Source organism: Hippoglossus stenolepis, chromosome 3 (assembly GCF_022539355.2).
Source record: "Hippoglossus stenolepis isolate QCI-W04-F060 chromosome 3, HSTE1.2, whole genome shotgun sequence".
Classification (NCBI taxonomy): domain Eukaryota; kingdom Metazoa; phylum Chordata; class Actinopteri; order Pleuronectiformes; family Pleuronectidae; genus Hippoglossus; species Hippoglossus stenolepis.
In genome coordinates, this window is record NC_061485.1 from 22,997,017 (window position 1) to 23,246,895 (window position 249,879).

Genomic DNA, 249,879 nt, shown 5'->3' on the forward strand with positions numbered 1-249,879 from the left:
GTGTGTGTGTGTGTGTGTGTGTGTGTGTGTGTGTGTGTGTGTGTGTGTGTGTGTGTGTGTGTGTGTGTGTGTGTTTGTGTGTGTGTGTGATGCCAATTAATGATGGTTTGGGAAGCTAAAAGTCAATCAGTGGCATAAACGTAGCAGAGAGAAAGAGACTCGGCTCCAGAGACAGAAGTGAGATTATACCTTATAAGACCTTTGGCCCCTTTAACAACCAGACCCAACCAGTCGGCTGAGGAGTTGGGTTGTGTTAGACGTTTTAGTGGAGCTGTTTGATTCTTTCTTGTTGTTCTCCTGCATGTGCACTTGTGTACATATGGTGGTGTTTGTGTTAAGTCGTCTGACACTTTCACCATCAACTCTGTCTTTATTATTTGAAATGTTTAGCAGCTCTGTGGTAAACGTGTCGCTCTGCTCTTGCCCAACTCTTATCAGGCCAGATAGCCTCAGACAGACTCTCATACCCGCACAGGCAGATGCTCAGCTAGCCACAGCAACTGATGGAGCTGATGCAAGGCCGCTATGACTTCAAGAGGACAGGGCCTTATCTGTCGTCATGGTGATGGCCGCGATGGAATGATGACAATCTTGCTGGCCTGCCAAAATGTTCGCTTGTGCAGGCATGTGAGGGCGGTCAGCATTCAGGTGTACTATGACGTCCACATGCACGAAAACCGCAAATGCAAGTGCTTGATTTTGCAACTGTGTCGGATGTGTTTGTGTTGAGTGCTCCCTGCCTCGCTGGAGAACGCAACACAAAAACATCATGGAGAAACCGCAGGGAAGTGAGTTTATGTCACTGGGCCGTTTTTTGACTCATCGCGCTCTCACCGCGGTGTCTTTCTTTCTGACAAATATGACAGATGCATATCAAGCTGTGCAGTCTGCTCAGGGGAGATAAGGACCAGTTAGGTCCTTGGGTTGCAACATCCCACCGAGCCAATGAGTTTGCACGACGCCTTTTCATACCGATCATCAGCAGATAGGCTCACGGTGCGTGTGCAGGGGTGTGTGATGCCACTGATAATTTCTGTTTTGCCTGAACTCTGGCATCTACTGTGTAAAGGTTGCAGGATGGCACACATCTACTGTCCACAAACTGGTTTAAAGTAAAACACAAGCGAGAGTTGAAGAGCAGTCTTATTGAGTCGTATTGATTTGACTGATCATAAATAAAGGGCTTCAGTGTCAATGTGCTGATCATCTGCTAGAGAAGAATAGAACATTGATACAGTGATACATATCACTACTCATTTATTGACTTTTTGGATCTAATCAAAGTCTTCACATCCCAAATTTTGCCTTTTAAGAAATAATATTTTTAATCTTCCCCATCCATCTGATCATATCACACTTGTTTCTGAAAAGAAGCACACTGTGTTTCATTAATTGTTCACTTTCTGTAAAAACTGGTCGGAGTTTGTTCCTCTGTGTGTTTTGCTGTCCTCTTATCTGTATTAACCTGACAGCTATTGCATGAACAAATCCAGAGACACAACAAAATGTTGAGCTGGAAATAAACAAACAAAATGATGAAGGAATGTCCTGAGCTCATGCCGTGTTTGTGCATGAGTGACAAGATGAGCAGGGTTGAAATGAGGCCTGGCCGGCTCACTGCTTCTGTTATCAACCAATCATGTCCGCAGCTGCACCTGAATACCTTGGTACATTAAGAGCAGCCGTGTTGTGTTCCTTCCATGAGAAGGTTTGACGGTGAATTCAGATCCTCCGCAGAGCAGCTCTGTCACTTAATCCACCGCATAAGCAACCATCGTTAGTCTACAATAGCGAGCAGAACAGCTTGGAAGTCTGAGCAGGGCACGCCAGGTCTCTGTGGGCTTCTACTGTCCTCCACTGTCCTCCCATTCTCTGTCTGGTCATCGGTCCCTGTGGGAGTGTCCAGAGGATCCATCCTGGGGTAGGCACCTGGGTCCCTTCCTCTCACTCTTGGCCCTGAGCCAGGGTGCCCTCAGCTCCCTCACTGATGCCTTTCTCCAGTTACCTGCCAGTGAAAGCAGAAAAAGAGTGAGTGGAGCGGGCGGGGGCTGGGAATGGCGAGGGACATTATATGGGTGCGGAAGAGGATGGCAGGTCCAGACGCCCTCTCCCCTGAGCCCTCCGAGGCATTAGCACTGTACTTGCCCCCCGGTTTGTCAATGGAAGCCTCCAGATGAATGGGCTCAGTTGTCCTCAGACAGTGGGGATGAATTTGTCTGTTGCAGCAGGTGAGCAGGAGGGCCTCGGCACAGCAGAATGAGGCATGAATGAGACCTGAACACTACCTGTCCCAGGTGAACATCCTGAATGCTCCCTGTCCCAGGTGAGAGGAGACTGACCTCATTTTGAGGGGGAGTCGTGGGAGGGGTGCCCTGCATGTCCACACCCTGTTACCACACAACAAAAAGTGTGAACCGAGCAGATGACGGATGGCAATTCATAAAAGTTTGGAATTTCAGCAAGTTCGTTCGATTAGTGGGAAGTGAATGTATCAGCGCCATTTCAGCAGGGAATGTGTGCAAACAGGAGAACCCAGGTACATCAACATGACAGCAGCATCCCCAACAGCAGCGTGAGAGAGAGGGGGATTATCACTGGGATCTACACCATAACAGCCATGAAGGGCCATAACTCTACACACTACTCATAAACCCTTTCAGTAATAGTGCGCTCCACTTTTAAAACCACAAACTGTGGCAAAGAGGTTTATCTTTGATTAACGATAAAAGACATTCTCCCAGTTTTCTACTTAAAATTGCGGCAAAGTTGTTTTTCTAAAACATTGAAATTATCTCTGAATTTTAATTTTTTTATTACCTTCACCAAGGAGGTTCTGTTTTTGTCTGTGTTTGTCTGTCTGTTGGTAAGCAGGATTGTTCAAAAACTTCCAACAGATGACCATGAAATTTGGTGGAAGGATGTGGTTTAGGTAGAAAAGAATCCATACAAATGTTGGTGTGGATCTAGAGGAGGTGGTGGATCCAGGAATCTCTTTTCACTTTCTTTAACATTGCGAAATAGGACGTTTTTCAACATTTCCCTTGATTTCTTAGAAAATGTATATTATGAGTATTTGTGCAATTTGGTACAGATCCAAATACAAATCCAGATCTAGTGAATTTAAATGTGGTTTCATAAGGAGACTGTTGGTCTTGGTGTAAGAATGCACTCTACTGAGTGCCCCTCTATTTTTATAAAAAATATTTGCGGATTCCACATTGAAAACACATGAGGTATACAGGCACACATTCTTTTTAGATTGTAATCTCTTGTAAGTCCCAAAATACCATATATTAAACACTGTCAAATCGTAAGCTTTTGTGTCCGAGCATAGTGTAGTGGAGGAAAATGTTCATTAGCCCAAATTATTCTGCAGCTGTATGTTTTAAAGGAAGTGTTGGTAAGTTTTTGCTGAATCACTTTTTATCTTAGTTGTTAAAATCCTTTCCACGTCTCGATTGCCACAACTTAATAAAGTCTTTTAAAAAAAGAAGAGCTGGTGTCTGTGGCTCTCTCAGGACTGTAATAAACAATAGATGAGCTGCCTGCCTGCATACCCTGTCCGTTTTCTTAGTGTGCCTTAGAGTCTTCACAAGCCGGGAGAGACATACAATGCAATGCACGTTCAAGTGTTTTCGGGGCATAGCTTTCATGACAGGGCTTATGGGAGGGGGTGGGATACATCGGTTGCATATTGTAGCCTTTGCTAACTTTTCCAGGCATACCAACCCTAGCTTTAAATAAAACCAGTGGTACACTGGGTTGATTTTAGTTGTGGGTATGCATACAACGTGCAGGATAAAAACCTTGCACAATTATATGTCACAATTACACCTAAATTCTGCGCAAGAGTACACAGTCCCTTATAAACATCTATTTGTACTGTCTCAGTCAGACCTCAATGGTCTTAATTGGTCCTAATAGTACAACACAAGTATTTCCTGTTTGAACCTCTCACTTCCTGTTTTTTTCTTGTTTTTAACTACTCTGGAAAGCCATGTTTGGTATGAGGCTGTAAATAGCAAGAGTCATTTCAAAGTTTTGGAGGGGGTGGGGGGGTGGGGAGACAATGGGACACAAACAAATTATGAGAGATCATTACACATTTGACTTTTTCTGACTAATTTTTGACATTTGCAGAGATCCTCTGTGAGATTTGAGGTTTTGCAGGCCAGGATGCTGTTGTTTCCTGTCAACAGTGGTCATCAGTGATTATCTGCTGCCAGCTCTGTGTGACAGTTATTCCTGTGAAAGCTGTGCAGATCACATAACTGGTTGATTGATTTTCAAAGTGTAACAGAGTTGTTCAAGTGTCAAATGGTGTATCTGTGGAGGTTGCCATGAATAGTGCTCCCCAGGTGTTATACTGAACGTACCCACCTTTTCCTGTCAGCCTCTGTCAGAGGGGCATTTCTATGAATTCTTCTTGATCCGTGAAAAGAGGAAGTTCACATGTGGGTCTCTTTGTAGCACAACCGCTATGACTTCGTAGTAATTGCATCTCAGAGTTAAGAGCTCAGTTAATGCTTCATCATAGCAAAGTGTAAGTTCTCTTTTTACTCAAGCGTCAACAAACAAGCTACTTATAGGTGACTTTATGGCAAATAAAGGCTGGAATATGTCCCGTGTTTGTATTATCTAAATACTGTCCCGTCTTGCAGCCTTAATATCCTTCTAGGGGTCTGAGGAAGGAGGGATGCTTTTTTAGCTAGGCCCAGGCAAAGGTCAACACCCCCTCCTCCTGCAACACACACACACTACGAGACCTGCATCTGAACCGCACTCCACTTCCTTTCATCTTCTACGTGTCTCTCTCCCTAACTCAACTTTGTGAGGGGATGGTCGGGATACCTTTTGATTCCACTAATTCAATTTGATGGAAAAACAAATACACTAGGGGAGTGGGAGGCAAGAAAAGAGTGGGAGTAAGGAAAGAAATGGACATTTGCAAGGAGCTCTGAGGGGGGAATGAACGGTGGTGGAGACGGCGGGGGAGGACAAACGGAAGAGCGGAGGGGAGAAAGAAAAGGAGTATAGGGAGTGGAGATGAGTTGAAACATCTAGTTCCAGGTTGAAGTCGTAAACCTCTGCATGCTCTGATCTTAGGTGGCCACCACCACGTTCGACCCCACTGACGCATCTGAGATCACTCGTCTTCCTCTCCTCTGTGCAACGCCACTCTGATAGAGAAGATAAGGGACTTCCCATTTTACGGCTCTTTTCGTGTCACATAATTCACAAGTTAGGAGGGGGATGTCTTGTTCAACATAGCCGTTGGTGTAGTCAGGCTTGGTGATTCCTGCGTAAATTTAATGTTGCAGAAAATGGAGTAGTGGTGGTACATGATATCAACCAAAACTCTTAGTTAAACATTCATTTTAGGGGCAAGTGTGCATGCCATGTCTCTCACCTGTATCTTCTCAGACCTCGGAGCTGAAACGTGGCCCGACTTCCTCAAAACACAACCACTGCCTCTGCAGCTTTGTCACACACCATTTTTGTATGTATGTGTTTTGTGTGTGTATGGATAGGTGTGTTCACGAGAGGGCAGCTCTGGGAGTCACTAGCCTGGCCGACTGCTGTATTATTTTTGGGAGAGCTGCTCCTTCCCTCTGGAGGGCCTCATTGAAGAGTGCTGGCTCTCTCTGTCGCCCCCTCTCAGGCTGCGGGACCGCAGCCAAGCCCGGCCGAGCAGGCTCACTGGCTGCAGCAGCACACAACCCGCTGGAGCCGTGGTCTGTACACGACCCAGCACCCACAGCACTACGCTGCACACAGATGGCTAGACTGCTTATTGGCAGCCAGGCATTACATTTCCACTGATGCTCAGCAAGTGGATCCCACCCCCACTCTGAAAAAAGACCCACAGATGCAGTCGTTCAGTCTTGTAACTGTATGTGTACAGTGTTGTGGGTGCTAAGATGTAGCAAAAGCTGACATCGGAGTGCTTCAGCCACACTATTAAAAAAAACAGCAATTTCATAAATCCCTGGATAAATACTATTTCCAATTTGAACTGATCGAGCCTCTGGGGAAACCCCAGCAGATCAAGCTCCACAGCAGCCCAGCAGATGTGAGCAGGGTAGAGGGTTCAGGGAGGGGTAGTGGTCCACTTTTAGCTCGGACTGTTTAATCGGATGGTTTGTGCTGTGGGTGTGTGAGGGCATGCTGAACTCCACGATGATGACCTCAAATTGGCCCTAATGGAGCAGACTCATTAGCGGCTGGCTCTGTTCAAAGTTTTCTCGAGTCGTTTTACTTTACTGTAATCGTCCAAATGGGCGGGAGAGGCAGAAAGAGCAACACAGCAACACAGAGTGGAGGAGAGTAAAAGACAAACAGAATAAATGGGAGAGCAGAGAGGGGGAGAGGGAAAAACAAACAAAACAACCAGAAAGAGAAAGAAAAAGAAAAAGAGGACGAGATGAGACGAGACGGGGAGAAGCAGAGTCGACGCCTGCTTCCTGGCAGCCTCAGCTGCGTGCACATCTGTGTGCAAAGGGTCTGAGCAGACCCCCACGTGTTTGCTCAGGTCGCCTGATTGCCTTTCCTTCCTCTTCTCTCTCCCACTAAAGACCCGCTGTCCTTCCTCTCACTCCAATCACCACGGCCAACATAGAGGGCTACTCCGAGAGCGGCTCCCGCTGAACTCATGACTCAGTATTTGTCACATACGAATTCAGAATAAACAAAAAAACAAAAAAAACTTGCCGCTGGAGCTAAATAAGAGACCTTGCGTGGGTTATTTGGTTACACAAGGGTGTGAATTAGGGTTTGTGTTTGTTTTTTTTCCATGTCTGTGCGTGAGCATGTGGTAATGTGCATATGTATGACTGTGTGTGACTCCGGAGCCTGCTGTCTGGGTACAGTGGTCCAGCCTGGGGCCTCAGCTTCACAAAGAGGCCTTCTCTTAACAATCGCACATAGAGGAGGAGCCTGACCAAAGCATTACCACGCTCAAGGGATCACAGAGTTTTCCTTGATACATCTGATATCACTTATGATTTAGATAATCAAGCACTCTTCATTAAAAAGGAGAGTTTACGTTGATGCTGTGTTGTTTGTGTATGTGTATGTGTATGTGAGAGTGATGGAGACAGACTAAACTGAGGAGACAGTGACAGATTGAACTTCAGTATTAAACTTTATTTACTTTACTTTTGTGAGATGGAAAAATGATAAAAACATACAGCTCAGGGCCTTTTTATCTAAGATAGGTCAGTGTTTTTCTTTACGTAATAACCATGAAATTAAAATCATAACAGTTTCCATGTGTCTTTGACGAAAGCTTTAAGAGTGAAAATAAATTATCGTAGCAATAATTATAACATCAAATATGACAACAATAATAGCAATTAAGCATTTATAAACACTTTATTTACGGTGTCTTTTTTCCTTAAAAGTCCATTATTAAAAACAGGTGAGCGTTGTGGTGGTGTACAATCCAGCATGTGAGGAGAGAACTGGTCTATGGGTATTGTAGTCTGGGCCTGACTGGATGGTAACAGAGGCATACGGGTGCTGTAGCTGTGAGCCAGTCTTTAGACCTCCAGCACTGAAGTCTGTCTCTCTGTCCGTCTGTCTGTCCATGGCAGTTGTGGACAACAGCATGGGGGTGGACAGGGTGCACGTATCTCAGCATATAACGAGATGGTCGTGAGGTGGGAACAGCGGTTCTTTAAAGACCTCTTGAGTCTCCTGTTACAGGGTCATGGAGAGGTGGGTACCAAAGTGACTCAGTAAAAATAAGCAAAAAGAATGAAAAGCATCTTCGTTCACTCCATTCCTGTAAGCCACAAATTACCCAGGGACCAGGGAACGTTCGTCACGTTTGCTCTTCACAGAGTCCGCACAAGTCCCGCTTTCTGTGGCGTCCCATCAGTGAAGTCAGGCATAACATGACCTTCAGTTACAAAGTCCAACTGAAAGTCCCTCCCCTCCCAACCACTGTACATAACGCAAACAAGTCTGCTCAGCTTTTGGCGTGATGTGAAGGCCATTTAGTGTTAATGGCGGCGTGGCGGCTCCTACAGGCGGAGGAGTTTTGGGTCTGGGGGGGGGGGCCCTCAGTGAGGCTCGGCCCAGACTGGCGAGCGATTGGAGTGGTGGGGGTGACCGAATGAAGGATGAATGGGCGTGGGAGTAGGCAGCATGTGTCCCGAGTGGCTGAAGGGGGGCAGGTGACCCATGTGGGTCATGTGGCTGGTGAGGCCGGGTGCCCCGCCGAAGGGAGAGGCCTTGTCGTGCATGCACTTGGACAGCTCGTCAAAGCCGTCCCCTGTTCGCTTGTTCCTCTTGGACTTGCTGGACATCTTGCGGTTGCGTGTCTGGATGCCTTCCTTCTTCATGGTCAGGGGTCTGTTAACCTGTGGAGAGCAACACATTAGCTCATGACAGACCAAACAAAAGCTGCACTGATGGCACGAGCACTATAGAGGCTAGGGTTTGTTTTACTGTTAGTTCCAGCTTGTTTACCAGCCCATCATTTAAAATGTCACCGAGAATATGTCACATATCGCTTTGCCAATTAGCATTTACATGGCTTTCTTTCATTAAGAGTTATGCCAGTGTGAAATGAAGGTTGTAAATAACGAGCAGCTGTTTTGCATATATAGCTGCATTATAAGGCTAGTCAGGGGGCGGGTCTTCTTTTTGGCTTTTGTCTCATTTAAAAGCAAACAGAACCGTCCTGGGTGATATGAATACATGGGGATGCGGAGCAGGCTTTGGGCCTCAAAAGAGCAGTTTCAGACAAATCCTCATCAGTGTAACCGACGCCGTTACACTGAATGACAGTCCCACCCCGCAGCCTCTCCTGGGAGTAACGCCCCCCATTGAGACAACGATGGATTAATAAAAAGGAGAGAGGACCGGTGGGTTCTGCTCCACAGGGTGAGCAGGCTTTGCCTCCACACTCCTAAATCGATACAAACTGTCCGCCCACTTGACCAGTTAACGACCAGCTAAACCCTAATACCCCTCCCCTAGAAAAAGACCCTCCAGTTTTTGTTTCCCCCCTGTTCCATGCAGTCTACTTACATTGTGCAGTTTAAAGTAAAGGCCGCAGGCGTTACACACCGGGTCTCCGTTCCCGTTGCGCCTCCACAGGGTGGTGGTGGTGGTCTGGCAGTTTGCGCAGCAGGTGCCTGCACGTCTCGCAGCGGACTGTAGGAAGCAAGAGGGAAAACACCTCATGAATAAAGATCCATTCACACTGCTGCACACACATGTATACAACACGCAGAAAGAGCCACAGACAGCACAGACAGACCAATAAGACCGAGACAGCTTTGTTTCTTATAATGAACCGGCGGCACGTGGACGGTCGTGAGGTTTGAGCTGTAACGCGGAGCCATGTGCGGAGAGGCATCAAAAGGAGAAATGACTTAACTCCTCATATTAGACTAAATCAATTACGCAGACCGCGACAACCATGATCGAATTGTCTCATTTGCGCAATAAGCTGTGGAGCCGTTTTTCTCGAAAACGTCTTATTCCGTCCACGCCCGTCGGCAATTATCATATTTAATGAATTAAAAATAAGTGCGCCGGTTTTAACGGGTCATAATAGGGGCCTTGCTGTAAAGCCCCTCTATTTATCCTGATCCAGGGAAAACTGGCCGACAAGTCGTGTAAGACCCGGTGTCCTGTCTGGCAATGTGCTCCCTGCGTCCATTGCGGATCAATTCTTCACACATAATAAGAAACATTAGCCTTACATGCGAGAACCCCGCGGCTCTGTGCTTCACAGGCAGCATCCAGCTTTTTGCCTTTTAATTAATTTCAGGTGGAGCCGGAGAGCAGCCACGACCCCGGTCATTTTTTAACACAGGCTGACCCGACATCAGAAATAAATATATTTATGATGTAAAATAAAAGAGCGGCCGCAGAGAATGGCAAACAAGAGGGGGACATAAATCCATGTATTTTCCAGTGGCCGCCCCTCACGCTCCGTCTCTTCACACATAAGCGGCTCCTCCAGTGTTGTGATAATCTCTTTACACTATATGTCAGTCTGGCCGCGCACAGAATGCAGCGCGCTGGTTGAGGGCGGAAACAGCCGGGAGCCTGACTTCCTTATCTGGGCCGGGCAGATATCCGGATAGGAAACAACTGGATGCCCCTTTGAACACAACCCCGAAAAACACTTGAAGCTGCAAATGCAAAAAGCTGCTGCAGCCGCACAAGGGCCGAGCCATGCGGTGGAAAATCTAACGCGACTTTTCAGGAGCTGCAGGAGGAGCGACGCGGAGGTGCCCGGGGAACAGCACGAACCCGCCTGATGTCAAAAAGCTCAAGCATTTTTGTCCAAATTTTAAATATCTTTACCGATCGACTAATGGCAGCCAAATAATTCGTGAGTCAAATAACCAGCGAGTATAAATGAAGTCCATTAGACCGAGGATACAAACTATGCAATTAGAATTAGCTTGGGTAAATTAAAAAGGCCAGACCCATTTTTATTCAAATTAAAAGGTTAACCCACTACTAAAATTCTATTATTTATTTTTAGAAACATTTCTACACACCATTTGTATTATTATCATTACTAATGTTATGATTACCCTATAAATAAAGGATATTAGTAGTAGTACCCTCGTGGTATTTAGTAGGTGGCTATTTTTTTTTTTCCCAGTCACTAATATTACCAAGTTAAAAGTAATATACTTATTTTTATTTCTACTATAACAGGAATTCGTTTTAATTCATATAACTCTAATGATAATTGTGGCTATTTCTAAAAATGTTGTTTCTGAACAAGAAACAACATTAAACAAGAGTTTACTGTAAACTATATATAAACCCCTAAAAATAACAATTTAAACAGGCTATAAAAGATAAAATATATATATTTAAATTTGCATGTTGTCGTGTAGATAGATTGATAGATAGATAGAATTTGAATACATAAATAAATAGAGATATATCCAGCTTCAGTATATGGTTGAGTCCTATAGTGTGTGTGCGGGGGTACATCAACAACGACAGTGTTGTGTGTCCATGGTGCTTTTCATCTACTCGAGCGTGGTGTTAACTAAAGCAGCATGGGCATTGGTATCAGTAACAGTATCAGAAGTACCAGCAATAATGATAGCAGGAACAATGGCAATAGTAGCAGTATTGTAACAGGCCATGAAGGCGGATCGTCAGGGGGTGAGAGGGACAAACAATTCCAGGAAGATCATAGGGAAAATATAACTTTCCTGGAATTGTGCTGCCGGCATCTGCTTTGTGCTCATATTTGGGTGCCTGCTCTCATTGTAGAGCAACAGAGTGAGAACTCACCAGTCTGCGTTTGGGCTTGATGAGTGGTCGGTTCTGGCCGTTCATCTTGTGGTACAGTCCGCAGGCGTTGCACAGGTAGTGGCCGGTACCGTCCCGTCGCCAAAGAGGGGTCGAGGTGGCCCCGCAGTTTACACATTCCCGTCCCTCTGCATAGAGTTCAAGAGGAGAGAGGAAGAAATTTATATAATTAAAAAGTTCACCTTCTGCCAGAGGCACCATACAGCAGCTGTCCTGTCCCCATCACGCGACTTGTATGACACTAGATGGCCCTGTAATATGAAGTCAAAATCTGTCTCGTGATGGTGACAACGTAAAGGTGAGCTCGCCGGTGTACCAAGTGTGCACATGGCTGCCATGGACACAGACACCTCTATGTAAACCGATCCAGAGCGAGGAGGCCAGAGACACCCAGAACATGTCCAGAGGTGTCCGACAAGAAGAATGAGGCACACCATCAAATTAGAACTACATTATTTATCAGATCAGTGGGCACCCATGAGAGGAAACATAAGTGTGTGGTGGTGGTGGTATTAAATGTGGCGGGCAGTGTTGCAGCCTGTGGTGAGAAGCTTGCAGGCCAATTGTCTGCAGATAATAACATTGAAATTCTATATTATCATTGGGAAAGTTAGCATTTTTATTCAACTGTAGATACCCGTGCATGCCTTTACATAGAAACCCGCTTTTTTAGTTCTTTCCACATGCACTCCTCTCCCATACAGGTTCGACTTCAAACAGCCTCTTGCTAAACCAACCAGTTATTTTAATTCAAGTATCCCTCTCTCCCTAGAGCATCCCCTCATTATTCCTGTCATAATGCGAGCGACACCCAAAGTCCCACCCTCGCTCCACAATGGAATCTGACCTGAGCGAAAAAAGCTAGGTTCCTTTTGAAATGCATCTCTCCGCTTTTTCTTCTTTTTTTGTACCTCCCCTCTCTTCCTCGTACGTATTTCGTAACAGCAACAGCCACATTAATGTGGGATCATTAACACTTTAAATATTCATCAGCAATGACTGGAGTATTATGTCTTGTGCAATAGTGTTGAAATAAGAAACAAAATGGGAAGATGAAAGCTTCATGAGCTAAGTTAGAGTAGAGAGAAAGAGGAGGAGGGGTGCTCTGGTCGGAGGCTCGCTCAGCAGGAAGCTGAAGGTGTACGTGCTGACAGCTGAAATGTCATTGTGGCATTTTGTACAACAGTCAATCACCATTACTGGCACTGGACAGAGACTTTGATAGATAAGAGCCTTTTTAATGCCGTGGCTGATATGTTTGTGTTACTGATTCAGGCATAGTCGGGCCAACTTCTTTTAAATGTCAAAGTATAACATTTCTCTACTGCCACAGCTCACACTCACATTATCTGCAAGCAAGTATTAAAAAGCAGGTGTATTAAAAAGCACTGGGAATATGGATGACAAATATTGATAAATACACAACTACATTTGGAGCAACATTAACATCTTAAGATGACTGTTGTACAACAGCTGGAACAATGTAGGGAAATTACAGAGCCATTACCAGACTGAGTTGTTTTTCAAATGTCTGCACATTAATGTCAGACATAAAGTCTAAATATTCCTCCCAACACATGCAGCATATTGAATCAGGTGCTTGTCCAGACAGTCAGAAAATAGGCCCCGTTTCATTATAAACAATCCCACTGGCTTTGAGGATTTTAGGTAGGAGGAAGACCGACTGTGCAGTGCATGTTTAATCAGGATTACCCAATGCACTGCAGTCTGCAGACCTGTAGTGACAGTGTTATTAAATATACGCTCCCATCTATACACATAGCAGCAGATCCTGTGTGGACTCTGGTTGCCTCCACTTTGTGTCAGTGCTGCTGGGCCAAGGCCATGCTTAAAAACACAAACAGCAGGGCTCTGTCGCCTGTGCTTTGTTAGGACTGGGGAGAGCGGGTGGGCGGGGTGGAGGTCGTGATTTGTTCACTTGGAGGTATACAGGATATGGCAGGAGCCAGGGCGTCGTGACTGGCTACTTTTTAAAGTATTGTTTTTTTAAAGTGCCGTAAACGCCACATACAAAAACATCTGGCTGTCAGAATAAGTCACTGTCATCGAATAAGTAAATGTAAAGTTCTTGTGGACGACTTTAAAAAGTTTAATCCCTCACTATTAATTTGATTTATTTTTTTCTTCAAACCAACATATTTATGAAATCCCAGTTACTTTAATTGGGATCCCATTTTCTTTTCTCTCAAGTCAACGATCCTACTCTTAAAACCGCTCCATCACGCGCACACTGCCCTTAACTGGACATTTAGTAAAAAGTTGACCCCGATTAGTCTGATGAGTTTCACCTATGGTTGGTTTCTCTCTAAAGTGAACCCGCTCGTCAGATAAGACGAGTCCGGGCAGGTTTCCACAGGTTAGACGGGTCCCACGTGGAAACCACCGCTGGTTTTATAAGTAACAAACTATTAGATACTATAATAGTGAAAGAAACTAGCTAACAATTAGGAATACATTTTAGAATTTAAAATAAATACCGTGGCACCATTCTACATGACAATACCCACACATTTATATCGGAGTGCGTCACAAAAGCGGGTAATTTAACTTCGACATTCATTTATCCATCAAGGCTCATTTGAATAAAGCAGAATAATTTAGTAAGGCTTTATCACTCCAATCTTTCATCATGCACAGACCCTAACACACGTGAGACTCACCTGAGCTCGATCTGGCTTTGCTTTTGCACTTGGGCGTGAAGCTGGACCCGCCGAGCAGGCTGCCGGGGTGGAAGAGGCTGCCGCTGTACTCGTGTGGATTCGGCAGAGAGTAGGCCGGGTAGGTCGGGATGGGGTGATGCGTGGCCTGGCCGTTCATCGAGGCCAGGCCGCTGCGCAGAGGACTACAGCTCTCCATTTTCATGCTGTCCGTCAGCGGCATCTGGTAGGACTTGATCGAATCCTTCTCGTCCATCCTGGTCGAAGTGGAGGTCGGGGAGGTGGGGCCGGGGTCCGGCGACACGTCTTTCGGAGGGGTCGGGGGGAAACTGTAGAGGTGCGGGCTGGAGTGGGACCCCGGGGTGAGCGACGACACGGGAGCCGTGCCGGTGTTGCTGCTGCAGGGGTAGCCGGAGCCGGTGGGGTGCAGGCCGGGTTTGCTGAAGTGACTGACCGCCCATGCGTTGTGGTGGTGCGCAGCGGACAGGGCAGCTTTGCCGGGGTCCAGCCAGGGAATCCCGGGGCTGTGGATGAGGTGTGGTCGGCAGACCTGGTTCCCAGCGAGACGAGCTGAAATTCAAAATAATCTATTTAATACACGTTGGATTTTTGAAGCCTCTTTTCCAGTACTTTGCCAAGCAGAACAGAAAGATCTTACCTGGCAAATACTCAAAATGACTCAAGTCCGACATTTAGTTTCAACAATCACTGGTAGTTAATTTTAAATAAAATATTTTCCTCACAATTACCCCAAAATATTTTCCGTTATCTACCAAAAGCCACAGTCATTTAATCTATTTAAGATAGTGGCGATAAAGGCCTATTGGCTGCAGAAAAACACAGTAAACGCAGCTCCTTGTCCGGACAGTATCTTTTCATCGGCTGCAGCTCTCGGACTAGTAAATTTGCGGTTTTAATTTTATATCCGGGAAGTGTCTCTCTCTCTCCCTGTCTCTCTCCCTCCAGAGCCCCTGCCCCAGCACAGAGGGGTTAAATGACATACTTCCCTTTCCCCTCGCTGTCATTTGCTATAAATCCCTTTTATGTTGCAGGATTGGCCCAGAGATGTCAAGAGGAACATTTTTTAAGCAAATCACTGAATTGTTAAGCTTATATAGTGTAAGCTTCTAAATACACCCATTACACAAGCGGACTCACACATACAAAGCAAGCTCTGTTTGGACGTGAATTATATAAAAAAACAAACTGAATAATGTCTCAACAAAACAGGCTGTGTTCGTTTTAAACCACGTTTTCTTAGCTGAGAAGTCAGTGCGCATCTTACCGTGCGCTTGGCTGTAGGTGACCCTTGCCCGGGAGTTGGTGTAGTAAGGGTTCCCCTGAGAGTCCAAGTGGTTCAGAAACATGTCCACCTCGTCCTGGGGCAGCAAAGGCGCCATGGGCTCCATGTAGTTGTGGCTCAGACTGTGGTGGTGAGAGTCCGGGTGCTGGCTGTTCAGCACTGCGTGGTGGTGCGCCATCCACCGAGACTGATCGGCCGCTGCGACCTCCATGGCTGAGCTGGTTGTCTCCTTCTCCTCTGAACGCGCTTCTGTCTGTGCGCCGGGCTACTCTACACACTCTCGCCTCCAAAATGGAAGTTAGATCCTCCTGACAATATAGTTCCCGAGCTGTGGGGGTCTCGGCTGTGTTTATTTACTGCAGAAATAAAAAATCCTTTAATCACCCGGTCTCCTTCTTTCTCCTCAGGAGTGGATACCTGCAATGAGACGAAAACAAAATGTTAATTCATTCAAACGATGGACACTCCACCTCTTCTTCCACGCAGGGACTGAGCATCGCTGTCTAATCATAGCTGTTGACTCTAGAAATTAACTTCGCACACTTCAGTGTCCTTCTAGTGGACAGCTGACTGAGAGGAGGCATTGCGTCCGTGCGTAAAGGAGAAAAGAGACATGTCCTCTGGATACCTGTTGCAGTCTCGATCAGCTGACGGCGGACACAGCTCGGATGTGTAAACCTCCTGATCCGTGCTCTGCTCGGGCTCATTAATGAGATGTGGCGCAGACTGATGCGGCTGGCGCCAGTAAATTCCCATATCAAGCCATGCGGGGGCGGGGCCTCCCTCGGAGCCAATCACGGCCAGACTCTGCCACAATTGGCCCGCTGCATCCCTGCTCTCCTTTAAATTTCCATTTCCCTGCACCGAAATACTGAAAGACTTATCAATCAGCAGCGTCATTTCTCTGGGGGTCTTTCTCTCTCATGAAGATCAGCAATCGGCCCCTGACGATCTGTTTTTATAGCACCAGTTCTAAGCATGGAGGCAGACACTTAACATGGAGGCAAAGTCATTTTGCACAATACATGTCTCACTGTTATGAATGAGAAATGTAGGTTAATTATGTGGTGTCTTGCCTCCACTTGTACGAGCCCCTCTGTAAAAAGGCAACAAGAATATGAACTTATTTCAGTGGATGTTAATGACTTCATTTTCATCTCACTCCCCCTCTAACAAGTCAAGTTGCTGATGGAGCCTCGCATTACCATCAATAATTGTAAGTGTCGTTTTTCGCATGCTGTTATGTAAATAAACAGGGTTTTCAGCACCTCTAAAACCAACAGAGGAGGAGTCGATTTATGACCCCGAATTTGGTCCCTTTGTTGCGGAGAGCCTAATTGTCTTTAATTAGTAGTGGGGCATTCTTCTTGTGAAAACAGAGGTTTTGTCTCGCAGACAGAGCAACCAAACACAGTTTGCATACTAATGGCGCCACATTCTCTCTTGGTGGCACCAGCGATGAGCGCAAGGCCTGAAAAAACCGGTTGGTGATCATCAAAGTGTCTCATGACACCCCCCATTGAGAGCTCACAATACAAACCCAAACAGATCACAACCCTTAACACACGCTTAATGCACTTATTCACTGTTTTTACATGATATTATGATAACATTATTCTTATCATTATTTACTATTACTGATATTTGCTGCATGTAAGGATAAAATCACATTTTTGCCTCCGTGTGTGTGTGTGTGTGTGTGTGTGTGTGTGCGCGCGCGCGTGTGTGCGTGTGTGTTTGTGATTGACAGGGAATAATTGGAGGGTGCTAGGAGCCGAGACTGGCCGCCATACCGACGCCGAGCTCTGACGTCAGAGAGTCACGGTGGGTGCGCATTTTGCGAGGGTCGTCACGTGAACCCTCTGATACCTGGACAAATAACTCCCCCAGGTAAAAGACCCCTTATAACTCCACCACCGTGCATTGTAGTGCGACAACTCTTGCTCTGATCTTCTGTAATACCTGCAGTGTGTGTGTGCGTGCGTGCGTGTGTGTGCGTGTGTGTGTCAGTCATAAGTCATTAAATCGCTGGCATGTTGCCAGGGGTAGTGAGTTGATGAGCTCAGCCCTTTGAGCTTGTCAACCCCTAAAATCAACAAATTAGTGCATGTGGGGCAGCAGAGGTCCAGCTACCTGAATAACTCACATTCCAGTGTAAAAAGCACTGCAGCTGGCAGGTGGAGCTTCACCTTTATACGGTATTAATATGGTATTTATTGTTCTTTGCATAAATATTTCATTATGATACACAGACATCAATAATACAGACTTTGTATGTCCAATAAAAATAAGTGATTTTATGCTGCAGAATAATTGCTGTCACACAAGGTTGAACCTGAAGCAACAACGACTCCCTCTGTTCAGGCCTGAATAGATGAGCATTGGTGCTCTTGTTCTTGAGGCTGGTGGTAAAAGGACTTTTCTATTTTTTCTATGCACTACAGCATGTCACTGTATAGCCTGCAGCAGTGGTCAGCCTGTGTGCCTGTGCTGTGTCCTGACTGTGTTAACCGTTTGGCCTTAGAGAGTGGGTCAGGCTCAGACTCCGCTGCTGCATGCCTATTGTTGTTTGCATGTTTGCCAAATGGATTACTCAGCAGGATTTAGCCCTCTGTAATTTATACCTTCATTAATCCCATTTGTATCTCCGCTGGAACAAAAGATGGGAGAGGGTTAGTAAAGAGGGGTTGGGGAGGGGGCTGATGTTGATGCGTTGCCTCTGTCTTTTCTCAAGGACACAGCCGTATTGTTTCAGCCATGGGATGCTACATATAGACTGGAGAACACTATCCCTCTCCCAACACCTCCTGCACCGGTTGGGAAGTGTGTGTGCAACCACTGTATCGCTGTGCAGCCACAGTGGCTAATGAACAACAAGATTATCATTCCGATCCATGCTGTTATTAAATGGGATAGGCTTTATCTACCTGTTTGTTCCCATTGGGCACGGTCATCCATCATTATCCAGAGTGGAGGTGTGTGACTGTGCGAATGTGAGTGTGTGCTTGACTGTGTCTGTGTTATGTGTGTGTGTGTGTGTGTGTTTGGGAGTGGGGGGCATGGGGCTGGGGGGGGATGAAGAGCCACAGTGGGGCTCGTGAAGATAAGCAGAGCCAGAGAGAGGGAGAATGACACAAACCAGCTGAAGCATTATTGTCCCCTTTACTCACGGCTAATTAGATCGAGCTCAGGCACTGGGGGGCTTTATAGACACAAGCACCCAGACTCAATGACCATATGACTGCTGAGAGAGAGAGAGGGGCCTGGACGCTGCTTTACGGCCGCAGCACTCACTCCCATTTAAAGAGTTTGAGCTCAGAATAATAACATTTCAGAATAGGACAGGACGTAACACATGGTCTGCAAAAGAGATTATGGAGCATAGGATGATGCTTGTGTTCATAGCATAAAGCTCTATTAGGGTTATATAAATACTGAAAATTAATAGAAGTTCTCCATAGTATGAGGATTGGTTCTACAAAGAAAAACTTTGATAAAACATTAGAGTTGCATCAACATCTGTGTTAAAATGTGTTCATCCAGTCAATTCATAAAACACAGATGAGTTCTTTATGCACTCAGAGCTTCAAGCTACACAACATCCTCCCAGACCTCACAGTACTTTACTGTTATTTGGATCAGTCTATGAAAGCCTCCAGCAGACAACAGCACATGCAGGTATAAGAAAGAAAGAGGCCAGTTTATATATTAAACAAGAAAAGGTGCTGTGTAATGGCTCCAGCTCAGCCGCATGCCTGTGGAGACCCCAGCCTGCCCCTGTCTCTGTCTCTATATACTCCACCATTGTAGCCTGGTGATTGCTCTCTTTGCAGATGAAAGAGGATCGCTCCAGTCATTACGCATTTTTAAAGCCGTGACAATTGTCGTCACTAATATCACGCTGATGATACACTAATCCATTTCGTGATCGAGGGGTTTACTCTCGGAATGCAGCACCTTGCCCACGGCAACATAAAGCGCCCCATAACAAACATTATTATTGGTCGGATTCAGGCTTTAAAGAAGGACATTATTTTCTAGAAACAATGACGCTATAAATCTGGTGGGGGCGCAATGTTTCTATCCGTGTCTGCGTTCATTATTCATTTGTGGCTCATTTTTACTGTTTTATCAGTTATAAAATAATATAGATCCTAACTACATTAAAAGTAAGTGTGTGAGTGAACATAACAAAAGGCATATTTACAGTAGATCGCATGCTCCCCACATAACTCGCTATTCAGAACTATAAAGCTGAATATGAAGGTAAATAGGCTGTTATTAACGAAGCGTAAAAAGTAAAAGTAACAATAATGGAAAGTATAGCTCATGCAATGTTGCAGGAAAATAACATTTTGTTTCTTTTTGTTGCTACAGTAATGTGAATATAATGCAATGTGAATGTGACTCCTTATATATTTGAGCATTAGCCGGCAGGACTATTTTTATTTTCAAGCATCAGAGTATTTCCTACAGCGTATTTAGAAATAACGCACCGTGTGAAAATATAACGATTGACTGACCTGAGAGGAGCGGCTGCGCTCTCAGAGTCAAGCCCGACACGGTGACTCCATCCAGCTTCAGCTTCGATCGGCGCTTCTCTCCAAAATAACCAAACAAACAAAAAAAAGAATCTGATCGGAGTCCAGACGAGCTGCTTGCGTTTTAAAGATGAGAAGTGTGGAGACGACGTGAAGGAGCCGGAGGGCCCGTGTGTTTAGTCGCTGCTGTGTGTGTCATCAGCACCAGAGGTGTGTGTGTGTGTGTGTGTGTGTGTGTGTGTGTGTGTGTCTCCTGCTCTCCCTGCTGGATCCTCAGCTCTGTGAATATGAGAGAAAAAAGAAGTTGTGTGGCCGTATGAGAGGCTGCAGCCACACAGCAACGTAATGGCACGTCAGCCAGCAGCCTGTCTTCCGGGTCCCGGTGAAATAGACTCAGTCTGGCACCAATACCTGCTCCCAAGAGCTGATTAATACAGTCTAGATTAACACTGAGTCTGCACAGAGACTTCCAGCATTATGTTTCCATTAGATTTTATTTTTAAGGTCATCCGGATGTAGTTTCACCAGTAAACCCATCTGACGTATTTTATCTTTGGTTATAATTGTATTTTATTTTTTGAATACTCAGAGGGTGTGATAAGATATAAGGAGAATTTGTGACTTCTGCACAAAGGGAAATGATAAAGAAAGTAATAAATGCTCATTTTAATAACGATCCATTGGTTCCTCAATCATCAAACAATAGTCTGTCCATCCGCTTCTAATAAGAGCTGGATCATTGCGCCACTCGCACACAGGTAATTCAATTCAATTTTATTTGTGTAGCTCCAAATCACAACATACATTATCTCAAGACACTTCAAATATAAGGCTTTAGACATTACAGAACTATAGAGAAACCCAAACCAAAGTTCCCACAACGGGCAAACACTTGGCAACAGGAGAGCTTGGCAGACTCATGTGGACGGCCACCTGCCTCGACCGGTTGTGATGAGAGGAGAAAAATGGGGAAGAGAGAGAGAGGATAGGGAGAGAGAGGGAGAACAGAAACAATTGTCTAGCCGTCATACTTAAGTATAAGCTACTGCTGGTTGTTATTGAGAAATATATAATAGTGATACTTCAGTCGATAATAATAACAATAATAATAATAATGATGTTGTATAGTAATAAAATATAATAATATACCTAAACCCTACTTTATATTATATATTCTATGTTTATTAGTTTCTTTCTGCCTATATGTCTGACTTTTGTTTATTTCTGATATTTGGTAAAGTGTGTGATCCTCGGCCCTAATTGACTTATACTGAGACCCCCCTTTCTTTAAAGAAGAATACTGCAGCTCTTTCTCTCCCTCTCTCCTTCTCTCGCTCTCTCTCTCTCTTTATACCCCCTCGATCCGCAACAACTTTGTAAAACATGCAAAGCCCCTGAAATCTCCTGCACGCGACCTGCGGGCTCGTGCATGCGCAGCGCAGGAGCCGGGCAGGTGCAAGGGGCGCGAGAGACCTCTGCAACTCGGGGCTCGTGCTCCCCAGAGTGCCAACAAAAAAACAAGAGAAAGAAAAGAAAAGGATAAAAAACAGAAAAGAAAAGAAACGTGAAGTCTGACTGAATTAATAGTATTTGTTTCAGTGTTTAAAATCACCAGAGCGAAAAAATATCAAGGTCTGGCACATTAATGCTCATCCGCGGAAATATAGATTAACTTTGATAACAAGTAACCCATTTTATAAACGCTTTATGCTTTCTTAAAAATGTTTTTTTACTCATAAATCCTACAAGTAGAGACTTTTCAAAGATCAAAATCTCTCTCTTTGTCTGTGCACTCTGTGTTGTTATTGTCTGCACGCATGTGTAAGAAGTGTAGGCTGTTCTTTAAAAGCAGCATTATTAGTTTGACTTTTGATACTTATCTATTTATACAAGTTTGTGGACGATAGTTCCTATTCAATATTTGAATCATAGTCTCAATAGGCAAACGCAATACCCTTCAAGGGACTTCACATTTAGGCCTTTTAACATGAGTCATTCCATAGAATATAATTAGGAATATGACGATGTGTTTTGTTATCTGTCTTTAAAGTTAAAGCAGATGATCAAATAGATAACAGCTAAATAAAACAACAACCAGTTTATTATTATTATTATTATTATTGTTATTATTATTATTATGTAAAAGTCTGACAGCTTATCCCCCTCAATAAATCAAATTCACAGTGGTAGGCTACAGCTTAATATTATATTTCTGTCTGCTTGCACTGGTTTTGTTGCTCAATTTTCTGTATTTTCTGCACGAGACTGTGTGTGTGTGTGTGTACGCACGCGCTCGTGCACGTTTTTCGTCAGCCACGATATTATATGCACACTGCATTAGATGCCAGGGCCCTTCTCCTTCTGATTATTACCAGGGGTAATATTTCATCGGCACCACGCAATCTTTGTTCTGTGTGAAGATAATAAATGGCCTAATCGTTATCAGCAAACTGCTGGGGGTGTCAGCACCGACCGAGGCTGGGAGCGGGGTCCAAAGTGCCTCTGAATAAATTGGTGTTCCTTATCTCTCACTCCCAGATTATCGCCGCCTTTTCAAACTTGCACAACAAATACATTCAATGCATCTAATGCATCATTTGTGCGGTGGGGGAGATCCCGCAGGTTGATAGAGACAGATAGGCGCAGGGAATGAGAAATATTTACACGTTTTATATACGCTGCTGCTGCGGTGCGGCCAATACAGGCTGTGTTTGGCACAGGGGCCCCGTGTACTGGCCACATGCACCAGTGTGTGTGCGCGCACTTAACATATCAATACATGCTATATTAAACACACATCACTGTCATATGATGCCTATCTGTCTGATTAGCTCCACCCGCCCCACCTACTTTAACATTTAGAGCACCTTTTACAAATACATCTTTTATTATGGAAGATGATTATAGCACCAAAAAAAAAAGAAAGTGACTCATTTACAAAACATTTTTATGATTTTAATATATTTATAGTTTAGACCCATCTCTATCATAACAGGATAAAATACAAATAATGTGATGATAATAATAATATGAATACATTTTAGTCGTAGACACACTAGGACACCTTACAATATCACAAATACCGCAAATGAATAGTAAAATAAATAAAAAATCTGATTAGGAGATTTAAACACCTATCAATACAAGATATGTGACACAAGAATAGTTAAAAAGCTAAACCAAGATTAAATTAGGGTTAAGAGCCAAAACAGTATGTACAGTATATGTGGACACGAAGAGTGAATACAAGTAAAGCTAGAGGTTTGAATCTGATAAGCTCAATTTCCTACTGTAACTGTACTTGGGATAATGATTCCCTGCTAATAAACACATCGAAACATGATAGTGTTCAGTTTGTAACATGCTCCGTGATTTCCCTGTGATTTTGGTCAGAGCAGGCCCTGCAGTTATAGCACAGGCCTCACGTTATATAGGCCCGTGTTATCATGGGCACAGCACTTTAACAGTCTATAATTTAGTACATAGAAGACCTGCTAAATTTTATAATTGATGTCAGGCCAGTGCAGTTTAATTTAACGACCATGCAACCCCCTCCTCTCCTCCTCCTCCATTCACGTTTCTCATCAGTGACCTTTTCCTGTGTCTTCAGAATTGCATTTACAGCCCATATATTCAACCTGGTGCAAAAAGTAATGATGCTGCACAGAATTTGTTTTTTGGAACGTGCACAATCGAGCATGAGTAGTTATGATGGACACTTGTGTCAAAGAAGAAAACATTTTACAGCACACACGCGCACACGCACACTCTTCCCTTTTAATACCGTGGCATCTCCACCGGCCCCGGTGCTCTGATGGTCTCCAAGACAACCGAGATAACGGTGCAGCAGTTTTCCATATCGGTCCCGGAGTCTATTATAGCTCGGGATTAGCTCTCTTTCCGAAAAGGTCACACACAAAGTCACCAAACCTGCCTTTTTCCTGTCTGCACGCACCCTGCGGCTCTCTGTCCGAGAAGCCACATTCATAAACATGCATGTGCCGTTTTATTCAATGCCATTAGACTAATAGCACCGCGTCTTTTCTTTTCTTTACACTGGTAATAAAGATGAGAGCCGTCTGGGGGTGTAGAGCAGCCAACACAGAGGGAGAGATCCCCACTGCAAGCACAGCCAGTCAAGGGAATGTGCTGTCATGTAGCGGCCCCTGGTGGCCGTGTGCGTGTGGGAAAGCTTCAACACCGCCAGTCCAAAGTTCCAGAACACCTACTTTTTCACTGAAGTTTAAGCAGGAGAGGTCCAGTGAAAAACGCTAAAATTGCCCAGTATTTTTTTTAATAAAGTGTAGGTCTCCAAAACCTGGGAAATCCTGTACATTTGATAGAAAACCTGTAATTGTCTGGGATCCAAACATGTTAACTCATGGTTTTCCTGCAACCGTGGGAAAGAATGAAGCCTCGAAAGTTAAAGCAATTCATCCGTGAGGCCTGTGTTGATGACTTACAAACCCTCTGTGTGAAGACTGTGATGTGTATTAATACAGACTGTGTTGCATTATTAGGAAAGCACTGCACTGCAGGATGTCGTGCTTGTGTATTGCTGTAAGAAGTGTGCGGAAGTCAGATGCTCATCCAGTCAGCAACATGAGAACAGTATCAGACGGAGGATTCACATTAGGGGGAAGCATGCAGCACTGACTCCAGACTCAACAGAGCTAGTTTAGAATAAACTGAACAGAGGGTGAAAGCGACACAAACTATGTAATTTGCTTTGCTTTCAATAATATGTTCATTATTTATTGCAATATATGGACATATTGTAAAAATATGAAATGAAATGATATTTATAATTCAAACTCAGGGTCAAGACAAAAGTTATTTAAGTTAAGTTAAGTTTTTTTAAATAAAATACATACAGAGGCACAAGTAACTGTACCCATATCTCCACAGCTGGGATGGTAGCATGAAGTGCTATGTTTTAAACCAAGATCATTTCATCTTCAGAATCATTATACAGCAAAGCATTTTATACATGAGATTTCTTAGGAAAGTTCAGAAGTTAAAGACTGCTGCCACAAACATTTCTCTCACACTAGTTTTATCAAGCGTGCTTTGTTGTGGTTTGACCACAACAATATGTTACAAGCAGGAACATCGCCAATGTTGGGATAAACTGTCCAAACAATTTTTTATTTTTATTCTAGAGCGAATGGCTGGTCTTTTCGGGTTAGGGCCATTTTAACTTATTATTTAAGATCCTTGTTTTTTAATCTTCAGTTTTTATTTGTTATATGTTTTAATGTCAGAAACACTGAGACTTTACACTTTGTAAATTTCTGTAACAACTGGGAAAATAAAGGTGTTCTAAATCTTTTGTCTGGTTGTGGCAGGAGGGTTTCTGAGGTACTGAGTGACTCAGAAACTGTAGTAATCAAGCAGCGCGCAGACAGAGACTAAGTGCACAGCTGGAATGTTCCAGCTGGGATTCCCGGTGGCTGGACAGGAAGTTAGAGGAGCTCTGGCAGGAAGTGTGTTCTCAGGGAGGGCCAGCATCGAGCGGAGAGAGAGAGCGGGGGATGTTTCCTGTTGGCTCTCTACACGTTCAGACGCCTCGCTTATTCTAACTGCCCCCATTTCTCAGGTCAGTTCACACCCAACATGAGAAGTACATAATGAAGCATCCACCTAGGTTCACTGTATTAAATGATAGGAATGCTATGAGAGGACAGTGGTGAGCCAAGACAGTAAATTATGTACACAGGGTAGGATTGTGTCACAGGATGCAGATGTCACCACATAGAGTGAAACTTCCTGCCCATCAAAGCAGTCAGTGCCACTTTAATGGACTCACCATCTGCAGCCCGCAACAGAAAGTGAGTCTGGGCTCATGGAAATAGGGCGAGAACATTCAGGAGGGAGCGGGAGAGGAGAGCAAGTGGAGAGGGAGATTGGAGGTAGAGATGTGATGGAGCGATATGTGGATTGCAAGAGGAAAAATCTCTTTGTCTCTCCTGAGCTCAGTGGACAATCAAAGTTTCCTATCAGCTCTGGAGTAGGGGAAATTGGCTGCCCTGGGAAGGAGAGGGCCACTCGCACAACCAATGGGAAGTGCCCCTGTCACTCTAATCAGGTCCGATAGAGAAAGTAGGAAGCGTGCGTGTGTGTGTGTGTGTGTGTGTGTGTGTGTGAGTGTGAGCGTGAGCGTGAGCGTGTGTGCGTGTGCTCAGAGGTGTGTGCTTTTTCACACTTGGTTTCACTCGCCCTCATATGATCCAAGATGATACAAACTCTAAAGGAGCGTCAGACCTTCATCTGCTGCTGATCCCCTGCACTGAGGGACATGTATGAGCCACGTGGGCACGTTGTTTGGCAAAATTTGCCCTGAGAGCCATGACCATCAGTGCTTTGATGGAGTGCCATGTGGCAGAGATCAGTGGGTCTTAGTGGGAGCTGTGGACAGTTGAACACAAGAGCTGCAAGGGAAGAGGATTACTGTCTCATCAATACAAATCCATACAGAGAGGGAGGTTGACATCAATATGCACAGATACACGCAGAGCACAGAGGCCTTGAGCAAAAGTGTGTGCGCGATGTAAACATCCGCACACGACGGTGGACTTTGATGCTCGCCTTCTTTTGTGCCGTCCATCTTTCCTGCACTCCCTCCTTCCCCACCTCCTCCATGCCAGACAAGAATGTGTCTCTCTGCACCCAGGGCCCAATCCCCTGTTTGAAGTCCCATCTCCAACTCTGCTCTCCCAACTCTGTCCTTCCCTTCTCGCGTCTTGTCCGTCTGTCTGACTGTCTGATCTGTCAACCCTGCTGCTCTCCACCTCCTGCAGCTGCGGCGAGGGCCACAGACGCCTTCATTGTCCTCCTCTTCCTCGTCCTCACGCGTCTGCACCCGGCCTGATCACACCTGCCACCTGCACAGGACACAGGGTCCCGGGGCCTGAGCCGCAAGGCTTTCATCCACCCCTCACCTCGCCCCTTCAGAGCTTCTCATCCCGGCACCCTGTCACTGAGGAATGGCCGCTGCACAGGGCTGGGGGAGAGAGGGACACAGAGCTGCTGTTGTAGGGCTATATGTTTTAAGCAGAGCCAGAGGGAATCAACGCAGGTGAGGTGTGTGTGTGTGTGTGTGTGTGTGTGTGTGTGTGTGTGTGTGTGTGTGAGGGCAAGTATTGAGTTTAGATTCGCCTCATATTTCTTCTGTTCTATGACAACCATTTATGGACAGCAGGATTGACTGAATTGAATGAATGTTGTGAGGAGCGTGTGTGTGTGTATGGGTGTACGTATAATAACATGCTGACAGTGAGGGTGGTGGCTCTGTCTCAGTGATTTATGAGAGTGTGCTGTGAAGGGTCTTCTGAGCAGGATATTGTTCTGTGACTGGTGACTTCTGCCTCTCTCTTTGTGTGTGTGTGTATTTTAGAGTGAGAAAGATTAAGAGGGAGAGCGCTGCAGGTGAGCCCTCAATGTAATCAATCACCGCCACGTCACGAGGCCTGGGGCTTGTGGATTACCCCTTCAACTGATACCTAGTCTGACTCCACATTTTTTTGCATATTCATTATTTTTCTGGCAGATAAAGAGAGAACACCCTCTGCATCATTACTATACTTCAGGAAAGGAAGATAATAATCAGCCATATGCCTGAGCAGGGGTAGGGGGTGGGCATGAAAACTCAACCACATGGCATAACCAGTCCCACACCCTTCATATACCCCACCATTTACCTCACATACACACACACACACACACACACACACACACACACACACACACACACACAGACACACACACAAACGCACACACACACTTTGTCACATCAGGATATAGTGCTGCACATGAATTCCGGTTTAAACAGTATTCTGCTCGGCTCACACCAACAGATAAACCGCAGCTCTTCTGCGACCAGTAATCACATCCTGGGCCACAGGACACGGCTGGAACTGAAAAGACTGAAAGGTCTCATCATGACCACTTTATAACTGTGGCTGATGGGCTACATCAAGAAGATGCCAGGTTCCACCCCTGTCAGCCAGAAATCTGAAGCTGCATTCGGCACAGGATCGTCGAAACTTGACAGTTAAAGACTAAATGGGGATTTCTGCTGAGGCTGCAGATGGTAGAGTCAGAGTTTAGTGTCAACAGCACGGATCTACTAACCCAGTCCAGGCTGATAGTAGTAGTGTAAATGTGTGGGGAATGTTTTCTTGATTCATTTTGGACATGAAGACACAAAATAAACGTCATCTCAAGCAGGGTTCAGGAACATGAACAGACTACGAACAGGAGATTGGCAGCATGAATGTGCAGCGGACAAATCTGCAGAAATTATTTCGTCATGGAAAAGGATCTCGACGTAAAGTTCTCAGCATGTGACAGCAAAGCGCAAAGGGAGGAACTACCCGGTATTAGTATGGTGTTTTTAAGAAAGTGCTCATTGAGTGTATGGTCTAACATCTTATTAGAGGGGCCTATTTCAGGGTGATTCTTGACCCTTAAAGATCAAATTTGAAAGAATTACGCTTTTAATAGTGATCTGTTCTCATATAAAAGTGAAGCATACGACAAAATTATTAACAATTTTGTCCTTCTTATAGAGGATGATCAAATAATTCAGAATTTTAATCAAATAATTCCTCCACTGTGTAGAAATACCCGGGCGAATATTCTGCCCCACAAAGCCAAAACACAGAAACACTACTTTTTTCTATAACTGAGTTAAGACCCTCTTTACTTTGGCCTCCGTCTCCTGCCTCTCTCCATCCGCTCTCCAGATGTCTGTAGACTTTCTAACCCACTCAGATCCTCCTGCTCACCTGTCTCCTCTTTCCCATCCTCTGAGCTTCCGGGCCCTCAAACACTTTCCTCTATAAATCAGCCATTTCCACCAGCTCCTTGTCAGATCGTCTGCTTATGACTCTGTGTTTCACTGTGTGCCTGCTTGTAGTAACCTGTTATCTCTACCTGCCTGCTTGTCCATCCGTCTGTCTGCGAGCCGGCCCCTGTTAATTAGATCTATCAGGGTTCCTTCACTGCACCCGCCTGCACCAGCCCGAACACAAGGAAGCTTTATAAAAATACTTGTGTTTTGTATGCTCTTTTTGGAGTGACTAAACCGTAGAGCAGCGCCAAAACGTTCAGGTTTCATGTAAGGTCTGTGACTATTATTGAAATCAACCAAAAACTACTTTAAAGTAAGTATTTTACTCTATCTGCGTAAGGCTGAGGGCCTTCAAACTTAAAATAATTATTCTCAGCATGTTTCTGTAGATTTTTCTGTCTGGCTTTGTCAGCAAATTTAAGCAGTTAACATTTTAAAGTAATTTGATTCTAATAACTCCACTGTCATTTACCTCAAGAACTAAACTATCTTTATATTCTATCTCTGTCCATTATAGGCTGCAGCTCATCTTTTGAGGGTGGTGGGGGAAGCTGGGGCCAATCCCAGCTGACACTGGGGCGAGAGGCGGGGTACACCCTGAACAGGTCGGCAGCACATCACTGGGCCAACATACAATTATAAACAACCATTCATTCTCACATTCACAACTATGGGCAGTTTAGAGTCTCTAATAAACCTAGGCTGCATGTCTTTGGACGGTGAGAGGAAGTCAGAGTACCTGGAGAAAACCCTAAAACACGGGGAGAACATTTAAACTCCACACAGAGAGGACCCGGCCTGCCATCAGGTTCAAACCCTTTTTGCTTTGAGTCAACAGTGCCACCCACTGCACCACTGTACCACTCCGATCTATTATTCATTAGATGAAATAGAGATGATATAATAGGAAATTGGTGGAAAAAATGTACAGGGTTGCGGAATACTTTATTATGATTGTTTAGATAATGTAAATGCTTGGAAAGTGGTTCAGAACTAAACCATGTCGACTTCATTTTATTCTTCTGTTTTTTGTTCCCAAAATCCTGTTGACATTATTCAAAAACTACTGCTGAAATGTAGATTCGAGGATGGAAGGAGTATCCAGAGAGATGAGGCTTACTGATGAATTCAGATAGTGTTTCCATATTCACCAATTTATTCTCAAAAACTTTTCAGATCTGGTCAGGTTCATCCACACATTTTTTCTCCCCGTGGGAATCTTTACTTCTTATTACTCTAACATTGATACTTGCAGAGTGGAGGGCAGATGTGAGCTGAACACAGTCCGTGGTGTTGAGGTGGACGTGTGCGAGCAGCAGCAGTCGGCCTGCTGTGCTACCCAGTGAGAATCAGACTCGGCGGCTCTCCACACTCTCACTGCTGCGAGCCTCCTGAAGTACAAACAAAAATGCCATTGTGTGGCCTTTCACCAGCCTCGAGCATCAGTGCTAACAGACATTGTCTTTGCCTTCCCCCTGGTGTGTATTTTCAGAATGATTATTGTATGGCACATACAATATGTTAACATTGTCATTGTGAGGCAATGGGGGCCTGTTATTATGGAGCAGGAAATGACCTGCCAGGACCCGTGGTGACCTCAGAGGGAAAGCGGCGACCTCAGACTGACCTCGAGTTTGTCCTGGGCTCAGACTGTAATCGAGGCAGGTCGGCTGCTCCACTGACTAGGGAGGGAGACGGTGATAGGTGGGGTTTCTCTGAAACAAGGAAGGCAACAATGTGCTGGAAATTCCCTCTGAGGTGCCAGTTTAAAATGGGCACTGGTCACAGTGAACGTGTGGCCTGATTTTATATTTGGTGGTTAGTATGACAGTTACATTTGTATCCGTTTTTCAATGGCATGGAAAAGAGTACAAATGCAGGGTAAAACTTCAGGAGGAAAATAATCCTCCATCAAAATCTCGTGGTGTTTTTTGACACAAGTGCGCCCTCCTTTGTTGAACCAATGTTACTGCTCCTCCAAATGAACTAATACACCAGTAAATAAAACCAAACAACTCCATCATCCATTTTTATACACCAGCTGTGTCATCACAATAACAATTATAACTTTTTCTCCACATTTTATTTCAAATTTGACAGCATTCCATTTCATTGCCCATTTCACAAACATCTGTGTCCCATTTCTCATGTCTTTCCTCACATACGACCTAATCTCATGTTCACTAATCTCATGGGAATCAAATTACCACTTACAAAACAAAAATCATACAAGTTATAGAAAAAAATGACGGAGGAAGATCAAAAACAAGCATTTGGGATGTCGCTTAAATCAGAGCTTTAACATTTGTTTTCCCCAAATATAAACGTCAGTGTGGGGCAAGTAGAAAAAGGTTGTAAGTGCAAGAGAGCAAAGATTGGACAAGACTATCCCCTTCATTCTAAAGAGCCAGAGAGGGTTCAGTCTTAGAAAACAGTAGATCTGAGTAAAGACATGAGACTGAAAACACATGGGCCCCTCAGCTATTCATTAAAAAAAAAAAAAAAAATCCCGTAACCGTACATTCTTTAATGGGGGAAAAAAAATACAGAGTCCAGATTTGAAAACGAAAACGAATGAAGCGTCATGTCTGAGCAAACGGTGACAAATGTAGCAGACACAAACAGAACCAAAGAAGTTGTGATGTAGCTGCTGTAGAGCAGAGCATGCAGTGACCTCCGGTTTATCACAAGGCACAAATACACACGTGTTTGGATTAACCCATCACTACTGTACAATGAGATGCAAAAAAGTCCATGTCTGGGTTCAACGATAGTAAAAAAAGGTTTAAGCATTTGTGTCACATTTCTTTTAATTCTTAAACATACAAACAGTTGTATGGTGTAGCAGGGGTGGTATGTGTGTACGTATGTGATTTGGTGTGGCAGGAATAGTTTAGAGGGCATCCAGCAGACTGTCAATGCGACTGACAAGCTCCTGTCTCTTGCTGGTCAGAGTCTTCTCGCTCTCGATGTACGCCTCCTTCTTGACCTTACCCGCAACCAGCCGCTCCGCCTCCTGGCAGGAGCGACACACCAGCTCCTTCACCTGGCCATCTAGCTTCTGCACCTCGCCAACCTGAGGACCCGAAAGAGCCAAATTAATCTGGCTGCACACACACATTTTATGTAACTTGCACGCACACACACACACACACACACACACACACACACACACACACACACACACACCTTTTCAGCCAAGTCAGAGCCCTCGGCTTTGAGGCGGGCCTGCAGCGAGCTGATTTCGTTGGTGAGAGCGCGGTGGTCAGCCTCCAGCGTCTTCCGTCCGCTGTTAAGCGCCCCGGTGTCGCGGGACTGCTTGTAGCGGTTGACCACCTCGTCCATGTGTCTGTACAGACCCAGACGTTTGTTAACCAGAGTCAGCACCTGCTCTGTGATGGAGGCCACCTTCATGCGTACCTCAGCAGCAGGGTCCTGAACAAAGAACAGATTTAAATTTTTAAAAAACATACTTATAGCACATGTGAGTGAATCATATAAAAAGGGTGGATGCAGAGACAGAGACCACCTTCTCACCTTTGTGATGGCAAAGTCAAGGCGGACATAGATGATGACAGTGAAGAAGAGAATGTAAAAGGCCGCGACAACCAACAGAGGCTCCTGCAGCATCAGGATCTTATTGAAGTTATAATGAACCTGGCAACAAAAGGGAACAAGTTCATTATTAGTTTAGATACGAATATCTTCTCACAGTTCAGTGTTTCCCATTAATTATCCAGACTTTGTCCTGCAACAGTTTTATAATGAACCAACATTTTTGAAACAGCTTTATAACTAATAACCAACCTAATTTCAAGGGCTGAAATAATTACAATCAAGCCTTAAAGATTGCATACAGATTAAAAGCATCAATATTCACACATACAGCCCATAGAGGCTGCAGTATCACTGCGATCCCACAGACAAAAGCAGACTGGTAATTTAGCTGTTCTCACGGGCCTCCCTCCACAAAGCAGGTGCACTGATTTATTTTGTATCACTTTTCAGAATAAAACCCTGATCTTACAGACCTGCTCTGAATGCCTGGACATGTTGTTAATCACAATTATTATTTTCCAGTCACATCTTGGAAAAAACATTTCGGTAAAATCATGCTGCACAAAAATTCACACAATTATGTCAAACGTTATGTTATGTTGGCCTTACCACAACATCCTGAATGTGCTGCTCCACCAGGTTGTTCTTGCTGGCGATCAGCACAGGTCGGCCAAAGGTATCAAGATATGTATAATGCAGCTGGTTTGGCATCCGATCAATTTTGTACGGTGTTTCCACATGGATGTTTCTGGTTGGATGAGACAGAATAAACTTTGATGCAAAAATCTTCAACTCAACTTGACGTTTCTGTAGATTTTCTTACAAACACTGACCTTGCTCCCTCTGGAAGGATGATTTTCACCGTCATGGAGTCGATGACCTGATCATCGTACACGTGATCAACTAGTCTCATCTTCAGTGCATATTGGTCACCTAGGAGACATAATGATGCGACACGTTTGCAACACACCCTTGCATTCAGTAGTTATGATGGAGGAGTTTCTAATTTAGGGATGGTGTGTTCCTCAGAAGTTTATGCCGGGCTAATCAACAATCAACTCACCCAGGGTGTAGAGGTACTCGTAGCTGGGCAGATTGTAGCCAATGATGTAATGAGTCTTCCAGCCTCCAAACAAGGGGAAGCGAGGCCTGACCTCCACCTCCACTGAGTCGTCCAGAACCTGAAGGTGGGAGGTGGAGATGTTTCCGATCTCATCTCTGTAGTAGACATCCTGGGCTGAGGCAGGGAGGATGGTCTGAGGAGAAAAAACACATTCATTATCATCATCATAACCTTAGCAGTAAAAACAAGTCCGATGACAGTTTGGGTTTTATAGAGCACCTTGAAGGATTTGACAGATGAGATGCCACTGTCTGACTGACGCTGGTAATCGTAACGTGAGAACGGGCCCTTCAGGGCGGCTCCTGTGTGCCTCAGGTCGACTGTCTCCTCCACAGCAATGTTGCCCCAGTGAGACACCTCAATGAGGCGAGTGATGCTGCTGATGGTGAGGAAGGGGGAGTTGTTTTCGAAATGGAGTTTCATCGCGTCCTGAACAGAAAATAACACACAGCACAGAATGTTTCAGTACTCTTCCTCACAGCTTCATTTGTAAGTCATACAAATGTTGTAGGAGCCGCACCTCACTGAACGGGGCCACATCACGGAAGGGTCCGTAATCAATAAACTCATCTGTCTTGGTGGGGTTGCCGAGCTTGGTGTAGGTCTCCACAGTTTTGGAGGCCAGGCGGACACGTGTGGTCTGGCTGCGTGTGGGGTATGGTGAGTACAGGTAGTGGTTTCCCTGAAACACCACCAGCTGGCGCTCGGCCTGAGTGATGTGTGTGGGGAAGGGCTTCAGTACATGGCTGAATGTCATTTCCACCTTCACCATCAGCTGAGCACCAGCTGGCAGAGTGGAGGGCAGCTGCACTCTGTAAAACTCCCCACTGCACAGGAACAGATGACAGAGAGAGGCATGGATTAGGTACAACTTTCTGATGGTGTTCATGTTGCTGCTGTTTGTTTTCAGGAGGTTATTCATGAATAGAAAGTGAGGAGTTCTAGCACTGAAACCAATAAACGACCTAAATATTTATTAATGAGCAATTTCAATGACCTGACAAGTTGATGAGTGAAATGTTTATCATCAACCAGTTGATCGGTAATTGTCAATAAGAACTTTGACAAATTAATACTGTCAGTTAATCTGTAAAAAAAAGATCTTGGACATTGGTACGATGTGAGCAGGTACTCACCCACTGTGGGTCTCACAGTTAACAGACTGTGCAGAATGTGGAGATCTTGCTATGTCTGAATCAAAACTAGTAGAAAAGCTTTCCGAGTACTGATTAAGCCAGGGAGGCCCGTCTGTGACTACATGCCCATCACACGCTCAGCTGCAGCAGAAAGTTATGCAGACACCCGCCTGCTTAAGATGTTAAAAACTTGAAACAATGGATGTTTCCAATGGATTGACTGGATTTATTCTGACTGTGACATATGGGTCTGTGTCTTTGTAAGTAAGAGCAGGGCTGCAAGTGTGTAATGAGTGAATCATAATTTTCTCTGTTTATGCAACTGTTAGTACATGTAAAAGTCAAACCCTTGTTAAAAAGAATTTGCATTGGTAATTTTTAATGAGTAAAACACTTCTCCATTATGCAACATTTTAATTTTGTCGGTTAGTGGTTCATAATCAGTCAATCTCTGAGCCCGCCAGCTATCATTATACGACAAATAAGCCTCTTCAGGAAACGGTCAAAATATTTTGGGGCTTCCAGTGCAGAAAGTAGTAAAGCAGGCCAAGACTCCATCTTCCATTGGTCGTACACCGTTTACAGTCCAACCAGTTTCTTTAATCACAAGAGTCAAATGTTTCTCTACACAAAACCCAAACTGATACTTTTTGTAGGTGTTTTAGGTCCCTAACCCTTTTTTCTAGTATTTGGTCTAATAGAAAGTTGATTGACCATATTTTGACCAGTGGGAAAACAATGTCTTCCATATGTTTAGAAAGAATAAAGTTGTATACCCTCGTCTGAAGGCGAGAGGAACAGGATATTGAAAAGCATTCCCTTGGAATTGAGATGCATTTTTAAAGTACGCCCTTCACTTTGACAGTCAAATCAACTTCTAACAAAGCAAATGTTAAAAAACATTTTTAAAAAAGCTAAATAATCTGCCTTGATGACCATTTAAGAGTGTGATCTCTTACCGTTGGCCCTGAATTGATGTCTGCTGGAGCTCGAGCATGCCATCCCCTCCTTCATCACCCTTCACCTGTGAAGACATAGCCGTTTGAGCATATTCTCCTTGACATGAAAACACTTGCAGACAACATACATGAATTGTGAATCATTTACTGGATGATGCAATACATAACAATCCCTTTACGTAAATGTAAGTAGCATATTATCCCTTCTACAGACAAGTTTCATTCATTGAGCAAGGGGGCAGACCTGCGCAGTCACACACGGAAGTGAGCTGTCCAGCGCATACGTGTCATTCAGCCACTGAGGGAGCGTGCAGCGCTGCGGAAGTCAACGTTTTCCAACCTACATCCCCAGTTAACATTAATGAATGAGGCTCATGTGTCCCGAGCTGCTCGTACACACTTACATTACTGCTGATAGCAGCTGAGCTCATGTGAATGTCTTGCACAGCGAGTAAACGTCTATGAACTGAAGCTAACGGTGGCTAAGTGCGGCTGTTTGCTAACACAGCTCGCTCACAATGAATCGTCTCACACAGCTACAGACTGATTTAATGCACAAAGCAATTGAGTTAATTCACCACTGCATCATTGCTGTTGTTACGCACAACGAAACACGTGAGAGCTGCAAGACTTAGCGAGCGAGTACATGTAGCCTCGTACAGACTAGCTAACTGGGTGAAGCTGCTAGCCGGCTGCAGGCTGCAGATGTGCAGGCGCTGTTTCATCTCGTTCATTGACGTTTGTCTCACCGATGCTCCGATGTAAGCCAGGTGCGGGGCCAGGTCCGCCTCCACCGCCAGTATGAAGCTCTGGACCCCGGTGTGTCCCTGGTTGGACAGCGCGATCTCCGCGGTCATCTTCGCCAGATGGGAGCTCAGGTCCACGGTCTTCTTCACCTCCTCGTTCACCAAACCGTCCGCTGAAACCCCCGAGCCCACAGCGGCTACCAGGAGCAGTAAGGCGGCGAGCACAGGCGCCTTCAGAGCCATGGTGGAAATGAATTAAGAGCTGAATGCCGGGATAAGGGCGGATAATGCCGAGGGGGAATGTAGAGCAGCAAAGAAAGGCCGCCGCGCTGCTCTACATCAGAAACGATGACGCTACACTCAGTCCGACGTGATGACGTCACATCGGGGTCTTCACAACGTGCCGTGCGTCTGAAGCGATTGTGAAATGAGAGAACGATCACTACAGTTGATATTTATGAGGATTGTTTAAAATATTACCGTCAACAGTTTATCTGTGTGTTCTACTCTGTGTCGATTGTCTGTAAGGTATGTTATAACCTCTCGCTGCCTGTTGATGGCAGCAAACATGTGAGGTAAATTTACCTCACATGTTTGTTATCGATAAATCGACGAACCCAGTTATCATCGGGCAAACATCACAACAATGATTAAAGTTTATATTAATACTGTGTTCATGTGACCGATCCACAACCCGCCGAAATAGCTCAGTTGGGAGAGCGTTAGACTGAAGATCTAAAGGTCCCTGGTTCGATCCCGGGTTTCGGCAGCAGTAGAGTGGTCTCTTCGGAGCCATGTTTTGGAGAACGATACAACCACACAGGATACACACCAGATCACATGTTATGGCTGTCAGTTAGATTTATTCAGCGGTTAAAAACAGGTTAACAAATGTTTCTTTGGAAGTTACTACATAGTTAATTTGAGAGAAGCTTTATGAAACGCACCCTGAAGATCACATGTTTCATAACCTTTTGAATCATTTTCCAGAACCGAAAATGTCCTTGAATTACTGTAGGGGAGCTTTCTGAGTACAATGTTCCCCCGAACCAAAGGTGGTGTGCTGGGTATGACTGCAGAAAATAGAAATCTCATGAGCTGACATGCAGCTGACGATCATTTGTCAATGAAATGTTAAAATACATTAAAACACATAACAAGGATGTGGTTTAGAACAGAATGGAATAGATTATATGATTATGGCCCAGTGGATCTGCAAAATTGCTTGGATGTGGAATGTACTTCCATTGAAACCACAACAAGGAGGCCGGAAAAACTTGCAGCAAGAAATTATATTTTTATATTTTTATTACCTTCATACATTTTTAAAAAAAAATACTTAAATAGAGTCAACAAAATCTAAGTCATCAAGACATTTATTGGTCATCATCACATGTCTAGCTATTGTAAACTGGTCAAAAAAGCTGCTGATGCATTGATAGTTTAGTGCACTGCTCCAACAGATTAGAGAGCAGTGTGAAGTAAGAGCATGGAGCCATGAGGTGACCTCTCCTCGGGTGGCACCACTGGCAGACAGCAAAGATACATAGACAAACATATGCTACCAGTGTTAGAAACATGTGACAAACCACAGTGAGGAACCAATCCCAGCAGCGGGTGAAGAGGGTAGCATGTCACAACTAAACCACACAGAGCTAAAGTACAAACAAAATTTAAACAACAAATCGTCACTCACAACGACCAGGACCAGTTCTAAAACTTGTTTCATGTATTGATTGTTTGAATCAGTATAATGTTTAAGATAAGATACGATAAAATACGACTAATCCTGAAGGAAGTTCTTGTGCCAGCTTGCTCCAAGAATACAGCACAGAACAAATAAAGTAGAATAGAATACAGGGGGGGGGACACAATAAAGAATTTAATCGAAAATACAAGTGAAGATTAAAATAAAGTAAAAATATAAGTGTATTGTAAATTAAATAAAATTAAGTTTATAGAAAGAAACTACTACTGATAATGATAATAAATGAATGTGATGATGAACAAAAACAACAAAGTATTGTTACACAAATTGCACGTGAATGGTGTTTTTCCACATGAGCAGTGATTCAACAAGTAACACAAAGTATGACATGGGTGCAGTGCATGTGCAGTAGCAGCGTGCATGTTTAAAGCGACCAGTAGAAACAGTAAACCAGCTACACACCAGTGAACGTGTGACTTCTCCTGAGCAGCCAGGCGTGTCCTGCACGTGACGTCAGCGCCCACCGACACAGCTTGTTTTGGAGGAAGTGCACCGAGCTAGGCTAGCTGTTAGCTGCTAGCGAGTTAGCTGGACGGCGAAAAGCAAGCGTCAACGAGAGCCAGGGCGACGTAGACCGTCTCCACCAAATCTCCTCCACAGCACAAAGGGAGACGAGCGTCGGCAGCGGCGGACTTGATTTTGACGAGCAGAGTTAGCTGCGAGTGGAGCTGTCCGAGATAATTTAGCTGTCGTCGCCGTAAACGTGTTGTTTTGTTCACGGCAGACATTTGAAGCCGCTGTTAGCTAGTTAGCTAGCCTGCGCGTCAGCTAGCGCCCCAAACCGCGGCAGAGGAAGAATCCAGCTTTGAGGGGGTTTTTTTCACCACAGCAACATCGGCCAGGTTGGTTTATGTTGATTTTAGTTGTTGGTTTTACGTGACAAAATGTGTTAATGCTATTGTTTCACCTTTGTTAATACACCCTGGTTAGCTAACTAAAGGTTAGCTTAAATCAGAAGTGTCACTGGATGTGGTAATTGTTTGTAGTCGAGGTAATCAAAACGGTGTTTACCTGAAAAAAACATTTGCACTTATGATGTTACCCTTTCTCCAAGCTAGCTAACTTTTTCCACCATTTGCTTTGCACCCATTCTCCCATGCTAACCCCGTGTCAGTGTTTTTGATGCCTTTATGGTCCTGAGGCTAAATAGTGAGGCAGGATTGTGTGCTGCTCTATTCAATGTAAATATTCCCAGTCGACAGATTGATTCCAGCTATGGGTTATTCCGTTATGTGTGTTGAATCCCGCTAATGTACTCGCTGTGCTAATCATGGTTGCCAAGTCATGGTTCCGTTAGTCCTGTGTTTTAAACCATGTGATCAGTCCCTGACACAGTGTCATGGGGTGCAGATTATGAGAGCCGCACGACAGCTCGTTGCCTCTTTCCCCTCATAATACGACTGACATGGATTCAAACAGTGTCTTCTTGCGCACAGAAGAGTCTGTTAACGTTAAGCGATGCGAGGATAAGATAGTTTTTCATGAATGCTCTCTGAGGTTTAACCTGATCATAGTGATGTTTCAAAGCCCTTTTGTAAAAGAGTTTGGACTTTGGTCTTTTCAGCTCTATGAGGTTGTTTATGATTACAAAGCACACTGATGTCTTGAGCAGGCACAAATATGAGAATGGTTGATCAGCTACTGATTTCAACACAAAGATATGATGTGCTTCTGATCTACGTCATTAGTTAACAAATATGTGATTGACGGGGAGATTTTTGATTATGGATATCAAGAAAATAGAGGGAAGTCGAATGGAGGAAGCAGATATACCATGAAAAGAGGAAGAGTTGAGGGTAGCTGAGGCCTAATTTATGAGCATCTGTTACTCCAAATTTAACAAATGGGATGTAATCTGTAAGATCTGTAACAATTACAGTGTGACTCATGCCTTTGATTGCAGAGTGGAATTCACCATGATGGATTTCTATATAGACTAATTATTTACAAATCCATGGTCCAAGTCTCTGTGTGCGTGTGTGTTTCAGTTTCTAACATATAATGTTCAGAATAATAAATCTACAAACCTTGTAAGTTGGTTATGAAACAATGCATTTCTTCCCATTGAATGGTTTGTCAGAAACATTCATATCACATAATCAATGTTTTATAGTGAAACAAAGGCAAGCAACTGAAGCAGATGTCAATTTAGTTCAACAACCCTAGCACTCAATTGTCCAACATATTTTGAAAAAAAAATGAAAGAATGTAGCATATTGTTTTTTGTTTTAATAATTGTATGTTGTTCCTCATGGTACAGTGCAGTCCATTATTTTATTTTTCTTTGTTTCTGAAGTGAAGGAAACTGCTATTGCAGACGTTGCACTTGATTTCTTTCCTAGAACTTGTCCATTTCTTTGGAGTGTATTTTGAGAAGCTCACAGACCCTATCATCTTTCAGTAAAAGCTGTTGACTCATATCAGGAGGGTCATCATTTGGACAAAGCTGTGTTCCTCTCTTATAGCAATTCCAGCATATGTCTGCTTCTGTTAGAAGGTTTCTTCTTTTTCCCTATAACCTGTGTTGTTGTCGGTTACAGCTGTGGCACAATGACGTCAAGGAAGAAAGTTCTACTCAAAGTCATCATCCTTGGAGACTCCGGGTGAGTGGTACTGAACATTTGCCTCGACTCTAAATGAACAACAAATAGGCAACTCACTGTAAATATATAACATTTGTCAGGGTATTGAATCTTATGTGATTCTAAAACACTTCATTGTGTGTGATTCACCAATCAATCATACTGGTGACATTTTCTGTTTCACTTGTTTCTGAATGTTGTCTTGTGATTGTTTTTTTCTCTCTAGAGTTGGAAAGACCTCATTGATGAACCAGTATGTGAATAAGAAGTTCAGTAACCAGTACAAAGCCACAATAGGAGCTGATTTCCTCACAAAAGAAGTCATGGTTGATGACAGACTTGTCACAATGCAGGTACTGAAGAAATAGTTCCCTCAGGAATGTCACACGGATATGGTGTCTTCTCACTGAAACGCTATTATTTAACAATCACCGAGTACGGTATAAGGCTTAAAAGGTTGTGATACTTAAAAGCATGCTAATTCACATTGCTCATAACAGTTATGGACTTGTAAGAGTTTTCAGGGTTTATCAATCAGAAAATTAATTATTTCTTTTAGTTTTCTATAGAAGTGGTCTATTCAAAGATTCAACTTAAAGCCTCAAATTGATTGGACACAACTAATGGTCAACAGTCTTTTGTATTTGTTATTGAAAACAAGTCTCAGGCCTTATCTTTAGATGTATAATTTCACAACTCCAGTCATTTTGCAATCACAGCTGTATTTACCTAAAACTGAGGTATGGAGGTTAGGCTGTTTATGAATGGGCATCCATACTTTACTCTTGTAAACTAAAGAGTGGAGTCAAAGTCAGATTCAGAGTTAAGCATAATCTTAATTAAGAGATTGGGCCATTGGTCTCTATACTTTGGCTTACAAATACATTTTTATTTTACACAGTAAGTTGCTATAAAGCTGAGTCAATTTTAATTTCTTCTTGCAAACAGCACCATTACCAGTGATGTCAGATTAACAAATAATTTTTAATACTGCAGACAACAAAACGCAATCGATAGTAAATAAACTTCTACTCCACATGCTTTTACTTTAGCTGGTATAAACAAAGGTAATGAAGCAGATCTGGTTAAAGTGAACTATTTTAACACCAAAGTCAAAGAGATTGCCTTAATCTCTTTCAGTGATCAGATTATTTTGTGCATGTAAATATTGTATGTTTTCCTTGTTGCTTACTTTTCTCCACTCTGTATCTCTCGCTGTTTGTATCTTAGATCTGGGACACAGCAGGTCAGGAGAGGTTCCAGTCCTTAGGTGTTGCGTTCTACCGTGGAGCCGACTGCTGCGTCCTGGTGTTTGACGTGACGGCACCCAACACCTTCAAGACCCTTGACAGCTGGAGGGACGAGTTCTTGATTCAGGCCAGCCCTCGAGACCCTGAGAACTTCCCCTTTGTGGTGCTGGGCAACAAGATTGACTTGGAGAACAGACAGGTGGGTCCAAATCACCAGGTTTACATCTATTTACAACATTTTACTATGTTAGTTTTTTTCAAGGAAATGTTTAGTTGACATTGGCAACAACTGGGACTTCAGACTCTAGAGCAGTGGTCGCCATCCCGTCGATCTCGCAGTCTTCACTGTCGATCCCCCAGCTCTCTGGACTCTCTGGACTCACTGGCTGTCGTCGTGCCGCAGATCAGCTGTGTGTCGGTTGTCTGTTTTTCACACGCTGTGTGTCCGCTACTGGCGGCGGAGCTGCAGGTTTATCTCCTGCATTTCCTTCAAGAACAAGTTGGTCTATGTACTAAACTAAATGTCAGGACTCTACTGTATGAAGATGCGCATCTTTGGGTCTGTCGATAACAATCAAAGCCCCGTTGGAACAAATTAGTGGATTCAGAAAGTGAAACGCTGGAGTGCTTTTACTTTGAAACGGGTTCGGAAAGTGTTGTAAATACATTTGTGTCATAAACAGGTAAACATTGTGGTTCACAGCAGAATAAAAAGAGAAAATGATCTTTCACCTGAGTTATGTTTATCTGATGAATTTATGTCACAATCAAAAGGTTGCAACACTTTCTGTATGCCTTTTCAAAATAAAAGCACTCCAGCGTTTCTGTTGATGGAATCCATTCCCTTGTTTAAAATTTATTTTTTAATTGTGAAATATTTGCAGGAGCGGAAGATGCACGGCTTCATACTGTGTAGTACTGGTATTTATTTGAGTACAAGGGACTTCTTTCATACAAGGCAATAATCATATTTGTGGCCATATTCAAATCAAAGCCTATATGTAAAAACATTGTGCTGCAGTAGCAGCTTCTCTGCAGAACATGATGTGGAACTGAGAAGCTACATATTGTGCACTGTAAATATGAATTGATATTAATTTTAATATTGTGCATTGAATAGAAAAAGTTGCACAACTGCCCTTTGTGTATATTTATTTCTTGTACATTCAGACTTTAACAGAAATTTTTAAATTTTTAAAAATGACCCCCCTAAGTGTTATTTTTGGAAGATATCAGGGTGGTAGATCTCGGCTTACGTTTGGAATTAAAAAGTGATCTTGGGCTCGAAAAGGTTGGTCACCACTGCTCTAGAGTAATGGGACATAACTAAAAAAGCTCAGATAAAAGAGTCAATCTCATCGGTCTCGTGATTCTGTTGTAACGTCTGCTCTTTTGTGATTCAGGTAACAACCAAGAGGGCACAGGCTTGGTGTCAGAGCAAGAACAACATCCCATATTTCGAAACCAGCGCCAAGGAGGCAATCAATGTGGAACAGGCCTTCCAGACTATTGCACGCAACGCTCTTAAACAGGTAAGAGGAGGCCAGCAGGAAATGCTGTGTCCCAATTCAGAGGCCGCTTCCTTCAGAGGACGAGGTCTACGTGGCCCATGAAGGAGGCGGTCTTTGTGGGCCGGGTACCGCAAAGGTTAAACCAAAATGAAACAGTCTGGTCTACAAAGGCTTTCTGTGTTGGCCCTTATTTTTGTTGCTTAGCAACAGAGCTAAAGTGGGACACAACGAAAAAGTTTTAATACCCCTCAATTTTCAATTTAACTTGTGTTGAGTTGAAGCGTGATAGTCAAGCGATGGATGTCTAATAGCTTGCTGACACAGTTACTTATTTTGAAAAACCATTTATCACTGAAGCGCATTTGTCAGCCACATTTGAAGGAGCATTCAAAATAGGACCACCTAGTCACATCTTCCATTACAACCTCTGAAGGATGCGGCCCCTGAATTGAGACACGGCTCTAGTAGGCAGTTTGACCAAGTCATTAATGTTGAGATATAACATTTGTCATCATTTGCTTCCATGGGAGCTGGGTGGTTTTGAGACAGACACTCACTCACACATACTGTCTGATTTCAGGAAACCGAGGTTGAGTTGTACAACGAGTTCCCAGAGCCAATCAAGCTGGACAGGAACGAGCGAGCCAAGCCGTCGGCGGAGACCTGCAGCTGCTGAGGACTCTGAGGATCATCTGGGGTCGGCAGGGGGTCGTCATTGCCCTCACCACCCTGTCTTGCCTTGTCTATATATCCCTTTTCCCATGACCCACTGTGTTAATCCCATTGCCCGACATACAAGCAGCATCCCACTCATAGAGTATACTACACACAAACATGCTGCACTCACCTCCTTATATATACAAATCACACATTTTTTATAAAGTACAAGTCTCCTAGCCCAAAGAACACGTTAAGGAAACATTATGGCATTTACTTATTGATGCTTATTACTTCCCAGTCTCTCCACACTTTTGTCATAGCGGTGGTGGTTTGGGCTAAATCTCATTTTCTGTTCCATGTATATCGCTGCTTTCACACCCAGTTTTGCTTTTATTTGGATACTTAAAGTGGTAGATTGAAGCATTATCTCTATACATGTTTGTGTTTGAGTTAGGTTGGACAAATTCATTTTTATTATTCTTTTTTTTTTAATCAAAGCTTCTCGGGCAGTTGTGGTTGTTTTCCTACATTCACAGCCCAGCACTGCTGCATGAATAGAGGACACGCCCCTCCCCCTTTTCATTTTACTTGTTTGTGTTGTGGCTTAAATTCCTTTCACACTCAAAAACACATGACACCATGTTTTCACTGTACATCATGCAGGCTTGTAAACTAAACTGGTACATGAAGAGGGAGTGAGTAGTGACTTAGTGAAGGATCAGTGAGTGACAAAGGGCATGTGTGGATCACGTTAATATGCTGCCTGCTGGTTCTCGTTAATTGGCAAAGAATTGAAAATACAATTCAATGAAAAATCCATCAGATGCGTGTGTACAGATACTTTTTTTTCGAACAGTAACTGAAGACTTGTTCATTCATCTCATGTTGAAGCCACAATACATGCAGTTGTAGCTCAGGCTGAGGACATCCTGTATATCCAGAATCCTCGGTGTAAAGTGCTGTCACTAACATATTGCTGTTCCTCTATTGGAGAAAATGAAGGTTTATCTTTTATTAAGTTCTTGGTATAACATTTGACATGAAATGAACCAAATCAAGACAGCAGGTCATTCTGACAGTCCTGGAGAGGAGAGTTTTCTCAAGTATAAATATCACTCATAACCGAGTACTATTAGCTAGAACGTTTCTTTTTACTGTCAACTATTGCAAGACTTTGTATATTTGCAAACCTCTCGATCATGGTTGGGGGAAGGCTGTAAAGGTTGTGTTGTAAATCTCCATATCCGACTTGCTAGTGTTGGCAAACAGTTAAAGTGCTTGACATCTCTTAACCGATCTATTGGTGTTAAAACTTTGAAATGCATTCTAGATTACATACAACTTTGAAAAGAGGAAAAAAAAAAACATTGGGGGGACTATTGGCATTCATCATTATTAAATTATTAATATGATAAATGCATAGCATCTGCATTGTTTCAATGTCTTTGCGTTTCAAGTAATAAGGGTAATAAAAATCTTGAATAAAGTACACTGTTTATTTCTGACAATGAAATATTGAATATTAGTCACATCTGTGAAGCATATACATTAAAGATATTTACTAGCATAAGCAAAAACTGTAACATACAATGTTTCTCATGCCTTTAAAACAGTAAAGTAGAATCAATGAGACCTAAACGGTCATCAAATGTGCAGTTTTCACTCCTTGGTTCTCGGTTTCTTATTGGCTCCCTGAAGCCACTGCTGAAGTGCTCCAGTAGACTTCTGCTGAGTCTCTGTCTTTCTTTCTTGCTCTTCATTCTCACAAGTGTCCAACTCCTTCCTCTTAGAGGTTGAGCTGCTTTTTAACCAACTCATCATCCTCTGACTGCTGGCTGTGGGTTTGGGCTCCTATGGGTCAAAGGTCAGATTTATCAGATGAAACCTCCACTTTACCAAATAAACAATATTGCTAGATTTTTCAAAAGTGAGTATTAATATATGAGAGTTAATCTAATACCTTTTTACTGTTAGGATCCACAGGCTGAAGGCACTCTGGAGAGTTGTTGCGTGAGTTGTTGACGAGCGACGAGACGGGATGAAAAGTCAGAATGTTTTTAGACTGGAGCAGTTTCAGGGCATCAAGAGACTTCACCTCCCCGAAGTTGAGCCATCTTCTCACTTCCTCCTCGCCATTCAGGATAGCTGGCATCCTAAAACACAAGCATACAGTATGCTACAATTTCACACAGACAAATGAAACTAGAATGGTACTCGGTAAACACATACCTCCACCGAGGCCAAATAGTCCCCTTAAATTAAATCAAGCTGCACCAAATTCCACACACATAGATATAAGTCCTCTAAGCATGCCTCATTTTTTTCATAAAGATCTCTGCATCGTTTCTTGAGAAATTCACTCAAGTGTGCAGAAACGCCCAGTATCGCAATGGTAACAGAAAGTGAAAGTCCTCATACCCCACCCTTCCATCAAGTCTCAATAAAATCAGTTCAGCACTTTTTGTATAAGCCTGCTGACAAACAGAAATGAAAACAAAACCTCCTTGGTGAAGGCAATGAGTGTATTGGCACATTTACTGTTCTTACCTATCATGGATGCTCTGCAAGTTTGGGGAAGCATTCACAGTGATCACGCTGTAAGTATAAAGGGGTTCTCCACCACCTGGAGGTGTCCAGCAGTCAAACAGTCCAGCCATAGTCAGCAACTTCCAGCCTGTCCATTCACATGGTGCTTCCTCCCCTCCCTGCCACACACAGCAAAGAAAAAACAGGCAGAGTCACATTAAAAGGTTTAAATGGTTCAAGTTTGCATATTAAAATTTGGAGACTGGCTTTTTTTGTTTTACGACTTTCCAGTCCAAAGCTACATACTTTACTACATACATAATTAAAACTAAACCAGGCTTTGGTTAGAAATCTCTGTGCTAAAGGAACACCTGGTGGACACATGCACATTTTTGCCTCAGCTCCTCTCTCACACAGGAAATTTTCAGCCACTCTTAATTTCCGCCATAGCTGTATTCTCTCTACTTTTGCTCTGAATGAAAGCTAATTTTCACGGCGCTCATACTGCTGAAGAAAACCCAGTGCGAACCTCCGTTGAGTCAAGGGAGGACCCGTCTGCAGAGTGTGCCGTCTCTGAATTCTCCTCAGTGCGAGCCGAGGTCGGGAGGTCATCCTGATCTTCTGCTTTCTCCTGACTGGATCCTGCCGGAGTCTGAGGGAAGTAGATGAAGAAAGGCTGCTTGTTTTTCTCCTCCCGCCTCCACTCGTAAAACCCATCAGCCAGGATGACGCAGCGCTGTCCTTTATTCAGGGGGTACTTTGGAGAGAAAGGGGAGCGATCAGAGTCCTGAAGCCCACAATACAAAGCATGTAGATAACAGGGGAGTAGCTGAACACTGCAGTGTCTCTAACCCTACACACCTTGTATGATTTCTTCTCCAGTATGTTCTCACTGCGACAGTTGTTGGTGCTGTACTGCATCTTGCTCGGATCTTTCTCCTTGAACCAGGCAGGTACGAGACCCCAGCGCATGGAGGCCAACACACACTCATCCACAGGAGCATCCTGAGGACACACATGAGGAGTGGACACAATAACATGAGCATCTATGGAAGTACATACTACCATTCTGAGGCAGAACAGTGGCCCTGTTTAGATGGAAAACTATTGACCTTATTCTAAACAAGACATTTCCATTTTGATGTTTATAAGAGTTGCTTACAGAATATTTGATTCATGAGTGCAAGTCCGTGGATAGACCAGTGAGAGCTGTTGAGAAGATTGCAGGTTTCTCTTTGCCTTCATCTACATGGATATGAGTTAATGTATCTGATGTTGTTTTTAAATGTGACCTGCGCCCTGACATGTGGAGTACAGTGTTTCACTCCCATGTTAGGCTGTAACGTGTGTTATGAGAGTGACAAATAAAGCTGAATCTGACTCTGGATCATATCATAACATGTTAACAGGAATATTTATGGTACATTCTATAAGTAACTCATGTACACATCATAATCAAAATAACGTCTTATTCAGGATATGGTCAACAATCGGAATATTGCTCTCCATGTAAACATAGTGAGTGCTGCATATGTTTATGACTGTGTCAGATGTGATTTATGAGGCTAATATTCTTTTAGCTCCCAGGTTATACTGCACATTGTTTATGTCCTTATTGGAGGTAAATATTATAAAGATTAAAAGTAGCATCAATACAAAGCTGACTTTACAGGTTGATTACATTATTTAGTCTCCTCTCCTCATCTAGCAAAGTTCTAGTGAGGATGAAACCCTCCCATGATCCCTCTCCTCTCTTCGGGTGTCCTTTACTTTCCTTCATGCCTCCCACACAGGAGGTGTTGTCCAGCTCTTACCTTGTCGAAATGCCTCTGGGACAGCAGGACGGGGCTCATGGTCTGGGGGCTCTTGTTGTAGGAGGGCCGGTACTTGTCCGCATCTCCATCCCTCCAGCGGGGCTGTCTGCGCTGCCCTCCCCGGGTCCTGTAGGAGCAGGCTCGGCTCACCTCGTCTGGAGCCAGAGTGCACGCGGTTCTTCCACACATCCTGACGGCAGAAGCGAAACTTTAAAAACACCAGAGAAGAGGAGCTCGGTTAGTATTCTACAGGGTTATTAGCATGTTAGCTTAAATTCATGCCCGGGCACTGAACCGTTCTTCTTCGCTGGCTACAAATACAACGTGTAGAATCCCTGTTGGTGTTACCTGTTCTTGAGTGGAGAGGTGTAGTTGTGTTGTTGTGTTTTCAGATGTCTCAGGAACCTGTCCGGACACACGTCTCCTCACGGTCCCCCTCCCGCTGTTTTCCGAACACCCGCCCCTATCCTTCTTCTGATTGGCTCACCGTGTGATATTCTCACTTCAACCAATCAGCACTCTTCACGGCAAAACCCTGACCAACCCAGAATAAACTATCAATAAAGGGGAGCGAGTACCAGCCAATCAGAGGCCGGATAGTGACTTCTCCTCCAGTCACATGCCTTTCCATCTTCCGGTCACAAATATCCCAAATACAGACAAATAAACATCTTCTCCCACAACATCAGTTCTTCTGTATTAGGTGAGCATCCGTGCCAGTAAAAGCAACACCACATTGAAAAACACATTTCAGTGACAAACAGTAGAATTAGTTGCAAAAAGCTTCTTTGGCAGAATACTCATCTATTCATGAAATAACATGATGAACTTCTAAAGGAATATCAGGTAACAGATACATGTATCTCACCCTGCCTGTGGTGTGAGGGACAAACCTGAGGTAACTGTCTGCCCTGCAGCTTGGAGAGAGACTGATGGAGGCTGGTAGCCAGGATGTATGACACCTGCAGCTCAGAGTCTTAATCACTGTATATGAATGGATTATTTGTGTGACACTTAATGACTGCTGCTCCGTTGATGCCAAACCTCTGAAGAAAAAATATTCTCCCTCAACTATTTGAAAAACAGTTTTAATGAATTCATGTTGTTGGAAAATTGCAAAACAGAGCCTTTGTTGAAACCTGCTGCTGAGTGGCCCATTTATAAACTGAAATTTAAATGTATGACTCTGTCCTTGCAGTCATAGGCTTGTCTTATAGATCCTCAATGCTGAATGAATCATGAGGTCACACTCAGGACACGTGGCCGAATGTCTGAGCTCACAAGCCATTTGTTAAAGTTTCATGACTCTGCTCTCTTTGGCTGCAGGCTGAAGATGTCTGGTCTTGAGGTTTAGTTACATTGTCTCTGTAATTAGCATAATGTGTTTGCCTAATAACATGCACCAAGGAGGTTACGTTTTCATCTATTTGTTTATTATTTGTTTGTCTGATAGTTAGCCAGGTAAAATAACATTTATTTAAAAAATAAATAAATAAATCTCAAAATTCCAGATTGTTCCACAAAGTTATCCATTATTTATGTATCTGCTTTCATTCCTTTCCGATGCATAAGGCGTACTCTGTTCCTGTCATCAGGGAAGCTCTGATGGCCAGAGGCTGGGTTGGGCACAACGGCAATGGCAGTGAGCAAGATAAAAGTTTGATTGTTGCAGAAATCATATTATCTTTGTGCTGAATAGGTTTATTATTCTCCATTGACAGACATCGCTCCATCTTCTCAGAAAATTCAGACGATGTTGAAAAAGAGGAGGATCCAGATAAACTACATGATCTCATGGTAGAAATGGTTGTTCCTCCATTCAGCACCGTAACACATTTCTACCAAGGGGTAGCAGCCTGCAGGAGGGAGAGCCTTGTTCTAAGATACTTCTTCAGAGGGTAAAAAATGTAGTGTAGTAGAAAGTAGAGATATTTGTCATGGAGTATGAGTAAAAAAAAAATTTAAATAAATCTCCCAAAAGAGAGAATATCACAATAAGCAGTTGTAAATATGCCCCAAACTGGAAATGTCAGAGTCAAAATGTAGTTTTATTTTTTATTTGACTCCATACAAACTCTATTTAAAACTTTTGAAAAACTTCCCAGTGCTCAACCTCAATACCACATAATGAACAGCTGGTGGCGGTAGTGTGCGCCTGTGGAGGTGGGGAACATTTTCACGGGACGGAGAAGAACAGTCTCTCCCTGACTTCTGTAACCGTTCTGAAAAATGGCGGCGTCCCTGTGCCAAGTCGGCAGCACCGTGGGTCGAGCCCTCGCCAAAGCCCGCAGTGTGAGTACTGAATCAAAGTAGAACCAGAAGATGGATTCATAATGTGACTTGTCTGTGTGTACTGCTCTTGTTTCGGCACCGCGTTTGTTATAACCGGCTAACTGAGCTGTTAGCAGCACAGAAGCGGAGAGGTGTTAGCTAACCGGTTAGCATTAGTTAGCTTCTAGTGTACGCAAGGTCACCTGGTACAGGAGCCCGAACCTGTGGTTACAACCACTTCATACGTTACATGTACTTTGTATGTGTGTTATTACGATCAGCGTGTCGTCGTTTCACTCGCATCTGTCCGTTCACAAGGTCAGTAGCTGTCAGCTTTGTCACTTGTCCTCAGTTGCCCCCCACACAAGCTTCCGGGCTAACAGCGTTAGCAGTGTGACTTTGGAAAGGGAACACTGATCTTTGATTGTTGAAGCACTTATCAGCAAGTGGAATAATGACATGAAAGCTGTTCTGTTACACTGAGCATGCACTGTGAAGAAATCCCTTTAATGTGCTGCAACAGGTTGTGTTGCAGTCACTATCATCTTATATATCACTATATCAAATGATTTATCATCTTCATATTTAAAAAATGTAATGACTCCACATTGACACTCTGATCTTAGAGTGCAATGTAATGACAAAATAGCCACGTTTTTAGATATCCAAACTTGTGTGTGTGTGTCTCTCCATAGTCATCTTCTGGCAGCTATACAGAAGGTGTCAGTGTCAGCCTCAACTTTGGATTCCGTCCCGTGACAAATGTTTCTTCTCTTGCTTTGAATGGGAACGGATTAACAAGAGACTTTAAACCTTGATACAGCAAAACAAAAGTTTCCCATTACAACTTGTTATCAATAAGATACAGCTAATGTGAGGAAACTGTGAAACTGTACTCGTAGTAATGTGCAAACATAAGCCTTTAGATTTTGTAGTACAAGATTTCAGTAATATATTCTCCTGGGAGTTTTATTTGAACAGGATTTTTAAATGACTCTTGTTGCTTCTCTGCGTCCCTACCCTTGCAGCCCCTACTGCTGTCTCTCAGGCGTGGTCAGGCCTCGGTCAGCTACGCTCAGAGCCTGGTGGGAGCCCCTGAAACCCGCCTCACCGCTCTCGACAATGGTTTGAGGATCGCGTCTGAGGAGACTGGACATGCCACATGCACTGTAAGAACACAACAATACAGGGTCTATTCACAACCATTTAATGGGTTGTTATATGAGAGCTGTAGATGAACGTGTCTCTTCTCTGTCACAGGTTGGTGTATGGATCAGCACTGGCAGTCGCTATGAGAACGAGAAGAACAATGGAGCAGGCTTCTTCCTGGAGCACATGGCTTTCAAGGTGGATATTGGTAGACTTTTTTCACCTAGAGACTCATAATGAACTATGTATTAGACTGATGAATTTGCAACATCGGTCAGCCAAATATGAAAGTTAAATGTGCTTCAACAGGCTTCATCTTGTCATCAGGAGGCATTTGCAGGAAATGTTGGCAACTTAGTGTCTTTGTCGGCAGATTTAGAGACTTAAGACCCCTTTATGAATGCTTTAAAAAAAGGACCTAGTGATCAGCTTAATTGACAATTTGTCTGAATTAAAATACTGTATATTTGAGCACAGAGAGTAGGAAAGAAGCAAAGAGATAAAGATCTGACTGTCGGACACTAGGCAAAATGAAACTGATGTGATGACATCATGGATATGTTAATTATTCATTCAAAATATGTATTAATACATCAATCTAAGTGTTAATCAGGTCTATAGCTTCTTTCTACTGAAAGTTTAGAGTTTTACAGCAGTTCCACACAGTTTAACTACATCCTAGGTTTTGACCTTGGCTTGTTGATGGTGTACATGTTAAGCAAACGTTCCTCTTTCTCACCCCTCTCCCCAGGGAACAAAGAACTACCCTCAGACAGCCCTGGAGCAGCAGGTGGAGTCAATGGGTGGTCACCTGAGCGCCTACACATCTCGGGAGCACACTGCCTACTACATGAAGACCCTGTCCAAAGACCTGCCCAAAGGTGACAGGACCTGTTTACAATAAACTGATTATTCTTGAGTTTTCATAATAATGCAGTTTTGAGGTCATCCTGGTCAAATTCAAGCTATTCTTGTTTGGAAGAAGAAGACATTAAGAACAACAAAACATGTTTCCTCTGTTTCCCAGCTGTGGAGTTGCTGTCGGAGGTGGTGCAGAGCTGCTCGCTGAATGAGGCAGAGATAGAGCAGCAGAGGAGCGTGGTGCTGCGTGAGCTTGAGGAAGTCGAGGGCAATGGGCAGGAAGTTTGTCTGGACATGCTGCATGCCACAGCCTTCCAGGGCACTCCTCTGGGCCACACCGTGCTGGGACCTTCAGGCAATGCCAGGTAGGAACAACTAAATGTCATATATTTTATCATTAGACACCATCTCAGGGCAACTCTGAACTTATTCCCTCAAAAGCCCTTTGCTGTTAAAACAGAGCAGTGTTGTAATGATGCCAATAATGGGTTCAGGAGTAGAACAGCAACAACCACAATACTGTGCTATTTCTCATCACTTTGTTCCATGAAATATTTAATTCTACACCCTTGTGTAAATTTATAACAATGCTCTTATTTAATTCTTCCAGGACTCTGACCCGCCAGGACCTTGTCGATTACATCAGCAGTCACTACAAGGCTCCTCGCATGGTGCTGGCTGCTGCTGGAGGTAACAGCATCCTCCTGACACTGTCTGGAGATACTCTGGTAGCCTGCGATCCTTTGAATGACTTGGCGTTCATCCGATTCCTTTGCAGGTGTGAACCATGACGAGCTGGTCAGTTTGGCCAAGTCTCACTTCAGCGGAGTTTCCTTTGAGTACGAGGAAGACGCCATCCCTGTGTTGTCACCCTGCAGATTTACAGGCAGTGAGGTGAGATGTGTTCATTGTTTTATTTTGTTAGTATTTTATTCATTATTCTTTGTCAGCTTTGTTACATGCTGTCTTATCCGATTGTTGTTTCCACTATTATATTTCCTAATTATTATTTTAATATATCAATGCCAGCTCAACAAAAGAGACCTTGCATCACTAACGGATGTAGCACATACATACTTCCATTTGAAAGTAATGTGTCAGCTGTGTAACTTGTTATGCTTTTCCATCAAAAATAGAGCCTAGGCAGTGTTAGTCTGTTTATTGGCTTGGTCATTTGTGTTGTTAATGTGTTCCTCTCCCGTCTCTCCTCAGATCCGTGTGCGTGACGATGCTTTGCCTCTGGCACACGTTGCTATCGCTGTGGAGGGAGCCAGTGCTGCCAGCCCAGACATTGTGCCTCTCATGGTGGCCAACTCCATCATCGGCAGCTATGACCTCACCTATGGTGGTGGAAAGGTTGGTGTAAAATGTTGTTACTTGTTACTTCATGCAGCTCAGAAAAAGAAAACAGTGAGGAAATCGGTAACCTCCTGAACTAAATTCATCCTCTTGGTTCAGCACTGTCCCCTCTTAGCTTTGCCCACTCGAGGTTGACGTGTCTTGAGTGGCCATGATAGAGGGGTAGATCACAGTCCTCTCTGAAAACCTGGGTCAGGGGTCTCACCCCTGCCTCTGGACCTGTCGGGAGGAACAAGACCTACAAAACATAGCAGCTGCTGAAAATCTAGTTATATGATGGAGCACCCTTCCTTGGGTAAAATAGAAGCTCTAAATGTTGTGTAGTTTGTTTGTTATTCAGATATAAAATGCATTTTATACACATCAATTTTGTATGTGGAGTGTAAGCTACTACCCTAGGTTTAAATACAGAGATGAGGACTTTAACAGACAAGGAAGATGGAACACAAAACTTAAGGTTTTTGTAGGTTGTAAGTCACAAACATACAACCTACATTCAAAGCATTTCAGCCAAACACTGCATGTGTTTTTGACCTTCTCCATGACTGTGTTGTGGTATAATCCCACTTTAAGAACAATAGAATATAAGCATCTATTTCTCCCTCTCATGTGCAGCATCTGAGCAGCCGCCTGGCTCGCCTGGCAGTGGAGGATAATATCTGTCACAGCTTCCAGGCCTTTCACTCCTCCTACAGCGACACCGGCCTGCTGGGCATTCACTTTGTCACTGATAGACACAACATCGAGGACATGATGCACTGGTCCCAGAACGCCTGGTCAGTAATGACACCAGGACCGACACACATGCTCGGAACACCATAACTGTAGTTCGTCTTATTTCCTCCTCTCTCTGCTCCGTGCAGGATGAACCTGTGTACCACGGTGACAGAAAGTGATGTAGCCAGAGGCAAGAACGCTCTGAAGGCCAGCCTGGTTGGACAGCTCAATGGTATGTACTGCATCTGTCTTACATTTACACAAACACAAATTAAAAACTCATTGGTATCACAAATCAACATATGTGTTTGTCTTTTAGGAACAACACCAATCTGTGATGACATCGGCAGACACGTCCTGAACTACGGGCGGCGTATTCCTCTGGCTGAGTGGGACGCTCGCATCGATGTGAGTTTATACTTTGAAGTAGATGGTTCAACAGTTGTTCAGTCATTTAAAGCAGAAGATGATTTTTTGTTGTTGTCCGTCTCTAGAATATTTGTTCTGACCTCCTACCCATCTCTCCTTTCAGGCCGTGACCCCCGGGATGGTTCGTGAAATCTGCTCTAAATACATCTACGACAAGTGTCCTGCTGTGGCAGCAGTCGGTGGGTTTACCTGGGAGTTTGTTTTTTTTACAGTAAAATTAGAGGCTGGACTCTGATGATTTTCTATAATCTGCTACTCTTGTCTCTTTTCCAGGCCCCGTAGAGCAGCTGCCTGACTACAACAGAGTGCGCAGTGCCATGTACTGGCTCAGGTTTTAAGATGTGTTGTCTTGTTGCTCTGTGTGTCCCACGTTGGAAACTCCTCCTCCTCCAAAACCTCATCTCGCTTTCGTCCCGTCATCGCTGCGAGAGTGATCACCTGAGGATTGTCCACCCTCTGCTCGGCAGCACAGGCAGCCATCCATCCTCTCTCTTCCCCCCTTCCTTATTATCCTGCCCATTGATCACACGTAGTCAGCCATGAGGATGGCAGCCAGCTAGCACACGGTAGACATTGGTTACCTCTTGATTTTACTGCACAGCTCCTTGTCACCTGCTTCTGACTTGCAGAGTGGAGGGGGGAGAGGGTGGACACAGTACAGTCGGTAATACATACAGCTTGGAGTATATTTATAATTTCTGTAAAATTTGTTTCTGTCCTCTATTGTACATAACAGAAGCCCTCATTCCAACAAAAATAAAATACTGTAAAACACTGATCTATTGTATGTTGTCTCTTTCATATGTACGGTTGCATGTGGTGTGTTGCCTTTTTAAAGAATCCACACAACCTATATGTCAAATGTATAGACTTTCACTGCAATTTTGTTTTAATAGTCATCGTCATCATCCATTCATTATCCCGTGGCAGCCAGTGTAGAGATTTAAGAGCAGGGGTGATGTGAGAGTCTTGTTATATATATATATATATACATATACACACACACGTACGAACAGGGTAGTCTGCAGTTGACAGCTATACTTGCATTGAATTATAGATGATCTTTATACACAATGTTGTCAGTTATTCCCTTCAATAAAAACCATCACAATGGCAGCTCTCTCCCCTGGGGAAGGTTGAAGAATGTGGGTGCCCACTACTTTATTTTCTCGTCCTTGTCCTTTGTTGATGGAAACCGAGAAAGTTTGACAAAGGTTCTTAGAGGAAGTAAACCATCCTCCATGGGGATCTTTGTAAATCAACAGCATTGCTGCCCCCTGGGCTTGTCTCTCTTTTTCATGTTAACTTCTATTTCTTGCACATCAATACAAATTATACAGGAATGCTGAGCACATCAATGTTCAATATATTCTTCCTTTTATTCTTAATTTTTCTCTCTAGTATTTTTCTTCATTTTCTTCTTATTTGGTTCTTTTTTGGTTCTTCTCTGTATTCAAGTTAAATGGTTGTCTGCATTGTGTGCTCTGTTCTATGTAGTGCCTTTTTATGACTAATGAAATTTATTATTGTAAAATCTATGCTTCAAAAACTCCAAAGTTGGGATTTCAACATAAAAATTTGGAAGGTAAAACAACAGACTCTAAATTTAACATCAAAATGACATGAAAATAATCACTGATGTAAAAGGTTGCATGCAAGGGCCAGTCCCCCCGACCCTTGTTTAGGGAAAGTTTAGAGAGTCATGGAGGAGTAGCCCGACACAAACCATCACAAAAACCCCTGCACTGATTCTGATTGCTTTGATGCATAGTCAATCATACTACATAAATATTATTATTATTATTATAATAATTATAATTAGTTGTCTCTGCAGGCTCCTGAAACAAGTGCCCTTATTATTTAATTCGAACTTATTTCCAAAACTGGAATCCACCTCAGTTTCAGTTGGCCAATAGTTTCTAGAACAGCCCATTGATGAACCCAACTGTGTTTATACCTACATGTTATGTTTCATGGTGTTTTTTTCTGTATAATGACACCATATTCAGAATGTACATGTTAAAAAACACAGTTGGGTTGATGTGACTGACTGAAGTACTTAATGATACATAAGTTTACTGTATACACAGTTTATGTTATCAGGCAGCTTGAGTGATTAAAGCTGGACCTGCTTTGATATGTTGAATCACTGAGATGACATCATCTCACATTCATGTGCAGTCCTGCGTCACGCCGTTACTGCGACGGTAGCGCTACCGGTACGACCCAGGACATCTCTGTTTGCTGCTGGATGACATCTGTGTGACCCGTGTTTGTTTATCTGAGGGTAACTGAGACGGCTCGTAATCCTGAGGGCCCCCGAGGGCCAGCTATCGTAATCAGGCTGGACTCATAATATTCATATCATTACTCAGATGAGGATAAATCCCATGATGGGCTGGACTGGAGGTGAATCAGGGAACGAGCTAGGCCTTGTCTCGGTGAGTGTCCCTCCTGAGCCTGACAGCCTCTTCCTCCTTGTTGCTCTCCAGAGGGCTTTCTCTCAGTCTGTCCTCCCATCACCGCCTTCCTCTCCTCCTCCTGTTCTGTAAAGTTCTGTAAATAGAACATATAATCATAAAATAGGTTCCTTTAAGTGGCAACTATCCACAGAGTCCACGGTTTGTATTCAACATGTCATACATTGCAGGGAGAGGAGAGGAATGTACATGGCCGTGATGGTCGTTGTGCACAAGGTCAGATGTGATACTGATTTATTGATGATATGATATTAGATCTTCAATCAAATCGATCATTTCAAAAACCAAGGGAACAATTTTCTCTTGCTTTTACCCTGCGTGATGATTAGGACACTCTTGCCTCTGAATTCTCTGATTAATGACACCACAGTTAGTGGCCGCTGCTCCAAATTAAATGCACCCTGTAAGAAGTGAATCACTGTCTCAGTGATGTTAGGTAGAACTTCTTTTTCTAAAGTTTGTGACGTAGGGTGCTTGTCTTAGGTCCTGATGTTTTGCCTGAGGACTGAGGACTTAATGATAAATGTTCTGTTTTTTTGTGAGCATGCAGTCTCAGTAAAGGAAACAGTGTATGCATGAGATTCATTTAGCTCTGCAGTATCACATTTTCGCCCCGCTCAATAACATTGTGATATTTTCACACCATGATATTTTCACACCATGACTCTCTGTCTGTAGTGTTTCATCTGCACTGACGATGAGACGGATTCTGTTCTTTCCCTGAGCTTGGTATTTGTTCATGGACACTGATGAAGAAAGCAGCGGACATCAGGTGGTCACAGAAATTGTCCAGTGACTACATCCCTCTTTGTCTTTGCAGCTGTGACTCACTCTTGTAACCGCATCATAACCTGACTGTTATATCAAGCATCAGTCATTCTGTTAACTGTATGGAGCTCAAGCGCTTATGTGCTCCTCTTTCTCATCCGGAGAAAATCATTGTGCACATTCACACAAATTGAAATCTAAAAGAACTCAGATAGAAACCACACACACACACACACTGGATACATGACATTTTTGTCTCGCAGATTTTGAATGTGCTGTATACACTAAAAAGAGAAGAAATCTTACAAATTTACACCAACAGACAGATACAATAAAGTATACACACATAAGCACATAAAGGAAATCACGTAGAGACAAAAACTAAAAGATAGAGAAGCTAGAGTTCATGATTTTTGAGTTTTCAAAGAATAATTTGTCCCAAACTTCACATAGTAGGCCTAATCCTCAGCCTAACATCTAAGATACTGGGACATTGTGACAATAACCACAGCTACAGCTTTAGAGCTAGACACAGCAGCACTGGTTTTAAACTGCTCTGCAAGTCTAACACACACACTAACCACACTACTTTAGAATTAAAAATGAAGATGAACTTTATGATTTATGACCTGACCATGGTTACTTCTTGCCAAACCCTAACACGCCAACCTTAACCCTAACCTTGAAACATGTTTTCACCTTCAAATTTAATGATTTACTTTAACCGGATTTGTTTTTTGTCCTGATAAGGAAGACAAGTCCCCATAATGTGATTGAGTAAACAGATTTAGGTCCCCATAACATTAGTAATAACTGGACCACATACACACACACATACACACTTTTCCTTTGTAATGGTAGTCATCCTGTCCGTGTGACTGACGACACACGGACTCATCACCAGAATGTGTGATGTGTTAATCAGATGCACATTGTATTTCAATGTTTGCTGGTACTTAACTTCTGACTGAGGTGGTGGGTTACACTTGTACTTTGAGAGCACCCTGGGGCAACGCTCCAATTCATTACAAACTACTGTGATTGTCATTGTGTTATTTATAGAAAGAGAAAGACGCAATAAGTGTGGAGGAAATGAGATGAAATGAGGGGAGGGCGATGGGGTGCAGAGATGTAACAGATAAAGAACAGAGAGGGGCAGTGTCACAACGAAGTGCTCATGTGGGTGAAGACAAAGTCGTGGACGAGCAGCCAGGAGTCCAGTTCAACATCTGACGGCGTGCTGCACGGGTCACCTCTCCAGCAGCTCAACAACAAGAAGAGACAGAAGATCCAGCATCAGGACATCTGAGGGTCAAGGACAAGAGATCATCAGCAGAGCTCTGCTTCAGTCCAGAGGAGGGACGAGGACCAACATTTCACAGTGGTGACACTGAGTGAGTATAGACTGGGATTGGGATATTTGATAGACAGAGGTTCAGCTGCACAGCAAGCAGAAAACAATGCATGATATATTAGAGAGTTAGATGACTTAAGGGACAAGTGGCTGAAAATTATCAATTTATATTTTTTTCTTTTTGATACATTTAAAACTTATTTAAATGTTTTTGTGCTAAAACCAACTTTAATGTACAATGAACCAGCCGCTGCACAGTGGACACTAGTTTATCTCTGTTACAGGTTGAGGTGAGTGAAGTGTAAATGTTGGCTGGATATTACTGATGAATGCCATTATTTCACTTTTACATTATTTGACTGTGGTGTTGCACAAATCCAATCTTTAAAACCTTGTTGATTATCACCTCATCCTCATTTATGGCTAAAGTGAGTTTTGATTTGAAGTCAATAATGAATCATCATGTTTTTTTTCTTTTTCATATTACTATAAATGAGGATATTCCTGATGCATGCTATGTGCCACGCTTGTGTAACTCTGAGTTTACTGCACGGTCGACGTGTTCCTCTTCTCTCCCTGCAGACAGCTCGGACCATGAGGAGTGTGCGTGTGTGTCTGTGCCTGGCTCTGCTGCTGCCCTGGTGCGTCCAGAGTCAGAGGAGCGCTCCCTCCAAACTGGATGAAGACACGCAGAGGGACGTGCTGGCCGTCGACATCCTCAACCGCAGCGGCGTGCTGAACTCGCTGCTGCGGTCGGAGCATCACATGGTGCTGAGGCGAGCCCGAGTCCCGCGCCCGGCCTCCCAGGTGCCCAAGAGAGCCCCGCAGGGGTCCCGCTTCGCCCTGTCCCTCGACGTCCCCACCAGCATCCTCAGCGTCCTCATAGACCTGGCCAAGAACCAGGACATGAGGACCAAGGCTGCGGCCAATGCAGAACTCATGGCACGAATAGGCAAGAGGAAATGAGGAGCCCCTGCGTGGGAGAGGTCTTGATGGAGGAATTCTCGCCCCTGCAGCACGTCGAGGCTCAGACACCTGTTTAGAAACAAAGTTAGTTCAGGTGATACCAAGCATCACGGTCAGTATCTGTCCTTTAGAGCTTAGATCTGCTTTACTTTTATACTCCTATTCAATTATGTACTATATCAGCTCATTATAAAACCCTCCATGGACTGACTCTGGAAATAATGATAACTAGAAAGGAGGATGTAAAACAAAGTCACACAAGAGGAAACTGCAAACAATGTCACACCATACAACATGAAGCTGGTCTTTTGTCTCAGAGATTATTCAGCCGTGGGTCGCACCGTGTGATCAGCTTCTGAAATCTGCTTCTTGTGTCTGCATGTGTACAAAGAAAAGGTTGTTCAATTAAATCCAATGTGATGATCAGTATTTCTCTCAAGTCTAAATTCATTTCACCGTGCACCCTTAGTATAATTACAAGCATCAGCAACCCCATAAAAAGCACAAATGAATGGGTCGGAGCCAAATGAGCCTGCGTCAGCCTCAGTGGGGCCTGATGTGTGATAATGGGACAAAGAGCCACACAGGATATTGACCTCTGAGGGAGCAACAGACCCTTTCCCATAAACCTTTGTTCACGTAGCACTTGATCAAGTTGGCAAACGAGTCGCAGCCATTTTAGGTCCGATGCGTTATCTGCTCAGCGTTGGACTCGTGTCGGTGGCATGATTCATCTGTGCTCCTGCAGCGAGCATGACATGTGCAGCAGCGAATAAACGGCTCATCTGATTTACATTGGAGTGTGTTCTGTCTTCCACTGGTCATGACGTTGACGTAATCCATGCATCGCTCAAAGCTATTGTGGCTTTCATGAGTCAAACATAGAGGATAATATTATTATTATTATGATTAGAATACAATATATAACTCATTAAGACCACTAAAAATGATCCTGCAAATATTCAGTTTCATTGTTCCCCCAGATGACATTGAGGTTTTTAATCTTTTTCTATTTAAGGAAGCCTAAAAGGGTTTTCTCAGGCCTCTGACTCAGTTTATGTAATGAGTATATTCCCTGAGAGGCCACAATCTTTAATTAGTCTTTTCAGATGAGAGTTTCACACATCGGCCTGCATGGACAAGTGTTTTTGTGCTATAGTGGCTAATAACACAGAAAAGAACCAGTGGCACAAATAACAAGTTCTGTACTTAAGAACAATTTAGAGTTTCGTTTTGTTTTTACTTTATAATTGGAGACCACAACACTTTCAAGGAAAATATTTTTTCTTTTTACTCAAAATTAAATTGACAAAATGAGGTTTATATTTTCACATGAGAATATGATCTAATAGAATATGGTACATTGCTTTAATTTGTTTTAAAGTACCAAACACCAAACAAATTAGTTGAATGGTCTTCCCTTTGACAATAATAATATTAATATCAAAATACTTCTAACAAGTTCATACAGTTCAACACATAAATGGAACAGTAGAAATGTGCTGTGTCCAAAGATCCTGTGTTTAAGTCTGAGCAGCAATAAGACAATTTAAAAACACTCCAGTACAAAGGAAAGTCCTGCATTCAAAATCCTCCTTGCACAACAATACTGAAATTACATCTAATTTAAGTATACAAAATAAAAGTGTGTGTTCTGTGACTGATTTATCACCATACATGCATTACATTTACGTTTATACACTGATGCCTCAGTGTATAAACAGCTTTTTTTCTGCTGTCCTTGGTCGAGGTAGATTTAATTACGTTATCGATAGTTCAGTTCCTTTCATACTTTCAGCCTTTTCAATGGCTCCCAATCGAGAGTTCAGGCCCCACCAACAAAATACACCTGGATGGTCCTGATGATGACTACTGGGTTTGGAAAGAAGAGGACATTTGTTGTGAGTTTTCCTCCAGTCTTAACTTTTTGTGCTACATTAAATAATTTGACTTCTTTAGGTTTCAAACAGTAAGTCAGTCATTATACATAATACTTCTTACAGTTTGCAAGAAGACACAACTTAGAAAGGTTGGACACCACGAGTTTAATTGAAACATTTTTTAATGGTGCATTGTATATGTGCTTCTTAATGTAAAAATCTTCATTTTAAAAGTAACTCCTACTAGTTGAGGAAAGAATATGGAAACATTAAAGTACAAGATTGTACTTTAAAGTACTTGAGTTATTGTATTTAATCAGCTTCCATCCCTTCACACCAGAAGTGTGTTTGTATGAACCTGGTGCTGAAACTTATCATTCTGCAAATGAGAACTACTTTTTAAATGACCTTTCTTTTACTGAAGTATTTCTATATTGGGTCATTTCTACTGGAATTTAGAATCCTTCTTGCACCACTGTCCAAAGCAGTGAAAGGAAGTGGACATGTGGTTAGCACATGAAGTGAACGGATGCACTTCCTCTTGTGTCCACATGGTGTCCTCATTGTCTTTCTTCAATTTACACGTCTTTAACTGTGGCTTCTGTTTTATTAGCTGAACCCTCTGGACAAACATGGCTCCACACGGTAACTATTTATTATAATATCATATACTCACTTACACACTGAATACACTGTGTTTAAACAGAGAGAGAGAGAGAGAGAGAGAGAGAGAGAGAGAGAGAGAGAGAATGTCGCAGACAGAGTTTGATTAGTGGGATCCAGGTGAAGTTGATAATCACTTAGGTGGTGAGACATTTCAGTACAGAGACACAGAGGAAAAGTAAGTCTCAGTGTTTTACTGATTCTCTACTTCTCATTTATCACACTGGATTTATAAAAAACAGCATTTATCATGTTTTATTGTGTCAAATATGAAACAAGATGGTGAACGTATTTAATAGAAACCAGTGAAATTCTGTCAGCACAGAGTGATGATGTGGTGCTCCATCTTCATTTGTCATGAAGGGGAACTTCTTCTACTATGTTCTGTATAAGACCTCCTCCTTATTAAGAAGGGTTTAATCCCCTTCCCCTCAAATCTAACTCTGACTGTAATTTCATTCCAATAGGTTTTTTGTTGTTATACAAATTTCTCATAACTGCTTGTTTAAAGTGACAAGTTGAAGAGATACAGACATTTTCAATTAAACCCATACTGATGATATATTTAATCATCCTTTGGTCTTTATGTATTTTATTATTTGAATACTGCAGATACATATGTTATTATAGAAAACCCATTTTCTCACCGGTTCCTTATGACATGTTCCTCTGTTAATCCCCCGACATCATGTTGGGTCACTGTTAATTTCAACAGCTTTTCTCCCTTTCACTTCTCATTTAATCAGTGTGTATGTGACGATAACACATGTTATAAGCTGTCATCTAGACAAACACGTAATGTCAGGCCTGATTGTTTGTGTGTGTTTATGAACAACAAGATGAATTTGTGCTCGTCCTGATGCCACAGTCGTGTGTGTGTGTGTGTGTGTGTGTGTGTGTGTGTGTGTGTGTGTGTGTGTGTGTGTGTGTGTGTGTGTGTGTGAGTGTCAGTGATGTGCGGCTCAGCTGTGTGTGTAAACTTAAAAAAACACAGGTTGAAACACAGCCTCTGGCAATGTCATGTGAATTATTGAAGAGAACAGCGATGAGATTACTTTCTGCTCTTTCATGTGTATTTAAGTGTATGGAGCCCTTGAGCAGGGCAGAGATTTCTACTGTTGCAGCAGGAGTGTAAGTGAGAGTCACTTCTGATCCAGTGCACAGCGACATGTTCATTCTTACTCCTTTAACCCTTCAGTGGTTTTAAACTAACCGACAGTGGAACATGTTCTCTAACAAGGACATCAAAACATTCTCCTGCTTTATGATAGAAGCAGTGGCTCAGTGTTTTTCTACTAAAACAGCAGATTTAAAGTTGAACCTGTCGCATCTTTTTCATATCTTCCCTGGGTTATAAATGATGTCACTGGTGCACACGGGTGAGGTCGGTCTACCTGTAGCTGTCGTTGTGTAACAGGATGTGGTGACACACCCTGTCTGCGTGATCCTACACTTGTAAGATAAGGAGGTGAACATTGAACCGTGACCTCACTCTGAAAATCTCCAAGATTATTGCTTTTCAGGGATCGTCATATTCAAGCAGAAACTGGCAGCTACCTCCTGCTTTTTTGTCTGTATCCTTATTCCATCTAAGTGTGATGTCATGACTGTATTTGACACCAGATTAAAATAGATTTATTAGAATAAACCCTCTTAGATGTACCACTCTTCTTCGAGGGCATCTCAACGTATATCACATCACTAAATAAGAACACAGAAATAGGGTTATTAAAACGCCAATGTTTTGACGAGAAGGAAAACAGAAAAGAGGAAGGAAAGGAAAAAACATCGAAAAAAAACCAACAGACAGGTATTTTGACAATCTCTAGTAGACAATATTCAAGAGCCATGAAACCAACCTTGTATTGTATGATCTAGGACTTCTGGTCATCTTATCAAGAAACATTTTTATTAACTTTAAAAACACACTCTCACCATTTAGCCAAAAAGAGTCTTTCCAAGCAGGTTAATCTGAATAATCCAGTTTGTTTTCACAGGGACTGTTTCCTCTGTAGTAACATTTTGGGGGAATTGACCCTTTAAATTGCTCAGTTAATCTCATTATGTTTGTGTATATATCAAACTGGAGTCCAGGGCTGGGTGGGACTGTTCATGGACAGTTGCTCAATAAAGCTTGATGGTTTGTAACTGGATCAATAGTCATCAGCACAAAGTTCAGGGACCAAGTGGTGCAAGAATCCGCAACAAGAGAAGAGTGTGAATCATCACTTGAGGATTAGTGGTGCAAACCGAGGCAGCAGCAGCACTTCAGACCAACACGACCACGGTAGGATTATATTCAAACGCACTCAGGACGGAGAAGTGTCACCTTTCTGAAACTGTGTAAGATCATCTGTGTTATAGATTTAGAAAATTGTTTTGCTGGGACGTTTTTGTGAAAAGTGGGTAGTTTATTTTGAACGAAGATTTGTTTTTACACAGGAGATAGTTATGATACATTTATTTGTGAAAGCCTGGAGAGTAAATCCAATTTACTTCAGATTGTTTGTTTCATTCCCTCCATCAGCTTTCGTTTGTCTGATATATTGCAGTACTACACAAAAACTACTGGATGGATTACCACCCACCCTAGGGGAAGGATGTGGTCGGGGTTTGGATAGAACCTGTTACATTTTAGGGCAGATCCATGATTTTTGTTTGATGATTCATGATGTTTCTACCAATTTCCCAGAGATTAATTTGTGGCTCTTGATGAAAAATATCAGGCACATTAATTGAACTAATATCTAGTGTGAATTACAGATTGAGGTGCACCCAGATGGATTATGCCATGAAGTCTCTCAGCCTTTTGTCTCCGTCCTCCCTCTCCAAGTAAGAGCACTGCTTCGCGAGCTGATTATGATCCGTTTATAGAAAGGTTTAACTCTTTTAATTATATATAATTATTATTGACTTGCACTAAATAAGTATTCTTGTATACAGATACATGGCAGGCACTAAACACTGACACACATATATTTACTGACTGAAAACACTAACATACCAAAACAAACATATACCATAAAACAAAACAAACCAGTTGGGGTGTGAAGGTACAGATCAATAACAGCTCAGTTTAATCACATAACCCATTTTTCAAATATGATCTTATAAAGATCCAGGGCCCGTCTTCACCATGGTCGTAATCCTGTTCCATTGACAAAATCTTTTAACCAATTTTCAATACTAAAGCAATTTGGTTTATGTGATTTCCAATTCCTCATAATATACTGACAAATGCTAATGCATGATGAGATATGTGAGCCTTCCCTGTATATCTTACCTTTGTGCTGAATGTTTTGCTTTTTGCTCTCAGGTGTGTGACAGACAGCATGTCGGCCAGCGCCTCCATGACCCAGCAGCTCCTGTCAGGTCGAGGTCCTCGGACGAAACCCTTCAGAGTCACCAATGCTGACTGCAGTGTGAAGAAGGGCATCATGGCCGACACGCTGCAAGACCTGATGAACAAGGTGAGGAGAGATGGAGGAGCAAGGGAAGTGAGGTGGCAGAGGAGGTTTGTGACAGTGAGTCCAGCATTTGAAGGAATAGTAAGATTGAAGACACAGTGATGAAGCAAGGAGACACCCTGACTCCCTGGACTCATGTATTGCATCTGTGATTCTCCTGCACATTTCAAACTGGTGCTGCTTAAAGTTCACGAGACTGTGACTGTCGGATGAGTCTGTGGCAATGTCTTAATATGGAGAAACATTTATCTTGAGTAATGTGAGTCCGGCGTGTTAACCGTGTGATGCACGTCTGTATTTGTCTGTCCGTCCCCGCTGTCTCAGGCCAGCGACTCGTTGAGCGTCCCGTGTGTCGATGCATTGGTGCTGGGTGAAGACGGCACCGGTGTGGACACAGAGGAGTTCTTCCAGACGCTGCCTGACAACACGGTCCTCGTGCTGCTGGAAAAAGGACAGAAGTGGAGCCAACATCCAGTATGTCTTTTTCACATCAACCACTAGGTGGCACTGTGGTTCAGTTGCTTCACTGCACTACACAGCGGGAAGCTTGACACATTGATAGTCTTCTTTTGTTTGTTATGCCATTGAGTCTTTAATGAATAAAATGACTGACGGAGAGATCTCTCCCTCTTGAATGAAGCAGCCATGAATAAAGACGGTACATGCATCTGAGCTCTGAAGAATAACACATCAACCATTCAGTGAAATTTAATAGCACCAAACCTTTTCTCCTTCAGACTGAATAGAGCAGTAATATGTTAGTTATTGTGCAGAGGCAGAACACAGGCGAACACCAGAGATTAGTTTCTTTCTTCCTAATTTGTTGAGGGAAAAATGAAAGGCTGGTGTTGAATATTAATCATATCCCGTTGTATCATCAAATATGACTCATGTTCGCCCAAAAGCAATTAATTTCCATATGAAATTGATGCAGGAGATGATTTGCATTCCCCACCCCAAATATTTACCCTGCTGACCTCACATTGACCTTGCCTGGTAGTCATCCGGCATCATCATCAGCACTGACAGGACCGCGGCTTCAGTCAGTCAGTGTAGCTGGTGGAGCCGTCATCCGGTCCAGTTTGCTGCCACACCACCACCGTGCGTCTGTGCCCCTCTGACCTGACTCATGTTTCCCTCGCTGTCACCTCACAGAACAGCCCCTCCAGAGATCAGCTCGGGGAGCAGAGGCGGCGGCACCGGACAGATGTGGCCAAGCTGACCCTCGACCTCTACAAGAACAACCCCAATGATTTCATTGGCTGCCTGAACGTGAAAGCGACCCTGTACGGGGCTTATTCCGTGTCCTATGACCTGCGCTGTTATGCTGCCAAAAATATGTTCAAGTGAGTGAAAATGATCAACAAATATATGAGGCCTTATGTGATTTATACGCTGTTGTGTCGAACCATTACGTAACCGTTTGGTCTATTTTTCCCCAAGCATCATTGAAGCCCTTTTTGGATCCTTAGTAAAGGTTAATTCAGTTAGAGATGAATTTCAATCCATTTTAATGAGTTTCTAATACATAAATTACCAAGCGGATCGTCACCTTTTGACAATACAGCCTCCCACTAACAATTCAGCTATTATCTGGTCCTCTTCCTGCTGTGTGCCCGCTGCTTTAATAACACATTGACAGCAGTTGCAGTATTCTGTGCACAGCCCCTCCAATGTAAAGCATGAAGTTATGCTGTACTGAGTTCACTCGTGTGGGCGGCAGAGCTAAAATAGAACAAAGGTTAGATTTTACACCGATTAATTTCGGGAGGAGTTATGTCATTGCTGCTGGGATCTGCTGGTTTTCAGCTTTGACACGGCACTTCAGTCGGAGAGGATTACATTTTGCAGACCTGTCACAAACTGGGCTTTTGAGCTCACAATGCAGAGTAAGAGGTGTGTGTCAATTGTCAGCGTCATGAGATGTGGTTGATGTGTGAAATGTCCCTCTGAGGTCGTGAGTCGTTTTCTCATCAGCTGATGTGGACTCATGCTTTTCTATAAATACAAGTAATGATGTCATATATATATATACATATGTACATATCCCAACTTACTGAAATCCGTCACTCCGAGGGGGAAAAAAATTGGTATTCGACTTGTAATGACCTGTTTGATTTCAAAATATATGCAGTCAGAAACCCATCTGACCGTCTGAAGTTTGGCTCATGATCACTATCAGCTTGACCTATCGCCTGCCCTCTTGACCTTTCAGTAAAGTAAGTCAGTAATGTTACGTTGTTTTGACACAAGAATGGAAGGTGCGAGCAAGCAAATCAGCCCTGAGCAGATAATCAGGACACATAGCACCTGAGGAAAGCGGCTTGTGGAAGTATTTTGAGTTCTACACCGTAGACAGAAATTTAGCAGTTGAGGCTGTTTGTCGACTTTGTACCTTGCAATCTGTGGGCTCACCTGTTAGCTTCCCACCCAAGTGAGGCAGCAGGGGAGCCACCACAGACGAGCCGAGCAACGTCAATCGCTCACCCTCCTCTGACTTATCCAAACGAATTGCATGTCATGTCGAAATCGTTCGTTCCAGGGAGGCTCTGCGATGGACCATCTTCTCCATGCAGGCCACAGGCCACATCCTGCTGGGCTCGTCCTGCTACATCGAGCAGCTGCTGGAGGAGGAGGAGGAGGCAGAGAAGAGCCTGGCGCTGCCACAGGAGAGCAGGATCAGGCAGCTGCAGAGCATGCTGCTGGGAAAGATCGCCTACTGATGATGGACTGCATGGTTCTTAGATTGAGCACACAGATGAAACGATCAATATTTACCTGATCATATCTCTCATTCCGGTGCAGTTTGGAAACATGGCAGATGTTGCAACAGCTCACGCCTCACAGTCACTTTCTTGCTCTGTTACATTTTTTTGTCCCACACTACAAGTTACACCTCACAAAGCACTTTTACTCACTACTATAACTTTTCCTTGGGAGATGAATAAATAAAACTTTTTATTTTCCACACCTGAAAGTTCATTTAATTCGACAAGTCCTCTTAGATGTGCAGCATGAGCCCATTAGACTGGTGCTTGTGTGTGGTTCCTGGTCACAGTCGGTGTAATTGGCAACAGGTCCAGCTGTCTCTCCCACGCTTCTCTAATTGTCCCCAAGCCCGCACTGTCCTGCCAGCTGCAGCCTGCCTCCGAGACGCAGGCGAAGAGAAGGGGAATAGCAAGCAGCTGCAGGAGGCGAGGTAAGGGAAGCGAACCATTAGACATAAAGAGAGAGAGAGAGAGAGAGAGGCAGAGAGGCTTCAGCTGGCCACAGAACGGCCACTTTTGCCATCTTGTCGTGGAAAGTGGGAAAAAAGCTGGACAGGTTTTAAACAAATTGGCTGTCGGATGTATCGGGAAGCAGAAACCTCTGGTGTGAGGATTCAGCCGGTTAAGAGATGAAGCGTCACTGGGGACCAGCGTCTTCTCTTGTCCACTGGTTGTTAGAAACCGAGTCAGCTGGTCATTTCTGATTCAGTCCATGCTAACATATAGTTCATTAAATACCCTGTGTGATACCAGCTGGTTCACTGTTTGCTAATGTATTGAAGCACAAGCATGTTTTCATAGCTGTGGAGGCGACGAACACTGGGACAATTAACACATTTTCTATTGGTTTAGTTTTTGGCGTGGCATCAATTAAATCCCATCACATAGAAATCACGAAAACCAGTTTCACACCAACATGCATATGATATAAAAGTGAACACTGGTCATGTGTCAAGTCTTTATTTACACTAAAATGAGTCTTGTGGTGCGTGTGGATGGTCTAATGCTTTATTCTACATTTGCTGTGGTTCTCAGACAAACACAAAGACAGTATTATTGGAGTTGATATTAATAGAGAGCACTCCACTCATTTCTTATTTTTTTGGGGCATTGCTCTCAAAAAAGTCTTTCATACATTATTCATCTTTGTCACAATATTTGTTAACCACAACGAATGTGGACATTTCAACTGTTCATTGTGAGATTCAGATATGCAGAGAAGAGATCTTTACTGAGGTCTCCACGCTGTGGATCCAGATATTCTAGAATTTCTGAATCAAAATTTAAATGTTAATGAGGGGGTGGTGTTATATTCCTTCCTGCAGACTAGAATGGATATTTTGCCCGTGTTTAATGTAAACAGTTTGCAGAATATTTCTGTGGACGTGGTACCTGATCTCATTATGCAATATGGTGAGTGGTCAACCAGCCTCGGTGGAGGCAGTTCACATGTGCAGTAGAGTCACCATTTAAAATGTGAATGCAAATTTGAATAAAACTCGCAAAATTTGGTTTGATCTGAGTGACCTTGATATCTGGCACCTCCCTCCTCCTCCTCCTCCTCCTCCTCAGTCAGTGGAAGTCATCCTGAAAGCGGACACCTCCGTGGATCCAGCCGGAGTCTGAGCTCTGCTCGCTGTGGACAGTGGCCCCTGGTGGAGCTGCTGCTGCTGAGCTCTGCTGTGCCACAGGAGGAACGCTTCCCACTAACGCGCACACAGGTGGCGGACACGGATCTCTGAGAACACGGCTCCAACCCCAGAGGTAAGAATCCAGTTTTTTTTATTACAAATAATAAAAAAATGTTGTTTTTTTTATAACTCAGGTATTCGTGCAGCCGTTTATCTGATAAAACATTATATTGTAAAATGCGCACGCAGCTTTTGGCGAACAGTTGGCACGCAGGTATCTTGACTGATCCAGTCCAGCATTAACTGCAGCTGTCAATTTAAAAGAGACTTTGGTATTTTAGAAAGTTAATTAAAGATTCACTAATAACACGTCTGTTGTATTTGTAAAAGCTCTCGGGTGAAGTTTTTCGCAGCGTAATTTACTATGTATGTTGTGGACATTTACCAAAATCATTTTAAGTGGAAGCACTGCTTTGTAAATACATATTGTATTCAACTTTATCCAGTCTAAAGATGGGTGCACTTGCACTCCTACTGTGCCGCGCATAGCGCACCGCCCTGCGCTGTTTGGCACAACGGAGCGCATGAAATATCGATTTCGCAGAGGAATCAGTGTTTTATTAGAAACCTCGGGCTGGCGTGTGGGAGGAGGTGCTTGACACAGTTACGGGCTCCGAGGCTGTGTATCTCTCCCACGCTCCCGGGGGACCTGCAGTCCGCTGAAACATCTCACCGTGCACGCAGCACATCAAAGTGTGCGCGTCTGTGAGTTGTCAGTGTGTTTGCATTCGCGCTTTGTTGTGCGCGCCAGCAGCCTGGGGGACAAACATGCATCTTTTAAAAGACATGAACCTCTGCTAATCTGTTCTCACTGCCCGTCAGTGTCAATTTATTACTGAACTGTGACTTTATCTCCAACCGTTTCGCAATCATATGGAGAGACTAACTAAATACAGTTAAATGTACATTTAACCTTATTGTTAAATATTTTGAGGTTATACCTAAATAGTTGTTTCCCCACATCTGTTTTGTCTTATCCAACCTGTTATGTGGAATTGCATCTACCAGCTAATTAATTTATCTACAGCGATTTTGACAATTGCTTAAGGCTCCAGCTTATTGATGATTTTCTTCATCTTGTATGATTGCAATGTAAATATCCTCAGGTTTTAGCCTGTTGCTTAAAAAAAACAAGTTGTGTCTTGTGAAATTCTGACGAGCTTATTTTCATCATTTTCTGATATTTCGTTGACCAAATGATGAATTGAGACATAATCCCCATTAGTTGTATGTTTGCATTTAAGTACTCTTGAAATGTATTAATGCTTTTCAATCTATTACAATCTTTTTTTGAATGGAATAATTTGCTGCTCACCATCTGTAATGTGCCTTAGCAGAATCACATCAATCAGGTTTATATACTCTTCTCTCATACAATCCACAACCTGTGTAGGTTGCATCTCACCAGTAACAGTTTGCTACAGAACGAAACAGCTAAAAACAGTTGATCTACGGAGAAGAAAGGCTGTAAAAGTGAAACTAATATGCAGTGAGACACAGCAGGCGAGAGGAGGAGTAAAGGGGGAGGGGTGGTGGTGATTTGTAGCAACATTGTGGAGGTGGAGAAGAAGAAGAAGAGAGAGGTCCTGATGAAAGCTTTTGATTCTGTAGCTCCGCCGCGCTGTCCATGTGCTCTGCTGCTGTGGATGGCTTTGATTGTGAACAGGGAGAAAGATAGGGAAACCAAAACCTGCTGGATATGTGTGTGTGTGTGTGTGTGTGTGTGAGAACATCATCCCCTCTCTGTCGTCCTGACTCCAGCTCACACACAGTTGGATTAATTGTCTATTAATTGCCTCCTTCTGCAGCTAAGTAACCTCATCATTTATCACCCAAGTGGCTTTCTGTTCAGCATCTGTCGTCTATCAATTGTGTCAGCACACACACCTTTACTCTCTCTCTCTCTCTCCGTCTTCTATCCCCTTTCTTTTCTTCTCTCTGCTTCTTCATCGAGCTTTCATTGGCCATTTCAGGTCTATATTTCTGCTCAGCGATAAATAATTCAGGACAACACAAAGGACCTTAGTGAGAGCCTGGATACTCAAACCTGAATTAGCCCCATGTACCATTTGGAGCGTCCGCCTGAATAATAGATAGCTTTCCCAATACCAAGCATGTCCTATAGTCAATGACTTAAAAAGGCAATAGGTGCTCTTACTGTGCGTTTAAGTTATCTGTCAGATTCATCCTCCTCCATCAAGGAAAGATGTGCATACATTAAAGATGAGTCTCCTGAAGAAGTTCTTTATACAAAGAGTTCTTACTCTCCCTTATATTCTCCCTCTGAGTCTGTATTTCTCCATTTTCTACGCCTGCATTTACCAGCTGCTCCTCAGCTCCATTATGAAATGAAACAATTGAGACATAAATGATGATTGGGTTTCTGGCAAGAAAGTATGGATTCAGCTTTAACAACAGCCATAATCAAAGGTTGTAAAAACGCTGTACGGAGAGCCAGTGAAGTAAACTCTGTCAACTGCTCCAGATATTAACATGACAGTGAGGCACACTATGTATGCCTGTGGTTTAGGAGGTAGAGCGGATCATACTCTAGAGGGTCAGCAGTTAGATCCCATTCCCCATGCTAAAGTGTCCTTGGGCCAGATAATGAACCGAAGATTGCCCCTGATGGCTGTGTCAACAGTGTGATTTATGTGTGGCAGAGAAAGTGCTGCACATGGATGCACTGTATGAATGTGTGAATGGATGAATGGCCAAACTGTAATGGAAAGCATTCTGAGTGTTCTTCAAGACTAGAAAAGGGCTTTATAAATACACGCCATTTACCAAATATACTGTATATGTTGTTTTATCGGAATCTGGCATTTTATTTTTGCATTGCACAAATGTTTAAATACCACAAAGTCACAAGTTTAAAAAGGGTAACAAGCATTAACTGCGAAACACGCAGATTTTTAACACAACAGAAGAAACACATCTACAGTCTAATGCAAGACAATAGAATCACTGATAACAATATTGTTAGTGTAAGGATGTAAAGCCTGGTGATTATGCTGTACATAAGAAAACACAATGTAATATAATGCAGCAAGACCACAAACTATGGCCTTCTGCAAAGTTACTATATTCATCTAATCATTTCAGAAATCTTTGTCTGAATGTCTTTGTGTGGTTCACATATCTCGAGAACCTTCACACTTGGTTTGTCTCTTGTTAAGGGCCCATGGGAGCACAGTGTCAACATGAATGCTATTTGGATGGTTTATTTAGGTGATAAGTTTGATATTGATACACGGAGACAAGTGCTCTGTATGTGGTTGGGACTCATCAACGTTTGTGATGTTTTTGATCACGACAACAGCAACAACAGCTGCTTCTCCAGTTCAGGGTTCTGCGTACAGAGTTGAGCTTCACTGAACTTTGAATAAACAGGTGAACAGCTCTGTGTGCAGCAGCGGTGGAGCAGCATCAGGGTTCTGTGGACTGAGTCCTGCAGCAGGTCTTTATTCACTGCAGCTTAATTACTGCAGTTCACTTTTACAGTTTCAGAAAGAAAACTGCAACCAGCATCACCACAGGCCGATCATTACAAACAGGTTTAGAATGGAAACTATGTTTAAATCAAAAACTAGTCCCAATAAAAAGAGGAAAAACATGACATGCTTCAGGTATTCATTATGCTGTTTCAAATGTCTGCAGCTGGATCATTTCAAAATAAAATATCTTGCATCAAACTATGTAAATCATGAACTTGAAAGAATCTTTTTTATAATAGTATAATATACTGTACACTAACAGAACTGCACAGCGAGTCATATGTAGTCATATGTAATTTTTTCACAACATGTATGTATAAAACTGACATTCGCTACAGTGCAGAACCGTTCTTTTTAGATTTATGATATCCACTGCACTCAGAAACGCTGGACATGATGATGCTTATCTTGCAAATGGAAAACATAAGTGTAGTCGTCCTTACATTTGAAGGTCAGAGTCATGCACTAAAGTTGGCGTGTTGAAGGCAGAGAGCTGGAAGTCAGATTCAGCAGGGAGTCCGTATCTGACCATTTATTTGTTTTCCATTTATCCCACCGGCAAAGAAATAATCCCATACATTTACCCAAGTGACTTTCAACCTCTGTGTTCACCTACAGCAACAAGACCACTTAGACTCAGCAGGCGTCCTGTTGCACATCTAACTGTGTGTGTGCATGCCTGTACTAATATACATATACATGTGTGTGTCGGTCTCTCGGACCAGCTGTGCTGAGGATGACCACCGGCCTCTGAGTGTTTTGCTCTGACATGACATTTTGTCTTCATCACGGCGTGGCGACTGGAGAGAGCACTCAAATAACAGCTTGATGTCTCAGTAGGGAGTCTATTTACACTCGTGCACACACTTGCACGCACACACTCGTATGTTGGTGGGTGTTCATTCTATAGAGGGTGCGTACATGCCACGGGCAGCTGTGGCTGAGGGGTAGGCGGTCGTCCTCCAACCTGCATGCCGAAGTGTCCTTGGGCAAGATGCTGAACCCCGAATTGCCCCTCATAGAACAACAAAGTGCTGCTAATAGATGCACTGTATGAATGTGTGGGTGAATGTAAAAAACTGTACTGTAAAGAGCTTTGAGTGGTCATCAAGACTAGAGAAGCGCTATATAAATACAAAACCATTTACCATTACATGCTCTGTGTTCTTACTGCTCCATCCCCTCTGTTTTGTCGTTCCTCACCCCCTCTCACTGAAGACTCCTGTGCTGTCGCGTCTATTCTTGGGCCTCGCTTTGTCCTCAGTAATGTCTTCTGAGCTCTGCTCCGCTTTGTGGTGCCATTGTCTTGACAATGGCACCACAAAAGTGATTGACAAAAGTGATTGACAACAAAAGTGATTGAAAACAAAAGTGATTGAAGCTGCCTATTTTGGCACAAAGGGGGGGGAAATGATCAGGCTCCTGGTGCCAGAAGATGTCCGTCTGCTGTAATCGCAAAAATCACTTGAGTATATCTGTTATGTTGTTAAATGTCAATATATACACAGTATCTGTGGTACTGTGGTTCCCAAAGTAGGGGTCAGGACACCCTGGGGGATTCGGGAGACACAGAGAAAGGGGTCGCAAGACGACAATAACAATTTAAAAACAATTAAAATAAAGGGGCTGAAAGATTTGGGGACCCCTGCCTCCACAGTGACATCCCACTTTCTCGACAGCAGCAGCCCCTGTGCGAAACTTCATACTTTCCCCACAAACCTCCCCTCGGTCGAGTTGACAGTCTGATTAGATTTTCAGGCACCCTGCTGCATAACTTTGCATAGTGATGAAGAGAAACTGATTTTCTTCAAACTGCTCTGATGCTGTCTGATGCTTTAAGATACTGAGTTAATAGCATCCATTTGTTAGATGATGAGAAAAACATTTTTAGCTCAAGTCACATAGGTTTAATATCACCGGTGGCGTTTCTTGCAGACATCGGTCTGACGTTCAAGGTCACCTGAAACGTGTGCGTGCTAACACACTGAACTAAGATGGAAGAACATGATAAAACTTGTTATCTGACAAACATCAGCATTGTCACTGAGACCATGTTATATGCTGACTTTAGCATTTAGCTTCAAGCAACACTGCACCTCTTCAGTATCTGGTTCTGCTTAAGATGAACAAACCTAACACGTGTGATAACCAGTCTGATTTAACCATAACTCTTTTTGTAGTGTAGACAAGAATCGTCCTTTCTACACTTACATATATTCCCTATTACTATTCATGTTACATCAGCGCATCTCATAGGGAATAGCAAGATTATCTTGACCGCCATTCATCTTTTTAGCTCTTCAATTATACATGCTATACCGTCTCGTCTCACACTTTCTGTCTTCCGCAGGAGGAAGAAGGTTGAACAGAATCACTTAGATCTGTGTAGCAAACGGTGGCTGCAGGATGAGCTGTATTGCTTTGTAAATTCACCGCCCTGCACAACCCTTGATTCACCGTTAGAAGGACAATAAGTAGCCGTTACATTATCAGACCGGTCTGTGGTTGTTTTGTGATTAAGTAACGTAATTAAAAACGTTCTTACACATCCTAAACCTGCATTGATTTCCTACAATTACTTTCTACAGCCCCCAGGGAACAGGCCTAAATTGCTGCAATAAAGGCTGACTGTTAACATGGAGAGGTAAATGGTGATCAGCAAAAACAGAGCAACATCCAATTTTGCCATCCGATTTTTTCCTTGTGATGAAAATACAAACTGAATTATAGCATCGCAATCAGATACACTACTACTGTTAGTGAAGGTGTGCTTTCCAAACCTGGTGTCTTCCATTGAGCCTCCAAATTGTGGAATAGTTTTAGCTTTATAGCTCAGTATCGAGAAAAATGTCGGTTTGCTGCCAGGAATTAAAAAAAGAAGCGTCCATAAACAGGTCACATAAAGAAATAGACTCTGTACACTGTAAATATTTACATATAAATTGAGCAAAAATGAGATCGACACTGGTGAATCCAAAACAAAGGATTAGGGATTAGTACCCAGATAATATGTCAAGTTCTCTGCAGAATAAATAAATGTTTACATACTTACATTTTTGTATTTTATGGATATGTGCTTTTTCTGTTCACAACTTGAGGACTATAATCCTAAAATTCAGGTGAGGGGTGTCTCCTGGGTAGAGCGAACAGGAAGAAGCACATAATGTAAAACTGCAAATCCCATGTTTTGTTGGCGCCGACCCTAATTGTCAAAAGCTCTCGATTCTCGTTGTCTTTGCAAGTTGACGTCTTGGTCGGTGTCCTCTAGTGTCCTCTTTGTCATCCTCATATATTTCTATTTGAATTTACATTTTTTTCAGTTTTGCATCCATTGCGTGTTTAAAACGTCATCAATGTGCCCACTTGCTCACCGGGAACTTTCCTGCTGTATTCTCACACTTGCTCACGGGACAACTGACTGTGACATTTGTATTCTCACATTCAGCCCCCCAGGAAAAGTTCAGGAAATTTTCTCCAGCTCAGTGCATGAAATATATATACATATATAATTTTGTAGTCTAAAGAAAATATCTAGTAGGGCCCATTATATAGTGATTGAAAAACTTGTCCTAAACAAGGAACATGATATTTTAATTCCTGAGCTTCAGGGCTGGCAGGTGGATTTTGTTGCCTTTGGATGGGGCCAGGCTAGCTGTTTCCCCCTAGTGCCAGTCTTTATGCTAAGCTAAGATAATTAGCTGTTGGTGGTGGCTTCATATTTACAGACACTTGTAAATAAATATTCCTCTAACCTCAGGCTCTGAGCAGACCCTGAATTATATATTCCAACATGAAAATTAGATACCAGTCTCAATGTCTTCAGAATACACACGCATGCACAGGACTTGACATCATCACAGGATATTCAGATGAAAATGTGTCATCGCTCTCATTACACAGTAAGGGTATGAAATGAGGGAGGTTTAAAGGGAGGAAGGGGTTGCTGGGAGAGTAAATGCATCACCTGGATGTGACATTTTCCTGGTCCTCAGTATGTCACACGTTCAACAGAGCTCATATAGTGCTTGTCTTGTCTTAACGACCACTCCAAGCTTTACACAATGGGTCACATTCACACACATTCATACAGAGCTTGTTCTATACATAGACTGTTAGGTTTAACACACAGACACAAACACACACGGATGGTTCATCATCGGGGGCAGTTTGGGGTTCAGAAGTCCGTAGATACACTGGAGAAGCCGGGGGATTGAACTGCAGACCTTACAATTAGTGGACGACCCGCTATACCTCCTCAGCTGCAGCTGCCTTAAATGTCATGGTCCAAGTCAGGTAATTGCCTTCTGCAGAACTAGAAAAAGGTCACACACACACACAATCACTCTGAGAACCCCCTGGTGAGCGTCCACACCCGCAGGTGACTTAATTCAGAAACCGTAAGAAATGCACTTGGTTTCATTTATTTAATTGCCATCTTGTGAATAAAGTACAGTGTGAAACAGCACATTGCTCCCCAGGGTCATATTGATTGTTTTTTCACACTTGGACTTCACTCGAATGCTCTGTCCAGCTCTGCCTGTTAATTTACAAAGAGATTAAACAGGAGTGCAAGGAGAAAACCAACGTAACGGTATTGTTTCAAGGAGAAAACCAACGTAACGGTATTGTTTCAAGGAGAAAACTTCCCCACCTAAAGATGTACAGTATGAATATCACACCAAAACATATAGGTTACAGCATTAAAAACCTGCACAGCGAAACTCTTAGTCCTTATGTTACAGGGTAATCTATCATTGAGAGCTCCAGTCTCCATGATCAGACTGCCTCTCCTCTTTGATTTTAAGATCAACAATATCTGTCCTCCTGTCCTGTTCGAATCTTCTAACCTGTGGAGCCACCACACAGCTTCTCACTCAGCCAATCAGTGGAGTGGAGTCTTTTGGGACTGAAATGGTCCATTGGGGACTACAGGCAACCAGGAAACCAGCTGCAGTAAGGCTGATGTAAGACGTTAGAGTGGAAAAAAAAAACTGCATCCTCTGCTCCCAGGGACATCTTGTTTACCAATACCGCTAGCTCTCCCTTCTTTTCTACTTCCTTTTCCCCTCAGCCATTTTCTGTAATCAGTCTCAGCGCTCCAGCAGGCTTTTCAGATGTACAGCTATCAGGTGACGCGCGTGCGCTTTTGAACAAAAACCCACTACTTCTGCACCAATCTACTTTTCTCTCCAGCTTCCATCCAAACGTTCTCTTCACTCTCCCAATTCCAGCCTCTGGTGGCGATCAGACAGTCTGCTCACGACTGGACCGGCTGCAGGCGTCCAACGGGAGTCAAGCCAAATGGCTGCATGGTCGAGCTCGTGCACAGCATAAATTCTACACATGCTGTTTCTGTCTGACCCTGTTTCTATTTTTCACTCTTCCCCCCAGTGTCCCTCCTTTCATTTCTCGGTACCCCCCCCATGAGATACCTCTGTTCCTACGCTTTCACACTAACCCCACAAATCTGTATCTGCCAGCTGCTTCCTCGCTAGCCCAGGAAGTGTCATAGAAACTTTACTCTTGTTTCCACGAAGTCCACAGTTTGTTTATATAACTGAAAATAGTTTGAAAAGAAGAGTAAAGTTGTTCTTAGGCAATTTCCATTTCCTCCCACACGCTGCTGTTTACAATAGCCAGGGAGAAGCGGAACACTTAAAAGGCCATAGACAAGCAAGTTGTATTGTGATATGGATTATTAGACGGTTACTTTTTACCATTGCACTTGAAGGTTGAAGATTCGACTCACAACTCAACACGCACTTTATTTGCCTCCTTTCTCTTTTTCCTGATATAACAAGTTGTAAGATCCCTGTTTTGTAATTGAGAGGTGTCACCAAAGAGCTCAGTAGCTATCACACACTTCCATACTATAGCACCTGTGCCTTCATTAATCCAGACCCTTGTAGCGTGGTTGCCATGGAAACAGAAACTGGGGAGAAAAGTCCATCACTCAGGCGAACGTCTTGTATGCCGGAGTGGAGTTGTGCAGAGGGGTTGATCGTTGAGAGTTGATTAGTTGTGTTGTTTGTTTCCCTGCTCTCTCAACTCGTTCGTTCACCATCAGATGTTTTAGACACTTAATGCTGAGATTTCCACCTCTTGATGAGTTTAGAGCAACGGAAGCTGTGAGTTTAATCATTCAATTGATTTCCCGCAGGTGCAATCAGTGGCCACCCTCTAATCAATGGGTGGCAACTGTGTTTTACACACTGCCTTTAATCTCGTGGTTGTCAGTGCAACACCAAGCTAATGCTGTAGAGCAATGAAGACCAGCAGCCATCACAAGACACGTTTGGACATTGGAAACCAATATTCAGGCATTTACCGGATTAAGTCAATAGTCTGAATAAGACACTGCTACGTAAACAGCATTGTCTGATTACTTTAATAACTTTAATTTAGTCATATTCAGAAAAAACAAAGTATAGTATTCTGACCTTAGTCACATTATGTAGACATATTTAAGTCTGTATCACAAAATGTCCTATTGGAGTTTCAACAGCCTTTTGTGACCTACAGTACATACAGTAATTACCAACTGCTTGAGGACGCATTCCCCTGGTCGGGTTTCAATAGGACGTAATATTGACTTGAGTCATAATCAGACTATGCTCTTTACCCTGTTAACAGAAATATGAATGGAAATCTATTTGCAACTAATGTTAACATCCCAGTTAAAATAATGTCTTCATCTTGTTCTGTCCTGAAGAAGTATCTCTGCTCAGAGGACGAATTATAACCACTCGTTGAAAGAGACCATTGTCACCATTAGCTTCCAGGGAAAAAAGAGTAAACTTATAGAGTGAACCTGAAGAAGCTACCAGCAAAATGTGTTGTATGTTGTTGGTAAAGTCCTTTCAGTGTGCAGTGGGTAATTTTCAACTTTGCTGTATGGATTTTAGGGTGGCACAGTGCTACCAGCACAGTCTGTGTGGGTTTTCTCAAGATACTCCAGCTTCCTCCCAGTCCAAACACATGTAGATTAGGTTAAATTAATTGAACACTCTAAAATGACCATAGTCATTGCTTGACTCTGTCTTTTCTGCAGCTACATCCACACGACTACATTTTAGTTTTAAAATGTGCCAAAATGGTGAGGTTTGGAAACGCAGCTGGCCCCGTTTTAGTATGACAATTCTGTGGCTATGTGTTAGTATGGATTTGCAAAATGTTAACACTTACTGTCCGTCAGAGTTTCACTTCATCCACAGTCCAAGAAAATAAATACCTGCTCTTTTTACTATTGTTGTTTCTCATTCGTAACATCTGCTGTAATTAACCAGCTGCAGTGCAGACAGTCTGTTTACAGCAGCAGGCACACACCAATATGTGAGTGGTCATGTGATTTGCGTTTTTCGTTGTTATGGATGGGGATTATTACTGATTCAGAGCTGAATGGAGATCGTTTCAGCTTCAGTCAAACTATGATGAACTACTTCTGATTGGTGTTAAGATTTGGTTTATTCTAGAGCTCTTCTTTTAAGTCCTTTCACAAAATATCAGGTGTGACACAGATAATAAAGTTAATTACCTGAAGTAGGCATCAGTTTGGCTGAAACACTGAATAAATATGCTCCTTTGGCCTTAGATGTTTTTTTAAACAAGTCATGTGGTCAGCTCCAGCTGGCAGAGCCAAGATCATGACCACTTTTCTGCAAGTTGCTGAATGTGTTGTTTTTAATGATCCACTGAGAGGGCAGTTGATTGCCTGTGTGTCTGATTACTTGCTTTTACTTGAATTACTGCTTCATTCAATTTCCCCAATCCCCTGAGCCACAGTAGTCTTTAGTGATATTGTGGCAGCCTGTGGTTCTGACAGCTTGTCTGCAGGTCTCATGCTGTGGCTGAGCCAAAATGGTTATCAGAGATTCTGATAGGTGACAGATTGGAGGCTGGATTGATGCATAATGCAGCACCTGTTCAGTCTGCAGATGCTGGGGTTGATATATCCATATGGTAGGTGGATGGACAGATAGATAGATGGTTGGATGGATGGATGGATAGATAGATGGATGGATGGATGGATGGATAGATAGATGGATGGATGGATGGATGGATAGATGGATAGATAGATAGATAGATAGATAGATAGATAGATAGATAGATAGATAGATAGATAGATAGATAGATGGATGATGATGTATCAATGGATGGATGGATGGACGGATGGATAGACAGATAGACAGACGGACGGATAGATGGAAGGATGGATAGATGGATGATTGGACGGGCAGACAGACAGACAGACAGACATGGGTTATGATCACTGCATTACAAATGTCTAAGATGCTCAGAGAGAGAATAATGTGTTTTGATTCTCTCCTCCACAGTTCACTTCTCATCTGTCTGCGTTGTGTTCCCTTCTCCCCAGTGCTGTCATCAAGCTGTTATTCATCCCTGCATCATGGGAGCTCATCAGCGGTGTGACAGATACAATATATGAAGACTGAGAGGTCGTCATGGAGACTGACAGCTACACCTCGGGCCCAGCCACCGCTGACTGGGTTGGGACGATGGCCGGTCTGGAGGGAACAGGAGTCCTACAAGAGCAGGGAGGAGGGGGCTCGTCCAGCAGCCCCGTGTCCTGGTACATGCCATACTCGCTGGGCTTCCAGGTGTCCCTCACAGCCTTCCTCATGCTGGAGCTGGTGCTGGGCTTCAGCAGCAACCTGACAGTGCTGGTTCTCTACTGGTCTCAATCCAATTTAGTGGACTCAGTGAGCAATATGGTAACTGTCAATCTGCATATACTGGACGTGGCGGTGTGTGTGCTGTGTCTGCCGCTCACGCTGGTGGTGGTGGTGCTGCCTCCAGGACCAAACCTGGCCCTGCTCTGCTGCTTCCATGAAGCCTGCGTCACGTTTGCCAGCATCTCCACAGCTATCAACATCCTGGTCATCAGCTTGGACCGATATGACATTTCAGTACGGCCGGCCAACAGGCTGCTGACCACACGCAGAGCAGCGCTACTCCTGGCTGCTGTTTGGGTCACGTCAGTAGCTGTGTTTTTTATCCCATTCTTGGAGGTGCAGTGGTCCAGCGAAGAGGGATCAGAGGAGAAAGGGCAGGCGGCACCCATGTCTTTGTCGTCACATAGCACCACAGTGGCGCCAGCGTGGCGTAACCTGACACTGCTGTGTATTGGTGGACAGGGCTATCACACAAGCCTGGGAATGTATTACCATCTTATCCTGCAGGTACCCATCTTCTTCACCACCGTGGCAGTCATGCTCTTCACCTACTCCAGGATACTGAGAGCTTTAAACATCCGCATTGGCTCCCACATGAAGAAGACCCAGCGGTTCAGGGGACCCTCCTGCAGCGGGCTCCACAAGAGACAAAAGAAAAAGAAAGCTGGGCTAACAGTGATCGATGGTGGGGAGTTGGGAGGGGAGCAGAGCAACACAGATGGTACCAAACAGCTCAGCCACCCTCCCCTCATTCCTTCCCCCTCCCCTACACCCACAGCCACCTCCCCCCCTGCCCTGTCCTCATCCGCCCCTCTGGTCATCTCTGAAATGGGTGCGGCCACCCCTATGCCAGCCACAATGGGTGTTCAGGCCTCGGTGTCAGCTATCATTGCCTTGCGGAGGGCAGTGCGGCGACATAGGGATCGGCGAGAGCGCCAGAGGCGGGTCTTCCGGATGTCCCTCATCATCATCACCACCTTCCTGGGCTGTTGGGCTCCCCTCTCTGTGACCAACGTGCTAATCCTTGGCATCGGCCCCAGTGACGCACTGATCAGCCTGCGCCTCTGGTTCCTGGCCCTTGCTTACGGCACCACTGTCTCCCACCCTCTGCTCTACGCTTTCACCCGACAGAAGCTGCGCCGTGCCCTCCGCGCCAAGGTTAAAAAGAGGGTGGTGTCCTTGCTCCAAGTAGATCCTTCACCAGGGGGCACTATCATACACAACTCCTGGGTGGAGAACAGAAAAACCACCCGGCAGGTGCGGCTGGAGGCAAGTGAGGGCACTGACCGTTGCCAGGCAGAGGCCCTGTGAGACTGACACTACTAATGTAAATTGTTTCATTAGGAGACTCACTGACGTGTGAAACCAGTGTAAGAAATGTGAAAAACACATTTCTACCTCTGGGAGATGATCCACCAGTAACCACCAGCAGCACGCCCATGCTAGGCACAACTAACCTCACCTCAGGCAGGAGCAGGGGGAGGTTGCTGTCGTCACTGTAGTGTGCACAGTCTTTGCAGCCGAAGCAAATCATACACAACAAACACTCAAGTGTAAATAATTTGCACTCTGTCAAACACTAAAGTCTGTTTACACGAGGAGCTGCACGAGAGAGCATTCTCACAGTGGTGCTTACATAACCGCTCCAAAGATTGTTTCACCAGCAGATGATCTGATCTGCCTCCTGCTCAAATGCTCCAAGGCAGCTTAAAAAATGTATGTTCCACTCCAAATACATAAATACTCAACAAGTCTTTGAATGTATTGAATATTGTTTCTGCCTTAATTCTGCTCTGAAAGTCTGGCTGGATGGCTGTTGTGCATTCCGAAAACACAGAGACATAAAATGTGAAGATGAGTTGAAAATGTGTCGGGGTTGACGAGGACCAGTCCACAGAGAGCAGGTGAGGCACATGTCTGAGTACAATTAAAATGTGAAATATTAAATGCAGTTTGGCTTTAGGTTTAGTTATTATATGTTCAAATGTTACAGTGTTTATATAAAACCCTGCAATAGCTATTTTTTTCCAGATTTGTATCAAATGGTGTAATATCTTGTTGATGTGTTGCGTATACTGCAGGGAGAAGCACAGATATCATTCATGGGAAAAGTTTGTCATTGGGAAAGTACGCTTATTTGCGTTCTTACAGAGAGAGTTCGATCATTCCGATCAACACAGAGTGTATATGAGAAATATGAAGCTACAGCAGCAGCGGCCTAGCATAGCTTAGCACAAAAAAGCGGAAAAGGAGAACCAGTTAGCGTGGTTCAGTTAAAAAAAACAATAATTTCTGATGGTAAGCTGTTGTAAAAATTAATGAAGCCATTTTCAGATTAGACCTGTCTACCTGGCTGCTGGCTGTTCTATGACTTTTGGCAAGAAAGTGAATAAATGTATTTTCTATTCATTTAAACTGTTAAGATTTATCAGGTGTTAATAGAATCCCGGGTAACGAGTTCAAATGAAACTGTAAAATGGACAGATGTTGAACAAAATAACAAGAAAACCTCCAGCATAATGAAGTTTAGTACATCACCAAAAATTGAAGTCTCGAAATTAACTGTCAAGTTCAGTCACTACAATTCTGGCACATTCTCAATAAAACCTAAAGCTTGAATAGTATTTATTGCCGACCTGTTGTTTGGAGGTTATGTTAATTGTGACTCCCTTTTGGCATGCTTAAAGCATGCAACTCTCTTGTGGAATATCTTTTATGTACATGATGTAAATATTGAACAGATTTGAATTTACTACATGTGAAGTCTACAGTACAAGTCACTTGGTCTGTGTGATTAGAGATCGACTTTTCTAGATCAGACGAGTGTTTCGGGTGCAGCCGGGCCGTCTTTGTCAGGACCCAGACATCTGGTCCCATGGGTCATCTCAACCTAAGTGTCCAGCAAACACAAGAGAGAAACTCTCACTACAATCGAGCGCTGACAGCTTGGTAATATTTTTAATAGAACTAGTGTTTGCTGTTGACTTTGTTGTAGGCTACCTGCTTTTGTGTTCACTGCTGTAATGCTGTACTCACACCAGGGCTCAGTTCAGAGGCCATGTGATTTCTGTTGCACACTAAATGCAATCCTGAATGTAAACACACACACACACACACCATAGACTTTATATAAATATAGATGCCATGTCTCTACTTCCTCCCACTATAAAGAAGTGAAGATCTGGGATTATACACACGCTTGACCGAGAGCAAGTCAGTTTAGCTGACAATCATGATCTTTCATCCTGTTCTCATGATGCTCAAATTACTATTTATTATGAAAGTTACTGGAAAAACGAACAGTTAAACATACATCAGCGTGATGAGAACAACTTAAAATGACAGAAACCTTCTTTCTGAGAAAAATGTATTGCACATGTAGTCCTACTTTGACTTTTTAGTTTGGTCCATGTCCCAACCACTAACATAGGGTAGGGGTGGAGTGGGATGTGTGTGAACTTTACTGCAGCCAGCCACTAGGTGGCGATCAAGAGGATTTGCCTTCACTTTAGGGGGGCAGTCATGTCTTTCATCTTTATATACATATATATACAGACATACAAACACACACACACACACACACACACACACACACACACACACACACACACACACACACACACACACACACACACAAATTATACTGTATGTTCACCAAGAATATGCTATCTTGATAAGTTTTCTTCATGGTGTTGTTTTAATGTGAATGTATCACCATCAATAAATATGAAATATTGAGGTTTAAAAATGTGCTGCTTTTACTCTGAATGAATTACCTTAGAATTCATATATTCTCTTTACTGTGATGTTGGAGCTTATGGTACAGTTACTGCATTAAAAAGATACAGACTATACTGTAAAATCCAGGGTTAGAGGGCTCCCAGGCTTTATTTGGCTAAAAAGCTTGGTAACCTCTGGCCTGGGTGAAACCGCAATGACTGCATTGTTTTTTTCCCCTTGAAGAATTAGACTTTAGAGGAAACCTGTTGTGAGGGACCCGCATGACGACAACAAAGTGACATGCACATGGAGTTATTTCCCTGATCTTTATGCAGAGAGTATGGGCTTTCATTTCGAGATAATTATTTCTTCATTGCACATTCAATTTGCAGCGCTCTCCCTTCAAACCTCTGTCCTTTCTCTCAAATAGCACTTGCTCATATGCAAATGTTGTCATCAGCTCAAATCTGTTTGTCTGCCGTAAGATATGCTGTTGCTACACAAATGCACACTTCCTTTTTTACAATTAGTAACTATGTTTTAACCCCTTCAAAATGTACCTTTGACTGGCAAGTGCAGGAGGGGGCATTGGGGTGATCGGCCCCTCAATGTCCGATGTGCCTTTTAGTCAAGGCAAGGCTTTTTTTGTTGGTTGTTTTGTGAAGGGCTGCCTGTGGCAATTATAAGAAAGACATTTAGCTGTTAATGAACTTTCATGTGCATGACGTGCCCTTGGACTCCATGCATGCAGTGAAATAGCTGCAGGCCAATAGCTATCACCACTGTCACATAGTACAAACTTACACTCTATTTAATTTCATTAGATTTTAATATTTTCCTGATGCCTGCCTCATCTTCAAGGTTTAACATGGCCTCGTGTCCCCAGGGAGTCAGTTAATAACAGAGGGACAGGAGGTCGATCACACAGGGGACTGTGTTGTGCAGCACAGACAGAGCAAGTTTGGCAAACAGTCTTTTCTCAGTCACTAATTAACTAATAATTTACCTGTTCACTTAAGAAACAGCAGTAATTATCTAACTATTAAATAGAAACTTAAGACATCGACTTAAATCAAACCAAAGTTGTGATCATGTGTAATCATTCCACTAAATCTTATGTGATGTAGTTGTATTTGTGGCTTTCTATTGTATTTGAATGATGTATTGACTTATAATGCATTTTAATCATGGGTTATTTGATTGTTTTTATCAGCAGTAGTGTTTTTATCATGGGTTTGTTTGTTTGGATTGTACGTATAATGCACATAAAATTATCCATAGATATTTGTAATAATTTCAGAATGGTAGTTTTATTCATTTCAGGTTGTTTATTAAAAACTGGCTCAGGGCAACAGATGAAAATTTGCTCATACAACTAACTCTGGCTCATTTACACTGTTTTGTCTGTTAATGATCATTGTGTAAATAAACAAATAGGCCTAAATAAATATAGTGCTAAGCTAAACAACACCATTTGGACAGAGCTAAACCTGGCTGCAATAACACACGCTGGAACTGCAATTCTCTGTAGCCTGTGGCTCCTTCTTGCACAGGATACACACTGTTTTCAACATGTGCTTATACTTAAAACAACCAGACCTCTGCCTATATGATACAGCAAGTATGTGGTAATATACAGTCAAATCAAACTTCACTGTTGAACTGTCTTTGTGAGGAGAAGCCACGCTTGACTGTTCTCAGTGGGTGCATCCATGTGGAGTGTAGGTGCCTTCAGTAGGCACTGATCAGCGCTTACCTGGCAGTGTTCCTCTCCTGCTCCTCCCTGCAGCTTGCACTATATGCACACCAGCTCTAAAGCTGCCTTTTTGAAAACTTAACGTGGGCTCGTTGCTGCGTGGGCTCGGAGGCGCTGCAGACCTCTGCAGTATAGGAAAGAGAAGGTCATGAATGTGGGATGAGGCCTGCAGGGCAAAGTCATTCAGCAGCACTTAAAACCAAGAGAGAACAATCAGGCTGCTGCTACTGCTCGTTTTCAGGATCTTTACATTTAAATATAACTTCTGGCTCAAAATGAAATTACATTTAAATTCCCAAAACATTCTTCTGACAATAATCAGCCCATTAACACAGAGAGGGCCTAATATTTTGCAACTAGGGAGCGCCCTCTGACGTTAGGATTAGATTTTATTTTTTTTGCTTCAACAAATGTTTGCTAAAACAAATTGAAGAAAAAATACTGGAATCATGGTGTAATCCACACATATAATGAGTTCTTCTCAAACACACTGTTGTAACAATAATTGACCCACTCGAGAGCGCCCTCTAATGTTAGCCTTGGTTACTGGTGGTTCATGCTGCCAGCGTGTCATGTCCAAGCCGAAATAGCTCAGTTGGGAGAGCGTTAGACTGAAGATCTAAAGGTCCCTGGTTCGATCCCGGGTTTCGGCAGCGAGGGTTCACATTTTTAACTAGAATAACGTTGTATATATGCTCCATGGCCAGATAATCATACACAAGGGTTTAGTTCTTAAAGTACAACTATAAAACAGGTAAAATAAACAAAACAACTAACTATTTATACCTAAGTCATCTAAATCATTGACTGGTCACAGTTATTGGTCTATTGATTTCAGCAAAGCCGCACAATGATTATATTTTGAAAATTGTTTTTATTCATGCATATTGTGAAAGCTTTGAAAATAGAAATTCTCAACAAATTCCAATATTTAGTGTTAGTGTTGGTGGTAATTTAATGGCTATGTAGATGGCATTTCAGGGGCCAATCAGATTTCAGCTGGGGCCAGTGAGACCTAAAATCCTGTAACCCCCTTCTAACCTTCCACGCTCTGAGGCCATCCCTCCACCAACTTCAGTGTAAATCAGTAGAGTCATTTTTGTGTGAATTCCTGCAAACAATTATACCAACAAACAAACATAGGTGAAACATAATCTCCTTGGTGTAGGTTATAAAAACACATCAGACTGGTGTCAGTTATCATGTCACTGCCATAGACATTATGTAAAAGACATTGAGGTTTAAGACTGAGAAATTACAGGTGATCTTTGCTGATGAAACAAAAATAAAAATTTTACACTATATGATTCTCACACATGAGAATGCTCACAATGAATAATTGCTCAAATTACTCAAATGGGACATTGAATAATACAAAACTTCCACAACAAAACAAAAAGTGCAGGCATCTTCTTCCACACTGTGAAAAGCAATTTGTTTGAAGACAAGAGCAAGACAGATTGGAATCAACACAACTTTAATAGCAAGAGTAAAGAGAATCAAGCTGTGAGGACACATGCAGATTCAGTCTTACTGCCTGGCCGCTGTCTAACCAGCATCCTGTCACCAACATTATGAGATGAGCATAGGACGCCTTGGAAGAGTTCATGTGAGGTTTTTGCAGAAAGCGATTTCTGCAGGGAGTTATGCAGTAAGCAAAAATGCTCTAAGGCTGGAGCTCGGAAAAAAACTCCTGAGTCATCTCTGGTAAAATCTCACCTCATGTTCAGAACTGGAAGTCGATAGGATAGAGCTCCATGGCTCTGCTGGTGGTGAGTAACCTCAAATCTGAAAATCTTGACATGGTGCCAAGATTTGTCTGTTGACAGTCACGTGTCAGTGTCTGAAAAAAATCCACCACAAAGAGCCTGTGTGGGTTTTGATTGTTTATCATGTATCAGAACCATGAGCCACTCTCATTGGGCTTGTTGCTTGTTGCTCATTGGGCTTGTTGCACCAGGAACCGATCCTCTGGGCTGTGTTTGCGTCCTTTGGATTGTTTATGGTCCTCTGTGGATTTGTACAACAGCAAAGTACTTTTAATGCTGAATGGCAAAGAAAGGACATGTAGAGCTGTAAAGAGGCAGGAAACCCCGCTGTGAGGCAAACAGCACAATGATGTATTGACTGAAGGGACACTGAGCAGACCGGCTGCTGATGTGAACACGCAGTCCTCCTCCAAACAACCCTACATTGCTGGCGTGAATGTACATTGTAAAAAATGTGGTAGTGTTGGAATCCCACCAGCTCAGATTTCTTAACAGTGAATAAATAAAAAAAATACCTAAGAACGTGATTAGGATCTCTGCCTGTGCTCTCGGTTCAACATCTGCCACAAATGCTGTTTTCTGTAATGGCTGTAGCACCGTGGCTGACCTCTTCCATTGTGGTCTCCCTGCTCACTCGCTGTCTGGCAAAAACATGTGTGAACGATCTGTTTCAGGCCATAAATGATAAAGTTCATCTTCATTTTCAGCTCCAAATAAGTGTGGTTACTATTGTTACACATTTAAAGCCGTTTAAAACATCTGCGTCTAACCCTGTGACATTATCAACCTGTAGCTGTGTGTTATCACTGTGTCCCTATATCTAGTATCTCAGCAATTTGACAAATTACTCTTTATAAACCCCAAATCATAACCTCTGTATTCTCTATCTTTTAGTTTTTGCATCGGAATGATAACCTTTATTCCCCCATGCCAGTATAATTTACTGTCTCTCTGTATGTGCATGGTTATTATTTTTTGGATCAGATTTACAAGACGTTTCTCTAATATAGTGTATACAGCAGTTTAGTGCACTTAGTCAGAGTGGCACAGGAGGGTCGGGAGTAGTGAATCTCCCTATTCACAAGAGATCAGTTCTCTCAATCTCAACGTGTTGGTTTTTTTGGTTTGAGTATTATTTGCTTTAGAATCCTTAATTATCTGTGAAGTCTCCATCAGTTTAATCCTGAATTTCAGCTGGTTCGTGAGACTTAATGGTGAGATATAATTATCATTATGATGATATAATGACAGTAGATTTAAATGCTAAACCACCTGTTACCTCTTAAGAACCTTTTCCAGCATAAACACTGACCGTGGACCAGTGGACCTCATGGGGACCAGAGCACAAACCAAATAAAGGTCAGATGATAGTTGTGGTTAGGTTGAGGTTAGGGTTAGGCATGGATTGGTCATGGTTACGGTTATGCAGTGATAGTGCTGAGGGTTAGTGGGTGAGGGTTAGGGTGTAGTAAACTGAAGTGATCAGTTTACTACACCACATTGTAACTGGAGTGTATTCACACCAGACATGAAGCTATTTGCTCCATCTAAGAAGCCCCTTTTAGATTAATATGGCAAAACGGCCCAAGTATCTGATGCCATCAGTGACGGGTTCATTATGAAAATGTAAGAAAAGTATGGAAAGTATGGAAAGTATGGAAAAAACCGTGCCTACACCACATCTGATGTTAGAAGGCCCTCTGGTGGGTAGTCAAAGAAATGCGGGGTTGGACATATTGATAGAAGCCGAAATAGCTCAGTTGGGAGAGCGTTAGACTGAAGATCTAAAGGTCCCTGGTTCGATCCCGGGTTTCGGCAGTGACAGTGTGCTTTTATATGCATTCTGCTTAAAAGTCATTTTCAATAATACACTGATTGTACATAATGGTTCGCTATTGACTATCATGAAACCCTTTCTCTTTGCATCGTTTTTCTGTATGGCAACGAGGCCTTCCTTATGTTTTATTGTAGCCAGTGAAAGTAGAGTTGATAAAACCAGTAATCAGTGAAGAGTAAACTCATGGCTTTCTACATTAGGATAGTTACAAGAGATCTTCATCTTCATTCAGTACAGGGCAATACATTCAGAAATGACTAAAGTCAACGCCTGCCTTTTTGGTACTAATAGTATAAGTACACCATTGTAGAGTATAACTTATTCATTCATATATTCAGGATTGAAACGCTTGTGAAATGATAAATGAACCACAAACTAGTTTGAACTCAATCTTAAATCAACTTTCCAAAAAGATTTGTGTGTATTTATTTATTATTTAATAAATTATTTCCAGGAGAAAACATTTAGAAGGATAATAACATTTAGCAGTAGTACATTTAAATGCCACTAGATGGAGTGATAGCGTTTCAGCCAAGTAAACAGTGAACAGTCTGAGGAGACTGTAAACAATGTGGATATTTTTAAAGGCAAACTCAAAACCTACCTTTGTATTTGGGCTATTGATTTATACATCTTAGTTTGTTTTAGACATATATCATTTTTTCTATCATATTTATTCATCCAATTATTTACTTACCTTTTTAGTATTTTATCTTTATCATTTTAGCTTTACTTGCCCTTGATGTTTCCTCATTTCCAAATTATGAGCTTTCTGACAGTTTTTAATGTACGTGGATAGATGGAGGGATGGTGTGTTATTTGTATTGCTTTAATTCTGTAAATCACTTTGTGTTGCATTGTTTGTGTGAAAAGTGCTTTCCAAATAAATTCTGAATGATTGAAGATTATTGGTGTAAATAAAATGACTCAATTCCAGGCCTATTTCAAAACAGTAGTTAATATAGAGTATTACAAAGCCACCCACTGCACGTCTGTAGTTGAAGATGAAAAATTTGCTTAATGTAAAATCAGCTAAGAACTGTTGAAGAACTGCAGCAACTGAGAGAAAAACAAAACTAAATACTAGCTACCAACTTTGAAGTGTATTGAGGAGGTGGCATAGAGAAGAACTAATGTGAAGAGTTGGGTCCATTGAGTTTCAGTCAGGTCCAGCTGAAAACATTTGGCACAAATTCAGTTATTATGTAACCGATGTGTTACATACTGTATTTAGGTCACATCAGACCTCGGATCATGCCCGGGGAGCCTCAGCAGGACTGCAGCTGGTTTATAGGACCTCCTATGATTCGTTTGGAGATTCTGGGCTCAGATGTTCTAACCTGTCTGGCTGCCAGCCCAGGCCGGAGGAGGCAAGACAGCCACGGTCCAAAGAGGCCACAGGGCACCAAACAGGGATTTGCGTCATTCGCATTGAAACCTGAATGAATGGCCAGCCGGCTCTCTGTGGTGATGTGCTAATCAGTAGAGCAATGATAATGAACAGACAGAAAGTGGTTCAGAGAACTAATGATGCAGGGGATTGAATGGAGGGGATAGAAAAGGTGCAATATGTTCTAGTGCTGCAGTGAGTGTGTGTATATGTGTGTTTACAGTGTCCGCAGACTCATGCTCACCAAGAAAAGCCGACAATGAGAAAAAGAAAAAAAACCAGTTTCCTTTATAGGAGCTAAATTATTATTATTACAGTGGCCAAAGAAACAGGCAAGAGCCGGAAAAAACAGGATCTAGATAAACGCTAGAACTGCATCTACCAACAATAATAGTAATCACAGTTTGATTTTCAAAGCTGCAGGAGTCTCACATACATCAATAGCCTCTTCCTTTGTTTCTTTTGTTATCGGAAAAAAGCCAAAATAATGTTGCTGCAGCTGTGATTCTGTCAATCACACAGAGAGGACTTAAGGTGTTATTTAACTTGAGTGTTGTAAAAATGTTTATTGGTGAATGTGTTGGAAGTCATGTTCTTTTGAGAAAATGTGTGAATGTGCCTGGTCTTCCAAAAGATGCTTGGCAACTTTAAGATTTGTTATTTATAAATATTTGTTAGGCCTCTGTGCTGTTTTTGGATTGTCCTTTCATTTGTCCGTCCCATTCTTGTGAAGAATATCTCTAAAATGCCTCAAAGGAATATCTTCAAATTTGGTCAAAGGTCATATGTCATTGTCACAGTGACTTCCCAAAACCCTTTATTTTGCCTTTTGAATGCGTTATAACTTCCTAAGAGAATCCTTAAAAATTTGGCACAAACTTAGACTCACAGATTAAATGACATAATTTGAGTGGTCAAAGGTCAAGGTCACATTGGCCCCATAAAAAGTGTTTTGGGCCTCTTGAACATAATATCTCAAGTCTTCATTTAGTGAATTTCCTTAAATTTTGACCAGTTGTCACAATGGAATCAAGCATTAACTAATGATATTTCAGTGGTCAAAGGTCAGGGTGACCTCATTTTGGTCTCAAAAAAATAATGTATGTAGACCGAAACTGCACAGGTTTGGTGGAGCCACATTCTTTTAATTCTGTAATGTAGCATTGCATGTTTTCTATGTCACTATGTGACTGTGTTCGTTTACGAGTTTACAGCTCTAATGGGTGTGCTAAGATCTCTTGGTATGTAGTATCCAGTGCTGTCCATTATGTAAGACTTCTCTGTCACACTCCCTTTTCACTGTGGTTTGCACTCTGTGTTTTCACCACCGCACTTTGGTTTCCTGGTGGCTTTTGTTGTTGCGGCTCTTGGAGAGTTACAAAGAATTCCTGAATGTGCCAGTCAAGCACTAAAACGATTCAATTTGAAAGAAAACCCACAGGTGGAGATCGGTCCAGACAATCGAGCGGATGGATGGGAGTGGGGGTGTATTTGCTCTAATTAATCAAAACTCTGCTCACATTACATTTCCAAGCAGCGTCCACAGAAGAGGACGACCAGTTTGGCTTCACTTGAAGTCTTATGTAACTGAAGCAGCGGCTTTACCCGTTTTTGTCCTGTTTGCATTAACAGGTTTCCTTCCAAGTGATAGAACGGTTGATGAAACATTGCCAGGCCATATGGAGCCTTGCCTCAACCTGAATATTCATTATAGCGTAGAAAGACAATTTTGTGAGGTAATCATTTGCAGTGGTACAGACTGATGTAAGATCAGTACTGCTTTAGTCAGCTGCGTGACAGACCCAACTTCCCACAAAACTGCATTAACTCCTTTAAAACAGCTGCAGAGTGGGAGGGATTCAAACAGTAAAGTTGTGGATCATAAAACCAAAACAATGAGCTGAAAGACACTGAGACGTCTCTGTAGAGGTGCAGTAGGTGAAATTCCAAAGTGAGGTGGCTCGTTGAAGTGACAGTCACATCAAATAATTTGATCTACTGTTAATATTTGAGATGTTAAGATTTTTTTTGTCACTTTCTTTACAAATGTAGGATTTTCTTTGTGATACAGGTTGTTTTTTTGACATATCCACAGTTTCCCCAGGGCTCAGGCATCAATCTCTCTCACTGAAATGACTTACTTGATTACTAAAGGGAGCCGTGATCAATGTTATTTCCTTTATAGCCTTTTCTGCTTTGACGTGTCCAAATGTCTGCTATAGGAACACCTCTCGGCATCTTTTCAAGCAGTGTTGTACTGTCCACACACACGTCTTGCTTTACACAAGTGGATGCCTCTGCCATCATCACCAGGTTGTCAAACATGTTAATGAACGGGTTTAGTTGTTGACACTAGAATACAAGGTTACATGCTTCACATAGCGTGCAAATGCATGTGGCTACACGTAGAGCCACAGGGAACATAGTAATTCATATTTATTAACTGTTGCATAACTCCATGAAGTGTGTCCCTAAACCGGAGGGATCTGGCCGACTGGCTGATTTTCTGAGATGGTCTTGTTGAGGAGCTCTTGTGACATAACCCCACTATGATGTATGTGCAAATGGGACAAGGAAAGGTTGTCTGAGGGAACACAGTACCAACTCTCTTTTGTCCTTTGAGAAAAAAAAGGAAGCATTGTCTTCTCAGACTGACTGAGTAGAAAGTAGTGAACCCACTCATGGTTTCTTGAATAAGCTCCAAGGACAGTGGGTAGGGAGGCTTGTGTCTCTGTGAATTGTTCCGAGTAGATGGTCTTTCAGATTGGTGTTGTTCTTTCTCTGCCCTTCAGTGACCTTTATAAATGCCTGGGCGATAATCTACGGCATTAAAACCAAGATGCAATTGAAAGACATTTGTCTGATCTCTTCACAGAAACATAATGCTGGATTTTGAGTGTTGCTATAATAAAAGCGAGAAAATCAGTTCAAATTTTGTCAAATTATTTGTTCATGCTGTGGTATAATCATTCTGCCAGTAAACTGACTGAAAAAGCACTTCTCATTGGACTTAATCAAAATGCATGAACAAGGAAATGATTGTTAGAATAACAGTAAGCTGATCCCTGGGTGAACATGTAATACTTTTTTTTCTAGATTTTGTAAACCTTCACATCCTGTTCTCTGTTTCTACCTCTCAGTGCAGATCTAGAGGGTCACATACAGGGTCTGTGCGGTTGGCTGACCCCCCTGTTTTGCATGCCCGGTGCCCGATGAAGATCTCTGATATCATTCACCACAGATTGACAGTACCAAATGCTCCAGTCCAGGATACGTGCTCCATCTGTGAACCCGCGGAGTCGGAAATCCCACATCCGTCACATTCACCAGTTCTTGTACTTCTACATTTCATATAGTTTCCCCCTTAAGTCACAGAGGTCACAGGGGTCAATGCCTGAGGTTATGGTAGTTGCCTAATGCACCATGTGTTTGCCGCGGTGGTTATCTCCTCAACCTCTGCTGTCAACGTGATTTATTGTCAGTGCATATTTGAGTGTGTGTGTTTTTTCCCACTTGAGTGGTGCATCTGTGTTTTTCCCACCATCTGTCAAGGCCTTAATGAATGACGAAATGTTCAAACAGAAGCCAAGTAATATTTCTAGGAGAGAAAGTAAGATGACAAGTAATGACTGGAGGGTTGGGTCCAGCAAGACAGCTCAATCAAACACAGCCGACAGACACACACACACACACACACACACACACACACACACACACACACACACACACACACTGGAAAACCTGCTGGATTGAGTGTCCCTCTGAAGCATGTCTCTATTGATATCTGTCTGGAGCCTGGCTTCTTGTTTACCCCCACTCTATCTCTGCAGACTCGCGTGCATGGCCTGTGATGTAACAGTGCTTCTCAGCCATAGTAGAAGATGTGACAACATCATTGCACTAGAAGAAAAAGCAGTTCTTACTTTTCCTCATAAAAGATGTGACCACACAGGAGTTTTTAAGCAGTGCTTTATACAAATGTCTTCAGGCTGCAGTGCATGAAGTACGGAAATACTTACAAGTAGCAACAACATATTGAAGAGAGAGAGCCCGAGAGTAACACACTGGTCGAGGAGTGTATCAAGAACAGGTGCTCAATAATTCAAATGTCAATTATAACCAAAATTACCATGGCATGCTGCTTTGCAAACTTAACAAGGTTTTAAGAAATGGGATTGGCGCAAACGTGATTTAACTCAGAGCCTTCGTCAGGCATGAAAAACAAGTAGCTCTCTACCCCCTCTCTCCTGTCGCCATGGCATCCAAACACTACTTCAATAGCAGCAGACCAATCAGAGTCGTCTGCCAACACCGGAAAATACACACTTGAAAACGAAATGGGCTCCGAGGAGAAGAAGTGTAAGAGCAGGTACTTTTAAAAACTAATTATATGTCTACAATAATTGCTAGTAGTTTTTGAAAAGTAATCTGTCATTTGTAATATTGTTACACAGCTAACCTGTAAGATACCGGTCAAATGTACGGGGGCTAAAAGAGAAACAGAGCCGTGCAGTTCGGGCAGATTCCCGGTGGTTTACTCAGCCAGCTGGTGTTTACATGGCTGTGAATCACGTTAGCATCAACAGGGAGCTGTTCAAAGAGCAGTTTACTGCTGTCTGAGCCAGGTTACGAGCTGTGTGGAGACAAGCAGGGAACGTGTTTACTGAAGAAGCAGCACGAAGGCAGCGGTGTATGGTCAACATTACCAGAACAAACCCTGTGGCCATTGAGGAGAGACTGTGGTTACAGTTCGTGCTAACATTAAAGTGTTAGCTACTTGTTGTATACTCTATATCTTTCATTGCATTTTCAAATACCAACGTGTTAAGCTTCTACTTTTTATTGCCTCCTGCTAAGCTTTAGTACTTTATCTTTATCATATAACCTGGATTCGCTAGTATTCATGTAACATACATCTTATCAAATGTTTTGCAGAAATAAAGTAAATGCACTCACAATATCTCGGAACAATAATGTTAATTATTAAATACAATTAGTTGAAACAAAATATTAAGTGCATCTTTCATTAAAAAATGAAGGGTCTTATAGAGCTGACAGGCGAGTGCATGCAACAATGTCCGTTTCATGTTGAAATCATCATCCAGCCACCGAGCCCTCAAACTAACCATATTTACTGGACTGATGTCTGAGGTCCATATGTCAGTAAGGGTAAGCTCAAATCGTGGCAGCGGTAGGTCATAGAGGCACTTCCAGTGTCAACAGAAACTACCACTGATATGTAAAGGCAGCTGCCTGTGTTGCCAAACTGTTTGGAAGCAGCTGCCTTTGATGCCACACTGTTTGGAGGCAGCTGCCTTTGATGCCACACTGTTTAAAGGCCGCTGCGTCTGATGCCACACTGTTTCGAGGCAGTTGTCACTCCCACCACACTGTCTGAGAGCAAGTAAAGTTTTTGGTGATTTATATACTGGTTTATGAAAGTTTATGGATAGTTTGTTAGCTCTCGGGGGTTGGACTCAAAATGAATTAACAAAAACTCCACATCTATCAGATCCATATGCAGGATCTTGGTGTCTATGGATAGGTAAGAGCTCAAAGACTGTATTCTCAGAATCAGTTACAGTGTGACTGATACTGTGCCTGAGTAAACTGTGATAAACCAAAGGAAAAATGTAAATTTGTATCCTTGTCTTAAATTCCACATAAGATGAGGAATAACTCAATGACAGCAATTAGTAAATGAATACATGTATTCAGTGTTTTTGTGTTACAAAAAAACAAAGACAGACTCACAAAATTTTTATTTCCAATTGCATATAAACCATTTACAGTTTTATATACTATCATAAGTTGACTTTGGCCCAAATGTTTTCCTTATGATGGGATCTCATTCTCCAGGGACTCTTACTTAAATACACTAACATCCATAAGAATATTTAAAATAGACTTATTGTTACTCCTTCAACTTATGAGTTATGAACGTCTATAGTGTAAAAGCATCAGTGCATATACTAGACAAAAAACAAATGAAGCTGTACACAACAAACAGCTGCTGACCTACTACTTTTCAACTAAGCTTTATTCTCATGTCTTCAGTATTTATATGAATTCACTTCACTGACAATGACTCCATGGACAGAAATATTGATACAGGCTGGCTTATCCTGTTAAAATAAAGTGAAATGTTTGATATTGAAGCAAACTGTTATTTATACTTTCCTGGCTAAGCAGTGATTTCAAGTACATCTCCACCAGGTTACCAAGTACAACTTGAAAAAAAAAATGTTTGCTTTCGATGACATATAGACATTCAAAATGTGTTAATAATCGCCTTTTATTTTTTTATGTTTGAGTAATTTGTGCAAATGCAGATCATAATGCCTAAATTAAAGCATTAAATTATAGCATTGTCTATTGTATTGACATATTGCATCAGTGATGGTAAATTCTAATAATGGAACCTTAAATAGGGCTACAGAGCTGCAATAACAGACACAAACAGCAGGGTTTACATGCGTGAAAGATAGCAAAGGTATTGTAGTAAGGACTGGGTTAAAGTGACTTTAATATTAAAACATCTTTGAAGTTCACAAGGCACAAACATTAATTGGTTAATGATACATTAGTAACAGCTTCTCACCATCATCAATTCAGACGGAGGAGTAAAGTAATAGCAAATTACTTTTCTGTAACTCATTGAAAAGAAAGCAGTGTTCCAGTTTCAGTCATTAAGCATCACGTTCCACTGACATCACTGTCCTACCACATTCGTGTTTACCAGATAGCTGTACATCGTTTTAACTACAGCTCAACTCTCTATCAACATCTCAAAATGATGCCTGGATAAATGTCATTACACAGAAAGACACACCACCTGGTGGCATCAGAAAGTGGTTACATCACCTCTTGGCATGATTTGCCCTGAGACTGTTCTGTGGATCGGAAAGTACAACTGACTTAGTATTTGTAACATAAAACACTATAGGCTAACACATCTTGAAATTGTCTCACACCTTAAGCTGCTAGACGACAAGTGAAGAAAAGGAAAGACATTTTCTACAAATTTTGCAGATAAATGGATACTAACAATACAGTCAAAAAACGATCTGATTTGCATATCTGCAGAAAAAGACCAGATATTGAATCAGATAAAGATATGCACAAGAGGTTACATATGGAAATACAGGAATGTACAGATGGTAATGCAGTGAAGTGTCCACTTGTCACTTGTCACTTGTTACACATTGTTACAGTGCAAAGTAATAATGATGTCCTCAAAGGTTTTTTGACAGCAGAACATGTAATATAGTCTACACGTATCCAACAGTAATATACTTACAAGAAAAAAAGAGCATCTTTACCTTGTTCTCCCTGATCTTTAGGGAAACCTAGTGCGGGTAGCCCAGGCGCTCATCTACATTATGTGCTGACTAGTCAACTACTTTTTCCATGGAGACTGGATTTCTTTGGCTTTATAAAAAATATTATTATGTTGTTTGTTCTGTGTCACTGTTAGGACTCTGAAGTGTGGCACAGGCACATCTTGTAAATGATCAGTAAAACGACTGGCCATCAAGAGCGATAAATTCCGTGCTTCTGTCATTAATTGCTTTAGCCTGTGGACTGTATCTAGCAAACTTCCTGCAGTTCTCAAATGCCTGCTGGATAGGCACTGCTGCACTGACACTCGCTTTGGCCCTTTTTTCTCCTCACTAACACTGGCTGCAAGCGCCTCGTATTCTCGCCATACATTGTTGTTACGATGTCGGACTCTAAGGTGACTTATGAGATTGGTAGTGTTAAAATTTGCAAAAGTTTTTCCCCCTCTCGGAAAATTTGCACATTTGTTGCAAACTGCAATCCTACAGTCACTCTCAGAAAGTGTGAAAAACGTCCACACCAGTGACGCAGTTTTCAGTTCGGACGTAAACACTTCGCGGACAGGCACGCTGTGTTTATCGGACCCCTTTATTGGCTATAATTTCCGATAAATAAATAATAATATAAAATTCCCATTATCGAGCCGATAACGTATCAAACCGATATATCGTGCATCCATAAATATGTGGTTTGATTTTATATACAGAAGTTTATTTGGCTTCCTGCACACTTTACATTAAAATTCACGTCAACTACTGGTAAACACCCCTCGGTCACATGAGCCTGTTAGAGCCCTCAGGGATCTCCCCTTATGGATAGGACAAGTCTTTAGCTCTTACATAACTCTGGATATGGTGAGGATCCCCCCCACACGCTGTTGGCTTCTGACTGGCTTGGCTGACCTCACCCCTTGCTGTGATAGTATTCAGTGATGTTGGAAACTGAAGCCAGGTGGTTGCACGATTGATGACAAGCTGTCCGCTAGCTGAGGATAAATTTTAGCACCACATATTTCACAGGCACTTCTTATTTTCTGTTCCACTTCGCGTCTACGTAAACTGATAGGAACAGCTTTAATTGGGTTTAGGCAGGACAATGATTTATTGCCCGAAACCTAAGCAGTTCTGGTACACTTTCAAAAACAAATAAAAATTAAATCTTGTTGCCTTTTTGAGACTTTTGTCAAAGTAGTCTTAGGAACGCTAAAAACTAACATCATAATGCGGTTGAGGAATCCAATGTTCCAATGTTTAGTTCTTTGCACGTTTAGCTGTCACATACTTGACACAAAGCTTGACTTCCAAGCATATGAGATCACACTTAGATGAGTAACTGGCCGGAGAGCTCTGGTGTCGGAAACATTCTCTGATGATCAGGGTGATAGAGTAACACACATGTCAGAATATGTTGGACAAGATTGTTTAATGACTTCAAATCTGTTTGCCTTTAGGAAAGTGATTATTGCTTTGAAGATTGATCTGTATTTCCACAGCAGCACAGAAGGGCTTCCCGCTACGATCAAAACGTAGGGAGAAATAAACACTTGATGCCGACATGCACAAGATGAAACAGTACCGGCGATGTGTTATGGAGAGAAAGTAGGCGTCACATTTGAGGCCCAAGTATCAAAGTGCGGCCCAGGCCTTGAGCCAGCTGCACTTTTTTGACCTTACTGAATAATTCAGGTACTTACCTCGATCCAGCAGGGGTGACCGTCAGGCCTATCGTTCTGCCTAATGACTGGGACTCACCAGTTAGTCACCATTTCTGTCATGGAAAGTGTGACAGGTTTTAATTCGGAGACTTCATATGATAATCTCCTCAACCGGCTTAACTTTTCCGCTGAGTTGCTGTGAGCCCACTTTGACAGGAGAAGCATGGTTCTCCATCATGGTGGATAGTTTGCTCTCCTATGCCAGGGAGACCATTCGCGCAGAGAAGGGAGTGCGTGGTATTTGTCATTGAGAGGACACAAAGCATGAAGCCATTCCACTTGATGAAGCCGTGCTCCATGTGGTCCTGGCACAATCCTGGGCCGTTGCCAGCCACATTCCTCCCTCCTCCCCCCGTAGCTCATATCCTACCATTCAGACAGACTCTCATTAAGTGCCTTTTTGTTGAGGGATTACAGAGTTTATATTTAACCTCTGTTCTCACTGTCAGTGGACTGTCGAAGCATTCGTCGGCGCTGCCACTTCATTTAGAATCCATAGCTGTGTCCATCTGGCGTCTGACTCCCATCAGCGTCTCTACATATTTTCAACCTCTGTCTCCCACAGACTCCTCTCTCTCATGGTAATACTGTTGATGTCCCTTTTTCCATTCTGTAAAGCTCTTTTATCTATTTTTACCAGTGGACCTACTTTCTCCCTTTGCACTCTCCAGCTGTAGCTCCATGCAGGACTTAGACACACAGAGAATTATTGCCTCACTGTTCACGTCATTCCCATCATTCATTTTTTCTGCAATTAGTCTGCCTGTTTGTACTCAGTGTGTGTGTCTGTCTATGTGCACAACTGCACATGTGAACACAAACACCTTTAATGCTAACACTATTCATTTATTCATTATTTATTGTGTGCATGTTCACTTTGATTTCAGGAACATAACGTTCCCTTCATACAGGGCATGTGAGATTTGGCAGAGTGAATCCTTATTTGTCACTGACTCATCAAGAGTGCAGTTGTTGGGTTTGCCCTCTGGAGAAATTCACTTTAGCAACTCTTTCATGGAGAAAACACTGTCCGGGTAGAAGAGGTCAGTTGCATGGAAACAACAGTGTCTATTTCTGGCTTTTAGTTTTGTTTGTGCCTGAGTGTGTGTTTAATCCTGTTGACCTCTGGTTTAGCAACATATTTCTGTGTGTTTTGCAGGTAGACTGAAGGGGTTGTCCTTCGAGCATGCCATGCCAAGCCAGGCCAAAGGTGTTGAGCCTCAGGCATGTAAGGACCTCTCTGGACTAGCACTTGTCTGCAGTTCACCCTTGATAAATCCACTGCTCAACAAATGTTTTACCCGTAAGCACCCACTAAAAAACCATCAACACCACCCTGTTCATCTCTCACCTGCACTGCTCAGTATCCAGGTACAGCGCTCAAGCTCAGGAGAGTATCAGACAGAGAAACAGTAGTAGCGTCAAGAGGGTTTTTAAATGTTAACGTTATCAGGGGATGAGAGGTTAATGGCCTCCCACTGTCTCTCCTCATGTCCCTCTCTTATTCTCCTGAGCTGCAGCTCTGGACCTGAATAGTGAGCAGTGCATGCAGGTGATTGTAGATAATTGCAGGAATGGGGGTGCATGTTAAAACCAACTTTTTGTCAAATAAATCAAGTTTCCCTCTTTAGATGTGGGTCAGAGTGGACTGAATGTTGTCTGCATGATGTCTGATTGCTGTGTCGGCTGCCATTCTGAGAGGATGAAGCACTTATTACAGAGGATAAATGCAGCTCTTTTGGGGGAAGATTGAGCACCGGATGTTCACTTGACAAAGGGATGGAAATTAGTGCAGCAAGGGGTGAAGATTTTCAAGGGGCGGGCCGGGGTGGGGGCTTCTATGATCCTCTGACATGTGCACTCTTCCTCACGTGCACACACTAGAACTACAGTGCAGAGCTGCCAACGCAGCCCACACGGCTCTGTATCAACAGCCAACATTCCTACCCACACACACTAACTAAACCCACCATGCATTTCTTCACAGACCTCATTATAAATCTCCCTATTGTTTTCTCACCTTTTCTGTAGTGGAGCTTTATGTATTATCCCAATCTACTACTGATAATATCTCATTTCTAAGCCCTACCAGGCCTGCTGATATGGTGGGGGAGCCTCTCGGTGCTTCCTCCTACATTTTGATAGCAGTGGGTAGCCTCAGTAATTACATGAATCATGGTTTGCTTCTTGATCATTAGTTAGGTCATATTGGCTTCAAATAAATGTATATGGAATATTATCATTAAAATAGCTCTGACTGCTTTGGATAAAGACAATGGAAATATTTTAAGTGTCTCACCGATGTTCGTGCAGGGCACAGCTGTACAAGCAGTGTCTTGTTTTCACCCCTGTGTGCGTGCGTGCGTGCGTGCACGCGTGCGCGTGTGTATGTGCGTGCACATGTGTGTGCACGTGCGTGTGTTGGTGGTATTATTCAGGAGGGTCTCTAGATTTTGGAGCTGATTGGTCCAGGTCACTGTCCAAAAAACATAGTCAAGATATCTCTGCAAATATTAGGGCTGGAGGGACAATCCGAAGCTTATAATTGATTACAAAATGATTTCCCATCATGCAATGTCAGATGATAAGTAATGTCTCAAAGAAGTCAGAAAATAACATCATGCATTTTTCAAAAATACATCCTATAGAACTGTTGACAAAACCTCCTTTTATGAATGACTTCATGATGATGTCACGATGAAGTCAGATAAAGTAATGCATTAACTTGCAACTAATAACATTATAGATGATCTACAGCTTATTTTTTAACCAATTGTTATCATATAATATATATATAATATGGTGATGTCATGATACCATCATGAGATGGCATATTTATATACCCCCCCTTATTGGGTTATATACAGCACATATGCAGGGCATGCATCAAACCTCCAATACTTCGAAGTTAAAATAATAAAGAAAGAAATTTTATTTTTGTCAAGTTACCACATAAAGTAGATCAAACAAGGGATACAAAATAACAGTCCTCACACCTACAGGCATTTGGCTGGAGAGAGATTGTTGAGTTAAGAAGCTGAGTTCAGATGCAGAGTGCTGAGTCAAACCAGTCAGCAGAGGATCACACAGCCCCAGCTTCTCAATAAATAGACTAACTTTCGTGTGTGTGTGTGTGTGTGTGTGTGTGTGTGTGTGTGTGTGTGTGTGTGTGTGTGTGTGTGTGTGTGTCTAAGTGACTTGAGGTCAGTGAAAACCAAGCCTCTGTATTGTTGTAACTGTACTCCGTCTAAGAGCGTTATATTACCGTATTATGTTTGTGCACGTGTGTGGGCTTTTTCCAAGGATTAATATTCATCGGGGTAGCAGTTAGCCGAGGCCGTGACTGTGTGCCACCACATATCTATGTCTTTCCTGTAGGCTTTGTTTGTTCGCCATGCAATCCCATTCTTCTCTGGCTCTCCCATCCTTATCATGATGTGGTCAGAAATATACATAGTGTGACATTGTGCTGTCATCTCTGTAATGTCCCATCATTTTTGGGGTAAGAAGTAGCTGCATCCAGATTTGCTTTTAGCAGCGCACAACAACATGAGTGTCTGTGAAGAGGTTTAGTGTGGAGTTACACCAAAGGCATTCCATTGCGTTTATGTCAGTGTCTAGCTTTGAATAGTATGTGATAAGGTGTATGATTGCTGTTATTTATGGTGACAGAGGTGCGTGTTTATATTTGGTTTGAGAGATGTGCCAGCTGACATCCTGTCACCTCACGCGGGGTGACGGGATGGCTGGAGCTGACCCACTTTGGAGGCGAGGACATGTCAAGGATGCACTTGCTATGTTGACACAAACGCATGCTTGCACACACCCAACCTTGTACTTCTGTCTAGTGAGGACACTTACTGGCAAAATGTATTCCCAAGCCTTTTCCTCTTGCCCTAACCATCTCAACCACCTAACCTAAACTCAGCCTAAACCTCATTCAAACCCTAACCTGAAAATCAAGTCTTAACCCTCAAACAGCTGATTGAAAGTGGGTCAGAAAGTGAGGCCAAAATGTCCTCACACCGTAAGTTCTAGGGTCAAAATGATCCTCACACACACACACACACACACACACACGCAATTTATATATTATGAACAAAAACAATCTATCCTAACCAAATCTTTGTATTGTTTTTGTCCATACTGAATATATCATTCAAACATTCAGTGTATATTGGAAAAAGTATGTGGTTTTCTTTGGTGACTAATTTGGAGTCAGTTTTAGTAAAGCTAGTGTCCAATGGGAGGTTTCGGTTAGAGCTACTTAAACTAATAAAAACTCTATTCCCAAGAAGCATCTGCTGATGTGAACCAAAAAATCAATCTGCAAAAAGACTTTACATCAAGAATTGTTGAATTGCGTAAACTGTAAAGGATTACAAAGTCATTTCAAAAACTTGAGATACTCATCAGACCACAGTCAGACAAACTGTCTATAGATGGACACGATTTACTTCTCTGGCAACTATTAGTGAGCGCCAAGCTAAGATGCCCCCAAAGGCACAATCAGTTAGGTAACAGCAAAAGACGTGTAGAACTCATTGGAGCTGGTTAATTCTCTGTTCTTGAAAATATCTGTGCATGGTTGTTTGGAGCATGCTGTTCAGGACACCACAGAGGAAGCCACTGTCCTGTAATCTAGAATGGCCCTCAGAGAGTGCATACCTCTTCCAAGGCCCAACAGTCCCCTTATGAAACCACTTTTAAATTCACTACATCAGGATTTTTATTTGGATCTACCCTAAATTGCACACACTCTGAGTTACACTGAAATAAAGGAGAAATTGTCTGATATAAAAACTGCTAAAAAACACCTTGACACAGTGAAGCGATCGATGACTGTAACAGGAGGAGGTCAAGGGAAAGTCTTTGTCTCTGATATGGATCAAAAAATGTGTCCAATAATAGGTGATGTCACACTGGCATTTTTTTCTGCTGGTGCTGGATCAGACAACCTTCGTTCATTGTAATATTATACAATATGCAACAGGCTAAAATAATATGGCGTGTTGAGCAGCTACCAGATTTGTCAAGACTCATCCACCTGACCTTTACAATAGTAATGGTGCGCTCTGCTACGATACGAGTGTGCATATATGACACTCGTTGTCTGAGCGTTCCTGCGGGTTGACAAGATGTCATGAGACAGAGAGAGTTTAAGCTTAGGCATCTGACAGGTCCAGCAAGCCGTCTCTGCGCAACCGCAACTGCAGTATTTTGCAGCGCATAGGCTAAGGAGTTGTGTGCTCCCCTGACCATCACAACATGTAGCATGTACTGTACATCACTAAATTTAGAATTATATTGTAATTACAATTGCAGAGTTAAACTGAAGAATGTAGTTTAGATGTATGTAATCGTAACTGCTTCAAACTAATGAAATATATATGATCCCTTCGTGAAAAACTTCTGATCTGAATAACAGCAGACTATTTTAACGTGACTACTGTATGAGAGGTCTGGACCACTCACAAATTCTGTTCGTACCTGAAAGAAAAGGTAAGAATTTCTACTTCTGAAAAACCTGTCGTTGTTTTCTTCATGTTTATGTAAACATCCGCTCACTCCAATTCTCACAAGCTGCACAACTGTTTTCTTCTGAGCAGAATTACTGGTTTGTTTTTGAGCGTGGTCCATATGAGAGGCAGTTGGCCAGACGTTTTCCCTGACCAAGCCATAGTGCTGTTGTGGCAGAGAAGAGACTGTGCTATCTGTGTGGCTTCCAAGAAACTGAACTAAAGAGTGGGGGTGAGCCAACGCTCTCTGACCCTCTGCAGCTGCAGAGAGGACACAGCCAAATGGCCATGGAAATGGTCCAGTCCAAGCCTGTATGAGGAGAATGCGGGAATCAAAACAACTAATGGCATATGGGTTTGAAGTCACCAAGACTTATTTTTCCAGTTTCATACACGCCGCACATTGCCATCAGTTAATGAAGAGCAATTCTCAAATGCAGCGATAAAATCACAGTGTACATGAGGCATTCAGTCGCAGTTAGCAGTTCCCTGCCAGACCAGAGCTGCATTGTGTCAATGGACTGAAGCCAGTGTTGTCTCTGTCTAATGATTCAAAGAAGTTCGGACAGTTCGAGCGTGTGAGGCAAAGCCTAAATCCAGGAAGTGTGTGATGTCCACATCCCTGTTTCCGGTACAGGGTTGTTGAGCTTTACGGTTTTATAAGCACTCCCTTAGGTCAGTGATTCACAATCCAGTCACAAACTGCTGAACCAGCAGATACTAACAACATATCCTTATATAGTCTAACAGAAGCATTGTCATTCCTACAGTTATTTTTTTTATCCAGCCATCTCCTCAGCAAGAATCTACACACTGTGAGGGAGAGCGTCTCTTGCTCTTGGCAGAGTTGTGAGTCTGAATGATTGGATAATTAAGTCCTTTCTGTCCCCTTTCCTCTAAGCACTCACAGTATTAATCCCACCCTCCTCTCCACTTTGTGCCGGCTCCACAGACCTCTGTCAGTTGCAAACCCATTTTCCTTATCTACCATCTTCATCTTCCCTGTCCTGCCAATCAGATTTCACCTTAGCTAGGCCATATCTTCACTATCTCAGAATCACAATTCAAGGTTAACATTTTCATTAAATATGATGTTAAACATGGTTATGTCTGTACAACTACCTCTCTTGTCTCCAAGTAAAGCCTAAGCATCACTTCACTGTGGATCAATCCCTAAATACAGCTCTTGAAATAAGCTGTGCTATATCAGCTGTATTGGGATATTAAACATACAGTGTTATCAATTTTTATTGAAAGGCATCTGATCATTATTGATGATAGTTCACCATTGTGTCTCACCATAGTTGATATAGAGGGACACTGGAGACACCGATTTAAAGAGGACACTGGGATATTTTTGGGGCTGTACTTCTCATTTACGTGTTCATTAGGCCAAAAACCTTGTGTTCTCCTTTTTATTATCAATCACATGTAATTATGTTTCCCGTCTATTTTCCATTTCCTCTCCCTTTGTCATCTTTTACCTTCCAGTTCAGGAGGAGACCAGAGATGTCAGACAGGAAACAGTTCCATGATAGCCTCCTACTGACCCCACACCCATTGCTTGGACATACACACATCCATTGTCACACAGTGGGGCAGTCTTGACCCTTCTTTAGACGTCAAAGTTCGTAGCTTTGCATCTACAGGCTGTAGTGCAAGCGTCTTTTATTGTCATAAGTGCAGACTAAATAGAGGGAAAATAATTTGCATTATGTTATATCATATGTGTGCAATTTTCTCATCTTTGTTACTTGAATTCATATGGTTTCATTTTTTGTCAGCATAATGAAAGTGGTTCCTGCCATGTTTCTAGATGTGTTTATGCAAAATAAGTTGAACAACAGAAATAACAGGTCTGTACAGTTGTGTCGCTGCAGGCATAGACAGGAATGGTCACCAGGACTTGGCCGGTGGCTGCAGCAATTTGACTTCTTTATGCTCATTGTGGCAGCCACTGAATTATTTCCCCTCTGCATGATCCCTGTGTTCATTTGTCTCTTGCGCTCCGCCTGGAGCAGATCTTGTTTATTAATAGCCACTCCCCAGTCTGAATTTCCAACAGCATATGATATTTTTAGTAGGGCTTAGGGTATGTGTTGTTCCCAAGGGGATTTGGTTTGTGGGTTTATCTGCTGTGATGTGATGTGAGGCGATCAGTCTGGGAAATGACCCTGAAGATCACCACACAGGTAAGATAAGCTTTTTTCCACTGCGCCCGCGCCAGGTGCCGGCCCTTCAGAGGTAGCGTGTTTGTGTGTGATCGTATTAACTATGCGGTTTTGGTTGTGTTTTTGTCTGTGTTTTGTTTGTATGTGTTTCTCTGTTTCTACCTGTCTGCATGTGTGATCTTCATGCCCTCTGTGTGGTCTGAGCACATGAATATGAGTCGCCTTAACGCACACATCTCCTTGGTCGCTGCGTTAATTGGTCCAGTTAAATCCAGACTCATGCCACCACATTCAGATTATTTGTCTCATCCTAAATCTTTTAAGGCTCTTGCAGGAGATAAGGTCAAGTTTACAAAAACACACAACAACTCCCAGAACCAAGAGAAATAATGAGCATATGTATAATATGTGTTTATTGAAGTGAGACCCATGTTATAGGCCTATCAATACACAACTGTTGTGTGTGTTTGTGTATGTGTGCTCTTAGTTACTTTGCCCTTCACATATCCCTCTAATACCTCCATATCTTCAATCTGTTTTATTTCTAATCTCACTCACCACCTCCATATTAGTCTCCTCCTCCTCCAATCTACATAGCCCCACAAGGGCAAAAGAAAAGCCTCACCCATCCACCCTTACTCCCCTCACCCTCACCCCCCTCACCCTCACCAATCAACTCACCATACAAGTCCTTTTAATACGGATAGGACATTTCTGGGGCGCCTGAACGTGCTGTAAAGCCCTCTGGAGCCGCTGCGGCCTTGATTCAATATAACATCGACCCCATTTGATACCCTCAGAGACATAGCTGCTCTCGCTCTCTGTTCTCTTCGCTGTACTATTAGTGTTGAAAGTTAAACGCTCACTGATTAAGTCTGCTAAGTGAGGTGTTTTTGTAAGCAACATTACACAAAGAGAAATGAACAGAAACTTGGTGGAAGGACACAGTATGGGCCAGGGAAGATCCAAGAATTTCTTTTCTCTTTCTTTAACATAGATAGATAGGCATTTTTCAGCATTGGCCCATTTCATTCAAGGTCATTGCTTTCACTTCGTTCTCCCTCTCTTCTCTCTCTCTGTGTTATTTGCTCTGGATAATTGTTTTCAGTTTTGGCTACTGTATTATCGTTACATTTCAGGATTTACACTTCATATTCGATTTGATTATCGTACTTTCATGGTTGTTAAAGCTTGTGTCAGCTGTTTTGTGACATGCTTGCTGATGTGGATTCATCTGAATTGAAATAACGATTTGTGAGCACAGGGAGTTATAGTGACAGAAAAGAGCTTTCTCAGCTGAGATCAAGTAGGGCGTATGACCTCTGCCAAAGAGGTTAAAGCCGTTTTCAGACATGACATACGGACTAAATCCGGAGAATTGAGTCTGGACTTTATCTGCAGTTTGCTTTTCACACATGGTTACTGAGTGGGAGGTCTCTGCACAGATGCGTTCACAACAGCAGCAAATCCTCTGCATCATTCAGTCGAGGGGTGTCACAGCAGGCAGAGGCAGGACGTAATGGTTTAATTCCACTGCAGAGATCACATGATTTTGTTTACAACACATCAACACTGCCGTCGGCTGTTATCACCACAAACTGTCTTGACATCTTTGTCAGTGTTTTCTACGTGTAGGACACCGCTTTTTCACCCGGAGAGATTTGTTTTGTTTTCATTTTTTCCATTTTTGCGTCTGTCGCGTGTTAGAAGCGTCATCAACCCCCGAACCCCTATTTTCAGTGCAGGGATATGTGTAGGAAGTGCCAAGGAGCTATAAGGACTGCCCCACTTCTTTACCTTTTAGATGTGTTTGTGTGTTTGTATGTACAAAAAAAAAACATGTGTGTTTACATGTTGCTATTTTCTACCTGTTTGTCATGGCCTATTTTATTCTTGTTCTCCAAGAGGATTAGAGAGATTAGTGCTGGGCTTTCTGACTCTGTTCCCTGTACAGCCAGCTACTGTACAACTTTATGTGAAGTTAAGTACACATGCAATTACATGTACTTGTACACAAATGCAGGTATATACAGGGATGAATTCTCTGTGTGTTTTAGTTATAATACAATATGCATTCATCTTTGTTGTAGTTTCCTGCCAGTAGTTTAAAGGTGGAGTCACATGAATGGAAAGAGCAGTGAGTAACTGGTTTAATCGGATGTTATTTTGCCTGCTACAATAATCTGTGTCAAAAAGGGTTGGAAGGGTGCAAGATGAGTATTACCAGCAGCATTGCCTTTCACACATGCACAATTTAGGGGATAGCAGGCAGAGCCCGGAAGTAACGTATTAACTCTGCTGTGGAGATCACATGATTCTTTTACAACATAGACACCGGTATTGGCTCTTACTACCAGAAACTCTCTTGACATCTTCGTCTTACCCTTGTTATTTGATAGCTTCTCCTTCTTCTTCATTATGTCTAGTGGTGGATGGCAACCTACTGTGTTGGAGTGTAAAATCAGAGTCATCTGGGCCTTATTAAATTATTTTGTCCAATTCCGTCTCTCTCAGATTATGGAACATTCTCCCTATTCCAATGGTAAGTACTATTTCCAAGTTCAGTTCTTCCACTCTCAGTTCTTCCATTATTTGCAATTTTCCTCTTTAGCTTTTCTCGTTCTCTAACATATTTATTACAGTGAAGCATTACATGCTCCACTGACTCCTCTATTTGACAGTAATCATATAATCCTGTTGGGTGTATGTTTATTAAGTGTAGTGTATTATTGAGTCTATTATGTCCTTTCCTCAGCCTAGTGAAAAAATGTTCTGCTCTTTGGTCCTTTTGTCTGTCCTCACTGTGCTCACTTCCTGCTGTACTGCATAAAGGTGTCTCCCTTTGTGAGCTACATCCCAGCTCTGCCATTCTTTCATAATGTTTCCTTTGATTATTGTTTTTGCTGCTTACTAAGTGAAATGTTCATGACTTCTTCATGATTTAGTGCTTGCTTAGCCAATAAATAAATAAAGCCCCTTCATTGCCCTTTATTACTCTGTGTGCACATAAAGGTAGTGACAATATTCATATTTTGAAGTCTATACAGAGTCTCAAATATCTCATTAACTAAATCTTGCCTACTGTTAGATGATAATTACTTTAAATTGATAATTCACCCAAAACTTATAATTCACTCATTATCTACTCACCACTATGCAGATGGTGGGGTGGGTGAAGTGTTTGAGTTCACAATACACTTTTGGAGTTTCATGGGTAAACAGCGTTACAGCCAAATCAATACAACTGAAGTAAATGGGAACAACTTCTTCCAATGCTAAAGAACAACAGAACAAAAAACAGAAGATGCCTCCATACTGCTCCTGTGGTGTCATTCAAATGGAATGGATGACACCATATGAGTTCTCACGAGTTCTTGCAAGACAAGATCAGCAGGTTACTGCTGCAGTAACTGCAGCTATCGAGTTCTCATTTTACATTTTGAGAGTACCTTGTGTATAAGTTCATGCCATGTGAGCTGAGCATTAAACCACATACCCAAAAACCTGAAGACTTTCACTTGCTCTATTCTTTGTCCATACATATTTAGCTCTATCAACACCTCTTTTTCTAGAGAAACATTAATGCTTTACTTTTTCCAATGAGAACTTAAAGCCCCATGAATATGACAAATCTACCACATTAATTGCCTCTTGTATTTTCCCCATATTATGCTTAATATCCCTTCCCCTTACCCACAAGGCTCCATCATCAGTAAAGAGCGACCACCCAATATCACCCTTAACTTGAGAGAAAATATCATTAATCATAATGGAAAACAATATTGGACTAATGACACTGCCCTGAGGATTACCATTTCCCACCACATACCTTCCTGATAAAGCTGTCCCAACTCCTACTACTTCTTCTTTGTTCGGCTTATTGGTGGGTGGCAACCAATGACAAGGTGCATTACCGTAATCTTCTTCTTTTGTTCGGTTTATTGGAGGGTGGCAACCAACGTCAAGGTGCATTACCGCCATCCACTGGATCTGCCTCTTCTTCCTGATTGTTGTTTGGTAGGATCAAAAGCTTTTTAAAGGTTTCTCAGACACTGTTGGAATGGGTTCCCCTTTGATGTAGAACCTATGATCTATATTTAAAGTGATCTTTATCTGTACCTTGATGTTGGTTGCCACCCACCAAGCTTTAGCTAGATATGTTTACGTGGTTACTATCACAGAGATGGGTGCATTTTGCCACCAACAGACTATTATTTCAGATTTATTAAGTAGGTTTAAACATTAAAGGGTATTGTGTTAACATTAACAGAATTTATGAAACAAGTTATTTTTTGGCAGCTTGATGAAATTCTTAGGCAGTTGTGCGATAGACTTGAACAAAATAGACCTGTGAAAACTATGCATTCCTCATCAACTTTAATGTTGCTGTCATTAATCACAGGCCGCCCAAACGGTAGACTAGTTCAGGCCAAGTCATCATTGTGTTTAGATTTGACTTGTATGTTCGTGTGTTTTTCACTCTCTCCCTACACTATGAAGACATAGTGCTGCTTCTTCTGTCAGGTTGTTAAAACTCTGCTGTCACACAGACAGAAAAACAGCTGAGTTCAGGTTCATGCTTCCTCCATGTTTTTATTCTTCTTTTGGCCCCTCTCCCTTCCCCCAGACTCACCCCTCCCACTACCGCCTTTGTTTGCTTGCTCCTTTCTCTCGAGGTGTCACCATCATGCACTGTGGTTACCACCCAACAACCTGCTTTGCGTGCTCCTGATTGGTGGATTTCCTGTAACGGGGCGGCGCAATGTCACGCTTGTGAGGGCTTTACTAGTTGCGTGCCAGCTCTCAGCTGTGAGAGAGCATTCTGTCTGCAGCCGAGGAATGAGCAGGACCTGCCTCTGTTTGCTTTATCTGCTGCACCAGCTCTAGTCCTGACCTCAACGTCAAAGGGGCTTTGCTTTAGCTACAAAGGCAGCCAGACAAGGAGGGAAAGGGGATTAAAGACTATCTTAGCTTTCCTGGTTCTCTCCTATTTCCCCCCACCCCTTTGTTTTCATCCTGCAGAACCACAGCACAGGCAAGGCAGGTCTCCACAACAACGGCCTGTGATACATCATCGGGGGGAGCAACTCGCCAAATCTCGCGACCTCAAGCAAGATAACGGAACTCGTCTTCTGCGGATATGCAGAACGTGAGCAAGTATGTGCGTGACCATACTACATAGGGCCCCGACCGCATTGTGTGTGCGTGCCGGAGGAGGCTAATGCCCGCGGTAGTGTGGTCAGGGCCAGCGGAGGATGAGCCCGGCCGTGGAGGATCAGGCCCAGGAGGAAAAGGAAAAGCAGCAGAGCCAGCTGCAGCACCAGGACTGCTACATGGAGAAAGGGGTGATGCTTGAGCCCTTCATACACCAGGTGGGGGGGCATTCTTGCGTCCTGCGCTTCGGGGAGGAGACCATCTGCAAGCCCCTCATCCCCCGAGAGCATCAGTTCTATAAGAGCCTGCCTGCGGCAATCAGGAAGTTCACCCCCCAGTACAGAGGTAATGACAACCAACCTTTTCTATTTCTCCTGTTAGCGGTGTTGTGTTTCTCCTTCTTTCTTTCTCTGCTCTGTGTACATATGTGCATGTCAGTGGGAAAAGGACGTTGTAGACTTGCTTTGCACTTTTGTAGGTTGTGTTTGTAAATTTAGCAAACAGGGCTCCGTGCTCCTGCTCGGCTGCTTTTGCCAGGTTCCTGCATGTACCGAACTGTTCCACAGGAGGGTGCTGCAGCTGCAAGTGGGCCTTCTACAAACAGACCACCTGCTTGTGGTCTCCTGTTTGTAGGAGCCTGCACTAGCACAGGTAAGTCAGCAGGTCAACAGCTTTCTTTTCTGGTGCACAGTCAGCATGATGAGAAGAATAAATAGATTCTTCCTCGTTGTCATCCAGGAATCCAAAGAGGAGATGGAGACGATTAGATGAACTGAAAAAGAACAACATAAAAAAAAAAGAAGCCTCCAGATAACTGGATAATTCCACAGAGCTAACAGACTCACCACCAACACACCCTCTATGGGATATTTAAAAAGTGAAGAGCAATGAGTGACATTAGACAGACTGTTGGACTGGTTAATCCTGACACCTGTTAATTTATCTAAACACATCACACAAAGACCTGTTTGAAATCCACCATGTAGGGGGAAGCATCAGTAAGGCTGTCGTTTAGAATAAAAACAAATATGCATGATCCTAAGAAGCCCTGTTTTCTATGTATCCCCTGGTGAGAAGTGAAAGAGGATTCCAAGAAGTCAAATTACTCCTAATGTTCTAAAAAGCCTCACTTCTGCTTTTCATGTTCACCTCCAGAATACACCACAAGTACGACTGTGATCATGGGATAACATTAAAAGTCTTATATTTTCTTTCCCATGCTGAGCCAATGAATATTTTTGCGGCACCAGGGCTTTTATTTCCATGTCAGCATTTTTCACCTCCTGTATCTGTATTTCCGTGTACTTTCTCACCCCTCCTCTCCTTCAGCAATATTATGCGACACTGTAATGAAGAGTGTGGCTATATAAATATGCTATTGGAGTTACTTTACTTTGATGTGGAGGATTCAAGAACCTTTGTTCTGTTTTCCTGATTTTTTTTTTTTTTAGTGTTAGCATCACATTAACAGAACGTTTTTCTGTTTATGTGTGGCTGATGCTTTGTGATTCCTATTTTTATATATATATACACATTTGTATGAGGTATATTCATTGGTTACAAACTCAGTCAGAATTATGACTGAAGTTTTGCATTCTTGTGCCATTTGTGTTTGGGCTTTTAATTATTCTAACTTACTGTATGCTTCTTAGCTTTAGACCTGCTTATGAGAGCATTATTTGTGTCTCTGTGTATTTGTATTTGACCAACTCTTCCTCTTGTTTAAGTCTTTCATTCTGTCCTTTCTCGTGTTGCTTTGAGCGCTCAGTATCTCTGCCCTTCCTCTCTTGTCACTCAATACTTGCACATTTATTGTGGTTTAACTTTTTTATTCTCTTTACAGATCCATGACACAGATGTCTCACCGATATATCTCTCCATCTCTATCTCAGGTGTGGTGTCGGTGAGCTTCGAGGAGGATGTTGAAGGGAACCTTTGCCTGTTCGCCTACCCCCTCATGAGCAACCCAGCAGGAGAACTGGAGAACAAGGATCGGTCGACCGACTGCAAGCACAAGAGCAAGCTGATCAAGTGGGGTAATATGGTGAAGTCCTCACTGCTCATGGACAGCGAAAATTACATTGAAGATGACGGAAGCAAAGACGAGGACAAGAGGTGAGAACGAAGGGAAAATGCAGATGGCAGCACACTCAGGGACTAATAAAGTAGAGGATGTAGTCGATAACAACAAGCAGGATGAAAGTGAGTCACTTTCACGCTGATATTCTGATACTAATATCTGAAGATCACGCAGTGGTCACTGCACAACTGTTACACAACCATGATATTGTTAAAGCTATTGAAAGTTTCCCAAGAGTTGTAAACCTGTTGTCTGTAGACTCACAGCAATTGACTGATGATGCACAGATACTTGCACATATAACCTCAGGCAAAACAGGCTCTGAATGCAGTTAGAGGCTGATCCTGTTAGCCTCAGGGAGGTTCACAGCCTCAGGGTTACATAACTGCAATAGCTGCATGTCCCCCCCCTTCTGCTTTGTATGTAAAACTAACAAGGATCTCTCTCTCACTCTGCCGTGCAGTGTTCACAAGCTGCAGGAGGATGTGGACCTTGAGGTTCTCTACTCCAGTCAGGAACACCCTCACAGTAACGCTGTCCCGCAGCCCAAACACAACCCCTGGAGTCTCAAGTGTCACCAGCAGCACCTACAGAGGATGAAGGAGAACGCCAAGCCCCGTACCCAGCACAGTATCCTTTCACTGACAACTAGCACACTGCTGTGGTTTCTCTGTTTATTTTTTATTTTCAGATTTTAAGTATCCCAGTTGAAAGAGAGAGGAGTCATTTTGCAGTGGCTTCTGGTCGAAATACATGGCACCGAAACACCTTCAAACTTGCATTTGTATTTTAAAATTTGTATGTGATAATTAGTTGTACCTGAAGCCAATTTACTGGAGAGTTATCAAGTTCTTTGTCCTGTAGGATACTTGATATCTCTGTGATTTGCTGCCACAGATTTGATAATAGCATATGTGCAAGTGTAATGGGTTAGGGGAAACACTTAAAATAGGTGTCGATCTTTTTAATCCTAGTTATTTATTTAAAATTGTAGAAAGATATTATTGTAGAAGAGTGGCCATGGGTTTTTCGACTGTTTCCTCCTTGACTCAGCTTCCCAGAATTCATCCTGCTAGAGAACCTGACATGGAAGCACAGAATGCCGTGCGTGTTGGACCTGAAGATGGGCACACGGCAGCATGGAGACGATGCCTCGGATGAGAAGAAGGAGATGCAGATTCGCAAGTGCCAGCAGAGCACTTCAGCCTCAATAGGAGTCCGTCTGTGTGGCATGCAGGTGGGCTTTAAGCCAAGGGTGGCCTCTTGGTTCATGGTACTGCCTTAAACAAATAGATTTACCCTCTGGGAAAGTGTTTAGTTTATTTAGATGAAAACATCTATACCACTCTCATATCTGTTGGTTGAATTTAAGCCTTCAGCCAGCATAGCATAGCTCGGCACAAACACCGTAAAAAGATGTTTTTTAAACCCTGAAGACCATGTGTTCTATAAAGAAGTAGCCAGCAACAAAGATCTGAAAATATGTCAGCAAAGATGAATCTGTTAACCATCTTTGAATATGACATATTCAAATCAAATCAAACCCATTTTATATATACTATAAATACTCACAAAATGACCAAATTCTAAAGTTTAAGGATGAGTGCCAGGAAAACAGCCAAGTTCAGGCAGTACTTTCAATATAGTTAATCATTTTTTTCTTTTCTAACTTCATCATCTTTCTCCATTTTTTTTTCAGGTGTACCAGTCCGACACAGGCCAGCTGATTTTCATGAACAAGTACCACGGCCGTGAGCTGCCCCTGCCTGGCTTCAAAGAGGCTCTGTTCCAGTTCTTCCACAGCGGACAGCGTCTGCAACATGAGCTCCTCTCCCCGGTGCTGCACAGGCTCAGGGAGATGCAAGCTGTCCTGGAAGCCTGCGAATCCTACCGCTTCTACTCCAGTTCTCTGCTCATCATCTACGATGGCGCGCCCCACCGTAAACACACACGCCGGCGCTCTAAGGTTCAACACTCTGATGGAGAAGATGATAATGAGGAAAATGAGGAGGTGGAGGCTGAACCCGACTTGGATGAGTTGGAGGAAGAGGAGAGTGAAGTAGCAGGTGCGCTTGGTTTCCCTTACAGCCCCTCGACGTCTAGTGACATCAGCAGCAGGTGCTCCAGCAGCAGCAGTGGGAGCTCGGATGTCAGCCTGACCCACTCAGACCCCCTCAGCCCCGCTGTGGATGTGAAGATGATAGACTTTGCCCACACCACCTGCAGACATTTCCTGGAGGACAGCGTGGTGCACGAGGGCCAGGACAGCGGCTACATCTTCGGTCTCCAGAACCTGATCACCATCATCTCTGAGCTGGAGAACTACAGCACAGTTTAAAGCCAGGCATGACACACAAATTCAGAAACAGAGGCACAATGACACAAAAATGTGGAAGAACTGGACTTTTACTTATAGTCTGTCTCTCTGTCTGTCTGTCTGTCTGTCTGTCTGTCTGTCTGTCCGTCTGCCTGCTGCTATCTCTGATCCCAGAGCTGCAGGATCCAGACGATTATTGTTATTATGTAAATGTAATGGTTACACAACTGTTCCTGGTCTCTCTCTCCTCCCACTCCCCTTCTCCTTCCCCTCTCTTCTCTCCTCTCTTCCCAATTGGTTCTCCGCTCACCCTAACTGGTCGAGCCAGATGGCCGCCCACATTGAGTCTGGTTCTGCTAGAGGTTTCTTTCAGTTAGAGAGTTAGAGTTTTTTCTCTCCACTGTTGCCAAAGTACTTGCTCATTGAGGGAACTGTCGGTTTTCTCTATAATTTTTAAGGTCTCAACCTTAATATGTTAAGTGCCTTGAAATAATGGGTTGTTTGATCATGTCATAATTTGGCGCTGATAAATATTTTAATTGAATTGACTACAGAGGTGGAGAGAGATTCCTCCTCTCCTTGTTGTAGCTGTCCTTCGAAGTGACCCCTTTCCCGTTGGTGCTTGTTGACGTTCCTGTCGTGCGTGTCGATCTTCGGGATATGACACACACCTGTGTGTAATTTAGAGCAGCCGTCTATATGACTGAGACAGTGATTTAACCATTGTCATCGTTCTGTTTTAACCCCCCTCACTGTTAGGAAAAAAGAGTAGGCAGTTTGAAGTCTGAGACAGAAGAAATGTTTTTGTTATGTCTTATTCCAAAGAAAGTGTCAGCGTTTTGCACACACAAACATGCACATAAACACATTCTGCTGAATGTGTGTTTGTTTGGATCGAGACAGGGCTATCTGAGGGAGCAGGAGTTGTATGTGTACGAAGACAGAGTCGATGGGAAGAAAGGTAGTGAGCTCACACTCTGTCATTCTTCTCTTTTGCCTGTTCATTCTGCCATCCTTCCTCCCTGTTCATCTTCACTCAAAGAGAATATATTCATATAGTGATCAGAGACAGAGGATATAGTTATTTATTTATTTGACATGTTTCATAAAATAAACTAAATTTAAAAAAAGAATGTGGATGGAGTGTACTACATTCCATATTATTAATGTTAAAATAATGATATTGATTAATATTGTTATTTGACATGTTTGGATACCTCTATCTTGTATATGTCTTGCCCACAGTCTGTTGGAGGAGAACATTAAAGCCTTTGCTTTGTGCTAAAGTCGGTGTCTTTCATGTTTGGAGTGGCTCCTGGACAAGCTCGCCGGATTTAATAGAGACCCCACGGGTTTCCTGTTTACATAAAATTCAAATGTTGCAGTAATCAAATTTCAGGTAAATATCCAGGAGGTGAGGTTGTCTCATCATTGTCTCCATGTATGATGAGGGAAATGTCTTTCTGGGAAGCACCAAGTACAAGTGTATCATGAAAGATGAATTCATGTCAGATACCTTGGAAAGTATGATGGGACTGCAGCTCAGAATGAGCCCTGTCCCGTCACCTGCTGTGCAGCAAAGTAACTGGAGCACAAGCCAAGCCTGTGGTGACACCCTGTAATCCTGTGGAGTGCAGCCAAGACATGGTTCCCCCAAACACACTGTATCTTTAGATCTTTTTCCCTCAGTCTAGAAGAATTTATTATGTTAAAATAGAGATGGTAGGGAGGGGGTTGGGGGTTGTTGTGTCAGGAGGTGTGTGACGGCAGCCCAGGCTGCCTCAGCCAGTCCTGGTCATCTCTAACCAGTCTGAGGCAGACACAGACTGCCATAGAGAAGGTGGAGATGTGTGTGCTGTCAGCAGCAGCAGAACTCATTCTTGGAGAAGAGCTATTAAGCAGAAACAGGCTTGTGTCCACAGAGTACACAAGCTGCTACCACTTCAGTGTGTCCCCTCTGTAGAATGTACTGACTGACAGGCACATCTCTCTGACACACAGATGAGCAATCACTCTGATGCATGAAAAAGAAAATTTCGTGGTTTTTTTCAAGCCACGCACTATTAATCTATTAAGATGATACCTACATGTGAATTGAATAATTCTGAAACTTCTGACATATATTTGTCAGAGTACATCACGTTATGATGACCATGTGCTTGTTTCAGTTAATGCTCAAAATAGAGACCTCTTGAATCTGTCACAGGCTCGCTGGGATTGGACGTGAATAGCTCGTCCCATGAGGTCCAACATACCCAGATCCATGCTCCCTATGACTAGTAGCTGTGTTTTAATTAAGTTAAAGAGATCAAAAAACAAACTGGAAATATTTTGTATGTTTTTGTAAGTGTACAATGTGTATACTAGTGTATCTGAATTATCTTGAGATAGTAAATTACCAATAATAATCAGATAGTTTCAATAAGAGTTTTCCTGTGGCTGTTCTTATATTTTGGGTCTGGGTTTATCCAATGCTTTTTACACACTGTGTGTTGTCAGTCTAGGAGCTGCAGTAGCTCATTTAGTAATCCCATGGTGCTTCAGGACAGAACAATGAAAGGTCATTGTCTTTACTGTAACCCAGTGAAGGGACAGACAATGAAATCTTTAAGAGTCTAGGTCAGGGCAGGGTTTGTGTGAGGGGTTTATGAGCACTGTATTTGCTCAACACTTTGAGACCCCAGTATTTGCTGTGTTTCATAGACTGTCAGAGAACAGATGCAGAGCTACATTCCGTCCAGAAGCAGGACATGCATGTGATGTTTTTCTGTGCTGTGTGATTGCAGAGGGATAGATAGATAGATGGATGGATAGATGGGAGGAGGGATGGATAAGATAAGCTCTTCCAGCTCCACTCTACTGGGAGGGGGGGGGATGGTTAGTCGACGTTGCATAACAGCGTCAGGGTCAGTTGGCTGCTCTCAGCCATCAAAAGGATCCCATTCTGTCATTGCACTGTGTGCATATATGTACTGTGTGTATACACATACTGTGTATGTATATTACACCACATGCATACTGTAGATTCACTACTAAGCTATACCTTGGCCCATACATACCACTCAGTGACAAGTGTGTGCATGTGAGTCCTGGAAGCCCATTGCTTTGTGAAGGTCGCCACTGCAAGTGGAGCAGTTGCATAACGGCGGTTAAAATCACTATGGCAACAGCAGCCTTCGCCGGGAATGAAATGGTGTCAACGCTTTTTGGGCCACCAGATCCACACACCCGTTTACAGTCTTATTAATACACCCTGTCACTGCTCAGCTCGCTCATCAAAGCTGCTCAAACATCCCATCAACATCCAGTCAGTCCATGTACAGTACACTATACATGCTGGCATAAGGACATATACTGGTGCACACACCTGAGACACAATAAACACATTACCTTACAGTGCAAAAGTCATTACTGACTGTAGTTTAATGGCATGCCTGGTTGACATGTTTGTCCCCAAACGTTTACTACTTTTCATCCCCTTGTTTCCTCAGCAGTTCACTCATTATCTGCCGCAGATTGAAGATTACCGAAGACGTGAAGAATTACACTGCTGAAAGCCAGTCAACTTGTCTCCTCTGTTTATGGAGGACAGAGCAGATCAAATGTGTTTCACTACCACAGGTCCAGGTTCCTCTTGGCTCAGAGGTCGTGCCTTTGACTGGCTCTCAAATACAGGCGTGACATGACACAGTGTTAGTGAGTTTGTGTGTGTCTGTCCAGTTTTGTGTGTTTCATATCCTACACATATCCTTGGTTGTATTTTTTCTTTTCCCACCCTGTGATTGTTTTCTAAGTAAATCCTGATAAAAAGAAAATCATTTTGAGCTTAATTCCTCTTGCATAAACTCACTCTCTGTCATACACACGGCCTGGAATATCACCAAGAGATTATCTCTTTTTCTTTGGGGGTGGTTTGTGTGTGTGTGTGTGTGTGTGTGTGTGTGTGTGTGTGTGTGTGTGTGTGTGTGTGTGTGTGTGTGTGTGTGTGTGTGTGTGTGTGTGTGTGTGTGTGTGTGTGTGTGTGTGTGTGTGTGTGTGTGTGTGTGTGTGTGTGTGTGTGTGGTCTGCAGGCTAACTCTCTGATGGGTCCCACATGTGATCCCCAGCACCATGTCTCTCTGCGACCTTTCATTGCCATCTGAGAATTGCTCCATTGTCCGTCACACATTGTAGCGTGCGAGCATCCAGTGGATTCTGCTGTCGCCTCTGGCTGTGAAAGCAGAATGGGAATTGAAACCAGCCAGTGAAGTTGTGGCCTGGGAAGGTATGCTAGTGCTATCCGGTTTTCACTATTTATAGGGGGCCAATCAGTGAGCTTTAATTTAAGGTGAACCCAAATAGCTTTAAAAACCTTTTTTGTGTATTATTTCTGAAACTTCTGGTGCATTTTGCAGTTGTAATCTGCCTATAAATCTTGTTTAATTTGGATTCATCAGACCAAAAGATACCACACATGCCTCCAGTTTTTTATTACCTTATATAAGGTGAGAAAATGTCAGTTTAAGTGTCAAAATAGACATGGGAAAAATGTTGTACACGTCATTAATGTAAAATTCAAGTAGATTAGCACCAACATAAAGACACAAAGCGAATGCTGTGTGAATCAGGAACATGGCCAAGCCTGTTTCGACAGGTGCTGAATTGAGTTTACATGATGGTGACTAGCTCTGTGCAGACAGTTACATAAACAGGTCAGTAATGTAATAGAGGAAGAGATGAAAAGCAGAAAGACAGACTGAACATGTGTAGAAAACTAACTTTAGAAAATGCTTCTCTAAATCTTTTTTTATGCTGGAGAAAAAGTCCTAAGATGATGATGGCTGTTGGGGGTTTTCTGTTGACCTGTTTTAAACTGTATATGATTTGATAAGAATACTGTGTGTGTGTGTGTGTGTGTGTGTGTGGATTAGGCAGCTGAGCTTTAATATGAGGACGGTGTAATGAGAAGACGGAGCTACAGTAGGAACATATACGCTGCTGATAAATCTATATTATTCAGTGACAGCTGCGTTTGAACTCACATTTAAATGATCCCTGTCACATATTTTCTCATAAAATACAGTGAACCTTGAGTTAAGGTTATTTCGTCAAAATGTTAAAATAAAGGTAGAGAATTAACTTTGCTTATCTCATAGACTTATGACCCTTCCTGTGATGATGTGTGAAATAACCAGAACAAATATTAAAGCATGATTTAACCAACGATTATTTATCACACGAGGACATGCACTAACCCCTTTCTGATCTAAACCATTTAATTCATAACATCCCCCCTCACTCACTTAATTGATAGCATATATGTTAATACTATAGCTTCTATGCAGAGACAACCAAACTGTTTAAAAGAACGTCAAATGACCACACGGTGCGTGGAGGTGCGGCCGGCAGAGAAATGGAAAGCAAAAAAGGAGCCAAGATGTAATCATTGTTGCATAACGGTGGCAGTGACGCTCTCTGCCGGGGATCGTCCTGGAGCTGGCCCGAGGCTCCAGTCATCCTCTAGCCAGTCCACTCTGTCAAACTCATTTATGCTGACCACTTAATTACTATAATGAAGCCTCCGAAGCACAGATTAACACTGAACACGCTCTTTATTCAAGCTCGTCCATGAGGGTCAAATGAAGGAAGACTTCCTGCCCCCTCAAATCAGTCTCTGGGTGTTACAGTGACTCCTGTTACACTGCCAGGCCTCGATTGGATTAGCTTTGGGATTACAACAGTTTGGACTTTATGCTGTAAAATAGATAAATACTGTGAATACATAAAAAACACTGTGTAACACTGTTTAGTCACAAGTGGCTGTGTCTGCCAAACAGAGTCTCTGCTGTCTGACGTGCTTTCAGTGACAGACAGGTGCCAGACATGGTGTTATGATGACGAACTCGTTATGAAAGGAAAATCTAATGTAGCCACCGGACCCTTCAACTGTACTAGGATTCTCTTTACCCTCTGATATGTCCTTTACTTTCTTATGGACGTGTCTCTGTCCTCAGGGGTGGGTTTACATAAGTGCTTAATGTACATAAATAGTATTTGTGTATCCATGTATACAGCTCACTCCCAGCTGGTGAACAGCTCAGGACAGATGTAACCCTCAGAACGCTGATGTGACGTGTATATGACAGTTTCAGCACTAACGCTGTCCACTGAGAAAAACACTCATCAGGGTTAGAGAAAGTCTTTATGTATAGGTATGGACATAGCATTAAGAGTTATAACCCCCAGGCTGAGTGCTGTTGCACAGACTCATGCAACTCACGCACCACTTCACTTTTTACAATTACTCATGTCTAAAAATAAGGAAGAAAATAAAAGGCCGGATTCTTCCGGAACAGATGCAAATGACCCTAGTGACAGTGTGCTGACATTATCACTGTGTGTGTTCCTGTTCAAATATAATCTTCCCACACCGCAGGCAGACTGTATGACAGTCATACGTGGAGGCAGATGTGTGTGGTTATGTGGAGGTGAAGAGCAGGAAGGTGTGCGGGTCTGTGTGTGCGTGTGTGTTCTTTTTATGTCTTTTTCTGAAATGAAGTGGGAACATAATGGATATAATGATATATGATGTAATTTGTGGCAGCAGCAGTATGTGGGGAAGAGTGTGTAAGTTACCACATGATAAGGGAGTTTTTCCTCTGTGCTTAAATCAAAGAGTGTGTGATTAAAGAGGGTGTGCTGTTGCTTTACATTGAAAAATCGAATAACAACGCACTGACATAGTACTGAACAATACTGGCAATCTGCTCATCTCTTTGGTAATGCCTGATTTTTTCATTTTCATTAAGATCCATGAGAAATCAAGGAAAATGTTGTGGGAATAAAAACTGGATCACCCCCCACGGATTCAGATCCGCACCAAGATTTAATGGCTCATGCCTCACCCCTACACATGGAAATAGGTTGTTTAATTAATCCTGAAAACAAACAAACCCAGACAAAAACATAACCTCCTTGGAAGAGGAGAGAAGGCAACAAGCATCAGTTGCAGTCCGAATATTATGTGGCATTCAAATATGCTGTTAATAGAGGGCATAAATACGAGTTAAATATCATGAACACTATAAGGCTCATACTGTTTTAATTAAAGTTTTCCTCAACATTTGTAAGATGAATATACTGAAGTTACTTGTTCATCATGTCAAGATTTAGTTCAAAATTAAATATAATTATGTATAAATTCTAAAGGCTTAATGCTGATTCCCGGGTACAGATTCGATAATCCAGGATGGTTTTTGTCCTTGGAGAACTGAGCCTTAGGTTTATATCATCTTACTTTTTTTAGCCAATGCTAATTCAAAGTGTAAACAGTGTAGCCCAGGTTTTTTTCAGCCTGGGGTTCCGTGTAACAGGCATACACTGAAACGTTGGCGTGTTTACATAATTGAAGGTTGCAGACAGATATGCTGTCCTCCACGTGGATACAAGGGTGCACCTTCACTGCAGGGGGAACACGTATCACACAAATGAGATTTGCATTCATGTTTTATTTGACTGTGTTTTCTTTTGTTGGGGAAATGCCACAGATTATTTGCATGGCCTGGTGCCCAGGGACGAATAGCACATGTTGTATTAAATCATAACTATGTTTTTCTCATTCTCAAAGCAATTTGATTTCTTGATTTCTATTTCCTGTTTTCAATAAACGATGATTTGGTGAATAAATTCACAATCCTAACTTCTGTTTCAGAATTAAACCCTGCATCTGAAGTTGAATATAAGAGGCCATTTAAAGTGTGGTGGAAAGCAGAGACTGGAGGGGGGCTGTGTGGTATTTGCTTGTCTTCACCTCTGTGTTAGCTCACAGTGCTGCTGTCATTATGTAACCACACGAACAAATATCTCTTTATCTGAGGGCAGATGAGCAGGCTCTCCACCATCCTCCTTTACCTCTGTGTGTGTGTGTGTGTGTGTGTGTGTGCGTGTGCGTGTGTGTGTGTGGGTGTGTTTTCTGCTGAAAAACAAATCAAGTGGTCCACTCATTGTCACTTAGTTGTTTCATTATTATGAATCAGTGGTTAAGTGTGCCACCAGCCACCAGCACTGTGCAGCCATAGGTGCTCACCACCACTCAATACTGCAGTCACTGACTGTGACGGAATGAAATCTCCTCATAATACAAACACACCTTGATTCAGCCTCTGGTCAATACATCTACTTAATTTCAATTTAATTCCCCTTAACATCCCACCACTGAAAGCCACATCATTGACTGACATTGCTTTCGGGGAGACTTACACAAACCCGAACCAAAACCTTAAAACATGGATAATCGCTTTTTAACAGGAAGACAAATCCAAATAATGTGACTGTGTAAAGAGATCTAGGTCCCCACATCATGAGTTATACTGGGACCACACACACACACACACACACACATATGTACACGCAAGCACACAGAGGCATGGCTAAATACACCGGAGCAACACTGAGCTCTAGTGGTGAGTATGGAGACAAGATTGATTCATTGTGACTTCAACTGTGTAAAAACTCCCCTTAAAAAAGTTTTAGTTATAACATTTTTCCACATGGGCCCTAATTGGATATCCTAATTAGATATAGCTCCCCTCAAAAACACTTTAAAAGAAAAAAATTAAGAAATAAAAGACAAGAGGGGCGACAGTGGAGGGATAAGGTGGACAGATACGCAGTATCAATCAAATCAATCAATCAAATTTTATTTGTATAGCCCATATTCACAAATCACAATTTGTCTCATAGGGCTTTAACAAGGTGTGACATCCTCTGCCCTTAACCCTCAACAAGAGTAAGGAAAAACTACTTAAAAACCCTTTTAACAGGGTAAAAAGAACATAGAAACCTCAGAGAGAGCCACATGTGAGGGATCCCTCTCCCAGGACGGACAGAAGTGCAATGGATGTCAAGTGTAAAGGAGAACATCAAGATAAAGGTTTTAGCAGCATTGATTAGGGTAAACATTTTGAAGTATAACTGAAGGTCAGTGATTTGGTGGATTAATGTCATTAATGGTCAAGTGTCTGAGGAGAAATACTATGTATCGAGCAGTCCTGCTGCAATCATAGTCCATGGTCAGCAGCCAGCAAGATCATGATCCACCATCAAGATCGGATGCCACTATAGTCCACAGTTATTGTCCACTGCCGCCATTAGGATCCATCATCAGCTGCCACCTCGGTCGTGGTCCACTACCAGTATCTGATGCCAACACGATAAAGGATCTGCCTTTGTTATCACGATCAGCCAGCACGATGCAGAATCCGCCATACTGGATCCACCATTACGACCTCTGATACGTGATCCACAGATCCTAATCCATGATGTGGCCACAGCCGCGGCCCTGGATCTGCGGACGATAAGGCAAAGGGACTCCGGGGAAGAAGTCAAGTCAGTAACATGTATTGATGGGATATGAATTACTTTGATGTGATAAAGATTGAGAAGAGGAAGGAGAAGCTGGAAAGAGAAGCTCCGTGTGTCATGTGTCCCCCGACCTTCTAAACCTATAGCAGCCTAACTAAGAGCAGGTCTAGGACAAGCCTGGACCAGCTCTAACTATAAGCTTTATCAAAAAGGAAGGTTTTAAGCCTACTCTTAAACATACAGATGGTGTCTGCCTCCCGAACTGAAAGTGGGAGATGATTCCACAGGAGAGGAGCTTGATAGCTGAAAGCTCTGGCTCCTACTCTACTTTTAGAGACTTTAGGGACAACAAGTAAGCCTGAATTCTGGGAGCGCAGTGCTCTAGTGGGTTGATAAGGTACTAAAAGCTCTTTAAGATATAATGGTGCCATATTGTTAAGGGCCTTGAAGGTGAGGAGGAGAATTTTAAATTCTATTCTAGATTTAACGGAAGCCAGTGTAGCGAAGCTAATACTGGAGAAATGTGCTCTCTTTTCTTGGTTCTTGTCAGGACACGTGCTGCAGCATTTTGGACAAGCTGCAGAGTCTTTAACGACTTACTGCTGGAGCCTGATAATAAGGAATTACAATAATCCAGTCTGGATGTAACAAAGGCGTGGATTAGTTTTCTGCATCCTTTTGAGAAAGGACATGTCTGATTTTGGAGATATTACGCAAGTGAAAAAAGGCTGTCCTAGAAATTTGTTTTAAGTGAGAATTAAAGGATAAATCAGGATCGAAGATCACTCCCAAGTTCCTGACTGTTTCATTGGAAGCAAGGGCAATGTCGTTTAGCGCAGCTATATCGTTAGATAATGTATCTCTAAGGTGTTTAGGGCCAAGTATTAGAACCTCTGTTTTATCTGAGTTTAATAAGAGAAAATTGCGGGTCATCCAGGTTTTTATGTCCTTGAGACATGCTTGGAGTTTAGTTATTTGATTACTTTGTTCAGGTTTTATTGACAAGTATAACTGGGTGTCATCCGCATAGCAGTGGAAATTTACAGAGTGTGTCCTGATAATGTTTCCAAGTGGAAGCATATATAATGAGAATAAAATTGGGCGAGCACAGAGCCTTGTGGAACACCATGGTTAACTTTGGTGCGCACAGATGACTCATCATTAATTTGCACGAATTGGGAGCGGTCTGAAAAATAGGATTTAAACCATTTTAGGGCGGTTCCTTTAATGCTAATTAACTGTTCTAGTCTCTGTAATAAAATATTATGGTCAATTGTGTCAAATGCTGCACTAAGATCTAACAGAACGAGGACAGACACAAACCCCTGATCTGAAGCTATTAGTAGATCATTAGTGACTTTTGCCAAGGCTGTCTCAGTGCTGTGATTGGCTCTAAACCCTGACTGAAAGTCTTCATATATATTATTTTCCTGGAGAAACTCACACAGCTGATTGGCTACAACTTTTTCTAGGATTTTAGACAGGAAGGGGAGATTAGATATCGGACGATAATTGGCTAAAACCTCTGGGTCTAAGGTGGGTTTTTTGAGGAGGGGTTTGATTACAGCTATTTTAAAAGACTGTGGTACATATCCTGATGATAATGACAGATGTATTGTGTTCAGTAATGAACTGTCAATTAGGGGCAGAATTTCTTTAAGTAATTTTGTAGGAATGGGGTCTGAGATACAAGTTGTTGGTTTAGAAGATGAGATTATTTTGGTCAGCTGATCGAGGCTGATCAGAGAGAAGCTGTCTAAATAATTGGTAAGATTCTTGGCCGTTTCTGAGTTTTCTATTCTTGATGGGGTATTAGTGCCAATTGAGGGCAGGAGATGGTTGATTTGATTTCTAATGGTTAGAATTTTATCATTAAAGAAATTCATAAAGACATTGCTATTTAGGGATCGAGGAATACTGGGTTCGGTGGAGGTGTGACTCTCAGTCAGCCTGGCTACAGTGCTGAAGAGAAACCTGGGGTTGTTTTTATTCTCTTCTATTAGTTTTGAATAGTAGGCAGCTCTTGCTTTGTGGAGGGCCTTCTTATATGCTTTAACACTATTCTTCCAGTCTAGGAGATTTTCAACACGGTTGCTGGAGCGCCACTTCCTTTCTAGTTTTCTTGATACTTGTTTTAACTCATGTGTCTTGGAATTATACCACGGAGCTAATTTACTATGTTTTATATGTTTCTTTTTTAGAGGCGCTATTGAGTCTAATGTTAATCGTAATGACCTTACAGAGCTATCGACGAGATGGTCAATCTCAGTGGAGCTAGGGTTTTTAATGAATTTGTTGTTTATATCGACGGATAGTACGGGTTTAAATGTAATCGGAATTATTTCCTTAAATTTAGCTACAGCACTATCAGGTAAACATCTTGAAAATGAGTTCATTATTAGTGGCATATATTCTGATAGTGAAAAATCGAAGGTTATTAAATTATGGTCTGATAGAATTGGATTGCGCGGAAGTACTGTTAGATTTTCAATTTTGACACCGTATGATAATATAAGGTCAAGTGTGTGGTTACAACAATGAGTAGGTTGGTGTACACACTGACTGAAACCAATTGAGTCTAATTGCGAAATAAATGCTACGCTAAGGCTATCTTTATTATTGTCAACATGAATATTAAAGTCACCAACAATAATAATTTTATCGGTCTTTAGGACTAGGTTTGATAAAAACTCAGGGAATTCTGTTAAAAATTCAGTATAAGCCCCAGGGGCACGGTAAACTACAGCAAATATGATTGGCTGTTGGTGTTTCTTGGATTGGCGTGGAAGACTAAGAACAAGACATTCAAATGAGTTGTAGCTTAGTTTAGGTTTAGGATTAATTAATAGACTGGAGTTAAAAATAGCAGCAACTCCACCTCCTCGACCAAATTCTCTGGGAACGTGTGTATTTACATGACTGGACTTGCAGTAGACGTGTATTCAGAATCAACCAACACAGTAGATTAACAATGAGACAATCAGGAGGACTGACTGAGGAATTCATGCCTTCAGGATGTCAGAAAGACAGCAGCATTGCTCGGATCACGGTGAGCAGGGGCCGAGTGTATTTCAGCTTTGACTGGGTTACATTACTATTTGTTTTTTTGCAGTTTTACTTGGTTAAAAATACCAAAATGTTCAGATAATACAGATTCAATGTCTGCAAATGACTACACAATACAGATTGTAATTAAGAGTAGCAACAAAACAGAAGCTTTAAAGAAAAATTATGAGGAAAAGTAATCAATCATCTGTCATGGGAGGTCTATCAATAATATGTATAATATCAATTTGAAATGCCTGTTTGGTTTGTTTAAAAGCGATGTACTGATTAAGATGTGAGGCTAATAGCTGGTTGATATTATGATTATGATTATTGTTATTATTATATAGTCTATGTGCACACCTCTTTATATACAGTCAATGGTATGCACAGGTTTCTCCGGGGGAGGGATCTAATGGAGGAGTGTGTCAGAACTCCGGGGTAGTTCGTGCCGGGGCGCCCTCTGGAGGATGGGAGGAGTGTGAGTTACAGCGATGAGATTATTAATGTTATTAATTTGAACATGCATGTTCTCGGGCCGATGGCATGTAAACATCACCCTACGAGGTGTGCGTGAAGAAACGGGGGGGAGGGGGGTGTGCGCGGCCTGCAGCCTGCGGAGTGACGCGCGTGTGTGTAGCGGAGAAGTGACGTGTGTTAGCGGCTCGTCTGGTGACGTGTCTCTGCTGCTCTCTCTTTCCCGACGGAGCGGCTGGATGGAGCCACACTGACCCACTCAGCTCTCCAACTGCTCCCAGTAACAAGCCAGGCACAGGACCAAGGACACCATGGGGAGTGAGTGAGCCTCTTCTCCTGTGCACACGTGTCGGCGGTGGTCTGCACTACCTGCTGTCTGTTCTCTATTCTTGTATCTGCAACGGTAACGGACACAGCGCTCACCGGGAAGCTACTTAGCTAACCTTGGGTTAGGTGGCAAGTTGAGCTAGCCAATAACGGAAGTTGGTACTGTATTCAAATTTCGTCTCGCTGTGATTTAGCGACGTTTCTGACGTTTGTGTCACAGTCAGGTGTGATTTCAGGCGTTTTAGTTGAGTTGTTTAAATGAGCGTCCTGTTTTAAAGTCATTGCTCAATCGTTTTGTGATTGAATGATGGTTAGCATCGGGCTAACGGCAGTTAGCTGCTCGAACTCTTCATTTAGGCAAACTTGCAGTAAAGAAAAACTGAAACTCAGTTCGTCTCGCTTTTAATGAGCACGTCTATTTGGATTTGCAGCAGCGAGTCGATTGATCCTGATTCAGGTTCAGTCTTATGTTAAATCATTTAGTGTTAAAGTCAGATTCAGTGATTGACACAGCTGATAGACTCAAAACATGCAGCAGAGCAGCCGCAGACATGACAACACACTGGAGACTAGTATCTCTCAACCTTGCTCAACTTTATGTGTTTATACTTCCCCATATTCACAGAGAAACGCTGTGCTTGTTGCTCCTCTGTCCAGTTGCCATGTTCAGCTGGCAGATGTTTGACTGCTGGCTAGTGATGACGTAGCCTCTAAGCCAACCTTGTTTAAGAGGACCCAACATTTGAAATAACACCAATGTTGATGGCATTGCTAGGAGAGGTGCTGACCCTAAAGTGTAATGTAATTGCAGGGTTACTATGGCTTCGTACTAATCTTGTAATCTCTTTCTGCAGTTAAATTTTTGGAGGTCATCAAGCCCTTCTGTGCGGTCCTGCCAGAAATTCAGAAACCAGAAAGAAAGGTATGTGTTGATCTGTCATCATTTATTAAAGTGGTATCATTTATTCTCTAAACAATCACGAATTGCATTGATATTTGTTCTTTTTTCATCCCTTTTAGATTCAGTTTAGAGAAAAAGTACTATGGACCGCTATCACACTATTCATCTTTCTGGTGTGCTGCCAGGTTGGTATCTCTTGATCACAAACTACTGGTTCTCTTATTGGTGACAGTGGATCATTGCATTGTTTTTATATTTTTTCTTCTTGTTCATTCAGATTCCACTGTTTGGCATCATGTCATCAGACTCGGCAGATCCTTTCTACTGGATGAGAGTAATCCTGGCTTCCAACAGAGGTGCTTGAATTGGATCAAATTGAATGTCACTCTTAAATCATGAAAGCTCTTGTATGTCTGGTGCAGCTCCAGTAAGGAAAACTCATTGGATTCCAGTGCTGTTATCAGCTGTTACCTAATCTCATCACCACGTGTGATTAGTCAAAGGTCAACAGTTGTAGTCCTCCTGCCATTGTGTCTGGTGCTGGTGCTATTCTTATTGTAAGTGAGGCTGATTATGTTTCTAAGTGCAGCTCACGTTGTCTTGCAGGTACTCTGATGGAGCTGGGTATCTCACCCATTGTCACATCGGGCCTAATCATGCAACTCCTGGCTGGTGCCAAGATCATTGAAGTTGGTGACACTCCCAAGGACAGAGCCCTCTTTAATGGAGCTCAGAAATGTAGGTTTTATTCCTCATTACAGCTGCTTTTTTTAGAATGCATCACATTTCTTTGAAGCATTGAAGGTGCTTTGAAGCCTGCACTCTCACAACACTGTTTTATTTGGGAACAACAGTTTTGGCAGCAGCTATGCCTCTTATGATGCCAATGCAAATCATTGTTTCTGTCTTTTTACAGTGTTTGGAATGATCATCACCATTGGACAGGCCATTGTGTACGTTATGACTGGCATGTATGGAGACCCCTCAGAGATGGGTGCTGGGATATGCTTAGTCATCATCATCCAGGTTAATACAAAAAATCCTGCTGCTGCTCTCTTACTTAAGTTAAGACATTTGCTGTGTCTTAAAATTTGAAGTGCTAAGCTTATCTGCCAAGATTTGCAAATTAATCCACTGATCTATCAATTAATTAATGCTTTTTACCTGCAAAAGTACATTAAATGTCATACATCCAGCTTCTTTTCTGCACCAAGCAGACAAATTGAGACTTGATTAACACAATTTAAGGTTTATGCATTTCATAATTTGAATGTAGGTTTTACAACTTACGGATTTATTTGCCCAAAACAAATTTAATAAGAATTTTTCATGTGGAAGGCAGGTTTATCAAGCACTGTCTAGAGGTGTATTGATTAGTTGTACATTATAACTACATGTTTACATGTCCTGTCTCAGTACAAACATTGTGCCTGTTTCTGTAGCTCTTCGTTGCAGGTCTGATTGTCTTGCTGCTGGACGAGCTTCTCCAGAAGGGCTATGGTCTGGGCTCAGGTATCTCTCTCTTCATTGCCACCAACATCTGTGAGACGATCGTGTGGAAGGCCTTCAGTCCCACCACCGTCAACACTGGCAGAGGTATGAGCACTGGAAACAAACATGTATTGACAAGAAATTAGATAAAGCTCTTAAAATGTGTCATAATGACTAACCCTGTGTCTCCTCTGGTTTATCTAGGCACTGAGTTTGAGGGAGCCATTATTGCTCTCTTCCATCTACTGGCCACTCGCACGGACAAGGTCCGTGCTCTTAGAGAAGGCTTCTACAGACAAAACCTGCCCAACCTCATGAACCTCATCGCCACTGTCTTTGTGTTTGCAGTGGTCATATACTTCCAGGTGAGCTGCAAACGGCAACTACAAGCAGTATAGTTTCTTATCTGCTTTTATTTTTATCAAAAGCTTTGATTGGATTGTAGATAAACATACATTCTAAGTGATACTTAGGTCTTTTGATGCTTTGTAGCCGCTCTGTGGCTAAACATATGTGGACTGTGTTTCCTCACCAGGGCTTCAGAGTGGACCTGCCCATCAAGTCTGCACGCTACCGTGGCCAATATAACACCTACCCGATCAAACTGTTCTACACCTCCAACATCCCCATTATCCTGCAGTCTGCGCTGGTCTCTAATCTCTACGTAATTTCTCAGATGCTCTCAACGCGTTTCAGCGGCAACTTCCTGGTCAACCTCCTGGGAACCTGGTCTGTAAGTATGTTATAGGGTCTCAGTCCTTGCAACATGTTTAAGGATCGAGAGATTGTATCAAGGAGTCTCTGTGTTATTTATATAAAAATGGTACGATCAGATTCAGACTCTGACTCCCCTGTAAGTCATGGATTTGCACCATCTCACTAACAAAATCTTCTTTTTCTTAAGGACGCCACGAGTGGAGGACCAGCTCGGGCCTACCCAGTGGCTGGGCTCTGTTACTACCTTTCTCCTCCGGAGTCATTTGGTTCTGTTTTGGACGACCCAGTTCATGCTGTCATCTACATCATCTTCATGCTCGGCTCCTGCGCTTTCTTCTCCAAGACCTGGATTGAGGTCTCAGGATCCTCTGCCAAAGATGTAAGTGTGTGATTGTGTTTGTTTTTTGTGTTTGTGTTCGTGCACAACTGTCCACTGATATCATTGTGTGCGTCTCAGGTGGCAAAGCAGCTGAAGGAGCAACAGATGGTGATGAGAGGACACAGAGAGACCTCTATGGTGCATGAGCTTAACAGGTATAAAGCAACCTAAGAAAATGGCATATGATGTTTCTTTATGTTCGCTATTCGCAGAATAACAATTGATGTCTTTCAAAAATATTTGTTTATAATTCTTATTTGTTATTTGCAGGTACATCCCCACAGCTGCTGCCTTTGGTGGTCTGTGTATAGGTGGGCTGTCTGTCATGGCAGATTTCCTGGGTGCGATCGGTTCAGGTACAGGAATCCTCTTGGCTGTGACCATCATCTACCAGTACTTTGAGATCTTTGTGAAGGAGCAGAGTGAAGTGGGCAGCATGGGCGCACTGCTCTTCTAGAAAATACCAACCTTGTGACACACACCAGACACAAAGCATCCACCCCCTCTCATCATTATTTTTTATTATGCATTGTTTTGCAATTGGCACAATCAGTCAATTTTGCAGCTGGGATAGGTAATATTTTTCTGCCACCTTTGTTTCCCCACCAGACTTCTTGATAACTGTGTGGGCTACTCCCAGTGTTGAGCATTGTGTTGTGTCTCTTCAATCCTTTATATTCCAAGAGCTATCACCCACCTCTCTGCAGGCTGCCTAAATCCCCACTGACTGTCTTATCAGCGGAATAATGCCTGAAAGCACACAGGTGTGAGGTGCGGTCTCTGACTACCTCAGGCATCTGCAGCATGTTCAGTCAACACTCAGACAACGACAACATGCTAGTGCTAATTTCAAGCTGAAAGCACCGTGCCTGGACGTTTCAGAGGGGAGCTGAAAGAAAGCCATGCCATTTTCATCACATAGCAATCAAGCTTGAGGTTTCTAGGGCCCTTAGTATAAATAAAGTATGTACTCCTCATAAGGTTTCTGCTAATCTCAGACAAACTTTTGCTGGTTGTCATTTCTCTTTATTTTGATATTTCAAATTTTGGACTGTGTTCATATTCACTCTGGTCTTATGTGGGGCACAGTGTTTGTCCTGTGTCTGGGTCCTCAAAGAGAAGAGTTTTGTCTGTGTCGTCATGCTCTTTTATTCCCAGACTGAGTCGCTGCACAATACTGCCGAGATGGTCGGGATGAGGGTGGGTTTGATAGGGACTGAAAAAGGGGTTTCGTTTTGGTTTTTACTTTATGTAACAGACATAATTGAGTTATTAAAAAAACTGGATTTTGTTTTTCCATATAATGTGGAAATTGTGTTTTGATTTCTATTGTCTCCTTGTTCTTTGTCATAGCATGATCTGAACAGACTACAATATATTATGTGTTGGTACAATCATCAAGATTATTGCATACAAAAATAGGTTATTGATTGCTTAAAGTGGATTTGACAATGTTCTACAGTAGAACCACACAACATGCAGCAACAAGCTTAGACATAGTCAACGACCACAAACCACATGCTTCTGTTTAACTGAGAAGAGTACAAAAGAGATTTTCATTAAATGAGGCTGCTTTGATTCTACTATAAAAACGAGAATGAGTAGAAATGAAATGTCTTAAGTCCACTTAATTAAGACATTACTTAATATGTTTATGAGCTGATGACATTCACCAAAAATAAGTTTTGGGGAAGTGCACTGATTGGATATTTAAGGGCTAGGGTTATGTGATACATTCAAGAGGATATTTTTCCTTAATTTGCACTTTAGTACCATTTTGTCCCAAATTCACTTTTTCATCAGTCAGCTCTTCACATGCAAATCTGTAGCCTTGTATATATTAAGCTGTGGGATGTGTGTTCACACATATACATATATCATCACCACTACTGCTCATGCACACAAATAAAGCCACAGTGAATCTCCTGCAGAAGATGTGTTAAGGTTGGGTTGACAGGAAACTGTTTGTGGTAAGGTCACATGCTGAGGCCCTCGAAGGTTATTTGAATTTAACAGAAGTAGTGAAAAGGAAACTTTGTATGAATTATTTAAATAATATTTATTATGAAATATTAATTAAGAAAAATTGCTTATATATGAAAACATTTCTTATTTGATGTCATTATTTTCAATGTGTTTAATTTAATTACTTAGCCTAAACTTCAAAAATACTAAACGTATTTATTATTTTCCCATACATTTTTTTGGTGACGTCATGACTGTGCGCCCGCATGTGGGCAGGTCAGAGGGGTATCGGGCTCGCTGGACGCCGGGTGGTTTGTCAGATGAAATCGTCGCTGTGTTTGTGTAATTCCTCTCACACTGGTGACCTTTCAGCGCTAAGGACGAGGCTCGACGGACAGAAGCACCGGCAGACATGTCGTACTGCAGGCAGGAAGGTAATGTCGCGTCCTCTTTCATTCATTTTCAGCTCGTCGCTGAGCAATGTCAACGAGTTAGCCGCCATGCTAGCTGGCTAACTCTCCAGAAACAGCGGTAACTCGCGGAAGGTTAGCTAACTGTGCTCGATGCGGGGGAAGCTCAGCCCCCAGCAGCAGCAGCAGCAGCAGGGCTCTAGATTCACATGTATTATGGTACTTTCCCGCTATAATCGCTGCAGTAATTCGACACATAGGCGAAGTGACAAACGGGGAAAGCTGCCAAAGGGTTAGCAGTTAGTGCTACAGTCAGTGAGATGTCAGACGGTGGAGCAGGTTAAGTCATAGCTACTGACAGAGAGCGCCCCCAGGGGTCACATGTCAGCCAAACACCACAACAACACCGTGTTCATTTTAGTGTAAACGGAAAAACATAATCCTGCATCATAAGATAATATCAGCGTCTCATCCAGGACCAGGTTTTCTTCCTCAGTCGTTTGTGTTAATCCCCATTTTTCTTATTTAAGGTAAAGATCGCATTATCTTTGTGACCAAGGAAGACCATGAGGCGCCCAGCAATGCTGAGCTGGTTGCAGATGATCCCAACGATCCGTACGAGGAGCAAGGTTTGTCAATAAGTTATTGTAAGAGAAACTGAAACACAGTGATCCCTCACAGAAACGGTCTGGTGATATACTCTATTCTCATTGACGACAAATGCCTTGAATAGTGTAACCAAGCATGTGAAGCTCTTTGCACTAAAGCACGCCACTGCAACACTTCATTACTGTGCGATCACACACTAGTTTATTTTGACTCAATATTTCACACACACCACTCTATTACCTGAGGTTAGAGGTTTAACAAATGTTAAATTGAGAAGAAACTCTCATGTAGACGTCCACAATGTCAGTAAGATGGAAAAAACGATACCCCACTGCGACTGCTAGGGCTGGGTATTGCCTACAACCTCATGATACGATACATATCACGATACATGTTGCTTTTGAATAATGACCATGTCCTGCACAGAATTTACTACAACAGCTGTTCTTTATTATTCCATATAACAACAAAGGCAAAGCCTTAAGGATCGCACAACTTAAAACAACTAAAATTCTGTCTGACAAAGATCTTAAAAGTAAAATAAAATAATTATCTTTCTAATCCCAGAGTTATTAATAAATGCAAATAAAATATTCCTTAACTTTTAAACTTAAAATAGCCATAATATTTTGGTTTCACTTGACTTTAAGTGCACTTCTATTTGCTGTAAGAATGTCCACAGGACATATCAGTTCTTTTATAAAGACAAAATTATAATTAAAAAAAGGCGATGCACAGAAAGGATCTGTCGCTCATGTATCTCTTCCCGAGAACCCCCGGATACGGTGTTTTTAATGTCCCTCGTAAGTGCCGAGTCTGTTGCTTGGACATGAGCGTCGTTGCACAGCTGGGCATGCAGCGGTGCTCTAACAGACAGCGTAGGGGTCTTTTCTTCTGACATTACGAGTGTTGCAACTTTTAGCGGCTTCAGGGCTTTAGCCACATCTTCAGCACAGGCCACGTCCGCTTCAGGTCCACAACTCGTTGGCATTCTTCCGCACCTCAGTGGAGAGTAATGCTGAGCAAATTGCGGGCTGCTGCTCTAAGAAGAGCTCCAACATATCACAGGCGCTGTTCCATCTCGTAGCTACATCTGTCATGAGCTTGTGCTCGGGGAGATAAAAAAAAGCCACGATGCTGCGAATTCTTCCCAGTAGACGGGAAACAGGGGGGCATCTTGAGTGCACGTTGAGCAGCCAAATTTAGACTGTGCGCAAAGCATTTCATGTGCACTAACTTCGCTAGTTTTTTCACTGTTTTCATTCCATTTTTGTTTTGAATTGAGACATGACCTGGTTTTGCCTATGCTGCCACTTATTGGCTATATTGTGCACTGCACCATAGGTGATGTTTGGTTTTTACTGCCGTCACAGCATTTGATGTCATATCGATACAGTAGCATCTGCATCGCTGCGTGCATCAGCAAGCAGGACGTCACGATATACTGCCATATCGATTTTTTTAGCACAGCCCTAGCGACCGCTGTCATTACCTTCATTTCAAAATTCACACATAACATCTGAATCAAGCAATTCTATTTCAAGTTGAGGAAAGCTGTATACTTTAAATATTACACATTACACCTATTTTATTGTCTTACAGCTATTTTGGTCCAATTGCGATTCAGTAATTTCACCTGCAGTTAAAGCTTGGCTTATCCCAGTTTTACTAATAACTCAGAAATTGCAGACCCCCCTTCCCCCGGGCACATTCAAGTTGTGTGGTTTCCTGTCTCTTCAGGGCTGATCCTGCCAAGTGGAGACATCAACTGGAACTGCCCGTGCCTGGGCGGCATGGCCAGCGGACCATGCGGGTCTCAGTTCAAAGAGGCGTTCTCCTGCTTCCACTACAGCACGGAAGAGGTGAAGGGCTCGGAGTGCATCGACAACTTCCGCAACATGCAAGAGTGCATGCAGAAGTACCCTGAGCTCTATCCTCAGGAGGAAGATAAAGAGAGTTCCACCCAAGCAGAGTCTGACAGCAGCGCTGCCTCTGCTGCCCAGACCGAGGGCTCCGCCTCTGCTGCCCAGACCGAGGGCTCCGCCTCTGCTGCCCAGACTGAGGGCTCCTCCTCTGCTGCCCAGACTGAGGGCTCCGCCTTATCCCCTGAAACTGACGCTACACCATCCACTTCAGATCCCTCGGCTGACAGCGCGTCACCTACAGACAGCCAGACTGCCAGCTAAGGTCAAATTTGTCATTCACTGGCTCTTGTTCTGTGTGCAAGCACTGCCCAGCATAAATGACTCTCCACGAGGAGCTGTGATTGGTCTGTTCACCTGTTTCAGCCTGAAGAGAGAGCTAAGACCGACACAGCTCTAACACCCGAAGGCAGTTTTTAGCAAGGCCATCAGAGAAGGACTTTGTGTGTGCAGAAAAACAAAACATAGTATATGTATAAAAGTAGGCTGCTTTTATTTGCTGAGAACTCAATCATTGGATGGCATCATTTAATGTCTGTGGGCCAAGCTATTTGCTGCAGAGACAGTAGTTCAAAGACTCACCTTTATATGCAATAGATAAATTTATTTGATTTGCTGTGATTTCTCATGTTAATCAGGAGTTATTCATTATGTTTGTCAGGATTATCTCTTAGCACTGATTTATCACCAGTTAATCTGAGCAGTAATCCCTAGATTCTTTTCAATTTGAGCAATGTTCATTTTTTTTGTTAGGAATTTACCTCAAATTAATATAGTCTTTAGTTCCATCACTTGAGAGACCAAAACACAGATGATCTATATGAAAACAAGGCTACTGTCCCAGCTTCTGTGCAGTGGACATACTAATATTACCACAGATGTTTTTAACTCTGCTTGTCAACGTTTTGTCAGGGTCTACATCTGCATCTATTGCCGTGTGAACCATGTTTGTCATTTTCGTTAACCAACACTGTATCTGGCCCCGACCATAGTGGTTTGGCATGTTCAACTGTTGCTGCTTACATCTTTTCCTTGTCTCACCACTGTCCAGAGTGTCCACTTTGAATGCTGTGGTCACCATTCAGTGTCACTCAGGCCTTAAAAGACTTCATGGTATTTATAAAACACGTCCAAATTAAAAATGATCGTCAAACAATTTCAACCTCCTTTTTGTTTTTGTCCTTCTACAGACAAAGCGCATCTATATCATATGTCAGGAATTTCAACTTTTTCATAGTCTGAGCCAAAATTACTAACAAGCGTTTGTGAATAATAATCACTGATCGTATATAATAACAGCACCCCCCCCACTGTGCCTTCACTGATTATATTGCTTATCTGTTGGGTATAGTTTCATAGCATAGTTTCATTATCCCTCAATATTCCTCTATAGGTTTCGATTTCAAACTGCACTGTATTTACCATTTCTACCAAAAGTTAGAGACATTCATAGAACAAAGACGTGATACATTTTTTTGTGTACCGTAATGACTTCCATAGTGTTCTGTACATTTTCTTCTTTCTCTCAGTAAAAATATCAACCATTGAATCGATTTTCAAGACTCGGTTTGACAAACCCAGGTGTTTTACCAAGTTGCAACAGGATCTAAAATAGAAGCAATAGTTTGCGGTTTGTGTTGTGCATAAACAATCTTGCATCTGGTTAAGACCTTTTTAATTTAAGGTACATCACATTTACAGACAGTTTATCAAATCTGATTTCCAAGCATTAATTTCAGTCTTTATTTCATGTAACACTCACACAGTGTGAGTACTGCTCTTCAGGATTGACCATGAGTTCACCACTTGGATAATTTGCCATCGTTGATGTTGTCCAGTGATATTTTCAGTCCCTTTTCTGAATTGTCCACGGACTTATGAATTGTGCAGTTCTCTGGAGTGTGTCCTGCCTTTACAGATAATAGAGCTCATGGACATCCATTCCTCAGGCCCTCTGATATGAGTAGACCCAGTCGAGGTGTCCAGGGGGCCACCACACTTTGCATGGTGACCAGCAAACGGCCTGTTCCAGCTTCTTCTGGGCCTGCGAGCAGGTACTCCATACCTGGTATAGAAATGTAAGATGTTATGCACACATACATGTGACAGCATGTTCTGAATAAGAAAATATTTCCATAATAATGTTTGCATGAGTTGCTAATAGAATATTCCATTCATATTCCTGGTTACATGTTACAGATAATAGTCTGATTATGACTTGCATCAATATTACGTCCTACTACTCGTTGACATTCAAACCCAGGGCATGTGTTGTCAAAGCAGTTGGTGACAACCGTATTTCGATGTCACAAAATGCTGTGAAAACTAAAGGGATGTTACAGTGACAAGAAAAAGTGTGTGAACCCTCTGCAAAGACCTGCTTTCCTGCAGTAATTGAGGTTAAAACATAAACCGATCTTTATCAAAGGCACAAGTACAGACAAACACAAAGTGATGAAGCTAATTACAGACCAACAATTACAGTGTAATGTTTTAATTGAGCAAACCCAGGTAGCATACCCTGTGGTGGAGAAAAATGTAAGTGAACCCAAAGTGATTTAATAACTGGTTTGACATATTTTGGCATCGATTACCTCACACGAGTGGTTCTGGGAAGTTTGGATCAGACCGGCAGAACTTTCAGGATGAACTTTGGACCACTCCTCTGTGAACTGCTCTGGGCTGTGACTGAGCCAAGTTCAAAAGGCAGATTTTATTGTGTATTGTATTTAAGTAATTTTGTTGTAGATTTATTTCTATGTTTAAGGTCAAGGTCAAAATTTAAGTGCATAAATGCAGAATTATCCCGAAGAGATCACTTACAGTTTTTTTGCCACTGTATAATGTTATTTAGACATACACATAATGCTGCTAAAGTCGGAACTCTCCACATTAATTTGATTTATGCTTATTCAAGTAAGGCCTTATTTGAGTTAAAGTAATCAGAAAAGGCTGTTTACACGGCAGTGTCCTACTATTGTTTTAATTAATAAGGGTTAAATAACTCATTAATTAATACCAGTATATTGGTCTCCATGTAAACATGACTAATTTTCTTCCTAAATTTCTTCCTGTGTCCTCCATTCGTTGGTTGGTCTTAAATATTAATCTTTTAAAACCACATACCAGTACATCTGTTTAGCCTCTTACTTCGTTTGGTGCATCAACGGAACAGTAACTCTGTGCCTCATGCAGCAGACCACTGATGCCTGACTCTTACCGGGGTTTAGTATCGGACAGGTGCAGCCGCGGCTGGTCCAGGACAGAGGATAGATGCTGATGGTTCCCAGGTTCAGTACCACCTGCCCTGATCGAAGAACCTTGCGAACTTTGACCTGGACCTCTGCGTGGCTGCCTTTGTCATGAGCAGAGAGCACGCTGACCTTGATCACTGTCACACAGATGGACGATTCCAGAGTAAGCAAACATTGAGACAGTATTTTAAGACATAAATCAATGCACAGATCACTGTGTAGGAAATGTTTTTTTTTTATTAATAGGTAGAGGTGTTTATTTCTTACCATAGTCGTGTTTAGTCTTACAGAGGTCAGACACACTTTTCAGTTTCCTCTCCTTGCAGCTGCACTTTCCTGTGTATAGGCATGAGGATAGGATCTGATCTCAAGTTTGAAACAGTCCTTCCACAGTTTTAATCCTTACAATGCTGGTTGTGAACAAGCATTTCAAAGTAAGCTGCTCCAACACTCACCTGTATAATGCAGAGCAGAGACTGCGAGCTCCTTCGACCACTGTACTTCTTCTTCAATTGGGAACATATGATCCAGATCAGGGATTTTACCTCCAACAGGCACATTGAACACCTGATTATCTGTGTAGCTGCAGCATTAAAACAGAGCATATAAAACAAATCACATCATGTGCCGTAATTAAACTGTTACATTTACTTTCCTCACTGTTTGGTGAAACATACGGCCACAGATTTCATGTACAGCTATACCTGTCGAGACACTGCCCAGTGGTGGGGTCGCAGCTGAGAGGGCAGGCACAGGGTTCACAGCCCTTATCTCCAAAGCCCCAGTAGCCAGGCAGGCAGTAGCTGCAGCTTGTGCCCCCTACACCTGATTCACAGTGGCACTGTCCACTCCGAGGGTGGCACCAGGGTCCCTCCTCTCCAGGCCGAGGAGACAAAGAGCCCTGTGGATCACACCTGCAGCCTGAGAAGCACAGATATAGGTCTGTATGCCGATGGAACTTTTGGGTTTGCTTTTAAAATAAAAAAATATATGCCAGCAGATGGAGCTACAAGACATTACTGGTTCTCTTTAATTTGCACACTTTGAATCACTGTTACTGAGATCAAGAAGAATACTGGACAGAGATCACCGATTCATCCGGTGATGCCTGTTGGCCAATCATTTAACTTCCTTAAGTTGGCTTTGGTAACTGGTTAATGGCACATCCACCACTCCAGAGAATCGATGAGTGACCTTTTGTTCTGTGGGTCTCTTACGTGTGCAGGCGTGGGGGGAATGAAGGGGCAGGAACGGGTGACGGTGGTAGCCATGGCGACAGCGCTGGCACCTACGCCCAACCGTGTTGTGCCGGCAGTCATCACAAACCCCACCGCTGGAGCCACCGGATGACAGCCATGCCCGCTGAGAGAAGTGGCAGCTGTCTGCGTGAGCGTGGCACTCGCACTCTGACGTCGCAGAGGGGTGTGACGTCACAGCAGTGGGAGAGAGGAGAGAGAGACAGAGTAAGGGCATCAGGGGAGAGAGTTAGCTGGTAACCTGAATGAAGCATATCATAGGTCTATGCTAAGTTTTTGTGTTGTCTACCTTTACAAAGGATTTGCAACTTAACCAGCAGTGGTGGAGCTCAACCCTTTAACTTAAGTAAAATTACAACATTAACTTTTCTACTTGAGTAAAAGTAAGTACTTGCTTTTAAATATACTTGAAGTATTAAAAGTAAAAGTTCCTACTAAGTGTATCCTAATCCATTATGCAACAATTCATTACATATAATGGCTGAGTCTGGGACTCACTGAGACTGGTGTTTCTTCTTCACCAGTGATGCTGCAGGAGGCGGGGTCTAATGTTACCTGTTAGCTCTGATTGGATCGATGATTCTATTCCCCTCTCGTTATTGATTACTTTTAAAAATATAAACAACAATGTAACACAATGCATTTAAAAAATGCATTGGAGTGGAAAGTACAGATATTTGCTAATATGTGTAGTAGAGTAAAAGTAAAAGAACCTGAAAATAGGGGTTAGTACATAAGTAAATGTACTTCGTTACATCCCAATACTGATAACCAGGGTAGAAAAATCCTAATAAACCAAAGAAGCAACCAAGAGTATGTGACCATTTGTTTGTACAGGGTTTAACAAGTGTTTTTATGCCCTGGTAGACTCAGGTACTCTCCTGCAGGGCTCACTGCTCGGGTCTGATTTAAAAATCTGTTTTTTATAGGACATAATATGAAACAACCAAAATGAATCGTGTTTAAAACTGTGTATAGAGGCTTAATAAGACCTACTGTAGGTTTTTATTTCAGAGTACCCACATTTTCTCTCTGATTACTCCCTCCACACCTAAAATGTTCTTCTCTAGTTATTCTCTGTCAGCAACAGGACTACCCACTGATCTAATAGTTGTGCAGTCACGTACTCTGGCACGGGTTCGGCTCCCCGCTGCTGCCGTTGGCGGGCCTCCAGGGACGATCGTTGTAGAGCGGGGCACACTTCTCACAGTGATCCCCCGCCGTGTGGTGAGTACACAGGCACCTACCAGACACCTGGAAGACACATCTGGGCCTGCTCAGTTACTTCACCTACATTAGTGAATGTTACAGGCACCGGCTGTCTAGAGAGGGCTGTAAAACGGATTCAGGCAGGTGTTGTTAAGAGTAAATCGAGCAATTTAAAGCACTTTAACTTTTTTTTTCCATCAGTGAGTTCATTTATATTTCTGGAACAAACGTCCTCACGCCTGTGGTCTACAAATCTCTAATAGATTACAGGCCAATACACTTTCTCTCATGGTCCCTTTATCCATGTCTGTTCTTTTACTTTGACATGCATCTACTCACACCGTAAAAGCTACTCACCACATTACTGTCCTGACTAGTGTCTTGGCTGCTGTTGTGTGGTACACAATACTCAGCATGTCCGTGGCACAGGCAGGTCCCTTTGGCCAGTAAAGTGTAAATGGCATAAGGTGCTGAGTTTTCTGTAGTGGATGTGGAGGTCAGTGTTGAGGCTGTGGGACTTGTGCGTCCTGTCGGCAGGTTCAGAGGTGCGGAGCAGGTCTGAGCTTTTAGCAGTCTGATGCGGAGGTTAGTGAGGGTGAGGCGGGCAAGGGCCTCTGAGCTGTAAGGGTCCAGTCTTTTAGCACCGCTGGGGTCTAATGTCCGTAATATTACCTGAGGAGAAAAGCAGACTGAATCAAACATTGTGCATCCGCGAAAAGAAATACATAAGATCTTTGTGCATATTCTCTCACCTCACCACCACTGCAGGGTGTGGGACTGGTGTAACGTGATGTACACAAAGAGCCTGGCTGACTAAAATCATCAGCCAAACCAAACTCCGCGCTGCAATTGCGTGCAAATAGTTTAAGAGCCTCCCAGGTCCTCCCAAAGTCGGCTGAACGTTCAATGGCCATGGCAGCGGGCCGGGGCGACCTGAACACCAAAACCACATGGGACAGACAGAACTGTGTTTCCAGATCCAACTGGATCTTGTCCTGCTGCCCCTGCACGGCGGTCCTTGCACCTGATGCCCACCAGGTCTCCGGCTTGGAGAAAGGGTCGTCGGTCATGTGAGCAGGTGGGTGATTGTCCTCGGGGCAGAGGTGAGGGGTCATGGGAGGATGGGGGCAAGGGCAGCATTGGGGGGAGTTGTTCCCACAGCAGCTGGAGAGGGTGGTGGGGGTCCTGCCGCTGGCCAGGTTCCCTATGGGTGGACTACAGGCGTGGTCCACACATCTGGAAACTGACACAGAGGGAGATGGAGATTAAATGAAAAGAATATTTCGATCAGTGCTTTTATATCTGGTGACAGAAAGGTCAACAAACACTCTCCAGCAGTGACGTCATGGATAACACCAAAGACCAATTCATTGAGTTCATCATGAATATTTAATCAACCCACTCATTGTGCGGCTGCTGTGACAGAATCCTGCCCTTTCTCCATTGGATATCATGCTGACTCTCGGGTTACATGTAGGTCTAATGGAAAGATGCAAGGCAGCTCCACTATCAAATTTATCTGCAACAAGTGTGACCATTGTTTTACTTTTATTTAGCAAAAAGCAAAACAAATACAGTACAATGCCAACGGAAAATTCATAACATACACGCATCACAGGCAGTCAGTCACATGAATGCGAATGGATTTCATGCATAGAACCACAACTGGAAAATGAGAAGCCAAGTTTAGGGACAAAGGCACAACTGATGGAGAGAAACAGCATCAGCAGTAAAGAGAGGAAGATGATGTTCCTCCTCACCTGCTCCGCTCCGCGTCAAAGCCAAAAACAGTCCACAGAGCGCCACCAGCATCGGATGTGGACCCTTCTCCCCACGCATACTAGACACTCTCATCCTTGGTTCTTCTGCGTTTACAACACACTACGCGGTGCGACGAACGCCTTCCAGGAGAGACGAGTCCCAACATTATGTGGCGCTTATCTGAGGAACACGCGCATTTCTGTGCCAATTACGCAATGCGCAAAACTGTCCGTGTGAAGTCAGGATGTTTTTTCCGACGGGCTCCCAGGAGTAATGTTGGGAAGAAAAAGAAATTATCGAAGCCTGAGCATCCTCCGGGACAGCGGAGGCACCTCTCTGGCAGAGGAGGACTGTGCGCTCCAGGGTGCAGGCAAACAAATACGATCAGTGGGTAATCCCAGAATTAATGCTCCACGTTTGGCGTGAGAAAGAAACGTTGCTGGGTTCCATTTGGTTGTTTGTCCATTTTGTTGCATTAGAAATACTTGGTCCAAATAATGTAAAAAATATCATCTATCATGAGAGATCCGAGGGCTCCGTGTCTCAGCCAGGGCGCACGCTCCACGCGGAGGAGAGGAGCGCTCTATTTATGCATGCCCCCACCCTCAACCCCCCGCCCCCCCACACACACGCGCGCACACACCTTCTCAGTGCAGGGTGTGCGTGTGCGCGTGCGAGTGTGTTTTCCTCAGTCTGGCAAACTATTCACCCACGGGGACTCTGTGAGGGATCGTGCGCAGAGGAGGGAAGACTTGCGACTTTCACGGGCTCGTGGACACAGTTAATGTGAACCAGCCGCGCTGCGCATACCACACTGCACACCAGCAGCTCCCTGCGCTGACTAACCAGGGCCTCGGAGTGTAAGGGCGAGGAAATTAGTTCATCTGCTTCTGCTCGGCTGTTTCTCTGCTGCAGTAATTCCAGGTTACAGGAACTCACTTTGAAGTCCGTGCAGGAGGAAACCTGAGCGGGGAGACCAAAATAGTCCTCGGTGCGGTTTATTTGCAGCTTGACGGCGCATTGTGGCAGCGAGAGAATCTGACAGCTCCGGAGCTTTCATGCAAATGAGCTGCAGAAAAGGGCCTTTCTCCCATCTGTCTGCCTGACTGGATAGATTACTGTGCCAGTCTTCATTATATCACTGGATAATAAACACATGGCCTGATAAATGACAGTCCCTCATTTTAAATTCCTTTTAACCACACACATCAGGAAATGTGCAGTCTTTTGTGGAGTTGGGTGAATAAACACCATTTCTTTCCAGTTTTATGGCTCAGCTTCAATTACACTCTGAAAATTGGAACAGACGCTCAGGATTGGGTTGGTTTCCATAAATGTCTTTAATAGCTAACCAACTGTTTACAGACCTGCCAGCTCTGCTTTCAGAGTGGAGAACAAAAAGATTTATTAAGGAAAGGCACATGTGCCAATAACAATAATGATGATCTGCGTTCATGCTGACATAAAATAGCCTATGATATGATTTTGTTTTAGGAGCAGCCAACAGCGGATCAATTTCATAATTTCCCCCAAGGAGACATCCTTAATGGGACATTTGTCCATATTGATTATATTTCTTGCTGCAAATGGTTTTTTCCACCTAATATATCACTTTCTCTTCATCTGTTGTACATTTGTCTTTTTTCACCTCTCCCTGGTCTTTGCTTTCATCCCTCTGTTCCCCCCGCTCTCACTCCAGCTACAGTGTCTGGAACACAATAAAACCCCCAGAGGCTCTCCTTCATCTTCACGCATCTCCCTTTCGTCTCACTCCAGTGCTGCAGACAGTATACTGAGAACAGGTTTTGATCGGGGTAACTCCATTTATGAGGGATTTACTGTTGTCGGGTAATGTTAGTGGCATTCAAATAGTTTCTGGCTGATTTAGACTCAGTTCTGGTTCACTGGGACACATGGAAAAGAGATGGTGTATCTTCTCACGGTTTGCAGGACAGGAGTACCTGTCTGCATTTTAATGTTTGAGGAGTAAAGCTAATGGTTACAGTCAGATCTTCAGTGTGGTCCAGCTGTGGTTGCCTTCAATGACAAAATCCTGCTGGGTCTTTTTTTTTGTGATTTTTGCAAGAAAACAGACTGAGAAAACTTTCGGGCTTCAGTAAATGTAAGTCAGTTAGGTTTGAGGTCATGGTTTGTAGAGCATATAGAGCCATTCAATTTTTTTTTTTCAGACGTCCAAGTGCAAGTTAACAATGTTTGGTTTCTCTTTTTACCTTCAAAGTGCAAAGCATGTTAAATTCTTAGTCACCTTAATTGTAATGTAAGTCTCTGTGACATCGGAATGCAGAGCGGCCTACATCCTATAAATCACCAGGGGGCACCGTCGTCATGACAGTTTGATTAACCCATGATTCAATTTATAAACACAAACAAAATACAAGTTACATTCTTTCTGCGATAAATGAATATAAAAGTAATTGATTAACATGTCCTTCTGGGTGGTCCCTTCAGATCACAGATGAACGCAACACATAGCTTTTAGTCATTGATATAAAATGTAATGACAACTGTTATTTCCACCAAAAACTTCATCGTGAAGTTGAGGGAAACATCCGACAGTTCAAGCAGCTATTGAGTGAATCTGCTTTGGTTTACCATAGTAGGATGCGATGGCTAAATAGCGCCAATGTGCTCACTCTCTTTTACACTGAAGGAACAAATCAAAAACGTAATAGAAATGAAGGGAAGACATGTCATTGATCTTGGTGATAGAAAGTGGCTGTTTGGTTTGGCCTTGATGGTGGACGCTCACAAGTATCTCTCAGAACTGAGCACGAAGCTCCAGGGCCCCAACCAGCTTAAAGGTGTGGCAAGTACAAGTTGGAAGTGGTAACACCAGGATTTTACTATTCCACAAGAACAAAGGCCTGCTGTAACATCTGAATATGCTGGTGAGGCGGTTGTGATGCTCCTTCAGGCATTTAGCGAGAGGTTTCAGGACAAAAAGAGTAAACAAAAGGATCCGTGTGGAACCACCTACATCGTGAAATCACTGAGCTGCAAATCAACATCAAGCTCAAAGTTAAGTGCAACACTCTCCCGCTGGTTGGGCTCTATAAACTACAGCAGTACGTACATTCTGCGGACACCTGCACTCGTGTTTGTATCTCTCAAAACTAGCTGTTGCAAATTATCAGTTTCACTCATAACGTACTGAGCCAAATCTGGAAAAATATCTGTGAGTAGCATCATCATCACTACCACCTGACGTCAGACGCTTCACTAAAGAAAAATCCTTTCCTACCATTGTATTCGAGAGGTTAGTGTGATAAATGTGTTAATTTGGGCCTCAAAGGATGTTATAAAACTGGATGTTATAAAAAAAAGTGAACCTCAAGAGTAAAAATGTCCCCCACCCCACTTGATTCAATAAACACTTGAATAAAGATTTACCTTAAACATGTCGGATTAACAACAGTATCCACACGGCAGCATGTTGCATGCAAATGTCTGTGAGGAAAAACTCTTTCTTTTCCCCCTTGTACCTTTCAGCAAATGTATTCTCTCAATGTTCAGGATGTATCTTCATCATGGCCCCCAGCTGTGAGAGGTCAAATACCAGCCAGGAAAGGTCACAGGGATCTCCTACCTGCCCCATGACTGCCTCTCTAATTGCTCCTCTTTCTCTCATTTACAGAGTTTAATGGGGACTGTGGGAGAGCTGGGGTCAGACGAACAAGGACCCCTCCCACTCTTATAATCCTCAGTGTTTGTCCATGCTGCTCATACATGCGTGTGTCAAGCACACACTGTCACTCCACACTTCTCCATCTCCTTCTCCCACCATGTCTTCTCATGGCCTCTGTGTTCTACATGTCAGATCATATGTTCCTGAAGAGATGATGAGGATTAAGCTGCTTTCTTACATGATTACACTGCGTGTACTCATACTGGCTGACGTGATCAGGCCTCGATTTGTATCTCTAAATAGTTAATCTAATCACTTAGGCTATGTGGATTCGGAACAGTTGTTTTTATACCAGTCAGAAATACTTTTCCTTTTGTTTTGAAGACTGTGGCGGTAAAAGCTTGACGATATCCACTGGCCGAAAGAGCAACCAGTAAATGCCATGGTTAATAGGGTGTGCCTGAGTTTAAACACTGAAGTCAAAGTTAATTATCTTGTTGGATTTTTGAAGAAAGACTCAATCGTGTATCCTTTGCAGCATAAAACACACAAGTTAGATGTCTGATTTGACCATAGTTCCACGAAATTCTAGACACTTGCACAATTTAAGGTCATACTAGTAATCCTTTCTTGAAAATCATCATTCAACACAGCTTGAAGTGAAAAGGTCAAGGTTAGAGGTCGACTGCAAAGATCTACAGTTCAAGTCCAATAAATAAAATAAAAGCAAGAGGGCTGTATTTCTTCAAGACTGTTTGAGTCAGTCTGTTACTTTGATTTACTATTACTGAGCATAATAATTCATGTAGACCACTTACAAAGAAAGACTCCCCTGCTGACGTTTGCTGTCATGATCCTCGTGTTATGGAGGTTTTAATCAAGCACAGAGACAGTTTAAAGTTAGTCTGTTAACGTGTGTGTGTGCGTGTGTGCGTGCGTGCGTGCGTGCGTGTGTGCGTGTGGTGTTGCGCATGTGCATGTGTGCGTGCGTTCTTGTGCTCTTGCATGATGGGTTTCAAATGCATGGTGTTTCTTTGATGTGAGAGAATGAATGACACTGATTAAGCTGTCAGGCCGGAGACTGATAGAGGCCAGATGAGGCAGGATGACAAATCGAGGCCTCTGTGAAGCACTTGGGCCGGTTGCCAAACCAATAATGCGTGCGTCTGTGAGCTTATGTGTGGATTTGAGGGTGTTTGTTCGTAGAAGAGTTACGGTTGAAAAACGCTCACATATGTGTATGTGACGGGAAACTATGCAGAACTGTTTCCATTTATTTTTTATTAATTTTTAATGAGGAGGAATGTCGGGAATGTTAAAGAGTGGCTCACTCAAAAAGCCTTAAGTCGAGCGGTGATGACTCATTTATAGCAGAGACTCCTGTTTAATATTAGACAACAAATGAACCTCCCACACAGACACACTTACAAACACACACTCTTGTTGTATGCCTGCCTGACTTATTTACATATGTTCATGATGCCATCGACTAACAAGCCCAAGATTTGCTTTTACGTGACACCAGCGCGCTCACAAGCATGAAAACGTGCAAACACACAAAATTGCTTCATAACTGTTTTCTGGCTTTCCAGCGGCCACCCACATAAACAAACCAGAGCACACATTGGTTTTCTACCACAAAAACAGACACAGCCGAGTGACTGATTCCACTTCCAGCTCATGTTGCACACCCACATAGATAAAGCACGCCGACTTGTTTTACAAAATAATTTATTGTAACTCTTTCAAGCAACATCAGTGGATACAAAGGAACCCTTGTTGGGCACTTTATTAAAATGAAAACGGCTGAACAAAGCTTTCTAACATAAGGGTGCTGGAGGTCAGAGGTCAGCCCAATGAGGTACGGATGAATGTAGGACACTCAACATCAGTTTGATAAAGACAGCAAAAAACATAATGCTTATACATAATAACCTCGACCATGGAGGTTGTGTTTTCACCCCTGTTTTTTTGTTTGATGGTTGGTTTGTTTGTAAGCAAAACTACACAAAAACTACTGGGTGGATTAACATGAAACTTGTTAGAAGGATGGGACAGGAAAGGACCTATTTCATTTTGGTGTGGATCCAAATCCAGGATTTGTTTTACACTTTCTATGATATTGCGAGAGAGGATGTTATTTTTTTGTCATTTTTACAATTTTTTCCACGGAATAATTCATGGCTCCTGATGAAAAAAATCACTGTTGGGCCTTAAACTCTACATCACGGTGGTTCTCCCACTATTATTTGGTTCCCCTATTAAAAGCTATACTCTGAGAAATGGAGCAAATGAAAGGGGAAAATTAAACACAGCTGTTTGAGGTCCTGAGCCACAGGTTAGGGGATTCCAAGCCACTTTGAGCCCCCTCCTCAACTCATTAAGCTTGTCTTTTATTGGCCAAGACTCCTCCAGGGATTCACCCAACCCATAACAGCCAATCCATGGCACAGGCGTGCACAAGGGGTCACAGTTTAACAGCAGGACCTCAAATGACAGGATAAGCCAAAAATCTGCATGGAGGGACGCCTCACAGGTACGCTGCTGGTATCTGCTGTGCTCTTGTAAAATGCCTGGCCACAAAACACTGATATTAACGTGACGTTTGCTACCCTCGCTGTGGTTCTGTTTCATCTAAAAACTGACACCGGTGACGTTCATTGGCCACAGTGATGTTGTTGCTCAGATCCGATGTCCTTTAAAAGAGGGAAAGTGCTTTAAAGTGGTGTGCACTGATGGGTATTACGTTGAAAGCAGTAGGTGTAAGTGATTTTTACAATGTGCCCAAGAGTTGCATTTGTTTCTAGTTCTACAGTGCCAATGTGCAAACCATTTAGAAGAGTTTTTAACTCTGTAGCAAATCACACCCACATGTTTTTTACACCTTTTTTGGGGTAGATAAATAGGTATTCTCAAGAATTCCTGATGAGACTTTATCGGAAACTACAGCATACCATCATATGTTTCCACTCCTGTGTGCAAATGCAAAATTAAAACCGCACAGTAACGATGAAATGGGTTTCTATGGGAGAAAAGAAGGTACATGGGAATATCTGTGTCCTCTAAGCCCTCCGGGGCTTGCCCAACAATGTGACAGCAAGAGGGGGATAGCAAGTGTTTGATCCTATCAGCCAACATCTGGCCCTCAGGAGGAGCTAAAGTTAGAAGCACATGCTGATGTCATTACTGTGAAATTGGAGTTATATTCACAAAGGCATGACCTGCACAACGTCCTGATACTGTAAAAGTAGAGCAGTGGGAGGAGAAGAGGTAAATGAATAATATGAGGATGAAGAGGAAAGAGGATGGATAACACATATGTGTGATGGTGTAAATGACTAATATTGACGTTCGTTGGTTGATGTTGAGCCAGATCTCTCATGTCAGCCTTTATCTGCTGTTGGACTATTAGAGTGTGGACAGAGGAGTCAAGGATGGATTAAAGCTGAGAAACGTGTGTTAGTATTTTTTTATTATCTTTCAACTCACCTAGATCTGCTGGCCACATCTGTCCATTCAAGTCCCATTGCCATGGTAGGCTCCCGGCTCCAGAGATGGCTGAAGCGCTGCCAACGGAACACTGGTAAGGGTCCACCACCTCATCAGAGACTTGTGGCTCTCGTGTGGTTTTCTCTCTGGCCCCAATCTCCTCCCTGATGCAATCAATAGCATTAGGCATGTGTTAGCTATTAATAAACTGCTGCGGTCAGAATGATTTCAGGCCACCCCGATATGATAATGTCATCATTAGATGTGGGTTATTTAAACTCTTGGGGAAGTCTTTCATTTGGTTTAGGCTTCTCTCGTAGGGTGAGGTCATTGCTTTGTGGCTGAGCTCCATTGAGGAGACGCCAGTGAAGCTGACGGCCTCTCGCCAAACATTTCAATAGGCTCATCTCGTGCAATGACCCAGTGCTGCACATACACTGCAGTATCCACGGCATCCATATCAAGTCACTCTGTGTAATTGGCCTTTGATCTTTGGCTCCACTGTAAAGCACTTTGTTAATGACCTTCTCACAGAGCCGAGTACAAAGACGTAGGCCACCCCTGACCCCTTTGTCCTCATGATCACTGCCACAGCCAAGCACAAGAACTCCTGTTTATTTTCACACAGACTACACCTCAGCTACTCCCCACTTCCCTCTCGACCTCAATTTATCCCTATCTGCGTGGCAGCATGTCCTTCGCAAGTGACACGTGAGGGTTCAGACACATGAGACTATTCATTTGTGCTTCGCTACCCAATCTCAGGCTGCTCTGATGGGTTTCAACTGAAGAGGCCAGGGGTAGGAGCAGGGGCCGCAGTGCATGATGCCTCTGATCTACCATGGGAAACAGACAAGGTTATGATGCCCCTGTGACCCAGGAGTGTGGGGATCGCACGGGTCAATGGGGGTTTCCCCCCTTATGGACATATTTGAGCTGTCATGAATGTGAAACGAAGAGTATGCATGTTCAAGCACAGAAAAGTGTGCATTCCAATCAAATTCCTGTAGTTATCATTACTGCCATTACCATCACCATATGCACCAGGAACAGCATGGGACGTGAGTGTTCTGGTGCTTACCTGTGGAGAACAATGTCAAGGGAATGTCCCAGACCCTCAAAAGGTCAAACTTATATGTATATAGTGTATGTATATATCAAATATGTATATGTATTTAATATTTTGAGGTTTTGTTTTAGCAACGAGGATTTAGGAATTTAAGATAATTTGAATGAGAAATGGTCACTCACCAGTGACACAGAGAAATGGTTAGTTTCTGCAAAGAGAGGGTCACATTTCTTCTATTCCTCTGCTTGGCTTTCGTACTTCACTCCCTTGTTTCCCTCTCTCATTAAATGTAAGAACATTTTCATTATTGGTTTGTGTCTTTTTTCTGATTTCAAACTTGTTCTTTATTAGCATAAAGTAGCACCTCTACTTTCATTGTAGGCTACTGCTTTCCCTTGTCTAATGCCAATAAAGCTATTCTATTCTATTTTATTCTTTTCTATTCAGGTCATTTACTTGAGCAAAATATTGCAACGTTAAACCTTTAAAACACTTTTAAAAAATGTTCATGTATTCCATTTTTAGGTACCAGCGTCCACAGTATTTAGCAATCATCCATTAAATCTGACATATTACAACCTATTATAAGACTTGTGGTGCGTACAGGCTATAAGCATTTTAGTATTTTTTGTATTTTACTTTAGCTGCTGGTGGGAGTTGTACAATTGGCTACTAATAACTTTTATAACGTCTAATAACTTTTACTAATATACTTTGTGGGTAGTTTCATGTGTAACATGCCATATATGTTTTTACAAGTGATCACACTTTGTGTTTAAAACCTCTCTCTCTCTCTCTCTCTCTCTCTCTCTCTCTCTCTCTCTCTCTCTCTCTCATCTTCATCTCCATGACAACCGTTGCAGCGTCTAACACGCACGTAGTAACTTCCAAAGAGAAACAGAGATTCCAGCAGTTGAGCTTTAGCCTGTGTTCTATCGAGCTGTTAGAAGGAGCGACACAACCTGTAACTACATTAAAGTTAGGTAGGTCTGTTGTTTACACGATGAAAGGATCACACCTTTCAGAGAGTGGTTGTTTATTTCATGGTGTTAATTCTGTGATTTGGAGAAGGCTATTGTTATTAGCTACTAGCTTCACGGGGAGACGGCAAGCTCAAATCGTGGCAGCGGCAGCTCGTAGAGGCACTTCCGGTGGCAACAGAAACTGCCACTGATTTGTAAAGGCAGTTGCCGCGATTTGAGGCGATTTGAGGCGATTTGAGGCAGCTGTCAGTTGCCACACCTGTTTGACCGCAACTACCGCTGTTTGTGACGTATTCAATGCGATTTATACGTAGTTTAGAATCTTTATCAGCGTGTCACTGTTCTGAGCACCAAGAATAATTGATCTGTATTTCTCCACTTGTCTTGTGAAACATGCTCGTTTATATGGCTGAATTGCACCGATTCTGCTTAACTGCTGTTGATGCTTTGCCTGTGTTTTGTGTCATTGAACTGAAGCTTGCGATCACACTGCTACCAGGCTGCATTAGGGCACCTGCCGCGGCAGCTCCCACCTTTGTTTGGAGGCAGCTGCCTCTGTCGCCACACTGTTTGGAGGCAGCTGCCTCTGCATTTTGCGCCCTAGGCAACCGCCTATGTCGCCTATGCTAGGAGCCGCCCCGGCTCGTAAGTACTGTATTTTAATACGGCCGAATTCCCAAATAAATATTTTCTATCCAGATTTATCGGTTTTCATCTGAAAAAAAAAACGTTTTAGGGGTTTAGTTAAGTAATGCCCAGCTCACACATAACATCCTGGGAAACGCGTGGTGACATCTATGATGGTCAACAAGAATTTGTTACCTTTCTATATCACAATCAATAATTACCCTCGGCTATATTTTTACTCTCCTCATGAGTAGCTGCTGTCTCCCTAAGAGAATTTAAAACTGGCTCCTGTTTCTGTTCTTCTTTTAAGGACGTTAGGCTCAGCACTGGCCTTTGATCAAGACCACACCAGCAGATACATGCTTTGCTAGGGCAGAGGGTCCTTCTGACTTAAGACACCGCTATTAGGGGCTTCACCACTGCCTCCTTTTCCACTGTTATGGAGGAGTCAATGAGTGCTTTAGCACAATGCAGCCTCCTGTTGCCGTGCAAAATCCACATAGGTCTGCCTTGATTTAATTCTTTCAGACCTAAACTGCTGTCTGTAGGCTTCTGGGAACCTGATAATAATCATCCGTAGCATCTGGACCTAGCGCAATATAAGCCTTGTGAGCCTTTTCTGTCAATGAGCCTTGTATCAGTGTCACCCACTGCGCTTTGGGCCATACACGTTGCAGAGCAATTTTCTCAAACATATCAAAAAATGATTCAACTTTACCAGGATTAAACTTTGGTATAAGGGGAAAACATTTATTGATATCAAAAAAGTGTTTTTCCTCGTGATCCCTGCTGGCTAGAGCAAGCTTGGCCTTTTCAACTTCACGCCAGGCTCCGCACTCGGCCAGATCAGACTCTGTCGTATCTTTTTTTTGTTCAAGTGACCTCGCTCTACACCTAACCCTACACCTAAACCCTAGAATAAATAAATAAACAAAGCTCCTACTAATCTTAACATGACCCCAAACACTTGTGGCAACTGTGACAGCTGCCTCCAAACAGTGTGGCAACGGAGGAAGATGCCAAACAGTATGGCATCAAGGGCAGCTGCCTCCAAACAGTTTGGAATCAAAGGCAGCTGCCTCCAAACAGTTAGATATCATAGGCAGCTGCCTATACATATCAGAGGCAGTTTCTGTTGACACCGGAAGAGCTTCTACAAGCTACCGCTGCCACGATTTGAGCTTGCCCTTACTGGCTTAACGTTGCATTACATTTTAAGCTAGTGAAGCTAACGAGCAAACTAACTATCCTGTCATTACAACTGTATGTGTTGGATGTGTTGTAATTAACAGGTTTCGTGCCAAAGAGTGATCATCTGCCAGTAGGTGACTGCACAGCCTTTTAAAGCTATACTTCACAATTTATATTACTTCCAACAGTCATAACTTACACACACACTCAACTTTATGTCCCTGGTGATAGTAGTTGTGTTGGCCAAAGAAGACTTGGCTATAGGCAATACTATTGTTATATGTGATGAAATGGTTTATCAAGTGTTTGTCATTCTCTGCCCATTAAGAGGAGGTTAAAACCCCAACCTTCACTCAGGACCAAAAATCTGTCTTTAAACTAATATGAAATAATAATGTGACATTTACTGCAATAGTCAACAATATCGACTGATATAATTTTTGACTGTATCGTCAAGCCCCAATGTCTAATCTCCCTGATTATACAACTCATAAAAGTCACAGCAGCTCCATTAAACTGAATGGGAATCAGTTTCTGCCCACACATGTAAAATGGATATTAGATCCAGGCTTCTTTGTTCACACATACATTATATTTTTCTGTCAGAAAATGGAGGGCAAACATTTGCCTGGTTTGGGGTTACCTGTGCCACATCCCCCCACAAAACCTCTGGAATCCAAGCCCCCAACTCCAAGACACAGACGCAAACTCCCTCCGATCGGGAAATGTTCTCTGAATGAACAGAGGGGCTTCTACTCAGAGGACATCTCTACATTCAAGTTCCACGTAATTAAAAAGAACATTTCATTTAAACACTATTATAATGAAGTCTGTGTCAATGAATGAGCTTCTGCTGTGCTCTTATCTAAAGTAAGAGTAACTCTTTATTGATTAGTTTCCCACAGTGGAACCTGAAGTGAAGCAAAGGTCACAGGGGCAATCCATACTTCAGTTGAGTGAAAGCTATACACCAGAAGGTGAGATGATGTATTACATGACTTTTTCCACATATGCAGGCATTTTAAGTAATTATTTCTGATGTGCCAATTTTTACATGATAAGAGGAGAACATTATATACAGTCCCTTCTGCACTGTTCTCTGTAGTGTCAACCGTCAAGACTTCATCTGACCAGTGGGAGCATGTTAAAAAGGATTTCCATAGACCTGTCCCAATCCTATCAAAGAATTCTTACTTCCGACGGGGGGGAGATACACCGAAGGTGTACATGCCCTACCACACCATTCCTGGCCAGATACCCCGCAAGTTAGCGATAGAGAGGTTTGTGCTTTTTGTGTGTTTGCACCATATATGATAAAAGATGACATTTAATTTGTGAAGCTCTTAGCTTGTTGTATATTCTACCTGCTACATGATCAGAATCACTGGTGACACAAAAGTGAGTTTGACAATAAACTTTTAGCACACAGTGGTTGGTAGAGCTGTCCATGGGGATTTTAACTGCCTGTTGTTGTGACTTATTTATTCTGTTTTAAATTGTTTTCTTGTAGATGCCGAAGAGAATACTTGAGCTTAGACTTTGAAAATCTCCTCAAAGAAAAAGGAATAGATTCTAATCTTATAATGCAGAGACACCCGAGCAATGGTGATGAGCATTTGACCACACCAGGCAACCCTTTGTCAGATTTCCCACTGGAAGTGAGTCTGTTACTGCTACAATCTTGTCTTTAGCATCTTGCTGTTTGATTACATTACATCTTATGTGTTTAGGCTCAGCACCATGCCACAGTTAACTTTCATGCATTTTTCCCATAGATATTTGACAATGACGACTATGACTGCCGGACTCCAGATGACTGGCTTACTCTGGGCAATGACGAAGGATCAACTGATCACAAACCTTTACCTGCGAAAGCACTGCTGCCTACAGATAACAAGACTCCTGGTAAAATATTGTACTGGCTAAATATATTTAACATAAAGATGATTTTCAAGTCTTTGATGGATACTCTATGTCTTTTGAAGAGAACACCAAGACCTACTGCCTGGACTACAACTGGCATTTAGTAGGGGTTCTTGACTACAGTAAAGAGAAATGTCTGTATTTGGTGGAGAAGGTCCATCAAAACAACAAACTGACAGATGACCACAAAAAGAGCAAATCTCCTGGTGCGTTGTTATGTCTTTTCATCACAATAAGACAGTATTGTCTAATTATTTCCTTGACATAATTTTCTCTGTGTCATGTTAACTCTATGTCTGCCTTCCCTTACCCTCTGTTGCATAGGGATGAACAGTTGTCTACCAGGCACTAAGCACTGGGTTCCCAGGATCAGACTGCTATTCCTTGCTGAGGACCCACGTTTATTTATAGAACGGCTTCAGTTTGCGCTGCGCAGCAGAGAAAAGACAGACGCTCTGCTTCTCTACCACTCGTCTGTGGAATATATGCCCACCATGGAAGGAATGATATCCCTTGATACCCACAGTCTCCAGCATATGACAAAACACGCCCCTTCAACCTCTGGGCTCAGGCCGGAGATGTGAGTAATGTCAGCATCATATTACTGATGTAAATTTTCCCTTGTTCAGTATGGTGTGATTTATAATTGAGCTCACATAATTGAAAACATAAATTAACAAGTGAAAAGTGAATAAAGTGACTATTATTTGTGCAGTGTGGAGCAGTGCACAGGAGACCTGGAGAAAGAGTTAAAACGTGAAAATGACCGTGTTATGAACCGCATGATCTTTAACAAAGTTGTGATGAGCCAACCAGAGGAGTTTTCACACATCACTCTGCCAGATAAAGACCCTGAGCATGTACCACAAAAAGGTGAGCCATTTGTATACGTTAGTTTTACTCCCTTGACTCCCGATTAAATAAATGTGTCAGCACCAAAAACTTTTCCTCTGCATCTAAATACTCGATTGTTTTTACTTACAGGATGCATTTCAGTTCCTCAGTTTGACTATGAGAGCAACCGAGCTGCATTTATCTTCCATTCGCTGCTCATGAAGCCGGAAGTGATCTGTGTACTTTCTGCAATATGGTTTGAGTGCAACAAAGTAGCTAACATGAGGCTGTTCAATGTCACCTCGATCAAACCACTGCGCCTGGATGACTTCGAAGTCCTCCAGTCTCAAATGCATACTCAGGTATTGTAGCAGCAAAGTAGGTTTTCCTCTGTCAGTGCTAGGTTATGAATGATTGATAAAAGGTTGACCGCATTGCTAAAAATGGTCATCGGGGCAATTGTTGCTTAATCATGCATCTTACTGCGGATTAACAGCTTCTTTTTCTTAGTTACATACTACTGATATAATAAATACATGTTGAAATCCCATTAATTTACTGTTTAATTTAACAGAAGTTACATGGTTTGGCTGAGGTTAACTGGGAACAGCTAGGGAAATGAATCAATAATATGGCATATGAGACACCTGACTTCCTTGAACAAAGACACACCTCATCATTTTGTCCCTCTTCAGATCAGCTTGTATCTTCAGGAGTCATGGACGCTCACGCTGAGCAACAGCATCCGTTCAAACCTGGAGAACATCGGCCAGGGCGCGTACAACATAAATGAGTCTCTCTGGCAGATGTACAAACTCTCCAAGCTGTACAGACTGATGGATGTGGTGCGCTTCAACATGCAGGACTCCCTGCGCTACCTCGTGCTGGATTCGCTGCTCAGCCTGAATCACTCTCTGTTGGACACCTGCCAAAGTGTGCTGACATGTCCTCAGGACATGGTCTGGGGGAGCGACCTTATCACCAGCCCCTACAAGTAGGACAGCATGCACTTTCAATATTTAGTATAAACACACATTGGTACACATTCATATGCATAGAAACATCCCACACTTTGTTCTCTTACACATCTGTGTTTTCTTACCGCTTACTGTAACCTGATGTCAGTTATACATGATGCTCTCAGTACAGTTTTAATGTGTGATTGTGACAAAACCTATTATTGTGTTAAATATTCAGTATGTGGTTGATAATGTTACTCCATTGTCCACATCTAGACCAAAAAAGAACCCATTGTTCCTGTTGGACCTGGTTCTGGACCAGACTGGAGCTCATTACAGCACACCACCAGAGAAATTTGAGGCGACTCTTGCTAACCTGTTTGATAAGGGCATTCTGGCTACATACAATGTACCACAGCTTGATAAGGTAAAATAAAATATGCACTCGCCTCCAACACACAACACGAAGTTGGAATGAAAAGGATTTAACTGTTCCTCTCTTTCCATGCAAGTTTGTGATGCAGAAGTTGTATATCGGTGATAATCCAATGCTCATATCGGTGAAACTGTGGGAACCACAAGTAACGGATCTAAGGGAGAAGGTCCGCAAAGCTCTGATACAAGCAGCCATACCTCTCAGGGCTTACGCTGCTGAATATGAGAAACATTTAGACCTTCACAGCTTGGACATAGAAACCTTCCTCGAGTAAGTTTGTATTTAAAATTACAAATACAAGTTCTCACAACTCACTGTCACAAGTGTGAAAATGGGTTTCCAGATTTATGGTCCATTCAGGAGGCTTATAAATAAAAAATAGTTTTCTTCTGAATAATTCCTAATTTCTCTTTTGTCTTGTGTGTTGTGGCTGCCAGTTGTCAAATGAATGAAGAACAGACATCCCAAGAAGTGAAGAAAGAGGTGGAACAACACCTCACAGAGAAGGAGAGGATAGAACGGTCCTTGCCATCCTCCATTGTGATTGGTCCATTTGTCGTTCGTGTAGAGGCTGTACGTCAGGCACTCTCTAACAAAAGGAAGGCTTTAGCCAATGCAATGCTGCATCGCCTCGCTCTGAAGCTTCGTAAGAGGATTGATGATGTAGGTCAACATAAGTATTTCTTTATACATATGGTGTGGTGGAGGAAGTACTCAAACATTTTACTCAAGTAAAAGTAAGCCCCACATTAACTTTTCTACTTGAATAGAAGTAAGTACTTCCTTTTAAAAAATGTCTAAGTATTATTAAGTATTTTTACTTCAGTAAGTACAAGTTCTAATACTATTTCCCAATGCAAAGGTCTACTACACTATTATTGCTGAGTCTCTGGGGTGACCTCCTTCTGTAAGAAACATGTTGGCGTACCTGCCCGTGCTTCTAGCAGTTATCAGGCAGTGCACGTTCATTTGTTTTAGGGGCGTAGCTTTGACAAGAGTTCTGATGGGGGTGGGTGGGATGTACCGTTGCTGACTTTTCCAGGATTACCAACCCTAGTATAATAACAAAGTAGATGCACTTTGTTACATCCCATCACTGGTATCATGTATGTGTGTTCTGATCATCTTTACACAGGATCTACATCAACTTCCAACTGTAGAGTTTTGTTGTGTAGAAACTTTCCTGCTTTTCAATTTGCATTGTGAATGTTGTTATTTTGTGTGTATGTGTAGGCGTGTGAAGAGTGTAACGTTATGAGTAGGAAGTTGCATGAGAAGCCAGATGGCATTGAGGAACTGAGTGAGAAGAAGGACTGGATGAAACAAATCCCAGAACAGCTCAAGGGCTACAAGGTACAGGACTGAAATGTTGAAGTTAATATCCCTGTCATTCATTTTATTCTGAAAGTTTTACCTTGTCAGTAACTCTTATGTAACTCTTGTTTTTTTTTCGATCTGCCCACAACAGGAACTCATTGGCAAGATCCTGTCCGACTATGAAGTAATGGAAGAATTCTGTTACTCTCTGTCAAATGAGGATTCTAATCAAAAGTAAGTATCACGTTTATTAAGAGCAATGGGCTTTGAGTTGTTAGAGCCCATAGATGGAACAGAGATTTAAAATTGTAATTGTTATTTACCTATCTAGGTGGGCAGCTATCAAAGGGCCTCAAAAGATAATTGGCCAGATAGAAGAAGCAGCCAGCCATTATTTGGAGGATGAGGAGCGCTTCAGTAAGATCCAGCAAGCCAATCAGAATGGCTTTGAGGAACAACTAGAATCTCTTCAGGTCAGCTGAGACAACTAGGGTTTTTATTTTATTTAATAACTATTCACTACAGTGTCAACTAAGACCAGATACCCACTGTAAGATAGAACTACTTCCAATACGATTCCCAGTTTCAGTGCTGTATAAGAAATGTTTCTGACCTCACAGGAATTTGTCTGGAACTGGACATGTGTTATCTTTGATGATGTGTCAGCAGCTCTCTTGTGTGCTGCTGTTTTTCTTTAACTTGTTTCATTAATCTCAAAAATCATGTACTTTAGAAAGGCCTCAGTTCTTTGTTTATTCATCTCAGAAATTGCTTTGTTAAAATCATGTTATTTGTTATAAATCACTCCAACTGTGTTTGTAGATGCTGATTGCTGGGTTTGGGAGCCATGCAGACATTGATCATGCTCATCAGACGGCCAATGAGGTGAGGCGTATAAGCAAGCAACTGAAGGAGTGCCAGGCTATGGCCCAAACCTACAACAGCAGAGAACGTCTGTTTGGTACTCCTGTCACAAACGTAAGTGAATGTACATCGAGCCAGCTGGTTAAGACCAAAATGTAGATTAATGTGTGTTGTCCTTATAAATAAATATACTAAGTTCAATGAAATAAATCAAGTAAGTATGCTTTTTCTGATCATGAAAAATGTGTTTTGCAGTATGATCGTCTACAGAAGCTTGTTAAGGACCTCCAGCCTTTTAAAGACCTATGGACCACCACATCTGATTGGTTACATTGGCATGAGAATTGGCTCACTAACCCACTGTCCACCATCGACCCCGAGCAGCTTGAGCGCAATGTCACAGACGCCCACAAGACCTTGCACAAATGTATTAAACAGTTCAAGGACGTTCCTGGTAGGTGAATATGTGTCATCGTTCAAACCTGACAAAGTGGAGTGTGTTTGTTTGTTTGTGTGCTGCAGTTGACCTGTTCTCTTTGTTTTGTGTGATGCTAGACTGCGAGTTGGTGGCGACATGGATCCAAGGCAAGATTGAGGACTTCCGTCCTTACATCCCTCTGATTCAGGGCCTTAGGAACCCAGGGATGAAAAACCGCCACTGGGAGATGCTCTCTGAACGCATTGATATGAAAGTGAAGCCCAAAGCCAACCTGACCTTCTCCCGCTGCTTGGAGCTTGGCCTTCAGGACCACGTGGCGGACATAGCTCATGTGGCTGAAGTGGCTGGGAAAGAGTTCACCATTGAGCAGGTACCTTACAAGTGCAGTGTTGTATGAAGTGTTTAGTTGTGTTTTGTACAGTGGTTGTGATTAATAGAGTGATTCTGTGGAACTGCAAAGGAAGGAAAGGGTTTTGATTTATTTCTATCATCAACATGAACCATAAGTTTAAATTAAATTTTTATTCAGCATTAGAGAAGGGTGCTACTCCTACAAAACCATGAAAAATCCATCCATCAATCCATTATCTATACCCCTTATCCTTATCCTATTTGGGGGTTGTGGGAGGAGCTGGAGCCAATCCCAGCTGACATTGGAGGAGAGACGGGACACATCCTGGACAAGTCCCCATCGAACCGCAGGGCCAACATACAGGAACGAACAACCATTCAAACTCACATTCACACCTACTGGCAATTTAGAGTCTCCAATTACCCCAATCTGCAGGTCTTTGGGAGGAAGCTGGAGAACCTGGAGAAATCCCACGCAAACATGTGGAGAACGTGCAAATTTCCACACACCACCATGCTGCCCTAGTTCCTTTCAACTCTACTTAAATTTCCCTGCTGATGCACGGTGTCAATGTGTGACTATCTTCAATATAACTGGTGAATGCTACCTTTTTTTTCTCACACCCAGGCCCTGGAGAAGATGGAAAAAGAGTGGGCGGTGATACTTTTTGATGTGCTGCCGTACAAGGAGACAGGCACCTACATCCTGAAGAGCCCGGATGAGGCGTCCCAGATGCTGGATGACCACATCGTCATGACTCAGAGCATGTCCTTCTCTCCTTTCAAGAAATCCTTTGAGGGCCGCATTAACTCCTGGGAGAGCAAGCTCAGAATGACTCAAGTACACAGACACACACACACACACATACACACACACATATTCTCACTCATTATCACGCAGTGTCTTATGTTGTGCTGCTGCCCCCTTCTGGTGCCTGCAGGATGTGCTGGAAGAGTGGCTGACCTGCCAGCGATCCTGGCTCTACCTGGAGCCCATCTTCAGCTCTGATGATATCAACGAGCAGCTCCCTGTCGAAGGAAAACGATACCAGCAAATGGAGCAAACATGGAAAAGCGTCATGCAAACTGCCTTCAGCAATCCAAAGGTCAGAGTTTCACATTGAAGGACGAAATTTTCCAAATATCTTTATTTTCTTCTTCTCTCTCATGTGTGTGTTTCTGCCTTTACTTCCAGGTGATCGAGCTGTGTCCAGATGCTCGTCTACTCAACAAACTGAAGAAGTGTAACACACTTTTGGAACAAGTGCAGAAGGGTCTCAGTGAGTACTTGGAGACAAAACGAGTCTCCTTCCCCAGGTAAGCCACAGTGAAAGAGTTCTGGAAATACTTTGGGTGGTCAGTTTCTGATAGTGTTAATAATAACAATTCCCTCAAAGTTTATTACGAAGTCACTTTAAGATGTGATTTCATCCCGTCACCAACAGCGAGTGGCTAAAACAAACTCTCTTTCTTCTGCTATAAATAGGCAGAGCTATGATACCAAGAGAAAAAATAAACAAAACTCTTGAAAAACACATGAAGACAATCTGAATAATACAGTGAATATTTGTTTGTAGGTTTTACTTCCTGTCAGATGATGAGCTCCTGGAGATTCTTTCCCAGACCAAAGATCCCACTGCCGTTCAACCACATCTGCGCAAGTGCTTTGAGAACATTGCCCAGGTTTGTTTTGCCTGGTGCTTTCTTTACAATGACTCTGTTTATAGATTACTGGAGACATAACATGAACACCTCATGACTGAGACATCTGTTGGTTGTCAGCTTGAATTCCAGTCAGATCTACAGATCACACACATGTTCTCTGGAGAAGGGGAGGAGGTGAAGCTGTTCCTGCCGGTATCACCGACTGGAAATGTGGAAAATTGGTTGAGGAATGTGGAGAGGTCTATGAAGGCCACGCTGAGGGATAGCATTGAAAGATCACTCAAAGTCTACCCTGAGGTCTGTGATCTTACTTTCAGGTTGATGTTTATGATGTGTTTAATACTCTTGTATGGGTTGTTTCATTTCAAGTTGAGGCATTTTTAAGGTGTCCAGCTTTGTAAGATCTCTGTGTCCGCTTTTGACCCCTCAGCAACCTCGTGTGGACTGGGTGTTATCCTGGCCTGGTCAAGTGGTGATAGCTGGCTGTCAAGTCTTCTGGACTTCGGAGGTGTCTGAGTCATTGGAGCAGGGAGACTTGGCCGACCGCCTTTTCCCCCAGCTACAAACACAGGTGTGTCCACTCGAAACTAGACTTCACTGGCAAATATTAAAACTAAATAACATTATATGTACATTTGTAAAAAAAAAATGTGTTTACACTTGGCTTTTCAATGCAGCTGGGTGACCTGGTGCAGCTGGTGAGAGGAGGTCTCTCTAGGATGCAGCGAGCTGTGCTTTCAGCCCTCATCGTCATCGAGGTCCATGCAAAGGATGTTGCAGCTAAGCTTGTGGAGCAGGAGGTCTCAAGCGTCAATGACTTTGAGTGGATCAGCCAGCTCAGGTTTAATGTTTGTTTTTGAATTTAGCTCCTGTCCCTGTTATTTCTGTCATTGATCCTGAGGCTGTTGTTGAGGCTAGTCAATATTTATCATTCTTGAATACTTTGTATGCAGAAATGATTAAAATACTGATTGTTTTTTAGGTACTACTGGGCAAAAGATGACTTGTTTGTCCGTGCTGTGAATGCGGAGTTCTTGTATGGATACGAGTACCTTGGTAACTCTGGACGCCTGGTCATCACCCCGCTCACTGACAGGTAGACACCAAGCTGTTTGGTATATCGTCTCTAGTTTTAACTGAATGCCATGAACTACTACTAAACACAGTTTTTCGGCTCTTTCAGATGCTACCTGACCCTGACCGGAGCTCTGCACCTGAAGTTTGGAGGAGCACCCGCGGGTCCAGCAGGAACAGGAAAGACAGAAACCACCAAAGACCTGGGAAAGGCTCTTGCCATCCAGACAGTGGTTTTCAATTGCTCTGATCAGCTGGATTACATTGCTATGGGCAAGTTTCTCAAAGGATTGGCCAGGTAAGAGGCAATCAGTGTAATGTATTGTCAGTTTCGCTGTAAAATGTCACAAACGTTGTCATCAATCTCAATCTTGTGCCTTTTCTTATCTGTCTCTTGTCCCGCAGCTCTGGTGCCTGGGCATGCTTTGATGAGTTTAATCGTATTGATGTGGAGGTGCTGTCTGTGGTGGCACAACAGATCACCACTATACAAAAGGCCCAGCAGCAAAGGGTGAGAAGTCAAAAAACAAGTCATCTGTGATATCATGGTATTGATGTCAGTCCAATACCATGTATTAATGGCTGTTACAATGTTTGAATTATATATAATGTTTTTCATTATGTTACTTCATGCATTGTAATAGAAGATACTACTCATGAATATAGAAAAATGATAGGCCTACACATACACTCTGTGAAGAGGCAGGATGTTTCTCTTAATCAATCGTGCAATGTTGTGTTTTTAGTTGGAGTTCTTTGAGTTTGAGGGATCGGAGATCCAACTGGTCCCTTCTTGTGCTGTATTCATCACTATGAATCCTGGATATGCTGGCCGCACAGAGCTGCCTGACAACCTCAAGGTTTGAAGTGATTATTGAATCTGAAATAACTGTGTAGCACCAGGGACAAGCAGATGGCGTTCAACTAAATGAGATTCCATCTTTTACAGGCCCTGTTTCGTCCCGTGGCCATGATGGTCCCTGACTACGCCATGATAGCTGAGATTTCCTTGTACTCATTTGGCTTCAGTGACGCCAAACTCCTCTCCAAGAAGATCACTGCCACTTTCAAGCTCTCGTCTGAACAGCTTAGCGCTCAGGTGCTGTGAGGATCCAGAGGAAATGAGATTTACAATTAGCGGTGTCTCCAGATACGATTCTCTCGACCAACGAAATGTGATATAAAGATGTACTGACCTTTACTCTTGTTTATCTGAAGGATCATTATGATTTTGGTATGAGAGCAGTGAAGACGGTGATTTCAGCTGCTGGAAACCTCAAGAGAGAAAATCCTGACATGGATGAGGTAAAATGCTTGTTTTGTATTTTAAGGAAGTATAAGAAAAAACATTACATGCTTATTATTTGAAAAAGTACACCGTTCCAATTAATATATCATATTTATTCATTTTGCAATCTCACTGTCTCCCAGGAGCTGATCTGCCTGCGGGCCGTTCAAGACGTCAACGTACCCAAGTTTTTACAGGACGACCTGAAGCTCTTCAGCGGTATTGTGTCCGATCTTTTCCCCAACACAAAGCAGGAGCCTATCAACTATGGCATACTTGAGGAATCCATGCGCAACGTATGCATCAAGAAGAACCTGAAAGATGTGGACGGTTTGTGTTTTTAGTGTTTCTTTACAGATATGAATTTTGCCGTATGTATAGAATCAGTAGATGACAGTATGTGATGTTTGCAGGGTTTATTAATAAGTGCATTCAGCTGTATGAGACCACTGTGGTGAGACATGGCCTGATGTTGGTGGGACCTTCTGGATCTGGTAAAACCAAGGTGAGTTTTTTTACACATTGTTTTTGTGTTTACAGTTTTAAGCACAAATTAAATTTTTGTCTTGCTGAGTATATTCCTGCATGTAAGTTTTACTGTTTGTGTTTTAGTGTTACGAGATACTAGGAGAAGCATTAACAGCTTTGAAGGGACAGCCCTCTGTGAGTGGTGGGGAGTACGAGCTAGTTCAGACATTTGTCCTCAACCCCAAATCCATCACCATGGGACAGCTCTATGGAGAGTTCGACTTGCTCACACACGAGTGGTAAGAAATAAATGATTCTACACAAACTACAGAACAAACAAAATGAGACACAGACAATCTTGTTATTATGGTATCATTTATCACTTTCTCTTTTTCTTCACCCTCTAGGACTGATGGCATCCTATCTTCTCTTATACGTGGCGGTGCATCATCTATGGACAAAGAGAGGAAGTGGTACATGTTTGATGGGCCAGTGGATGCCGTGTGGATCGAGAACATGAACACTGTGCTGGACGACAACAAAAAACTGTGCCTCAGCTCTGGGGAAATCATTAAGCTCACTGATGTAAGGTTTTGTTTTCACACTTGGATTGTCTGTTGATGTGTTGCCTTCTGTCCCTTGTGCGTCCAAACGTTTTTGCGTCTGCCTCCTGCAGGTGATGACCATGATGTTTGAGGTGCAGGACTTGGCAGTGGCCTCTCCAGCCACGGTGTCTCGCTGTGGTATGGTCTACCTGGAGCCCAGTATTTTGGGCCTTGTCTCTTTCACAGAGTGCTGGCTGAACAAGGTGCCTAAGGCCTTGAAGCCTTACACAGAGCGGCTCAACTCGCTGTTCACCAGGTTCCTGCAGGTGAGGGGGAAGACTTAACTGCAAGGATTTCTATTATCATAGATTATGATTGTATTAACAATCTATTGCTGTCTTTTTTATTTTTCTGAACTGTTATACAGGATTCCATCACATTTGTCCGCACATCAGTGAAGGAGGTCACCACATCCCTCGACAGTAACCTTGCCTGTAGTCTGCTTAAAATAATGGACTGCTTCTTCAGTCCCTTCGACACTAAAGAGGTGAGTTTTGCTGTGTTAGAATGACCCACAAAAAAGAAATATATATGTACAACAAGCCCTGGTAGATGTTTCATCTCGTGTCCTATGCTTTGAGTCTGTTGTTCTAGATAGTGTTGTGTTGATTGTGTGTCCCTTATCAATCATTTCTTGTCTTGTAGAATCAAAAGCCACCACATGAGAAGAAACTGGAGCGTTTGACAGAGGTGATCGAGCCCTGGTTCTTTTTCTCACTGGTGTGGAGTGTAGGTGCCACAGGAGACGCAGCCGGCTACCAGCGCTTCAGTGCCTGGCTCAAGGACAAGATGGCAGACGAGAAGGTCAGATTACAGTCTCTGTTTTAGCATCTTAATGACAAATTATTATCAATTGCTTGATTCTTTTTTGAACAGATGTATATTTTAAGTGACGTAGATTTCTTTTTCCTTCAGATTCAATTATGTTTTCCAGAGGAGGGCCAAGTATACGACTACAGGCTTGATGATGCAGGGATTAGTAAATTTGAGGATGACGATGAAGATGAGGAGAGAGAAGTAAAAAGATGATGCTTTAACATACAGATAATTAATTAACTATTGATAAGACTGTTAATATCATTTTACTAGTATTATACAGTTTTTATTCAATTCAACTTTTATATGTACTCTAGGTCCAGTGGGTCAGCTGGATGAAATACACAAATAGAGTTGTGATCACCCCAGAGACCAACTATGCTGACATCATCGTTCCCACAGCTGACACCATGAGAATGTCTTTCCTGATGGATATGCTTTTAACCAATATGAAACCTGTGAGTACTTTGAATTTAACATTCTGTCTACAAAAATATTTGATTAAATAAATGGCAACAAAAAAATGACATTTAAAATGGTATCACTTATTTGATATTAATATTTGAAACACTTCAGAATCTGACAATAAATGTTCTATATTTAAATGCTTTCATCCCCTTGAAGAGGCACCATCAGACTACATTAGTATTTGTATGTGTTTGTGATGCAGGTGCTCTGTATTGGTCCAACTGGTACTGGAAAGACATTGACCATGTCAGACAAACTGCTGAACAACATGCCTGCTGAATACATCACGAACTTCCTCATGTTCTCTGCACGCACCTCAGCCAATCAGACTCAAGACTACATCGACAGTAAACTTGACAAAAGGTAAGACTGCTCTAATACACATTGTCCACCTTACAATGCAATAATCCACAGTATCTCTGACTCACTATTTAAATGATGCCTGTGTGTCAGGCGGAAAGGGGTGTTTGGGCCTCCGATAGGGAGGCACTCCATCTTCTTCATCGATGATCTCAACATGCCAATGTTGGAGACCTATGGAGCCCAGCCTCCTATTGAACTGCTGCGGCAATGGATCGACCACGGAGGCTGGTATGACAGGAAGCAGATAGGTGAGAACGCTGAAATGTTTTTTTTTCTCTCATTAATTTAAATATACATACATATTTTATTTGTTGACCTTTCATTTCTTATCATGCTTCTGCACCAGCGACAGCCAGTAGCCAGATGCATTATGTTCTGGGTTGTCTGTATGTCCATCTGTGCCATTTTTGTAAACACATCTCAAGAAAGCCTAGAAAGAAACAAAGACATTTGGTGAAAACATTCACTTGGACTCACAGATTATATTTCAGTGGTTAATAGTTAAAGGTAACGTGAAATCTTCCTGGATGATGGAGGCATACAACTGCAGAACGACAATTCTAGTTGTACCAATTCCACAATATTTTGATCGGTTTAATCTGTTTTGTGATCTTTTTTTGTGTGTTTATCCTGTCGTCACTCCACAGGTACTTTCAAGCACTTGGTGGACATCAATTTTGCGTGTGCCATGGGACCTCCAGGTGGAGGCCGTAATCCCATCACCGAGCGCTTCACACGCCACTTCAATTTCCTGTCCTTCACTGAAATGGAGGATACCAGCAAGAAGAGAATTTTCTCCACCATCCTAGGCAGTTGGATGGGTGAGTCAGTGCTGATATTAAGCCAGTTTCAGGATAGAAAAAACTTTAATTAACTGAACAGTTTCTAACTGAGTTTTCATTTTCTTTCAGATGGAAATATGAGTAAGAAGGAACCAGGCAGTAAGTCAGGGGGATAGTGAAAGGAAGCAGACAAGGAGCACAAATCATATAAAATTTAATTTAATACTTTAAAGTTTTAACATTTTATTTATACAGTACATTTATCAAACACATACAAAATCATCTAAAAGTAAATAGATCTAGTAAATAGATTTTCTGAAGTAAATTTCATGTTTTATTGTTTTCACTTCATCAGGACCTGTGCCAGAAATTCAGCCGCTCAATGAGCCTCTGGTAGACGCCACAATCCGAGTCTATGCTACCATTACCTCGCAGCTTCTCCCAACTCCATCCAAGTCCCATTACACCTTCAACCTGAGGGACCTGTCCAAGGTCTTCCAGGGCATCCTCATGGCTGAGGCTGGCATGATAGAGGTAGTCAGAACCCACACAATCACATTTATGTGAAGTAATCACATTACTATAGATTGTCCTAATGTCTTTCTCAGGTTTAGTCACTTGATCCATATTAGAAATAACTTTTATGAGCGTTATATTGTACATCCTGACAGTAGATCCATCAGTATTCCTCCTTTATCTAAGCGTAGCATTACTTTGGTGTTTTTAGGGCAAGTTGCAGCTGCTTCAGTTGTGGTACCACGAAAGCTGCCGGGTTTTCCAAGACCGCCTTGTGTCTGTTGAGGACAGGGACTGGTTCAACCGACTCCTGAAGGATCGTATTGAGGAGTTTGACTGCAACTTTGAAGATGTTTTTTCTGGTCAGCAAGTTCTGTATGGGGATTTCATGATCCCTGGAGCTGACAACAAAGTCTACACACGTATAGAAGACAAGGAAAACGTGAGTGGACCCATGGCCTGTGTTGGAAAGAGGCTTAGCTATAGCTTCTGTAAACAGCTAACATTTGCATGCATAAAGCATTGACTTTTTTTTATTTCCCCGTAAACAAAAAATGGATGAAACATTTATATTTATTCAATTCACTCAATTCAGATTCTGATTAATTGATATTTTGTGTATTATAATGGCATCCTTCTCTCTGTTGATTATGTGACTGCATGCTTCATTCTGTTTCTGTAATGACTGTTTATCCTCTGCATTAAATGTATTTTGTTATCTAGTTGGCAAAGGTGATGGAGGAATACATGGAAGACTACAACCAGATCAGCACCACCAAGATGAAGCTGGTGCTCTTCATGGACGCCATTGAGCATGTATGCCGTATCGGACGCATCTTACGCCAGCCCCTGGGCAATGCCCTGCTGCTTGGAGTGGGTGGCAGTGGGCGCCAGTCACTCACTAAACTTGCGTCACATATGTAAGATGGCCAAACCCAAAAGTTTTAATGAATCCAAATCCAGTTTCTCAAGCTATTTTGATATATTAAAGGATCAAACTGAGATTTTCAGTTTTTATTACCTAAAAAAAAGGAAAAACAACAATATGGGCATTTGATGATCTTGTGGCCCCGTCTTCACAGTGTGTTTGTTTGTTTCCAGGTCAGAATATGATTGTTTCCAGATAGAGCTCTCCAAGAACTACGGCCAAACAGAGTGGAGGGAAGATATTAAAAGCATCATGTTGAAAGCTGGTCTTCAGGACCAGCAGATCACCTTCCTCTTTGTAGACACACAGGTAAAAAGCAGCAGTTTTTTACCACCTGATACCAACAGCATTATTTACCATACACCATACTGATTGTATTTCGTGTGTGTGGGGGGGATCCTGTTGTACTGTTCAACTTATTTTGAATACATATAAATTAAAGCTAAAACAATGTAGATCTCAATAATACCTATAAGTGAGTACGTGTCAGACAAGGCACCATTTTACTTATTCTTACCTCTGTGTTAATATACCAGATTAAGAGTGAGTCATTCCTGGAGGATATCAACAACATTTTGAACTCGGGGGATGTTCCCAACCTGTATGCATCAGACGAGCAGGAGCGTATCCTAGCAGCAATGAAGCCAGTGGTGTTAGACCTGGGGCAGCAGCCAACTAAAGCCAACCTCATGGCTGCCTACATCAGGAGGGTCCGCAGCAACATCCACATTGTGCTCTGCATGAGGTTAGTAACTTTGAAAATGAAAACAAATGGACTAGGTTTCTCCTTCATCTCTGTTAAACTCTTCGTCCTCTCCTTACCCAATTGCTTACAATTCTCTCCATTCCTTCTCCTGCAGTCCCATCGGTGAGGTGTTTCGTTCGAGGCTGAGGCAGTTTCCCTCACTGGTGACATGTTGCACCATAGATTGGTTCAGTGCCTGGCCAGAGGAGGCTCTGCGGGCCGTGGCCACATCATTCCTCAATGATCTGCCTGAGCTTAAAGTCAGCCCCACCGCCATGAACGGACTGGTAAGGAGGCCGTGTGTGTGTGTGTGTGTGTGTGTGTGTGTGTGTGTGTGTGTGTGTGTGTGTGTGTGTGTGTGTGTGTGTGTGTGTGTGTGTGTGTGTGTGTGTGTGTGTGTGAGTGCATGCATGCATTTGTGTATGCGTGCATGTGTGAGTTTCTTTGGTACGAAGGTTTTTAAAAAACATTGCCAAACTAAGGAAGTACTGTACGTTAACAAAGATCTAAACAAGAGGCTAAATGTGAGATAATGTTGAACCTCTGAACAATCACTTTGAGACAGGCTCATTATGGTTTTGATTTGTTTCTGTGTCTCATTTTTTACTAAAAAAAATGTAGATCTTAACGTCACTACTCCCACCAGCATTTTGCATGTAGTAACTAATCAAACATGCAGTTGAATGAATGTAGGGCGACTTAATAAAAGGCTGTGAACCCTGATTCCTCGCCGGTTGACAGTCCACTGAAAGATAAAAATTTGATGATGAGCACATGTGGTGTTAATACATTTATCATTGAAGTTGTAAATCTAGAGTGGCCACAAGAAAAAGGATTGGTTAAATAAATAATTTGTGAGTAGAGAAAAGGGTTTCAACATAAGAGAGGGAAATGTATTGTTTGGAAATGAATTTGCCCCATAGTGTAACTGATGATAGACCATGGTAGCCTCTGCTAAACATTCATCTGAATATGAAGAGGAAGATGAAACATATTGACTGCACTCCGATGCAACATTAACAGCACATATCACAGCAACAATGATGAATTATCCTAATCAAACAACTTTTTTAAGTTTCTGCAACTTTATTTTTTACTTGTGGGGTAAATATCAAAAATACTGAAGAAAACCTTTTTGATTCTCTTCTCCAGACAATGATGTGTGTAAAGATCCACCAGATGGTAGCCAGGAAGTGTCAACAGTACCTGGCTGAGCTTTCACGCTACAACTATGTCACACCCAAGAGCTACCTGGAACTGCTCCGAATCTTCTCAGATCTAACCGGACGCAAGAAGCAGGAACTGTGCGGTGCTCGTAAGCGCATGAAGACCGGTCTGGACAAGGCAAGGCCCTTGCAAAAAAAACAAAAACAAAACAATAACTCTTATTGTTTTGTTTTTGATGGTTTTAATCTCCCCTCACTTGAGTAGATATGGTTGTTTTAATAGTAGAGATTAATGTGGTACTTCTTAATTAGCACTCTTTTCTGACAATGATTCTCTGTGGTCCTGTAGCTCCTGCGCACAGCAGAGGATGTGAGCAAAATGCAGGAGGAACTGGAGACGATGAGACCTCTTTTGGAGGAAGCCGCTAGGGAAACTGAAGTCACCATGGAGACCATAGAAGTAAGGAAATGGTTACAGGGTTAGAAGCAATTGAGCAACACACAAAATATATACCTTTTTCATGCATTCTCCTGGCACTGATGACACTTACATATTGCAGTGGTTACTAAACTTCCTGGAGGATCACAAAACAACAACATAGGGGTCAGGTGGTGATTTCCAGAAATAGAATATAATTATTTTTTAAAAATCATATTTTAGGCATAATTATAACAAAAGATTAGAAATGTAGTCAAATATAGAATTCTATGTCCCCACATGACCCCTAAGGTGATTATGACAGATTAGTGACCACACTAACAGAAAGTAAGACTTTTTTTTTTAACTAGCTCAAATCAATGTGCTTCAACCACTTCTGGGTTAAGACGCGTCACATGTCTCTGACAGTCATTTTTGGGGTTGGGGGCTAAACAGTCTGGGTGCTGCTGACATGTTCATCCCTCTGTACATATACAAATGTTCAGGTTTTCTTGATAATCCTAACTGAACTGTATAACCTCTGCATTTTGTGTGTTCTGTGTTTGTCATTTTATGTGGACAGAAAGACACAGTGGTTGCAGAGGAGACCCGGAAGTCGGTGCAGGCAGAGGAAGCAAAAGCGTCAGAGAAAGCTCGTATTGCCGGCGCCATCGCAGCGGATGCTCAGAAAAATTTGGACGAGGCTCTGCCAGCTCTGGATGCTGCTCTCACCAGCCTCAAGTCACTCAATAAGACTGACGTCACTGAGGTCAGAGATTTTGATAATGATTGATGACAGATAATCTCCAATTACCACTGCACTGATTTTAATGATTCTTGGGACTACATCTTTTCCATAGGTACGAGGATTGCAGCGACCTCCCCACGGGGTGAGGCTAGTTATGGAAGCGTTGTGCATTATGAAGGGCATCAAACCTAAAAAGTTACCTGGAGAGAAGCCTGGCACCAAGATCGACGACTACTGGGAATCTGGAAAAGGTCTATTACAAGACCCTGGCAAGTTCCTGGACAGTCTGTTCAAGTATGATAAGGTAAGGCACAGAGTCTCTACAGAACATGATTATTGCCTCATTCAGATTTTATTGTAGAATTTATAGCTCTCTATGTCTCAGGTGTTGACACTGATGTGACGCGTCCTGTCTCTCTAATCATTTCTGCAGGACAACATCCCAGATACTGTCATCACTTTAGTCCAGCCCTACATAGATAATGACGATTTCCAGCCAGCCTCAATTGCCAAGGTTTCCAAAGCCTGTACGTCCATTTGCCAGTGGGTGCGAGCCATGCATGTATATCACTTTGTGTCCAAGGCTGTGGAACCAAAAAGGGTAAAAAGTCCTTGTTGAGCCGTCACCTTATTTGTGACACCAATATATTTAAATTCATGTCACTTCACTTAAGAGTGTGATCTAAACATTGAAAATGTTTAATGTTTGTGCAGCTAGCTCTCCAGGGGGCCCAGGACGACTTAGCAGAAACCCAGATAATCCTGGATGATGCCAATGAAAAGTTGGCAGAGGTGGAGGGCGGTATCGCCATTTTACAGGCCACGTACAAGAAATGTCTGGCCAAGAAAGACGAGCTGGACAACAAGTATCAACTGTGTGAGGCCCGTCTCGTCCGAGCAGACAAGGTCAGAAGGAGGGATAAGATAAGATAAGACAAAACTTCCTAATTTAGCGTTACAGCAGCTCAGGAAGGAGAGCAGAAAGGTGGTAGACCAAAGTTTGAAATATCAGTACCCTAAACCAGTGAGCTTGAACGTAATAAATGTTCAAAAACCAATCATTTAAGTCACGATAGTAGTAGATATAATATAACTATAATTTAACACAGTACGCTCAACATCTATAATTTTTTTCATCAAGATCCATAAATTATTCTCTGAGGAATAAAGGAAAATGTTATAGCATCTTACTATTTTACAATGTTGGAAAAAGTGAAGGAAAAAATTCCTGGATCTGCCCGCTGACCTGGATCAAAAGAAATGTCTGACCCATTCCACATCCTTCCACCACATTTTGTGGATATCTGTCCAGTAGTTTTTGTGTAATCTTGCTTAAAAACAGACAAGCCAACCATCAAAAAATGGACAGGGGTGACAGCTTTGTGGCGGGGTTGGATATATTATGGACCTCACATAAGAAATTATTTTATACTGTAGCAGAAAGCAAATACAGAAATTCACGTTCTGTAACAAGCAGTATTTGCTCTTACAAAACAAAGACAAAAAAATGCTAAACAATAACGAATAGTGTTTTATATCAATATATTTCAATATATTTGCCTGCTCTAATATTCATAGTGGCTACATGCATGTTTTTCTGCAGCTTATTGGCGGACTGGCAGATGAAAAAGTGCGCTGGAGGGAAACGGTGCAACATCTGGATTACATGGTTGAAAATGTAGCCGGCGACGTGCTTCTATCTGCAGGATACATAGCGTACCTGGGACCCTTCACTGTAAGTTGGTCGTAACTCAAGACGTTTTGTTGTTCCAGTAGACAAAACTAAAAATCATACCAACATTTTAACGTAACTTTAATACTTCAGTACAATCAGTGCAGCATGTTTGCGTAATTTGCATCAAGATTAATTGTTTTTATGTTTAGGGAGAATACAGAGCAGCCATGGCAGATGAGTGGCTGCATTGCTTCAAAGAACTAGGTGTTCCACACACTGACGAACCCAACCTGATCAGCACTCTAGCAGATCCAGTCAAGATCCGCTCCTGGCAGGTCAGATCCAGCCTGTCGTCAGCTGACCTTCAGGGTCAAGGCCTATTAAGACATCTTCATTGTTAATTATCAAACCAACCAACTGCCTTATTTTTCTTAGTCATTGACATACATTTTCATTGTATTTTGTCTTTTCTGTGAGCATAGATATCGGGTTTGCCTAAGGATAACCTCTCAGTGGAGAACGGTGTGATCACTCAGTACTCTCTACGCTGGGCTCTGTTCATTGATCCTCAGGGACAAGCCAACACGTGGATCAAAAACATGGTGAGGGAGCTCTCTTCCTGTTCTGATCTGACCACAGCTGCTGAAGGTGTCAATGAGACAAAAGACAAAACAATAGCCAATACCAAGATTTTTATATTTTTCTCCACATCACATGTATAGTTACCATTGTAATTGTTGACCAGTACCAATATTATAGATGCAGATATAATAGAGGTTCTAGTACAGTTTAGTCTCACTTACAACTTCTTCAAAAGCTTGTCACTAGCTGCAGTTATATTTGATTCACTGCTCATCCACACTTGCTTCCTGTTATTACCCAGGAGCGTGACAACGGGTTAGAGGTTATAAAGCTCAGTGATCGGGATTTCCTACGCAGTCTTGAAAACACAATTCGCTTTGGTAAACCCTGCCTTCTGGAGAACGTAGGAGAGGAACTGGATCCTGCTCTCGATCCTGTCCTGTTGCAACAGGTATGTATACACAAATCTGTTACAAAGGAAAAGAACTTGTATGCTAGTGTTGTCCGAATATCCACCACACATGGGTCTGCTTAACTTACATTATGGCTCTCAGACGTTTAAGCAGCAAGGCAGCATGATGCTGAAACTGGGAGATTCCGTCGTCCCTTACCATGAAGACTTTAAGATGTACATCACCACTAAGCTGCCAAATCCACACTACTCTCCAGAGATCTCTACCAAAGTCACCCTAATCAACTTCACCCTGTCACCCAGGTAACACAAAACTGTTTTACACAACTCTGCTCTAGAACCAGATGTGTAGATAACAGACGTATAAAGCATATACACAGAACTGTTCTAGATATGATTCAATATTTTTCAAATATCTTCAACGTACAACTGGAGACTGAGAGGTAAGCATGCAATAAGGGGTTAGTATTTTTATCAATGGTAATGTAAGTTAATGTTACTGACCACCCACTCTCAGTCTGACTGTAAGTGTTTATGTAAAAGGGTGTTCTGTGTGTATTCAGTGGTCTAGAGGACCAGTTGCTGGGCCAGGTCGTGGCTGAGGAGCGTCCAGACCTGGAGGAGGCTAAAAACCAGCTCATCATCAGCAACGCTAAGATGAAACAGGAGCTGAAAGAAATTGAGGATGAGATCCTGCACCGGCTCAGCTCCACAGAGGGAAACCCTGTGGACAACGAGGAGCTCATCCAAGTGCTGGAGGCTTCCAAGATCAAGGCTGGAGAAATCCAGGTCAGACAGTCCAGAGCAGTTTTTTCTTCTCTTGAACAACTCCTTGTAAAACCTCATATATGATTTTTCAAGTGATGTGTCATTCAACGCATAAGCTACCATTGATTTTCTACCAGTAATACAAGCTGATTTTACTGGCAGGCAAAAGTGATGGCAGCAGAAAAGACAGAAGTGGACATTGATGCCACCCGTCTGGAGTATGTGCCAGTGGCTGTGCGCTCGCAGATCCTCTTCTTCTGTGTATCGGACCTGTCCAGTGTTGACCCCATGTACCAGTACTCTCTGGAGTGGTTCCTTGGTATCTTCATGACAAGCATTGCCAACTCTGAGAGAGCAGGTAGAAATAAATCACACAGTAAATTATGCTCTCTCTGGTTGTGTACTGAGAATTGTGCCTGTGCAGATGTAAAAACTTGACACTAATTCACGACACTGAAACCAGATTTTTTTTAAAAAAATGTTTTTGTTGCTAACGACTCTTTTCTGGACTTTTCCTCTCACAGACACAGTGAAGATGAGAATTGTCAACATCAATGAGTTTTTCACCTTCAGCCTGTACAGCAACGTGTGTCGCAGTTTGTTTGAGAAGCACAAACTTATGTTCGCCTTCCTCCTGTGCACTCGCATCATGATGAATGAAAACAAAATCGACATGGTGAGCAACAGAGGAGTTTGTAGCTTCTTACTGTCTGTTTGCTGGTCTCCTTAATATTCTCTAACTAATTCAAATACACAAGTTGAGTTAACACTCGTGCGCTTAATGAATCTGTGTCAGGCTGAGTGGCGCTACCTGCTGTCTGGAGGGATGCCTGCGCAAGAGCTGACCAACCCAGCGGTGAGCTGGCTGTCGGAACGCGCCTGGCAGGACATCCTGAGCCTCAGCGCTCTGGACAGCTTCAGCAAACTCGCAGAGAGCTTCCCCGAACATCTGCAGGGCTTCAAGAGGATTTTTGACAGCAGCCAGCCTCACAGGCAAACATTTAATAACCTCTTTTGTTCACAAAAACACACTTCCCCTTCATTTATATTGTGCAGAAGCTGCCACAGCCCATTTAACAAGGTGTGGTTATGTTTGCCTACAGAGAGGCCCTCCCAGAGGAGTGGGACACGGAGCTGGACTCTTTCCAGAAGCTGTTGATCCTGCGCTGCTTGAGGTCGGATCGCCTCATTCAAGGCCTGCAGGACTTTGTCTCAGCTCAGTTGGGACAGCGCTTCATAGAACCTCAGGTCGAGAAGCTGCCCTCCTGTTCTCCCTTTTTGCCTTTATGCTCATGTTAAAAACAATATTCATGTAGTGACAGAGATATTCTTATCGCTGTGATTTAAAAGTGTGGAAACATTAATGCAGTAATTACTGCTCCATTTGTTTTGGCTGGGTCAGCAGCAGTGCAAACAATCTTTAATGTTTGCAGTATAGAATGAACTTTTGCTCTCTTGTATGTGGCAGCAGTATTTAAGGCTTATTAGTCCTTCTCTCTCTCTGTCTCTCCACAGACGTCAGACCTGTCTGTGGTGTTCAAAGAGTCGTCCACCTGCACTCCACTCATCTTTGTCCTCTCCCCTGGCACCGACCCCGCTGCCGACCTCTACAAATTTGCTGACGTCATGCAGTTCTCCAAGAAAATGAGTGCCATCTCTCTGGGCCAGGGCCAGGTCAGATACTCTCTCTGCACACTTTCCAAACGCAGCAATTGACCTCTCAAAACAATGATATGACCTCATGTGTAGGGTTTAGGATAAATACAGGCTCATTGTAACCAGCCAAACATTCTCCCAGCAATATACTGCCCCTGTGGCTGTTTAGTAGGTATTAGCATCTGTTTATCACATTAGTTGTAATTATGTGAGTTAGAATTCTGGAGAGTGCTAAACTGTTGCAACATCCTGTCCTCGGTTTCTGTCTTCATTGCACTGAGAGCTCTGACGCCTTCCTGAACGTTTCCTGTAATTGTGCGACCATGTCGATTTTTAGGAAATGTAAATGTTGGAAACCTCATGTTAACCCGACTGCTTTTGAGCCAACTCTTGTTGTTGTTGACTCCACATCTGCCTTTCCTCTGCTGCTGAACGTGTAATGCAGGGCCCCTGGGCTGAGATTATGATGCACGCTGCCATGGAAAGAGGTCACTGGGTCTTTTTCCAGAACTGTCACCTGGCACCCAGCTGGATGCCGGGGCTGGATAGACTCATCGAAAACATCAACCCAGTAAAGGTCAGAAAATACGCACACACAAAAAAGAGCATGGGCATACACATACAAACACAAAAAAACAGACTCAGTGTGTTGACTTAAACCGCACCGCGTACCTACGAATTAGATGGTTTCAATTTCCTCCTTTGCTCCTAATTGGCACTTGTTTCCGATTCGCACCACATTTGTCTGTTCGAATCAAAGAGAAAACTAACCGAGCCCAATTAACCCAAACCCACCAGGCATTGTGTTTTTTGTGTCTGAACCCGACCAGATGCAGTTAATGTAAGCTGCTGTTTGTTGTGTTTCTTATTTTCCCCAATTGCAGACATGTGCAGTGTATAAAATCAGCTCAGCCAACATGACCCGACTCGAACCAGAATATCATTTCAAAGTTTTGTCCGAACCCAGTCCGGAGGGGCTCGGGTCAGTAATCCACACACTAATGAACATCAAATGTCCAATCTTCTCCGTAGGTGCACAAGGACTTCCGTCTGTGGCTCACAAGTCTTCCCAGCAACAAGTTCCCAGTGTCCATTCTCCAAAATGGTTCCAAGATGACCATCGAGCCTCCCAGAGGCATCAAGGCCAACCTACAGAAAACCTACCTGAGGCTAACGAATGATTTTATCACCTCTTCCACCAAGGTCTGTCTCCCACCCAGTCACCCTCCCATCTCCTTATCATTTACTTTGGAATAGAAAATCTGCCTCTTTTGATCAGTGTTATTTTCTACTTTAGTAGCGTCTTGTTGTACATTTGAATGATACTTTCCTTTGAAGAGCAGAGTTATTTCCAACTTAATCCTCTCCTTGCTTCTCATTCTATTCCTCAGATAACAAGCTTCAGGTCTTTGCTCCTGTCTCTGTGTCTGTTCCATGGAATTGCTTTGGAGCGCAGGAAGTTTGGCTCTTTGGGCTTCAACATTCCCTACGAGTTCACAGACGGAGACTTGAACATCTGCATCAGCCAACTCAAAATGTTCCTGGACGAGTACCAGGACATCCCATACAAGGTGGGGGAGAGAAGGCTGGTTTCTATGTTCAACTACTTGTTCATAAATATTTGTTTTAAAGCCACCATTTTCCATTTTATGTGTTACTGTGTTTTTATGTATCATTATGGATGGATAAGATATAAGCTTAGAGATAAAATAAACAGGGCATTTAATAAGTTTTTTTTTCAATCAGATAATGTGTGTTCATCTCTCTGCCCCCCTTCTTGTGCTCCACCTGTCCAGGTGCTGAAATACACTGCAGGCGAGATCAATTATGGCGGCCGTGTGACAGATGATTGGGACAGACGATGCCTGCTCAGTGTGTTGGAGGATTTCTATTGTCCTGCTGTTCTCTGTGATAATCATGCCTACTCCTCGTCTGGAGTCTACCAGCAGATAGACACAGGTCTGGATCTCAAGGTAAGCCATCGGAATGTAGACAGCATTCAAGAAGTCATGATAAGATCAGTGTATTGACCTTTGACTACATCTGTTGGTTTACAAACCTCATGTGATACAAGGCAGTCATTAATGACACATGATATGAGCTAAAACATACTATTACGATAAGAAGATAATGTTTTAATAAGCTGAAACAGCCTCAGCAATATTTACGAACTACATTCAAGGGGTTTATCAAAAAGCAAAATAAAATTTGAATTGCAAGTTCACATTTCGATCAAAATAAACTGTCACTTATTCGTCCCGTTTATATTTCTGTTTAAAACAAAAAAAGACAAATTAGAAAAAAACGAGTTTTAGATTAGATTAGTTTTAGTTTTCTTCATTTTTTCTCTGAGGAGTTCACAATAACAAAAACCTTTCTCTCTGTTCCTGCTGCTGCTCACAAAACATGGAAATGTAAGATGTGAGACTGTAAGTATATGTCATGTTGGAAAAAAGATAATTACAAACATCTGCAGTCACACGGGAGGAGACGCTGTACGCGTTGAGTCCAGGCAGGTTAATAAGATTAAAAATAATGTTTTAAAACGTCACATATACATCGAACCCCGTGGCTAGCAAACTAATTGATGACTAATTGGTGTCAGCGAGTGACTTGACCTGTTTTCTGATCCCAGGGTTACTTGGAATACTTTCGTGGTTTGCCCATCAACGACACACCTGAGATCTTTGGTCTCCATGACAATGCAAACATCAGCTTTGCCCAGAATGAGACCTTCGCCCTGCTGGAAGCCATAGTCTGTCTGCAGCCGCGAGCTGTGTCTGCCGGGGGAAAAACTCCAGAGGAGGTGCGGATATTGATTGATTTTATTTCCTTTGCTCTTCTGTTTCTGTCTCTATCAATGCTCATGTTATCAGTGTGTACATGGTAATCATTAAATACCTAGTTACCAGATACTTTTACCATTATTTACATTATTAGCTGACTACACAGACCGATACCTGTGGAGTAGCCTGTCGGGCATAAAGTTGTTATGAGTATAGATTTAATTGCAACAATCTCTCTCTCGAGGCCTTGACTGTTGGCTGAGACCTGTTATGTTTCATTTTGGATTTCTGGTACCGCAGATAGTGAAGGAGATCGTGGCGGGCATCGCTGAAAAGATCCCTCAGCCTTTCAGCCTCCAGGAAGTGATGGAAAAATACCCGGTCCTCTACGAAGAGTCCATGAACACAGTGCTTGTCCAGGAGGTCATCAGGTAACCTTACATAGGGATCACACAGCAAACCACATTGCATGTCTCCTTATTTCACTCTGCTCGGTAGCTGCTCAAGTCAAATATTCCCTCAGTGACAAAGTAGATTTGATCTGATCTTACACTTAGAAGCAGGACAAGAAAAATGTCGATTTTCATCAGCAACAGTGGTAAGGACAACAGCTCCCTTGACCCATTACTTTAAGACATCATCGAAATTCGTCTTTTGTTACTGTTTTGATAGCGAGACCCCCAGCAGCCTAAGATACAAAATGTACATTTAAATTCCGATAATGTTAATTGTACAAACATATTTTCATGACAGTAACATGCCATACTGGGATCTGTGGATAAGTGGATCCCATGCACACATATTTGAAATATTTTGATAAAAAGCTCATTTAGCAGGAGGACACATCTGGGATTCTTTGAGATCAGAGAAAGAAACTGTGCTTCACTGAAAGCCTCTTTGACAATGTTCAGCTTAGTGTGAGGTCAAGTAGCCAGAATAGATCTGTGATTCTGCCAGTGTATATGTACTATTATTTCACTTCTCAGGTTAAGAAAATAACAATTAAACGTGAAACTAGTAGTGTAATGTCTTTATTTGAGACAAGTTGAAGCTGAAATTGTAGCCTTTATAAGTCTCAGCTCGTAAGCATAATTACATGTCTTTGTTATCACACTGTAATAACAGCTTTTTCATTTTGCTGTGTGTGTGTGTGTGTGTGTGTGTGTGTGTGTGTGTGTGTGTGTGTGTGTGTGTGTGTGTGTGTGTGTGTGTGTGTGTGTGTGTGTGTGTCTGCTGTAGCTTGTCAGCAACTCGTGTAAAGTGAGTTTGGGATGACAGAAATCTCTGAAACTATTTTCTAAGTCATCTTTTCTTTGGTGTTCTAAAGGATCACATTGATTTCACTATTATGAAATCCATTTGGCCACTAATAACTTTATAATAATTTCAATTTAAATATTTACCATCGCCAAGGAGGTTGTGTTTTTGTCCATGTTTGTATGTCTGTTATTTAGCAGGATTGTGCAAAACCTACTGGACAGATAACTATCAAAGGGTTAGAAACTATGAATAAGTAGAATGGCACTGGGTAGAGTGTTTACCCTCCACAGGGCCCGACAGTCCTCTAATGAAAGCACATTTGAATTCACTAGTTCCCGATGTTTGGGGGGGGATCTGCACCAAATCGCACAAACTCATACAATTCAAGATCCATGAATTATTCTCTGAGAAATCAAGGAAAATGTTGTGAAGAGAATTCATGGATCTCCACACAAATTGAATGGGTTCTTCCTTGGGTCTTGCCCACTCCTCCACAACATTTCCCAGAAATCTTTTCAGTTGTTTTTGCGTAATCCTGCTAATTAACAAACAAACCCACAAATAAACAAATGGACGGGAGTGAAAACCACCTTGGCAGAGGCAACAATCCGATATGAGGCCAGTTTAAATCATGAGTTTGTTTTGTGTCTCTCAGATATAACAAACTGCTGGAGGTCATCGGTCAGAGTCTTGGTGACATTGTGAAGGCTCTGAAGGGTTTAGTGGTGATGTCATCAGAACTGGAGTTAATGTCCAGCAGCCTGTTCAACAACAACGTGCCCAACATGTGGACGGCCAAGGTAAGACAAACTCACTTCCATTATTATCCTTCTGACCTTTCCTATCGCTAGCAGGAGCCAGTGGTCAGACACCGTGTCTCAACCTCTGTGAAACCCTCTGTTGTGGAGCAAACTGCACACAAAACAGTCATATGGTGAAGGTTCATTAAAAGAAAATTCATCACAAAATGTTCATATCAACTTTGTTCTTTTAATATTATCTCTTTCTTCTCAATTCCGACTTTAACTCGTATTATTGTAATCTTATTTCAGAAATCTCTGAATATTTATTTCTTCAATATGTAATATCCCATCGTACCGTTGACAGTGTGGCTCTTCCTGCGATTTTTAAAGAGAAACCCTGACTCAAACTGATATTCTGATTTCTCGCCAAATCTGACAAAGACATCACATTCATTGTTTAGTGCTCTAATAATTTTAGGCTCCGCTTTCTAAGGACACCTTTTTGATTGGCTGTGTGTCTCCGTCCCTCCAGGCCTACCCCTCTCTGAAGCCTCTGGCCTCTTGGGTGTCAGACCTGCTTCAGAGGATCGCCTTCCTGCAGACGTGGATCTCTGATGGCATTCCACCTGTCTTCTGGATTAGTGGCTTTTTTTTCCCTCAGGCTTTTCTCACCGGAACCCTCCAGAATTACGCCCGCCGCTGCGGCGCCTCCATCGACACAATTGGTTTTGATTTTGAGGTCAGACAGTAAGCCAGTGTGTCTGGCAGTATATGTTACTGCCAATATTTGTATTTCACAGTGAAAATATACTAACTTATATCAAGTATAATGTTACAACACAATGTAATCCCTCTGCCCACAGATAATAGTGAAGTCAGTGTCAGAGATAACAGAGAAACCAAATGCTGGCTGCTACATCCACGGCCTTTTCCTGGACGGCGCCCGCTGGGACAGCGAGGCAGTTCAGCTCACAGAGTCCAGGCCCAAGGAGCTCCACACAAAAATGGTTGTCATCTGGATGAAACCCAAACCCAACCGCAAACCTCCGACCTCCGGGGTCTACATCTGTCCCATCTACAAGACGCTGACACGTGCCGGTCAGTACGCAAATCTGTAAAGATTCTCAGTCATTAAGGTCATGGTATCTTCATGAGTAACACAAGTGTATAGGCAACTGACAACACAAGCAATTCCAGTTGCCTAAGTACACTTGTAAAACTCCAGAAGAAGTCTGTGCACACAGCATCGCAGCAAGTCTGGATTCATCTATATTACAACAAGCTTAGTTTAAAAAAGCAAACGTTAGTTTTCACCCATGTCTGTGGATCTGCTGCTCAGGTTAGGAACTCTGTCGGTGTGATTCTGTGTTGGTGTCCACTCGCTGGAGTGTTTGTGTGCATCTCCTTTTGGTGGTTTTATTACTCACCCAAAAATAGACTCCAGTTAGTATCCCGTTTCACGAAGGCGTCTGAAAATGCAGCACTGTATTTTCCACTCGCACCACACAGCCAACACCTTGTGCTGGCACGTGAGAAACACGCAAGCACAGGCAAGGAAAAGTACAAACTGCTTTCATACCTTCTTTATGTCACTGAACTGCTCTGTGTGCTTTTGTAGGGACGCTCTCCACCACCGGCCATTCCACCAACTACGTGATCTCAGTGGAGCTGCCTACAGATCAAATTCAGAGACACTGGATCAAACGGGGAGTCGCCCTCATATGTGCACTGGACTACTGAACACAAACACACACCCACACCCACACCCACACAAACACAAACGCAGATGCTTTCTTTATGTTAACAACAATTTCGTTTGTGTAATACACAGTTTTTGACTATTCAATACTAATGTAATATTTTCATTACCTCTGCCAACGAGGTAATGATTACATCTGCGTCTGTTTATTTATGTGTTTAGCAGGATTACGCAAACACTACTCAACTGATTTTTGTGAAATTCTGTGGAGGGGTGGGGCATGACTCAAGGAAGAATTCATGACATTTTTCGAGGAATTTTTTTTATCACTTTATCTTGCATCATGCTATAAGGAATTTTGTTGACATTTTCCTTGATTTCTTAGAGAAACATTTTTGAAATAAAAGAACTATCCTGATCAAAAAACAGACAATGTTAATGGGACTGATATTTATGAGTGTGTGCAATTTGTTGTAGATCCAAATAAACATCCAGATATAGTGACTTTAAATGTGGCTTCGTGAGGGTGCTGCTGACCCTCGGCAGAGGTTTGCTCTCTGCTGAGTGAAATTCGAGTTTATCTTCTATTGCTTTGCTGAAAATCTGTTTCAGTCTTTTTTAAGGTAAAGTTAAGTAACTCTTTAGGACTAGAATAAGATCTACTCTCCCCCTTCACTCTCTCCAGCTGAGACCCCCCCTCTCCTTCTCCTCTGAACACTGAACTGCTGCACATACACGGTCTGCTCCTTTAAGGCGGCCCCACGGGTCCATTTGAGAGAAATGACTTGACTGAAGGAGGGTGGTGCTTGTACGAAAAGTGACAGTGAGTGGCCATGTGAATCCTCCAGAAGGACTCAGACCATCATCCCCACAGCGAGCAGACATCTCTCTGACTGGAGTTTACTTTCTCTCATTCTGATCAACGGGATTATCTGGGTTTCTCTGGACAGTAACGTTGACAGCGCAATAGGGAAATATTAATCCACGTGTAGTCTCGCTGCGAATGAAGTGTGTGTTGTACAGATAGTTTGAAAAGCCTGACTTTATAAACCAGTGTGGGATTTACTGAGTGGAGGTACAGGGGCTCCGGCGCCCGGACGCACCAGAGGATCCCTCCGCTTTACGCAGCTGTCTGGAGTCATCGCCTCACTTTGGTGAATCACTCACCGCGTTCACTTCCCGAACTCGGCCGGTGACCACACGCCGGTGAGACCAGCCATGCTGCAGAATGGAAACGGAAAGGAACAACCGGGGAAACCGATTCAAGCGCCGATTGCCGAGGCAGAGGCGGACTCCCCGGCCGACGAGCCCGAACACCCGCAGCAGCAGCCGGAGCTGTCCGCTGCCGGCAGGACGGACCCGGGCACCGAGTCCACGCTCTTCCCCCTGCCCGGCCACCCCAAACTGGAGATAAAGCGCCACGCAGTGACGGACGATTACAAAATCTCCACTCAGGTCCTGGGTTTAGGGATCAATGGCAAAGTGCTGGAGTGCTCCAACAAGAAGACCGGACAGAAGTGCGCTCTGAAGGTAGTGGAGTCACCTGACACTTCACACACAGCCTGTTAATAACGCGGTAGTAGACTGACCGACTCAAGCTGAGTTCTTCTCTCATAGTGCAGTTACGGCTGTGGATCATTTCCCCAAATGATCAGACTTTTCTAATCACATTACTGATACAAAAGACACTCTCACAGTCCAGTAGGATCATGTTTTGGGTATATCTCTATATGCATTTGTTTAAATTTAGATCACCAGTGTTACTTTGGATTGTAACAGTTTAAAGTTACATATGAGGGGTTCTAAATATTAAGATCAGTACAAAAAGGCTATTGGCTTTTGTTATTAAAGGGATTGTTCACCCAAAAATGAAAATTCACTCATTCACCACTATGCCGATGGAGGGGTGGGTGAAGTGTTTAACAAAACACTTTGGGAGTCTCAGGGGTAAACTTTGTAGCAGCCGAATCCGATACAATTTAAGTCAATGGCGACATACACTTCAGACGTAATAAAACAATAGTAAAACAATAGTAAAACTTCACATGTCTCCATACGGCTCGTGTGGTGTCATCCAAGTGTCCGCAAGGCCCGACATTCATATTCGACTCGAAACAAGGTCATTTACATCATGTTTTTAGCCTAAACATCCTCAGATATCTTCCTACTCAAACACTTCACCCACCTCTCCATCGGCATAGTGGTGAGTAGATAATAAGTGATTTTTTTCATTTTTCAGTGAACTATCCCTTTAAGAGTTGGAAACTGTTGCCATCTTTGAGAACTTTGACCTTTGTTGAGGTGTGATTTGTGTCACAGACTCAACACTAGAACCGAATGTTCATGTGTGTGTATTTCTGACTGGTACTCGGGCACATGTATCTGGCTGTGTGTGTGCCCGCTTCTCACCGTGTTTCTCATGTGAGCGTGCTGAATGCCAGCTGTGCTTCTCGGAAGTTCACAAGAATGTTACGGGTTGCGTGGCTGCCCATCCGGTGACATGCTACACTGTCTCACAGATTTGGAGGGTGACACCTTATGCTGGGAATAGTCGAAACTCACCTTCTCACACACACACACACACACACACACACACACACGCAGGCAAGTGTGCACGTGCGGGTCATCATGGCTGTCACCTGTCACCACTGGGCTACAGGCCGAGGGAGATTTACTGGTTTACAGTAATCCATCTGGAGCTGAGGTGACAAACCCGGCAGCAGTGTCACAGGCAGAGCTGTGGACCCTGGGATAGGAAGACATGACGCAAGAAGAGAAAGAGAGCTAAAGTGCATGAGACCAAAGGAAGTCACAGAGAAAAGATGAAGGGGCAAAGAGGTCGAGGAGGCTAGATTGCATCATGTCAGAGAGGGAAAACAATCACGTACTTCATCACATGACAGCTCAGAGAAAACAATAATGTTGGTGAAAAATCTTACGGCTGTTTTTCTTATGCCAGAGAAAACATGAGCTTTAGCGATGCGCTACCACACGACACAACGACTTGTGTAAGAAACGTTTGTTTGTCCGAATTTATTTTGTGAAAATGCTTCTCTGTGAAACCCTGTGACTTCTGACTGCATCCATAACAGCAGCACCTGGTGCCTGACAAACGGTGGGTGGGTCATGGTGATCCCATCTGTGAGAGAAACCTCCACAAACCCACTGCACTCATGACATCACAGTTCAGTGGCTTAAGTGCCTTTTACTGGCATCTTTGTTGGTCTGTGTGTAAATCAGATTTCACTGGACCAGGTGACGGCTTTTTGAGTTCTTTAAAGATTTTTTTCAAGACAAAGTATTGTTGCTTCATTTTTATCTGAAGGCAAATAGAAAGCAGAGAGAAATAACCGAGAGTGTTTGATTTGGAGGGGTGGGGGTGTGTGGGGATTTAACCACTGTCATTTTAATTAAGTGTTGCTCTGAGCGCTAAACGTTATAAATGGATATAGGTTTAATCCACTTTGCAGCCGAGCTGGAGGCGAGCCATCCGTTTAATGTGATTCAGTTACAGCCGTTGGGTTTCTTTTAACTGGGATCTGACTGATTGGTCCAGGGAGGAAAGGTGGGCCCTGAGAACCTGGTTGTGCTTGATAGTTGTCTCGAGATCCACCATAACTTCTTAATACCACTACGTGCATGAAATTGGCAGCCGATTGTTCCATTTTAGCTTCTCAAGTGTCTTCAAGTCTGGTGGATAAGCTAAAGGTCTGTGAGAAGGCTTCCACTCAAAGCTAAAACTTTCCGTTCCCTGTGTTTGTGTATGTTCACCTTTGTGGTCAGCCCAGTGGTATGAGAGTGACACATCTGGGTTTCCTCACAGGGACCAAAATGCCCTTATAGTTCCGAGTGGTTTGGTCTGACCCTGCATGGAAGAGATTTTTAGGCTCGCTCCAGGCAGCCGGTGCTTTTAAACAAGTTAATCAGTCTCAGAGGTTTGGGGCTTATAGGTCTACAATGACTCTTAGGCCTCAGCTGTTGTGCAATTCAAGCCCATTATCTGCTTGGAGTGTAGCACCGAGGAAACGTGCCGCAGTCCTGAAGCTTTGAGGAGGTGGTCTCGGACGAGTGTGTCCGATCTTAATTTCTAACCTCATCAACCTTTGTGGCTGAGGATCTCTGTTGTATTCAAAAGAGCTGAAAGTTGTGTTGGTATAAATCACTCCTGCTCTCTGTTCAGCTTAAACAGCACTGGAGAGCCTTTTATGTTCTTATTGTCCTGCGGGGACGTTCAGTAACAATTTCACTCTCAAGGTTTTGTGTTAACTACAGTGTGTTGAGGTCATGGAAAAGTTTTCTCACTTGACTTTAAAGATTGTGGTGCATCAGGTGTGATGGTGGGTTTCTGATATTTGTGTTGTGTAAAGATAAATATGCCAAGTATTTATAACACTTCCTCCCATAAACATCTAGAAATGGCAAGACCTATATATTGTGTTGACTTGTGGACTTACATTATTCAAAGTATATCCAACAATGTTCAAACCCAGAGAAATCCCCAATTTGATTCGAGCTAATGGGACGTTTAATTTTGGTCGCCTTTTAATTGAGTCATATCCGTTTTACCTGGGGCTTTTCCCATCTCTGCTTCTGTGGCAAACAACGTATGACGAAGGAGAAACACACTGCCAGCCAGTTAGCCAGTCGGCTGGTTTTTCCTTCCACTGTCTTTATTGGTCCCTCGTATTGAATCACGATTATTCAATGACGTTTGCTGTGGAACTTGAATGAAACACACCATCTCATCTGTGAACATGATTTGGGCCTGAGTGGTGTCACATACATTTTCATGGTGAAGACAACTCCCATGACCCCAGGCTGCATCAAACTCTTTTGTTATTATTTTTATTAGAAGACACCTTGCAGACGAATATACGTATTTTAAGTCAACATTTTTTATATTAGTAAGTATATAAGTAAACATGCGTATCATATAAATGTACGCTCACAGCATGGCTCTACAGGGGAGAGCACTGTTGATTGGTCCACCACTGAAATATCTTAACATCTATCGGAGGTATATACAGACACTTATGGAGCCCAGGGGATGAATCCTACTGAGATAATTAACAACCTGAATTTTGACATGAAATATCTCGACAGCTAATGGTGTTAAATTAATGTCCAGTAATGAATTGTTACCATGGCAATCTTTTACCTGTTCATTAGGTTAAAATTTGAATTTCTAATTTAGATTATAATCACATATCTGCAGAACTAATGACATTAGCTTAAGCTGTACGTCCGCTCTAATAGCGATAACAATGCTAGCATGCCGACGAGCTGAACTGACATAGTTAACATTTGGTCACTGTGAGCCTGTTCGCCTGTTCGCCTGCTGGCACTAGCATTTAGCTGCAAGCTTTGCCAGAGCTGCTAGTATGGCTGTAAATTATTTGTCTGCTTATAAATCAGATTCTCAAAAGGAGCAGTGATATGTTGGTGTTTTTATTAAGTTGCTATAATTTCTATTATTGATTAACTAGACCACTTTGATGTATGAGCAGAGAGTGATTCTGCTGAGAGGTCATGTGCTGTTAAACTGAGCACATTATCAGATGAGTGTGTGTGTGTGTTGCAGCCTCTATGGACAGAGATCTGATTGGTTTGGAGCAGTGTTGGGGGGAGGTTGATTGGTTTAGATCAGGTAATCCATTAGCGTGCATTCAGTCTCCATGATGTGGCCTCACATAAGAATCCAAAGTCCATCAGATTAACTAAACGCATCATTCACACAATCATCTCTCCATCTTCCCCATTTGTGTTTTATATGTGTGTTCAATCCACACAGTCTCCTTTTATTACGGCCAATTCAATTTCACTTCAGGAAATGAAGGGAGCCGGCTCACATGCCGTCTGCTCTGATTAAAGCCATAAAGCTATAAACGGCGGATCAGAAACAAACCTGCCCACCGAGTTCAGTGGAAGACGCTGAATAATATAGGACACATGTAGAAGCAGATCAGAAGAGTCAGTCACCGGAAACCCTCAACTTCTACTTTCAACACCCTGTTGTTCTCTGAATTCCTCACTTCCTCTTTATCATTAGTGAGTGAAACACGTCAGTACAGTTTGGAGGAGTTATTTCTGACACTTGGAGCTTCCTGGAAACACAAAAGTAATTTCATTTCCACACGAACAACTGAATCTGAAGTTTTTTTCTCGAATAACAACTTGGATCAGTCAAGGCACCTGCTACACAATACAGATTCGATGTGTGTGTGTGTGTGTGTGTGTGTGTGCGTGTGTGCGTGTGTGCGTGCGTGCGTGCGTGCGTGTGTCATGCATCAATGAGTCAGTCAGCCTCTCTGTGTGTTGTGTAGTCCAGGATGGCTCCAGCAGACCGGCCTTGTGAACAGCAGGAGATCACTTCATCACTGTCACGTCCAGAAATACACACTGACTGAAAACATGTGCTATGTCAAGGTCTGCCACCTGCTGTGTGTCGTCACTGGCTCTCCTTTGGGGACGGCTTGTCCAACTAGGGACATAAACCATGTCCCCAGTTGAAAGAAAAGATTGATTTTGGGTCAGTGGTTCGAGTTAGGGTGAGTCTCCAGGAAACGACGTATGTGTGTAATGTCCCCAAAGTTGACCTATGACAACTTGTGTGTATCATCGGCCTTATGTCAAACACACATCCTGTTTTGTGGCCAATATTTACCCATATTTATGTGGTATTAGATAAAAGTGAGTATCTGAAATACAGTACTCCTGTGTGGGGCTCAGTGGTTAGCACTTTTCCATGGTCAGGGTCCTGTCCTCGGGTGATGAGCAAACAAACAGAAAGCTTTAGTTCTAGCTGGATTTTATTGTTGTTATCACTGCAGTGTTTTGATAAGTGAAGTAGTTTAATTGGACACAACTTCCAGCTTCCATAAGACAGACTGGTTCACACAGGTGTACAGTGCTTTTCCTAAAATGCCCTTGTCCATAAGGACTGAACTTTTCTGTATTTGATTTCAACTTCATATCTTTCCAATTTTTAGCATTGATTAGATGGCGCTCAGATTGTTGTTGGCGCTTATACGAGTTCTTCATACATAAAAATTGCAAGCCAAATCTATTTTTAACTTTGCCTCGTCAGTTTACAGATCACCCTCTAATTTTAACAACAAATAGCTCAACTACTCCTGATGTTATCTCTAAAATCTTTAGTTGTGAGGAAACCTCCTTTGGAATATGTGTGATGTATTTTCCTGTGGGTTGTGTTGGATCAGCGGTGAACATAGAGTCAGGAGAGTTCAGGCTTGAACCCAGATTTATGACTTTTATTGATTGACACTGCATTGTCCCTCCTCAGCTTCACTGTCACTATATGTGATAGCTGACAGCTGATCTTAGTCAAACTGACCAATGGAAGTCGTGTTAGCTCAGAGCTTAATGCTGCCAGGAGGTTTTTGGTTTTATGACTTTAATCTTAGTTAACAAAGATAAGCAGTGTGAATCAAGTTGATTTTGATTCTTCTTCTGACCAAGACTTCTGTCACTAATTATACTGCCTCTCTTGATACGTCTTTATTATTTTCTGTCTCCGTTTATTTGGCAAAGCATGCTCTTCGTTGATTGGGCGTTGTGTGTTTCAGTCCCTTTGAGATACTCTGATGGTCATAAGGTATAAACTTAAGGTGTGAGCACATGCATGTTCTTCAGAAACATCTCTTGTGATTTTGTTTTTATACTTATTTATTTTTTATTGTTTATTAAAAAGACACACTTTACAAACAAAAAACACAAAATGTATTTAAGTATATTGATGACATGGGTAACAAAAAAGTATGAACTGTAAATTAGTGTAATGTCCGACATGATGATGTAGAAGTGAGATGCTCTATAAGTCTTGGTGATATAGCTGAAATTATTAATAGTATTCATTAATATCTTGTTTTCTAATATTGACCTTAAGACTGCGAACAATCATTTTCATTTTTGATGAATCAACAGATTATTTTCTTAATTTATGTAGTAATTCTTTCTACTATTTAATATCGGAAAACGTTAATATTAGTGTGCATCATGAACCCAAATTTGACCCGTCTTGACAATTGTCAGGAGTAAAAATACCCTAAAGATCATTATTTTAGTCTGAAATTTGAAAGTTATTAAAGTTACTAAAGTGACCCAAAATACACAAAAATTTGAATATTTTTAAATGTTATACTTTTGTACAGGTGCTACAAATCTTTGTACATTGAGGTTGTTCGGGTCAAATGATGATGACAAGATGATCAAAGTAAGTGAGCTGCCTTTTCAGTGAGGTTATGGCAGCAAGACAAACTGTGCAAGAGGCCCATGGTCGGATCTTCCAAGATGAGGAAGCAGATAGGGATTTGGAGGAGGATGTGTCAGAGCAGGAAGACAACATGGAGGGAAACTCTGATTACAGCCCCTTTGATGAAGACATTTATATCGAAAAACAATACAATCAGTCGGTCCTAACTTCCACGTCAAGTTGCAGGCAGGATGTCAGTGGAAAATGTCATTTGAGTGACTCAGTTCCAACGGTTATAATGGTTATACATGGTTATATAATAAATCCCAACAGTTCCAGAATGTTCTTGCCATTCTCACTTTCAATAAAATATATTCAAATCATTATGGCTGTTAACCCTAACCCAGGACATGATATTGTGTGATTATAGATATTTTTCTCCAAAAACGATTGGTGTAAAACCTAAAACATACACTCTCCCTGCTCTTTGAAACATTAATTAAGGAACAATCATCCAGTTATTAATGTCAGATAGGCTATTTATACATTCTAAAAAGATCTGTAGTTCAGAATTCGGTATAGAGACTTATTCTGAGGGAATTCTTGGCCCGGGTTAAAATTGACCCGGACCGTACTGCGAAGGCACGAAATATGAACAGTATGCAATTGTCTTATCTGTCCCACCAGCAGTCCAAAATGTAACTATATTTTATAAGTGATTATATCAAAATAGCTGACAGTATTTTTAAGTTTTCTGTCAAGTGGATTCATTGAATAATCATTACAGCTTTAATTGACATTTACAATTAATGAAACTTAATTTGTCTTCAAAATGTCATATAATTCCATTATGAATTCTGTGATTCATGCTCTGGATGACAATTGATAAAACATAACGCTATTCCACCAAAAGTGAACGAACAATAATATTTGAGTGGTGTTTAATTGAGCATACCGCCATACACTTGAAGTATATTTTCTATAAATCACAAATTGGTTATGTATTCATTGCTCTTTCTGCGTCTCTGCGTCCAGATTCTGTACGACAGCCCCAAAGCCAGACGAGAAGTGGAGCTTCACTGGCGAGTGTCAGGAGGGCCGTACATTGTCCGCATCCTCAACCTGTACGAAAACATGCATCATGGGAAAAAATGCCTGCTCATCGTCATGGAGTGGTAAGATTCACATTACACCAGATCACACATCATGGCCGATCTGAACATTCTCCTTAGTAACCATGTTCCTTTGTATATTTCTCGAGTTGATATTTTGTGTTGGTTTTCAGATGAAGTTGATTCCCCCCGTGTCTTATCAAATCATTGAAACATAAAACTTGAACAGTGGATTTAAAAGAATTGTTTGTCACAAGCCCAGTGACGGGTCAGATTAAAGCTCATCTAAGCATAATAACCCAGAGATGATGTAGTACAATTACCTCTCAATAAAATATATCTCTATAATAATTCCAATATACACAAACATGTTACACAAAATATAAAGTCTGTGCCACAGAGGACAGAACTTTCCTCTGTGTTAAAGGTTAAAGTGTGTGTGTGTGTGTGTGTGTGTGTGTGTGTGTGTGTGTGTGTGTGTGTGTGTGTGTGTGTATACATGTCTTTCTGTGGTTGTGTGGACAAATATTTGTGATGATGTGAGGAGATTTTGCTCTTTCCTGTCCCCTCAACCTCACAGGGCTGACCAAGTGTTAAGGTTTGATTTCAGGGTTCAGGTTAGAATCAGGTTAAGTCCAGGGTTGGGGTTAGTGCGTGCTTTGACGTACAAACACGTAGTTGAACTCTGGACCTTTTATTGCTCCTCATCTCAACTTGTTAAAGGGGAAAAACACAATAATTCAGAGAAACTCGACAACAGAGATACGTCACTGTCTTCTCTTCATGGGAATTTTAAACAGTGACTAAATAATTCTCATCGTCACATTTATTACACAGAAACCATTTGTTTTGTACTATGTGTGGTGACTTTGTGTGTATGAGTGTGTGCGTGGGTGTGTGTGTGTGTGTGTGTGTGTGTGTGTGTGTGTGTCTGCCTCCAATCTCTGTTCATCTGTTTACTCACAGACCACAAAAAGTCCGTTCTTACTTTATTCACATTAAACCACATCCATGTCACAGTGAGTGGTGAGTGTGGGGGTTGGATGGGACTTTCAGACAACTATTTGATGTGTTCTTGTTAAAATGAGGGAGAGGGAAAATCAAACATGTGATTCTGAAACAGACATCATTGCTGGTGTCAGGTAGGATTTGATCAAAATAGCTAAATTTACGAGAGGAATTTAGAATAAAAAACACTTATATATTGTATATTTATATTGTTATTGAGTTAATTTATTGTGTTGCAAACAAACATAAATGAATGAGAAGGCAGAGGAGACAGATAGACGTCATATTGCTGATAGAGGTTGTTCGAACTACTGTGTAGTCATTTCATATAAATCCTACAGTTTATTTTGGAGTTATATCTGTACTTTCATCTTCCTCTTTTTCTTTGTGTAAAGACGACTCACACTTAGTATTTTTAGAATTTCAGTTTCACTTTTGATTTCCATTTGACAGCAACTGAAAGGTTTCTGCAAAGCACTTTGAAATTTGAAGCTCTAACAGAACTTCTTATTAACCAGTATTTATTTTGGTTTGTCAAACCTGTTGTTAGTTGTCTATGTGAGTAACATTGTGTCTTTTCAATCAGGCAAGACATCAATTGAAAAATTTTAAATTTTTACCATGCACAACAAGAGGAAAATTTGATGTGTTAAATAAATTATACTATTTCGCGTTTCGACCCGTCAGATGTCATCAAGGTTAAAAAAGGGCATGGTTGTGTGTAGTATAGGAGACCCGTCCAGGGACTAGACACTGGTGGTGGCTGAAGGGATGTAGAGAATGTTCTCAGACACGGAGACCGGAGGTGATTGAGGTCACAGTGAATCACTGAAATGAAAGCTTACAGCGAGAGAAGAGGAGATTCAAATTTTGGCAGCAATGACATTAGGCCAATCATGAGTGAGTGAGATCATGGCAAAATCTGATTGGATTACTGTAAACACCCACAAGTCAGCTGATAAGAAGAGGAGGGAAGAGTTGAATTGTGAATGAATGGGACAGAGATTGAATTTACATTAAGCTTAATGTCTATGGTTGTATCATCTAATATCTTTTTTCAGTCTATTCCACAGCTGTGAGGTTTCCCTGTCATACTGTAACTGTGATGCTTTGTTGTGGCTCTGATTTGCTAAGCTCACTATTTTGTCTCCAGTATGGAGGGAGGAGAGCTGTTCAGCCGAATCCAGGCCAGAGGAGACCAGGCCTTCACTGAGAAAGGTGAGGACAGATAGAGGGATGGATTCTGCTCACATCACAACATGTCAGAGAGGAAGAATGCACAATGAATCCCCCATTTTTTAACATTCATACAGGAAAGTTAAATAAGGGGCCAAAATTAAAAGCTTGTTTCTCCTGTTGTGCGATATTGGAATTGCTTCTGGTTTGAGAGATTGTGTTTCTTCCTCTTTTCTTCCCAGAGGCATCTGAGATCATGAGGGACATGAGCACGGCCATCCAGTTTCTCCACGACTTTAACATCGCACACAGAGACCTAAAGGTGCACAGAGATAGAGATCACGCACCTCAATCACAGTGAATATGATCAGGAAACGTTGACATGTCTTTTCCTCTTCTCTCCAGCCAGAGAACCTGCTGTACACAACTAAACAGAAAAACGCGGTCCTCAAACTGACAGACTTTGGCTTCGCTAAGGAGACCACGCTGCACAATCCACTCCAGACCCCCTGTTATACACCGTACTACGTGGGTACGTTGCTTTATGTCATTGACCGGTGATTATATAGATCGAGTGTTTGTAGAAAGATCTGGAATAAAGTGTCATATCCTATGGTTCAGTTATATATGTATGAGTCATTTTTGCCATACTGTAGAAACTTAATTTGTATGTGTGTGTGTGTGTGTGTGTGTGTGTGTGTGTGTGTGTGTGTGTGTGTGTGTGTGTGTGTGTGTGTGTGTGTGTGTGTGTGTGTGTGTGTGTGTGTGTGTGTGTGTGTGTGTGTGTGTCCATTGATAAGCTCCTGAGGTTTTAGGTCCGGAGAAATATGACAAGTCATGTGACATGTGGTCTCTGGGCGTCATCATGTACATCCTGTGAGTACTGTGTGTTGTTGGGTTGAGCACATATGTATGATGCACTCAGCATACGGATTCATTCAAACAATTTGTCTCTGCAGGCTGTGCGGCTTTCCTCCGTTTTACTCCAACACGGGTCAGGCAATCTCACCGGGGATGAAGAGGAGGATCAGAATGGGCCAGTACGAGTTCCCCAAACCAGAGTGGGCTGAGGTGTCACAGGAAGGTGGGAATCTCTAAAGAGACCTACACACATAGGCCTTTCCCATGCTAATACCTAAAAGTAAAACAGATGCTTGTTGTTCCTCTCTGAGCTGTCGGTCAAATCAGTCCAGCTCATCCACACTTTGGTTGTTTTCCAGCTGGAAAAGAGGAATGTTGATATTTCATCTTTCACGCAGTATCTTTTATTTAAAAATAATCTGACGAGACTGAAAATGTTGAAGATGGCTGACTGACATGGGAACAGTGTTGTCCCATGCACAGTATCTGCATCAGTGACATTAGTGTGATACTCGCAGTTCCACAGTCAACCACAGGGAACTATCGAACCGTAGCGCTGCAGCGACTCTGACCTCCCTGGTTTACTGGGTGACCTACAGTCAGAGACGTTCTCTTAAAGAAAACCTCAGTATGTGATCAGCTGCAGCCGGTTGACAATATCACATCATGTGGGGGGGAACACAGCAGTTTGCTTTTAACAAGTCAGTTTATATCTTAGTGCTGCAACGCCTTCATTCCGTCTGTGTGTACCTGAGTGCAGTCTGTGTAAACACAGTTCAAACATACTTTAGGTAAACAGGGACTCATTAACTCCTGGAGTTTTAAACTTTAAACGTCTTTAACCAATGATTGAGCCCTGACTCCTCTTAAAGATTTCTTAAAGAGATAGCAGCCTCCTGGTATTCTCCTCCGACCTGAAGACAACAACAGTGCATGTACACACATGTCACATTTCTATTTTTCCACTCTTGCCCTTTTCAATAATCCTCTTGGCTGTGTAAGTAGGCCAGTCTGTCCCTGAGACCAGGAACAGTTTGACAAGACACAGGATTTGCATGAGCCTCGCTACTAATAATGTAATGATCTTTACATTGACTTTTCTCTTCCAGCTAAAGATCTGATTCACCAGCTCTTGAAAACAGACCCTAATGAGAGAATGACCATCGTTCAGTTCATGAACCACCCCTGGATCAATGTGAGTATCTGTGTGTCCTTGTGTACTTCCCGTACTGCGTCTTGTCGGCCAGTGCAACTATTTGCTGATATCTTCATCTGTCCTCGTGTGTCTTTGCTCTCCACAGCAGTCGATGGTGGTCCCCTCCACTCCTCTGCACACCACCCGGGTCCTCACCGAAGACAGAGAGATGTGGGAGGACGTGAAGGTCAGAAGCAGAGTAACACTGACCCCCTCTGGTCACATGTTGACATCACAACCTTTTACTGATGGGCTATCCCCTGGCGTTAATTTGGTTGTATTCCAGTAATTTAGTGCCGCACTTCCATAACATTTATGGCCTCGCAACAGACAAAAGAAAGGTACCGAACGGTCAAAAGCAGCAGAGGACATATAATCCTGACCTTGAGTTTTCAGTGTGGGACGAGCTCCAAAATTCAACTTGAGAACATCCATCATTAGTCCCTGCATGTCCTTATCTTTTAATCTCCACTCCTCTGGTTGACAATGCTTTCAGGACATCTGTGGTTCAGGGGATAGTGCGGGTCGTCCTCAAACCAGAACTTCGGCGGTTTGATTCCAGTCTTCCCCATTCATGTGTAAAATTAACAATTGACCCTTTAATGATTTTAGAAATTACCACATCAAATAGCAAATCCGTGAGGGACACACAGTCTGTCAACACAGAAGCTTTTCATGAATGAAACTAATTCAAATCTTTCAAGATTTGTGTGTATCACATCTGTGATGGTTCCCTGACGGCCACCAGGGGGAAGCAATGGTCACAGTCTGGTCTTTTTTAAAAGTTATTTCAGTTTCACACACACACACACACACTCACACACACACTCACATACTCGCACACAATCGTGTTTCCATGCCTTCAGAGAACATTACATTGACTTACATTGATTTCCTTATTCTTGCTATTCTAACCTTAACTGAAGTACTACTTGCCTTACCTTAACACTTACCTAAACCTTAACCCAGGTTTAAACCGAAATCTAAACACACACACACACACACACACACACACACACACACACACACACACACACACACACACACACACACACACACACACACACACACACACACACACACACACACACACACACACACAAACACACACACACACACACACACACAAACACACATAGAAGAGCTGAGCTGTACTTTGCTGCTCTTCCCAGTTCCAATTTACACAAAGGCATTTGTTTGCTCACATCAAGTCACATTGAGGTTAACTCTCCACTACTGGACAAAACGTGTGGGTTAGGAAATCACATATTTTTTCAATGGCTGCAAATGTGAATAAAAATCAAGAGTAAAATGGGACATTCATTCACAACAGCTGAATACGTTATGAAAATAGCTTTCTGCAGAATGATATGCACACAATACGCCAGCTTTCTGAAATTGCACTCCCGAACAACCACTTCTCAAAGCCAAGACATGTCATTGTTTCTGCACAGATCATGACCAGGAAGTGGCCTCCAGTCATGCACAGTAAAGGATTCGGAGTTGGAGGGTTGATATTTTCTTGGCTGTAGCGCTAAGCACCAGTTTACAGACCTGTCCTCTGATGTTCCAATACTTTCTTCGTGGTCTGAAGCCTGTTTTGGCTCCAGTTCCACGGACAGTGATGACCTGACCTTTCCCCTGTTTAAACGTGCAAAGATTGTTGCCAGACAGGTTTTTTACTGCCCTCTCCACCTTTGTTATGTTTCTCTGCACAACAAATGATCCAGGGAATTAGTGTGACTACTAGACAGCTCTTATAGGAACAGTCTGACATTTTAGTAGACACACTTTATGTTTTCGCTCTCAAGCCAAGAGTCGAGAGTTTAAGAGCCACTTGTAATCATGTATATTAAAGATAAAGCCACCTACCTACATGTCTTACACTCACTACATAATATATTATATCTAATCTCATTTGATATTTTTTGATTAGTGCAAAAACCAAAGTGAAAAAAACAGTTTTTTAGCAGAAGTCCTGTGCAGTCCATTTCTTGGCCATGAGCAGTAACATCCTGAAGGTTACCAGGCAAAATAATACATAACTTGATTATTGAGCTTCAGAAATGCTGACAGGAGAATACAAAGCCAGACTGTTTCTGTTTTTTCTGGTAAGATAAGTCTGTCAGATTCTGGCTGTAGCTTCCTATCACCCATCTATACAAGAGAGCCTCATCTAATTCTTGATATGAAAGCAAATTAGCACATTTCCTAAAATGTGTATACACTAAACATGCAGATAAATCTTGTGGATGAAGGAGGGTAAAAGCAGCAATGTCAATAATAATTTTGAATCATTTGACATTTAAACTAGAATGACACTCAGTAGAGCACATAGCTCTGTCAGGGCCCAACAGTCCTGTTCAATTCAATCAAATTGCAAACTGCACCTAATTGCCCACACTTATCGATATCAGTCCCTTAATGTGCCAAATTTTTGACATCAAGATTCAACAATTGTGCCCTGGGAAATCAGCGAAAATGTTGAAAAACACTCTCCCAATGTTAAAGAAAGTGAAACAAAATTCCTGGATCCGCCCCTGATGTGTATCCACACAAATATTTAATGTGTTCTTTCCTGACGTGTACCACATCTTACACCAAGTTTCCATTCAGTAGTTTTTGGGTAATCTTGCTAACCAATAAACTAACAAATGAACAGAGGTGAAAACATCACCTCCCTGATGGAGGTAAAGATTGGTTAAGACGTCACAAAGAGTTTATAACAGACGAGCTCTGTTGAGTATCCTGACGTTTATAGTATTATCAGTAGTCGTCACTGAACTAACACGTTTGCCCTCTGCCTCGTCTTACAGGAAGAGATGACCAGTGCTCTAGCGACCATGCGTGTGGACTACGACCAGGTGAAGATCAAGGATCTCGACACGTCGAGCAACCCCCTGCTCAACAAGAGGCGTAAGAAGGCTGCGGCAGGCGGCAAGGGCGGGTCCACTGTCTGCCAAAGTCAGTGAGACACAGACGACCATAGATGGGAAATCCACAAGAAAAGCTGTAGAGGATATTTCAGAGAGCTGCTCGGGACCCTAGAGAGACTGGACGTGGAGGGGGTGTTCTTTGAGATAAAGGGACGACATAGGAACAACAGCAACGTCACAACTGAACATTAATAGAACATATCAAGATGTGAAATCCACTGTGTCGCCTGCCACTGGTAGAAAGCATCAGCCCTGCTCACTGCAGGCCCGTCTGTTTTAAATTATCTTATGTATGTAATTTTTAGATCCTGGCTGCAGACACCATATACTTGTATGGATAATATTTTGTGTATTTGAATGCTGGATTGCCTGACGCATGGACTATATATAAAGATGGACGACATGACACCTCCCCAAGCCAAAGCCACTCAATCTTTACCTGATGGCTGGCTGCAGTATAGGTCATAAGCCCCATGTTAGTGGATGGGACATGGACCAAACTACAAAGTGAAAGTACACATCAGATACATTTTTCTCAAAGATGATGTCTGTTATTTGAGGTCGTTCTTATCACACTGGTATTTGTTAAACCCTTTCATTTTTCCAGTAAGTTTGGTTTTAATTAGTTATATGATGCTTTAAAAACACGGTGAAATGTCATGATTGACAGCTGAGACCGAATCATGATTGGTCGAGCATGTGTATCAGTGGGACCACGATACTGTTGCTCCGTCCTCTGGTTGCTGCTGCACAGACTCTGGCTCCACATGCGCAGGATATTTTGGCTTCATTTCTGGATAGTGGGAGGAAGTGGAGACGCGTTGTCCATCTTCATATATATTTTTAAGTTTGAGGTCTCCTTTGTAGCCATGCAGATCACACACACACACACACACACACACACACACACACACACACACACACACACACACACACACACACACACACACACACACGCACACGCACACAGAGACAAACCCTGGACAGACTGTGGAACCAGAATACTCAATATTGTGTGTGTGTTTGTCTTAACATTGTCAGTCATTTGGAGTTTCCTTTCAGGGATTCAAAAGTCTGATCCGGATTGTATTGTTAATAAAAAAATCCAGCGTTCACTGTGACCTACAGATCAACCTGAGGGAGTGTTTTTCATTGAACCAGCAGTAACATGGCCACACACACACACCAAGAACTGATATATTTCAGTCAGTATCACTGCTGCAGATCAACAGTGTGTACTTTAAATGGGACTACGAGTAGAAACCTGCGTGCTTGCTGTCAGAGTGGGGCCACAGAGCTTTATGTAAGCAGCAGTGGAGTAATTGTGGTCAGTTATGAGACATGGACAACTTGTGACACTCTTCTTGAGAAAGGGCATGTGTGTGTTTATGGAGGTTGAGTAAAAGGCTTCCAGTAAATAGTGGCCACAGTTTTACCTGATAACCGGTGATGAAATAACTAAATATTGCAGTATGATTTAATCAAAGAAAATACAACAAAGGTTCTATTGGTTGTGCATTGTGCAGTCAATTAATTCATAAAGAGAAATAACAATGTGACATTAATTGTGATAATTATCGACATTGACTGATTTAAGAATTGTTATCTTGATAACATATTTGTTCATATCGTCCAGCCCTAGTTTCACCACACATTAAATTGTTAGCAAAGACAGTACTCCTCCGCAGACTCTTCCAGACCTCAGCAGTGGTGGGGCGGCTGTGGCTCAGCAGGTACATCGGGTTACCCACTGACCAGATGTGGTTCAATCCCAGTCCCCCGTTCCACATGCTGAAGTGTCCTTTGGCAAGATTCTGAGCCCCAAATTGACAGCTGTGCCAGCATTGTGTGGGTGATGTGTGAATGGGTGAATGGCACAACTTTACAGTAAAGAGTTTTGAGTCGTCATCAAGACTAGAAAAAAGATCATTTACTGTATTTGTCCATATGCTTGTGAATTAAACTTTGGAAAACAAAACAGGCGCGCCATGTTTTTTTTTGCTCTGGACCTTGGAGTCATTGTTTTGCCTCTGAGGCGTTGTGAAGCTGCTATAAATAGCAGCAGTGGAGCAGTTATTTGGGACCCAGCCATCTGACTTTGTGTCCGACTGGATAAGGTCAACATTATTGACCTATGTTTAGATTACACGTCGACTACCTTTCCCCTACTTCGATCACATGGTCCCCCTGCAGTATTTAGGGGAAGATAATCGTAAATACACGTGTCCTCCCTGCTGTAAATAAGGGACATCAGCCATGATGAGATGTTGTCCCGAACAGAGCGTGACCTGGCAGCTGTTGTTTGACTCTCTGTGTCTCACAAGAAAAAAAACAGCATAAAGGTTTTCAGCATAAGACAAACAAAAATAAATCATCAGGGACTATTTGTTGGTGGAATTTTACAGCATGTTGCATGGGAAAAATTTCCTGTCAAGGAAGCGGTGGAAAGTATGTCAGTAGTTAGTCAGCCATTTTGTGGAGACAAGCCCAAGCATGATGACACCATCATGTATTGTGTACGTGTAAGACTAATGTGATGTTGACATAACAGTGTCTCATGTGCTTCCTACTTGTGTTATTCCACTGAAGTCACCGATCCTCTCCCTGCAGCGGCCGTGTGGTGGTGAGATGAAGGAAATGCTGGAAAATAACAACACTTATTAGGTCAGGGGTCAACACTGAGGTTTAGTCAGGGGTCCGATTTTCTCAGGCCTATTCATAAGGGACAGATTGTGTCATTCAAACTCTCTGATGTTTGAATTCTTCTGTAAAGCTTCAGTGCAAATCCCACTCAGTGAAGACTAATAACCCAAGTCTTTGTCTGGTTTATTAAGTTTGCTGCTGTTGTAACACAGGCTCAAGCACCTCCTGATAACAGACAGCATATCTCTCTCAAATGAGTCAATTCCTAGGTGAAGTGTTTATAACTAATGTCTTAATGTTCAAAAGAAACACATTTTAAGGAGTTAAAAAGAAAATTGTTGGAACAATTGAGTCCAGTTGTGTGCTGCACAGGACTGTTTCAAATGTGCTGTGAATAGGCTACGTGATAAAGCACACTGAGACAGGTCTGACTAGTGTTACAATTGAGTGCGGAGCATGCAGCCCGAGGGTTGGGTGTGAGTCACACAAGTGGGGGGGTCGATCACTATGTCCTTTTCTGCAGGAATAAGCTGAACATCCATCGAGAGCCGCTCGACCTTAAATGTTTTTGTTGCTCCCTTTCTGTGCGTTTTTCACGTCCTTCATTGTTTTATGGACCTCAGCAGTTCCCTTTCTGTCTTTCTTTCTTTCCTCTATACTTTGTGTGTGTTTGTGTTTGTGTTTGAGTTTAGTGTGTCATTAATCCACACATGTGCAGACACACGCCTTGTGCTTGACAATTATTGGCATTACATGACAGGCTGCTGATAAGTGTATCATTACTTCCACTGGAACGGCCTGAAGTCCTCACAGACACATCACATCTCGCTTATAATCTCCAGAGGGTCACATTGCTGGCATTTAGTGTGTGTGTGTGTGTGTGTGTGTGTGTGTGTGTGGTATGTGTATACGCTCTTTTTCCAGAGTAAACTAAATGGTTTTAGTTTAGCTGTTCACAATGAATGGAAGTTGTTGCTATGGCCTAATGATGAATAGCTGCGCAAATCTTTGTGTGTGTGTGTGGGTGTGGGTGTGGGTGTGTGGTCCAGGTATTACTCATGATCGCATGTTGTACTCATGTTGTACGTTTGGGTTAAGTTAGTAGCATCTATGGTTAAGGTTAGAGTCTACAGGAAATCAATGTAATGTCAATGTAATGTCCTCTAAAGTGAGACACAACTGTGTGTGTGTGTGTGAGTGTGTGAGTGTTAGTGCGTGCGTGTGAGTGTTTCCCCTGACACCCAAAGTTAAAATTTCATTCATTTTAAACCCCTATAACGATCACGAGGTAACTCATCTGAAATCAATGGTTACTTTAAAAAATAAATAAATTTCACTCTATAGCAAAGTGAAAACGATTCTCCACTTCTCTTCTTTTCTTCCATCACAACCATAGAAACCTTCAGCTCTCTGAGTTTCACGTTTTCTTCTAATTTTCACTAATGTCTGTCTCTCTCCCATTTAAAAAAAAAAAATCATTTCTGCTATAATCTCTGTGGTTCGAGGCACGTGCCATGTCTTTTTTTTAAATCCTTAGTGTGGCTGTCATAGCACTTCTCGGCACTCATCACCGATTTGACTGGTATGTGTCTTTATCGCACCTTGATCTCAGACTCCTCTGATGATCACATACTTACCAACAGTCAGTTTGCATTTTTTGAGCAATTAATTTCAATCACTTTCAGGATGTTTGCTTTTAAAGTATTTGGTTTATTTGCATCACAGAAACTTAATTAGTGACACTGAGGAAAAACAAGTTCTGCAAGTTCCTGTTCCTGCAACACTGAGCTCTTCCTGCTCATATGTTCCTGTTGTCTGCATGTGTTTGGACCAAGACTATACATTGCAACATTCAACTGTGAATTTGTGTAATCCGGAAAACATGGTTTTTACAAATGTATTTTGCATTACTCAAGAGGTATCTTCCTCATATCTGCCCCTATCAGTTGGACTGTGGATTTCAGACGTGAACAGCTGCTAATTCATTAATATACAATAATAAGATGAACCTTTAACATAGAATATGGCAACTTTTATCAAGTACATAGAGAGCCTCTCAACTCACATGACTGCATGGTCGCTCTACTCACACAATATTAGTACTGTAAAAGACCATTCTATTGTAATCACAGATACTCTCTCAGTATGAATATATTCTATAGTCACATTACTTAACTTACTTAGTTCTCTTTGTCCCTAAAGGGGCAAGGGGCCCCAACAACCTGCCTCCATCTGGGCCTGGCCTGGGCTTTGTGTTAGGCCTCCTCCCATATCGGACACATCTCTTTCAGCTCAGCTGTCACAGTTTGTCCATCTTTGGTACGTGGTTCTGGTCCATTCTGAGGATATATATATATAAAAGTAGATAAAGCATACAATTAAGGAAATTATTATTAAATATACATAATTTGAAGTTGCTTGAGTTGAAAGTGTGAATATATGGAATAAAAGTTGGAATCTTTGGAATAACACTGTGGCTATTTGGATGTCTTTAGATGTTTTATTTTAAATGTTATTGTTACACGTCTTAATTCATTTCATTGTGTGTACATTTTCTCTTGTAATGTGTTTAATGTGCAGGTTTTTTGTATTGTCAGTGTGTGGTTTGTACACTATAAATCAAAATAAAATACACACAAACACACACACAAATAAGTGCCCCATAAGGTGAGTACAACACTGTGGAGGGAATAGTATATTGCTGTAAGTCTGAGACTGTAAATGTTGGATATTTGATATCCCGGTACAGCTCTGCGTATTGGGTAAATGTGACTATGTTAATGTCTCCACTCATGTCCTGAGGACTGTGAGGACAAGTGAGGACATTTTCCAGCTGTCAGAGAGTGGGTGGGGACGAGGGAGGGTGCAGGGGGCAGGTAGACTTTACTACCCCATCACATTCGGTTCTGGAGAAAGCCTCATTGCTTCCTGCCTGAGATCCCCCCACCCACACACACACAACACACACACACACACACACACACACACCTCACACACACACCCTCTCAGTGTGGGTGTGTGTACAAGAAGAGCGAGCATCAGTGCACGCTGCTGCCGGACGCACGTACACTGACACCGGGCGCTGCGCTGCGCTCCATCCGACAGACGCCAACGATGAGAGGCTGCTCCAGCCGCGCCAAGCCCGCACAGAACCAGGAGCGACCCGGTAGGACGCGACGCTTTAATCTCATGTGTGTGCTGGAGGTTGGATCTTTAATTCAGAGCACAGAGAGAGAGAGAGAGAGAAGGAGAGAGAGAGAGGGGTCGAGCAGTCGTGCAAGACGTAAACAAGAGTCGAGGTGTTGTCGGCGCTGTCACCTTTACCCTACATAACCACGACAGGCGCAGACCTCTGTATTCACGTGTGTATGTATTCATATAGAGAGAGAGAGAGAGAGCAGCAGGAGGAGGGTGTGATTCTAAAGACTGGTGGTTAAATATATGTGCAGCTGCCGTGTGGTTTCTCCTCGGTTGTTATTACCAGGACACTGTGCACACACACTGATGGGATGGGATGCAGAGGATGCTGCAGAGGTTGATGCTTTTTGCGTTTTGTTCTGTCTGTTTTGTTGGGATTGTTGTGCTCCCGATGGACACAGCACCACATACACCTGCGCGCTGAGTGGGTTCATATGAAAACACTGAGTGGTGCTGAGGGGGTCTCCTCCTCCTCCTCCCCCCCACCTCCCCCTGCCCAGTGTTGTGTGAACACTGTGAACTGTGCAGGGACAGGACTTTTCCAGTGTGGGGTCCAGAGCTGAAGGCTGCGATCAGAGCCTGGCAGCTGCCCAGAGGAGGAGGAGCAGCTCACATCTATTCGAACAGGAACAGGTTCACAAATCAATGGCTGCTGCCTGCTCCGGATTTATTTTAGGCTAAGTAATACAATTTTAAAAAGCCACAGGTAGTACAGTTTGGGACAATTAAAAACTCTGCAATGCACTGCCACGTGTTTGTTGCAGCTGAAATAGCCTAAACACATCCTTGATTTAGCTAGTGTGCCATTTATGTGTGGACCCGATGAACCTGACATATATTACAGTCCACTGGCAGTCAGGGAATATGAGACAGTTGGAGCTTTTTAATTAGAAAACCTCCATCTCTCCATATTCAGGTCACAGGCCCTGTTGCTCCAAACTCTCTGCTTCCTATAATGAATGTGTCTGGTGGTGCAGAGCGAACACATATACTACAGATGAACAGATAAGCACGCTCACCTAAAAATGCACATTAACTTTTCCACATTAAGTCCTGTCTGTGTAAAGATTGGTGCAGTTGGTGGGTTCATGTCTGTGTTGCTGGACTCTCTAAGCATTAGACGTAGCAGAAATGAGTTGTTCTGTGTCAGTGCTGCAGAGCTGGATTGTATTACAGGTGTTTCATGTATCTGTAGTTCACAACCCTGCATCCCCACCAGACAGATGCAGAGAGAGAGAGAGAGCAGTGCTGCCATCTGATGGCCACTGTCTGCATGTGAAGTATCAGTCTCTGTGAGGTGTGTGGAAGAAAAGGTCAGGTCAAGTCTCTGTGGTGTTTATGAAAAAACACCACGCGTGTTGTGAGGATTATCTTCCATGCAGTCAGCACCGCCACCAGGGAGGTTATGTTGCCATTGCTGTTTGTTTGTCTAGGGTGTAATTTATATTGTAACACCCCAGTGCTCAATACCAGCCTGTGCAACTTCCCCAATAACAATCCTGAATGAAACATTTTGGATTGTGATTAGATATTGGCCAAGGAAGATCCATGTAATCTAACATTTGGAGCAGATTAAATGTACGATCCTAACTGCTCTTCACTTTCTTCAACATTGTGAGACAGGGCGGGTTTTTTTGTTTGCTTGTTTGTGCTTTTGACAATTTAATTAATTTCTCAAGAAATAATGCAAAGAATTTTATGAGAAAATCTGGCATATGTAGAGTGTATGTAGAATTTTGGTGCAGATCTAGATGATGATCTGGGGGGTGGTCTACCAAGGTAACAAATAGAGCTAAGAACTTTGAAATATTTGTTATGTAAATACTTTCAGTTTTCATATTCATATTCACCTTCACTCATTTGTTGGTTTATTCCTTTCAACGGTCAGAGAATGGATGTTTTGCCTGCATTTAATGTACATGTATACGTATCTGATCTCAATATATGTATGTATGCAATATAGTGATAAAGTGGCTAATCAGCCTTAGTGAAGGTATGTGCTGAGGGCCCTTCTAGTTAAGAATATGATTAACACATTAAAAAATATATATTTGTGAAAATTTGCAGCACCAAGTGATTGAGTGTTTGCTTTTGTCACAGAACAAATTTAACGTGTCCTGGTAGATCTGGTAGGAAGCAACATGTTGTCATTGTAATGTAAACAGTCACCAATGACAGTGTGACATTGAGCCGGCTTGCACAGTACTAGGAGCCTGTATCTGCAGTAGCTGAATGGAATTCAGCCATAATTCATTTTATTTGCACCCATGTTGTTTTTCCTGCTGTATCATGTCAAAGTGTTTTCTGCAGATTATGTTTGTTGTCAGTGCCCACCTCCCATATAGCACATTTTCCTGCAGTTATATATCTTCTTTTTTCAAACAAAGTAACCAGGAGTGGTTCTTTTTGGGATGAAACATACAACAGCTCATGCATCATACTCCACTCACGAAGACCATGAAAAAACTGCATGATTCAGACTATTACATTATGATGTTGCTCAAGGACTTCCATCCTCATGAGGTCTACAGAAGATATGATATTGCTTTAGTATATCAGCAGCCTTCCCAGTCTGGACTGAGTCCCATACTAATGGTTGAACACGATGATGCTGCTCTTTGGCTGACTGGTTAACTCTCATTTTTGGAAGTTAATATTATGTTACAGTACAGTTCTGTGAGAAAGAACTTAACTTAGGCATGTTCAAGTCTTAAGAAACTATTAAAGAAAACCCCTGTACAAAGTTAAGATCAAACATAATGGAGCAACAATGAAGATGTGGGATACACAAAATCACCACTTTGACCTCCTTGACCCCTAGATAACACAGTAAGATTATCTCTTTCAAAGGTCAAAGTAGACGTCAACTAATTTATAAGATAGTTTCTGTCATTTCAGGTAGTTCTTTTTTATTATGATATTTTTCAAAGGTTCATTTTTCTGGCACGTCTGCTTTTAATTGGCTAGTTGATGCTTTAAAAACTGGGTGAAAGGTCATAATGGAAACCTGAGACTGACCCGCAATTTATTGAGCATGTGTATCAACAGGGCCTCGAAATAGCAGCTCCACTCCAGGCTCACTACTGCCTAGACTCTGTTCCAAAGGATGCCACAAGTGCAAGTTGGCAGCACTTTTTACCAGCGTATTGGCTTCTTCATTTTTTAAAAGTGGGATGAGGTGGTCTATGCAAATTCTTAATGTGAACAGAAAATCATTTACAAGTTATGTTTGCCACCAGAACTTTGGGGGTGATAATTGGTCAATGTTATGTTTAGTTTGTCCTGCTGCCCCCAAGTGGCTGAAAAAAAACATTACTACTGCTTAAAATGAACATGTGTTTTGAAAAATAATTTGTGGTTACACTGAGTTATAGACTGAGTTAAATTAATATTTGCCCTTTGTGACAATTGTCTTTTAGACTATAGCATCCCTTCCATAGCGTAAGGCTAACGTCGCTGCTCATTCCGTAGCTTGAACCAGTTTACAGGGAACTAGAGCCTGTGTTAGGATGGAGGATGGGGGTGTTTGCCCTCAAAATGTCAGTGCACGCCCCTGGTCTCTTCAGCACGAACTGAGTGAATCCAGGAATAAGCTGCCATGTTAGGGCTGAGTGAAGAGAAACTCTCTCTCTCATGTTTATCTTAGTCATGGCGCATTTACATTGTTTTGTTCGCGCGCATGTCTCACGCTACTTACGGTACATGAGGCTGCGTGTTGCGCTCGCGCTGCGGTCATTACGGTAGACCGTTGTGTGGCCAGACCGGAGCACGTGACTCCTGTTGGGGCAGAGAAGCGCCGGGCAGACTGTCTTCCCGCATCCATCCCGCATCCATCCCGCACAGCAGCGCGGATGAAACGCAGGTCACCTTCAGGGCAGCACCACGGGAAAAGGCTCCGTGTTCCCGGCGCGGCCGCCTCCAGCTCTCCGGCCGACGGGATGGAGGACAAATCGCCGTCCACCCCGCGGGAACTCACGCAGAACCCGCTGAAGAAGATCTGGATGCCGTATAAAAATGGCCTTCCAGAAAAACACATTTCTCAGAGGAAGGGTGCGTAAGAAGACGTGGCGACAGATGTTAGCATGTGTGTGTGTGTAGCTGTGGAAGCGTCTCATTTCCTCGGTGTGTGTGTGTGTGTGTAGTGGTCTCATGGACGAGCACGCAGCGTGGTGACTGGAATAATTCACGTTAATCCGTCCTCTGCCTCCACATCCCCGCGTTGTCACCCTCTCTCTCCTGCGGCGTTTGGACGCGGGGGGCTCGGTTGACAGAGTTCAGACGTCTCGCTGCTGCGGCCATCTGGTCCTCGCAGTTACGTAAGGATCCACATGGCGTCCGGCGCAGATGAAGGCTGCTCGCATGCAGGAGAAAGGGCTCTGGCAGCGGGCTCGTCCATCTCATTGTTACCGTGTGGGCAGGGTCGAGCTCCATGCAGGTGCTGGTAAACAGGGATTATTGTGTCCCCGCGGTCATGTGAGTGACGATGAGCCCTGTGGATGTGCTGCGGCTGCTCTGTTTTGATCTGTGCGTGACCAGTGTCTCCCCCACTGGGGCCCCGCCGGGAAGGGATGCTCTGATCAGATGACACTGAAAAACCACGAGCTCCAGATGTTGTGCACAAGTTTTGTGAGAGCAGCAAAACAGACGGAGAGGAGGCTGTTACATGTACTGTAATGCTTGATATCTAAACAGCTCTGTGCTCGGATCCCCTTTTAGTCCGTTCTTTGAAGGGCATCATCCTCCAAGAAAGGACACTCTTCTGTTATGATTTGTCCTTTGAGGGTCGCGGTGGGGGAGCTGGAACCAATCCCAGCTGACATTTTGGCAAGAGGCGAGGAACACTGACCGTATCACAGGGCCACCATACAGAGACTAACAGCCATTGTCGCTCACATTCAAACCGATGATCGATTTGGAGTCCCCAACTTTTGTTTTTGGGCTGTGGGAGGAAGTGGGAGCGCCCGGAGAAAAGTCGAGTCAGACACAAGGAGAACATGCAAACTCCACAGAAAGACGCTGGCCAAACCGGGAACCTTCTTGCTGTCAGGCTAACCACCACACCATTTGTGCTGAAATGACTGCGCTCTCTGACCCAGTCATCTGTGCACACACACACACACACACACTCTGTCAGCTGTCTCCAGTTGTCTGGAGAAGTTCATATGCAGTGTTTCACAACTGTTCCGACTCGTCCCCGGTGCCACCCTGACCTCTGCTCCTCGCTGTCGACATCATCATCCGAGTGGTGTGGCTTTTTCTGATAGGGCTGGATTACACCATCACACTGATAAGGGCAATCTAGTGTTGATGTTAAAACTATTTAATTGTACAAGATGGTGCAAGGGATCATTTTGAAAATGAAAGCATGCTGCTCAAAGATCAACGTTTGTCGGCACATCACATGTTTTATGTGATCAGCTGGATTGAAGCTTTTCTCTGTCTCTCTCTCATTCCAGTTTGTATGACCAACTGTCCCACCCTGATTGTGACAGTGGGCCTTCCTGCCAGGGGGAAGACCTACATCTCCAAGAAACTGACCCGCTACCTGAACTGGATCGGTGTTCCCACCAGAGGTAGGACCTCACACCGTGTCAGCTTCAGTGAAACCAGTCTGATAAACTCCAAACAAGGCCCAACTAGAGAAAAACCAAACGATTCTAGAGGATGGAGGGGATTTCTTAAGTGTGGGTTTGTGCATTTCAATTGTCGCGCCTGAGAGAGGTCATCTCAACTGTCTTTTCTGGCCGTTATTTTTTCCAGAGTTCAATGTCGGCCAGTACAGGAGAGATTTTGTGAAGATCTACAAATCCTTTGAGTTCTTCCGTCCTGACAACGAGGAGGGCTTAAAGATCAGGCGGTAAGAAAGTCTCACGGCCTTACTCTGCCAATTAAAGGCTATTTAACCGCCAACCTTGTGACATTTATGACAACCATTATCTCTCATCTTGGCAGACAATGTGCTTCGGCAGCGCTGAATGATGTCCGACAGTACCTCACAGAAGAAGGAGGCCAAGTTGCAGTAGGTCAAATGTGCATGGTTCTATCAGCTCGTTGGATGCAGTGAACCGTGTTAAAACTTTTCTGTGGTACTGTCTCATCCATTGTCCTGTGTTGTAGGTGTTTGATGCAACAAACACCACCAGAGAGAGAAGAGAGACCATCATCCAGTTTGCAGAGCAGAATGGATTTAAGGTGACTTGTTGGATCACTGTTATTGGATGAGACACCGCATGAGTTAACTTTCATACTCATCCTCCTGATGTGTCCTCTTTCGTCTCAGGTGTTCTTCGTAGAGTCTGTGTGTGAAGACCCAGATGTCATACAGGAGAACATTGTGGTGAGTGACTGTTTTATTTTAACTCTGGAGAAAACAAACCTTTGCTCATGTCGTACTTACTCCTCTGCTCTTTCTCCGTTCAGCAAGTGAAGCTGGAAAGCCCCGACTACACCAACTGTAACACAGAGGAGGCCGTGGAGGATTTCATGAAGAGGATCAAGTGTTATGAAAACTCCTACGAGACACTGGATGAAGTTCTGGACAGGTGAGTTTGAAGCCGGAGCAGAGGCTGTGACATCTGATATATTTAAGTACGTTCTGATCCTATTCATCAGAACAAAGAGGGAATCATTTAGTATTTCCTTTTAGTTGGAAAATGTAATCCTCACTGTGGATGTTTTGGTGTTTTACTCATTCTTAAAATCCAAAACATGTAAGGTTGTGACATTAATCATGTGAGCTCGTTCCATAATAATACATTTTATTTCTGCAGCACTCTTCAAAACACAGTTACAAAGTGCTTCACCTGGTGGAGATGTGATTAAAACATTGCAGGACTAAGGCAAATAAGATCAGGGAATAAAATAAAGGATAAATCATTTTAATTACAGCAGTAAAACGATGTAATGAACAATAAAACGCACAACAGGTAATAAAAACTGTACTAGGATTAATATTAAGACCTAAGGCGCTGAAGAAAAGCTTATTCTAAAACCTAAGTAGTGTTTTTCTGAAGAGCTGACAGAATCGTTAACAGTTTTTTAAATTTTATTTCTCAGCCTCTGAATATCTGATAGGTTAAACATTTTGTTTTAATTGTAAATCATTGCACTCTTCCAAAAGGTAGTGAACATTTTAAGAGAAAAGACCAACAAAACCGGCAAACTTGCTGAGGACCCCCCCTTCCTCCTCAGACGTGTGTCTTTTTGAGTCTTGGTCAGCAGGAACATCATCTGAGTCTGAATCTTCTTCATGGTTTTCATCAGTGAACCTCTGCTGTAACCTGTTTCAGTGTCGCTCCCCTCGTTAAGATTGTCAGCCATCGTTCGAGAGGCTACTTTAAAACCTTTTTTACAGGCTAAGTGTGCTGAGAGACAAACTGCATTTCCCATAATGCATTTGCCTTCTCCACAAGCAAATCAGCAAATCACAATGTATTTCATCAGTCACATGTCTTGAAATGATAGCATCATATAATACGCATACACAGCCAGTCTTAAAGGTATAGACACGTATAGGTTGTATTAAATCTACACGTTGGTTTTGTCTCAGTCGCGTCACACACTGTGTCTGCTCTGCTCTCAGGGATCTCTCCTACATTAAAATCATGGATGTGGGTCAGCGCTATCTGGTGAACCGGGTGTTGGACCACATCCAGAGCCGGATTGTCTACTACCTCATGAACATCCACATCACGCCGCGCTCCATCTACCTGTGCCGCCACGGCGAGAGCGAGCTCAATGTCAAGGGACGCATCGGAGGAGACTCTGGCCTCACTACTGGAGGCAAGGAGGTAAATAAAACTCTTCCACCATAGGTTATGTCTGCATAGAAGTTGTTTCTAGGTGAGTTTTTTTGAAAGTATTTTTATTTTTTACCTCTGTGCAGTTTGCTAAGAAGCTGAACCAGTTCATCCAGGCGCAGGGCATCAGCGACCTGAAGGTGTGGACCAGTCAGATGAAGAGAACCATCCAGACAGCGGAGGCTCTCTGTGTGCCATACGAACAGTGGAAGGTCTTGAACGAAATCGATGCAGTGAGTATAACGCTCCTGACTGCTGGGCCTCGACATCAGTGCGCTGTTCCTGGAGCTTCATCTGTGTGCGATGTCATTTCAGGGAGTGTGTGAGGAGATGATGTACGAGGAGATCCAGGGGAACTATCCTCTGGAGTTTGCCCTGAGGGACCAGGACAAATATCGCTATCGGTACCCGAAAGGAGAGGTCAGTGGCAACAACTTATTTCTGGAGATGGTGTGGTTGTGTAACTGTGCTACTGTCCTCCTCTGTTTAACAATGGGGTCGCATGCTTCCGGACAGTGTGTCTCTGTTTGAATTTTGGAGTTTGGCAAGAAGGACTCAACCATCCTTTTGTGAATAAAGTGGCACATACTCACTCTCCCTCTTACACACACACACACACACACACACACACACACACACACACACACACACACACACAGCTGCTGGCCACTCACTCAACTAATGAGACTAAGAGACTCCGACATTTGGCAGTAAAGTGTGTGTGTGTGTGTGTGTGTGTGTGTGTGGCTTTGTTGTTTACTGTGGGGCTGAATGCCCGCTGGTCTGTTCTCACCTTTAGTCCATCTCATTACCTCTCCATTAATCTCACACGGGAAGATGGATGTGGGCATTAGTGACTTAGTCGGCTGTCCTGACACACAGTGCTGGTGCAGTGCTCGGGGGAATCCTGATTGACTGTATGGATTTATTCCACTTGGTAGAATGTCAATATGTCAACCTGTAATTAATGATGCAGCAGTACGTGTGAAGAAGAGGGATTAACTGGATGTTTTCATTTACAGATCTACAGCTTTTTTTGGGGGCATTTTTTAAAATCATGTGTGTTACTCCTTCATAGCTGGAGTCCATAAGTCTGATTCCCCTTTTCTGATGTCTTCGCTCTCTCAGTCCTATGAGGACCTGGTGCAGCGGTTGGAGCCGGTCATCATGGAGCTGGAGAGGCAGGAGAACGTGCTGGTCGTCTGTCACCAGGCCGTCATGCGTTGCTTATTGGCCTATTTCCTGGACAAGACTGCAGGTGAGTCCTTTCACTGAAGCTAAGGCTACATTTTTGTTGGAAAACTAAAATGATCTCCGTCCACACAAGTGGTTTTAGCTCTGCATCAGTAACATTCCCCGTCCATACTAACACTAATAGTAACATACTAACGATGTGTATCATGTGGTCATACACATACACTGGGCCTGTGTTCCTGAAAGTAGCTATTGACAATGTTAGTCTTTCCCCCCTGGTAGTCAAGTAGAAACTCGTTTTTGCGCATCCAGACTACAACGTAACCCAGGAGTTTACAAACTAAATAGGGGCCAACAGCGTTTCCAGTATTAGTGTTGAAACAGGCATAAACATGATGCATTTTAAAACTAAAAAGTAGTAGTGTGGATGTAGCCTAAGGCAAACTCTTTTTTTAATGCGCTCATTTAAGACACAGAAAATTACAGAAATAAGCCCTGATTCTGTTCAGTAGACTTTTGAAGTTGTTGAACAGCATTATGGGAAATTAAAGAAGTCACTTAATTTGCTAAATAGATTGAGGGAAATGTGGATTAAAAAAAAAAAGTTTTTATACTTAAATAATGCAAAAATAACAGTTCAGTGAACATCACAGAATTTTAGCTTTTAGTCACATAGCGAAACATTGACTGTTAACATATTTCATGAAGTCTCAACACCCTGTACTGAAATAGATACTTAGAAAATGTTCTGTGCACTGTAACACATACTGTGTGAAACTTAATAGTGCCTAGAGAAATGTTTTTCTATGTCATAGTCAAGACTACAATAGTAAAATGATCAAATTTCTTTTTTTTCCAAAATACCATAGTATACAAGAAGGCTCACTGGGTCGAGAACAAAGTTTGCTTGTCAGGAAAAATGATGCTTATAAGATAGTTTATAGTAGATCGTTATTGTGTTTATTCTGGTCGCTTCATGAACTGTGGTTCTGTGCATTTCTCTTCACACAGAGGAACTGCCGTACCTGAAGTGCCCGTTGCACACTGTGCTGAAGTTAACACCAGTGGCCTACGGTAGGACTGGTCTGCTACCAGTGCACATTACACCCACTGAATCTCTTTCTGCTCAGTGCTGTTGTCCACTCTTTTGTTTCCTGAACTAATCTTCTCACCTTTCTATGGGCTCAGGCTGTAAAGTGGAGTCCATCAGCTTAAACGTGGAAGCGGTCAACACACACAGAGAAAGACCAGAGGTGGGTACACACACACACACACACACACACACACACACACACACACACACACACACACACACACACACACACACACACACACACACACACACACACATTACAGCTGAGCCACATTTGGTGAGGTAAGCTTCACAAACAGGTCTGTCTCGTAGCTGCAGATACAATTAATCCTGACAGTTGAGTTTTCACAATCAGTTGTTTGAAATCGTAATGAGCCTTGGGCAGATTTCTGCTCTGGAATATCTGTGAATTACAGATCAATATTTTGCTGCTTCTAATGTTCCACATGTTCACCCTCACACCCTTTTAAGTAAATATACCTCTGAGTGAAAATTGTTTCATGGATTGAAAGCAACAGCACAGATAAGCAGCCACACACTGAGCCAGTGGTGGTTCTGAGTGAAATATACAATGCAAGGTTCATAAATACAAATATAGAATTATAGCAGTAAATATGTACTTGAGAAAAAATACAAACAGAAAATGTATTCACATTTACGAGTTATATTTGGGGTTTGAGGTGATGGACATGGAACAAGTTAACCATATTTCAAAGCGTACACGTTCTGCAGATACTCACTTTAGAAGATGAGCTTCGGGGATGTCCTGGCATGTCGTTCTCTAGCAGGCATAAAACATTGGCATCTGCTCTATGCCTGGACTCACTGTTCACTGTTCTGTCCATATGTGCACCCCCAGCAGTAGCTTATTTATAAATATCCTATATTGTATGTGTTCTAATTTAGGGACGATGAGCTATTTTGCCTATTTAGAAGAACACGGTTTTCCAGCACTTAAACGTAGCATGAGTTTGTGAATCTGTGGAGCGGAAGGAGTCTAAACGCACGTGTGAGCTTATCTGGTTGCACACGCATTTAGCAATCTGTTAATAAATACAAAGATATGTACTTTTAGACGTTTGTATACACAGGAAGCTTTTTGAAAGTTAACATCATTACATCTGTGAAGTCATATATCTGTATGCAAAAAAACAACTTGGAATCTAAACGTCTTTCGTTTCATCTTTGAGTGTGTGTGTGGTGGATTTGAAGTCCCCCATGTGTTTTGATTCCTCCCCCTCTGTGTTTTTTTATTTTTTACAAACAGAACGTAGAGGTGTCGCGGATGGCAGAGGAGGCTTTGCTAACAGTGCCAGCTCACCAATGAGGCAGCACCCCCTCACCCCAATGACCCCTTATCCAACCCCTCACTCGTATACCCTCATTACGAACACTCTCCCCTTTTGAACGCACAACGTACCTGCCAAATGCAGAATTCTCTCTCCTCCACCCTCTTCTGTTGGTATTTTTCCCTCCACTTATATTTTAAAACGTGATGATGTTGGTAATTGACTGGAATCCAGTTTGTAATTATTGATTAATGAATCCTACGACACGGATCGTGTGTCATGCACATTCTCCCATTTTTGGAGAATGAATGAAAAGCTCTTTTTTTTTTAAAAAAACGGATGCTGTATCTGTGAAGCAATGAAATCCCAGCCCCTTCTCCTGAAGCATTGACTGTATAATTTTGTTTTGTCATTGATTCTGCCTGTTGAACTGATTTAACAAAATCATTTTGTTTTTACCAGGTTCTCATCACTTTATTTCTGTTTGAGTCAGAAAACTCCAGTCTAAGTTTTACAGATTTGCACACAGACAGAGTTGTGCTTTTTATTTTGCACTTGAAAATCAACTCTGTTTAGTTTGTTAGGAGCTGTCCTCGATCACAGTTTGTCTCTCGTCTAACACTGTCTAATGAAGATCCTGGAAATACAGAAATACTTAGTTTTTATTGTTTTGTTTAGTTTTTTTGATCAATTTTGTGAAGGTTCTTGCAGTACGTTCATATCACTGAGCAGAACGAAGACGATACTTCTGTTTCCTGTGTCTTAATAAACTCCGCTCAATCAATCATGTTTCCCAGCCACACTCTTCTTGTGCTTCATTTTAGAAAACTTGTCATGAAAGATGTTTTCTCTTAGTTAAGATCCTAGTTTTATGCTTTACCTAAAGTTAAATGATCACAAAAATATATCGAGACTGCTAAGCTGATATCACTTCCTTACACTATGTGGAGATCAAACAGGACTGGCCATTTCCTTCCTATCCTCACTATGCACAGATGAGATGTTCAGTGCCGTGTCCTTGCTGAAACTGAGGTCCTCTGAGATTTCCCCATTCATTCATATGCAGAGACACAGAGAAGTGCTGCCATTCATAAGCCTGAACAAAACACTCACTGTCACACACACACACACACATTTCTTTCTGGCCAGATAACAAGATGTACACTGGCACTTTGTTAAAAAAAAGCATAAATCATTTCATTGGATATAATTATGATAATAAAACCATAAAAATAAGGACTAATGAGTCAATAAAATCCTTCTCTTTTAAAGTTGTGTAAGCAAAATAAACACATAATAAAATGCTTGAATTATTAAGTGCTTTTAAAATGAATTACGGTGGATCATATTCTGTAGTCAGCATGTGGCAGTGATTATGAAAGACACGAGGCGATAATTGTTTTTCAAAGCGTCATGAGACAATACACACTAAACCACAAGAACACTCAGTCCTAAGTATCAGGAAGTGTCCCTTAAAACCACAACAACTGCCAAACACAATAACTTACACGGAGTACAGAAACCACAGGTTGGTGACCTGGCACAGGCATTGCAACCTCACACCTTGGTATATGAGATAAATCGGAGTCGCAAAGATTTGCTGTTTTCTCCACTGCCTATGTTTGATAAACATACGTGTATGTGAATAAAAGAGATGTGACTCTGCTGCGTTCCTCTTTCTAGAATGTGAACCTCCATCGAACGGCCGAGGACGCCCTGCAGACTGTCCCTCCTCACCTCTGACACCCGGCTGCTGCTGCTGCTGCTAATGGACCATGAAGTTGTGTGGTCTCTCTCTATCCCCGGTCTTTTGTGTTTCTTTGGTTCACCTTGCCAATCTGCACAACCTGTTCACAGTGGGGACTGTCTGGTGATGGGCCTCCTCCTCCCTCAGCACCTCTGCCTCACACACATGCACTTCTGTGTAATACCTGTCACTTTTAATATCTAAAGGAACCTGGGAGCAGAACGAGAGCTTGGGCCTCAGAGTTTATATTTAAAAAACCACATGTTGTGGCTCTCAGTGTATTTGGTCCAAACCACTGTGTTGCACAGAGGGTCTCATTGTGTTGAAGTTGATGATGAAGCTGACTGCAGTATATATTTTTAAGTATCAACCACGTGGTTTAATTGAGTGATCGTTTAACTTCCTGCTACATGTTTGCCGTGTTGCTGTGTTTTGCCATCATGGTTCCACGTGAAGGAGTCTACAGTGATGATGGGTATGAGGATGAGCCTGCTCACTGTTTGTGATGTAATGGATGGACTGGCTCATTATTTTCTATGGTGAAAACATTCAATTTCAATTTTAAATGAAGGGGTAATATAAATATATCTTTATCTTTAGCTGTGTGGTCTACAGCAAATATATGATCTCACGTGAGGCCGATGTTATATGTAAATGATTCCGCAGTCCGCACCTTCAATGATAGCAAAACATGCCTCTTTTGCATCTCAACACTCAAAGTATTGGAAATGCAAAACTGTAACATGAGCTCAAAGCTGTTGATAATAAAGAAGTGTTATTTTTATACACCAACCTGTCACTGCCTCAGTCTCACATTTACTTCAGTTGATGCGATTGCTAGTTAAAGGCAATAACTTGTGCCATGGCTTCAGCTTTTTTTTTTTAATAGTTTCAATAATTATTTCAACCAATATAGATTTAGTGCAGTTGGGCAACGAAGTTTGGTCCGAGCTTTGTGAAGCAGGTTTGTATCCAACGAAGTGGAAACATTGAGTGCTTAGCTATAATACCCTTGAAGAAACCAAGGCATTTTGAAGAGAATTAGGTCATTTGAAAATGTCGCTTTCTTCACTAATCTACAGTTGGATAATTAATTCAAGTTGTAAATGTGAGCAAATGAGACAGAAGCAGTTTACACAACTTCTGTCTGCAGCTGGAAGCTTCTACTTCCCCTTCTGCAGCTGAAACAACATGAGTGCTTGAGGTGAGACGAGGCCAAAGTGCTGACGAGAAAGTCGCCGGCAGCAGAAAAAAATCCATGTATAGGTACAGCTGCAACGCGCACACGCACGCACACACACGCACCAAGAATGTCTGACAGTGTTTAAATAAGAAAAACAAAAGGTATAAAACAACAGACTTTTTTTATTTGATTATTTTCATACATAGGTTTTGGTGGGTTTTTTACAGATTCAAAAACCACAAAGACTACTTTCCTGAAGAGAGAAATCTGGAGATTTTATTTGTAACAACAGTGACAACACTCAGACTCGCACGGATAAAATACAAAAACCTGGTCTATATATTTGCAACAGCACGTCCTCCGCGCTCCTGTATTCATGGTTATCAACTTGATTAATACTTTAAGGACCCGCCTTTGTTTGGGGATTTGTTCTAAGTGGCTGAAAATGAAACCGGTAAACATTTCATTATATACAGTCATTGATATTCATGAGTACAGGGAAATGCTCCAGACGGGTGCAGCAGGGTGTTATCTCCAGATTGGTCACGTTCCTCTCATCTCCTCGCTGATTGGCTGTTTACTCCTTTAGTTCTCCTCTTTTATGCTGAGTGGCCCTTGGAGCGTTTCCCAGTTTGTGTGGGACCACAGACAAACATTGTCATCAGAACTGTGGGGAAGAACACCATCTAATTATTTCCTGTCGGCATTTCTGTTTTTAAATCAATTTCATTTGTATGCAATAAAGAAAACCATGAGCCGTCAGAGCGGAGAATACGTTTCTTACGTTCTTGAGGAATTCCTCAGCAACGATACGGGCCCTGGCGTTAACGGAGAGTTTCATCTCGCTTATCTCCTTGTCGATCTCCTCCATGAAGTGGATGACATAGTCCACCAGCTTGTGTTTATACATCTGCTCCGTGTGGAAGTTGGTGATCAAGAAGCTAATATCATATCCCTGAAGTCACAGTGAAGCAAAGGAAACGAGAAAGAAGTGAGTGAGCAGTCAGACATTTTATGAAAACATCACTGGAGTAATTAAATTCATGGGAATGTCCAATATAATTATTATTCTAGTATTTTATATTTGTATACTGGATATCTTTGCATTAAAGGGATAGTTCACCCAAAAATTAAAATTCACTCATTATCTACTCACCACTTTGCCGATGGAGGGGTGGGTGAAGTGTTTGAGACCACAAAACAGTTTCAGGGGTAAACAGCACTGCAGCCAAATCCAACACAATTTAAGTAAATGGTGACCGCTGTGATACACGTGCGAACCCTCGTGGATCCATAGGAGAATACCAGAGGACATTTAGGCTAAAAACTTGGTGTAAATGACGCCATTTCGAGTGGAATTTAAATGCCGTGGCCTACAGACACTTGGATGACACCACAGGAGCAGTATGGAGGCGTTTTCTTTAACGTTTGAAGAATCTGTCACCATTTACTTCAACTGGATTGGATTTGGCTGCAACTCTTTTTACCCCTCAGACTCCTAAAGAGTTTTGTGGACTCAAAGAACTCCCCCACCCCTCGATCTGCATATGGTGAGTAGATAATGAGTGCATTTTTATTTTTCTGTGAAATATCCCTTTAAGAGTATTATGAGGTAAGCCATTTAAAAAAATAGTTCACATAGTTCCTCATTATGTTTTTACTCTTCCCGTTTACTTTATGATTCCTCTTCTGTCACTCACTTTTAATCCCATTATATACAATGCTTATTACCCCTCCCCCGCTGTCTCTTACCTCTACTGGTTTCCTCCTCAGGATGAAGAAGTTCTCAGCTCTCATCATCATGAAGCGCATGAACTTGTGGCAAAGGATCTTCTCAATCTCATCAGCCTGCAGTCGATGACGACAGAAGTTGTTTTTAGTGCATATACTTTGAAAGAAACTTGGTAAATGTGACATAAAGAAAGAAAGCAACTAAAATCCTGCTGGATTGAATCACCTGTTTGACAGCAATGCTGACTCTGACAGAGTTGATGGATCCCTCAATGAGAACCTTCTCCTTGTCATTGCGGCTGATCACCACAGGCTGGAGTAACAGCTCCTTACTGCTCCTGTAATCACAGGTAAAAAATACATTCATTAGAAATAAAAACAGGTTGTGAACAGGTTTACATAGGCCAGTTGACTTGCTTGTGTTTCTTTAAGACATTTCACATCTTATCCAAAAGTTCTGAAGGTAGTTCTCAACAGTGAAAGGCCACTGAGCTGGAAGAATCCTGCAGAAGGCCCAGAACCAACTCTGAACTGAAGAAGCCTTTTTGGATGAGAGGTGAAACACAAGCAAGTCCAGTGCACAACTCCTGAAGATACAATGACCAGGATGACTGAGAATCTTCACAGATATTTGAACTAGTGTGTTTTCCAGATAACACCTGCATGGCTCTACATAGAACCTTTGCGTTTATAGTGTCTCACTGAAAACCTCCTAATCTACTCTTTGTACTGGAACACCTGCAAACAGGCTGCAGCAAGTCCCCAGCAGCTCATTTTACTGCCTTGCCCATGCTCGTGTCATTTTTCCCCTCCTACATTTTCCTATGCAAGTTTGCACAAGTCTGCGCTTGTGTGACAGCGGCAGATGATCGGCAAACAGCTGGAAGGCACGAGAAACAAGGTGAAGCCGAGCCAAGATGGGGGAACAGGCTGAGAGACTGCTCGTTCTCCAACCACATGCTTGTTTCTAAACATACCTGACCTCCACCTCCGGCTTGTTGTGGCGCTCCACCACCTGCGAGGAGAAGTTCTCCAGGCAGAGGGCCGCCTGCAGGGTGGCCCTCACAGCGTTCAAGTAGGGGCGCAGAGTCGCTGTCTGAGGAGAAGGGGGACAAGGTGAATGTCTGATCACAATGCAGAGATGATGCTATTGGTTGTTTAGATCAGGGTACATGCAACGTACAGCTCCCACTGTAGTTGGGGGGACTCAACCTGCAGGGTCAGACTATCAGGTCAGTGGGATATGTGCAGAGATGCAGTCACTACAGCTCTGCTGTAACCCACTAACAAGCTGACACTTCCTTTTTAGTCTCATTTTTTTAATAGAACCAATCAAAAATAAAGTACAAACTGAGGCGAGTTACTTACATACACACGATACATCTACTGAGTCTTAAACCATTACTTGCATGAACCACAGTGGCCGGGATGATTCCAGCTGACCGAGACTTCAGCTCATCCAATTGATTTACATGTGGCTTCACTATCACTCCGTATGAACCACAGATACAAACACAGCCTCCTCCTCGTCCAGAGACAGTTTTCAGAAACAGTAACAGTCATAGTAGCGAGTAGAGAACGAGCCGAGAGGAAATACAGCACATCTCAATCATTTCAATCTCTGCGAGTCAATGATGCCCGTCATCTCCATTCACTGCAGCTAACCTCGTCCGTACGGGACACGGAGCCAGCTAGCTGGGCTCAGCTCGACTGTAGCAACATAGAAAAGTCTGAATAATAATAACATATAAGATTGAGTGCGGGAGATTTACCATTTTTCTGCTGTCAAAGACGGAAGTTCCTCAGCCACGCCTGGGACTCCTCTTCCGTAAACCCTACATAGTCGAGTAAAGACACGGTGCGCTCGTTTTTACGTAATTATCCGCTCGGGGAGGCGGGTTTATCCGCGGACCATGAATACTGCTCTTTGCGCTGGTTTCCCCGCCCGGGTGGGGTAGACTTGATATAAAACGAGCCTAACCTGCGATGCGTCCATTCTGTTCTGTGGAGAGGAGACACGTCGTTCAATCACCATTGTTCTACCAAGCGGTTGGACTGTTTGTAGCTTGTTATCGAATAAAATACGTTGAATCAGAATGTTACCATAAACAAAATACAATTTACTTACTGAATCACAGGTTTAGAGCTGATACATTATCCTGTTGCACCTTGACGCAACATGGTTTGTTCCGACGATACCACTTTAATTTTAGATTTATTTACCCACAACTCGAACATTTGTTTTTGCAGGTTACAAGACTCAAAATCCCCGTGAAAAGTTTGTTACATTTTACTATTAAAATCGGGTTATTATAATTTACATTGTGTGGAAAATACGCTACAATTTCTATTTGACTGTATTCCACACCCCTGTCTGACCACAATGGTTTTTCCCATCATGGACGCCATTCACTGACGGTATATGTTGTTGCGCTTAAACACCCAAGATTTAAAAATGCAGCTAAAGTTGGTACTGTTCAGCTCCTGTACTGTGAGAACTGCTTCGTGTTGAATGGTAATATGTGTAAATGTGAAACAACAGCGGCGGATATTAACATGTAACTGTCAATCACGGCGTTTGGGCCCCGCGAGCTCGTCCTCTGAAGCAGCCCTCCGCGAACGCGTATTTGGGTGCGTGTGCGCGCGCGTTGTTTGGTTGTGTGTATGTGATGGAGAGATGGAGGTAAACAGAGAGAAGAAGAAGAAGCAGCAGCAGCAGCAGCCCTGTTGTTAACCACACTGTCCTCTGTCAGTTCCTCCAGGTAGTGGCAGGTCTCGCAGCATCATGAGTGAGCTGAAGGACTGCCCCCCACTCAAATACTACGACTTCAAGCCCGTCGAGCACGTCAAGGTGTGCCCCCGCTACACCGCTGTGCTGGGCCGGTCAGAGGACGATGGGATCGGCATCGAGGAGCTGGACACCCTGCAGCTGGAGCTGGAGACGCTCCTGTCCTCAGCCAGCCGCCGCCTCCGCGCTCTGGAGGAGCAGAGACAGGTAGGAAGAGAGGGAAACATGCGGGGCCCCAGATTTCAGTTTGGCCCCATCAGTGCCACTCCATCGTCTTCATCCACCCTCCATGAGTTAAAACCTGTGCTGTGCCTCAGATCCTCACAGACTGGCAGGACAAGAAGGGAGACAAGCGTTTCCTGAAGCTGGGGAAAGACCCTGACCCCGCTGCCACGTCTCGCCATAAACCAAAGAAACAGAAGTTGGATGGCAAAGGCAGTCACGGACCAGGTCCTGGTCCCGGCAGACCCAAATCCAAAAACCTGCAGCCTAAAGTCCAAGAGTATGAATTCACAGATGATCCACAAGATATTCCCCGCACTCCTAAAAACGATGCTCCCAACAGGTCGGCAACAACGGCTCCTCATAATATCTGTGTTTGTGTAATATAACTGCATCGTGTCTTTGTTCCTCAAGTCAAATCATGATGTCATACAACATATTAGAACCCAGGACTCTTGCACTAAGTTTTTAAAAGTGGAATAAGTGAAATGATTATTTCTGATGTGTTCTTTTTTTGCATTACATTTTTTTAAAACGTGTCTTTGTTTTCAGATTCTGGGCGTCGGTGGAGCCATACTGCGCTGATATCACAAATGAAGAGATACGGTTGATAGAAGAGCTTCTGAAGCCCCCAGAGGATGAGGCTGAGTACTTCAAAGTATGACCTTCACTCGGGACATGGCCAAAACTCTGTGTGTTCTTATTGTGTTAAATGGAGGTTGAACTTTGATGTTGCCTGTGATAACTGTAGATTCCAGCCCTGGGGAAACACTACTCTCAGCGGTGGGCTCAAGAGGATCTGCTAGAGGAGCAGAGGGAGGGAGCACGCGCCAATGACAAGAAGAAGAGCCTGATGGGAGGACCGTTGTCTGAACTGGATGCTAAAGGTGAGGGGCGACCGAAGCCTGAATCTTAATATGACCACGCCACACGGTATCTATCACACATGCATGTGTCTACCTCAACACTCTGTCCTATTTACTACTGTAGATGTGGACTCAATGCTGAAAAAGTCAGAGTCCCAACATGAATCTCCAGAGGACGGCTGTCCCTTCGGTCCTCTCACTCAGCGTCTGCTCCAGGCCCTTGTTGAGGTCAGACTCTTGGTTTTGTCATTCAGTTTATACACTGAACAAACTTTCTTTAATGCATAGTGGCTTTTCAAAGAATAAATGACTAAAACGTTAACATTAACACTGACCTGTGACCATGATTGTTGATATTGTTTGTTTCTCTTTCAGGAGAACATTATATCCCCCATGGAGGATTCTCCTATACCAGACATTTCAGGCAGGGATGCCAACGATGGTGCTGGAACGTCTCCTCGAAGCCAAGGGAAAGCTTTTAGGTATTTGTGCTGCAGTATGTGAGCGAATGAAACGGCAGAAGCACCAACACCAGTTCTACACAGCAGCATGATCGACTGCATTTGCATCCATTTCCACACAAAAACCTCAGTGTCTGAAGTGGGACATTAAACACATAAGCAGATCAGACTGCTGTAATTATTCCAGGTCCAAAGTCCTTCACAACATTCAGGGCTGCTAGTACTTCAGTGGACTATGAATACACTCACTGGACAGAGCTGTTCTGCAAGTCACACATGTATGTGTGTGTAAGTGGATGTGAAAGTGGTCTCCGATTTTTTTAGCGCCACTGTATGTGAAGTTATTTTTGTACATTTGTTCATGCATCTTTATTTCTACTCTCAACATTTGGACATATTATAAAATGATAATATTTTCTAAATTTGATCCCAAAATATTTATAAATAGTTTTCAATGGGGCCAATATTGTAGCAATATAATTTGTTTGTGTGTAGAGCGTTGTGTTACTATCTCAATCCATGTGTCTAATCAGATTTGTAAATTTGTAAAAGAATTTGCAAAGGAATACTGAGATTTTCAAATGCGTTCAGGAATCTGCAAATGTGTGTTGAGACTATGTGTGCATAATCGGACTTGTAAATCATCTACAAACGTATGAGAAAAGTGACGATACAAACAATACCTCAGCTCAGGGTAAACAAAACATTTTGGATACGGCAAATCGCCACACGCATGAGTCACATCTGAGTTGTAACTGAGAACTCATTAGCTGCATTTCCAGCTCTTGGTGCAAAGCCTTTTCTGTCACTAATATCTATGTACGCATTTACAGATTTGTCTACACATGTACATCTCAATACGGATTCTGAAAACACATTTAAGAATATGATTACGCACAAATGGATTGAGATACAGATAGACAATTCTCCACACACACACACACAAATAATATTTTGCCACTATAGCCTTCCTGAACTTTTTACTTTTTCATGCCACTAATCACAGACCTTTGGTCTTTCTCTCGCTGCAGTGTTCCTCACACACGTTCGCTGGAGGCGCGGATCAAAGAGGAGCTGGTCGCCCAGGGGCTGCTGGATTCTGAGGAGCGACCTGGACCTGGAGGAGACTCGGAGGACGAGGTCCTGGCAGAACTGCAGAAGAGACAAGCAGAGCTCAAAGCCCTAAGTGCTCACAACAGAGCTCGCAAGCAGGAGCTGCTTCGGTAAGGACACAGGCCTCTAACCAAGACATTTACCCAGAAGTGAATAGTAAACAATTAGGTCTTATATGTAATCAGCAGCTGGCATGAACTTCTGATTTAATGATGTCTCACAGGTTGGCCAAAGAGGAGATGCGCAAGCAGGAGCTGAGGCAGAGAGTCAGGGTGTCTGACAACGAGGTGATGGAGGGATTTCGGCGAATCATGGCAGCCAGGCAGAAGAAACGCACTCCAACCAAGAAGGAGAAGGACCAGGCCTGGAAGGCGCTGAAGGAGAGGGAAAGTATCCTCAAGCTACTGGATGGATAGAAGAAGAAGAAGAAGAAGCTTGTGTTTGGTTTTTGTTGGAAGCGTTTTTTCCCGACGCAGATCAGACAGCTGTAACATGGTCAGTGAACATCTGTATCTACGATAATGAATGATACAGTTTACTGCAGGTGAACATGTTTTGAGTAGAAACATCTGCAGCAGTATTTTTATGTCGTGTACAACAGAAAACTAAAATGATCATTAACACTTTGTAAACAACAGACCTTTTTTTCTCCTTTTGTTGATTTTTTTTTTTCTTTTGTCAGTGAATTTTTTTATGTTGCCTTTTATTTTGTTTACTATTGTAATGTTATAAAAAATACACATGAATATTTGAATAAATCACACTTATAGACCATTTTTGTATGTGTGAAACAAAGGAATCAGAGCGGATGGATCATGCATAAGGTGAGTGCTGCAGTGTTTTTAGTCCTAATGAAGAGTAACCGTGGCAACTGGTTACCAGCATCAGAAACAGACGTCTACATTTACTTGGCTCTATTGGGGATCTTAGATTTACAATTAGTCCTGATTATGGCATGTAGTCAGATAGAGTATTTATCAGGATTTATCAACTTAACATTCATTTAGTGAACAGTATGCTCGGGTACTGTAGTGAAGCTGTTAATTGATGTCCTACCTACTTGCTCATGTAACTTAAAAATAAGTTTTAAAGTGGCTGGAGTGAAAATATGTTATCCTCAACATTTGCAGATTTTCTATCCCCTGGGCAACAATCATGTTTTCTTTCCAAAGCAATTACAGATTGTTTGGCAACCTGTCATTTCAGATGACTTGAACAATAGCGCATACATCACTATTCGGGAATAGTTTCCCAGAGGTAGCAGGCCCCCACTTAATAGCCTTGATAAACGGTAGGTATTTATTTACCTCTTTATTGTCTTGATGAACACAGAAAGCATTTTACTGTACAGGTTTCCCTTTCACCCAATCTCCACTGAGGGTTAACACTGACATGAGGGTGACCGGAAAGGGTGTGCAGAAAGTTTTTAATTTACTTGTCCATATAACTCAGAACCATGTGGCAGTGTAACACACTCACCTCACACCATTGGTCATGTTTTAACACATTCTGATGGAACATACATGTGAGAAAAACATCGTAATCACATTCATGCTAAAAGAAAGTTGCAATAAATTGCATCAATGCTTTAATTACTCTGCCGTCACTGTATAGCTTATCTACATTGAAAACATGCACTATAAATTATGGCCTGTCCATAACCAAGAACACAACTTCCTTTAGCTGTCAACAAGCATGTAGACCATTTGTTAATTTATTAAGATAATTAAAAAAAAACGTAAATAATGTACAAATTGAGTTTTTTAGTTAGTTATTACAGAGTTTGTATTATGGTTACATCACTGCAACAGAAGGAAGGGACCATTGGGTCAATTAGTGAGCAACTGCATCATGTATTTGTAACTTGTTGACACTGTTGACACTTATTTATATGAAGTGTTATTCACTTAAACTTTGCAGCATATAATGTGTGAATATGCAAAATAACGCTAAGAAATTACTCAATATTCTCAGAGGGATGGAAATGTTTGTTTTCATTTTGGATCATTTTGCCTTTCTGAGAAAACAGACCGAATGGTACTCAATAGAACACATCCATCCCACAAGGCCCAACAGTCCCCTTACATCCAATCAACATGCACCAAATTGCACACACTCACAGATATTTTTCTCCATAATCTTTGTCTTATTTCTTGTCAAATTCACAAAATAAATTGGAAAAATGCAATGTTAAAGAATGTAAAAAAGAAGGTGCCCCCTAAATTGAATCCGCTCCAGAAGTGAATGGGTTCTATCTTGGCCACTCCCCCAACCCTTCCACCAAGTTTTAATCAAATCAGTGCAGCACTTTTTGCGTAAACCTGCTGACAAACAAACAGAAGTGAAAACATATCCCTCCTTGGTGGAGATCTACAAAAAACGACCTCACTCTAACTCTGGAAAGCTTTGCACTTTACAGACGCACCACTAGGTGGCAGTCGTTGTCTTCTGACTGTTCGGGCCCTTCAACATTGACACAGCAAAGAGCCTGTGTTTGAGTGATGCTGCCTCCTCAGAGCGCCTGTGTGTGTTTGGTGTGTGTCCAGTCTTGAACATATCCTCACTGATCTTGATCCCGGGATAAAGCAGGAGACTGTGTGTCTCACACTGTGCAGCTGTGTGCCGGGGGGGGGGTCACCCAGTTCATCCTGCCCAGTGACACCAGCACAGATATCCACAGCTATCTGACCATCAACGCAACAATCGGACACGTCACATGGTCTCGGCAAGACAGTGTATGAATGGTGTGTGATAAAGAGTTGCATATAGAAATGCTACATGAATGTGTACGTGGATGGGTGAATGTGACTTGTAGTGTAAAATGCTTTGAATGATCGTTAACACTGTTTGTTTATCAGAGGCAGAGAATCCTCTCCCAGTGTCCGATCGGGAGGCAGACACACTCTCTACGCTTCCCAGTCGGCTTCCCTTTTGGTTAAAGTGCCTATTTAGAGCTGCTCTTAGTTCTGCTGCTATGGGCCTAGGTTGTCGGGGGACACGTGACACATGGAGCTTCTCTTTCTTCCTCTTCCTCTTCATCATATCAATGTCTCATCAATACATATCACTGACTTAACTTCATCCAGAGACCTTGTGCTTTATTGTTGCAGATCCAGGATACACATCGTGGATTGTGATCGTGGATTATGATGACACACTACAACTACAGATTGCTTAGATATACAATAGTCCTCCCCACTGGTAATACCAGTATTACAATTATCATTGCTGCTCCCTTCACCTCTGTCAGACGGTTGCTTTTGCATAATTACTTTAAACATTGATACACCTCTCCATTAATGCTAAACACTTGTCTTTTCCCATCAATGTTGTAATTATTGTTATTATGTTGCCGTGCTCTATTACAAACACCATCTCTTGCACTTCTGTCTGTCCTGGGAGAGGGATCCCTCACTTGTGACTCTCCCTGAGGTTTCTTTCACCTCTGCTAAAAGCACTGTTGCTGTAGTTCTTCTTCACTCTATAGTCAAGGGTTAAGAACAGAGGCTGTCACATGTTGTAGAGATTGTTAAGCCCTGTGAGGCAATACAACTGTGATTCTTAAATATGGGCTATACAAATAGAATTTACACATAACACATATAAAGATCAGCTTATTTTAGACTTAGCATTTTAGATCACTTTTGTAATTTTACAAGCGATTCAACAATTAATCAAAAGGAACAATATAACCAGAAAAGCCCTTTTCCCTTTATCTGTGTGTTGAATCTGTGTGTATACACAGTATACCCTGTAATGACAAGACAGTTCAATATAATACATGCATATAATACAACCATGTTTTCAGAATAATGGTCGACTGATTAAACATAAAAAAAAAAAGCTTCCATGGAGACAGACAACAATGACCCCATCATGTACCCCCTTCAGGCCAGCGTCCTCAATGCAAATTCATAACACCATCAACCCATGTGTATGAAAGCTTTTAATAACCCACTGAATCCGTCTCACAGGTGAATGCAGGCTGAATAGACGGCTGTGGCGGCCCCTCGAGGCTGGGCGTACCACACAGGGCCTTTGTTGCATTTGTTGTCATTAGATTTCCACTGAAGGGCAGGTGGGTTTTGTGTTGATACACGCTGCTGATACACGCTCAATGATGCTCATCCGCTGTTTGCATATCCCGTATTGAGCTGTTTTCTTTTTTAAAGGCCCGGCCAGACTCCTTTTGACAACCCAGGTGGTGCGTCCCTGAGGGACTGTGTGTCTGTGAGGCTCCAGCAGCTCCACTCCATCACGTACAGCCCTCTCCTCTCCCCATGTGAAATTCAGCTGCGTGGTGAGCTTCTTCGCTCCTCTCTGTCACGGCCTGTAAACCTTTACGGCTGTTTGAAGACGAAGGCTCGCCACCGGAGGGGCTTAGACAATCTGGCACAAGACGCACAGCGGCTACATGTCTCAAAGCCTTTTTCTATCTCCTCAGGCAAATATGAGAAGACAAATAAATACAGAGTAAATGGAACGCTATCATATGGGCAGGCTGCATGTTTTGTGTTATGTTTTTACATATGCACACTCACACACACACACACACACACACACACACACACTTATCTATGCTACTATCACCCCAGACCTCCTGTCAGTGGGGGCTATTTTGTCCAATGGCTCTTTGTTTTGCCAGTTTGTTCGAACTATGTTTCTTTCTCTGGGGCTTCCCTCCTACTCCACCTCCGTCCCTGCGTTCCTAAGCTGGTACTGAGCATGAACAGAGAGAAGCTCTTTCACGTACACACACACACACACACACACACACACACACACACACACACACACACACACACACACACACACACACACACACACACACACACGCACACACAAAACACACTGGGAGGTTGAGAGTAGTGATACATAGGGGTAAAGGGATTTTAACATAAATCTGTTGATCCTTTGTTCTAATGCTATGTCAGCTTTCATGATGGATTGAACGAGTGTATGTGACGGAGATACAGACAGAGGTTGAGACAGCTGCTGAGGCCCGCTGCTCCACTGACAGGAGCCTCTGTACGGCCAGGCCACGCCTCGGCTCTTCTCCTGCACAGAGAACTATTGTCTTCATGGCTGCTTCCACTATTCTGATGTCATGGTTTGTCCTTCCACAGCGAGCTGCTGTTGCTGTTGTGGAGAAAACTTGACAGACCTTTTAGCCTGGAGCCAGAAGCACAAACGGCTGTATGGACAAATGGCAGGATAGAAGATAGTACCATTAGTGCTGCATAGACAAAACCCCTCCTGTGCTCTACCCTCTCTGACCACTCCTTTACCTCAGCCCTGCTTTGAATCTCATTTGTTTCTCATTTGCATGGCAGTTGATGCTTTTCTTGTGTGCCTCCTGAATCTGGCAGCTCATATACGCAAATCAAATTGTTTTTGCCTCCTTCGACCTCACCTGTTATGCTCATCGTGAAGTAACTATAGAGATTCTTGGGTTCTCCTTTCCAGCCCTGTCATGAGTCCAGGGTATTCTGTACAAGATAAGCACAGTCAGCCACAGACAAGCCATTCACTTAACAGTATTAGAGGCAACAAGCCCAGGCAGACAGCACTCGCCTATTCATTGCAGGAGCATTATTAACCATACACGTGGCAACCACTTAGACTGAAATATCTCTACTTCTATTGGATGGATTACCATGAAATGAGGTGCACATGTTCACGCTCCTCAGAAAATGACACCAACTGACTTTGGTTATCTCCTGGCCCCTTTTGCAACATCAGCAGGTTGACAATGATGGGTTCTAATGAAATATCTCTACAACTACTGGGTGAATTCATGTAAAACTTGGGACATGTGTTCATGGTGCCCAGAAGATGAACCCCAATGACGTTAGTGATACTCTTACATTTCCACTGGTGCCTCCATCAGGTTGAACAATGTGCAGTAGTAGAGGTACCTACTTTATATACTGCTTCTTCACAACATTACAAAGGATACCACTAAGAACATCACCACATTTATCTGACAGCTGCATTATTAGTTTGAGATTTTACACAAAACTTGAAAAAAATAAAAAAAATAGAGCAGGCAGGAGGCAGGGCAGGTCATATCATTTCTACTCAAGAAAATATGTGGGGGGCGTTTTCAGCACATCAACACTTTGCGTGTTAGAAACCTCATTAACTTTGAATTTTCTCGACATTTCCCTGCTATATTCTCTCATGCGCTGACTCAAACATTTTCCGCACATTGTACTCAGGGGCTGGCTGGAAAATTTTAGGAAAATGTCCGGACTTCGATGCATGTATGGATTTTAAGTGAGGTATCTCTACATTTAACATGTAGAGATGCTTTTATACAGACCTTCGTGGTTCCCAGACAATCTATTTAAATGACTCTACTTTTCCTCCATCATCAGGTAAACCTTCCATCTTGTCACTTATTTTGTTTGTGGACAAATCAATGCAAAACTTAACTCATTCACTCCTAAACAGAGGCAGTCAACACTCTAAACATTATACGTTATTATAACATCAGTGAGCATGTTAGCAGGCTGATTTTAGTATTTAGCTCAAAGTATAACTGTACCGAAGCACATTCTCAACCCATGTTTACTTAGGGTTTTATGAATCTGTAGCTTTTTCCCCTCAGTGGCACAGTCTCCTGTGTGCTGACACAGCGCCATTAGTGTTTGACCGTGCGTGTTATGTATGTATAATGTAATGTTAATAATACTACTACTACTAATCATCATTTTCATTGTCATCCTCATAATAATAATTGTGCATTACATCTTCCTGTGTGTGTCAGTCTAAACACAGACACACACTACAGGCTTGAGTCCTCGTGAACCCTAACAGCCCTTTGCCATAAAATAATGCTTAAACATTTACAGCAGCCTCTTCCATTTATCAAACAAGCTAAACTGAAGATGAATGTGAATATTGTTTCCTGAACTGCTGTCAAACTCAAAACTGTGCATATTTGCAATGTTGCTGTGCGATGTATGCCAGATTGTACATGGAAACCAGCTACAGGAATTAGAGAGACATTTAAAGTAGAAATAAGAGACACAGAGAGAGGTGAATAAGAGAGTGCCATTTTGGAGCGCTGTTTGTCACTGGCTGTAAATTTGGAAAGCAGAGGTCAAAGCTATTGAGAAAATGTGCTTTGCTGGGGAGATAAGGTCAGATAGCAGAGTTATGTAGAGGAGACATATAAGAGGCCTATGTATGGGCATATTTCTCCATAGATTCACACAGTCAGCCACCTCAGCCACAACATGTAGGTCAGTGGGTAAATTGGAGCAGGAAGAATTGGAAATGACCCATATGGTTTTGGGAACATTGGAAAGGTCACCAGTCTCCTCCTTATGTGGCTGGATGCATAACCTGCTCCTTTCTTGGGACTTCCTCGCCACTGGAGGATGGCGGGGGAATGAGCGAGAACATCACCGGCCCGACACTGTGGATAACAGTCTGCGAGGAGCAGAGGAGGCACGACGAAAAACATTTCTCTCACCACCCACCACTTCTCTCATCATCCTCCCTCCATCCTCTCCCCATCTCTCTTTCGTTTGGCCTGCTCTGTTATTATCACCCAGATCATTATCAGACTCGCTCTCCCCTCGCTGCGATGCAGAGGAGGGCCAGCCGTCCAAAAGGCTCTGGTGAGATTTCTAACAGCAGCAACACAAGAGGAGGGGAGTGGAGAAAAAGGAAGACAAGAGGCCCAATAAAGTCTGTCTAAATATAGAGGCAGCAGAGCCTTTTTTCCCTTGTCCTTATAAAGAGCTGCTGGTAAATCCGGGTGGACTGCAGCCTCCTTGCTGCACTGAGCACTGATCACTCCCTCCAGGATCAGGAACAGAACTGTTGGTGCATGGACACACACACACGTGCACACACACAAACACAGAGGGCTACTTTCTTTTATGAGAGAGAGAGGACGGGGAGCTTAGAGAGTTTTTTTTACACAAGGGGGCAAATCATATCTGGTGGAACATACTAAAAATGGAGAGGTTTGAGGAAACCTCCACAAACGCATGATGGGAGAAAAAAGTGATGGAGGGAGGAAGGTTCCCGGGCCTGAGAGTTCAAGACTGTGCAGGAGATTAGGATCAAAGACACTTTATGGACCGAAATATCTCAAAGGGTGGATTGTACGCTTGAATTTATATCAACACAATCTCTGTCCTCTGTCCTCTGTCCGGAAAATGCCCATGTTTGGATCTCACTCAGTCTGACTTCTCCAATCCTATATCTCACCTATAATCATTTGGTTTTTGTCTTCTAAACTTCGATCTGTCTTGAGGCGACAGTCAGACATTTTGGGAAACCTGCTTATTTGTTTGCCAAGAGTTGGATTTGAAGAGAGAAGTCAGATGAGTGATGCCGCTCTCATATCTATAGGGCAAAAATGAAACGACAGATGGCAGTTGTTAGCTTAGATAAGCATTAAGACTTGAAACAGCTAGCTTGTTAACCAAAACAAATTGTATAAATGGTAAGTATTTCTTTTTTTAAAAAGTTTTATTCTTGTGTGTGTCATATTCAGCCCATAATTAGTGGGGTTAGGGTAATATGCAGTCATGTAGGACATTGCTTTCTGGCCTGGTCAGAGAACTAAGGTGAAATTTAGAGTCTGAGGATTTCTGATAGTTATGATTTGTCAACAAACCACTAGCAGTCACAGGGAGAACATACAAACTCCACACAGAAAGACCAGGAACCTCTGCACCCCAACCAGTAACCCTCTGGGAATAATGTGTGAAAAAAGGTAGAATTACGAGAGGTTTTCCAGTTCTTCCTGTTCTGCTTTTATTACACGAATGCAGCATATGTGGCGGACTATTTCATGGCCTGGTACAGTTGCCTGGCAACCACACTTTGATGACAAGACTACAGGAGGTCACAGCTCCGGGCCAAGAAATAGTCCAGCACATAACCATGTATAAAACCACAACATGTCTTTTAAAAACTCAGGTGTTGTTATTAGAAAATAAATTGATATAACATCAACAACAACAAATTCAATAAGCTTTAGTGATTGGGCTTCCAGTCTTTGGGCTAATCTAAGATAACCAGATGGTGGCTGTAGCTTCATATTTACACTAAGGAGATTATGTTTTCATCACCATCTTCATTATGTTAGCAGCATTACACAAAAACTACTGGATGGATTTCCATGAAACTTGGTGGAAGGATGTGGCATGGGTCAGGAAAGAACCCATTAAACTTAAACATTGTGAGATAAAGCTTTTCTTTTTGCATTTTCACTGATTACCCGGGGGGAATAATTAATGGATCTTGATGAAAAACTCTCGCACATTTAGGGAACTGATATTTTCAAGTTTGTGCAATTTGGTGCAGCTTGATGGATGTAGGGGGGCTGTTGGGCCTTGGGGGAGGTGTCAGTCTGCAGAGGGCAATTCTAGTTGCTGTTTGGATATAAGAGAGGAGGAGAGGTGAAATGCTGGGTTTTCATTGAAACACGACAACTTTACTAATGACGTTATTTACTATACCTGAAATAATGTTCAGAAGGTAACATAGTTGAACACAATCCGGCTCCGGTCAGCAACATGAAGGCGACCCCTTCACACAGGCCCTCTCCCTCAAGAGAATTAAACAATCCAAACAGCTGCGTCATCAGTGTAGGTGACTAATGTGATCCCACGTCCTACGCACTGTTGCTGTCTGTCTGAAGAGCACTTATCAGTGATGGCCTGTTGTGCTGTGCGACATTGGCAGCTGCTCTCATAAGCCTAGCCTTCATTAAACAACAGCCTGAGTAATATACATGTCGTATGCTGGTTAACACACAGCACACATGTGTTTCGAGGGGAAACGCAGAAGCAGGTCGTTGTACACAGACAGAGATAAAGTGTTTGCTACGCTCCGTGGAGCAAACAAGGGGTCATTTTCACAGCTGTCCTCGTCTACCAGCGGTGACAGCGAAGGTTCAGAAGTCAGGCAGAGGGGAAACGGTTCACTGTATGTTTTAACATCCTCTTTTACACCTGTTGCTTACTGTTGCCTGTGGTGCGCTGTCTGTGACACACAGACCCACAAACACACACACACACTGCACAAAGTGATTTCATTGTAGCTGTCGGAGCCGATATCGTGCTCCAAAGGCGAGAACAGAAAACCTGCATAACATCACACACACAAAGACTCTCACACGCGGAACATCAGCATTTGTTGCATAAGAGCTTCTCCTTCGCACAGAGAGACCACACGGCACAGTCCAACAGAGTCAATGTCAAACTCTACATGAGGGAGAAAATGGGTATAATTCCTGCTAATGACCTCTCGGCTGAAATGGATCGATCTGTGTGTGTGTGTGTGTGCATGTGTGTTTGTGTGTCAATTTGACGTCTTGAACGCCCCACTGAGAGAGGAAGCTCAGCTGTCAGTAGTTGTCAGTCTCTCTCTCTCTCTCTCTCTCTCTCTCTCTCTCTCTCTCTCTCTCTCTTTGCTGATCCTGTTGCTGTTAACCTCGCTCACCCTCCCTTGTTCCTTTTCCTCCCTTCCACCTCTCTTCGCCCCCAAACAGGGATTGGCTGAGTTGAGGTGGAGACACTGCTTGTTAGTAGAAGCATGTTGGCCAGAGATAAAGAAATATGGCACACACACTCACACATGCACACACACACGCAAACATACTTATGAGTTGAACACATAATGAAGAAACACACACACACACACACACTATTTAAAGTTCAAGACATTTATTCTGTGGTGTAATGTATAAAGCTGGTCATGCCATCCATTTTACAAACAGGGCTTTGACCTCGCTTCCCCCTTGGATTGAGCAGTTCTCTCCTCTCTTGTCTCACCCCATGCAGGCTGTTACCCATGCTACATTAGCTGCTCACATGAAGAAAGACACTGAACAAGCAGCTTCTCTCTGCAGAGCTTGCTCCATGTTCGGTGGGGGGGAAATCTTGTCTGCGTCTGCATGCCGACACTGTCAGGCTGCTGTGGTGTGAAGCGGACGTGAGTGGAGGATGTGAGGCTGGACGCGTCTGTGGCGCCTCGACTCCGCTTGCCGTTGGGGAGATGTGGGGGTGGGATAGGGTTTATTGGTGAGGGAAGATGGGGGGTGGGTGTCTGAGCTGGTGATTACAGCTCTGATGAACCTCCCCAGGCTCTGCTTGAGTGAGACAAACTCAGATCAAGTTACAGAGCTAGAGACTCAAATATTCAGAAGGTAGACCGGGAGGAAAGATAACAACCACTATTCTAACAGGATACATAAACTACATATCCACAAATGCCTGGTTTCCTGAGGTAAACGTACTCATTTTAATTCACTCCAAGAGCAACCTGTTGAAGTTGTCGTTCCGTCTGACCGACCAACTGATTACTCCCATTAACTTTGATAAACTTTAGCACATACTATCAGTTCTGGATTGTATTGTGTCCTCTGGCACATCTCATCATCACCAGCCCCGGTGGAAGTGCCAGATCGAACTGGAGGCGTGAGAGTGGCATGTGGATTCATTGGAGCAGCTGATAGGATGCAGGCCTCCTGAGAAATCAAACTGATCCACTAAGTGGCAATCAAGCTCAGACACCACCGTCCTGGTTGTACACTGTCCAAGATATTTCACAGTTACATTGTCATTGGTATAGTAAAACAAATACCTATAGATGTTTACTGCATAAAATGTCAGACGTATACAAAAATTACATTAAAAGAATGATCAGTTAAGGTCAACAGTACAGTACATACAATATTCAGTATAATATTTATTAGCAACAATATCCATTTCTGATTCCACTGAGTTTAATACAGTGACTACAGTGAATTAAAGGATACTGGGAATATTTTAAAAGAGCAAAAATGTATCCTCTTGTAATTTGATGCACCAAGGGAGCTTGCCTGTTCAGTCTCAGTTGGTGTGACCAGTATTTCACACTGGCTAATGTTTGCTAATATTAGCACATGGCATATTGCTAATTTTGTGACTATTCTCTATGGGCTCCATACTGTTACAGTATGTTTTAGAATTACACTTTAACCATAGACTGCATATAATGATGAACATCTTCACTTTCTCCCACTATCCAGAAATATAGCAGATACGAACGCTGCCATCTTGCACATGTGGAGCCGCAGTCTGTGCAGTAGTGATCGGGGGATGGAGCCACATAAGCCGGTTCCCACTGAAACACACACTCGACCAATCTGGAGTCAGTCTCAGCTGTCAATTATATGTTTCACCGTATTTCTACAGCATCAAATAACTTAATAAAATGATAAAACAACTTTAAATGACTAAAACCATCTTTGAGAAAATTAGTTGGACTTTTTAACTCGGCCCATGTCCCACCCACTAACATGGAGGAGGCTTGGTCTATAACCTATACTCCAGCCACCAGCCAGTCTTTGGTTTTAATTTGGGGAGCAGTCATGTCATCCATCTTGATTTAGTCTTTAACTTCAACGTGTAACTATGGCCACAGTGCAGACTGCTGTGCAAATGTTACGTAGCTTCACTTTGAAGGGTTAGGAAGTGATTTTCTTGCCACACTCCCCCATGCTCTTTTCCATCTGCAGTTGCATCCCGACCAGACTCGGTCCACTTGCTGTCGAAAGCAACATTCACACACGGACAAAGGGACATGTTTACATAGAACACACCAGTGTGTTGTTTTAAGCAGCTGCAATGAGCCCAGTTTGACAGGCTGAACTGGCTGAATTTCTCTGAACTCACGTGAGCGTGTGATACTTTATTGGCAGCTTTTCAGCCAGTTCAACTGCTTTTAAACCTTATTTCCTCATTACTTCATATCCTTGGTTTAGGGCTGTTACATAAGAGTTTCACACTTACATTAACTCTCCAATCATTTTAATTTCCTCCAAAACTTCATCAGATGCTAACCACAGCTTATAGAGCCTTTACAGTAAATCCTGCCAGTCCTACTTCCTGTTTGGTTTGGGCTGTAATACACAAACAAAGTTTATACACCAAAAATGAAAACATTTTGTATGCAGTTGTATATTTGACCAGGAATTTTAGACTCCTCTTTGAATAAAATCTATCAATGACACTCTAAATTGGTGTATTCATTGTGCTGTCCTACAAATCAATGTCTAAACAGAGACTTGTCCCTCCAGCCACCTACTGACTGTCTCCCAGACCTGTCCATGTTATCTAAATGGGCTATTGGTGCACGGGAAAAGGCCATGGGTGATGGTTGGTGTCTGGTTGTTTCTTTCAAGAGCCTGTGTAAATATAGCTCTAATCTGAGGCCTATCTGATGCCACAGCAGTGACACTCCCCAGGCCCAGATAGAGCCATGTAAGACAGGACTCTGACATGTCACACACATGCAGGAGGATCTGGAGTTCGGGCCAGTCAGGTGTAAAATGCGTGGCTTGAGTTTAAGGATCCATTTAATAAGGGAACATTTCCATGAAATTATATGGTTTCATGGTAATAGCCCATGACAATATAATGAGCAATCATAATCCTGTGCCCCCTGTGTGCTCATAACTGTCATATCATTTCAGATGTATGGCTCTTATGAATTAAATGGTTCTACTTAACTTTGTGAAGATGTTTTAATCATGCAATGAATGCATTATTGCATGTCATGTAATTGCATCATTAAAAACATCAAACAACAAAAATTCTAATTATTTGTTGTGTATATATTTATGCATATAGAAAAAAAGTAGATTATATGTTTAGTATATTAGAGAATAGGACAGAGTATTAGGACCACTTAAAGGGAAAAAATATCTGAGATTCTGAAAATAAAGTAGAAATATAATAAGAATAAAGTCAAATATTTTAAAAATTAAGAATGTAGAACATCTTGTTAAGTTATACTTTGGTATAGTTTTCACAAATAACAAAAAATATGTAATCTTTTGGCACATCAGCACCACATTATCATTGGTATTAGTGTTTTAAAAAGATTGAGCAAGAAACTGTGTCTATATGACAAAAGAATTAAAGTTGGAGGTAATTGCCCCTTTGGTGGAGGAGGAAATGTCTGGTAGTGGTCGACTGTAACGTCATCGTCGAGGGGGTTTTGTACTTTCTCTAGAAACAATGAGATTGGTGCAAGATTTTGGATCCAGAAGCGGTGGAACTCCAGCAAGTCTGGTTGCTCTTTGCTGGTTATTTATTTAATCATGAATTATTGTAATATTGTCTCTTTTTTCTCATTAAATTACGACTTTGTTTTTCTTTGTATATCTGGCTAGGTTTAGCTAGCTACCCACCAAGTTAGCTACAGTAACAGTCTGAGACCAACAGAAACAGAATTTCATAAATGTTCATCAAATTAGGTATGTAAAGTGTAAACTTTTATAAATTATATGTAATTTCTAAATATATAGTCACTGCATTCAACGACTTGTGGTCAAGTTGTAATTTGCATCCATTTACAACAACAGCAACCAACTTTTAGGTGGCGCAAAAGGTCCTGTTTGGTTTGTCTGTTCTGGGCTTCTGTAGATACATGGTGGACCAACATGGTGGACTCCATGGAAGAGGGTCGCTCTTGATGTAAATATAAGAGGCTCATTCTAAGTTAATGAATGAATGAAAACATAATTATGAACATAATATTAAACTGCTGCCAATAGACCCCCCTCTACACTGGACCTTTAACCTCATCATCATTTATAAATAAATATAAATTTGATGATATAGTTATTATGCTGACTCAAGCCAACATAAAGTTAAACTACATGATGTCCACCTCAGAAACCACAGGTGTTTATGTGCCTGGATGTGATACATGTGTTGAGTTGAGGTCTGATAAGCGAGGACTGCTTTTTATGGCACGTCTGAGGAATCCTTTAGCGTCAGAACTGAGTGCAGAGCGAGATCAGACTGAGCCCACTTTGCATGAGCATGTGAAAGTGAGGCAGAGAGAGAACGAGGGGGGGGAGAGAGAGAGACAGGCCTCACGGTGACTCAACATAACAGGGTCTGCTGAACCTGTATGACTTCAGGCTGACACCCAGCTCTGTTTCTGCTCCTCCATGGTGTGATTCACAAGGAGAAGATAGAGAGAAAAAACAAAGAGATGTTAGAAACAGGAAGGACGGAGAGAAGAAACAGGAGCACGGGCACTGAAGTGAGAAAGAGAGGGTTGGGGGGAGAAAACCAAGTGACAAACAGAAAAGTTGAGTCAATAAA

At 42.6% G+C, this 249,879-nt stretch overlaps 17 protein-coding genes and 3 non-coding genes across 32 annotated transcripts; 15 read left to right on the plus strand and 5 right to left on the minus strand.

The window, feature by feature from the left end:
• Positions 1-7,125: 7,125 nt before the first annotated feature.
• On the minus strand, positions 7,126-20,072 carry gata2a (GATA binding protein 2a). 3 transcript variants are annotated; one of them, XM_047339467.1, is made up of 6 exons: positions 19,809-20,072; positions 15,268-15,702; positions 13,986-14,552; positions 11,287-11,432; positions 9,040-9,165; positions 7,126-8,366 (listed from the first exon to the last, which is right to left on the minus strand). In XM_047339467.1, the coding sequence occupies exons 2-6, from the start codon at positions 15,494-15,496 to the stop codon at positions 8,067-8,069; spliced, it is 1,368 nt and encodes a 455-aa protein (XP_047195423.1). In that variant the 5' UTR covers positions 15,497-15,702; positions 19,809-20,072; the 3' UTR covers positions 7,126-8,066. The 3 variants fall into 3 exon arrangements, with proteins under 3 accessions (XP_047195423.1, XP_035009194.1, XP_035009193.1); XM_035153303.2 differs by having other exon boundaries at positions 11,287-11,444; XM_035153302.2 differs by lacking the exon at positions 19,809-20,072 and adding an exon at positions 15,914-16,006 and having other exon boundaries at positions 11,287-11,444.
• Positions 20,073-30,696: 10,624 nt separating this feature from the next.
• rpn1 (ribophorin I) lies at positions 30,697-36,586 on the minus strand. Its single transcript, XM_035152531.2, has 10 exons — positions 36,206-36,586; positions 35,457-35,521; positions 33,882-34,188; positions 33,581-33,790; positions 33,302-33,494; positions 33,072-33,171; positions 32,848-32,986; positions 32,218-32,337; positions 31,870-32,115; positions 30,697-31,756 (listed from the first exon to the last, which is right to left on the minus strand). The coding sequence occupies exons 1-10, from the start codon at positions 36,443-36,445 to the stop codon at positions 31,574-31,576; spliced, it is 1,803 nt and encodes a 600-aa protein (XP_035008422.1). The 5' UTR covers positions 36,446-36,586; the 3' UTR covers positions 30,697-31,573.
• Positions 36,587-36,898: 312 nt separating this feature from the next.
• Positions 36,899-36,971, plus strand: trnaf-gaa. Its single transcript has one exon. It is a non-coding gene; the product is annotated as a tRNA-Phe (tRNA).
• Positions 36,972-38,411: 1,440 nt separating this feature from the next.
• On the plus strand, positions 38,412-45,459 carry LOC118104789 (ras-related protein rab7). The gene is made up of 6 exons (XM_035151922.2): positions 38,412-38,812; positions 40,511-40,573; positions 40,779-40,905; positions 41,783-42,001; positions 43,206-43,334; positions 43,894-45,459. The coding sequence occupies exons 2-6, from the start codon at positions 40,521-40,523 to the stop codon at positions 43,987-43,989; spliced, it is 624 nt and encodes a 207-aa protein (XP_035007813.1). The 5' UTR covers positions 38,412-38,812; positions 40,511-40,520; the 3' UTR covers positions 43,990-45,459.
• On the minus strand, positions 45,451-48,806 carry hmces (5-hydroxymethylcytosine binding, ES cell specific). 2 transcript variants are annotated; one of them, XM_035151920.2, is made up of 7 exons: positions 48,662-48,806; positions 48,314-48,521; positions 47,361-47,504; positions 47,029-47,256; positions 46,521-46,678; positions 45,934-46,126; positions 45,451-45,824 (listed from the first exon to the last, which is right to left on the minus strand). In XM_035151920.2, the coding sequence occupies exons 2-7, from the start codon at positions 48,500-48,502 to the stop codon at positions 45,633-45,635; spliced, it is 1,104 nt and encodes a 367-aa protein (XP_035007811.1). In that variant the 5' UTR covers positions 48,503-48,521; positions 48,662-48,806; the 3' UTR covers positions 45,451-45,632. The 2 variants fall into 2 exon arrangements, with proteins under 2 accessions (XP_035007811.1, XP_035007812.1); XM_035151921.2 differs by having other exon boundaries at positions 48,314-48,503; positions 48,662-48,805.
• Positions 48,807-50,461: 1,655 nt separating this feature from the next.
• On the plus strand, positions 50,462-55,877 carry LOC118105292 (cytochrome b-c1 complex subunit 1, mitochondrial). Its single transcript, XM_035152867.2, has 13 exons — positions 50,462-50,605; positions 51,613-51,753; positions 51,845-51,931; positions 52,485-52,614; positions 52,761-52,959; positions 53,205-53,284; positions 53,373-53,488; positions 53,807-53,950; positions 54,569-54,729; positions 54,817-54,902; positions 54,990-55,078; positions 55,203-55,278; positions 55,373-55,877. Exons 1-13 carry the CDS (start codon positions 50,543-50,545, stop codon positions 55,435-55,437), a joined length of 1,437 nt encoding a protein of 478 aa, XP_035008758.1. The 5' UTR covers positions 50,462-50,542; the 3' UTR covers positions 55,438-55,877.
• Positions 55,878-59,505: 3,628 nt separating this feature from the next.
• Positions 59,506-61,303, plus strand: LOC118105171 (urocortin-3-like). The gene is made up of 2 exons (XM_035152639.1): positions 59,506-59,741; positions 60,284-61,303. The coding sequence occupies exon 2, from the start codon at positions 60,296-60,298 to the stop codon at positions 60,665-60,667; it is 372 nt and encodes a 123-aa protein (XP_035008530.1). The 5' UTR covers positions 59,506-59,741; positions 60,284-60,295; the 3' UTR covers positions 60,668-61,303.
• Positions 61,304-63,098: 1,795 nt separating this feature from the next.
• cidec (cell death inducing DFFA like effector c) lies at positions 63,099-69,639 on the plus strand. Of its 3 annotated transcripts, none has more exons than XM_035152311.2 (6): positions 63,099-63,192; positions 65,974-66,042; positions 66,527-66,680; positions 67,002-67,151; positions 67,833-68,023; positions 69,220-69,639. In XM_035152311.2, exons 2-6 carry the CDS (start codon positions 65,990-65,992, stop codon positions 69,398-69,400), a joined length of 729 nt encoding a protein of 242 aa, XP_035008202.1. In that variant the 5' UTR covers positions 63,099-63,192; positions 65,974-65,989; the 3' UTR covers positions 69,401-69,639. The 3 variants fall into 3 exon arrangements, with proteins under 3 accessions (XP_035008202.1, XP_035008201.1, XP_035008204.1); XM_035152310.1 differs by lacking the exon at positions 63,099-63,192 and adding an exon at positions 65,384-65,497; XM_035152313.1 differs by lacking the exon at positions 63,099-63,192 and adding an exon at positions 65,460-65,553.
• A 1,231-nt stretch (positions 69,640-70,870) lies between these two features.
• Positions 70,871-86,437, plus strand: LOC118104983 (G-protein coupled receptor 22). Its single transcript, XM_035152326.2, has 2 exons — positions 70,871-71,209; positions 83,008-86,437. The coding sequence occupies exon 2, from the start codon at positions 83,096-83,098 to the stop codon at positions 84,635-84,637; it is 1,542 nt and encodes a 513-aa protein (XP_035008217.1). The 5' UTR covers positions 70,871-71,209; positions 83,008-83,095; the 3' UTR covers positions 84,638-86,437.
• Positions 86,438-89,382: 2,945 nt separating this feature from the next.
• On the plus strand, positions 89,383-89,455 carry trnaf-gaa. Its single transcript has one exon. It is a non-coding gene; the product is annotated as a tRNA-Phe (tRNA).
• A 2,861-nt stretch (positions 89,456-92,316) lies between these two features.
• trnaf-gaa lies at positions 92,317-92,389 on the plus strand. The gene has a single exon. It is a non-coding gene; the product is annotated as a tRNA-Phe (tRNA).
• An 18,084-nt stretch (positions 92,390-110,473) lies between these two features.
• Positions 110,474-121,380, plus strand: LOC118104871 (inositol hexakisphosphate kinase 2). The gene is made up of 7 exons (XM_035152141.1): positions 110,474-110,564; positions 113,058-113,085; positions 115,566-116,042; positions 117,590-117,812; positions 118,241-118,407; positions 118,839-119,014; positions 119,477-121,380. Exons 3-7 carry the CDS (start codon positions 115,799-115,801, stop codon positions 120,113-120,115), a joined length of 1,449 nt encoding a protein of 482 aa, XP_035008032.1. The 5' UTR covers positions 110,474-110,564; positions 113,058-113,085; positions 115,566-115,798; the 3' UTR covers positions 120,116-121,380.
• An 11,737-nt stretch (positions 121,381-133,117) lies between these two features.
• LOC118105095 (protein transport protein Sec61 subunit alpha) lies at positions 133,118-138,074 on the plus strand. Its single transcript, XM_035152515.2, has 12 exons — positions 133,118-133,276; positions 134,140-134,207; positions 134,306-134,371; positions 134,464-134,542; positions 134,793-134,924; positions 135,103-135,212; positions 135,629-135,782; positions 135,882-136,042; positions 136,213-136,410; positions 136,582-136,773; positions 136,852-136,928; positions 137,044-138,074. Exons 1-12 carry the CDS (start codon positions 133,270-133,272, stop codon positions 137,228-137,230), a joined length of 1,431 nt encoding a protein of 476 aa, XP_035008406.1. The 5' UTR covers positions 133,118-133,269; the 3' UTR covers positions 137,231-138,074.
• A 917-nt stretch (positions 138,075-138,991) lies between these two features.
• On the plus strand, positions 138,992-142,835 carry chchd4a (coiled-coil-helix-coiled-coil-helix domain containing 4a). The gene is made up of 3 exons (XM_035152856.1): positions 138,992-139,172; positions 139,679-139,777; positions 141,498-142,835. Exons 1-3 carry the CDS (start codon positions 139,151-139,153, stop codon positions 141,941-141,943), a joined length of 567 nt encoding a protein of 188 aa, XP_035008747.1. The 5' UTR covers positions 138,992-139,150; the 3' UTR covers positions 141,944-142,835.
• A 504-nt stretch (positions 142,836-143,339) lies between these two features.
• Positions 143,340-149,720, minus strand: si:dkey-202e22.2 (netrin-4). Its single transcript, XM_035152855.1, has 10 exons — positions 149,159-149,720; positions 148,151-148,641; positions 147,756-148,070; positions 147,317-147,443; positions 146,151-146,339; positions 145,638-145,854; positions 145,389-145,516; positions 145,201-145,269; positions 144,900-145,070; positions 143,340-143,744 (listed from the first exon to the last, which is right to left on the minus strand). Exons 1-10 carry the CDS (start codon positions 149,250-149,252, stop codon positions 143,608-143,610), a joined length of 1,938 nt encoding a protein of 645 aa, XP_035008746.1. The 5' UTR covers positions 149,253-149,720; the 3' UTR covers positions 143,340-143,607.
• An 11,053-nt stretch (positions 149,721-160,773) lies between these two features.
• dnah1 (dynein, axonemal, heavy chain 1) lies at positions 160,774-191,514 on the plus strand. Its single transcript, XM_047339328.1, has 76 exons — positions 160,774-160,950; positions 161,299-161,444; positions 161,675-161,822; positions 161,940-162,069; positions 162,150-162,293; positions 162,412-162,667; positions 162,803-162,960; positions 163,072-163,283; positions 163,617-163,915; positions 164,157-164,307; positions 164,393-164,586; positions 164,754-164,979; positions 165,550-165,669; positions 165,785-165,867; positions 165,965-166,106; positions 166,456-166,611; positions 166,753-166,951; positions 167,053-167,306; positions 167,916-168,128; positions 168,229-168,393; positions 168,483-168,604; positions 168,865-168,970; positions 169,070-169,249; positions 169,383-169,523; positions 169,630-169,793; positions 169,935-170,048; positions 170,136-170,324; positions 170,432-170,537; positions 170,773-170,886; positions 170,976-171,125; positions 171,245-171,331; positions 171,458-171,644; positions 171,728-171,819; positions 171,927-172,081; positions 172,190-172,367; positions 172,459-172,653; positions 172,755-172,874; positions 173,033-173,191; positions 173,303-173,404; positions 173,521-173,661; positions 173,874-174,034; positions 174,125-174,282; positions 174,682-174,855; positions 175,172-175,350; positions 175,544-175,774; positions 176,056-176,252; positions 176,434-176,569; positions 176,797-177,005; positions 177,121-177,292; positions 178,158-178,349; positions 178,521-178,631; positions 179,173-179,358; positions 179,450-179,641; positions 179,771-179,938; positions 180,052-180,243; positions 180,941-181,072; positions 181,222-181,347; positions 181,495-181,614; positions 181,896-182,045; positions 182,149-182,309; positions 182,570-182,795; positions 182,937-183,132; positions 183,299-183,450; positions 183,571-183,767; positions 183,878-184,022; positions 184,290-184,448; positions 184,876-185,007; positions 185,463-185,633; positions 185,822-186,001; positions 186,227-186,403; positions 187,066-187,236; positions 187,517-187,647; positions 189,132-189,276; positions 189,752-189,958; positions 190,083-190,317; positions 190,838-191,514. Exons 1-76 carry the CDS (start codon positions 160,774-160,776, stop codon positions 190,957-190,959), a joined length of 12,468 nt encoding a protein of 4,155 aa, XP_047195284.1. The 3' UTR covers positions 190,960-191,514.
• A 245-nt stretch (positions 191,515-191,759) lies between these two features.
• On the plus strand, positions 191,760-207,982 carry mapkapk3 (MAPK activated protein kinase 3). Its single transcript, XM_035152208.2, has 10 exons — positions 191,760-192,448; positions 200,166-200,305; positions 202,404-202,468; positions 202,669-202,748; positions 202,832-202,958; positions 203,227-203,302; positions 203,386-203,510; positions 204,397-204,482; positions 204,589-204,669; positions 207,299-207,982. Exons 1-10 carry the CDS (start codon positions 192,137-192,139, stop codon positions 207,452-207,454), a joined length of 1,248 nt encoding a protein of 415 aa, XP_035008099.1. The 5' UTR covers positions 191,760-192,136; the 3' UTR covers positions 207,455-207,982.
• Positions 207,983-213,044: 5,062 nt separating this feature from the next.
• LOC118104911 (6-phosphofructo-2-kinase/fructose-2,6-bisphosphatase 4) lies at positions 213,045-227,178 on the plus strand. 4 transcript variants are annotated; one of them, XM_035152206.2, is made up of 14 exons: positions 213,045-213,227; positions 218,716-218,832; positions 219,020-219,116; positions 219,212-219,278; positions 219,377-219,451; positions 219,540-219,596; positions 219,680-219,801; positions 220,842-221,049; positions 221,145-221,291; positions 221,374-221,478; positions 222,187-222,316; positions 223,264-223,326; positions 223,441-223,505; positions 226,318-227,178. In XM_035152206.2, the coding sequence occupies exons 1-14, from the start codon at positions 213,176-213,178 to the stop codon at positions 226,375-226,377; spliced, it is 1,365 nt and encodes a 454-aa protein (XP_035008097.1). In that variant the 5' UTR covers positions 213,045-213,175; the 3' UTR covers positions 226,378-227,178. The 4 variants fall into 4 exon arrangements, with proteins under 4 accessions (XP_035008097.1, XP_035008096.1, XP_035008095.1 ...); XM_035152205.2 differs by lacking the exon at positions 226,318-227,178 and adding an exon at positions 224,613-225,430 and having other exon boundaries at positions 213,047-213,227; XM_035152204.2 differs by lacking the exon at positions 213,045-213,227 and adding an exon at positions 216,960-217,309.
• Positions 227,179-227,728: 550 nt separating this feature from the next.
• Positions 227,729-231,223, minus strand: LOC118105126 (actin-related protein 2/3 complex subunit 4). The gene is made up of 6 exons (XM_035152552.2): positions 231,068-231,223; positions 230,273-230,391; positions 229,522-229,633; positions 229,317-229,412; positions 228,349-228,519; positions 227,729-228,231 (listed from the first exon to the last, which is right to left on the minus strand). The coding sequence occupies exons 1-6, from the start codon at positions 231,068-231,070 to the stop codon at positions 228,226-228,228; spliced, it is 507 nt and encodes a 168-aa protein (XP_035008443.1). The 5' UTR covers positions 231,071-231,223; the 3' UTR covers positions 227,729-228,225.
• A 461-nt stretch (positions 231,224-231,684) lies between these two features.
• tada3l (transcriptional adaptor 3 (NGG1 homolog, yeast)-like) lies at positions 231,685-235,503 on the plus strand. 5 transcript variants are annotated; one of them, XM_035152547.1, is made up of 9 exons: positions 231,685-231,713; positions 232,049-232,290; positions 232,401-232,648; positions 232,858-232,963; positions 233,057-233,192; positions 233,296-233,399; positions 233,547-233,653; positions 234,664-234,855; positions 234,969-235,503. In XM_035152547.1, the coding sequence occupies exons 2-9, from the start codon at positions 232,081-232,083 to the stop codon at positions 235,159-235,161; spliced, it is 1,296 nt and encodes a 431-aa protein (XP_035008438.1). In that variant the 5' UTR covers positions 231,685-231,713; positions 232,049-232,080; the 3' UTR covers positions 235,162-235,503. The 5 variants fall into 5 exon arrangements, with proteins under 5 accessions (XP_035008438.1, XP_035008436.1, XP_035008437.1 ...); XM_035152545.1 differs by having other exon boundaries at positions 231,688-231,810; XM_035152546.1 differs by having other exon boundaries at positions 231,692-231,926.
• The last annotated feature ends 14,376 nt before the right edge of the window (positions 235,504-249,879 follow it).

What these genes read in the sequence shown, in the direction of transcription:
- cidec (XM_035152311.2), top strand. Translation starts at nt 65,990, where the DNA reads ATGGATTATGCCATGAAGTCTCTCAGCCTTTTGTCTCCGTCCTCCCTC. An exon ending in TCTCCGTCCTCCCTCTCCAA is followed by an intron (nt 66,043 to 66,526) that starts GTAAGAGCACTG and finishes TTTTGCTCTCAG; the next exon opens with GTGTGTGACAGACAGCATGT. An exon ending in TGCAAGACCTGATGAACAAG is followed by an intron (nt 66,681 to 67,001) that starts GTGAGGAGAGAT and finishes CCGCTGTCTCAG; the next exon opens with GCCAGCGACTCGTTGAGCGT.
- mapkapk3 (XM_035152208.2), top strand. Translation starts at nt 192,137, where the DNA reads ATGCTGCAGAATGGAAACGGAAAGGAACAACCGGGGAAACCGATTCAA. An exon ending in TCGCACACAGAGACCTAAAG is followed by an intron (nt 202,749 to 202,831) that starts GTGCACAGAGAT and finishes TCTTCTCTCCAG; the next exon opens with CCAGAGAACCTGCTGTACAC. An exon ending in GGCGTCATCATGTACATCCT is followed by an intron (nt 203,303 to 203,385) that starts GTGAGTACTGTG and finishes TTGTCTCTGCAG; the next exon opens with GCTGTGCGGCTTTCCTCCGT.
- chchd4a (XM_035152856.1), top strand. Translation starts at nt 139,151, where the DNA reads ATGTCGTACTGCAGGCAGGAAG. An exon ending in GTCGTACTGCAGGCAGGAAG is followed by an intron (nt 139,173 to 139,678) that starts GTAATGTCGCGT and finishes TTCTTATTTAAG; the next exon opens with GTAAAGATCGCATTATCTTT. An exon ending in CGATCCGTACGAGGAGCAAG is followed by an intron (nt 139,778 to 141,497) that starts GTTTGTCAATAA and finishes CTGTCTCTTCAG; the next exon opens with GGCTGATCCTGCCAAGTGGA.
- LOC118105095 (XM_035152515.2), top strand. An exon ending in GCTTAGTCATCATCATCCAG is followed by an intron (nt 135,213 to 135,628) that starts GTTAATACAAAA and finishes CTGTTTCTGTAG; the next exon opens with CTCTTCGTTGCAGGTCTGAT. An exon ending in CACCGTCAACACTGGCAGAG is followed by an intron (nt 135,783 to 135,881) that starts GTATGAGCACTG and finishes TGGTTTATCTAG; the next exon opens with GCACTGAGTTTGAGGGAGCC.
- LOC118104789 (XM_035151922.2), top strand. Translation starts at nt 40,521, where the DNA reads ATGACGTCAAGGAAGAAAGTTCTACTCAAAGTCATCATCCTTGGAGAC. An exon ending in TTGACTTGGAGAACAGACAG is followed by an intron (nt 42,002 to 43,205) that starts GTGGGTCCAAAT and finishes TTTGTGATTCAG; the next exon opens with GTAACAACCAAGAGGGCACA. An exon ending in CACGCAACGCTCTTAAACAG is followed by an intron (nt 43,335 to 43,893) that starts GTAAGAGGAGGC and finishes GTCTGATTTCAG; the next exon opens with GAAACCGAGGTTGAGTTGTA.
- tada3l (XM_035152547.1), top strand. Translation starts at nt 232,081, where the DNA reads ATGAGTGAGCTGAAGGACTGCCCCCCACTCAAATACTACGACTTCAAG. An exon ending in CTCTGGAGGAGCAGAGACAG is followed by an intron (nt 232,291 to 232,400) that starts GTAGGAAGAGAG and finishes GCTGTGCCTCAG; the next exon opens with ATCCTCACAGACTGGCAGGA. An exon ending in ATGAGGCTGAGTACTTCAAA is followed by an intron (nt 232,964 to 233,056) that starts GTATGACCTTCA and finishes TGATAACTGTAG; the next exon opens with ATTCCAGCCCTGGGGAAACA.
- rpn1 (XM_035152531.2), bottom strand. Translation starts at nt 36,445, where the DNA reads ATGGCTCTGAAGGCGCCTGTGCTCGCCGCCTTACTGCTCCTGGTAGCC. An exon ending in TTGACTTTGCCATCACAAAG is followed by an intron (nt 32,116 to 32,217) that starts GTGAGAAGGTGG and finishes TTCTTTGTTCAG; the next exon opens with GACCCTGCTGCTGAGGTACG. An exon ending in GCTCTGACTTGGCTGAAAAG is followed by an intron (nt 31,757 to 31,869) that starts GTGTGTGTGTGT and finishes TCGGGTCCTCAG; the next exon opens with GTTGGCGAGGTGCAGAAGCT.
- si:dkey-202e22.2 (XM_035152855.1), bottom strand. Translation starts at nt 149,252, where the DNA reads ATGAGAGTGTCTAGTATGCGTGGGGAGAAGGGTCCACATCCGATGCTG. An exon ending in GGAGCCGAACCCGTGCCAGA is followed by an intron (nt 146,340 to 147,316) that starts GTACGTGACTGC and finishes CTGCGACGTCAG; the next exon opens with AGTGCGAGTGCCACGCTCAC. An exon ending in ACTGGGCAGTGTCTCGACAG is followed by an intron (nt 145,517 to 145,637) that starts GTATAGCTGTAC and finishes TTAATGCTGCAG; the next exon opens with CTACACAGATAATCAGGTGT.
- LOC118104871 (XM_035152141.1), top strand. Translation starts at nt 115,799, where the DNA reads ATGAGCCCGGCCGTGGAGGATCAGGCCCAGGAGGAAAAGGAAAAGCAG. An exon ending in AGCAAAGACGAGGACAAGAG is followed by an intron (nt 117,813 to 118,240) that starts GTGAGAACGAAG and finishes TCTGCCGTGCAG; the next exon opens with TGTTCACAAGCTGCAGGAGG. An exon ending in TCCGTCTGTGTGGCATGCAG is followed by an intron (nt 119,015 to 119,476) that starts GTGGGCTTTAAG and finishes TTTTTTTTTCAG; the next exon opens with GTGTACCAGTCCGACACAGG.
- LOC118105292 (XM_035152867.2), top strand. Translation starts at nt 50,543, where the DNA reads ATGGCGGCGTCCCTGTGCCAAGTCGGCAGCACCGTGGGTCGAGCCCTC. An exon ending in TGGAGCACATGGCTTTCAAG is followed by an intron (nt 51,932 to 52,484) that starts GTGGATATTGGT and finishes CCCTCTCCCCAG; the next exon opens with GGAACAAAGAACTACCCTCA. An exon ending in CACTGGTCCCAGAACGCCTG is followed by an intron (nt 54,730 to 54,816) that starts GTCAGTAATGAC and finishes TGCTCCGTGCAG; the next exon opens with GATGAACCTGTGTACCACGG.
- LOC118105126 (XM_035152552.2), bottom strand. An exon ending in AAGCCGGAGGTGGAGGTCAG is followed by an intron (nt 229,634 to 230,272) that starts GTATGTTTAGAA and finishes CTGTGATTACAG; the next exon opens with GAGCAGTAAGGAGCTGTTAC. An exon ending in TCAGCATTGCTGTCAAACAG is followed by an intron (nt 229,413 to 229,521) that starts GTGATTCAATCC and finishes CATCGACTGCAG; the next exon opens with GCTGATGAGATTGAGAAGAT.
- gata2a (XM_035153303.2), bottom strand. Translation starts at nt 15,496, where the DNA reads ATGGAGGTCGCAGCGGCCGATCAGTCTCGGTGGATGGCGCACCACCAC. An exon ending in CAAAGCCAGATCGAGCTCAG is followed by an intron (nt 11,445 to 13,985) that starts GTGAGTCTCACG and finishes TCTCTCCTCTTG; the next exon opens with AACTCTATGCAGAGGGACGG. An exon ending in TTTACTTTAAACTGCACAAT is followed by an intron (nt 8,367 to 9,039) that starts GTAAGTAGACTG and finishes TGCTCTCCACAG; the next exon opens with GTTAACAGACCCCTGACCAT.
- dnah1 (XM_047339328.1), top strand. Translation starts at nt 160,774, where the DNA reads ATGGAGGGCAAACATTTGCCTGGTTTGGGGTTACCTGTGCCACATCCC. An exon ending in CTGGATCTGGTAAAACCAAG is followed by an intron (nt 171,820 to 171,926) that starts GTGAGTTTTTTT and finishes TTTGTGTTTTAG; the next exon opens with TGTTACGAGATACTAGGAGA. An exon ending in TTTTAACCAATATGAAACCT is followed by an intron (nt 173,662 to 173,873) that starts GTGAGTACTTTG and finishes TTTGTGATGCAG; the next exon opens with GTGCTCTGTATTGGTCCAAC.
- hmces (XM_035151920.2), bottom strand. Translation starts at nt 48,502, where the DNA reads ATGTGTGGAAGAACCGCGTGCACTCTGGCTCCAGACGAGGTGAGCCGA. An exon ending in CCCAGAGGCATTTCGACAAG is followed by an intron (nt 47,505 to 48,313) that starts GTAAGAGCTGGA and finishes GTGTGTCCTCAG; the next exon opens with GATGCTCCTGTGGATGAGTG. An exon ending in TGGAGAAGAAATCATACAAG is followed by an intron (nt 47,257 to 47,360) that starts GTGTGTAGGGTT and finishes TTCTCTCCAAAG; the next exon opens with TACCCCCTGAATAAAGGACA.
- LOC118104911 (XM_035152204.2), top strand. Translation starts at nt 217,111, where the DNA reads ATGAAACGCAGGTCACCTTCAGGGCAGCACCACGGGAAAAGGCTCCGT. An exon ending in TTTCCTGGACAAGACTGCAG is followed by an intron (nt 222,317 to 223,263) that starts GTGAGTCCTTTC and finishes CTCTTCACACAG; the next exon opens with AGGAACTGCCGTACCTGAAG. An exon ending in CACACAGAGAAAGACCAGAG is followed by an intron (nt 223,506 to 226,317) that starts GTGGGTACACAC and finishes TCCTCTTTCTAG; the next exon opens with AATGTGAACCTCCATCGAAC.
- LOC118104983 (XM_035152326.2), top strand. Translation starts at nt 83,096, where the DNA reads ATGGAGACTGACAGCTACACCTCGGGCCCAGCCACCGCTGACTGGGTT.
- LOC118105171 (XM_035152639.1), top strand. Translation starts at nt 60,296, where the DNA reads ATGAGGAGTGTGCGTGTGTGTCTGTGCCTGGCTCTGCTGCTGCCCTGG.